The sequence below is a fragment of the Drosophila navojoa genome, chromosome 2, assembly GCF_054131105.1.
Source record: "Drosophila navojoa isolate 15081-1374.11 chromosome 2, UAZ_NAV_1.0, whole genome shotgun sequence".
In the NCBI taxonomy this organism is placed as follows: Eukaryota; Metazoa; Arthropoda; class Insecta; order Diptera; family Drosophilidae; genus Drosophila; species Drosophila navojoa.
Window position 1 is genome coordinate 13,947,351 of NC_142890.1, and position 251,798 is coordinate 14,199,148.

Here is a 251,798-nt window from a genome sequence, read left to right on the forward strand (position 1 = left end):
TTAATCTGGCCCCGCCACACCCCCCTGTTTACGACGGCGTTTGGGTCTGACCCAAAAGTGCGGAAATTAAAACATATGTATTTATAGCCAGGGCCAACACAGGCACAACGTGTTGTAACTAACTGCAGCAGCGAACAACAACAAGCAGCAGCCATAGCCATAGCCACAGCCGTAGCCAAGCTGGCCCCAAGCTTCAAACTGACCCCCATTTACCCAAACAACCTCCATACAATAACAACAGATATGCATCTATGTCGAGCATACACATGCTCTCTCTCTCTCTCTCTCTCTCGCTCTTTGTCTCTCTCTCTACCCCACTCTGTTGGTGCTGAAAATCTGTAATAGAAGCATTTTTATATGGTGCTTCTTCTGTTTGATTCGCTTTGCGTTCAACTTTTATCTCTGCATTTAAAACTTTTGTATGCCGAAAAACGCTTGCACTGCGTGCTTCGTACTTTGGACTTTGGACTTTGGACTGCAGTCACAGTGGCCAGTGGCCGAATGAAGCCCCAAGTGTTGGTCAAGTATCGTTCGTGTTCAAGTCTATGGTTAGCTGTTGGCCAGTGAGGCAGCTCTTGCGCTTCTTGCCGTAATCCGCTTTGCCACGCCCAGCTCAGCTCAGCCCGGCCCAGTGCAGTCCAATCCAGCCTGAGCCTCAGCCATAGCTGCACCCACAAGTGCAGCCAGTAGATGGCGGGACAACGGCAGCTGCTGCTGTTGCTGCTATCCTGAGTTAAGTGCTTGTAAAATTACTGTTTGTGGATTTTCAAATGGAAATTAATTTGCACTAGCAGATAGTCGGATAGAGATACAACAACAACAAAGATGCATACGCGTATGCATGTGTGTATATATGTTAAGACACTAGAACCCATGGAAGCATAGCGGCTACTGCGGCTAACCGGTCTGAGTGACTCTCTAAATGCTCTATGCTTCGATGTGCCAAGAAGTGGGCATACTCAAATTTAAATTTAAGCATGGGCTGTGCTTAATATACATTTATTTATGGCTATCCTGATTATTTTTGATTATTATTTAGTTAATTTATTATCAAAGATTTTTATCTCTATTTGAATTGAGCTGCTGTACTATTTTTTATTATTATTATTATTATTATTATTATTACTATTTTTTTTTTTTTTTGTTTTGGCGTCTCCCTAATTTTTTTTTTTTTTTTTTTTTTTTTTTTTTTGTACAAATAATTTCATAGTAATATTTTTGATTCGGATTCGTCCGTATTCAAAATAATCTAAAAAAATATAAATGGTAATTTTTTATTCTATATAAAGTCGAATGATGTATGAAAATATATATTACATTAATTTATAGGTAATAATAGTAATAATAATAATAAAAAAACTATTCAAAACTCAACTGATCTCTTTTGCATGTAACAAAACAAAATACGAAACAAAATTTTTCTAAATATATAAATAAAATTATAGTAAAATTAAAAATATATAAAATTATATATATATATATATATATATATATATATTAATAAATAGTATATTAACAATTTTCAGTAAAAAAGGAATAATATGAACTTTTTCATTTAAAAACAAATACAACAGGAAATATGTGGTTAAAAATATGACTTGAAGTCATTCAACATATGCAACCATTTTAAGGAAAACTCAAAACTTGACTGTCGGCTACTCCCAAGGAAGCACACGCTTAGCATAAATTACTCTCGATTATTTTCTCTGCTCAGCAAATGAGAATTAGTGAAAATTTGCAGTGGCAATCGCGAGCTTAGAAGCAGAAGAAGACCAACGACTCGCATGCTTAAGCAATTCACACTTAAGATATTTCGATGACAGAGCTCACTTATATGGCAGCGGTTTAGTTTAAATACTGTTCAACACACACGCACACACTCACACACACACACTCGTGCTCTTCTACTCTTTCGACTCGCATTCGCATTGGCATGCTTGCCCAGCCACTTAAGCCGTGCAGCGCTTAATCTCGAACTGTTTATCGCATCGAGTATACGCCGTGTCGTGCAATTGTTAGCTGTTGTCGGCTCGTAAGTGTTTCACTATCTTTGGGTCTTGAGCTCTCTCAGCGAACCTCTTTGCGCGCGCTGTGAGCTGGAATTTAATTTTTTTTTTTTTTTATTGTATTCACGGTGCTAAGCGCAAATGGAAAAAGTTTTAATTTAATTATAGCTCCATTTGTGGGCTAAGCATGGCATAATATACACACATAGACAGCCACACATATGTTTTGAGTTCTGCTCTGTTGAGAGAAACGCATAAGGCCAAAGGATTATGGCCATAATAAATGCTTGCAGAAACGTAAACAAGTGTGCAGCACGCCATGCTGTTTGCTTAACCCACACCACACACAATCAGCACAGCACTGCAAGTAACAGGATACGCATATACATATATACATATATATTTATATATAATATTTCACTTCTTCTGTGGGTCGTATTTTCAAGTGCCTGCCGAGTTTAGCCAACTTTTTAATGCTGATTATCCGACTGGCCGGAACTCTCTGTGCGTGGATGTGGCAGCAATCGATGCAAATCTAGGGAAGAGTATGCATAAAAATATATTCTTCAATATTTATGATATATTAAATGAACCACACACTTAAGCACACACACATATACATACAGACTTAAGCCGCTTTGTCATTTGTCAACGTGTATTTTCGCCTCGTGGCTTGTCATTGATTTATCACAAGTGGCTGCTGTAGCAATTCAATAACTTTTGCCAGCCACCGTCAAGCTGCCAAAAAGCCGCAAATAACAACTGTCCAAGGGCGGGGCATACGCAAAAATGTATTACGGTCATAAACTGCAGGCCAAGTGGAGCAGCAGCAACAGCAGCAGCAACAGCAGCAGCAGCAGCAGCTCTGTGGCAGTTGTTTCTGCCCGTGTCTGTCTGTCTGTCAGCCGTGTCAAGCATCGTTCAGCCTCAACTATCCGGTTCAGGTGTCTGTGTTTATGTAGCTTCTCGACAGACCAGAACAAGGTATAAGAGCAAATTGAAAACATATGCCAATAGCTAAGTAGCTTATATCAACTCAATGCTTATGTGTGCTCAAATGATTATTTAAAAATGCTTGCTAAAAGCTAAAGCATGTTGGTAAGGCGCACTAAATGTTTAATCAACATATCAATTCTGGCCAATTATTTAGACTACTAGAATTTAATGGAGTTTACTAATCCGATTCACGATAATCTAACGACAATAAACAGCAGAAATATTTAATTTTATAGAAGCTTATTTGTCATTCTGTGTGGCTAAATGAAAATACTTGTTCCAGATAAATTTAATCATGGAATATTTAACAATCGAAAAAAAAAAACATTTTTTTTAATATAAAAGAAGTAGAATAAAAATGATAAAATTTAATCATGGAATATTTAACAATCTAAAAAAAAAAAACATTTTTTTTAAATATAAAAGAAATAAAATAAAAATGTTGATCTGATTTGAAGCATGCTTTAAAATATTCACAATTAACTTTAAGTCGGGTTAAGTTTTAGTATATGCATATTAATTTTGATTTATGTATATATACATAGATATTTATTTATTTGTTTTTTTTTTTTTTTTTCTACTAAAGCTAAACATATATAAAAATAATTAAAAATATCATTTATATTACGAACATATATACATATATATTAAAACGTTACCATATATGGCTCGGTCCACAGTAGTCAAAAGATTATTTCCAATATTCCATGTCAACGCTATGAAAACATTTAGAAGCGGATATATTTATATAAACACATTTCAGCGTGTTGTAGAAATAATAGCGGGATGGAACTCACATTTGAAACAAATCGAATCGTTTCCTTAGACTGTCAAATGCTGAAAATATTTACATTCAGATTTCAAAAGTTTTAGTATAAATATTTTCCACTGCATCAATAATAATCCCATATATACAGTATTGTGCATACATATATCAGTTTTTATAGATAATAATATATAATATAAAAATATAGCATATTGTCTGCGAGTGTCAACGAATATGAATTTGGTTCAAGCTAGAAGCTAAAAACTTTATGTCTAAAATACATTTTGCATGTATGCGATATACAAATAAATCAATATATATTTACAAAAGTCACATGAATAGGTAAATTTATAAAATATAACAAACGGCATTTGCAATTCCATTGAAGCCCATTGCCAGGCATTGCGTAAGCTGAATTTCTGGGAAATAATAATAATGATGGGGGCAAAAAAATAAAAGGCATCTGCTCATTTGCAGAGTTTTCTTTTTGTGCTCCAGCATAAGTATGTATATAAATCGGATCTTGTGCCAGATAATTGCAAAGTTGATTGAATGCCAGCCAAAATAGGCAATAATTATTGATAGGCTCTGCGCTGTCAATGCGAGTAGATCAAAGGCAACAGCTTATGAACAGCTGCAGGCCATGCTGGCTGCGATTCGATGATAATTCAAAGGGACAATCGCATCAGCAACACCATAAGCCGACCATCATTTGCACCTACATTCCATTATTCAGCATTATGAGAGAGGGGGCCGCCCCCTTAGCCACCCTCATTCGGAGTACATTGCTGTGGCGAGAGCGATTGCAGTTTGTGCAGTACTTGAGAGCGGCAAATGGCCAAAGCATGGCGAGATTGTGATCCCATGCATATACGATGGCGCATTAAATGGCCTTTGGCCATAATATATATATGGCACATTATGCGACGCGATGATGGCGTTGCCCAGAATGTAGTTGCGGTTGTTGTTGTTGCTGTTGCTGCTGTTGTTGCTGTTGGGCGGCACTTGACACAAAACAATAACAACGGCGAGCGACCAACACACACACACACACACACAGACACATATAGAAAACTTTTCGACATAAAACAATAAAAGTTTCTCGCTTATTGCCCACTTGTCCTTGAGTGGTTTTGCATGAAGTCGCCAGGTCGCCCTCGTGGCTGTTAATGTTTATAGAGAGCTCGTGGATGGCCGTGATGATTCTGAAATTGATGTTGATGCTCGTGCTGCTGCTGCTGCATGCCGCGCACGGACACGCCACATTTCGTCAATAAAACGTATATATATATAGTAAAGTTTATATATATATATATAGCATACTTTGCAGCGTCCATCAGGCGACGCTCCACATCGCTTGGCACATTTATTGATTTTCCATCAGCGCGCGCCCAAGTGTTTAACTATGTGTTAATATTTATTAAAAAAAAATAAAAATAAATAACAAAAAAAAAAGAAAAGAAGATAATATCAAATAAAATACGCCCGTAAAGACGCGTTACGTAAGGCTCTTTAAATTATGAGCCTGTCAGTGAATAGAAACATGTTGTTAACAGTGTGTAATGTAAGCGATTGCCACGATTGCCTTTGCCTTTGCCACGCATTCATTATGGCTTCACGGGGCGTATGATTAATCTCGTTGCATGATTTTATCGTCAATGCCAGATCTATGGCTCGCCCACAGCTGTGCGGCTTTTGTTCGCCTGTCGTCCGGCTGTGAAAAATGATTTGCTTTTGTTTGCTTAGCATTTACCTCCAGAGCTGGTAAACTCTTTCCCACACACACACACACACACACACACACACACACACACACATACACACACACAAGCACACATAATTTATGACCCGGTTGTAGTAGCCCATTGCCATTAAAACAAGTTAATTAACAGTTGACATAATATTCTTTAGTTAATGTTTTTCTTGGTTTTTTTTTTCTTCTTCGTTTTCCTTTCTGTTATGTTTTATAGCTTTTTATTTATCGCTTACTCTTCTGCACTTTTACATGTTTTGGTTTGCGTTTTAAATTCTTACACTCGTAAAAGATTCAGTTTGCTTTCCTGTTTTTTTTTTTTTTTTTTTTATTTAATTGAAAGTTACTTTCAAATTCTGTTTAGCTTTAATAACATCATTAATTCAATTTTCTTTTTTTTTCGGCTTCCTCTGAAATAAATATAAACTATATGTATACATATATATATATATAGCTTCTGCATTTGATGTAATAATATTTATTATAGATACACATTTACATATACAATATTTACGTCAGTTGTCTGCAGTTGCCCTCTGAATTAGCTTAGATCTTAAGAGATTTGTTTTTTTTTTTTTTTTTTTGTCACTTTGTGTAGCCGTATTTAAAGCTACGCCTAATGTAAGTGGTGAAAATGTCTGTGAAAATAGTTTGGAATGGTTGAAGATTCTGAGAACTTTTCATTGTAAACTAGTTGAAAAAATAAGTAAACTCTCGTGGCATTATTAATTTAAAATAATATGCATTTTCCTTTGACAGCCTTTGCCGTAAACGGCCATAGCAAAAACAAAATTCTATCGAATTTCAATTTATATGCCTGTTATTGTTCACTGAAAATAAACAAAAATACGAATAAAGAAAAAAAAAAGAATAAAAAAAACTGTTGTATGCAACGTAACTGTTGAATACATCAATAGCTGAGTTTACTCTGTGTGTTTTTTGTATTTCTTCTTCTATCTGTTGGCTTTGTTGTACTGGTTGTTGTTGTTGTTGTAGTTGTAGTTGTCGAAATGCTAATGAAAAAGTTGTGAGCAGCTTTCGCAGTTGGGGTTCAATAGTTGTTGCCGTGAAGCATACTTAATGAAACTTGTTTTTTTTTTTAGTTTTTTCGTTTTTTGTGAATTTGTTTTTTATTTCGTTCTTTTTCTTGTATTTATTTCTATCGATAGCATTATAAACTTTTTCAATGCTTATTATTTTCATTATTTTTGTTTTATTGCATATACGTTTATATAAACACTGAATTAAATTGGTTTTCCCACTTTTTCCGTGTGTTTTCTTCTCTCTTTTTTTTTTTTTGTCGTAATTGGAAATACTGTTGCAAACATTTGTATGGTTATTTAACTATGTACTTACTATGACAAAGGTGGCTTGTGAAACTAATAAAGTATGTAATTAAGGATAGCTGGAAAAAAAAACTAACGGGGCGGAGGGAAAGAACAGGGCAAACAAAGGCTTTTTTACAGTTTAAATAGGTTAGCTTAAAGTCGAATGAAATTTTTGAAAATATATTAAATGGGACACACACTTTTTACTCTCAGGCATTAGAGATTATCATGAAAACAGTTTGATTCAAATTAAATTTGAGTTGAGCAACGGTCGAATTGAAAATGTTATTGAAATGCGAAATGAATTCAGCTTACATTACTTTAATCAAAATAACTCTACTGAAGCTCAATCTCACCCAGAAAGAACTCTTTATCGAAATCTATCTCAGATAAAGAAAAAAGTTTACACAAGTTTAAGACATAATCAAAGACAATAATCAATAATCTTAAATTAATTCAATGCCCTGATTGAAAGTTGATTGTATTCAAAATATATGTACTATATACATTTATACTCTTTCAAGATGTACAGAAATTAGCTGAAAGTTAATGCTGAAAATCGTTTGTTCGGTAAACCACTTTGTTTTTAGACTTTAAACCCTGAAACTGAAATTTGCTTTTACACATTGATTTAATAAGTTTTCTCGATTTTCATTTGCTTTTCTTAATTTATGCATACTTTTTGACATATTAATTTTATATATATAAATATTTTATTCTCATCAATTAACAACATATAAATTTTTGCTATGTGCAACATGATTTCGTTCAAATATAATCTACCCTCAGTCCTTCAGCGTCGTCTCGCAACCCAATCGCACGATAATCAAGCTTAAGTTTAATTCATTTATGCAATTTGTACACACGAAATAAATTTGATAAATCGAAAATAATACATATAAGTATATTAATATTTAATATCTGTGAATTGATGTTTTCTTTGATGCTCGGAAAAACTTTGGTTTTCCGCTTTCGCCTCTAAGAGCTAGAGAAAATTTTAGCTTAAATTTTACTTTTGCTGCATTCGTAGTGAAGTCATTTTTACAGTGTTTTTTATACTTTATATTATTTTCATTTATGCGTATGTATGTTTTATATATATATATATATATAAGTTGTTTTTTATATGCTTTAGTCAGTACTTGAAATTTGCTGCGCAGTTGAAGTTTAACATTTAGAAATTTGTTGTCTTTTAAGTTTCGTTTCGTCTGACACCTGATTTTGATGTCCATTCGAATTGTTGTCCTGGGAATAGTCTCAGAGTGTGGCAGTTGGAAAAGCGCTAAACACCGATCTCAACATTTAGCTTAATTTTCATTGTTTTTCGGAAAATGTTTTCGCAGCTTTGAGCAGTGAGAAAAAAGTCTCTACGGAAAGTTTTAGCAAATTGTTTTACATATTTTCACGTTTCGTTTTTGTATCAAAAAGTTTTATATAGTTTAGTTGTTTTTCGGGAAAACTCCTTCAAGGAGATAACTCGAACTCAAATTTAAACTTGCCAATTCGAAACTCAAAATCCAAATAACAGAACCGATTTAACATATTATACAAAGTTGTACTTGAAAAGGCGACAACTTGGCTCTGTATTTCGCTTTGAATTTCTCTTTCATTTTTCCTGCGGCTAATTATTACGTATACGTCACGGATTCATAGAAAAACAGAATAGCCAATAGATTTTACACATTAGTTACTATCATATAGTTGCTGCTTATGTATGTAGTCGTGTTTTTGTATGGGTGTGTACTTTAGATAGTTAAGCTAAAATGTAAGATGTGTTTGTGTGTGTGTGTGTGTGTGTGTTTATTTTATATTAGTCTAGAGTCTAGAAGTGTTTATCTGTTTTTTTTTTTTTCTTATTTGTTTTCATTTTCATTTTTGTTTGGATTTTTGAGGTGCTGCTCACCTTATGTCCGCCTCATATACCTGTCTAAACGTTGCTGTCGCTGATTGTTGTTGTTGTTGGCGGTGGAGTGGGCCACGCCCCCGCCAGTGCCAACGCCATGTGATGCTCAGCAACAGCGAGGACAGCAGACTTAAAAGACATTCGAGTATGTTTCCAATTCCACATACCGACAAATTCGCTTTGACTGCAGCACTCCAACTCCCTCGCCTCTGTCGCCTGTCGGCGCCCCTGCCTGTGCCCCCACGGGTGGTGCATCGTCGCTGCAGCGTCGTCGCCGCTGCCGCTGCGGCACCGCTGAGGGCCGCATAGAGCGCCCGGCAAATGCCAAACTGCAGCAGCACACAAACAGGTACACTAAGAGATAGCGACTTGGTGACATGGGAGGATGCGCTGGTGCCGCGTGCTGCATTGCTGCTGGGAACTCCCCTGGAAACAGAATGAGAAACACCTGTTTAATTTACATCTTTATTGCTGCTCTTATACTCAGTGATTGGATGGAACAAAAAAAATAAATTAAATATATGTATACAGTTATATATGTATATGTAGAACTACTCTATATGTTTTCAGATGGTGTTTATATTATCTGCATTTTCAGTACGTGTACGAGTAATGTTAGTATTAGATACGTAGTCCCTTGAGTGGAATCAGTAAGAAATTATATATGTACATATACCCAAACCAAAGTCCCAGCTTAATTCTGTATAAAATTCACTTTACCCAGGAAACTAGAAACTAATTGAAATTCCATGAAATTCTAGGAAATCAAAGCAAACGCAAGGTAATAAATGTGAATGAGTTCTAGAAATTTTCTTCAAACTAAATAAATAAAATTGATAATATCATTCATATTTTATTTATCATAAGTAAAAAGTTTGTATATTTATTCCGTTTACAGTTATATAGCCGTGAGAGCGCAGGCAGGCGACAAAATCCATGCCACATGCTGCTGATATTAATGCGACAAATCCTGGTGCCTAGGCGAGGCTAACAATAAACAATAAAAGCCAAGCAATGCAAAAAAGTGAAGCAAAACAAATGGAAATGAAAGAAACGAAAAGCAAACAAGCCACTGTCATTGAGAGTCATACGCAAAGAGTGTCTGTCTGTCTATGTGTGTGTGTGTGTGTGTGGATGGAGTGAAAACAAAAGCAGAACTACTACTACAACAGCAGCAACAACAACAGCAACAAAGCAAACAGAATACAATGTGAACGGGCGGCATATAATCATAAAAATAACAACAAAACAAAATGTAACGGCAACAGCAGCGACAGCAACAACAATGCGAAATAGCAGAACAAGAGACAAAACATAATAATAATCAGAAACAAGTGTGCCAAAGCAGTTAACGGAAACAACGCGCATTGCATGCACAATATGGCAACAGAGATGGGTACACCTAGTTCTATATATATACATGTATATATATATGTGTGTGTGTGTGTGCTGGCTGACTGTGGCGATGCCAACGCCGCGGCATTATCTAGCAGACACCGTTGCGACAACAACGACGACAACTTGACATTAGTGAAAGTCGCAAAGGAAGTGGCATGCAGCATAAAGTCAAGCATGGCGAAGGCTGCGGGTTGCGTGTGCCACAGAGAGACCAAGCGCAACATAAACATAATATTCATGTGCCACACGCGCGCTCCTCTCACTCTCTCGCTCTCTCTTTCTTTCTCTTTCTCATTCGCTGCATGGCCATTCACATGCGGAGAAATGTCGCAGCGTTAACTAAAACGAAAAACAAAAGAATGAAGAAAAAACGAAAAAAAAAAACTCTGCCAGCACAGCAGCAGCTCGACAGCGAAAGGAAGAGCGAGTGAGAGAGCGCGAGAGAGAGCGAGCAGTGAAGAGCGGAGTTGCTAAGTGCTGTAAGTTCTGTTAGACTTTTAGCAGAGCGCCGCAATAATAATTACAACTGCGTGTACGAAGGATGAGTGGAAAGAGGGGCGACGAAAGAGTTGAGCGCTTTGACTTTAAATGCTCTTCAGTTAGTTTCATTTTAATTTGCGCCTCGCACATTTACAGTTAACACAGCGAATATTGAATATTGAGAGCATTGAGCGACGCCACGCCCATTCAAGCAAGACGACTGCCAATTAGCATATTACAACACCCTTAGCTGGCAAGACTGCTCGCTGCTCAGCTGTCCAATCAATATTTGCTCATTGAAGTGCGTGAGATTCACTTGTTGAGGGTTTCCGTGAAACCAATTACTAAAGGAAGGAGAGAGAGAGAGAGTCGAATGTTTATATAAAGAACTATGCAAATGTACGTAGCAGGTAGAAGTAGGTGTACCTAATGGATTATATATGTATATACTATATATGTTATATAAGTATAAGTACAAATTATTATTATGGTTTATATGTGTATACACTATATTTAGAATATAACATATAAAACTTATATGTATATTCTGGTATTTTCTATATCTGCTTCCTTTCACTCATTCCGGATATTTCTTGAAGTACTTCATACATTCCCTGGGTATTTCATACATTCCCGCTCTACTAATCCCTTTGGCTCTGTGGCTCCTCCCACACACCACACAGCCAAATTACTTAGAGCATGCTCCAATAGCACCGCAACCTCAACCCCTTCCCAATTGTGCTCGACACCTTTTGGCCTGGTTTATTTGGTGTCACTGCGTTCTGTTGTTACCTGTCGTGGCATTTCTATGGGTTTGAGCACTACGCTTCTCAATCAGACCGAGCCACCACTACTAATACATCTGCTCTGTAATCGAAGTAGATATTCCTGAGTGCAAAGTCATCTACTTAACTTGTGCATTTCATTAATTATACGTACTACATCTTTTGCAATTAACATTTAACAATAGAAAAATGCTTCATTTGCGAGCTCTTTAGACTAACTTTCGCATAATTCCACTTGGTAATTTCTGTTCTTTTTTCGCTTTGTTCAGGAACTGGCGCTCAAGTCAAGATTTCAAGCATTTCATTTCTACTCTTACACTCGAATGCATTTCCCTCACAAATATTAACTGAAGTTTCCACAAATTCTTAGAGCACTTTCACCAACTGAAAATCACTTGAAATGCCCAACAAAGTGTTCGCAATTCAAGCATTCAGATTTAATCCACAAAGCATTCATAAACCCGCATTCACCACAATGACGTACGTGGCGCTTCTTAATCCCGTCTTTCTCTCTCTCTCTCTCTCTCTCTCTCTCGCACTCTCTCTCTTTCACTCTCCCTCTTTTGTCTTCATCATTAGCACTCTTTACTTTTGCACTTTCCCGCAAGTCTTTGTGCATTCCTCTTTTTTTTTAAACTAAACTGAACTGAACTGAACCTAACTGAACTGAGCTGAGCTGAGCTGAGTTAGGGACTACCCTCAATGCAGTCGTCGGTCAGTCAGTCTCTCTCTCTCTCTCTCTCTCTCTTGCCATTTATTCATCACGCCAAACTTTTCGCTTTGGTCCATTGTACTTTTCGTAGCCATTTTAGCCATAAAACATTATTATCGGGGTAGTTAAGCTTTATCGCAATGTTGGCTTAGCACTCTTGGCAGAGCATTTAATCTAATAAATATAATCTAAATACATTTTAGTGCTCGCTACCAGCATTAATAAAATGAAAGTCGATTTAACCAAGTCAATTAAATTTAAATTTAAATGCAAATTTTTAAGAAAAGACAAAGAAGAAATTTTAAAAAATTCTAAAGTAGAAAATAATTTAGAAATTTTTAAGGAATATTATTCACTATTTATATTAATTACAAACATTATATTAAAAATGTTTTACAAAATGTTTGCAAATTAAATATATTTTATTAGTGTTAATTGATGTATTGTATTTCAGATAAAATATAATAATTTATTTTTACTTAAATATGATTTATAATAATAAATTTTAGCTTTAGGGACAAATAATTTACTTTAAAAATAATGACAATAAATTAAAAATAAGTTGAAAATATATATGACAATCTTATTAGAATGTATAATATATTTTACATGTCCTCAAATATTGACTTGATATAATATACAGTTAAGCCCAACAATATTTCAACTTGAATCAAGAGCGCAGAATTTGTGCTCAAAGAGTATTCAATTGTCGTGTTTGAGTTTCGTCTATCTTTTTATTAGCATGCAGTCAGGTTCATTGTGGAATATTATCTTTTGTGTTGGCTTGCGGATTTTCGTGTTGGGTTGTCGTTGATTTTACTTACCATTCAGCACATGTACCGTTACGCTTTTGGGCTTTGCATTTGATGGATTACATTGATAATGCCCGGAGTCCGATGGACGCGCTGATTTAATCAGTAGAAACGATGTCGTCGTCTCACCTTTGTTGGTTACGACTGAGACGCCGCCTCGGGGCGAGTCATAGTTGATTATCTGCAAGGAGAAAATCCGAGAATATCACAGTCAACTGGCAGTACTTGAGGCTTTTATGTGCGCACATTAAAAAGAGAGAGATATAAGCAATAAAAAGAGAGCCACAGCGAGGGCGAGAGCGAGAGGTAGAGTGAGTGCTAAGCACGGTAAGCAATCACAATTTGTATGCGAATGACATTTACAATGCCGTATGGACAACGTCGCATCGAATTAGATTTTATGCGACATTCATTTTCTATGCCATAAAACAGTTTGTGCCCCCACATTACGCATACGCACTGTTGCGCTGCTGTTAGAAAATTAAAATTATTGGCAAAGAAAGAGAAGGAATATATGTATATACATATGAGTGTGTGTCAAAAGAGAAACGACTGTGAATAAAGGCAAAACAATAAAATTAAATCTCCTCATGGCAAAAGTGGTACTAATGGCAGCTCACTCTGACCCCCTCTAACCATCCCCCTCTCACCATCCCCCTCTCTCACTCTCTCTCTCTCTCTCTCTCTCTCTGTTCAGTGCTACTGTTACTCCTATTCTAGAACTCCAGCTCAACCCTTTCTTAAAAGCCCGCTATGCTCTATAGAAAATACATAACAATAGAACGGCTGTGTTGTGCACAGCAGGAACCCTTACGAATTCCCCATACAATAAGCTAAAACATGGCCGTGACTAAAGTCCCAAAGCATGAAGAAAAACACCTAAAATGGAAAACTAAAACGTGGCTTTAACAGCCGCTGGGATGCCACTGACAACAGTATCGAAAGAGAAGAAGCAACAGCAACAGCAGCGGGGGAGGCAACGAGGGAGGCAGCGGAAGAGGCAGCCAAACCAAAATCCATTTAAAACCCTTGCCTCAACGGGTTTTTTACTTTTTTTTTTTTCTTTTTGGGTCCCTCGCTTCGCATAGTGCTTAAATGGCATTTTCTTGCAGTCAACAAAATAGAAACACACCAAATAAGAAGGGGTGCAAAACAAAAAGAAAAAAGAAATGACAAAGAACAGAAAAAAAAAAAAAAAAAAAAGGGCAGAAGAGAAAAGTTAAACAGTTTTTGCCACTGCAAAGCTAATTTAAAAGTTACTAAAATGAGGCGATGCTCCAGATCCCTCATCATTGGCTGACGAAATTGTCAAAATGAGACCAAGTGAACCCTAATATAAATGAGAGCATCTTACACTTACAGCGTTGTTGTGATTCCAGAAGATATAGGCCGGCGGCTCAGGTGAGTTGAGTATGACACAGGTGAGATTTATAGTCGAGCCGCTCTCTATATACAAATCGGGTGCGCCAATAATTTCCGTCGAGGGCTCTGCAAGATAACAAAAAAAAAAAACAAAGGAAAAAAAGGTTAAAACTTTCGCTTAATACAATGTTTCGCATCAAGATCCGATATCTAACCCAGCCCACAACACTCAAATGCCCATCAGCTTGAGCTCGAATGCTTTCAGCTTTCAGCGAAATGGGCCTCTAACTCTAGGGCTCTTTCGGTAGGTGCGCTAAGCTCGCATAAAAGAGCAATTAGGTAAATACAAATTTCTAGCTCGCCTGAGCATCCTCATTAGAAATAAAAGTGTAATTTAAATGCGCAACAATTTCTAAAGATTTTCATTGAAAATTTCCATGAAAGTGAAGTGCGTGCGCCCACCTTTGCTGCCTTTTACACCTTTGCACCTGCCCGACTGTAGCAACAAGTTTTAAAGGTCTAAATAACTTTACACTTCTGTTGCGATTGGTACTTTTTTGTATGTAGCATCATGATTGAAATATAAGACCAGGAAATTGTTTTTCACAAAACTTCTAAAAAAAAAAAAAAATAATGAAAAAAGGCTTCCGTGGCAACAGAATGCTAATTTGGCTTTGTGTAAACAGGAAGCCTCAGTTGACCCTAAATGTTTGCATACTTTTAGTATTATACAAAACTAAGAGCTCATTAAGTGAATTGCTACAAGTCAAACACTCGAATCCAAAGAATCGTTAACATTATCTATAGCTAATGGCATTATTTTGTATAGAGAAACTTTTAAGTGCTCGACTTAATTATCAATATAGGTAATATCGGAAAAACATTTCCATGAATAGTACGCTCTGTTTACTTTCGCAGAGGTATCTAACTGAAATAATAATGTCATTGGCTTATTTCTTCCTTTTGGCTTCAAATACCTGCATGAATCCCTTAAGCCACTGTTAACAAATTGTTTATATATTTTGAGTATAAATATGTATGTTTGTGCAGCAAAAGTCTCTTGCGACATTTTGGCTTTGAAGTCAATGAAAGGCTGAACACAAAAGGCTAAATAATGCCTTGGCTTAATTCAAAGTTGCCTTAAGCCTTTCTGCTGCTCTGCTCGCTTATTATATTTGTGTTCTTTAATCCCAGAATAAGCTAATAAGTTGGCACAGATATGCCAACAGCCAAAGAAACTATTTATAGTCTAAGAATTTTTTTAAATTGCATAATGATTAGAGATTTTATTTATTATAATTTGATTTTTTTTTTTAATTATATTTATGTATAGCTCTATTTTTTCATTATTTCTTTTTATTATATTTTTAAATTTTGTATTTTTTTTTGTTTTATTATTTTTTTTATTATTATATTTTTTATTATATTTTTTATTATATATTTTTTTTATAATATTTTATTTTTTTATTATTTTTTTTATATTTTTTATTTATATTTTTTATTATATTATATTTTTTATAATATTTATTTTATGTTTTTATAAATATATTTATTATTTATTTTATATTATTATTATTATTATTTTCAGCTGAATTTATATATATTTCTTATTTATCTTTTATTACTATTATTATTACTTTCAGCTGAGAGTTGCGTAAAATGGACAACCAAAAATTATTCATAATTTATAGCAATGACCCAAATGCCCTTTCGAAAGGGTCCACATAGGATAGGAAAATGAAATTAATCCAGCTGTATTTACGACAACTCAGAGCAGAGGTTGCTGAAGCAGAAGTCAAGGATTTGGTTTTTATTTTGCACTTTATATAGCAGACGAGGAGAAGAAAGTAGAAGTTGGACAACCAGTAGAAGCTTCTGCTGAGGCGGATACATAATCGTATTTTTACAATGCCAGTTTCCGCCGGAGTCGGTGGCATCGAAATCCAGAACATAACGAACCAACAGGATCTGTGACATCGCCACAAAGCCAACAAGACTGAACAAAGAGAAACTGAATGCATGAACACACACAAGAGCACTACCTTGAAGGTTTATACGGAATGACGCTCACATGCCATGTTTAAGGGGGAAGGACTCCAAGAGAGATTCAGTATGATGTAATACTAATCGATTTGGAATACAACTAGGGCTACGATACATTGTGTACTACCTCAAACATAAATCTATGATCATTAATTAATAATACTACTATTATTTTACATTTTATTATTTTATTTATTTTATTATTTTATTATGATTGTTATCATTATTATTATTATTATTATTATTATTTAAAGAATTTGTATATAATTTATTTATATTATTATTAGGCTGAGACTCTAGACTATAAATATTATTAGTCATTATATTTATAATATAATATTTAAAGAATTTTTATATAATTTATTTTTATTATTATTAGGCTGAGACTCTAGACTATAAATATTATTAGTCATTATATGCCCATGGAACACTCGAAACTTACCAACAACTGTCAGGTGGATGTAGTGGCTCATGTGCGGAGTTGTCGAGACTTGGCACTCGTAGATGCCGGAATCACGATGCTGGGGATACTTGATTTGCAGCATCCAGTCCTCGGTCTGCGGCTGGTGTATGGCCCGAAAGCGCTGATCCGATGTGTACGTATACCGTCCGACTGTGAGCAAGTGTATGTCCCGATGTCGCACCCACGACACTTGCAGAAGCATCTGAAATCAAATCGAATCAAAAGTTTAGCCACACGCAAAGATTTCATTTGTCAGAGCTCGAGCATTTGCATGTTTAGTTTAATTTATTGGGCAAACAGTTTAAAAAGTCTATTTCACGCACAATCTTTGGCATCGCCGTGTGGCCGGAGCTGGAGGCGGCGGTGGAGGCGGAGGCGGAGTTGCCCTTCGGCTTGGGTAAGGAAAATGCAAATTTATTTTGAAATGTTTTTATGCGTTGCCTGCCGCCTGCCAAAGAAAAGTAAAAACTTTGACGCAAGGGCAACACATGTGTCAGCACAGCGTACGACCCTTGCCGAAGGGTGCGCTCTGGGTCTGGCCACCACGACAGGGCCTACCCTTATCAGTGGGGCTATGGCGTGGCGCTGGCGTGGCGCTGGCAACAATGGCAACTGCTTGAAGTCAAATTGAAGGCAACACATGCAATGTGTGTGTGTGTGGAAGTGTGTGTGTGCCACGCCCATGCTAATGCACACCTGTTTGGCAACCACCTGCTGTTAACGTGTCTTAGCTCAACATTTTTAAGTGACTGTGATTTAGGGCTGTACTCATCGCACACCCACGTCCACAAGTTCAGCCCCCACTCCTCCCCCACTTCCATGCCACCCACTGTGTATCGCGTGTCAGACGTCAGCTGCTTGCATTTTCATTTTCAATTTCAATGACAACAGCTTAACAGCATGCCGCCTGACGACACGAGCGACGGCAAAGTTAATGGACAAGAAACCCGACGACGGACAGCCAAGTAATGACATAGCACAGGCAGCCGCTGCCACTGCCACTGCCACTGCTGCTGCTGCTGCTGCGACAGATTGTGCAGGTGCCTCGGCAATGTTAGTCTAAAGTTTGAAGCTCTGCTCAAAAGAAAGTTGCATGTAATTAACAGCAAATGCTGAAACATTCATCCACACAAACACAAGCACAAGCACATGCCATGCCGTGCCGTGCCAAGTCGCAACCGCAAACATTTCATTTAGCTCCATTCAGTATTCAGCCAGGATCGGCGCCCTGCGTTTGCCAAGTTTATGCGCTTTATGCGTGTTTACAGTATCGTAAAATTTGTATATCGATTGCATGGCAGCCGGGGCTTAGACTCTTTCTGGATGCTGGCCAAACAGAATCGGCGGCAAAATGTTTGCCGTTTTATGGCTCAATTTGCAGAGCGCAGGAAAGTATGCTTTAAAATTTATTAGCCGCATGTTATTGCATACCCTGTACGCAGTTGCAGCAGAAGGGGCATGCCAACTCCAAGAGAAATCAATAAAGGTTTCTAGTTTAACAATTGAGCTATGTCTATGGTTCTTTAATATTTTTAATTTTACTTATAAGAAGTGCACAATATATGCTTTCACATTACAGGGTATTCTGTTAGTCGCACACACGCCCAATTTAAGCTACTATGATTACGCAGCTAAACTTTTTGCTGCAGACCTTACTTTAGCTTTGAATTATTTAGAAGCGTTTTGTTTTTCATTGGGGCGCCAGCGAACGTGCCACGCCCCTTAAAACTCATTACCGCTCGCATGCTGTTATCAGCAGCAAACGCCAGCCGTAAAATGTCGACTCCGACTGTGACTCTAATGAAAAGCGTCATTAATAATGTGAAAAACATAAACATCCGCTGCCTGTTTATCATTACACATAAAACAGAAGGCGGCTAACACCTTAGATTTTTCCCCCGCTGCACTTCCTCTTCCTTTTCTTCTTCATCTTCTTGGCTTTTTTTTTACATTCCGTCGGCTGGCTTAAGTTTTCCGTCAGATCCAATGAAATCAGAGCGCCAATGATGTATTACTTTATGGCATTGAGGCTGAGCAAAATGGAAATTCAGTTTCAAAGTTAACTTTTAGGGTTGAGTGAGCTTCGGCTTGCGGTTAGAAGGGTGGCTGCCGCCGCTGCCGATGATGTCGCTGTGGCATGCCACAAGGTAAGAGCTAATTAGACTTTAAGCTGACAGCCCAAACAAATGAAATTGAATTCACGCTCCGAGAGTCTTTGGTAATTGTGTGAAAAATTCGAGATAAGAAGGAATATCGAATGTATGTGAAATCTATAATAATATAATATAATATAATAGTAGTGATGGCACGATTAATCATACGATACACAATAATCGATTATTTTGAGATTGATTGAAGCCAATATAACAATTCTTCAGCTTTAAAATTTTAGCTGCATATCAATTATATTATATCATATCAATCTCTGCATACTTGACATTAAATTAGCCAGCATTACGTATACGTTATACTCAACCAATATAACGTATGCCTAATTCTGTCAATATTAAGTATACGCAAATCAAAATGATAAATGACAAATGCAACAAATTATCTCTATCAAAAATATGAGCTTAGCATGCAGAAGAAAAGCTATTCCAATCGATTGAGCTGGCATTGCATCACGCGAAATTAATTAAGCGTCGATGGCATAAAAATCTAGTTAATTAACTCAGCGACTGTCTGCCGATGATCGATGAAGTTATCCAACTAATTGGCATCTAATGAAGTTGCCAACAATTCCAAGGCACCGCGACCTGACCCAACCTGACCCAAATCTTCCAGTGTGTGCTGACAGCCTATCTAACGACGGTCCTAAAAACTTTGCACTCAGCCACCCAGCCAACGTGGCCGGAACGAGCGCTCAGGCACAGATACTCGAATTTAATAATCACGCAAATTAGTTTTCGAAACCGCAGAAACGAAACGAGCCAGTGCAGGTGAGACCCGGGGCCCAGACATGTAACATATTATTATCGAAAAATAAGTCCGGGCCAATGACGACGATGTCGGCCGCCCCACAGGAAGCGCCGGAAACCGAATGACTACGGCGCAGGTTGCAAAACTAAAACCCAAAAAAAACAAGTAAGAAAGCTCTAGTCGAGACAGCTCGACTACGAGATCCCCTGAACCCTACAAGCAACTGATATTTCAATAATAATTAGCAAACACACACACACACACACACGCATACAAACAAACACACGCATACAAACAAACACACGCATATACACACACTCACATATACAGGCGATTGCGCTTGGGTTGCGCTGCAGTGTTGGCAATATAATGACAACTTATTTGTTGAATAATTTAATTTCTAGACGTACGATCGTAATGAAACTTTCAGAACGTAATCACAATGTTAAAATGTATGTGTATACCGAATCACAAGTCTCTAGTATTTGATATATGAGAAAGATGAGGGTGAGGGGGTGGATTTAGGGGTGGGGGGTAAATTTTAACAAAAACCGAAATTGTATAAAATATATCTTTATATACATTTTAAATTTTGAGACTCTAGCTTGAAAGATGTAGGAGATATAATTTTTTAAGTGATCTTCGATAAGGTTTTTTATCGATAAAAAAAGTATCGGAATGAGTTATCGTTTTTTAGTGATAAACTCGATATGCGCGTGATATATACGGACATTTTAAAAAAAAGTTGAAGTCTCTAGCTCTTATATCTTCTGAAATCGACGCGTTCATACATACGGACGGACGGACGGACGGACGGACGGACGGACGGAGGGACGGACGGACGGACGGACAGACAGACGGACAGGGCTATATCGACTCAGCTTGTCGCCCTGATCAAGAATATATATACTTTGTAGGGTCTGCCACGCCTCCTTCTGCCTGTTACATACTTTTAACAAAACCATTATACCCTGATTTCCCATTTTCAATGGGTTCAGGGTATAAAAATAGAGCACAAAACCTGAAAGCAAACAAGTAAAAGTGAAAGCGAAAGTGCACGACTAGGAAATACCCTGGGTATAGCTATGAAGAAATATGATTTATGCAATTTAGATTCCTTTTATTAAAAATCCTGTTCACATATTTGAAATTTCGTAAGTCTTTTCAGACCTTCAGCTTTGAATTCCACAAGAGCCACAACCAGAAATCGATAATTCCAGTTGGATGCCGTAAAGAGAATCCTCGTTAAAAATATCTCGCCGAGTTTATTGACCAACTCGTCTGCTGGCAGCCAATAATGTATACGGTTTATGGCATTGAGGTAACAAAACATATTTGCACGCAGCCATTATACCCTTTTTGCACAATTTCATTGAGTTCGGAGGGTATAAAAATAACAAAATGAAAGCTTTGCAACATAAATTTCAATTTTTGGCATTTCTCTTTTTGTGTTGGAGGTTTGGGTCCCAGCAGTCGATTTGAATAGTTTAGCAGGTTTGGTTGGTTGGCTGAATTGCCTGGCTGAAGCCTATGTCGGAAGTGTTGTGGCTGAGCGGAGCAGGAGTGGGAGGACGAGGATTGGCAGGAGGTAGTTGAGTTTTGTATGTTTTGCGAAATGTTTGCGGCATTTCCTTCCGCGCCCAGCCCAGCCCAGCACGACAACGACAACGACAACAGAGTCGAAGCGGCAAAGTTGAATAAAGTAAAATCTGTTTCCTGTTTCAGTATAATTAATCATTTTGCTTGGCAGCGGAACAATTAGCCAAAGCCGCCATGTGGGCGCAGTTTACGTGCTAATTAGCTGAAAAACATGAAATATAACACACACACACACACACACACACACATAGACACACACATTACAAATCGCATTTTGATGGCAACTAATGGCATTACAATTGGAAAAGCTTTTGGCTTTAGTCAATTGGCGTTCCACTTACCGTTTTATTGCCCAGATTCTTGACGCGACAATTCAAGTAGGCCGTCTTGCCCAGCAGCGCGGTGACATTCTTGGAGGCAGCTTTGTCGAAGTAGGGCCCATTGCTGCGCGAGTCCTCGCCCAGATCGATGCTGTTCCGGTTGATGCTCGCGGCGGCGGCCAGCGATGCTATCGAGTTGCCCCGATGCAAGCTGCTGCTGGCAATGCCATTGGTTGTTGTTGTTGTTGTCGTTACATTCGAGTTGGAGTTGGTGTTGGAGTTGGTGTTGGTGTTGGCATTGGAGTTGGACTTGGCGTTGGAGCTGTATTTGGAGCCGCTGTCGGTAGTCATTGATTGGCCAGGGCCCGGCGCATTTTTGTTGCTTCCGCTGCTGCTGGTCGTGCTGGCCTGGCTTCCGCTTCCGCCAACACCATTGCCATTGCCATTGCCATTGCCAGCAACGGCAGCTGGAGCGTCGCCCTCACTCGGTATGGCATTATTGCTGCTGCCCACATCCTTCGACTTGTACGAGTCACGCTGCGCCGCCAGCACTGCAAAGAAGAAGAAGAAGAACGTTATCAGTGCATCCAACTGCAAATTCAATCAAAGCCAAATCAAAATGCAACAGCGTTCGCTAATAATCAAGAGAATAAAAATATCTATATAAATAAACGTTGTCAGTTCGTGCTCATTGCCCCACAATTGTCTTCAAATTTCATTTTCGAAATATATTCGTGTGTGACATGTGTTTAGGAAATCGTTAATTTGCTATTGCATCCGTTTCAAATTTGTCGATGCTCTATCTAACATTTCCGCAGCAATTGTGAAACATGTGCGAACCGAGAAAATATCAAATAATGACGATGGCATTTGTGAATCGAGTGAGTTGAGCTGATAATAGATGCGAATATGCGCATAGAGCTATTCTGAAACTTCTTTATATACGCTATCTATATGTCTAGGGCATTATCTACAGGCTGTGCTCATATTTATAAATGAATAGCACAATTTGTAATGGTCATAATTGCATAGTTCAAGTCTAGTCAAGTCAAGAATGAGCATATGTGTAGAAAGAGAGATTAAATTGTTGATGATGCATTGATGCTAGGGCTAAGCTTCCAAAGCTGCTAAGAAACCAAAGAGCCTGAAACCTGAAAACAAGTATTGCACATTTCTCTTATATACATTACAAGTAACTCACTCACACACACACACACAACCGCGCTCTGATTGCAGTACAAGTTATTGCAGTAGTATAGGCCATATGGACTTATAGACCATATAAATTTACTAGAGGGACAAGTTTCTAGCAATACGTTCAAGGCGAACTTACGAGACTGTAAAAAAGTTATGTATTTATATTTAAGCTTAGATATGTAATGCCTACATGATCACAATACCATACATATATATGATATTCAAGCCACGCCCACAAACCAAATTCGATTTTCAATTTTCTTATACAGTCGAGACCCGATAGTTCGAAATAGAAAGTAGGGGGTTTTTTTTTTTTTTTTTTGATTTACACAGAAATTAAAATGATCGAGAATGAATTTTTTTCAGGAAGATATAATTTTTTTCGATTTATAGCGTTTTTCGATTTGGTGGAATACCAACTATCGAGACTCGACTGTATATAATAAGAAAATGGAATAGGATTATTCAATTCCAAACAATTTAAAATAGATATATAAACAACCAAAGTAAAAGAAATTAAAAATTCCAATCAATTACTTAAATAATATATTTCAATAGTAAATAAAATACTTACTTAATCAAATTAATAAACTCCAATTGAAAACATTTACGCAAATAACCAAAGCAAAAGTTAAAGAAATTACAAACTTAATTAAGTCAATTACCACAAATATTCCAGTGAAGTCATAAATTCTACGCTCAACAATGGGCAATCAATAAATAGAATGTAAAATTTCTAAGCTCTTAGCCATTAAGACCGCGTTGACGGGTTTACAGTTGGCTGGCAATTGGCTTAAATGGTTTGCATAGCGACATGCGAATTTCTGGGATCTAATTAAATTGGTAGCAGCGTATGCAATAACGTTACCATAATTGTTCAATTAGCTTGCTCTTGGTCATAACAGCCTCGAATGGGGCTCGACTTTTTAGCCAGGTCCAAGGAGCACATGTTCTACTTTTGTGCTCCAGAGCAAGCTCAGCGCATTGTTTGCTTTTCATCGATATCACACACACACACACACACTCACACACATACTGATATAAACTTTTATATATAAACTACCTTGCAACCATTTAGGTAATTAGCAAATTACGCACACCCACACACACACACACACACACACATACACACATATACATGTGCGTTTACTGTAACTTTGTTATGCGCATATCGCATATGGCGCATAAAGTTTCGTTTTTTTGTTTTTAGGTTTTACGTTTATCAAATTTTCATGTTTTTGCCACAACTACACACACACACACACACACACACACACATATGTGAAGTGAAACCCTGTTGGTAAGTTGCTATTGTCGCAGTTACGACCAATTTTTATCCACCGCCATTTATCCCATCACTTAGCAGCGAGCAGCAAGGACGACGCCGATACGTCTGCCACATACACATATGCTTGTGAGTGTATGTGTGTGTGTGTGTTTGTTTTGCTTTCTGTGTGTGTGCCTGGCACTTGATACGCTTATTACAGCCAAGCAACGTCTTTTTATGGCGCTGGGCGAGCTGCGCTGGCGACCATTTTATAGTTGCCAGCCAGCCAGCGACTTTATTAGATTAAACATGTTGTGCACGCTAGACCAAGACTGTCAGCCACACACACACACACACACACACACAGACACACACACACACACAACTTATCTAGCTCGTTTGCTGTTGTTAGCCAGCCCCGCCCCTGGTCATGTTTTTGTCCAGATAAGTCGCATATCCTAGCGGCTGTACGTGGCACTAGTTGTATTGACAGCCGCAGCTCGACAGGCAGACAGACAGACAGACAGACGAAGAAACAACAACAGCACAACTGCATGCATACTCTGTAAAAGGCAAACATTGTTGATTTTTCTCATAATTCTAATGATGCCGTTATTAAGGTGGAAAATCGAAGCCAGCCTGTTTCGCTTCTCCCTTCAGCCATAGATTTTCTGTTGTATTTGTTTGCCATTTTAACAAGCTATCGTCTAGCATATTCATAGTCAAACAAATATCATCTTCATCAATATGCCCCTAACAACAACAACAACAACAACAAAGACAACAACATCGACCTGTCGTCGTCTGCCTGACTCGCTGTTCAATTGCCAAGGCAAACAACAATGTGGCTAATAAGTTGGCTGCAACGCAGCCACAATGTTCCTGACTCTCCCCACTGTCCCCACTGCCTCGACTGTCCGCTGGTCCGTTAGTCCCAGCCGTCCTGCCATCGGGCTCTGCCTGGGCTGTCTGGGAAAACAACATGATAAATAAAGAGCCGCTGGCTAGAAATTAAAATAAATTGACTGCTTGGGATGTGGCGACCGCAACGGTAATGGCAACAACAACCACAGCAACAACAACAGCAACAGTAACAACATAAATTAGAACTCCAATACACTGGCTTAAAAGCGCCCTGCAGAAATCAAAAAGTCATATGACGAGTCGCTCTGATGTCGCGACGTCGACGTCGACGTCAGCGTCGAACAAGCAAAGACCGCAGGCGTTGTTCCTGTTGCTAAGCTTCTTGCTCACATTGCTGTTGTTGCTTTGTGTGTAGATTGTCAGTGTTGTTGTTGTTGTTGTCATTGTCGTTGTTGTTGTAGTTTGTTACACCCGCGCAGTTATTATTAACATGACTTTGTTGTTGTCAGAAACATTTGAAATGTCAAAACTTTTTGCTCATTTTCCTGTTTGACTGAGTGTGTGTGTGCCTGTGTGTGTGTGTGTATGTGTGTGGGGTATCATATAGACATTTGTGTGTGTGTTTGTGCATCAATGACATCTGCTAAAAAGTTTTAAATTTTTAAATTCACTTAAAAAATTAGAATTTGTTGTTGTTGTTGTTGTTGTTGAACTTTTGACATCTTCTTTTGGCACAACAAACAAAACTTCTTTAAATATTTAAAGCCATATGCGCGTGTGTGCGCCTTTTATTGTTGCTGTTGTTGTTGTTTTATTTTCCATGTTCATAGAAATTTGTGCAAAGTATGCGCCAAATTGAAAGCAGGAAGTATTTGAATATGTCTTGTTTGAAAATTTCATTGCATTCACATTTCGTTGGCTTTGTTTTTGGCCTTCTTGATTGAGACTCTTGACTTTTGACAGTTCACACAATTGCTGACAGTTTGTTGTGAATGAATTTGTGAATATTTGTTAAACAAGTTTGATTAAATTTAGGAAAGAAATTGCAAAGGCATAAAGTCTAATGAAATAGAGTTTTTTATTTTATTTTTATTATTTTTATTTTTTATTATTTTATTTTATTTTATTTTTATTTTTTTTTTTTATTTATTATTATTTTTTTTTAACTGAATTTTATTTTTTATTGAATATAATTCTATTTAGCTAATGGTTATTTTTTATATATTTTATTTTTGTTTTTATTTTTATTTTATTTATTTTTTTTTTATTTATTATTTTGTTATTTTTTTAACTGAATTTTATTTAATTGAATATAATTCTATTTAGCTAATGGTTATTTTTTATATATTTTTATTCATTTGATTTTTGTATTTATTTTTATTTTTATTTATTATTTTGTTATTTTTTTAACTGAATTTTATTTTATTGAATATAATTCTATTTAGCTAATGGTTTTATTTTATATATTTTTATTTATTTTAATTTTATTTATTTATTTTTCTTAAATATTTTGTATTTATTTATTTATTTTTTTAAGTGAAAAATTGTGAAAATATAGTGAAAAATAAATTGAACTATATTAAAAATATTTTCATAAAAAATCGGAATATAAATACTTCAACTAACTTTGTCTAAATCAATTTATGCTGATTCTCTAGTTCTATATCTGACTTAATAATAAGTATATATGATAGATAATCTAATAATTGAGTTAGTTCTGAGGTCTGAATACTGTTTGATGTATTTAGATTTTTTTCTTTTTTTTAAACTTTATTAACTGTTCCATATACTCTGATAATTACATTATATTTAATACATATTTAATAATGAATAAACAATTGAAATTCAGCACTTAATGATATTCATGTTAATCATCTGATAAGCTCGCGCATTCGCCTTGCCAGTTCATTAAGAGCTAATGATCATGCCGCCTGGCTATCCGCTACACTCTGGTGGCCCAGGGCCCAAAGCGCCAAGGTAGACTTGTCATTAAGCGAGCGCACGGCATATGAAAAATGAAAGTAAAATGAAAGGCCAACCACACAGACACACACACACACACACATACACACACCTATACTGCTGCAGTTACTCATGCAGATACTCACGGATTGGCTCGCATCCACTCAATCAGGGCATGAAAATCGCCAGGGAGTTGAGCCCGGCAACAACTAGTTGGCAGGCCGAAACATTGATTTCCCCAGACTTTACGGGGCAGCAAGAAAATTAATTACCCAACCTAAAAAGTCGGGCCAGCAGAGCCGACGTAAGGCCGAGCCAGGCATTGTTGCAAAATGCCAAGTTGGCAGGAGTCGATGCTATTCCATTTTGTGTTACTTCTGCCCGCTGACTCATTGGGCATGGGAACGAAGCGAATGATATCGAAAATCGAAATCAATAAATGAAATTGGTCAAATCAATTTGACAACAATTGCAATTTGTGCCAGGCGAACGAGGCCCAAACAGAAACTGGGCCACCAAATTTGATTAAAATGGAGGCGCGCCACAAAGTCGAAGCTGCTGTGAATGGGAATGAGACTGGAAATGGGATTGGCAATGGAAATGCGAATTGAGAAATGTGAAATGTGAAATGAGAAATGAGAGTGGGCGTAATGTAGTTGGTTTGTCACTTACCTCCATTGCCGGATATCACAACGATGACAACCACTAGCATGCTGAGCATAATCAGCGCCCGCTGGCAGCTGCTGCAGTCCACAGTGGCGACGCTGGCTGCCGTGGAGCAGGTAGTCGGCCAGAGCCGGTTGCAATTTGTGAATGTACCATGCCGGTGCTGTTCGTCCTGCGCCGCCGGCGGATGACTCACATCTGCAGCAGGATCTGTATGCTGCTGTCTTTGTCGTTGTTTTAAATTCGTTTGTTTCTGCTGCTGCTGCTGTTGCTGCTGTTGCTGCTGGCGTTTTTCCATTTGAAAAGTTGCCATAATATTTCACTCGTCTTTGTATGTGTGTATGTGTGTATGTATATGTGTGCGTGTGTGTGTGAAAAGGGGGGCTACTTTGGGGCTAGTCAGTCACTCGCTCGCTCAGTTGGTAGGCGCTTCCGAATCTAGCTGAGACTGGACATTTTTTTGGCAACTGTATAACAATGGGGCGTGGCTGGCCGCCTTATTAGCGCCTGCCATGCTGCCGCGATGCGTGAAATTGCCGAGCCGGCTTACAAATTGCCCGGCTTGCTTAGGGCGCTTCTACTCCGCCTCCTCCTCCTCCTCCTCCGCCGCCGCCGCCGCCTTCTCCTCTTCTGTTGCTGCTGCTGCTGCTGCTGCTGCTGCTGCTGCTGCTATTTGTAGCCTGCCCGAGTCCTATGTTAGCAAACTACTTTGCATTTGTTCTGCTCGGCTGGTGCTGAGAAATCGCTGTCATTTTTCCAGCGATTTATATTCTATTTAATTCCACTTTAACACGATATCACTGGCTATCACTTCATCTTCATTAGCGGCCGTTGCCGGCCGGCAAGCGTGCTGATTGCGATTGTCCTTCGTCCCTCGTGCCACGTCCTGCTGCAAGACAGAGAGACAGACAGCGCATGAGAGACAGAGAGAGAGATGGAGATAAATACAGAGCCAAAGCAAAACAAAAAAGTCAGCGTTAAAATATTTGGAATTTCATTAAAAATTCAAATGTCAAAGTCAAAATAAATGGAATTTTGTGTGTGTATATGCCGGCACGTGCTGCTGCCTGTGTGCGTGTGTGTGTGTGGGTGTGTTTGTATTTGTATCTATATAGTTAAAGTATGAGCCAGCGAGACTGAAATATTTTATATATATTAGCTCTCAAACGCGCTGGCTTTATGAATCTGTTTCTCCAACTGCCCAAATGCCAAAGAAAGAGATAGAGAGAGAGAGAGAGGTAGCGAAATACAATTTTGAAATGTTTTACCTCTCAAGCGAAATGTTATTCCAAAAATTATAATCAGATCTCCGACGGTCTGACTGCGACAGCATAAATACATTTAATGGAAATCTATGTAATTCCACTTAAATTACGACCGTTGCCATAAATAACAATTGAATTCGATTTGAATTTGTAGCAATTCAGCGTAAAAGCTGCAAATACATTAAATATATTCCTTAGAATAGACTTCCAAGAAGCTAAGTTGAGTTTACGTAAACTTTATTCTTTCATTCAAAAATATTTAGAGATTTACAGAGTTAGAAAGAGAGTGAGATAGAGCCCGAGAGAGATTCTCAATTGAACTTAAAAAATCTCTGAGCTCCATCAATATTTGCAATCAATTAATTTAATTCTTCAATTAGAAACAAAACTTTGCTAAACGCCAACTAAGTGAAGTTCTGAAAACCAAATAATTAATTAAAACTTTTGTGCAACGAGTTTTAGCTTTGTGCAAAGCTCAAAACAATTCGAAACTATTCAATACGAAGATATTCTTATTATAATTCTGTTTTTTCTTGGAAATATTTATGTTTAACATTTTAACTTAATTAAACTCTTAATTGAATTTGTGTGCTGCGGGCCGCAACATTCTATGAATCGTAAAATATTTGCATTATTAAAATTGTTTAAGGTCACAGGGCCTTAATTTACTGCAGATAGATTGCGAAGGTTTATAATAAGCCGGCAAAAATTCAGCTCTCTGATGTCTCCAGCTGCCCTAGGAACCCCATCATAAATTTATCGGCATATAAATTGAGACATTGAAATGTTCACTTGGCTATGCCTTAATTATTATCAAGCCACCCAACGTGAGAATGCGTATAAATAAGTAAAGACTTCCTTTTTCCACTTTAAAGTCCACGACATTGTCGGCTCCATTCATTAAATATGCATTAGAAATGCTCTTTCAACATTGACCAATTAAAAATGTATGAAATTAACTAGTGCGAATGCAATGGGTGGCTTGCCTGACTAAGAAATACCCTGGACGAAAAGCTTTCCAATAGCTTAGCTTGGATATGAAAAATCTATAATAATAATAATATTAATATGACATACATCACTTACATGAGCAAAAAACTGTTTATTGGGATTTTGCTATAAGTAATTTACATTATATATCCATTATATATCCATATACATATGTACATATATGTATATATGTAGAAGCAAAAATTCACGCTTGAAAATGTGAGAGATTTGCTGAAATAAGATATAGGAGCTTGCTCAGTATGCTCGCTTTCCATATTCATATTCCTACATATAGATCTAAGATCTCCATAACGACTTCTTAGTGTGTTGTCTCTTTTCATATAGGCTTACAATTCTTAACATCTTCTTCTTTACTCGTTCACAATCAACCCGACAAACGCTGTTCAAAGACAAGAGGCCTATATACCATCTCATTCTCTCCCATTAAAACCTGGCATCCCGTTCAGCAACAACTATATTTGACTCACTCTCGCGGAGCGCCCTCTTTGAGTATACAAAGAGTTACTTGAGTAATACACATACTCTATTAATAAGACGCTCTCTTGTCATATCTTTTAATATTCGTTAAACATATGTATGTACACACATATATCACAATCTATAGACATATATCCACAGTTCCTCCATATAAAATAACTGAGCTTAGTTGTTGATACATAAAAATAGGTATACTTTACATTTAGCCAAACCGGATATTGCAATCCACATATATAACATATTTCTACAATCTAAATATTAGTAATTCCCATAAAGGACTCTAAATTCAACTTAAATTCCTTAAAAAATCGGTTTATGAAAATGCCTAAACAGTTGCAACATAAACTATCCAGCAGAACGAAATGTCCAATGCTCGAATAAATTCGAAAAAAAGAAAAAGAAAAGCAACAAACAAATTTATTTAGAGAAACAGCGAGAACAGCTGCTGCATGCCACATGGCAGCTCTGAGTCCTTTGCCAGTACATTGACGTACATAAGAAATTGGCCTGGCCTGGCTTGGGTCTGGCTGGGGCTGAGGATGAGGCTGGGGCTGAGGCTGGGGCTGGCCCCAATGGCATTTCATCTTGCCAACAATCAGACAGTTGTGGCACAGGTAAGCCAAGGTAAGCGAGTGGCTGAGCGACTGCTGTGAGCTATTTCGTTTGGCTTCATCTTCTTCTCATCTTCATCATCATCGTGTTGTGCTTCTTCTTCTTTTGTTAGGCATTATTAGTGTCAAGGTGCGCGTTGCGTATACGCCACGTGGCCAGCTAGGAAAAGCAGCAGCAGCGAGAGTGAAGACAGACAGCAGAGCAGTGAATTAAGCCAAAGTCAGCTGAAAGCAGATCACGCTGCCGTTGCATTAACTTGTAAGTGCCTGACCCATTCGCCCATTCGCCCATTCGTTGCATAATTAAAGCACACAGCTTCATTATAATTTCCATTAAAATAAGCGTTGGCCAAAGCCGCGTAACAGAAAAAAACAAAAACAAAAAACAGGTAAAAAGGCTGCAATCGCAGTGAACTGACTGCAAGATACTCGCTCAACAAAGGGGAAAACTAGAGAAAGAAGAAGAGCTGCGGCACGATGAAGTTGTAACATTTTACGATGCAAGATTATAGAAGAATATGATTCATAGGTTGATCGAAATATCTTATATATAAGAGCGATTCCAGAAGTGCCTAACCTGACAAACGAAACATAACCAGAGACAGAAATTTGCTCTTTAATTTTTTTTTTATATTCCTCGTTTGACTCCAAACATTTTCTTTTCATATTCTATATTTTTTCTTCTCATATTCTATAGCTTCGATACCTTATTTATAATATTAAATGAATCTAAGTCATACTTCGCCTCTTCCTCGTTAGGAAATAGTCCAAAGGGGGCGCCTGCTGGGGCAATTCAAACTTCAAATCTTGTGATCCAATATTTTAATGAGCAAATTCTTCCCGAGTAAAATCGAGTTCGACTTCTATATTCTTTCCACTGAGATCTTTCAAATAAAACTTTAAAGAATTTTCCCTTGATCACAAATTTCGTTAAGTTCGATGGCTCTCCAAAAAAAACTAAGTAAAGTATCGACTTGTAAAATTCAAACCTATGTTCCATAGAGTTACCTCCTTGTAGAGGCAAGAAACACCCTCCTGTATCCCTATATAACCCACATACTCCTCTCAGAATACAAATATCCAAGCAATCTGCATATGGGTCATTGACATCGTTGACAGCTGTCAAAGGGGGCTAAAGGCGAAAGAGTTTGGCGCTGGCCACGCCCCTGCGCCTTCAATTAATTATTGAAATATGCAGGTCGTGTAATTATATTTGATTAAAAACAATGCATATTGGCCAATCAAAATTTACTTTAATTATCCAGTGACCTCTGCTGCAGCAGTTGCAATTGCAGTTGCAGTTAATAACGTTTCTTTTGTTGGGCAATTTCCACATTTATCATATGCATAATAAATTTTATTGGCCGCATTTAATACAATAGGTGCTCATTTTTATTGCCAACATTCTTTTGGCCTTTTTTGCCTTTGTTTTCAATGCATCCGTGTTATTTGTTTTAAATTTGCATATTAATTATTCGAGAATGGCATTTGTTGCCAATGTGTTTTTTTTTTTTTAATTCCACATGATACAATGCTTGCAATAGCCCCAGAGCTGGACAAAAAAAAAACGCTTAAGTAAAGTTTGATATTATTAAACAAATATTATTAATCCGCTCCAAGCTGAAATCAAATAACGAAACATTCGCTGCAATGCTCAAATTTAAAATAAAAATATGACAAAGTCCAAGCATTTATTGTATTCACGGCTTAACTCCGATGCGAGCAAACAGATTAAAAACGAAAATGTCATTTTGACAATTTTTTGCCTTTTTTTTGGGGGGATGGGGGAGAGGGTTGACAAAGAGAAAGAGGCTGGAAAAAAGGTTTTGGTGTCAATGCTAAATCTGTGTACGGATAAGTAAAGCCTTTCTCTGTCTGTCACCTTTGTTGGGCATTACGTAATTATTATGTATTCGGGTCTGTGGAGCAGTGGACCAGACCGAATTTTTGTTATGTATATGAATGCATTAAACTTATTCGCACGACTTGAGGCATGAAATTTGTCTTTTATATTCTAATTGGGGTATTTCGAGTATGGCATTGTGTGCAACTGAAAAGCTAAAAGGGGGGAAATAAGGAGTCCGGACAAAGAGTTTAATCAAGCTACGGCTATAAATCTAGCTGTTTCTTTCTTTCATTCTTTCTCTCTTTCTTTCTCTCTCTCTATCTTTATCTCTATCTCTATCTCTATCTCTATCTCTATCTCTATCTCTATCTCTATCTCTATCTCTATCTCTATCTCTATCTCTATCTCTATCTCTATCTCTATCTCTATCTCTATCTCTGTCTCACTCTTTGTCTGTCCCTGTCTCTGTCTCTGTTTGGAATATAATCCGATGACATCGCATAATAATTAAAATATTTTGTAGACTTTAAAGACTTTGAGAACTTCAGAAAGTAATGGGATCCTTAGCTATTCTATTCTGTCATATATATACAATATGTATATACCATATATACTACATATGTATATCATATCATACAATATGTATATAAATATATATATACCATATATATTCGAGATATACCATTTATATATAAAAATTCCATTGCTTTACTTTAATTGGGTCAAGTCATCATAATGTCGTACAACAAATTTAATCAATCCAAGTGTATTCGTTCGTCGACTACTTCTACCTGCTCATTTCGTAATTCAATTGAGCAGCAGAGGTACCATAAAAATAACACAATGTACCTCTACCTCTATCTCTTTTCGTGTCTTTCATCTATTCCTTTCTCACTCTCTCTCTCTCTCTCTCTCTCTCTCTCTCTGCTACTCAGCATCTATGCCGTGTCTCGTCATCAAATAAACCGCAAACGAAGTTAAGCAAACCAAAATTAGAATCCACGTGCGCTTGCTCTTGAAACAAATCCCCCGCCCTGGCATCAAACCCATTTGTGGTTGTTCTGCTTTTCTAATAGAGGTGAGAGACTTTGAGGCATTTAAACGATTATCTGTATTATCCAAACGATTAAAAAGGAAATTATTATCTAACGTTAGCTTATGAATCTAGTGGAATTTACCTTGAGTAATTTGAGTAGTAATGCTTATATATTAGATGTTCTTGATGATGTTGATGTTGTAACTCATTTGTCTATTCCAAATGTTAAACTTTTCTATAGACAGAAAGCAAAAGCGGGTGTTAAATAGTTTTTTGTTTTTCGTTTCGCGCTCGTCGTTCCTTTAAAGAAGCCCCTCAAAATGCTTTAAAAGCCCACAGAAAAAAATCAAACAAGAAAGCGACAGAAAAAAAGGATAAAGTTTCACCGAATCGGTATGGAGGCTATTTACGCTCATGGCGTCCAGTCAAAAGAAAACCGAAGCATAAAATGCGGCGTAAAAATAATTTCCTTATCCCTTTTTTACTTTATTTTCATTTTTTTGTAGTCTTTTTTCTCTCAGTGGTTTTTCCACCGGTCGTAATTCGCAGGCTTACGTATATGGCAGATCTGGCAACCCTTCATGCATTTCATATTTTCCTTTTAACTCCCTGTCTGCGGTCCGAGCCAAATGACGAGCTTTTATTAGAAATGCAAATTGTTATGGCTTTGTTTTTGCCGTCAATTTATGTGACAAGCGAGCAGCCAACAGACCCGAAAACTAATCCAAAATTAGTTGAAAAACAGCATCGAAAATGTTTCTTAGCGTAAAACATTTGGAATTACGTATTCATTAAAAATTAAATAGTTTTACAACAGTTTTCATCCTATTTATATAGGGATGCCCGCTCCGTAACAACGTCGAAACTTATAGCTATCCCTTTTTTTTTGGCAACTGTTTCTGAATTGATTTTTTAGCGTGAAGGTATTTTAAAGCATTTCGGGCTACACCTGGCGGTCAAAAAATAAAAGGGAAAAAAGGACAACATTTATTTTTGGTTCGGCCTTCGGGTTGAGCAACAAAATCAAAACAAAACAAAAAAAAAAGTTGGGCTTTCATATTGTTCGTGGCTGCCCTTGGCTAGGCACTCGCCCACGTGCATGAAGTGTTTGCGGATGTATGATTAAATCTGCGAGCCACTGTTTCCACTGTGCACAAAACAGTTATAACGCACTTTAAGAACTGTTAATTTAACACATTTTTCTTGAGCAGAATAAGCAGATGAAGTAAATTTATTTTGACATTTTCTTGTTATGTATTATCAAGCACTTCACTTCAAATGTTGCATATTTATTTGCATCGACATTATCTCTCTCTCTCTCTCTCTCTCTCCCACGTTCGATATTATATCTTGACTGGTATGATAGCATAATTATTTATTTACCGTTGCACATTGAACAACTTTTACTTTCAGCTCGTTGCCGCACCTAGAGCACACAGACACACGTACACACACAATAAAGCACTGCGCGTATCAGTGTATAAGAGCTGGCTGTTTGTTTGACAGTGTGTGTCTGAATTGTCTTTTCACTAGGCCAAAGCGATGCGGGTGTCCCGTTGAAACGACCGAACGACACGACTGCACTAAATATACTGAAAGAAGCACTCGAACACACCACAACAAACGAGCCAAGGCAGCGCCGAGCGCCCGACAGCCAACGAGGCGGCAGAGCCAAAGCACGCCAAAGGAGAGAGCGCAAGGAGAGCACCAGATAGAGAGCGAGCTTTTGCCAAGCCACAGTTAGAGCACAGTGGTGCCAGACATAGGCAACACGTTCTTTTCTTGCTTCCAGTGCTCTTTCGACATTCAAAGTTTCGAAGTTCTGGTGACTAGCGTTCTCTTAAGCCATGCCGGCGCATATTTCATATGAAAATGCTCTTAAGTCCAAAGTTATGGTCAGCATTTGTTGTTGTTATTCTTCTTTTTTTGACACACTTACAGTTTCAAAATACACACAATTAATGCATTCAACTCGAATTTGAAATGTTTGCAGACACAAAGCTACATATTTGCTGGTTATGGCAAGCACACACACACACTCACACACATGCTCATCTGTGGACTGGTAACGACAGTTGGCTCTCACACTCGTTAAGCACTTTGCTCACATTCATTTCCTTGGCTGTCTGCCCAAATCAAGCCGAAGCCCACACTACCCTACAATACTAGTTCACAGCCCCCCAGTTACTATTCTGTTAACTGACTTTGACACTTTGGCACAAAATTGAAAAGGATTACGACAGTGGCATCAGAAGATGAAAGTCTACGGGGCATATTCATTAGATGCATTTATTAAATTTCTAGATATCTATCATTTTAATTCTAAATAAATATATTTCATCTTTCATCTATTTTCTACAAATATATTTTATATTTTGTAAATAAACAACGAATTCTGTTTAATTTTTAAAAATATATAATAATTAAAAAATATTATATTATTGAATTTGTAACAATAAGAAAAATATAAAATAAAGAATATATGAAGAAAATTATTATTTGTATATTATTATTTTTATTATATTTTTAAATTAATTGAATCGTATAAAATCCTATACATTTCTCCATATACCATGCCTAATCGGCTTAATAATCGAATCATGTAATAAGCAAAGCGGGCATCTAATATGACCTTGGTCAACAAATAGGATAATACCAAATAGAGCTCCAGGCATTTCGCTTCGACTAAAACACATTTGTTTTTCCTTCCAAACCAGATGAATAATAAAAAAATGCGTAATTAACGAAATTTTTAAAATTTATTGCCAACTTTCTTTCTCCATCTCCATCTCTCCCTCTCTCTCTTTCTATCTCGCTCTTTTGTCTATTGTGATATTATAGAGTCAGATCGCATTTGTACATCTTGCGTATTTTGAATAAATCGCCCTCGGTGGGGCCCACCGTCTGTCCCATCTCTCGCTCCGTGGGAACCCCATCGACCAGGGCGCGTATGGTGGGCTTGCTGGGATCCGTGGCAAAGGCGTTCTTCGGATAGTGCATGACGCTCTCAAAGTCATAGGGCACGTCGTATGTGGTCGTGGTGCTCGAGGAGGTGGCCATGAACTGGGGCCAGTACTTGCGCGGAATGTTATCGTAATCGATAGCTACATGTTCGTCGCGATCGGGACGACTCTGCTCGTGGTAGAGCCCCAGCACGTGCAGTGTTTCGTGCTGTATAATGCCCGGCACGGCCATGCATTTCGGAGAGAGCAGGACATCGTGCGAGCCGGAGCCGAGAACCGGAAGGGGATTGTAGCCAATGCGAGTGCCGCAGAGCCTCTCCGACTTCTTATAGTGGACATAGCGACTGCCGGGCGGAGCCGGGCCCTTCAGCTCCTCGAACTGCAGGCAGCTCTGCTCGTTGAACGTGGCCAGGGCCGTGTGCACATTAGCCACCTCCTCCGGGCTACAGTCGCTGGCAATGCGATAGTAGATCCTCGTGCTGGGCCACAGCTGCCGGGGCGATGACATCGCATTGCGGGTCTTCACCTCGGCCTGCTCATCGTCCACGTCGATCTCGTTGTAGTAGTTCTCGAAGTACTCCGTGCCCCATGCACCGACTCCTGCCAGCAGGCCAAGCAATAGAAACTTAACTGACATCTTGCTCCAATGCAGTGGAATCAACTTTCGGTTTTATATAGGCGCGAATCAAAATGCATTGCTGATGTTTCATTAAAATATAATTTATCAGTTTTCTGTTTTGGGTTTTTGCATTGAAAGTGTGTAAACTAGCGTTTCACATGCATAGATAAACATGGACGCACACGCACACATATGCATGCATATGTATATCTTTACGTATATATTTATATTCAGACTGTTAACAACTTAGTATAAGAAACACATTGAACTTAGGCAACTATAGTTAAGCCCCTCTCTCTCTCTCTCTCTCTCTCTCTGCCTCTGTCTCTTTCCCTCTCCCGCTCTCGATAAACGTAGTGTCTCCTCACCCCCGCATCGGTGCCGAAATTCGAAATTACTCGCTTGCTGCGACTTACTTAGCTAGGCTAGGTTATACTACAATTTGCATAATTTAACATAGATATAATATTTATATAGTGCGCAGACATACACCAACACACGCACACGCACACACATACACACGCGCACAGATTGTAGGTAAATCTACGTACATAAATCGTTTTCGTATGCATGACAATATAATTCAATCATGTTGGCCCTACACTGCCGTCCAGCAAAAGTGTCGCGCTACAACAGTTCGACTAAACAGCTGAAATTTAAGTCTCTCTCTAATATTTTTAAAGCATTTTACTTCAATTAAGATCAAGTGTATTTTATAGAAATTATTTTCAGTAGAAAAATATTTTTTTTTATTTTCTTTTATTAAATTTTTATTGCTAGAAAACACAAATAACTTTTTGAATTTGACATAATAGTTCAGCATTTAAATGAAATTTCGACTATAAATTACACCTAGATTGCATCAATATATCAAACTTTAAGAAAACGATATGGATTTAAAATTTTAACAATGTTTGAAATGAAAATAAAACACTAAGAATCAAATGAAAATGCTTTAAAAAATTGTGCTAGCATTACTCAAATCAAAAAACTAATGAACAGAAAAGATATTGCCTAATCTTCTGCCACTAAGAATCAATTCATTTGCAGCTGGCCAACTCTTTTCGCCACCAGTGTACACTGGCTCTGAGCAGTCTGTTTCAGGCAGGTGCACATTGTTTGACGCGCCCAAATACATAATAATACAATGGCAATTGCCACAACAAAAGGCCATCAACAACTTATTTGGCGTGTTTTCTGCTTTGATAATATTAACACCTTACAGTGCGCCTACTATGTATATGTATAGGTATAGGTATGTAAATGTTTATCGTATATTTGTATGCATACTCCTATCGTATATGTATATGTTATGACAATTAGCTCAGTGGCTTAAGCCGTGTACCGTTATCGCCTCGTCATTGAGTGCACAGAAAGAAAACAATAGAAATAGAAAAAGGAATCGTTTAATTATCGCAATTGTTCCAAACTCTGTTCTCGTTTAGTTTATCATTTATTGCTCTGGCAAACGGATCAGTCGGGATTCTGAGGGTAGGACAGTGTTATTATCGTACATGCTAAATATGCATAATAATCATCAAACACACGACAAGGGGCGTGGTCGCGGCAACTATGAGGACTTTGCTGCAGCCCAAAGGAGGCGTGCAATTGTGTTAGCTGCCCGACATTCATGATCATTGTCATTATCATAATCATTATTATTAATATAATTATTAGGATTATTATTATTATTATTATTATCATAGTTCATACATATAAAAGAAATTAGCAAGAACACAATAAAAACACATTTTGCAAGCAAAATTATAAACAGCGAATTTAAGTTGTCGTTTCCACTTTTTTTTTGTTTTTTTGTCGTTGTTTTTTTGTTGTTTTATTTGACAGTGTGTCATCATCGTCAATCGTTAATCATCATCGTTGTCAATCCGTATCCTGCACCAGGATTGGTCACTTCGCTTGCAAACATCACAAATCAGTTCCTAGTCATTAGTAACGCTCTCCCATTCAGCTCTATATTTAAATGTAATAGTAGTAGTAATAGGTAGTTGCTATATTATGTCTATCCACGTGGCATGGCTACGATGGCGGGCGGGCGGGAGTTCTGTCTGTCTGTCTGTTTGTCTGTCTGTCTGTCTGTCTGTCTTCTGACTGTTCGTCTGTATGTGAATCAACGAGTCTCAGCCTAATAGTAGCTCTCTCGCCGCTGCCTTCCAGCGCCTAATGCAACTCGATGAACTGATACAGCGCTCGCGGCACAGCGCCCTCATACTGGAGGCTGTGCTGCTTGATGGTGCGCGCCGCCAGACACGCCAGCGTCGTATACTTCATGGGATCGATGATCTTGTGCAGAGGTGTGGGCGCCAGCAGGCTCTCGAACGTCTCGCCAGCATCGTTCTTTGTGTCCTGTGTCGTATAGAGAGGGCGGCATTTGATTAGATTGACTATACACATATTTATATTTAACAATTTATATTTACCAGATGTGCGCCACCCTGGAGCAAGGTCTGTGCCAATGGCTGGATATAGGGCTGGAGTGTGGCGGCTAGATGGAGCGGCGTATTGCCCGACTCGTCCACGGCATTCGGATCGGCACCCACCTCGAGCAGCGCCTTGGCCAGCGACACAGACGGGAACTGGCAGGAGGGATAGCGGCCGACGAGCGTGCCCTCGCGATAGCAGGCGTAGTGCAGGGCGGTGCGGCCAAAGCGCACGTGCACATTGAGCCGGTTGAGGCGGTACAGGGCGTTCATCACCTGACGCCGCATCTCCGGACAGAAGCTGTCCGAGTCGAGCAGTGAGCTGAGCAGGCAACCAATGTGCAGGGCACTGACCAGAGTGCGACTTAGTGCATTGGGATCGTGATTGCAGTCGTGTTGGTGCGCCGACAACAGCGTGGTCGACGATGACGCTGACGTTGAGCTGGCGGTTGACGATGATGATGACGATGATGAGGAGCTGGAGGAGGACGATGATGATGTCGATGATGAGGATGGCGATTGAGTTAGCTGCTTGTTGCCGCTGGGCAGCAGCTGCTGATGTTGATGCTGCTCCAATGTAAATGCCTGACCACGCTCCACCTCCAGCACAGCCTTGTGAAAGATGGTCAGCATGCCATCGGCCTCAATGGGCGGCACGATCCGTCCGCGCGGCAACAGCCGCCCCGCCTCGACCAGCATAAAGCTGAACAGCTCGGCAAAGGAAAGTAACGAGGATTGGGTCATGGGGCTCAGTGGCTGCAAGATTTTCTGTTGCATAGTCAAAGCATATGACCAGAGTTCAATGCAGCGATCGAAGCGGCCAGCGTCTGCGTAGTGTGCGCCCCTGCAAGACCAATGGGAATCGATTATTAACCATGTTAGCCAAGTTAAGCATAACATACCTGAAGCGTATGTAGTAGCTGGTGTCCGGATGCGTCGGTCCTAGAATGCGCTGTCTGATAACCAGCGCCTGCATGCGCATCTCATCCGGATCGAGAACCAGCTCCTCCAACTCCTCGATGGTGGTCACTTCGGTGACCATCTCGTATGCCGGCACCGGTTCCTGCACCTTTTTATGCAGCTGCGGCTCCTGTGCTCGCTCCTCGAGCGCTCGCCGCCACAGCGACAGCGCAACGGCCATATCACGTTTCTTGTCCACATATGTCGCACCCAGCAGCTCCAGTGCATCGATTCTCGCCATCCGACTCACGCACGGCAGCGTTATCAGGTGCTCCACAATGGGCATGTGTCCGGTCACACTGGCGGCCAACAGTGGCGTCATGCCATAGTAGTCCACGTCCATGGTGGCGCCATGCTTCAGCAGCAGCTGCAGTATTTGCAGCGAGCCCGACTCCGCGCAGTCGTGCAGCGCCGTGTTGCCCTTGATGCTGCAGCGATTCACGTCCGCCTTCAGCGAGAGCAGATACTGGGCGATGCGATAGTGTCCCTTGTAGCAGGCAATCATTAGGCAGGTGTGCCCGTGCCGGTTGGCCACCTCAAAGTCTGCAAGCGGCAAGCGAATCTCAATTATCGATTTGCCATGACAGAGAATAGTCAACGCTTCTACTCACCTGCGCCGTGGTGTACCAAGTATTTGACAATTTCGTAATGTCCGTCGAAGCAGGCGGCACGCAGCGGGGTCGAGTTCGTTCGCGTCGTACTGTTCACGTTGGCGAATCGACGCACCAGCATCTTGACAATGCCCAGATGACCCGCTGCAGCGGCGCACCACAATGGCGGCGCATCCTCAATGGGCTCGCCGTCAAAGCTCACGGAGCCCACCTGTTCCACATTGGCGCGACACTTTGTCAATAAATATTCTACAATGTCGTAGTGTCCATTGCGACAGGAGATGACCAGCGGTGTGGCTCCATTCACTTTAGCCGATATCAAAGCCGAAATTTCTGCAGGGCTCTTGTTGTACAGCACATTCTGAAAAAAAAATAAAAAAAATCAAAAATAATTTTATATATTCAAATATAAATATGAGCACTATAAAAAACATTTACTTATTAGACCAAAGAAATTCATTTAGTATGCAAGCGAATGTACACATGTTGCCGCAACATGTGCTGCGCATAGTGTTGCTGCAACATGTGAGGATTCAAGCAACTCCAAGCTTGCATGCTCAAACCAGAATGTTGCTGCAACATGAGTTCCACACAAATGTTGCTGCACACAAATGTTCCCTCAACTAATTTGTTGCTGCAACATGATGGCTAATGTTGCAATGCTGGCGCAACATTTGCCAAAAGAAATTGCCTTCAATTCAAAGGTACAAAATACATGTAAATATAAAATACATATACACATATATATATATAAAATACATATGTACATGCATGCACAATGTTTATACCTGGTTCAAAGAATTTTTCGAAATGCAATGGGACCATGACGAATTTATTGGCAAAACAAAACGGATCAAGATATTCATATTATATATGTATATCTCATTTATATTTCGTTGTCTTTCGCCAATATATACATACATATACATTTCACTAACTACGCAAAAGACTTTAAATGCAAATAAATCAAGTGTTAATTAAAATTAGAAATTGTTTGCAAATTACTGTGCAAAATTTATGTATAAATAATACTTTTCAAATCTATATAGGCTGCAGGAACAAAATAATGGAATGAGTAAGAAAACACAATCAATTAATTTCACTTATTCTTTATTATAATCATATGGAAATTCCTTAGACGACTATTTTGTGTATATTTTACAATTGTTTATAGCGGCACGATCGATTGACTATTTTAATAGAAATGAAAAAAAAAAGCAGTATAATTTATGTAACTTTATTTTGAATTATAAAATAAACAACACGTTTTTGTAGTAAAAATATTCAAGTAAACAGCTTTTGTTTTTAAAAGTTCTTTTATACAGTTCATGTATATATTAAATATGTCTATCTCCTTTTACAAGTTATTTTATACAGTACATGTATATATTAAATGTCTATCTCCCTCCCTCTCTCGCTCTCTGTCTCTTTTCCTCCTGTCTAAATATATCTCTCTCTATTTCCCTCCCTCTCTCTCTCTCTCTCTCTCTTTATTAGTATCTCTATCGCTCTCTATCTATTTTCGTCCCTCTATCTCTTTCCATCTGTCTATCTACCTATTTCTCTCCTTGCCTTTCTCTTTAATACTATCTCTATCTCTCTCTATCACTCCCTCTCTCTTTTCGCCCCTCTATTCTCTTTTCATCTGTATATCTACTTCTCTCTTTCTTTCTATCTATCTACCCATCTCTCTTTATTCCTCTCCATCATTCTGTTCACTTTATTTTGAAGCTTTCCTCTTGACTTTTAGGGCATCAAATCGTCGTTAATCGTTTGCTGACTTGGTGCAATGCTTCAGATGCCAGGACTTTGGACATACCCGAAATTATTGCCTTAAAAAGCCAGTCTGTGGAAAGTGCTCAGGCAATCATCTCACAGGGTCGGATTCGTGCGACCTCAGGCTAGACAGTGAATCGATATGCGCTAACTGCGGTGGCGATCACATATCTAGCTACAAAAACTGTTCAGTCAGAATTGAGCTGAGCAAAAAACTTAAGCCGCCAGCAAGATTGCCTCAAGAAGGGATGCTAAACGGCAGCAAAAGTAATAAACCATCGGTCAAAGCTCAATTCATTCCTAATGCTACAGTTAGAGGTGGATTCTCCTATGCTGACATAACTAGACAGCGTGGACCGAAACATAATAAGACGAACGCAGCACGCGTCAACTCACAGGTGCAAGATTGCCCTGAGTATGAGCAATTTGGTAGCAAATTCAAAGAGCTCGAAAAAGCTATATTTGACCTAAACAGCAGAATGGATCAACTGTTCAAACTAATGCAGGATTCGATTGAGGCAAATAAAGCCTTTCGTGACCTGGCTCTAAAACTGATCTCAAAATGAACAGTCCACAAATAAAAATTGGATTGTGGAATGCAAGGGGCTTAGCGAAGAACATTGAAGAGCTAAAACTATTCCTAAGTGCCAATACAATAGATATAATGCTCATTACTGAGACGCACATGCGACCCGGCTTTTTAGTATATCTGCCAGGTTATGACCAATATTATTATTATTAAAAATTAACACATAAATATATAATCTAAGTCTAGATCTTTTTGTTATTATTTTTAATGTAGAACTAGATTAAGTTGCCATTATGGTAGCAGTAAGCTTGTTAATAAAATATAAAAATTTTTACAAAAAAAAAAAAAAAAAAAAAAAAATAATCGTTTGCTACCTGTTCACTTCAAGTTTATTTGAATTGTTTTTTTTTTTTTTTGTGCATGCCAATTTTAAATTGAATTTCATTGATGTCAAACGTGTTTTATTTTCGCTGTATGTTAATTATGCTATGGGTGGAGACACCTGTGGACTGCGATGCGATGCGTGTGCTGGCTTGACGCACGTGTCGAGCCGCGATTATAATGTGAACAGGTGAGCGAATGAGCAATTGGTATAAGGTAAACAGACACATATATAATTGATATAAATGCCACTCTTAATTAGTGTTGACTGTAGTTAGAGCATTGACGTTCTACTATTTAATGAAAATCATATGAAAATGATTCTAGCAAAATGTCAACGGAATTACGTTCGTAATCTGATACAGTACTGATATTATAAAAATATATATTTATAAGAAAAGGAAAAAAAGAAACAATCAGTTATGAATTAATATAAGAAAAACTTGTTTGATTGGATCATAAATCAGCATAAAGTATCGCGAGTTAAGCTCTCTTCTCTTCTATTATTATTCTCTACTTATAATGCCTAGCAAAATGAAAAATTATTAAAAATTATATATGCATATATTATATACACATACTTAATGTCATTCAATTCGAATTAATATTGTGCACAGCAATTCGCAAGCATTAAAAGTTGGGCTAAGGCAGAGACAGTCTGGCTCAGTTCTGATTTGCCGATTCGACGTCTATTGAACCAGTTGCGGCGTCATTTTAGCAGCTGACGTTGAGCTTCAATGATAATTAAATATTGATAGGAAAATAATACAATATAGAAATTTGCACGTTCGCACAAAGCGGGGTCAACATGATTTCACTGGGCATCCAGTTTACTAGAAGTTTTTCCATTTTGAATGCAATCTTTCGTTGCAACAGCATCTGAGGCATGATTTCCAGATGCATATCAGAGTCAATAGGCGAGTATCGGGTGTGCTCGATTACCTAATACTCTGGACAAATATGTGCACACAGTTTCACACATTAATAGAAGCACGTGCTTCGCTTACTGCGCAGCATCTGAACTATACTATCTATAATTTCCACAGCTGTCAGCTAGAAGAGAATTGTTTCCAGATCTAAGATTTTGAGTACAAAATTATATAAATATATCATGAATTAATATATGAATATATAATAATACATAAGTATATAAATAAACATTAATATTTTTATACTTATGCAGGCTTAAGACTAAATATTGCAAAGTATTCATAGATTATTCCTTATGAAACCGCTTTAAAGTGAATTAAAAATATTAACAATAGTGAATAAAATTGTATATAAAATAATGCACAACTAGTCTATAAGCAATAATCCCAATAGCTGTCAAGATCGACGCAATTATAATATAAACAAGCAGATAGTCTTTCAGAAACTGATCCAGCTTATATAAAATTTATTTGCTCAACCACGCCTTCCGTCGCCTATTGCATATCTATGCATAAAAACATCATACCCCTTGTTTACCATTTCAATGGACTCAGATTTATACGCCCCTAGTCTAGTCAGTTCTCAAGCGAACATTCCCACAGCAGTCGTGTCTGACATTTCTGTTTTCGATCTTTGGCTATCAAACATTTGTTTACTTCCTCCATTGAAAAAAGTCGCACACGCATCAAGCACTTCAACGATAGGAAATAAAATGATTAGAGAAAACCTTGAAACGGGGCACCAGGGCTGTTACGTACTATAGAGCAATACACAGAACTTGGCAACTTGACTTATCAATCTCAATTAGAGCATTCGTCAAACAAAAAACCCCCAAGACGAAAAAAAAAAAAAACAAAAAAGAACAACGTCTCTGACAGTTGCCTAGAACCAGAAATACAAATAAAAGTACAAACAAAAAATAAAAACCCATAAACAGAAAAAGAAATGAAAGAGCTGATAGCTTTGGTATTCGAAGATCAAATACGCTCGCAAGCAAATAGATAAATGTATTAAAAAACAGATAACATTTCTACTGATAACATTACTTTATGATAGGCTGCGAGTATCAGAGATAATACCTCATTAATACATTAACTTGATAATCATAATTTATGACGCATGATTTTTTTTTTTTTTTTCCAAATCGAATTCTTGATTTTGCATTGACTTTATTTATGGTAGACCAAAAAACTATTTGATCCAGTTATATTAGATTATTTATCTTAAGTCGATTTATTAATCTGGGTCTTGATGGTATAATATTTTCCGAAAACTGACTATAAATTTTTAATACAATAAATATTAAAATTTATTTTAAGCTTAAACAAGATTTCATTCTGCATATTAACCTCAATGAAATACAAATTTTGTCAAATAATTAATATACTCTCTGCAAGGGCATGAAGATATTAGCATACATAGATATATGAGAGCTGTGCTCGACTAGAAAATACCCTGAGTCTAGTTGTTTTATTATAGAAATACCATATTTAAGCTGTTTTTTTTTTTTTTTTTTTATTTAATAGAGTTTAATTAGAAAAATTGATTGACAAAAAGACGAAGAAATTAAGAGAGCCTACATCGGACTCACATCACTCAACTGATGATATTCATATAGACATAGCATTGCCTGTCACATACAATGCCATAAAAGCGTTCTAGCCCGATTGGTCATTGGCATTGGCTGCAGGGTATACAAAATCAACAGAAAACAAAAGCCACTAGGAGGGGAGCACTCAATCGAAAGACCTTGTGAATGCCGTGCGGCATTTTTTTTTTATTTTATTTTATTTATTTATTTATTCTTTTCGTTTGCTGCTTTTGTCAACGACTAGCTATAATTCTCTTGACTGCTACTGCTGCTGCTGCTGCTGCTGCTGCTGGGAGAGTCAATCGTATCTTTTTTTTTTCGCGTGTGCTCTTCTACAGAGTATAAGAATATCTTTGCTTCCTGAATTCGACAAAGACGCAGACAAACATTTCTTTCTTTGTGATTCTTCTGCGTCATTTAATGGCCGCATATGTCTGCTTGTATCATTCCCATCCTCCCTCTCTCTCACTCACTCACTCACTCACTATCTCTCTCTCTCTCTCTCTCTGCTGGCCCTACCTTTCGCGAAGCTCGTGCGCGTGACGAGCGCATTTTGGCAACATTTAGCTGGCAAACGCGTCTAGAAATTGTTGTGAAATTTTGCGTTTCAATAAAAGCAACAACAGCCAGACAAATATCTATAATATGAATGTTACTTACATATGTATATAAATAAGCTCAAATGAAATGCAAATAAATATAAACACAAATTTACGCATTCATATTTCAACTATATATCGAGAGCATTGCCTTTGCTTTACAGCATTGAATGTTTATAGCATCGCCAGCCCCAAAGTCCCCAATCGCATGCCCCAACGACTTGGAATTGAGCATATTGGGCTACTGAACTTTTCGCTTTCAACGGAAGCCTCAAACAAACAAGCAACAACAACAACAACAACAACAATTTGATGACGCATTCAAAGCAGCTGTTTGCTTTTCCGCATTTATAGCATACAAACAGATGCATAAACGCATATATGTATGTATGTATGTATGTACTAAGCTTACACGATGGAGAGCCGGTTCCCGGTTGCATATTCAATTTAGATTCAGTCCGGTTCACGCCAACGGTTTGCCGATGAGTCACAGCCCACGGGCGATCAGAATGCCGCCAAGTCGCCGACGAGTGCCCCAAAGTCTCGCTCCAACCGGCACAAATCGTATTCGACGACAGACAGACATACCTCTAAGTGACCCTAGGGTCAACAAATTTTGGGACAGCGGTGGGCGTTGATAGCCGAGAGGTGGGCGGACTGTGTGATATACATATTAGCTGAAGCATTACAAACGGGCGGCACGGGGTGCAAGGGCGTGGCAAACGAAGTCCAGAAGAGCTGTAGTACAGGCCATAGAGAACTATAGTACAGCTATATAGTATTATGGCACAGGTAGAGATAATTGATATGACCCAGCGGCCAATTGAAGCACTAGTCAATGGGAAAGTTTAGATAATTGTGGAAATACTGCCATGTGGTCAATAAGTAATACGTATAACCAGGTAATTGAACAGGCTAATTAAACAAATTCGTTGAATCTAGTTTGAATGATAAAGTATTTATTGCTTAAATTACTGAGGAATAAATGGAAGAAGTGACAAAAATTAAGAAGCTCTTTCAGTAAATAATGAGAACATACTGAATTTATAATGATATATTGATTATAAATGGAATATATAATGAAGTATTCATGAAGTATTCATTATAAATTCCTGCTTAAAATATAAAAAAAAAATAATAATAACACTGAGAACATTTTGTTATGATAATATTATAATAACAAGATTGTCTTGTAAAAAATATATACATATACTTTATTTTTTTATATTGCGACTTGGTTAAACAAATGTAAAAATTATTCAAATTTTCATATTATATAAAGATTAGTACAAAAATAATATAACAAAAAATATATATATTCTTAAATCTCTGTTGAATTTCAATAATTGCATTAAACATACATTTATATACCAAATAAATGTTATTTATTTAAATGTTATATATATCACTTTATATATAACAATGCAGCAAATCTTAGCTAAATCTGCTTTTCGAAGGTAACAAATAAATTATATGTAAAGTAAATACATAATAATAATAAAAACAATGTAGACAAATGGATTCTACACTAATTACTTTGCATTATAATTATAGCAATCTGTTTATTTTAATTGCAATAATAATCAAGTTCGATATCTGAATTTAAAATCTTACAGAGCGCTTATCTTAATTGTTTTTCATGTTTTATAACTAAAAAGCTATTCAAACAATAATATGACAGTTGGGCAGTTCAGTTAGTCAGCTGCTAGAAATTTCCCAGTTTCGCGCGTTTGGATGAGTCAAGCAGGAAAGGGGCACAAAACAATTGCGACTTGCCTCAGAATTCGCTTGACTTTGCTCATTTCACCGAAAGAAAACAAAACTGATTTAAAATTTCACTTCCCGCATATGTGTATATATAGATATATATGTATATATATATAAAGATGTGTATATGTGCATTGGTGTGCGTGTAATTTGTTTTTAATTTGTATTTACTGCAATTCGCAAATTGTTGTCGAAAATAAAAACCAGACAGCTATACAAATTTATATATATGTATATATGTATGTATATGAATTTATATATACATACAAACAGATAATTGAAACAAGGTAAAATTTGTGTTTAATACTTGACATTTGTTCTCCATCAATGCGCTAGAAATCATGTGAAAGTGTAAACGGAAAAGTGCGAGGGAAACGTTTTTCACCTTGCCATATACCGTTATGAAAATGTCGAGCCGTTGAGCGCGAAAATCGAATGCGAATGAATAGGTTAACGCTAGTTTAAAGGCGATTAACAAATCTATTTCCGTGTAATAAAAAATAAACAACTTTCCATTGTTGCTGTTGCTGCTGTTGCTGCTGTTGTTGTTGTTGTTGCTGTTGTTGTTGCTTTGTGATCATTTTCTGTTTGCCGTGCACGCATAATTTATTATAATTTTGACATTGAACGAGTTCAATGTCGATATGCAGTAGTAGATAGATTCGATGTCTGGCCGTTCGTTCGCCCAGCTCTTGAGTGGCTCTTGGCTTGGCTTTGGTGCGTTCAACCGTCAACTTAAGAGGTTTACCCCTCGCCGACATTCAAATCAGCCACGTCGCTGCTCAATTATTTGGCTTATTTGTTGGCCAAACTGGCGCGACTGCGCAGTCGCTCAAGGGTGTCAATTAAAATACATATCTATGTATGTATGTATGTATGTATAAAAGAGAACAACAACAATCTACTAAAAGGCAAGCATAGCTCTTCAGTTGAGGTCAACGGTGCTTTTTAACGGGTTCAGCAAGAGAAGCAGAAGCAGGAGATGGAGAAGCCGAAGGAGACGTTGCGCATCATTCAATCTGATATCAGCAGACAAGACCAATCAAAATACGAGCGAGCAATGCATATTATACATACATATATATAGTAACTTATATATAGATATATATATATATGTAAATATATATGTAATTATGCATGCTGAAGTTCACACGTTGCAGGGTCGAGGCCAGGGTCAATTTTGAGGCGCTTTGTTTTAATGCGCTATGGAAAAAAACGCCTCTGGGCTAATAAATATACAAAAACCGGTATATCTAAGTATTATTACCACTCAAACAGAATGTAATAAAACATAATTGAATGTACAAAAGAATTACAAAAAAAAATGCAAATTATAACAATCAATAAGAACTTGTACAGCTCTTGAAGGCTGTAAGCTGAACCGGTTTAAAAATTTAACCAATTTTCCAAAACGTTAGCCAAACCAGTTAATCAAAAGAAGAACAATGAAGAGAAATGCGAATTAAGCCATACCAACTCACTTTAATAACACAAATGAGCTAGTTCATGAACCATCATGTCAATAAGCAAATCGAACTATTGACAACTTTTACTTTATATATTTTTAAGCATTATTAATTTTTTAATATTCCAATGTTTCATAGTATAAAATTAATATTTATAATATATTTTAAATGATTTTAAACTCTAAGATCATTTAAAATTTAAAACATATTAAGATATACATATATAGATATGCATATAAGGATTTCATTAATAAACTACAAAAATAGATTTCAATGTGCAAAAATATTAATAAATTAACATGACACTAAAAATCTGTTTATGTCAACTGAGCAACCATATATGGAATAAAACACTTAAATTTTAATTAACAAATTAGTTCAGCAAAGCATTTTAACTAAATTATTTCCTTGAACATAAAAAGTCAAGTCACGTTGACAATTGGAATATATATAATATATACATATATTATATATAAATGTATATACATATATAAATATATACTATAATTCTTCATCAGGTACAAACAAAAATTAATTTATAAATACTTTTCAACAACACCAAATTTATTTAATTATAAATTCTGTTATTTCTAGAAACAATAATTTTAGATTTCATTTAACTAATTATGCAAATGTGAAAGGGCTTATTATGTACTAACATAATGTCATGTATATGTTAATATACATATATATATATTTTAGTTTTATTTTAAATTGTCGACTTTTATCTATGTTTTTTATTATTTCGACTTCAGCTAAATACCATTAAGTTAACCAAGTCCAGATCAAATATCAAGTGATAAACATAAACAGTGAGTATCTCTACATACATTTGTATATGTATATATGTTATACATATATATACAATACATACATATGCTAGATACGCATTCAGCCCCTGACGCAGCTGATAATATAATGCCCTATGATGGGCGTATAATCAGCAAGAAGGCATTCACATTGTTATGAGGAGTATTGTTGCTTTAGTTAATCGTGCGACGAACTTCAAAGTCATGACGCTTCGACAAACAGCAGCAACAACAACAAACAAAACAAAATACAACCGACAGGAGATACAGCTACAGATATAGATACAGCTACAGCTATAGCTACAACAGAGCCTCAGATAGATAGTTGGTTTTATGTAGATGGAGTAGCTCGTAGCGCAGTAGCACGCAATATGCCGAAGGCATTGGCTCTGACGGCACAGCATCGTAAATGAGTACACTGAGAGAAATACATATGTCGAGTACATCCTATACAAAGCTCTCCTATAAGCAGTGCTTTTTACGTAGGGAGTTATCTAACATATAGGACACATTACAAAGACCTTATATGCATATGTTTATCTATATAAATAGAATGCATTTCGTCCAGCACGCTTAATAATAAATTAATATTTATTGTCGCAGTGATAAGCATTGTCAGATAAGCTCGAAATCATATTTCACAGGAATTCATGTGTGTTATGTAAGCAGAAGCGTTCAAAAATAAATCAATCTGAAATTTGATTTCCGGAAATATTTACTCAACTGCTGGAAATATAAAGTCCAGAAAATTCTAAAGATTATAAATAAAATTCACAAACTATGTAAATATATCAAATTCAAATATATAAATGTCTACATAAAATATAAATTTATAACTATATAATTAAGATCATATCTCTTAAAACAAAAATACATATAAATATATAAATAGAAATATGTATGTAGTTATATAAATAAAAATCACACCGAGCTTTCTAGAACTTTCCAATATTTTACGTCAAATTAAATTTCGTTTTCAATATTTTCTGCTCTTATCTTTTGTTTTATAGCTTATATTTAATTAACAAATCTTGTCAAATGCTCATTTTAATATTTAGTTAAAATTGAAAATTTACTAAATATCCAACAAGGCCTATTCAAAGCGTCTTCTTTGGCCAGTGTATGCTGATAATAGTAAAGATGATGCCAATGAACGCTATCGCACGCACCGCACCTAGCCTCAACTCGCTGGACCCACAAGAGTTGCATTGTTTGTTTTACTTATTATTATTGCTACAGCAGCTGATGTTGCTGATGCTGTTAATTGTTATTGCTGTTGTTGTTGTTGCTGTTGCTGTTGCTGGCAACGCTTCTTGCTCATTGTGCGCTCAATGGGGGTAAATGTTTTGTACACATGCGAGTCGAGTGCGCTCTATGCGCTGCTATGCTAAGATGGCAGCAGAATTCGAGTCAAAGCAAGCCCAGGCAACGAGCCGGAGATCAGGTCTGACCTTCCATTTACACAGCGACCCACACACAGAGACAGAATGAATAATCAAGAAGTAGTTAAATGGCAAACAAGTGAGAATAAAAAAAATAGCAGAAAAACCAATGGACGATGCTGCAAATGCTCAAAAAAAAAATTAAAAAAACTCAGCTGCAGCTGTCTCGCCTTTTATCTATAGCCTCCTCTCTCTCTCTCTTTCTCTCTCTCTCTAAAGCCTAAAGCTTGGCACTCGAATTCAAATTTACGTTTTGAGGTTACCCTGGCAACAAAGTGAATACAAGCAATTCGCGCTGCAAATGTTCAGCATCAAATAAAACTCAAGCAGCAGCCGAACGGGGCAAAGAATCAGCCTCAACCTCAAAAACAGCTGTTAATCGACAGCAGCAAAAAGCACACATAACAGTCACAACACACACACTCATATATATATACATACATATATGTAGGCACATATATGCATGTATTAATTTGGCTGTGCATAAAGCTTGGCATAAAAAAAAAAACACAAAATCTAATTTGCAAATGTTTTACAAATAAAAACTAGCAAACATTATACATACACATACACACATAGTTTTTTTTTTTTTAGTTTAAGTTTGATTTAAGCATGTATTCATGCATATTGAATTTTAAAATATTTTAGTTTATTTTCGTTTTATTCAGTTACGCTAAGCAGTCCTTCACAGCGCCAGCTAACGGACCAACGTATTATTGATTATTGATCGCAATTAAGACAATTCGTTTCGCTCATTAGCTGACCTTGGCCTGTGCATTAAACAAAAATCTAAGCCTTCTACTGTCTAAAACAAGTACTTGAAAATTCATATAAAATCCTGTTTCCTTATTTATGCGCATATCTAAAACGTTTAATTTATTTACTCTTGATTGCATATTTTATTTTATATATTAGATTCAGCTCTGTACATGTTTCATCCTTGGATGGGTCACTCAACTTTTGCAAATCGTGAATTGATTCTCGTTTTATAATCTAAATGGAATTTCACTTTAATTTTTGAGTTTACTTCCTCTTTGGCCAATCAGAAATTCTATTTATGTTTTATTTGATGTCAGTTCTAGCTGATTTGTTTTTGTCGCTAATCACTAAATTTCCATCATTTCACTTTTGGTTCCTTTTGCATTTGAATTTGCTATGGGCTTAGCTATATGATTTTGAACTGGTTCTTTTTGACAATTTCCTGATTCGATTAAGCTGTTTCATCATATTTCTTTTTTAATAATATCTCAGATATGTAGGTAAAATTTGATAGAAGAATGTTTTAATAAGTTTTTTATGCTCTAATCAAATTTATGCAACAGGTACTATGATTCTGGTTTTTAATTATACATTAATTATGTATATAAATCCCATGTAGGCTCAACTATTTCCTGGTCTCAGTGCTAATTGAGGTTATTAAAAAAGCTTCCCTACAACCTTTTACGATTCGCTATCGTATTTTAAGTACCCCAACATATTCTTTTGCCCGACTCAAAGAAACCAAAACACATCCATCAACTCATCTACATAGCCATCCATCGTGAGCTGCGATCACGTAGCGTACTTCACAAATACGTATTGTTGTGACTTTAAGCGTAAAGTGGCACTTGGACTTCGACTGTATAAATACATATGTATATATGTACATACATACATACATACAAGCACATGCTTACGATGTTTTGGATCTCATTTTTGGAATAAACAAAAGCAAGCAACATGAACAACAACACCAACATTATTGCCAGCGAACTAAAACATAAAAATGAATAGTTGAGTCGAGCTAGAAAAACCAGTTTCTTTTGCTAGAACTGTTGCACACTTGACGAATGAGATCGAGAACGAGATCGGAGCTAGTTCGCTCAATATGGTGCACCAGTTTCTTGCGGCTGCATGGGCACCTTGCGAACTATATAAGTGTGTATGTGTGTAGGCATATATGTATATTTACTGTATATAAATATACATGTGTGCTTGTATATATAAAAGCACATTTAGCCCAGGCAGCAGGCTATTTTGGGATATCTTCACACACACACACACGCACAGAGAATCAAGTTGCTTCCTGTCAGAGCGCAAACGGCAGCAGCAAACGCATCAATCGGCTGTCGGCACAAATGACACATTTTCGGAACCAGAACCTGAGCCACAGCCGAGAGCTGAGAGCTGAGAGCTGAGTCGAGAGCCGAGCCCAGTCAGGAAGTCTAAAAATGAATAAAACCGGTGCGAGTCGAGCCTTTCTGAGCTTCGGAGCTGGTGAGTGAACGCACTCAAGGATAACTGACAACGCACACATATGCATATGCTATATTTGTAGTACATACATACACATTGGTATGGCCCCTTGGTGGGCGTTGCTGCTGCTGCTGCTGCTGGGAGTGTGCGGGCTACGACATAATATGAATCCAATCAAGTTGACGCTTTTGACAATCGCGGAAACGTTTAACGAAACCAAACGCAACGTGATCTCAGCCGTTAATTTTATATGTTTGCATTAACATGTTAACACAGGTAGAGTCAAAAAACGCTCAACAACGTGGCCCAAATATTAATCGCCATCTCATCAGACAGATATATGTATGTATGTATAAAAATAAGAATAATAATAATAATAAGCTAGCTAAAAATACTTGGTTAGACACCAAATCAAATCGACGGAAATTTTGTTATCGTTGTCTTGGGTGCTTGGCTCTGGAGCTGATAAGATAACAAAACAGAGGAAGTGAATATATGTGAAATGTATCGTAGAAAATGTAAAAATAGTTGTCTAATGTGTGCAGATACTATAGAAACTTATTTAATGTTGTTTTTGTTGTTTCTTTTAATTAGAGAAGTTTTCAGATCAAATTGTTTGTTATTCTAATTCACGTTGCAAAATAGCTGACTATATTTTAATAGAAAGTGCCAAGATTTTAATAATACTATTTAAACATAACATTAATAATTCTACAGAATAAAAAACATAATAATCGATAACAATAAACTTTGACAAATATTTAACATAGTACATACTAAATATTGACTTGACAGAAACAAACAAAATACTTGTAAAGTGTATATTTATAAATAAAAAGAATTATAAATACACACTTAACAAGAAATTGCACATACATACTTATACAGACACTCACGCACACACAAACCAAACAGTGGCAGGGCAAACGAAGCCAAATGCAACAGCGCAATTGCAGTGCGCCAATGTCAAGCCAGTGCAGTCAAAGCTTAAGAACTTTATTATGCATAAAGCGTGCCACAGTCGCAGGGAGCTTGAGGTATATACACCTACAAGCACACACATACATGTTATGCATGTGTGTACATTTGTATTTGTTTGTGTTTTGGCTCTGTTGCTGAGCAAACCACTCTCTCGCTCTATGCTTCTCTGAACTCTCTCTCTCTGTCTCTCATTCTTTCAGCTTGATAGCAGCTCAAGTATGTATGTGTATGTTTGCGAGTGTATGTGTGTGTAGAATTTTATTGATTAGTCACAAGGCTGGCAGCACTGCAACAGCAACAGCAACAGCACCAGCAGCTGAGTTGCGCCATGAATTTTGCTTGCAAGTTGCAGTTAGGTTGTCTGTCGCCCACGCATCTGCGACAGTGGTATCGACAGCCTTTGACAATTGCAGCGCAGGTACTCACCTTCAATAGAGGCAGGTTATCATCGCGTGCAGCATTGAATATGATGAATTTGTCATCCATTTTCGAATTTGTGTTTGCTGTCGACTCAATATTACATAAATAATAACTTTGAAGCCTCACTCAGAATTTTGTTTTGTTTTTAATTTATATGCTTAGCAAACAGCCAAAAAATGATTTGTTTTTAATAAATTTTCTGCTGCTGCTTTCGTCGTTTGGTTGCGAGATTGAGATTTTTCACTGCCTGCTGTGGATGTTGTTGTTATTGCTGATGTGAACTGCTAGTAATTTATTTGTATGTATTTATGTATGTATGTTGGTATTTCTCGCACAAAGAACTTTCAACCGAAAATAAATATACAATTCTTTCAATAATTGCACAATTATCGTCAGTCAACGTTATTGCTGCGTTTTTATTGCTCTGCTTCCGTGATTTGTTGCATTTTTCTTATTTTTTCTGCGCACTCTTCTTCGGTGGCAGCGGCGACGGCGGCCAAAAGCAGGAAGACCAATTTCTTTGTACTATTTATCTTTTGTTGGGTGCGCGGCGCGTTAAAAAATCAACTGCATTTAAATTACGTCGCGCCAATCTTCTGTTGCTTACACTCTGCGCCAGCTTAGTTTCTTGCGTTTTAATTTTTAATTTTATTTATTTAAAACACACAAACAATCACGAGCGGCACGGTCGCGCGACGTCACGCACGGGCAAGAAAAATATTACTGAAAAAAACTCTGTTAACTTTTTCTTATAAGAGTGATCGAATAATATTATAGTGATGGGCACGTGAGCAAAGAGCCACACTGGTATTCTCACGACCAAAGTAGCACAATTCATGTCCACTAAATTATATACTGATGATTGAAAAAGCATTCAAAATATAAATATTATTACGAATCATTTATACAATTTCTACAAATTATATGTTCATTACACTAGTAACATTGAAATTGCGTGTGTAATAGAAATTAAACATCGCACACAACACCACTCTGTTAACTCTATCGATATTCTGCTGAGTTAACATACAATAGATAAACGAAAAATAAAAATGTTCGACTGCTGAACTATCGAAATGCTGCAAAGTTTTCATCGGTTATCGTGACAATCGAGAATTCATAAATATTTAAAAACATGCCGCGCGAGTGATACGCAAGCTCTAATTTGATAGGCAGTTATTATCCGACAGATTTTTCTTAGATATAGCGAAAAATTTCTCAATGCTAGAAGCTTTGAATAGTAGCTCGTATGAATATAATTTGATAATACAATGGACCAGGAACAAATTAAAAGCGATAACATTTATTAGTTATATTCAGTCTACACTGAAAAAAAAAGCAATGTAACACGCCATTTCACATTGGTAACCACAACATCATTAATTTTTTAATGAACAAGGCTCGCGTGTACATTAGGAATTCCAAAATCATCATATAAAAGCATTTTACTAATTTACAGCCATTTTATCTTCAATCCTATGCTTTGTGCATTGTTGCTGTTGTTATTTGTCACTTGGGCATACAGTTGAGAACTGATCAAATTTATTATTGCTGCTGCCGCCGCAGAAGTGTTGCTTGTTTCACTTGTATCCACTCCATTTGCAAAGCACAATAAGCGACGCCTATAAGATTGACAACACTTGTCAGTATTGAATAAAAACGGCTCAAGAGATTTGTAGTTTCTTTACGTTTTTAGAGTGTTTATTAAAAAATTAATAATTTGTGGTTCATCAAGAAGCGTCCCCATTTTTATTGTGGCTTCCTACGGAACGAGCAGCCTAAAATTGAAAATCAATCATATTAGTGAGGTGAAATAAACAATTATTTAAAGCAATCAATTTACCTTCTGTCAGCTTGGCACGTCCTCCAGTTGGCTGGCACAGAATGGTGGCGCAACCAGCACAGACCACAACGCCCTGGGCGTGACTGAACACAGTTGTAATTCTGTAGCATCCGGGGCACTTGACATCCATGAAGTAGGAGTTGGGGTGCTGCACCAAGCGCTTTAGCTTGTGCTTGCGTTTCTCCTCAGCGGGCAGAGGGTGCAGTAAATCTTTTGCTAGCTGAAATGTCAAAACAAACAATGCAAGTTCACTATTAATCACATTTCATGTTTCTTTAAAATATTATCGAGTTCACAGTATCATTTAATATAGTATTTCACAGCTGTCTGCAAATCAACTTGGGTAGACGGTGATACGCGCGATTAACATGCGTTGCCAGCGAAAGCATAGATTGCACGGTGTTGAGCGACACACTTTTATTCGCATAATTCATGTATTGTCACAGTGAATGCTCTATTTTTAAGCACTGCGATGCAACGCGAACACTATTACATAGTTTTATCGCATGCATTTGCAAATTTTCTTTGTTTAAAAGCTTATTTTTGTAAAATTTTGCACCCACCGGCATGTTTTTTCTTTCACAGCTAACACGGAAAAGGAAGTCGGCCAAATCGCAGCCAACTTAACAAACGATAAAGTACTAAAAAAAACCCTACTAAACAGAGTTAACACAGCTTGGTGTTTTCTATTTATCGCAGGTTGACAGCCCTGTCACATTCATTCTGGCGCCTTTTTAGCACTGGCAGCTCTTCAACACTGTAGGGCACTTTCGTCTGACCGAAGTAACAAAGCAAAGAAATATTAAAGTTAACAATGTCGACGCTTGAATTATGTGAAAAGTTCTTTGAGACCCGTGATGTGTACAAGCTGATGGGCATTGCAAAAGATGCAAAAGAAAAAGATATCAAAAAGGCATACCACAAACTCTCACTGTTGGTGCACCCCGACCGAGTACCCGACGCTCAAAAAGACGAATCAACGGAGAAGTTCAAAGTGCTCTCTAAAATTTACCAAGTGCTAACCGACTCACAGAAGCGCGCAGTCTATGACGAGCAGGGCATCATCGACGACGACGACGAGGGCAAGCTCACAAACTGGCTGGACTTGTGGAGCAAGATATTCAAGCCGCTGTCCGAAGAGGACATCAGCAACTACGAGAAAGAATATGTCGGCTCTGAGCTGGAGCGTGCGGATATCAAGAAGGCATATTTGGGTGGCAAGGGCTGCATGAACTACATTATGAATCATGTGCCGTTCATGAAAGTCGAAGACGAACCCCGCTTCAAAGAGATTGTGAACAGCATGATTGCATCCAATGAGGTGCCCGAGTACAAGATCTTCACGGAGGAGCCAGCCGCCAAGCGTAATAAACGCCACAAGAAATATGCTCGCGAATCGAAAGAGGCGGTCATCATCAAGGAGCGTATTCAGCGACGTCGCGAAAAGGACGCTGAGGCGGAGAAAGAGATGTCTGGCGATGGAAATCTAGAACAAATGATATTGGCGCGCAAAAATCAACGCGAATCAAATTATAATTCACTAATGGATCGCTTGTTGGAGAAATATGCCGGGGAAGATGATTCCGACACAGTTGACTTTAGCACATTCGACAAGAAGAAGAAGCTGAAGGTGAAAACCCCGTCGAAACATCCACAAAAGTCGGCAAAGATAAATAATGTAAAGAAGGGACGGGTGGAGAAGCCAAAAGCTTAAATGTATTTGTAGTTTTATAATCTCAAAATTCGTTTAGTTTTAATTATATCTACAGATATGTACTGATAATCATAAAAATAAAAACATAAAAAAAACTAACTACTCTAGCTGGCCTTTGCATCTACCATTTTTTTTTTCCCCATTATATCCTTTATATATAAGTATAAATCCCATGTCAGATAAATCAGAATACAAATTACTGAAACGTTTTGTGGAGTTTAGGAAATAGATATAAATACTTCGATTCATAGTTTCACTGCTAGGCAATATTACATGTATCTTAAATAAAATGACAATTACGAGATAGTAAATTAGTATGTCGTATGTCTAATTAAAATTTACCAATGTAAATATTTTAAAGCGACTTTAATTTTGCAAATATCGGTTTTGAACTGCATACAAATCGTAAGAGGTGTCAGTTGGAGATGCCAACGCGTTAAAATGTAATTAGCTCCGTTCCTTACCCTAAAATGTTATCGACTCTTTATCGCAAATAGTAAACAAAGTAGAAATTGTCGTAAACTAGACTGCTAGCACCAGCTTAAGCAATCATTTATGTCAGAGAAACGTCATCAAATGGATGAAATAAATCAGGTGCCTACTTCTGCGAGTCAATGCCGTATTTGTCTAGACGAATGCGACACTGACGCTATGCAGGCACTTTTTACAGAAAATAAGGCTACCGCAGCAGAAAGTGAGAATACGAGAGACACCAATTATGACAAGAGGCGTTTGAGTAGCAAAATAGAATACTGTTGCGGAATCAAGGTAAAAGCAAACAAGCAACAACAAATCGCACATATACATATTCTACATACTAATTTACAGATTCGTAAGGCATCGCACTTGCCATCAAAAGTCTGCAAGAAATGCTGTGATTTTATAAGCATGTGGTTCAGCTTTCGGCAAATGTGTCTTAATACACAGGTGTATTTGGAGAGCACGTATATTCATGAAGAAAAACCCCATGATCTGATTGATGCTAGCGACACCGGGTATATGGAATACCTATATGAGACCTTGCAGTTGGCTTCATGCGAAAGTTACCAAACGAGCGAAGAACTGCAAACTGGTGACACTTCACTAATAGAGAGTGATTATGTTATGGACTACGACGAGGAAAACTATGTGGCAGACATTTCATCAGCAGAAGACCAGGATCAGGAATGCGCTAAAGGAAATTTGCAAGATATTGTAACTAAACTGGAGACATTCGAGCAAAATGAGGAAGAACAAATCGAAGTTGAACAAACATACACTTTCCAATATGAAGGCCAAGAAGCGGAAGTGGACTTACCGGTCAAAGTGGAGGAAGGTGAAGTAGATTATGAAGACTTTTTGTCACCAACACCCTCTCCTGAGCCAAAACCAAGCAGCAAAATGGTTAAACGCAAACCAGGACGCCCACGCAAGCCAGACAGTGAGCTCAAGTCCAAACGAAAGAATAAAAGCGACTCACAAACGAAAAACGAGCAGCGAAATGAGGATATTACTAAATACATATGCAATCTCTGTGGCAATGTCTATCCAAAGAAGGCAGCATTTACGGCCCACATGATGGCGCACACCGACTACAAGCCACATCAATGCGAGTAAGCCACACCTACTCATATTACAGTATATTACATATTCCCCTTATGGACTATATTTATATTTCATATATTTCAGAATCTGCTCCAAGTCTTTTCGTCAAATGGGAGAATTGCGCGCTCATATACGACGTCATACTGGAGAGCGACCGTACAAGTGTTTATACTGCGATCGCTTTTTTTATGACCGTAGCGAAAAGGTTCGCCACGAACGAGTGCACACCAATACGAGGCCCTATGAGTGCAAGGAATGCGGCAAAACCTTTACGCACACGGCTATATTGAAAAATCACAGTTTGGTTCACTCCGGCGAGAAGAATTTTAAGTAAGCAAATTGAAAACTCTGCTCTCTCTATATATATGTAAATAACAAATTTGGAATATCATTTTCAGCTGCACCGTTTGCTCCAAGTCGTTTACACTTCTCCACCAGTTGAAGGCGCATTTGCAAACACTGACACACCGAAGCAAAGAGAACCAATCTCTTACGACCCCCGACACCTACCTACTTCATACTGAGTAATTTAAGCTAAGCGTTAATTTAAATATAATATCTGCAACACGTTTTATGTATACTGACACTGATTTGATTTGTACTATGGTATATATACTAAATATAAACATCTCATATTTATTCAATATGTTATATTAAATCTTTTTCGAATATCCAATTTCATGATTTAACAAAAAAGAAAATTAGAAAGGCTTCCATAGGAGCACATTATTTCAAAATGAACGATAGATAATAGGAATAAAAGCAATTAACTGCTCGAATAGTCGCCCTCGTCCTGATTGTACAACATTATGCCAACCTCATAACGATGAACGTGCGTTCGTTCATGGGCCTTTAACTGATGCGGCAAACGAAATCCCTTGTTGCAGGTTACGCATTTATGTGGCTTTTCCTTCGAATGAGAGAGGAAGTGCGCTTTTAATGTAGTTGACAGCGAAAAGGTTTTGGTACACATGTTGCAGGCATAAGGTCGTTCATTTGTATGCATTCTGTAAATATTGCAAACATGTTGGTCACAAATTTTAAACTTTCAAGCCCTAGATTGCTTACCTTTCATGCTTGCGATGGGTGCTGCGATCCGCGAAACGTCGACTACAGTGCGAACATTCGAAGGGCTTTTCGCCCGTGTGGGTTCGCATATGGGTTGTTAAATTGCAAGCGGCGTTGAAGCGCTTTGAGCACAGCCTAGAAGTAAATTAAATAAAGTTAAATTTGATGTCCGCACTGTATTTGTTTATACTTACTCGCATTCGTAATTCTTTTCATTGCGATGGGTGCGCAGATGTGACTTGAGCTGAGTTTGATTTGGAAACGAATTGCCACATATGGCACAGCTGTGTCTGGGGAAATTTGACGGCTCACACGCGGCAGCTAAGTCAACCATAGTAAGAGAAGTTCCTGTTGAAGTTGGCTCTTCTCCCTTTAGCACTGGTTTTTCCTCCGGCTCTGACCGAATGTCTACAACTTGATTTGAAAATTGCGAGGTGGACTCCATAGGTGCTGCTTCAACGACTGCATAGCTATCTGGCTCTGTGTAACCGTTATCATAATCTTCTTCAGTGCCATTATCACCCACATCAGTTATGATGTACTCATTGCTTTCTGTGTCTGTCTCTGCATCTCCTTCATCAAAGCCAAGAACACATTTGCTTACAACAAGTAAATAATTCTCATCTTTCTGTACAGACACACCTGATGATTTGTTGCCTTCAGTTGGCTTTCCATATTTCACAGGAATCAACATTTTATTTCCATTTTCTGAAGTGCTATTTGACTCTACGTCAGTAAGATCATGTACTACCTTAAAATCTGTATAAGTAATTTCAGGTTCGGCCAATACATTTTTCACTTGCGAGTCAAGTTTCTTAATCTGTTGATTTCTCGCACATATGTTTTGTTTGCGTGTTCGGGGTACTTGCTTTTCAATTTTGCTCAGACTGCTACTCACTGCGCTCTGATCCATAGAGTTACTCGGAAAGCCTATTCCCGAGGACATGGTGCGACGTACAACACTTCTTAGATGTGCGTCGGACCGTCTGCAGCCTGTGAGAAACGCATGAACTGATTGAAGAGATTTTGTACAATCCATACATATTTTGTCCGGCAAACCGTCGTCTGGTTTCACCTGTGTATAACAAGAGTTAATGATTATTTTTGCTAATAAAACTTTACATTGCGTTGCGTTTTACCACAATTCCAGCGTATTCCTCAAGTTGCTTGGCTAAATTGGGATCACTGAATAGCGGCTGCAGTTGGTCACTGCTATCGGCAGTGCACGTGCGGCACATTTTCCATTTTATGCAAATTTCCATTTCTTAACACTTTACGGTCCCACAACAGTTACTATTGAAAAATAATATTACATTTTGCGGCTTGTCAAAGTTAGCTTGTATTCACTACTGAACGTAACGCGAGTTATAGTGAACCTATCTCTTACCAGACCGTTACAATTGATTTCAAATATATTTTGATTATGTGGGATGAGTGTCTTTAGAAATTTAAGTGTTCAATTTAATGCTTATAAACATGGTAGCAGATAGATCCGTTAATATTTTGTTCTTCATGCGCTATTAGTAATTTTTGGATGTTAGATATTATCGACGCATCCAAATGAAATCGGAAAGGCGGTGAGAATGGCATTTTAATATATCGGCATTCACGAAAATAAAATTTTGTCAACAAATGTGGTAACACTGTTTTACTGTCAAAAAAAAAAAAATAGAAAATAAAACTTCAACAAAAAGGGCAGGAAAAAAATAGAACATTTATTATCATATTATTGTTTTCATAATTGTATATAGAATTGTAAAAATTAAAATAAAACTATGCCAGAATATTTAATCTGTCGAATATGCCTTACGGAAGACATGAATGTCGATACCATGACACCACTGTATGACGACCAGGATGTTCAATGTCCACTAGTTCGGAAAATAGAAGAGATCGGGAGCATTAAGGTATGCTAACAGATATTATCAGATCTTACAGATTCCATCATTAAATTACATTAAATACTTAGCTACCGCCCTTGGAAGACATGCCAAGTCTGCTCTGTTGCACTTGTGTCGGTAGCCTTACCAGCGCCTATAAATTTCGAGAATTATGCCAGGAAAGTGAGCGAACCTTTGCCAGCAGCGTTGTTAAGGTATGAAATATATTCGAGTGCTAAACTATAATGGTTCAATTGTACATTTATTGGTATAATGTTTAAAGGCGGAACTAAAACTGGAGCCAACAGATGATCCTTCACAAATTGAAAGCGATAGCGTAGAGTACATTTACGAAGCGGCCAATGAGTTTATTGACGCCGATGATGACATTGAATTCGATGCTATGCTAGAAGAGCGCTTGGAGGAAACAATTGAGGAGGCGGCAACTGACACAGCTTATGATGATTTTGAGCGTAAAACTGATCTGGATGATAAGAACATATTAATTGACAATGCAAGCGACAGCGACTACGAACCCAGTGAACGGTTGCGAAAGCCAAAGGTACGAAAATCGAGGCTTGGCAAACGTGGACGGGGACGACCTCGCAATCCGACGCATTCAGTAATTAAGAATGGTCAAGCAAAGACAACAAATGTAGCAACTGCGAATAAACCCAATGAAGAGACCTCTACTAACATCATGTGTGAAATATGTGGCAATATCTACTCGAAACGTGCAGCGCTCAATATTCACATGCGACGACACATGGCCGAGAAGCCTTTCGAATGCGAGTATGTTTGTAGAAGTGCACTATATTTCCATTTAATTAAGTAATGAGTTCTGAAATAATAATAGGCAAAGTCATGATATCTTCGTGATATCGAATGCTATATACTGATATAGGAAACAGTGCAATTGCATATAAGACTAGTGGTTATCTCTTCAATTACGGATTATGTGTGTGTTTTTTTTTTATATTTCTGAATCATCATAAAGGCTACAACAACATCAGGCAAAATTTTCTGTTTAGAAATTAATTCAATTAATAATTGTATAATTTTGTACTCATAGAGCTATTTTGTTATTGGAAAAGGTATTTCTTTAAACTTTGTATATATACATGTTTGTTATATGTTCTTTAAAATACTGTTGGTTTTTTTTAGAATCTGCACTAAGTCGTTTGCTGGTCCCTCGGAGCTAAATCGCCATATAAGAGTGCATACAGGCGAAAAACCTTTTACGTGCAAATACTGTTCCCGAGCATTTGCTGACCGCAGCTCAAATATACGCCATGAAAGGTAATTCTAATACAGGAATTATTTAACCACTTACTTATATATTTTATTGCAGAACTCATACAAATGAGCGACCATTTACCTGTGCTACATGTGGCAAGTCTTTCTCCTATTCGAATGTTCTCAAGAATCACATGTTGACACATACAGGGGAAAAACCCTTTTTGTAAGTTCATGATTTTACATATAAAATACATAATAAAACCACTATTTGGACATGCGCAGCGAATCATAGTTATTAATGAATTAAATAAATCGTTGCAGATGTTTGCCGTGCAATAAAACCTTTTCCCGCAAGCATCAACTGGAACAGCACACAGGAACTATGACCCATCAGCAAACTGTGAAAGCTCTTCAGACTAGCGATCCGGCTCGTCACACTGAGCTATATTAGTCATTCGCAATGGTTTAAATAATTATTTAGTTGTTATATATATTATAAATTTATTTCCCAATTGTAAATAAAAAGTACAAATTTAAGAACCCATTTTTGCCCAAATGTGCCAGATGAATTCTACGAGATGAAATATAAACAGGACGTAAAAAGGGGAAGCAATAATTAAGATATAAGATATGCTGGTCGTTCGATACAAGTCAATCATACATATATTGATATTATTTTTTATACGAATATAACATACAGAGTTTTAAATTATTCTTTTGGTAGCTCTGGCAATGTTAGCTAGGAGAATACTACATCGACAGAGTAGCTTAGGTTGCGAACCCACATCCTCGATGTTTTGTGGCCTACATGACGGGGCCACTGGCATAACTTATTTGCCGAGGACTTTGCATTAATTGTCGATTCCCCATGCAACTCGAGATGAAGAGATTTTTCGCATATTCATAGCAGTCGATATAAAGACTATTAACAATGAATGTGCTGGATCAACTCCTTTGTAGTGAAATATTAAAGACACATCTAAAAAATTAACAATATATGATTAAGAAATGTATGGGCAAACTTATAATTAATGAACATATATTATACATACATAACGCACATAAAATTGATTAACGCTTAAACGCTGTCGGAATGTTTAAGCAGCAGATTGATAGCTCATTACTGCGGAGTTACTTGTACTCAAGAAATTCCGTAACGTCCTTGCAATACAATGTAATCAATCAATGGGTGTCTCAAAGACGTCATTTGAAATCCTTGTAAGGTAGTTCTCTTGAACTCCTTTAAGTGGCTCGACTTGTACTAGTCATGTTTTGAATTAACTTTTGTATCAACTGTTTTTCTGAAAGAGAACAGCGGTTGCGAAATGCTGTAGCACATCCCAAATCAATGAGGCATAGTCTGCAAATAGGCACCGGATGTCCTGGAATTTTCTCGAGCTATAAAAAATAATAAAATTTAGCAACAGTTAACAATGTGCAATATATGCAATATATCAATATGCAACCTGCAATTTACTAGTTGAATTGAGTTGCGCTAGTAAGTGGGCATTTTGGTCACGGAAAAGATCAACCATGTCTTGAATACGTTTAACGTAATTTAAACAAAGACGGCACCTTCTCGACTCCATCATGCACTCCTCACGGCAATGTTAAAACAGAGATACTGATTTTGAGCTTTAGCATTCAAATGAATACTGTCAGTGTAGCTTCTTCTTTAGACATTCACAGCGAACGTTTGAACTGACAGTAACAGCTGATTTTTACTTTTACTTTGTTTACAAATATACGAAACGATTTTAATTTTTTTTGTTAAGATTATATAAAATTTAGCTCTTAAAAAATGACGCTACAATGTCGTACCTGTGGAAACGTAATTTATAATATAAACGCTAAAAATCTATTCCTGACTGAAAACGCGGATGTCTTGATGAACATTGCAATTGTGGCTGGAACTGCAGTAAATTTTTCTGTTTAGAAATATTACCATATGTATATTTTAATCACGGCTATTTATATTTGTGCAGCTAAAAAAATGTCCTCAGCTTCCATCCCACATATGCGGTTGTTGTCTTCTCGACCTGAAACAAGCCGTCGTCCGTATGAAAGTATTCCGGGATCGGTGTATAAAGACGCAGGAGCAGCTGTTAAAGAGTCAAACTCTAGTCGAAAATTCGTCGAAAGGAGATATGGTATTTAAAAGCGATTATAATATTAATCAGGAAACTATGTCAAATTATGAGGAGCTACCCATCGAAATCGATAGATTAAAAGAGGATTTCAATGATGACGGAGATGAGATTATTGACTCTTTTGAGGATTCTATTTCAAATTTCGCGGAGGATGCCGAGGATGCAAGCGTTCAAAGCAGTAACAGTGAAGAAACGATCGAAGAGCTTCAGAAATTCTCTGATAATGAATTAACCCGAAAGCTTAGTAGTTGCAGTGACAAAACTAAATCTGTTAGTATCAGAGTCAGTACACCAATAACTTTTAACGACCACCCAATCAACAAAGATAGTTCAAATAGAAAGACAAATATGAAAATACATAGGAAAAAATTAAATTGTAAAACAAAAACTGCTAAAACGAAAAAAACTTACATCAGCTGGAAGAATCTGACAGAGGAGCAAATTGTTGCTCGTCGGCGGAAACAGAGGCTTCGAGACTGCATTTGTGATCAGTGTGGCAGGCATTTCACAGATCAAAGTAACTTCAAATTGCATATGCTGCGACACTCCGGCATCAAAAACTTCAAATGTAAGGAATGCAGTAAACTATTCTATACCGATCACTTGCTACAGCTACATGAACGGACCGTACATCGTGGAGAGCGACCATACGCTTGCAAATACTGCGACAAATCTTTTAACAGCAGCACAACTCGTGTAATGCATGAACGGTTCGTTTTTCTAGCTTCATGTCATTTTTATGCATACACAGAGAATATAATATACATATATACATATTAATATATTATTTTAGCTCCCATACAAATGTGCGGCCGTACTCTTGCGAATATTGCGATAAATCATTTATCTCCGCTTCTGCACTTAAACGACATGATCTAACACACAATGGCGTTCGACCATTTTAGTAAGTATTTTGAAATCGACTCGATCAAGCTTAAGCTTTAACTGATAATCCTTATACACATTTCAGCTGTATTATATGCGACAAAACATTTCAAAGAAATACTCATCTAAAAGCTCATTTACGTTCCAAGCTGCACGCAATGAAAGAAGACAATATTAGTTTATTACGGGAATTTGAATAATAACTTTTAATATATAATATATATAATATAATATATATATTCCCATTTTGTATATGTTTAATTTTTAACATTTGATTAAAATGCAAATGTTTTAAATAATTAAACTATTATAAATATCAACTAAACATAAAATCGGTTATGAATAAATCAATAAAATATGAACTAAGGATATTTGAAATATTAATTAAAATCTACAATAAAAACAACTCAACCGTAATATCAGTGTATATTTTCAGTTTGCTAACAGTATATTTATGATATTTTCTATGTATTTTTTAGTGTGTTTTATTGAAGTGTATTTCAGTGTTTTCGAGAGCTGGTCGCTTTGCTATAATCTCTGCGTTTTACAAATTAAACTTGTTTATTTTGTAGCTTTTATTAAAATGGAGGACTTTTGCCGAACTTGTGGCAAAACAGTGAATGAAGAAAGTTGCATCAACATATTTTCACCCCAGAGGCGACGACTATTACATTGCGTGCGCAATATTACAAATTGTTGGGTATTGAGGCAATGTTTCCACTTTCGATGAAATTCTAACTTTGTATACTTTAGGTGGAAAATGTTACCGGCTTTCCAATTTATATTTGCGAGGACTGTCAAATTCTGGTAAAGAAGGTAAATACCTTCCGTAAGCGCTGCACAAAGATCGAAGCTTTTCTAACTAAACGGAAAGCCAAATTGAGCTCAAATAATGATATTTCGCCAGTAAAATCAATTCATAGTAAGATTTCCGATCCGCTTCGAATTGAGGCTGTGGATGCTGATGTTAATATTAAAAGGGAGACAAGAACCACCCAAGACATGCAATCTGATGATTTGCTTAATGAGCTTCACGATGATACCGGAGAAATGAACGAATGTTTTAGAGATCAACCGTATTCCGATGACTGTGCTGGTATATCATTCGATGACGATATTGAAGAACAACCCAGTAAGGACTCTCTCACTGCTCGCACTGAAGCTCAATCGAAACCTTCAGTCAGCATTGACCCGAATACAAAAGCGAAAAATAGCACCCGCAAATACACTATGCGCGTAGGAAAGCGAACTATGTACATAAAACTAACAAATGAGAAGCAGCCGAAGCGCATTGTAGACCGGGAACGACAATGGGCCTCTGCGCGCCCCTGTATTTGTGAGCACTGTGGCCGCCAATTCAAAGATGGCAGCAATCTTAATGTGCATTTGTTGCGACACACTGGCACTAAGAATTACGAGTGCCAGGAATGCAACGAAAAATGCTACACATTACATCTGCTTCGACGCCATCAATTAAAGCATACAGAGGGCCCGTATGCGTGCACCTTCTGCGGACTACAATATAGTACGAACAGCTCCCGGGTGCGACACGAACGGTAAGTGAAGGGATAATTATGTGAAAGTACGAAATTCCAATTCCTTTAATTTACAGTGAAGCTTGCAAGAAAGGTCGAGGTCCACAATCAAAAACGGAGCTAATTAAGCGTGGTGAACGCACATTTCAGTACGTTTTTAGTAATTTAAAATTATAAAATATTAATAATTAAATCTCTTGTGTTCCACAGCTGTGATGTATGTGATCTTTGGTTCCTGCGCGCCGGCAATTTAACTCAGCATATAAATTCATCAAATCATATTGCTAACGTGCGGATAAAAAGTAAAAAATCCCAATCAAAACAAAAGAGTTCGCTAAACATAGGTGTCGCATCATAAATATATGTTTTTTTAAAACCGGTTTGTAATAAAAATGAATAGAAAAATAATGTTCTGTGTATTTTAAATATCTTAACGCTAATTATATGCTATAAAGCCAGTTAGTTCTATTATCTCTGTTCAATTTGAATCTTCTTCAATAATTTCAACTTTAGTCAGCTTTTGCAGATTATCCTTATGCATTTTGCTAAATTGATGCGAGCATAAATTGAACTTATATCGAAAGAAGGCGTTGCAAACGTCGCACCTAAAATAATTCAGTAATTGAAATTATCAAATTAAAATATTAAAAGCTTTAAATCAATATTCGATTGTCGAACCTGTAGGGTCGTTCGCCAGTGTGAATTCGTTCGTGTTCTTTCAACTTGCTGCGTACATAGAATCCCTTTAGACAAATGTCGCATTCGAAGGGACGTTTGCTATCATGCCTCATTTCGTGCTTCTTTTTAGATTGGGGATCAGCAAAGCTCATGTCGCAGAACTTGCATTTAAAAGGCTTGATACCCATATGTATATTGGTATGCCAATTTAGCGCATATTTTGTCGCATAGCTCTTATTGCAGTAGGTACAAAAGTGACGAACATTTTCCTTCTGTTCCAGCGCATTCTGTGGTTGTTGCTCCTGCTCATCGGTTTTGAGTTCGATTCTTTTGTTCAATCTGTTGGAGTTCCTATGAATACGTGGAGACGCTCCGTGAACTTTTCTGCAAAAACCATTTATATATTAAAGACGTATAGTTTTGATTCGTGTCATATCAATATTTCAATTTTGCACCTACTTTTCATGCAAATAGCGCGTGTTAGACGAGCCAAATGCTTTCCTACAAAACTTGCATTCAAATGGCAATTCGCCTTTGTGCCGCACACGTATATGCATATTTCGCATATAGGCATCGTAGAACATTTTGGGGCACTCGGGGCAGGAATAGTTCTTTGTGCGCGTATGCCGCAACATATGGATCGTTAAATTGCATCTCACCCGAAATGAGGCGCCGCACTGGTCGCACACATGGTTCAAGGGCATGGCTCTGATTTGCTCACGGCGTATGCGATTTCTTTCTTCTTTTGTGCGCTTTGGGCGTTTCGGCTTCGGATCCCGAGGTTTTCGTATTCGTTTTCTAACCACATTTTGTTTATTTATTGTTACCTTTCTCTGTCGCGGACGTGCTGTTTTGTCCTTACCCCTGTATTCATTGAGCAGATCCTCATAAATTTGAGCACCCAATGCAATACTATTTGAATCTGCAGTTGGTGGATATGTTGGCTGAATCATTTGTTGTGTTGTTTCAATGGGAAAAGGCTCAACTTCAGTTGTTTCATCTTCTTCCGGAGATATGGAAACAAAATCATCACAATTTTCACTAATCTGTATTATCTCTGAATCATTAGCATTCAAAGTTTCTGTGTCAGGATCCTTAATAATAGTATCCCCTCCAGCTAACTCTACCTCAGTTCGAATACAGGTTTCTCGAAAATGTATGGCTGTGCGCAGATTTTGGACGCAGTTTGAGCACATGAACGACGATATTCCATCCTTACATTTGATCTGAAATCCAAATATTTTTTACCTAAGTCACGTGTAAAATAATTGTTTTGGCAGATACTAACCCAGATACCTGTTATAACTTCAATGTGAAATAACATGACCGCGTTTTGTTCGTCACAAAGGTCTTTAGCATTATCATCGACAATAAATGGTTCAAAGCAGGTGCGGCATTTAATCTGCTGGATAACTTTTTGTACGCTGCTTAATTCCAGTTCCTCCCGTTCTTCTGCCAATGGATCGTTTTCACTGGGTGTCGGTGTACCTGGAATGAAGGCATTACCAGTTGCATTTACGAAATCTGGAGCCGACGCAATGCCTGTGTTTCTGACAAAATCTGGAGCTTTAACAATTGCTCCGCTGGCTTCGGCTGCTTCACGCGCTGCCGCTTCCTCAAGTAACTCTTGGACCAGTTTTTTGTTCTTTCGCCTTTCAGATCGCTCGCGTTCAACTGTACTCATGTCGCTTTTATTTATGCATGGCACGGCGCCCGGTTTCAGCGTTCTTTTACTACATAGACCTACAATACGAAAAGTAAGTAAATGTGATTGGAGACGTTAAAATGTTTTACGAACCCATTTGAAACTGTAAGGCTCCTTGTATATCCTCCTCTTTAAAGTGCTCATTGCAAATGACGCTCTTAAGTGGTGCCTTTAGTTTCTCTTTGTTGTATCTGCGGCAAAATGCAAGCCACTTTTTTAGGACGTCGGGGTTTTTAGGAAAACTGAAGAAACTCAATTGTTCAGAATGCTTTTGTCGTGATCTGAACTTGTTCGCGCAGTTTTGTATTGCACACTTCATTTTTATACAATTTACTTTTATTTGTGACGTCGCATTGCGGACCTAGTACCAGGGATGGCAAACTTTTACTCACGCTGCTGCAGTCTATCGATATGTGATCTACTCATTCTTTACTTCTTATCGGTTAAATTGGCGAGAGGCAGAGCTGTTATTCTATTTACTAGAATTTAAAAAAAAAAAAATTATTGTTAATCGTCTGGTAGAAATAAGTGTGAACCAATGCATAAGTTTGACATATGTTCAACTGTTTATTATTATTTAATAATATTAAACCGTGAGAAAATCGCTGTGAATGGCACAGGAATTGAATTTTGGCGCTAAAACCCATATATATTTGTTTAAACATCGAAGTCTTTACTAATTGAATCAGTTTCAGTTTCTCCATCTGAGCTGGCATCATCTAGAACCGCATTTGCCGCATTTGTTTGATGTTGCTTTGAACGATAATGAATTTTCAAATTAGTTTTTCTAGGAAAACCAACATTGCATATTTCACACCTGAAAGATAATGAGAGAATTAAAGCACCAGATCTAGTGAAAACGCAAACTAACATACCGATATGGTCGCTCGCCTGTGTGAAGGAACTCGTGTTTATTTAAACATGATTTTGTCATATATGTTTTTCCGCATAGTCGGCAAGTATATGCCAATTTCCTCGTATGCTTTACACTATAAGTTCGAGAAAGATGATTATGATAACAGTAAATCAAATATGTTAACTATACCGTTCATGCCGACAACGTGTGGTGCTTGTATAGAAGCGCTGGTCACAATATTTGCATGCGTATGGCATCTCTCCTTGATGTCTAACGCGTATATGCAAATTCAAGAGATGTCGTGTAAAGTACTTTGTGTCACATTCTGGGCATTCAAAGTTCTTTACGCCTGTATGCCTCAAGATATGTACTTTAAGATTGCTGGCGTCTGTAAAGCATCTTCCACATTGATCGCATACGTAGGTCTTGCTAGCTCCCCGCTGCTTCACATTACGCTTTACTTGATTTCTAGACCTATCCGACATGGCGCTATCAGAATCTTCTGTTACCGATAGCCGTGTTTCGTCCATCTCAATACAATCGCGGTTCGCCACTGCCGATGCCTTGCGCAGTCTAGTAGAATTAATACTCTTATCATATTCTGTTTCTGAGCGTCGATGATGAGCCGAATTAGTAATTGATGTTGTGTTGGTGCTTGACGCTTGTCTTGGTGAGCACGCTCTTGCAGCTTGAGTTTGCAGAGATGTTTGTTTTGCTTCTCCGTGAGCACGCACAATTTTACGCTCCGGCTGTTGCCTTATATTAATCGCTGTAGACGCGCCCCTTTTCTTTGCGGAATAGAGGGGATCAACGGCTGATGTATCCCTTCCTATATTATCACGCAGAACTATTTGTATTTTAATACACCGTTCTCGAAATGCTATGGAGTGGTTTAAATCCAAGTAGCAACAGGTGCAAATGTGCTTAGGCATTTCCTCTTCATCATTCAACTAAAAGAAAGCTAACTTAAATACGCAGTTAAACATAAAAACACACACATATTTTCGAAATACCATAATTCCAGTCAGTATTTCGATCTTATGTATCAGATCCTCACTTTCCTGGTTAAATAGGTTTCTGGCATTGCGATTGTAAATTCGTTCGCCACATGTTCTGCACAAAACCATTTTCGACATTTTAGTAAATCAATTGATCTGTCCAAAATAAGGCAATGTTTTTATTAATTTCACTATCGAAATTCAAGTGTGAATGGCATAAATACAGCTGATAATTATGGTATGATGTGAATGTCAAAAATGTGGCGCAATTATCTAATGTGTTCATGTTCTACACGATAACAAACTCTATTATACATCAAGTCCTACTATTATTGAGTCCGGAAAAACTATTGTATTATCTGAAATTGCTATTTCTTTAATGCCATCAATTTGACCATTGACCGCTTCGCTAGCTCTCTTCTGATGCTGCTTTGTACGACAATGTATTCTTAGGCCTGGCTTTCGGGGAAACGCCACATTGCACAAGTCGCAACTAAAATATGAAATTAATATAATATAATTATGTATGTAGCTTCCTATTCAATGTGGCATACCGATATGGTCGCAATCCAGTGTGCAGAAATTCGTGTTTATTTAAACATGATTTTGTATTATATTTTTTTCCACATATCTTGCACTGATATGACCAACTTCTTATATGCCGTACTCTGTAATGAAGAAAAAACATGAAAATCTCGTAAGCTACTGCAATTTAGATTCTCACTGTTCGTGGCGTTGACGCGTGCTGGCGGAATAGAAGCGTTGATCGCAAAATTTGCAGAGATACGGCATCTCGCCTTGGTGTTTCACCCGAATGTGTAATTGTAATAGATATTTCGAGTAGTGCTTAATGCCACATTCGGCACATTCAAAGTTTTTTTCGCCCTTGTGACGCAGTATGTGAATATCCAAGTTTTTGGGACTTGAAGATTGATGCCCGCATAGGTCACAGATGAAAATTTTCGGATTTGCCGGTGGTTTTACATTGCTGTCTTTATTCTTCCTATACTGTCTTTTGGCAGCCATCCTATCCTTATTCTGTGCTGCCTGAGATGGAAGGGCAGAGGATACAACAGGTGAACTAGGCGCTACTTCTTGAAACAATTCTGTTTCTTCAAAGTCACTGAATTCATTGCTCTCGGTCTTTGAATTATTGTAATTCTCTGTACATTTGCTTGAGCTGCCTAGTGTTTTAGTCCCTGAAGTTTGCCCTTCATTGTCATCTGCAACCTTTAGGTCAGGCTGAATCGTGGTATCATACATATTTGTAGGTGATATATCATCATTAGAATATGTTTTCTCTCTTGCAATGTCTGGCTTTGGTGTATTAGATTTTTGTTTACGAGTGCGTAAAATATGGCTTTCTTGGTATGGCTTACTGGAGTTTTCTGTATCTGGCGTATTCAAGATTAAGATATTCTCTAATTGCTCTGTTGTTGCATTCTGTAATTTTTTAGATGTTCCATTGCTTGATTCTATCCCTGTTTGTGTTGTATTTAGCGGGTCTCCCATCTTTGGCTTGGGTTTTGCAGCTTGTAAAAAATGTTCCGTTTTCAAGCATCTCTCTCGAAAAGCTATTGAATGGTATAAGTCCAAGTGACAACAGGTACAAATATGCTTCGGCATATGCTGCTCATCCTTTAACTGTAATCAAATATACTCATGTTGAGCTTCATATGTTTACGTACGTGGATATGTGTATGTAGATACTTGTTTCAGAATAATGCTTACCCGTATTCCAGTAAGAGTTTCAATGTCATTAAGTATCTCATTGTCGTCTTGGTCGAAGAGATTCTTGGCGTTGGGATTTAAGATCATTACCGCACAAGTTCTGCATTTATTCGTCATTCTACAAACTTTCAGCTACCACAATGTTTTCTGTGCCAAATGATAATAGCGTTTTAAGGAGAACAGGTTTGTTATTCTATTGTTAGTATTTTTTGGTATATACAAAAGAAATGAAATCGATAGCACAATAATCTCAAACGTATCCATAAATATTTATTTGAAATGATTGTGGTCTTTCTTTTATGTATTTTTAAACAGTAATAAGTTGTTTCAATGGAGCATAAACTCTATATGTTCGTAATATTTAATTTTATTGGATTTCATTCACAAATAATATTTCCAAATGATCACTCAATGGTGAACCAAGCAACAAACTCATTATTCGTCGACTTCCTCAATAATAGAATCGGGAAGGTCAAAGCCTATATCTTCATCGCTGACTTCTCTCATTTCAGCATCACAAGAATCACTTCTGCCAAACTGAGCCATTCGCCTTTGATGCAATTTTGTAAGATAATGATTTTTTAAATAAGTGGATCCCTTAAAATTCTTGTTGCATGTTTCACATCTGAATTAAAAATATAAAATATATTTACAATTTGAAGACAGGGTAATAAGAAAACATACCGATGAGTGGTTTCTCCCTTGACATGCACTTCCTTGTGCTTATCCAGACTAATTTTGCTTATGAAAGTACTGTCGCAAATGTCACATTCGAAAGGCAATTCGTTTGGATGATATTTTCTGAGATTTTCGGAGATAAAAGTTGGTTAAATGGGTTTAATTTAACATAAATATGATTAACTCACCGTTCATGTCGGCAACGACTGGGACTGTTGCGGAAAGCCATTCCGCAATATTTGCATACAAATGGCTTTTCACCCTTGTGATGCACACGTATATGAAGCATTAATAGGGGACGGGTAAAAAACTTATGGCAGCATTCTTCACACTGAAACTTTTTAACTCCAGAGTGTCGCAGTGCATGGTCCTTCATGTTACTCAAATCGCGGAAGGACCACCCGCAGTGCTCACACACATATTTCTTCTCGAGCGACATTACTTTTGGCTTTTTTCCCCTAACCTTTGTTGCTTTATCATTCCGCGACGCTAGTGGATATTTTTTAACTTGGCCTGATCTGAATCTTTTTGTCGGGCTATGTGCAATGGACGCAGTTGGCCTAACTACCGCATGTGTCAAATCATCAGATGATGTATGTGGCGTTGCAATAGATTGTAAGGCGATTTTTGGGGAGCTGTTCTTCACCAATATGGTGGAACGATTTATTATCTGACGTCCGTTATTTGGATTTCGACAACGCATGAGTCGCACTCGAGGCGAACCATGGCGTGGGCTTAGAACTCTTCGTCCTTCTTCGTTGTTCTGTTTGCATTCATTTCTTGACAATTCTTCCTTATATCCTGAACTGTTTACAAGTCTATTTTTTAATTTAATCGCACCTTTTGCGCGGTTATCCAATGGATCAATATGCTGAGAGTCAACTGGAACATTTTTGCTAGCTTCCATTTCGTCTTGCTTCACGCTTATTAGCTGTTTGTTAGCTTCCAAACATCGTTCCCGAAAGGCGATTGCGTGATCTAAGTCCAAATAACAACAGGAACATATATGGGTAGGCATTAAAGGATCATAGGACAGCTAAAAAACAAAATTGCAAATAATAAGGACAGAGACACGGTATCATGAGCCGGCTTACCCTAATCCCAGTAATTGCTTGAATGTTTTGCCGAATATCTTCATTTTCTTCTTTAAAAAGATTCCTGGGATTCAAGTGAAAAATCGGTTCTGCGCAAGTTCTGCAGCATATCGACATTGTGCTGATATTTATTCTTGGTTTGTTTACAAATTGTAAAATTAAAACACTACCAGTGTGCACATATAAATGGTTAAAAATTACCTAAAAATGCCATGCAGTAAATTAAATATATTTAATATATTAATTTTTTTATAAATACTTCCTTTATCTCAATCTGTTGTAATTTTAAATTATAATATATATATAATTCTAAATTTATTTAAGAATAATATTATTAGTCTAAAAATACTTGGTATGTTGTTTCTTTTATTTTAAAAATTGTGAATGGCCTGTATATACATACATACCAATTAAATTTAAAACAGCTGTGAATAAAACTATCTGACGGTCGCTTTCATTTGCGCGGAAATTAAAAATCTGTATCTTTCTAGAGTATAATTGATATACATATTTAAAATGAGAGACCTACGCACACTATGCCGCACTTGTGGCATAACAATAAATACAAAGCATTATACTAAACTATTTGAGAAGTTGAACTATCATTTAGTAACTTTAATCGAGGACATCACAGACATGTTGGTGAGATTGTTTCACTATTCATTTAAAGCTTACTTTAAAAAAAATAATTACAGATTGAAAGCGACATTGCTATGCCAGAACACATTTGCATTGCATGTAAATCGATGTTGGATCAAATCGTTAAGTTCCGAACGAATTGTCTGAATACACATAAGAAACTAATAGCTGTGAAAAAGAAGAATCTAAATAGCAACATTCTTGAATTTGACAGTATAGAATATGATACAACCGAAAACAGTAAGAGCTGTGATGAGCAAAAAGCAAAAACAAATCTGGGTAGTGATACCCAAAGCTACAGCATAGCAGTTGACGCTCCTGTAAAAAGAAAACCTCAAGTTAAAAATAAAAGGATATATAAATCCAAAGAAGCCAAAACATGGATCTGTGAACAGTGCGGTGGAGAATTTAAATGTTCCACGTATTTAAAATTGCATATGTTGCGCCACACAGGAACTAAGAAGTTTGAGTGTGACATTTGTAAGAGTATGTACTATACTAAGAACGAGATGGAGCGCCATAAGATTTTACATACTAATGCAAGACCATACGCCTGTCGTTTCTGTGATAAAACCTTTCGAGGCACTAGTAGTAAGACAGTTCATGAAAGGTTTGTTTAATACAATGTAATACGCGTAATTTAAAAATATTTTTCATTATTCTAGAACTCATACAAGCGAACGACCATTTGTTTGTCAGTACTGTGATAAAACCTTTAGGTCCACTTCGGTGCGGAAAATGCACGAGCGTGTGCACGTTAATCAACGAAACTATCAGTAAATAATATTATATTTAAGTTTTGATATGTTGATAAAGTAATTTCTTTTATAGCTGTGAGCCGTGCGACCAATGGTTTTTACGTCCTTCACATTTATTATTACACCAACAAACCAAACTCCATAAAAATAAAACCTCAAGCGGCTAGATTTCGCTTTTACGTACGTACAAAATTTACAATTTGAAACTGAGCAAAATGAACTAAATATCATCGTTACCATGTGATTGTCAATAACCATTGAACAGCTGTTATTTTGTGTGAATGGCTAATTCGCGTTCAGAGAGTTTACATTTGGAGGAGCGTACGCTGCTCTGGACGAAGAATTAAAGTAAAGAAATTAACATGTTAAAAAGAATTAATTATTTGTAGTGTCGCATTTAACCGCATATAAAGTGGCCACAAAACGAAAGATTTACTGCTTCGGAAATTTTATACTGTTAAGCTCGGCACAATTGCCTGCTTATCGATGCACATAAGAATAATTTGAATATAATTCACTGGAACACAATTTCAAACATGCTGAAATCTCGTGATATAAATCATAAAAATCGCTTCAAAAGAGAAGATAAAGTGCAACTTATAGCTGCAGTTAAGGCTAGACGTCTGCTATGGGATGTGAGACATAATGAGCACAATGCTGTTATGAGTATTAAAGCGGCTTGGAAATCAGTTGCAGCCGATCTGGGCAGAGACCGTAAGTCTTACGTCCTTCTTGGAAATTCGAATTTAATGAGAACTCAATTCAATTCAAATAGCACAAGAATGCAAAGTCGCTTGGCGCTCGCTACGTCAGAGCTATCGCTACCATTGTAAAACAGCGCATACACGCTTACAGCAGGATGATGGTGATATGGACGAAGCTGATCCATTAGAAACCCCAGATATTCAATGGGAGTTTGCCGAGGATATGTCCTTTCTGCAAGATTTGTTAAGGAACAGAGAGTAAGTGCTCGATATATTGAATTCTCAAGTCTCAAGCTTATTCTATGTTAAACATTTCAGCCAAAGTTTAGAATCAGCACAACTAGATGAAAGCTCTTCTGGCAACAACACTCTAGAAGAATATACAGATATGGAATACTTGGATACCGCGTACATTAATAATTGTGATGACGATATCGAAGTTGAAGACGTAACTGTCACCATTGCTGATGGAGCCCCCGTAAATGGTTGTGTATTTACGTTTTTTCATATAATTTAAGATTCGTTTAATCATTTACAGAAGATAGATCATCAAGATGTGCTATGTAGAACATGTGCGCAACCGATAAATTCTCTAACCTCTCAGAACCTGTTTAACCCAGAAAATCATAATCTTTTGTGTCAAATTAAAGCACTAACAGAACTTAGCGTAAGTAAAGCTGGTCATACAAAACTTTTATGGCGTCTAAAATTATTATTTATTTTGTTTAGTTGAAACAAAAAGAAGGCCTATCAGATTTTATTTGCCAACGCTGTCAACATAATCTGAACATTGCAACAGAATTTCGCAGAGTTTGCATTGAGTCGCAGACACACGCCCTGATCAAAGTACAAATAAAGAAGGAGACCACGAAATCAAAAGTAATAGCATATCCCCAGTTTAATATTGTTGAAAGTGCGAGTGACACGGAGATAGCCGTAGAAGAACAGCGATTGGAAAATGTCGAAATATCGGAAGATGAAAATTATTACGAGGAAATTGAAGTTGAACCATTACAATCAATAGCATCACCACCATCGTCATCCAATATCAAATTGCAAGAGAACAAAAATCCTAAGTGCCAGTGTCATCAGTGTGGATTAACATTTGCCACTCAGGACTTGCTAAAAATGCATATGCATCAAAGCCATGATATGCAGCTTCAAACTCGGTTAGTGTCAATATATGTAATATCTGTGAACATCCGTTTTTTATCTAATTTATAATTTTAGATTTGTGTGCAAGCATTGTGGGCATGATTTCAAATACTCAGCACCCCTCGTTGAACATCTGAAGAGCATCGGGACTAGTTTTGGATACAAGTGTGAAGACTGTGGTCAAAAGTTTTATACTAGGCATTTCCTTAAGAAGCATAAGAGACGAGCTCATGGACAGGCCGTTGAACATATTTGTCATATGTGCGGTAAAAATTTTACAACTGGATTTAATCTGAAGAACCATATTATTCGACACTCTGGCGACCGTCCTCATAAGTGCAAATTATGCACCGCTGCATTTTCGACGACAGCCGAGCTAAACAATCATCAACGCATCCACGACAATGTGCGTCCATATCCATGTCGTTATGCTTGCGGAAAATCATTTCGTCACTGCAGCAATCGTAGCACTCATGAGAGGTGAGCAAAATCAAATGCGAAAGAAATGGATATTTCAATTAAAATTGTTTGCAGAGTACATATGGCTGGAAGTCTCCGCCCCTTTCAGTGCGACTATTGCAACAAAACGTTTGTGACCAAAGGGGATTGCAGATCGCATCAAATGGTTCATACTATGAGCCGTAATTTTAGGTAGTTGTATGAATGAAAACATCTATTCTGCCAGGTTAATAACATATGTCTTTTCATCTGTTCCACAGCTGTGACATTTGTGAGCAGAGTTTTAAGTTGCACAAGCACTATTTGCAGCACTTGAATACCAAATCTCATAAAAAAACCGAAGAGAAGTCTTTGAAGGAAAAAGAATCTGTGGCTTGACTTTAATCATACAATAATTACTAGAGGAATATGCAACTTGAAGTCATTATTTTAAGTTATTTTGAAATCAAATTAGCTAATTACTTATACTATACTAATGAATAGTAAAATGTTGATATTTTTCATGAAATCATGTTTGAACAGGTTCAAATTCTAACCTGACATGTATTTTTTTTTTTTTGAATAGTCAAATCCTGAAAGCAAACTACTTTTAGGAACTCGTTAAACTGAAATAAAATGAAACTATTTTTTATTTTTTTATAAATAAACACATTGAAATGTTGTAAAGTTGAATTTTAATAGCTAAAATATCAAATATATATGTAAATGCACAAAATTGTTGGATTTTAAGATAATTAAGTCACAAATTATTGGTAGAGAAAGACGTTTTTGATTCGCCTTTGCTCTAATGATCACCAATTCCATTGCCATTTTGTTTGGCCTTATCGCCGGATGCAATAAACGTGGTGACATCTAGTTTAGTGGCCAGAGCCACGACCACGTCCTTAGACTGTGCATTTCGTTTAACAATTAAAACACTGGGATCAACTTCCAGCACTCGCGCCAGCTTGCCTAATATGTCAGTCTCAGTCAGACGAATGATTCGCTTGTTTAGGGCCTTGATCGCAGGGTCACTCAGCTGACGATTCATGCTGACAATCTGGCTCAAGAGGGTTTCCTGTGTCACGACGCCCAAAACACTTCTGTAAAGAGATAGCGGACCTTAGCAGCATTGGCTTTATATTTTATACTATTCACATACCCATCATTCTTGTCGACCATCGGCAGCTGATCCACGCGATTCTGTTTCATAAGCGCAATGGCACCAGCAAAAGTTTCGTCAGACTTTATCAAAGCGATTGGACTGGGCAGCTGGAGCTGAGCTATGGGCACGTTCCACCACCAGTGGCCATGCTCGTTAACTGGCTGCTTGAAGCCGCGGGCCTCCATCCAATTGTCGGATACGAACTTGGTCATATAGTTACGAATGCCGTCGGGCAGGATAACTACACAGCGCTGGCCAGGCTTCAGGCTGCGTGCATGATCCAGGGCTGCATGCATTGCGCCACCGCTCGAGCCGCCACAGAGCAGACCCTCTTCAGCGTTTAGCCGGCGGCTCATGGGGAAGCAGTCCGAATCGTAGACCTTCGTCCACACATCGACTACCGTCTGGTCAAAGACAGTCGGTGGGAAATCATAGCCAATGCCCTCGACCTCATAGAACTGGACATCAGTTTTGTTGAGCTCTTGTGGCCGGGCCAGCACAGATCCGTAGGGATCCACACCCACGACCTGGCAATTGGGCACTTGCTCCTTGATTTTGCGTCCGATACCGGTAATGGTGCCCGCTGTGCCAGCTGCGATCACAACCATATCCACTTTATTATCCAGCTGCCACAGTATTTCAGAGGCAGTGCCGTCATAATGCGCCAAGGGATTGCCCGCATTGCGATACTGGTCCAGCACAATGGAATTGGGTGTCTTACGCTGCAGCTCCTGGGCCACATAAATGAGACCCTCCGGCGAGTCATAAGCAGCCTCCGTGGGCGTGCGAATGATCTTGGCGCCCAGGGCGCGCAGTGCATACACCTTCTCGTTGGACATCTTCTCGGGCATGACAATGATGCACTTGTAGCCTCGCACAGCGCAGGCCATCGCCAGTCCAATGCCCGTGTTACCGGACGTAGGCTCTATGATAGTATAGCCCGGTTTCAAAAGCCCTTTCTCCTCCGCATCCTGAACCATGCGGTAGCCAATGCGATCCTTGACCGAACCACCCGGATTTAAGAACTCACACTTGGCATCTAAATAGGGAATATAACTAATTTAGCATGTTTTGACTAATTAATTATACTAGAATCATGAAGCATTACATGGCACTTAATTTTATTTAAATATAACTAAATAATCAATTTATAAACAAGAGATAGTGAAAGTTAATCAGTTCCAATTATAAAACTGCCGCTCGTGCAAAACTATTCGAAAATAATAATTTTGTATAGTCATAGAATAGTAGATTAGTATAGCTACAGATTAAATAGAATTATTCAATGAAGAAAAACTAGCTAAGGGAAAATTCCCATTATTTTCGTTTTTCATTTTATACTCACACATCTCACACTGAATGCCCTCCTTGGCCGGTATATGGTTGAGCTTGACTAGGGGGGTGCATCCAATCACTGTTAGAATATCCGGCGAAATCTTATTTTCGTGCAGAAAGCCGCGTTGCGTATGCGGCGTCTGCTCCTTGGTACCCAGATGCCAGGTGCATTTTGAGGGTTTGCCCGGATCTATGAAGTTGGCTGGACGCTCGTAGGTCTTGCTCGCTGACATTTTCTGTGGATTTATAAAACGTCGTGGGTGAGTAAATAGTTCAGAGCACGTTTCGTGCTGCACCGCTGCCGGCTGGGATTGGAATGAGTCGCTAGATGTGTTATTCAGCTCACAACATCTGGCATCTGGATTGCCTGGGGTCAGTCAGGCGTTGAACTCAACTTGTATTATCAGCAATTGATATTTTAGTTTATTATTGAATTATATTTGGGCTTAGACGTATCAGCAAATCACGTTGTGTTGTTACTACTGCCATTGTTACCATGTCATCGCCGGTTCTAATTCGCATATTCGAGAGAATTACGTTCTACCAGATTTGAATGATTTTACACTTTTCATTGTTGTTTATAATTAACAAACGAGGTCTAATTCTATGGCTTCGTCTATTCCAATCGGGACTGCCTTTGCCTTCTATTTCTTTCCCAACAGGTTTTTCTGTACACCTAGTTAACCCATAAGGAAGTTCAGGTACACAAAATGCATTCCAAGTGCATTGAACCTAGAAAGCCGGAAAAATCTCAGAACAGCAGTGCACCGTATGTATATATATTTGTACTCTATTATCTATTTCATTTATCCATACATACATACATATGTACCTACATGTACTTTTATCAATATATTTATAGACTTCTCTTATCACTCTAATTATGTTCTCACCTGTGTATAGTATGTATATATATGTATATTTCTGTAATGTATAATTAATAGAATTTGATGTGTTTTCACAGAAGAGTTTTAAGTATATATTTATATCGCTGTCAACAACGTATTATAAATACTTTTTATAACAAAATAGAGCAACACGTGCAACGTTGTAGTTGCTTTCCATAGATCCGTGGGTACTCTGGCAGGCCGATGTGTAAGTGCGCTATTATATATGTGCACACGCACACACATGTACACACGTGCGTGAGCTACGCTAAGTTGAGCAGTGCTGTGAAGCATTAGATAAGTGTTGACAAATGCTAAACTTCCATAAAGGAGTTGCATCGGCCGTTAAAATATTAAATAGTCGAAATGAAATTTACGCATGTATCGCATGTGAATATTATTTTCCTAATATACATTTATTTTATATAATTTTTTGTGCCATTTTCAGCCGCTTATTGTATTAATATCTGGCATGCATTGATTGCAGTCGCCTTTAACGGCCTTTTTCAAATAGTAACAGTTTTTACATATGTTTAGCAACGATTTTGAATTAAGCACTTATCACAAAAATAAATTTAAATAAAAAACATTACAGTTACGCTAAAAGAAATTTAATAATAATAAAATTATACATTAATTATTTATGTAAAATAGCGGCAAATCTATGAGCGGAGCTTTAACTGAATTTATTTATAATTTAAATATTATTAAGCAAAAATATAATTGTTTTCAAAGGACAACTTGGGGAATCATTTTTCATGTATATGTGTCGAACGGTTAGTGGTTAAAAGATTAGAAATTGTTCAGATTTTGACTTGTGCGCGCCAAGTACTATGTGGGAAATATTTAATAGGAAGTGATAAGCGCTACTTCAGATTCAACTAAGTCAATATGTGAGCGCAAGCCCACCCATTGCTTCTCTTTCGGGCCGCATTCTCTTGGGTTCGGGCAACGAATATATGTACATACATATGTATGCAGGTATGTATGAGAAAGCATCATCACTTCGCCTCGAGCGCTCGCCTGAAATGGTCGATTCTTGAATAGAGGTCCACTATGCTCATATTTTCCTAGATTCCACTCACTCTCTCCCTCTCTGCTCTATAAAATATTTTTTATATATTTCTTCATTCATTGTTAAGTGAAGAGCTGACTGAACTTTTTAATGGGTTTGTTATCTGTTGCAAAGGCTTGATCTAGATCAAATGAAAAGTAAAATTAAAATACAATTTTTGTCAGCTAACAGTCAAATAAAATAGGAAGTGATAAGCGCTACTTCAGATTCAACTAAGTCAATGCCTATGCCCACCCATTGAATGCTGTTTATTACTCTCTCGGCAATTAGCTTAGTTGCTCAAAGAACTATGTACGTCACATTCTTATCAGATTTATAACGCCTTATCGCAATGAATTGTGTGGGTAAGTAAATACAAGTTTATGTACCTGCCTTAAGCATTGGCAGTACATAAAATAATAAAATGTTGATGTTTGCTTTTGAAAATAAAAACGTGTGATTATTTATTACATATCATTACACGTGTGATTATTAATTATGGCTTATCGTTAACTTTTGCGAATCAACTGCGTAAAGTGTCTTCGAATTCGTTCATAATTTTAATTATTGGATCATTTATGTATTTGCGTACCTCCCAGTTGGTCGCAAAGTCGCCATGATGCCACAGTGGATCATCCATGTGATGCATCACTTTGTTGGGCAGAGTATCCGCCAGTCGTTCAACGTCCTTAACTGCGGCCATTTCATCGTTGTCCGAGTACCACAGGTGAGTCTTGCAGGTAATTAGATGGGTTGGGTAATCAGGCGGCACTTCCGCACCATACACAATCAAGTTCTTCTTCTTGCCAAAGTCATACTCTCTAAAGTGTCCCGACTGTTGTTCCTGCAGATAGTGCAAGAACTGATTGGTGGAAACTCCGGCCGGAGTTGTTATTGCATTGATCGCAGCGGCAGTCTGTAGAAAAAAAAAATATATATATTCAATATGATATCTTTCGATTTCTGATTGAGGCTCACCGAATTGGTGCGTCCGTCGGTGCTATGAAACTGCTTGCAGTATTTGAGAAATCTTGAGTCCGGTCCGCAGGTGTTGTAGAGTAAGAGCAGTAAGAAGTCATTGTAGGGCAGAAACTCCATCGACTCCAACATGAGCGCGTAACTGGTTCGATGTCCCAGATATGGTCCGGTCGCGTGTGCCAACGGAAAGTCCATGTTGTCCATGTAGGCCACGGGAGCCAGCAACTGAGCGGTCTTTATCTTGGCATTGTACTCGGGACGTGAGGCCATTAGCGCTAGAAACACTGTCGTGCCCTGGGAGTGGCCAACATAGTGAATGGACTTCTGACCCTGTCCGTTTGTCGCCAGGGCATAGTCGATCATGGCCGCAATATCGAAGTAGCCGATTTCATGCCAGCTAAAGCGCCAGAAGTAGGGATGCTGCGTGGTTAGCCAGGTGTGATTGCGGGAGTACGTATTGCCACGTGCATTGCCAATCCACACATCGTAGCCGGCATCGACCAGCTGAAAAGCCAAAGCATTATCCGGCCCCATCGTGATCCAGTTGTCGGAGCTGCCCAATATGCCGTGCTGCAGAAGCACGATGGGGCGATGGGCCTTTTGATTTTGCAGCTTGTGGGAGTAGGGTATGCGAAAGACTCCAATGATGTAGCCATCCTCGGTGGTCACGTGATGCAGCTCTGCAGGGTACTCATGAGCCCTAATGAGATCATCCTACGTGGAGTAACATCGTAAGCTCTCTACTTACGCGCATGTATGTAGGTTTCTACTTGCCGTTTTAAGTCGAGGATTCAGCTTCAGGTGTCCATCTGGATCGTTGAAGAGCTGATAGAAATCGACGCCATCAAAATTGAATGGGTCTAATCCAGGTGGCGCACATCGAGCAACTGTCGCCAGGCAAAGAGCCGACAAAGCAGCGATCAGGCATTTCTCCATGTTGGCGCGGGACTGGCGATTCCCAATATAAAACAAGTAAGAAGACTCTAGTCGAGACTGCTCGACTAGGAGATACCCTGAACCCTCCATTCTGCATGCATAAGCCCGCGCTCTGCTAACTGCGCAGTAAGCAGCGACTGCGCTTGGGCTGCGCTGCAGTGTGGGCAATAATATGAGAATTTACTTGGTGAATAACTTCTTTTGTAAACATACGATCTTAATGAAATTTTCAGGGCGTAACTATATGGTCAAAATGTGTGTACATTCCAAAGCACAAGTCTCTAGTACTTCAAATACGTTTTTTACAAATTGGGGGCGAAGGGGGCGTGGTATCCAAAATCTGTTGATTACAAAATGTTTGTATTCATCATATATATATACACAGTAAATCTGAAGTCTCTACATCTAATAGTACTCCGATGAGGCTCAAAAAACAAAATCAATTTTTCGATTATTCTCGATAAAAAAGTTATCGGATGAGTTATCGAAAAAATAAAGCAAACTCGTACTGCGTATGGTGTTCACGAGTATGCACACAAAATTTCAGCTCTCTAGCTCTTATATCTTCTGAGATCTCGGCGTTCATACGGACGGACGGACGGACGGACGGACGGACGGACGGACGGACGGACGGACGGACGGACGGACGGACAGACGGACAGGGCTATATCGACTCAGCTCATCGTGCTGATCAAGAATATATATACTTTGTGGGGTCTGCGATGATTCCTTCTGCCTGTTACATACTTTTACACAAAAACATTATACCCTGATTTCCCATTTTCAATGGGTTCAGGGTATAACTAGCATACATAAGGAACATGCCTAAAGACTTTTTTTGCCTAATCTGTCGATAAGAGTTAATCGGACAAATACTTAAGTGGATCATAAAATCATTCGTCTAAAAATACACTATTATTACGGACGGTATACACGTTTATTATCCCTTTGCTATATAGAAAACAAAATGTATAAACAATGTATATAAAGGACTAGAGGATCCTGTAATTCTTATGTAATCCTCTTAATGGAACAATGTAAAACACAACAATTTTGTATATCTATATTTTATTAAAAATCAAGTGTCTCATATATGAAATAAATACGTATTTCAGCTTTAACATCCCACTCGAGCCGGAATTCGTTTTATTTGATTATCCCCGCCCACCTTGAGCACAGCAAACATGCCCTGCACAGTGTGGGCTTCGATGTGACAGTGATAACTCCAGAAGCCGGGATTATCAGAGATGAAGCGCAAAATCACGTAGCCCAGTCCGGGCACCTGCACAGTGTCCTTGGCCACGGCGGCATAGTCATTGGACAGGCGAGGCAGACGTCCACGTCGATCCAGCTCGCGTATCTGTGGATATATTAAAATTATAAGAGATTCGTATTATTAATTTAACTATTCACAGTTCTGGCTGCCTTACATTTTTCAAGTCGTTCTGGTTACCCAGCACTCCCTGGCCGACCAGGCGGAAGGTGTAGCCATGCAGATGGATGGGATGTGTGGGCTCCATGTGGTTGGCCACAACCATTTCGATGGCTCGATAGGCAGGCAGGCGCATGACATGAACACCCTCGCACAGCTCCCGGGCACAGTTACGTCCTTGTGCGGCGAGCGAGCTGCGATTGCTATAGTATCCATCGTCCTTATACAGATGACGGCCTTGGAGCAACGAAATGCCCGGTGAAATGTAGCTAATCTCATCGATCTGGAAGAGGAGTTCGCCATTTGGTGCCTGTCGTGTGCTCAGACTGGAGTAGTACGTCAGGAACTTGGTATAGCTTGACCAGGGCACGGGCTCGACGGAGCGCAGGGAGAGCGTGCCCACATCTTGGTCTTTGCTGAACTGCCGCAACGCTAACGAAGAATTCTTCAGGGGCTTGTAACGAAAATCATTGATGAATAGCGGTGGCCCGTCCTGATCTCTGGGCTGGCGGCTTCCCAGTATATCACCCTGGGGCAGCTCACTGCGAGCGGCTCCCCGATAGCTGAGCACCGCGCCCTGATACAGTTTGCGATCCGCACACTGCTCATAGCCTCGGACGCGCACCCAATAGTTCTTGGCATATTGGTTCGCCTCCAGCACAAAGTCGAAGCGCTCCGCTGAGGTCAGAAAGAAGCCGTCGGCCAGCACCGGCTCAATGTCATTGCCATCGGTGCTGATGATCAGCAGCTTGTGCTGCTCAATGGAGAACTCGACGGGACAGTTGAAGATGCCGTTGAGCACGACGCGCATGCGATAGCGATAGCCAGGCGTCACGCGCAGTCGCTCATAGCGGTGCCTGGCGTCCTGGTCGGGCAGCTGGCTGAGATGGTTGCGACCCTTGCCATTGATCAGTATGTTGCGCACCTGCTGTATGTCGTAGTCGTAGAATATATCCTGCACCATCAGGGCATGCTCCACCAGATCGTAGTCGTAGAGGCGCGCATGGGGATTTGCCTGATGAGGCTGGCGCACGATCAGATTGCCAGCCACGCCGAAGCCACGCTGCCAGCCCATGTGGCTGTGGTACCAGAGGCTGCCACTGCGATCGGCCAGGAACTCATAGCGAAACACCTCGCCCGGCTCCACCGGATACTGGGTGACGTGCGCCACGCCGTCCATTTCGGGACTGCGACTCATATGGATGCCGTGCCAGTGCATCGTCGTGGGCTCATTCAGATAGTTCAGCACATCGATGACCACAGTGTCGTTCTCACACAGCTCTATGGCCGGACCGGGCACCATCCTATTGACGGCCATGACGGGCGATGCAACGCCGTCGCCGTAGATGCACCTCTCGTCTGCACAGGCGCGCTCATCGAACTGGCAGCGCTGGCACTCGGGACCCAAGCGACGATAGTTGTGCACCACCAGCTGGTAGTAGCAGCTCTGGCTCTGGCCCTGCTGGCAAACGCGTCGACAAGGATGACGCTCGAATCCGCTGAAGCTTGATATATCCGCCTGGCCGTAGTCATCCTTCAGCTGCAAGCCAGCACTCAAATGACTCTCCTTATTGGTCTTGTTTCTGTGCGACCAGGGAAACGTGAGCCAGTCTATTTTCGCAGCCGACTCCTGCTCTAGCTCCAACTCCGGCTGCTGATTCTGCTGGGCCAGTGCGAAATTCACAAGGCACCATATCAAGCAGATTCGGTGCCATCTGTAATGGCTTTTACTTTTCGTAACTATCATGGCAAACGTCAACCTTCAACTGCGCCCAAAGGCCTAGTGCAACGCCCGAAGAAAGTTTGGAAATTCAAGCCAGGCCGAGTTGGGCATGCGCAGCACGTGCAAATCACAAAAGCTGAGCTGCATTTTATTTGGCTCTAATTGATTTAAGACTAAGAACCTCCAAATGACGTGTGATCGACGCACAGATACCCTCTCTGAGTGGAAGAGCCCAAGGATCATAGCTCGAGCTGAAAAGATTTGTTCACTTTCAGTGTAAAACTTAAATAGAAATTAAATGATTTATTTATTTATTTATTTCTTAAAGGTATTGACAGAATCGAGTGTCAATTTAAGTTAAAAAAGCCTAAATTAAAATAATTAAATTTTTGTGATATAATAATTTTTTTGAATATAAATTCTAATAATTTTTTTTTTTTTTTAATTTATATTAATAATCATATACATAAGTACATAAAGCATTTTTACATTTCTATAAAATGTATCCCAATTAAAAATTATTACATATGAAGAAATATACATACATACATACATATAAATATTTTAAAATTTCATTTCCAAATTGAAATTGTATTATTTGTATATTCACTTATGTATATATGTATGTATGTATGTATTTGAGAAAGTCTTCAGTAAAGAAAATACGAGTATACAATTGAAATTCTAATGATTTAATTGTTTATCATGATTTGAATTTGCATCATATTTATTTATATATTATTTCAACACAACATAATATTTTTAAATATTAAATACATATACAGATATGTCACCTGCTCATTAGGAAAAATAAAAACAAATTCTATATTATAAATAACTTTTCATTTATTTTTGTTAATTTATGTTTAAAATACAGATGAAATATTTGAAGAGTGAATCCGATTGTTATTTAGAGAATTTATGCCGCAGGTTCCACAATTTCGGGACCAGCAGGCGAGGTTGATACGGTCGGCGATACGTTGGCAGTACTCATTAGACTTATTACGCCACAGGCAATGGGCTCACCAACGGACATCTCCTCGTTCTGGTAGGCCAGGGCATTGGGCACGGACAGCGCCGAGGAGAAGACCTCGGCATTGAGCGCTGTGTTCAGGTCGATGGGTTTGCTGTGTATGACGACGGAACGGCCAACGATGCCATTGAAGCCAAAGAGCTGCAGGTAGATGCTCATAAACACGGCCGAGACTTTGCCGTCCGGCTTCACCTCCAGGTTGCCCAGCTGGCGAGAGGAATGTAAGCTTCGTGGCTAAACTGGATAGCTGGCAATGAGTTGGACTTACAAAGTTATTGGGAAACTGTCCGCCCGTGGATTTGCAGCCCTCGCTGACATCGCCGTATGTGTGTATGTGCAGTGCGTGCTTTCCCGGCGGCAGCCCGGTGATGTTGATGGTCACCTTGATGTCACTGTTGTAGGGCAGCTGCTGGAAGGTTATCATGCCGGCTGCACCCGCTGAATCACCCTCGCCGTTTAGTACGGCACCCGCCTGCCACTGTGGCACCTGCGAGGAGAGCGAGAGTAAAATGAGTTGTTTAGAGCCCGCGCACAGTGTGGCAAGAACCTACAAAGGAGTAGCCCACATATGGCGGATGCGGCTGGAGCAGTGGACTCAGCAGTGCGGCGGCACCAATCCCGCCAATGACCGGACCAATGCCAGCCAGTGGCACCGACATGCGCTCGTAGCGTTTCACCTTTGTGCCGGCCACCACTTTGATGTCGTCGATGTTGCGGGTCATATTAGCTGGCCCGGGTCTCAGCCGATCCAGCAAATTTTGCGCGCCGCCAGGCACAAAAATGCTATTTAATAGGATAAATGCCAATATGGGTCTGAAGCGGAACATCGCGGTTAATTGACGCTCTCGTATTGTGTGTTCTATAGAGATTCGTTGGATCCGTTGGCTCCACTGGGAAATGCTGCCGTTGTCTGTGAGTCTTTTGACCAAACTGAACCGAATGCACTGTGTCGGTTGCCATTTAGACGGCATCGACATGGATTTCATGCTGATTGAACACGTTAATTGCTTCAACTGCGTACAGTTGGCTATATCAGTCGTATGGATGATGACCACTCAATGGCAATTGAGTGTCGCGTGTGTGATGCTTGGTTACCTGTCTGTCTGTCCGTCCAGGGGCGTAGCTAGCAATCGCCGCCCCAATCTTTGTAATTCTAATTAACCTCAATCTAAAGAAAAATGATTGTAACTTGACAAATTAAAAATATATTTTTAAAATATTTGCAGTGTCGTAGAACCCCCATTTGTCCCAGTTATTGACGTCTCTGTATAATGGGAGTATAATTTCAGCTAGGGATAAAAACACATTTCCTAAATTAGATCAACATTAATCGTATTGAAAGCGAAAATGTTAGCTTGACAAAATTGAACGATATTATATATTTTTTATCTAGATGACACAATTGTTTAGTTATTTCGTTGCTCCCTATTAACAATTAACAATTGGATTCGTTTAGGTGTTTTAAAATATGGTTCAATTGGGTGATAGACAAGCGGGGAGGGTGAGTAAAAGCTATGGAAGTTTCTATCATACGAAATCATAAATAAATATCAATATTGGTAACTATTATAAGGCTGCCTTGAGTTATTGCTTTCGTCTAGATTGGTCAACGGAAACCTCCGCGTTGATTGTAACCGCCGCGGCCGCCGCCACCGCGTCCACCATTAGGGTAAGCCCCAAAGCCACTTCCACCGCCACCGCCACGTCCTCCTCCTTGAGGATTCCAGCCAGAGCCTTGCACACGTCCGCTGTTATTGATAAACTGGTCGCGCTGCTGTTGCGGCTGTTGTTCCTGATATTGTGGTTTCCAGTTTTGGGGACCACCACCTCGTCCGCCCCCACGGCCACCACCGCCACGTCCTCCACGAAAATTACCGCCGCCACCGCCACCGCCACCACCTCCACCACCACGACCACCTCCTTGGCCACCAGCACGTTGCTGTTGCCAGGATGGCATCTCTGGCGGCGGGGGAGCATGCTCATTGGCGCGTCCACCACGATCAGGCACACTTCCAATCACATGCTTCTCTATTTTAGATGCGGTATTCTTGCGCACATTCACTGAACTTGTCTTTTCAATGATCGCCAAATCCGCGCGCGCTGCCAGCAGCGCCACAATGTTGGTGTCATCCCCGCCATATTGTAGCTTTTCGATTTCCTGAAGTTTACGCTGAAAGCGTTCGCCAATCTCGTTTTGACGATTTTTCATGCTCTCTGACCATTGAAAGCTTTGAACAGTCGCCTCCAAACGGGTTAACATCATTTGACGGCGCAGATTATACTCGGCGTCCAGATCTCTGTGCATGGTCTCCAGAACACGCCACTGAGCATCGGTCAATGGCTTGCTAGTACTCAGCAAGGGTTCATTGATCACCGCCGGGCTTACTTGCTTCAGCCGTTGTACCAGCTTGGCCATCATTCGCTCGAACAGCACTTTGGCATTGATGTTTTTCGGCAACTCACCCAGCTGGAGGTCAGTTGTCAACTGCATCACAGCGTCCTGCAGATGAGATTCAGTCTTCGATTTCTTACTGGGCGGCTCGGCAGGCTGCAGCTTCAGCGACATCTTTGTAGCCATGAGCTCTGATGTAAGATAATCGAGAAGATGCAGAAGGGATTCTCGTGTCTGGAAACGTTCCGACATGGGCACGGCGACGAATTGCCGGTATGGGCATCCCAGCTCAGTCAGCAGTAGTGAAAGTTCAAAAACAAACTCGTTATGGTCCTTGCTACTGGAAGCTAAATGCTCGTCGGTTTTCCTCAGCACATGCAATTGATTGGCAAGCCAGTAAATCAATTCGCGCAATTCAGCGTTGCCTATGCCACTGTCTAAGTATTGGTTTAGACTCTTTTGCTCAACATTTTTATAGCCGAGCGCATTTAAAGAATCTATAATATCCAATTCGAGATCCATTGCCGGCTTTTCTTAATTTTTTCCAACGTTGTTTTCGTTTGCTTCCAGCTGCAAATTACTGATTGCTGGTCACACTCACTCAAGTGTCAGTTTTAACAGAGAAAAAGCGTAACATGTTTATGGCTGTAATTAACAGTGGACTAACAGTTGTCCGTTGTGCTCAGTTTAAAAAAAAACAAAATATTACTATTTATACTGTATTGTGGGATTTTGATTTAATAATAATTCACTTAATGAGCTATGGTGTTATGGTATATTAAAATATATAATTTCCCCATACTTTGTTTTAGATGGTTCTATCGCTCATTTATCGAATTGGTTGCTTAGAGAGTTAGAGACGAATGAACAGTCGAACAGGCTGTCATTTAGATATGACACGCTTGTTTTCAAAAGCATTGTTATCGCTATCAACATTAACCGCATCAGAATCGGTTTGTTAACATTAACGTTTACAGTGAAGCAAAGTTTATCCACTGACCAAAGAAGTATTCTTTGGTCAAGGGTTCATCTAAACATCTTGCAGCATATACATTCATATAACTTCATTTATTGTAGTTTATCAGCTTTAATATAATTTAAATATATATATATATCGGGTTTAATTTTTTTAAGTGTAGTATATATAGATATAATTTTTTCATATATATATATAATGTATATATGTATGTATTTTTTTGTAAAGCAGGAAGTTTTAGGATTCGCAAGAGTTACACCTTTGGTGTTACAAATTTTACATTTTTCTTTTACTTTTTTGTTTTACATACAACACTTACATAATTACTTAAAATGAACACACATATTTAGCTAATTAATGTATACAATCATAATCGTAATATTCAGTTACTTCATGTCTTCCAAGAGGCTCTAAAACTAATAGAAACACAATAATGACGTCTTACACAGATACAAATTCGTTTTCAAACACAAGAAAATGATACAAAGGAAAGAAACGAACAGAAGAAATACAAAAATTAGTTCGCTGCAGCAGCTACGCAATGGCACAAACATAAATTCCGCGCCAGAAGTTTAAATTTCATGCACTGGCGACATTTGCTTAAGTGTAGCTGTACTGGTTATCAATGGCGCGTCCACTGCATTCGGCTCCTGATGTTGCACCGCTGCTGCTGCCGCTGCCAGGCACTGCACCACTGCTACCACTGGCGACCGCATCACTAGCATGTCGCGTTGCACCAACGCCCTGATGCGGTGCCTGCAGTGAAGCATTGGATGCACGCAGATGCGGCTGATCGAGGAATCCTTGACCAACTGGCGGCGAATTGTGCGCGTTCAGCGATGTGGGATCCAAATGGAAGTAAACTTGCTCCGGAAAAAAGACGTGTGTTGGCTCCTGTGGCAGTTCAATTTCGTTTGTCTTTAGGCGAACACTTAGATTCATGGTAATCACTTCGTTGCACTGTAATTGATTGGATGGATTAGATTTCGCTTTGCAATTGAAATAGTTTCAGTATATGGGAATGGCTTCGACATGAAACATGCGACATTTACCAACGTACAAAAAACTCAAAAAATGAGTACGATTGAAAAAAAAAACATGTTCCAAGATAAAACGCTCAATAAAAATAAAATAAAAAATCTAAAATAAATGGAAGTTTCTTAAATATTTTCATATAGTAATGAAGACGTTCTGCAAATTAATTGTGGCACGTAATTTGAGATCTTGAAACATTACTAATATCTATGTATATAAACGAGCTTCCAGTTCAATATTTTTTATCAAGAATATTTTTACATAAATATTTATATTTTTTTTTAAATATATAATACCTAAGCTGTAAATCACTGCCTTAGGCAAATATACCTCTTCCTGATGCTCTATAAAACTACGTTGTTTATGGATTGTTTATGAAATGAAAAAACTTGCAAAATCAAATAAAGGAAAATAAAAACCATCACTGACACTGAATTGACTCCAAAATTTTGGCTATCTCACATGTCTCGGCGATGGGTGTCCATTGCTATTGCCAGAGCTGCCGGCGATGTTGCTCGCTCCAGGGTTCGCATCGGTGCCCGGGTCATGCGCAGTCGCTGACATTGTTGTTATGGGAGCGCTATCATTTAGCCTGCTCGTGTGGTGCACCCAATCGGTGAGCGTCACATCCGATGTGCCGCCCGACTCTAGTGGTATGGGATTGTGTCGGAAGTGTTCCAGCATCTCTTGAATGGTGGGGAACCACAGATGCTGAACTCGGCACTGTCCCTTTTCGGAGATTGTCAGCCGCAGATGCTTGGCACGCCCTTGGAAATTGAATGTCAGCACGAATTCGCCGCGTCGCGTTTCGCTTTGGCGTACCAAAAAGAAGCCATGACCCGCTGCCTCCGACTGTAGCACCATGCGAGCTGCTTCGGCGCGTGGCAACGTGCCGTGGAACCATGGAAACAGTCGCATTTCCGCCGTTAAGTCCGCCACATTTATATCGTTTTCAGTTTCGACCAGTTCGTTGCCATCGAAATTACTGGAGGCGGACAAACGTTGCTCTCCTCGGTCACCACGTGTCGGTCGCGAGGGTATTTCAGGCGGTGTGCTGCTCAGCTCATTGCTGGTCTGGGAAATGACATTCAAATCATTGGCGGAAGCCGCATTCGCGTTGCTGTTCCCGACTGACGCAACGGCCAAAGCGCTGTCGGCTGACTGCGAATTTACCAGATTGCCATTGGAGCCACCCAGCAGAGGACCTCCTTGCTGCTGATATTGAGGATTTTGTATGCCGCCCAAGGCACCACTAGCAGCGCTTGTTGTTGGATTTGGGTTTGTGGTCACCGGTGATGTTTGCATAGCTGCCGCAATGACTTCTGAATCCAGTATGGGTTGCTGCGTTGGCGGCGTTCGCATGCAATATCGTATTGTGGCCAACCAGCTACGCATGTCCTCGGCGCTCTCTGCTTCGATTACGTATTCCATATTGTTGTCGGCCTTCAGCACAAATGTGTTCAATCGATCCGGCATCTCCAGTGTGGTTGTTTCACGTGCCTCCGAAATCAGAAAGCAAAAAACACCACTTTGAGGCTTTGTGGATCTGGGCGGAGTATAGAATTCCAGCATGTAACCGCCCACGGCTTTGACGAGTGCCAGACGACACTTCTCCCATTTTTGTGTGCCCGTCGTCTGGTCTAGGCTCTCGGCAGTCAAATTATTGACAATGCCCTCCTTACGGCACTCCACAACTATTTTAGCCAATTTGGTTTTGTTGCTCTGCTTGCTGCTGCCAAGTCCGTCTATGTCATCCGAATTCTTATGAAAGAAAGCCTGCAAAAATAAAAGTTTCTGATGTTAAACATTGATTTATCTGTCTGGTGCGCATCTCTCGCTCACCTTGCCCTTTCGCAGACCCTTGAAAGAGAAGCGACGCAGCAGCGATTTGGGAAACTGGCGTGACTTCTCGTGCTCCTCCGTGTCGAAATTCCCGCCACCGCCGCCGCTGTTATCAAATTGAGAGTCTATTTCTGTCTTTAGGTTGTTGCGTCGTTTGGAGAATTCTGTAGCGTAGTGCGCCGAGAAATATTCAACAAACTTTATCGAAAAACTGTTGTGTGATATACCACGGGCCACATCCGGCGGCAAATTGCTGTTGATGTAGTTAATACATGCTTTTGCAAAGTCGCTAGCTGCAACACGCGCATGACGATCGCAAAACTCCTCCCAACTTGTGCCGTCATTTGTGTAGGATGTGTTACCCCCCACTGCATATCCAGTTCCCATTGGAGCCGGTATCAAATCACTGCCACCCGCAGCACCCAAACTTGTGGTAGGTCCAATGTAGCCGCCCGCGCTAAAAGCGCTTGCGTTGACAGCTGCGCTATTCCCACCCATGTGCACAAAGGACTGCTGCTGTCTGTGTGGGTGGCGGCGCAACTCCGACTCAATATGCCCGTTTATATTCAGTTTGATGCAAGAGTTTCTCCGCTGATGTCTGTGATGTTAAATTTGTACCTAAAATTACACAAATTTAAAAAAAATTTAGTTATATAAAATTTAAATTAATAGTTAATTTAAAATTATTTGAATATTTTTTAAATTCAACGGAATATCCACTAAATACCATTGGTCATTTAACCGGGTTCCCCGCTGGGCGACGGCACTCAATTTGCGTTTACGTTGCTCATTTCGCGTGTTCTTACGTGTACTCTTACGTACTATGTTTATTGTAAATGCTACTTTACGTAAAGCGTAGGCGTATTAACGTATCTACACATATACATACCGCATATCTATGAATGTATGTATGTCGGTGTGTGATATGGCTGCTGTTTTGATTTTGTTTTGCAAATTTGATGATAAGGTGGAGTCAGCGTATTCTGAGTCAAGGCCATTTTAATGTCTTTTATAATTTTCCTTGCTCGTTTGTTGGAATGCAAATCGCTCTTAGCTAAACATGCGTATGTGTGTATTACACCTACACATTACTTCTCGGTGTTAAATTTGTTCATTTGTTCGAATTACACTTACTTGTTACTTATAAAGTTTGCTTACAACCGCGCAACGCACTTTTAAATTAGGGCTTTCACTTTTTTATTATTATTATTCACTTTTCTTTTCTGCTATTATTTTATTTCCCAGAAGAAAAACACAACGCAATATAATCGTTAATCGTACAAACACTAACCGTATCGCTAATCGTTATTTATTTGTCTATCGGCCAACCACCATAACGCCCTTATTATCGGGAAATTCGATTACTCGATGATTAGTATGATTAACCGCCTTTTTAATTTGAATAAAAACTGACCAGACTATTAGAGCAAAATTTGGAAATTTTAATAAATAAAATAAAAATATCTTAACAACATAAAAATTCTTCAGCCAACGAAGGAATAAAAAGATATTTTTTTTTAGGTTTATGTTCAAATCTCACATTTTTATTGTTTCTATATGTCTCGAAATTGCATTTACTTAAAATTAATGTGTAACTACTATGCATATATTTATAGTTATGTAATATTGTTTGTTTTTATATTTTGATCGTTATAAATAATTAAAACTTTTGAAACTTAATTTGTGAAACACACCAAGTGCAACATTTTTGTTTTTATTTTTCTTTTTTTTTAAATATTTATTATTTAAAACGAACACATGCATTTTGGCAAAACATCATATTCATTGTTTAAATGTACGTGTGCAAATTTGAAAGGCCATGGAAATTTATATACTAATGTGTCTGAGGAAGGTTAAACGAATAATGATTTTCAAATGCGGGCGCACTTATAACTATTATTTGTGATTGTGGTTATTAAAATTAAGTATTTACAGAAAATGTCATACTGTTTGATAATTGATTCGAATTGAGAATTACGTAAATTTGCTTTCTCGTATATCATGTGTATGAAAATATTTAAAATGTATTTTAAACCAAGCAAAAAAAAGTTCAATCTCAACAGTTGGTAAAAAAAATAAAAATCACGCTAATACTACAGTATATGCAGGTTAATGTAAATAATAATTCTGCTTAATTCTGTATGATATAGAAGGGCTTCGGAATCTTTCATTTGCATCAAGATCAATACAACGTTTAGCATAAAACTGTTTCAATAGTAGCGTTGTGTAGCAAAATGACATTTTACATTAAATCATACATGCATATTTTTGGGGCTTTCAGAAGTCGTTGTCATTTATATTAAAACTACATAGATTTATTATTCGGTTTTGCTGTTACTTCACTAAATTAGAATTACCTAACTTAAAAAATTTTGATACGTATAATTAAAGAATACGTATTTTATCAAGAGAGAATTCATAGTAGGTGTATTGTGTTTTTCTCTTTCTTCCCTTTTTTCGTTTTGTTTTTAATTCTGTTTAAAGATAGAATACACTCAGACTTCCAATTGTTTTGATGGTTGATGCGCAATAAACGGTTCACTCCACATCCGTCGTAAATCACCCTAAGGAGTCATTATAATATTAAAATTATTTCTTGAGTTTAGGGAGGAGTTCATTTACCTTCAAATAAGCCATTAGTAGCAATGGTAATAACGTGAAGGGTACCAAATAAAGTAAGGCAGGCTGTGCGGCCTTGAACACCTCCGAGCTAACCGTAGCCGTTAGCAGACCCAAAAAATAGCTATAAATACGATAGTAACGAATTGAAAGACCATAAACTATAAGCAATCCATTCGCACAACTTACCCCAATAAGGAACAATGAAAGTATGTCAACTTAGAACCAACACCCTTTGGCGGCGACAGCGTTGGATCCGACGTGAAGCCCTGTGATTTTTTATAGGCATCATATCGTAGCACAAAGCATAGCAATAGTCCGGGCATAACAACGTCGCCTAGGCCGAGCATCGAGAAGTGTCCTGTATTGTGTATGCTGGGGAAAACCAGTTTGCCCGGCAAATTCAGTTTCGGTGTGTCCCGCACAATGCCGCCCAAATTCAATTTGCGCGCCACAATGCCAACGGGATTCTCGGCGGGTCGTGTGGCCACCTTGACCATCACGTTTGTGCTGAATATGTACGATGAAAGAAACACCCAAAACACGTCGTATATCAGTAGACCAGTCAGCAGCAGCGTCGACACCTTCAAGCTTGGCAGCCGCACGAACGCAATGAAGGCAACACAGAGACCCATGCCCATGGCTAAAATGGATCCATTGGATACATAAAAAGTAACGATATAAATAAAGTGACATATTGCGTAGTTTAATTTGTCGTACCATCCATTAACAGCCAGTGCCCAGTTAGCACCCAAACGCACACAATGGAGACTGAGAGCGTGAAGCTGAATAGCTCCGCTGCCGTAAAACGTCCACAGATCCCAAAGGAGAAGCGCTTGCCATCGGTGCAGGGCCGTATAATGTATTGGCACATGGGCAACAGCAGGAAGGCCAGCGCCACAGTGGCAATAACTGTGAATAAATAGTTAATGCGAGCAGTTAAACAGATTATGCATACTATGCTCTACTTACTGGCAGTGCAGACGGCGAACAGCAACTGCATCGAATCAAAGAAGAAGAACATGATGAGCAGCGATATGGAAGCACCCAGTGGCAGGCACAGTGCATGCATTGTATCGAGCGTGGCGAACTTGTCCGCTACATCAAAATTCGAGTCTATTAATTTTTGATATTGCAAGTCAATTAGTAATAATAGCATATGATACGCAAAAGCTTAAGCCTGAATCGAAATATTTCCGGGTGCTTATACGAGTTGTTTACATTATGACCAAAACATTTGGAGTTAATGAGTTATTTATTTACGCGTCGAAAGCAAATAAACATAAATGAAGAAAACGTCTAAGAATCAATGGTTCCGTAAATAAATACGGCTGATAGCTTGTATAATGTGTGTATTAAGTTCATGCTTACTTGGCTCCTTCTCGACCTGCTCGCCTGTTAGCAGATTCGTCATAGACTCGTTGCGTTTCTTCGCCTCGCGCTCCCGTGCCTCCTGCTCAATGTTGAGACTGCGAAAGCTGCCGTAGACAATTAGCAGCATCGATATTAGGCAGGTGGACACACGCGACGAGTCCATCACGCTCGACACAGTCCAATGTAGTTCACGATATTCAGAGCCAGCTGCTGCTGCTGCGGCCGCTGCTGCTGCACCGCCGCCGACACTGCCGCCACCAACGCCGCCACCACCAGTTTGCGCGCCGGCGCTGCCGTGCGACATGCTCGGTCAATGATAAGCGGAAAGATGGCCGCTGCCGCTGCCGCTACGCAGGAGACTATGCGTTCGCTGTGTCGGTGTCGGAGTCGAAATCGGAATCAGGTTTGGGTGCAGTATCAGTCTTCACTATGAATTGTTATCAGCGCACGCAGCTGCCACTGCTTATCTGTAACCTCTGTCGCTGCCGTTGCTGCTGCTGCTGCTTCTGCTGCTACGTTGTTGTCTCTGCGGGCCGCTGGCTGCAATGAAACTGGAATTTGATTTGGCTTATTAAAATTGGGATATGTTGACGGAGCATGTCTGTAGAAGACTTGCTGCTGCTGCTGCTGTGTGTGTGTATGTCTGTCCACTGTTATAATATCCTTATTTACTTTAGTCTATTTGTCTTTGTGTTTTAAGTAACTTTAAACAGCTGCAATCGCAGAAAAGTTGCTTCACACACACACACACACACATACACATTCCCGATTAAGAAACAAACAATGATAAATTATATGATTTTCGCTGAGTACCCGTTTAGCGCTCAGAAGACCTTTAAAGTCGAAAAATCAGCGGAAAGGTTAACTTTCATGCGGGCTAACTTCATACACCCTACCACAAAAGCGGAATAGAGCTAACGAACAACTGTTGCCGGTGTGTGAAAATAAAAACGGGCCTAAGCACAAAGAAGAAGGCCATCAAAAGTCGCTGGAATAAATTATAAAAGTATTACCCAGTTTCTGCTATGCTTTGCCCACTTGACGTTGTCGTTGTTATTGTTGTTGTTGTTGTCGTCGCTGTTGTGGTGGTAGTCAAATGTTATTGTTGCAGCATATTCTATGGTGTATTTACACACGCTCCCGGACTATTCTTTAAATACCCATCTAAGTTATTAAGATCATAAGGTATACATATTTAAGTGTATTTTAATTTGTGATACTCTTAGAAATAGTTTCATTCTTTTATGTATGAAATCTAAACTATATGAAATGATACATCCTCACAAACAATTGTAAGACAGGGTATAACGTAGTCGAGCATCGGAGGCTGTTCTTCAAATGGTCGTTGCACTCGTGCTATGTTAATGCAATGTTACTGTTAATGTTGGCAGCAGCCCGCTGTTAATGATAATAGAGCGATTCGTTAATAGAGAAATGAAGCACAAGACAAAAGCGAAACAGTTGCCAACAACTTCCTAGCTAGTCGTCATTTGTTGTTGTTGTTATGTTGAAGCGGGTTGCCGTTGTGCGGACTAAATAATATGCTTTGTTCGAAATGCAAAGTGTAACATGTTGTCTGAGTGTGTGTATGTGTGTGTGAGGGAGCATGCAAATGATTGAAATATCGGAATGTGTGTGTGTGTGTGTCCCCCTTTTCAATGCAACAATTTAACAGTTCCCACACGTTGCACGCTTGTTGAAATTGTTGAAGCGAGTAAGGGAACGGGACAGGCAGATTATCAGACAATTAGATGTCATCTTCTGATGGGACAGAAGGGGGCTAATTGGAATTATATTATGCGACGACAGTCCAGACGAAAACCGTCTTAATTAATTAAGTCAAATTGAGAAACTATTCCCATTTCCGTACATATGTATGTATGTACATCAAATAAAGACATACACAAGTTCACTTTCGAATGTAACATGTGTTTAATTGTTACCTAAAGTACAAAGTATTTGGTCAGCTCTGACCGCTACTCTAAGCAAACTACTTATACGGAAGGTGAAAGTGAAGCTTGTCTATGAGAAATCACGCTCAAACCTAGCCAAATATCTACATACACAGTCTTCATAGTCTAGGCCATACGATTAGGAACAATCTTTTTTGTTATTGGGAGCTCTTTAAATAATGCTATTTAATTTACACAAAATTAATATATTTATATGTAAAAACAACAAATTTATTTCAAATTAAATTTACATTTTTGTATGAGGGCTGTATAGATGTGCAAATGCGGGTTTCTATGTATGTATGTGTTTGGTTATTTTCACATATGTATGTATGTATCTGTTAAGTTGTGTGCAAGTTGCTGAATTTTGCTTTTTAGCTTTTTGCTTTGATTCAATCGTAAGTTTGCCAAGCAACACACACACATATGCATGCGCTCACTCACACGCACACACTAAACAATAACAACACTCAGCGGCCCGCAACTGGAATCAAATGCAACACTTGTGAAATTTTATGTACACAACATCAAATACCGTAACAACAACAACCAAACTTAAAGCGCAGGCAAAGCTTTAATTTTTTTCTTGTATACAAAATGTTTAGACTCCACTTGAACGGCCGCCGCACCGCTCCACTGCGTAACAAAATTACAACCATACAAACACTCACACATTCACTCACTAACTGTTTGGCTATGTGTGTGTTAAGCAAGGACAGAGCGGAGGTGTGGCAGGGGGGCTGGTCTTTAATTACTAAAACTTAGACGCAAGCAGCAGCAGCCTGTTTCGATTTCATTGCACCTCAAAGTTTTGTACACTATTAGTGGGGCACAATTGGACTAGTGGGGGCGGTTGTGTGAGTAGCGCCTGCTTGGGGGATTGTCAGTGCTTACTTTGCCCTGCGATTCACATTTACATTCGTGTTTGGCTGTGTATTTTGTTTTCCTTTTGTACCGATTTTCTTCTTGTTCAGTGAAAAGCCACAGCTGCTACATGCTTAGTACACACATTTTGATTTTTTTTGTGAATTAGTTGCAGCTAATGCACTTTTCACTGGTTATTCAATAGTTTATTAATAATAATACATTATTTTATTATTTTTCTTTGCACTCCTTTACTGTTTTTTCTGATGGAAAAACAACGAACTACAAGTGTGGCCCAACACCGCGAAGCCATAAATGTTTGCAGTTCATTGACGATATTTACGTATCGATAATAAAAATTGTTCAATCGTTTGTTTGTATTTATCGATATATCTTACATTTAATTTACAATGAGTTAATAAGATCAATAGGATTCACAAGTATCATGTTTAGTATAAAATCATATTTTATTTGGAATTTTCAATAATGAGCTATATTTTAACCAGTGTTGCAAAACGCTTAACTTGGTTTGTAATCGATTGGGATTTTAGTATTCAAGCGATAAGTTGATTAAAGACCATTTGAAACGCGGCCACACTGAGTCAGACGTGATTGAGAGAGCGCCGCTGATGCTTCGATGTACAAATAAAATTTAAATTATTGTTAAATGCAACGCGTTTAACGGAAATAAAACGATTAATAGTGATTTAAGAAAAAAGTGTTATTTTAATTAATTAACGAAAAAACAACCATAAAGAAATTAATTTTAAAAGTGTGCAACTGCAGCGAATAAAAAAAGTGCATTAAAGGCTGCAAGAGGCTAAAGCAAAGCAGCTTGAGTTTAAAACGGCAGGAAGCCCACGGTGTCAAGAAAGCCGTCTTACTAAACGAAAACTGTGCGAAAAAGTTAATTAAACACCATAAAATGGGTCTAAACGGCTGCTGTTCATGTGTTAAATACTTGATGGTCCTTATAAACATCTTATTTTGGGTAGGTATGCAAGCAGACAACAACAACCGTAACAGTAACAACACAGAATCAGACAGCTCACTAATACAAACAGCAACTGGAACACACGAATAGAGATATAGATGGCGCGTTTGAAAGTGTATGTGTGCGCGTTCCCTATGCCTTAGCCTGTGCTCGCGCGCACGCTCTCAACTGCTGCTGCTGCTGCTGCTGCTGCTGCTGCTGCTCACTCCCTACTCCAATAAACAATAGAAGTTCCGTTGTGGGTGGGAGAGTATACGACACCCACTCACACATACACACGCGAAGCACAAATAGGCAGGCAGACAAGCAGCGAAAGCATCGTGCTCTTCGATTTCCCCCCTCATTTGTGCTGCTCCCACACATTGAGATATGCCGTTTGTCTTGTTTTCTTGTTGGCCTTTTCCTGTTGGTTTTTTATTTTTATACGAGTATGCGTGCCTTGTTGTTGTTAGTTTTGAGCGTTGCTTCTTGCTACACCTTCGTTCTTTTCATTTTCTTATCTACAACAAAAGTGAAGCAACGGCTCATTCATTGCTTTAACGCCCGTGTGTATGTATCTATTTACTCGCACACACATATACAGACACATATTTGTAGGGGCAGGACCTACATTTGGCGCCTTTTGGGTGCGCCACTCCCCACAAGCCCACGCTCTCTTATTTTTGCAGTTCCTTCTCACTGAAAGGGTTCAACGAATTGTGTGTATGTGTGTGTAAAAGTGTATTTCTTTTTAGTTTTACGCAATTTACTATTTCCACATTGATTCATCATTTAAGTTCTTATTTGTTTTACGTTGTTTGTGTTTCTTGAGTAAAATTGTATTTTTCAATTTTGTTTCAAAAAAAATTTAGTTGTTATTTTCTTGTTGCTTTTTCGATTTTTCCCTATAGTATTTATTAGTCAAATCTATTTTCGAACAAACCAAAAACAACATTCAGCTTTCATTCTGTGTGGATGTTGATTTTTTCCTCTTGTTGGGGGAGGAGGTGGGAGATTCTTGTTGTTGATCACAGTGGTGCAAATTATTTATGAACTGTGATACAGATATGTATGTGTATGCATATGGTCATTTGAAAATAATAATTAAAATACTATATAAAATCGCTTTGTTCTTTAATGTTTAAGTATGAATAAATTCAAATGTGTATATGTTTCTTATATTTACGTTTATTTTTAAAGTTTGTTTCCCCTATATTTTATTGTTAAATCATTTTGTTACTAACCTAAAATGCTTTAACTATTTTTAATTATGATCAATATGATGATTTAATATAATGATACAATCAGATAGTCGAAAATGAAGAGGTATTCAATACTTTCAGTTAGTTGCAATTTGTTCGTGAATATTAGCAACACTGTGACATAGTTTTCCATAACATTTCCATTTCCATCAGCATCGCCGCTGCGGGGCTTCGTGATCAAGCGGCACGACTTTAGCTGACGCTGATGCTCTGACGTTCCATTGATACTGTCCGACGAGCAGACAGATCGGTCAGATCGACTAACCGCCACAGATGCCGTCATTCAGTTAGAAGCGCTCGGCCTGCCTGCCTGCTTGGCTGGTGGACATTGCTGACGTCTCTCGCATGCCGACCAATTAATTTTGCTCTCCTCCTTCCCTCCTTCATTTTGTTCATAATTCATTGTGCTATTTTTCACACAATTATTCATACTATATACGCTTGCATCATGAACGACAAATAAAAATTAAACGATCAAAGTTGCATAAGGCGAATGTGCCGAGGACATTTTTCTTTTACGATTCCGCTTTCATGTTTATTTACTACGTCCACAGTGATGTAGGTCATGCAAGGAGTTGGTACTTTTATTAAACATTTGGCCTACATTTCATCTGCACGCGACAACGTGTCTGTTTTATATGCACCATGTACTTAAATAACACACATGTAACCAATTTTCTGCCATTCGCAACATTTGTATTTTAGCGCTTTGCGTTTTGTTCCTGTATTCCGATTCATTCATACAAACGGGCAGCAGAATGCACTTTGCTTTGACCTTTTTTTTTTCAACGATTCCGTTTTTCTTATTACTTCGCGCATATCTCTATCTCACTCTCTTTCTCACTTACACTCTGTATTCATTCAATTCGCCAGCGTGCTGAAGAGCGCAAGTGAAAGACCACCCGCATTTAAATAAAGCTTAGGCTATTTTTAGGATTTGTATTTTGCTTTTATGTCAAATTCGGTACATTTTGTGGTTGGAGTGGTATATTTTGCATAAGGGCTTGAAATCAAAATAAATAAAGCTCTTCACTATAGTTAGGAAAATCATAAATAATAATAAATTTCTATCATATAAACATTGATCGGCTAATTTGTCAAGAACATCAACTTTGTCAATTGTTTCACAAAGACTTCGAGTCTTTTTGAGCTCTTTATATAGAGTTCTTTGGTTTATTTTTTGTTGCGGTATTTGTGGTCACAAGTATTAGTAGACTAATTGCAGCATTGCAATTGTAGCTTGTGCAAAGAAGTGGGCCAAGGTCAGCAGAGAATAATTTGATATATATTAAAAAGGCAAAATTTTATATTCAAATTACCGATTTACATTATTTATTGACCGAGTAGCGTTGAGTATACTATGTATTATACAAAAGCAAGCTTGTTGATTAAATAAAACACTTGCTGCAATTCCAGCTAAAGTAAATGAGATTAGTATTGTAGTAAGTACTGAAATGATTGTGTATATCGGCATGTATGCTAGAAATTATATTATAATACCATGTATTTGATATAAATTTCAAACATATCCAATTTCCATAGGAATGCAACATTGATTGATGTTAAGTGCATATTTTGTTTGATATTTAAAACTAATAGTAATTTATTGTCTTACATTACAATAAACTGTAAGTCTAATAGGCATGTTGAGTGTTAAAATGTTACTGAGCATCTCGTATAATGCTAATTGCGATAAGTGAGTGAAAAACTGTATAAATTAATTAACATATAATTGTTGCTGCTTATTAAGAATATAATCTGCTTTGAGTATTGTATATAAAATGAATATGTGTGGACAGATGCCAATATAAACTGGCATATTTCTCGTCCCGTGCCTGATAATCCCCCAGCCCCGAGATAAGGCTATGAATTCGCATTCGCATGGCCGATTGGTTCAATGTCTTGGCAACAACAACGGCAAAACAAAAAGAATATAATATGTGGCTCTTGATTTCGTGAAAACGTAAACACATTAAAACAAATAAACACAAGAATATAACGACATGAAATGCTGGAAACATTTCCAAAGTCTACCCGGCCCGACTGCGGAAATCATGAGTTACGAACGAACCATGTTTCATAATGCCCATCGGCGGATAGACAATGTTCCGGGGAATACGTTCGCATTCTTGGCACGACTCTTGCTGCCCGCTTTAATTGCCGCCCTCTCTAGTGGGGCGTGTCGCAAACACACACATACACACACACATTAGCATTGCGTCATTGAAGCATTTCGCTGTTAGCGTTACGATTGAGATTGAGTAAAGAACACATGACGTTACTTCACCAAATATGAACAGATGAATGCCTGACCTATTTAAGATATTCAGTTTTATTCATTTCTGTTATTCTTTTTCAGCTAATCGGCTTGACCATTGTGCTCACCTCACTATGGATGCTAACGGATCCCACGTTCATGCTATCGATGACACAATCGTATAATCACTATCATATAGCACTCTATGTCTTCCTGGCCATTGGCATACTTATTACTCTGGGCGCATTCTTTGGCTGTTTGGGTGTCTGTCGCGAGTCGCAATGTATGCTTGTTTCGGTGAGTGTTGCCCAGCTGCAGAATCCAATTACGAAATGCAAAGTATCACTCGGCCCACACGTGCTTGGCCCACGCTGTCTGCATTGCCATCGCCCACAAGGCGCATGGAAACCGCAATTCGTTAAATGATTTTGACTGCAGTTTGTTTACTTACGCCCATTAATTAATCAACGGCTTCCTTGCAGTTCTTCTGTGTGATACTCATTGTGATGGTCGCACAAATAGCAGCCGGTGCCTGGGCGTTCCACAACAGAAACAAGCTGGATGACATGGTTCGTGCGGCGGTCAAGTCATCTGTGCAGGAGGAGTATGGACAGTCTAGCATGAGCTCACGCACCGTCACCTTTGATACGCTACAAAAGAATGTAAATAGAATCATTTGAAGGCGAAGCGATTCGCTAAACGAAAATCTCTTTATAGTTGAAATGCTGCGGAGCCGATGGACCTGGTGACTGGGCCACGAGTCGTTTCAATAATGTGGATCGCACGAATATCGTCGATATAGCCGTATCCTCCATGAATGTGCTCTACAATATACCAGAATCATGTTGCAAAGAGGATATCAAGGACAACGAGTGCGATAAGTGGCGCAATTTGAAATTCGGCGGGCCGTTAAACACGTACATTTATCAGCAGGTAAGACTGAAGATATTGTTATAAAAGATTGAAGCAGTAAGTTCTTATGTAAAAGAAAATTAGTTAGCCTTATACTAAATGCCATTTTAGCTATAAATATTGAGTTGCCAACGTTTCTCTATGATCACAAATTCTTTGACCTTTGACGACTATCTGCTATTTTTAAACACCGTCAATCGTTTGATCATAAAAATTAATAATCCTTTAAGTTAATTGATTGTTTTTCCACGCTTGGGTTAATAAAAATTCTATGCGTGACACAAAGACACTCAAAATGCGTTAATTATTATTGATATTCCGCACGCATTGAAACTTCTTGAGGAGAAACTTCTCCTATGGCGGCAATCGCATAATAAACAAACAATAAACATTTGAATTCTATGACTGGAAAAATAACTGAAGAATTATAGATAAATTCTAACTGTTTTGTTTTTCTCTCTTTACAGGGCTGCGTTGATAAGCTGATTGAAATTATCTATGAAAACTGGGTCACAATCTTTGCTATTACTGCGGCTGTCATTCTGCTGGAGCTGCTCTCGTTGACCTTCGCCCTGAGCCTGTGCTGTGCGATGAGGAATCAGCACTACAAGGCCTGAGAATTACTGAATTCCCATAGGGAAATAACAGACGATGAGAAGTACTAACAAACCAAATGTGAACTGCTGAAGCATAGGCGTTACTAATCACAACAACAATTGGTGCGACAGAAATGCATTTAGCACTGACAGCAAATAGCAAACGGCAAACAGCAAACAGATTGTATTTTGCAATAGCTGTGGGCAAAGGCTGTAGCTGGCTAGGTTTTTAGAGGCTGTCAGCCCATGCAAATACTTTAAAACAAACACTTTTGTAGTACTTTAATAAGCAACAAACTGAGCAATTGTGGACGATTTGAAGATGACAAAGAGTCAAGGAAATTGAATGAACTTTATATGAACTTGATACGCAGCAACTTTTCTAAAATATTTCTACATTGAAAACAAACGGAAAACAAATCTCATTTTACAATAGCAAACAAAATAGAAAACTTAACTTAAATCAATACACAACATCAGTAAATTCCTTAATATTAGGATAGTCTAACCGCATAAGGCAAAAGTTTCAAATTAAAGAAAGCATAATGTTTAGAAACCGAAAAAAAAATATATATAGTACGACACAAGCATACTATATTCAAATCGTACATTAGCTATTTAAGCACAAAAGTAAAAATTGATTTGCCAAAAAGATGGAAGTTTAAATGCAATCATAAATTTTGTTAGAAAACACACACTTTTCAATCGTATGCCAATTAGTGTACGCACAATTTAGGAAGAATCAAGCGAAGGAGCATTCCAAAAGTGAGAACGTTTACGTAAATGCCCCAATAAGTTCTGATTCGGCGTTGCCATCCAAAGATCCAAACCCAAAAAATTCTTATCATTTCTCTTGTGTGAAATCATGTGCTAAAAGGAATAGTTAAATATTAGACGAAATTCGTTGAGCTTCGCAAAATGAAATGCCAAATATTTTATGTATTTACCAAAACAAAATTTGTTTTGACATCGAGTGTTAAGTAACAGCGCACTGTTGACTACATAACATTAGCTGCCATTTAAAGCGCTGCTTTCGTTCAAGCACTGTTAATAAACATGCTGTTAGCTAACAGCTCTCTGTAAAATACCCTGCCATTTATTGAATACATTCGAAATAAAACTGTCACACTTCTCACACTAAATATTTTTCGAATCAACATATTTATAAATTATTTATTATTTAATTTATTCAAGTACAATTACTATGTAACCTAAACAACCATTAATGGAAGTACGTAATGAATTTATATTTATATTAAAACTCGACAACTCATACATACATCCAATACATATATATTTACACATACATATGTATATATATTTTGTACCATGTCTTTTTCATTTCTCATAAAAGCGAAAAGCGAAAACGAATTTTGTATTTTTATTGTTGTTAAATGAATTTTGTTGTTAGTTAATGGTAATGAGCGTCATACTTTGTACCCTTCGCAACGTTCAAGTTAATCAAATCTACAACCAACCCAATGACAAAATTATATTACATTTATATTACTTTACAAGTAACGTAAACAAATACAAATAAATAAATATATATATTTAAATTTACACATCAAAAAGCAAAAGATTTATTTACATTTTATAGTAGTTAATCCAATTTTTGATTTAGTGAAGTAAAAATGTTCGTGCAAAAGGAGTTAAATTTTAAAATGTAGTCTAAGTAAACCATTTCACAAATAATAAACATGTTTAACAAATTCAACAAACAAAAACAAAAAAAGTTGGAAATGTAGCGAATCATCTATAGATATACATATATATATATGACAAAAAAAAAAAAAACAAATATATATAAAAATTTAATTAAACATTCAAGAACAAACTTCATATTTAACAAACATGAGTGTCATAAAACCTTCATATGAATCCGATTCACGGATCATAAATCATTAAAATCAAAATCAATACATCAAAATACATAAAAGTTAATGCATTAATCAAACTATCAAAATATATTTCAACAAACAATTCTAATTCTAATGCTGGCATATGAAATGCATATATATTCATTACACACTCGTATAACCAAATGAAGATCATGCAAGTTAAGAAAGTAGTTAATATAAACATATTTCATCTGGTTGATCCCAAATTTCAATTTGCTGTAAGTCAAAATACAAAGAAAAAGGAAAGAATAAAGAAAACTCAGCACATGAAGCAATATAAATATATATTCTGAAACATAGATGCTCAACAACCGCAATTAAATTATAAAAAAAATAGAAACATTTTCTGAAAAACGTTATGATAAGATACACTCACTCAAACACAATCTCTTGTATAATTTATAGATATTCCCAGTCGAATGCATAAATGCCGAATCCATTACATGAAATAATACACTCGGAGAAAATTCATAAATAAATAAACATCTATTTAACAAAACCTGAATTCCGTACTTCCAGTTTCCATAATCGGTTGGGATACATTTGGTCAAGATCCTGGGTAAGTTGACTAGGCAAGGAACAGGCCCAAGCAAGGTTCTCAACCGAAAACAAAAGCGAATAGAGCCAAAGGCTCCTGCTCAGACCGATAGCGAGTGAATATAACTATTTCGGGATGATCTCGAGAGCTGAGCGTAAAAGATAAAAAGGTTAAAAGTTTATGGCAAACTTTGCTTGTTACAGATCTATTCATTCTGTCGACAGATGAATTTTAACTTAGCCAATACTATATTGTAATATAGTATGTTATTCAAATACTGTTCCGAATGTCTGAAAAGTAAATACTCTGTCATACATATGTTTATTATTAAATTGTTACTTTTATTAAAATTGTTATATTTTGCCCAGTTTTGAGTTATTATTTTCACTTCTTATCATGTTTAAGGATTAACATAATTCATAATTGAGAACTAAAAACTAGTTGATTTTTGTATGGGATTTGTTTTTGTTTTGGCAAACAATGTGACATCAATCTAGACTAACAAATAGACATGATTTTTTATTTTAAGCTCTAACGAGTTCATATAACTGAAGGAAAGATTATCTTTTGTTTATTTTAAGAGTAGATTGATTTTTTGGTATTTTGTGTTCTTTGGTTTTGTTGTCATGCATTAAATTCCATATGCTTATGTCAATTAAAAGATTTACAACAAATATTAAGAGAGAATCGATTCCATTCGACTCGACTTGACTTGAATAATTATTTAGCATTAATGAATTATGCGTGAATGCATAAACATATTTATGTATTAGACGATTAAACAAATATTCAAGTATAGTTAATTAGAGTATGTTATTAGATATTATCCATGTGATTTGGGATCTCCTATTATAGCGTTTACTTATGTATGAACAATTCAAATCACTAACCACGTTTGCTGCTGTTAAGTACTTTAATAGTAGAGTAGGGTTACCTCTTCGCCTTTCGGTTAAAATTAAAGATAATAGAATTTATTTATGTAATTTAGCAGAGCTATGAATTCAATGAACTTTCCTCGAATATTCATTACATGTCTTACTTCATTTTCTTTTTCTTTTTAATTTTTTTACACATTAATCGTAATTTAAATAGCTTCTGCTGGAAAAATTATTATCATAATTTACATTTACTAGGTACATTTTGATTTAATTCAGTTTCAACTAAATGCGAATGCAATATATTTAGTTAAAAAATACATAAATTTACGTTTGTATGTTTAATTTGAATTATGCCAAAAATAGTTGCTAAACACTTTTAAGGATATTTTCTTGGTTAGCTAGCTACACCCATATATACAAACTAAGTAGTACATATATGTTTGTAGATAGTTCGATTTGGGATTAGTAGACACTTACAGAAATTAGTTATTCTTACTAAACATTCAGTTGCTAAAAACAATGACAATGATGTTTGATTTAGCATTAAGTTGATCAATTGATTAAATATATAACATATATATTTAGGTATATGTATATATATATATATATATTTAATGAATAAAGTTTTAAGCGTTTCCATTTCATTTTTTAGTATTTGACTAGTTAGACATTTAAATTTTAGTATATGTTTTACTTCTCCTTAAACTCTGAGCTGAGTTTCCTTTGCTTGGGCATTTGCCTTGCAAAAACTAGGTAGGTTGAATCTCGGGGTGGTTTATCATATAGGTCGCATAGTTAGGTTAAGTTCAAGTTTATGGACATTCACTGGCAGCTCTTATCTAAAGTTTCCTTATTTTTCCGTAACACTGATATTGATGCGTATTTGTAAATATTGCCTTTGTTATAATTCAATTCGTTCACAATAGAAACTCTTCATGATATTTGGGATACGTTAGATGTTAGTGAACTGAATGGGCATACAATTTAAGGGTATAATTTTGATTAAGGGACCTGCTGAATGGGAATCCAAAAACAGAAGAGCTCTATCGCTTCAAGTTTTTTAGATATTCCTATGTCATGTACATATATTCAAGAAATTCCCTTTTTCATATACCTTTAAAGTGGTTAGTTTCAGCTAGGCTAATTTAAAAATATATTTTGTCCTAAAACATCGTCGATTACATTTTTATTCAACCGCTGCCTTAGATGCCCTCTTTAGTTCGAATTCGTTTAGAGATATTGATTTTGGCAAGCGCACTTAAAAAACCTTAGAGTTGATCTTTGAATGTCGATCTGTGATCCATTTGATGAATTACTTGAAAGACAGTATAGCTCTAAAGTTCTAGCAGACGGACGGACATGGCACAAAATCAATATGCTCCCTTAATTTAGTGAACGAGCATGAGATAATCAACGAAAATCGAAATGCCAATTCAAGACTTGATATTACGTTTTGCATTGTGAGAATGTCACAAATAATACAATGGACCTACATAAGTACTTAGCTGTTGCTTTAGAATCATAATGGAAGAGCGTGTGTATAACTAAGGGGAATTATATCAAACCACATTGATTGTCTCGACTCTACGCACAGTTGCATTCAACGAACGCAACGTGTATTGAATATAAATATAAAACTTTTGCTGAAACAACAATTGTATTGTGTGTGAAAGGTACAATGTAAAATAAACTTTTATTGTTTTGTTTTGGATTTTTTCTTGTTTTTTTTTCTGCTTTTGTGTTCGTTTAGGTGTTATTCTCTTCTTTTATTGCTGTTTTTGCTGCTGTCGTGCATTGAGGCAATGCGAAATGTTCGAACAGCTCGGGTAATTGTATTGAGTCAGCCCGTCTCATCTCAATCTCATCTCTGGCCGCTGATATGCTAACGATTAAATTATAGTTTCCTATTGTTTAAATGTAGAACTTGAAAAGTAGGCCACACGTGGCGCATTAACTATTAACTAAATGAGAAAAAACCGACTGGGGCATACCCTGGATCCTACAACGAGCTGCTGTTTTTATTTATATTATGAATTAGTTTTGTTTCTAGTTGTATAAATGTAATAAAAATCATGGAAATGGATATATGAACTATTTACATATTCAAACTTATAACTTAACTTATGCAATTATTATATATAATTATTTAACAAAATTAAAGTCTAGACAGAATATTCTTAAGAATTCATATTGATTTTTGATTTTTGAATAATTTTAAGAGGTATCGAAGAACAGAGAGTAGACTACTCACATATGCCATTTAACATCTCATTAATGGCTCTCTATTTATGCCTAAAAACCAAGTGCAATTACTTATGAATGAAATGAGAATATGCTACTATTGTACAATATAATATTCTAAAATGTACATTATAGACTTCAGATCTTGAGTTGGATGAATTCATAGACGGATATTGGAACGCATAGACGCGTATGCCTAGCTCGACTCAGCTCGTTGTGCGTAGTCCAGAATATATAGACCTGATGCGATTGGCCACGCCTTCTGGCTGACTGCACAAACAAACAATATACCCTATTTATACATTTTCCACAGGCTAAAAAAAAATAATGCCACAAGCGACAAGCCGTTGCATGTTGCATGTTCTACAAGGCTGGAGGCTAATATTGTTTTTTTTCTTTTCTGGTTTTGTTGTTATTGCTCGCTTTTGGTGTATGCATTAATAATGCACTTGTGGAATAAATAAAATGAATGAATATTAAATTTAATTGAAAACCTATGTCGAGCATTGAGCTCTTCATAATTTAATAACAGCGGTTGAAATTGTCAAGAGCTATTTGTTGTTGTTGTTGTTGTTGTTGTCGGTGGTTGGTTTGCATTCGCAAAAATAGATTTCAAAAATATTATTAAATTTGTTAAATAAATATTTAATAAAAACTGAACGTCACTCAATTCAGCTTATTTGAATGTTGAATCTGTTATTTATAATTTAATTGACTGTAAAGTTCAGGAAAAAAATTATTCAGTGGCATTCATTCATCATTCGTGTGAAAAAATATATATCAAATTAAAATGAAATAAATTGAGTAAGTTTTTGTTTTTTTTTTTGTTATATACCGAAGTGGGAAATGAACAATTACGCAGAGTTAAATGCAATTGCAATAGTTGAGCTAAGCAATTAAAAAACACGCACAAACGGATATTCATGTATGTAATATGTGTATGTATGTATGTATGTGCGTATCTTAAATGGACACACTCTATGAACGGATGTAATTATGTCAATTACTTATGCATATTGTTGAGAGTGTGTCTGTGTGTGTGTATAAATTGCTGTTATACAATAGGCTTTTCTCTTCTTCTTCTATTATTATTTTCGTTTTTGTGTAAAGTAAATCGTTTTGGATTTTATTTTGTTATCATATAACCAATTCCGTTTCCAAGTTCTTAGTTTTTTTTTATTCACTTTGGTTGGTGGTTTTGTTTAGTTGTTTGTTCATTCAATATTAAGAAGTAAAGTTGCTTTTCTTTGAAACACTTTGAAATACATTCAATAAGTACATCAAGAGTATAATACCAATTCGCTTCTGACGGCAGGATTTAATTCATAATATGCTTAAAAAGTGACATATATATATATATATTCAATATTTATATTCAACTCTTTTGTCATTTGCACACATTTATAAATGTTCAAGTTTGTTGTTCGTTCGATATTATTGCCTAGAAATAATATTAAATACTAATATGTTGTTTCTCTTCATCGTATGTCTCTGTCGCTCTATGTCTCCTGTCGACTGTATTATCCGAAACAACAATTTATAGATCTATAAGCGGTACTATAGTCCTGGTGTTTCGGATCTCTGGCTCCTCTTGTCATCAAAGGTCAGTGTCGAACATCTGCAATGAGCGCGTCACCAAATCGTCCTTCAGGCATGCCTCCAGAAACTCTTCTATCGTTATGATGCCATCCTGATTCAAATCCAATTTGCGAAAAACTCGATCCACCTGCAAAATAGCAAATTCATTTCATATTAACTAGTTTTCGATAGCAAATTTTTATTAAATTTCCCTTGCCAAAGTTTTGCCAGCCATTCTGACTGTCCCATACACCTGCATAATTAATTTACTCAAAGCCTTTTTCATTAAATAACATTTCCGGTGCTTTGCGTTGCCAATCCATTTCCCATGCGCTGCAGGGCCACCCCTCCCCCGACGCACCACCAGTCCTCTCTCTGCTTGCGTAACTGTAATTGCTCATACGCCGCGTATGCCGCGTCCCTGTGCACCGCTGCACCACTGCACCACTGCACCTGCCCGTCTGCGGAGCATTTCAAGCGCAGCTGTTGCATAAAGAATGCTGCATAACAAAGGATAACCCCACACGCACACACACACACACACACACATACACACATATAAAACATAAGCCGAATTGCACTCAACATCAATGCAATAGAATTTCATAATTCATATGCATTTTTGCGATAATTTGTTTGCAACGAATTTGCATTGAAATCGATTTGGATTTTGTAATCAAAATGTGTAGAAATATTCTTAGATTGCAAATTGCAAATATGTTCCACGAAATAATATACATTTTCATGTGAATTCATGCGAATTTCAACTGTAATGTTTTTGTGAAAATCAAATTAACGGACAGTAGGAGGCGTGGCAACGACCATGAAATATGCACATATTTTGCTGTCTGTCCGTATGTGGCCTGTGCGTAATCTTATCAAACTATAATTGAATTTTCACTAGTGGAGGATAGATGACCTAGACAGAGAGTTCTCCTATTCTACTCTACTCTAATCAATTTGAAAGTATAGTTACAAGAATTACATAAATGAAAAAATACAAAATATATATAGATTAGATTTAATATTTAGAAAAAAAAGTATTATATATTTTTACATATATTAGAACTTTCACATGGATTTATAATTATTGTTTATCGTAAAAATAAAATCAATGTGTTCTTAGAAACATTGGATACTACATACATTGGATACAGACTATAGGAAATATAAACTTTTGCCTCATGTATTTAAAAAATTGTTGCAATAGGACTAGAGACATAAACCCAATATATTTGGGTGTCTATTTCAGTTAGCATGGAACAACGCAACCTTTTTCATATAGCTACTAAATGAGATCAGCAATATATGCGCCACTCTAAGAACTACGGAGATCTATGCCTAACTGTTTATCGAAGAGCAATGCATTATCATATATCATATACAAATCAAAATTTTATTTCTTACAAATACTTGATTTTTTACTCGTACACTCCATCGTTTCTCTGGCTCACCTGATCTCTGGCCTTGCGATCGTCCTCGGGCTGGTGAGCTCTTCTGCCCATGAGCTCGTGTATGGCCAAAACGATTTCACTCAGCTCCCCGCGACTTATGCGGCCATCGCCATTGAGGTCGTATAACTTGAAGGTCCAGCGCAGACGCTCATAAACGGAGCCGCGTAACAGCGTGGACAAAGTGACCAATAAATCCTATAGAGAAATGCGACAATATAAGTATATAGAAATGTTGATTGAGTTATGAAATGTCTCTAATAATGATTATAACTACCCGAAAACTAATGGCGCCGTTGCAGTTAACGTCGAAGGCTTTGAACACATAATGAGCATATAAACTGGAATCTGTGGAAATGGAAAAATTGGAAATGTTTTAGTGCTCGCACTGAGTGCTCAAAATAGCGACTGCAAATCCGAAAAAAAAAACTAGCGTACATAAATGAAATGTGGGGGCTTAAGTGGCGCAAAGCTATAAAAGTAACCATTGCATCCACCCACACATACACACACACACGCACATAATAATGCGGTTGTATTATAGAAATACATATATACACGCTCAGCTCAAATACTTACTGCCATGCGGAAAGAACTTGGCATAAATATCCTTAAAACAATCCTCGTGCACCACACCCTCCGGACATTCCTGCAAAGGCAAAAGGAAAATCTCTGTGAAAATGTGAGTGCAAATATAACGGGTTGGCTGACTAATTCCAATTCCCTCCCATCTATAAATCTAAGTTTGGTGAGCGGTACTAAGAAATGCTTTTCATTATTACAATCATTTCATATGATAATCATTTTGCCAATTTTTGAATAAAAACATAATCTGAGTGCTTTTTGTCAGCCGTTTCTCTTGCACTGAATAAATATATTTTGAGTAATGCAATTTTTGTTAAGCTTATTGTATTTATCACATTCTCTTTTTATGCGAATATGTATGTATGTGCTCTGTACATGTCCTGTAAGCGTTTCTTCTAAGTGTTACTTTTATTTGTTACCTTTAAGCATTGCGTCTAAGTATTTCCCCAAAGAATTTCCTCGAAGTATTTCCTCGAAATATTTCCTCATAGTATTTCCCCAAAGTATTTCCTCGAAGAATTTCCTTGAAGTATTTCCCCGAAGTATTTCCTCAAAATATTTCCTCAAAATATTTCCTCAAATTATTTCCTCGAAGTATTTCCCCCGTCTTGAATGCTTAGCTGAACGATCGCGCACTTCACTTAACTTTACTGCACTATACGAGCGACCCCAACGGCCCTGGGCGACTGAAGAAATGCTGTGGCTGCTGCCCTTTATATAGGGCCACTATCACCCAAAGACTAAGTTGCGCTCAAATGCTCAGCCGTAGGTGACCCATGGAAGCACACTCTGCAGCTGCAAGCATTCTCCCAAATGCATACATACAGATAACTGAAATGATCTGCTGTGGTTCTTCTTCTGCCCTTGCAGGCATACACAAAGACAGACGGGGAGACAGACAGACAGAGAGACATACGAACTGATGTAAAGTATATAACATATGTAAGTATATGTGCTCTCGAATTATGAGTTCTTATTGCTCTTCCCACTTCAGCTGTCTGCCTCTATGTTTTTCTCTCTGAGACTAATTCACTCATTCTCTCTTACCTTCACTCTCTCTCTCACTCTCACAATCTCTTATTCCCTCACCCTATCAATCTTTCTCTCTCTTATATTTACCTCGCTCACTATTTTACACAATTTCTGTATTTTCTCTGTCTGGCTCTGTTTCAAACTCACTCGCTGATTCTCTCCCTCTAACTTTATCTCTCTCTCTCTCTCTTTCTAGCTGTCTCGCTTACACTATGTGGCACTCTATGTTCCTCCTTTGTGGTTTTCTCCATCTAGCCTTGTCTGTGACTGTCTCTCTCTCTCTCTCTCTCTATTCCTATCTGCCCTGCCTTGCTTGTCTGCAACTCCCTCGCTTTCTCTCTCTCTCTCTCTTTCTTTCTGTATCCGCCCTTTTCAGTTCCTTTCACCCGCTAACCATTCACTGCGTGTCCTTCGCTGCGCTGCGCTCATAGATTTGACTGCTTAGATATTAATATTCGTATAAATATGAGAGCGCAAAGTTCATGGCATTTACTTGGATCAAATGCGATTGTTTATGAATTTGCGAATGACAGCAAATGCGACCATTTGGATTGCGCTGTACTCTACCCGGGAGCCGGTATGCTGCGCGTGTCCACTTACCGTCTTAAATCCTCTGTACATGACGCGAATCTCCTGCTTGGTGAACTTGGTCTGACGGCACAAGTCCTCGAGAGCGACCGGAATGGGCTTAGGCACGCGTGTGTGTTCTAACTCATAGACCACCTCCTCGATGGGACTTTCCGGCGGAGATGCCATGGTTATTAATCTAAATGTTAATGTTAATGCGAATGCGAATGCTGGCGCTGCTTCTGCTGCCTCTGCCTCTGCTGCTGCTGCTGTTGCTATGCAATTCAAGCTCTGTTGCTTATTAATTTTAATTTGTTGTGTTTATTTATAGGCCCAGCCTCCGCATAATATCAATTTTGCTTTTTATACGCCCATAAAAGCCAACTCATTAACTGAATTCGCTGGCTGCTGAGCCATTTTATGCATATCCTTGCAGAGCGGTCTATTCGTTTGCCCTTGCTTTTGGCTGTGGTTTGGGTTTTTGGTTTTAGTTTCGGCTTCCTCTGGCGTTACCTTACTGCAGCTGGGGGAATTTCGGGTGCTAAGTCGCTAATGAGGCAAGCATCGCTGAAAAGAGCCAGAAAAGTAACATGAGCAATGGGCCAGAATAAAACATTACATAAATCATGGGGCCAGGCAGCCAGGCAGCCAGGCAGCCAGCCAAGTGCACAGCGGATGCCCCACCAAGGACGCAAGCTCATCATGAGCGCTAGTTGCGGCTGGCTCTTCCCGTCTGCCTCCAAAGGCCAACTTTCAGCTGACGGAAGTGCAACTTGTTGTTGTTGAGTTGCAGCTGCCGCCGGGCTAACCAACTAGCTATCAGTAAACGAACTTATATATATATATATATATACATATATATACAAATGTGTATATACAGAGGCGCATAGTCTATGTACACATTAAGTATACGCCTTGTTTGTTATTCTTGGGAAACAAGTACAAAAAGTAAACAGAGCCCTTGCTAGCAGCTCACTTCTTGAATATTTGTCTATGTTTGTGTGGGTGTGTGTGTGTGTGTGTGTGTTAGTGTGAGTGACCCGATGGCAACATGCAATGCTGATTATTATTGCGTGCCATAAATCAAAGCCGTAATCGAGTTATGCGCGCGCCTTGGCGTATGCAGCACCTATTTTATCACGTAGCACTTGGCACAGCTGGGAGCGAGATTAAGACGAAAGCAGGTGTTGTTGTTGTTGTTGCGGTTGCTGTTGCTGTTGTTGGTACCGCAGTTGCTAGTTGCTATCAGGCAATTGGCTTGCAGCCGAAATGATATTAATGAGCACTTTGCATGCAGATGAATTGAGTGAGCATTGCTTGCGGATCCATTTAATTGCAGTGACAAGTGCGATAGCTTGAATATGCACGAGACTTAAATCGAATTAATTTAATTAACTATGAAGTTGAATATCAATTGTCAATCTGTGTCAATAAAAGATGGATAGATCATGCGAATAATAATAAAATAATGAAACTATATATAAACATATATGAAAAAATCAATGAAGGATTTTTTTAAATTTTATTTTCTTATTTAATTAACTTATAAATTTAAAATAAATAATAATAAAATTGTTTATTATTTATTTTATTTTATATTTTTTTGTTTGTTTTAATATATACTATACAAAAAATACATCTTTATTATTTATATATAGGCTTATGAAAGACATTATGATTCGTTTTGTTTCATTTAATATAAATAATTATGCAGCAATTAATGGTAATAATCAATAATAATGTATCAAAAACTCGATGAATTTGTTCAAATAATAAATGCGAAAAATGTATATTATTATTATTATTATTATTATTATTATTATTATTATTATTATTATTATTATTATTGATATTTTATGCATATTAATATTGATATTATATTATTATTCTTGCATAAATTATTTACTAAATTAAATGCATTTCTTAGACAAAGTGCCCATAACTAATATTAATAATTTCCATCTAGCAGTGAAGGTCGATATTCAAAGAGAGCATGTTCTATGGCAGACCCGATATATGATATATGATATATTGATGTCCTCAAGGCAAATTGAGTTGGCTGCAACTGCAGTGAGCTCTGTTCACTCTCAGCAGCTCGGATGACAATTTGTGCAGTTTGCAAAGTGGAGCAAGCTTAAGTTCTATGAAAAGTTTAAGACATCCTTAAGCGGAGGAAAAAAAAAACTCGATCGCACTTCTCGCCTACTCAAGTGAATAGTTTGACCTCCATGGCCAGGATAAAATGCAATAGCGCTTCGATGTTGAGAGCTCAAAATGCAAAAAAAAAGAAGAGAATTTTCTATTTTCTTTTTTCCTGTGTTTTTCCATGCGATTTCCATTGCACTCGTTTTTGACTGACTACATACACACACACACACACACACACACACACACACACAGCGAAGCATTATCAAATTGCGCACAGCAGAGCCATTTCCGACGTCATAGCTGTTTGCTAGTTGGAACGGATAAATCCGGCAGATAGCGACGATAAGATGGGCAAATAGGTCAGAGGAGCGACGGAAATGGCTTTGACAGCTTAATCCTGTCGAATATTTTTCTCTAATTTGCTGCGGTAATTTCCCTTTTGGCACACACACACACACACACACGCACATATCATCATTTGCCATCAAGTTCATCAACATAAAATAAACATTTGAGTAGCATTTGTCGCACTTTAAGCACTCTTGCAATTTAAATAGCATGCAGCCTGCCCCAACCCCAATCAAATATATAATTCATCAATGCCATTCAGCAAATACAGCAGTCAAGTCAAACGACACACATCTGACTAATGGGGGCACAGAAAATCGAATCCATTTAGATGAGGGCTGCACAGCTCTATGGATACACTGCAAAAAAAGTTGCAATTGCTTTAATTAAGAATATGTGCAAACTTTTGCAGTATTTCGCTTTGCTTGAGAGTTGTGGAAGCTCGAAAACTATGTCAATTGTGAATAGTACTCGTAAGATATTGACCGCATTTCAGCTAACCGTGAAGCGAGCCCAAGTAAAGAGAGATTTGCATTGCAGCAGCTCAACTGTTTCTACATATCATATTCAATTTTAAATGCATAATAATTGTCCCAAGTAAACCTGGGACTTTGTCAGCTGGTTCTCATTAGAACGCCAGCAGCTTAAATTATTGAACAACTTGATACATGAGAGAAATGCAATATTGTTCCATTTACAATCAATTAAAAGTAATTAATATACAATTTACATTTTGAAAGCATTTTATTTCACAATAAATTAACTTCGATTGGATATTTATTGAACTTGGCTCAGTTGTTATGAATTTAACTGTGGCTCTGCTTTTCATTCATGCTGATTTACAATATATATTTTCTGTATAATATTCTTCATGTATAAATATCTTTTCTACCATCGAAACAATTGTATTCCTTCAGTTAAGGCAAACGTTGAGTGGAATTTCAGCTTTCCATAAAAAAAACAAAAGCAAAAAAAAGGCAAAATGGTCTCTTTTAGCTCTTGGCCATGGTCAACAGCTGAGGCTGGGACTGCCAACTAATTGCATGACTCAATTTGCACAAATTGGTCGACTGCAAGGGCTGCGATTGCTGTTGCCAGCGTTTTACAGCGTTTTTACAGCGTTTAAAAAGCGCGAGAGGCGAACGAAATGCCTGCCGTGCCACGCCCACCTTGAATTAAAAATGCATTTGGCTGGCAATTTGGCTGATGCTGTTGCTGTTGCCGTTGCTTTAGCTGTGTTTCCAATTTATGTGTCAGCGAAATGTTTGTCAAATATCACGTATACGACCTGCGGTGCGGCCAGAAGGCATACGAAGCTCATTAAGCAGCGCCATAATATTCAATGTGAGCTAATTAAATATTTAATCAGGTCAGAGCTTAAACGTTTTAATGCGCAAATCTTCATTAGTCCCTAATTGAGGGAATGGTAAGCCAAGCAACCTCAACAAGTGCATCGCACATTGAAATGCTCTCGCCCTCGACCTCGCCCTCTTCCTCTTCCTCTCTCGGTCTGCCTTAAGGCAAGTGCGATGCCCAGATTCGTTGCCATATGCATACACACATACACACACACACATACACACCCATACATGCATGCATGCATGCAAATTGTATGCACTAAGTAGTATTTTGTGTTGCTTTCGCTGGCATTGCCTGCTTGCTCATTTGTCTAATTGGGTTGCCCAATACTGGAAATATGGATTGTGGAAGTGCGACCCGCCGTGGGAATGTTGTAAGAGTGCTGGAATGAAATGGCATTCAAGGCAGGCCATTTAACTTCTAAATAGCAATGACAGCCGCAACAGCAGCGGCACGCCAAGGAATAGCAGCAGCTGCCACACACAAAGGACATTGCCTGCCGCTTCTTAGCGCTGCTCGCATGCAGTCATGCAATGCTACTTGAGTAAAAACTGAACGAAAACGCAAGCCAAGCCCTCATAAAACGCCTTTCGTGTGCACCGTGGCTACAAATAGTATTTGACGCCCTTAGGATAGCATTTTGTAATGGATAACAATAATTATATGTTTCGTATATGTTTGCAGTTTAAATACATATTTTGTTATATTGGCAGGAATTCATTTTCTCCATATTGAAATTATGTTTCTCTTTTACCTAAAAGGCTTTTCTTAGACTTAGCAAAAACTTGGTGAACTCTGTTCGAATTGATAGCAAATATTGACATTTATGTGATTTGTCCTGATTAAGCATTACGAGAGAATAATATAGAGGATAGATCTTGAGTTTGGGTATTCAAATTTATTTACTTTTGAATTGAACTGCGAAATCTTTAAAATAAATTGATGTCAGAATTACGTTTTCCTATGAAAAGGTTAAACATTTAAAGACTATTTAGAGCATTATAAAGGCAGATATCTTTACTATTAAGAGCATATAATTTCTTTTAGATGTATAAAAATATAAATATAAAAAAATATATGCAATTATAAAAAAATATAAATACAAAAAAAATATAAATATACAAAAAAAATAAATATACAAAAAATAGATATAAAAAAACATAAATATAAAAAATATAAATATAAAAAAATATAAATATAAAAAAATAAACATAAAAAAATATAAATATAAATATTAAATATAAATACAAAAAAAATATATATATATACAAAAAAATAAATATACAAAAAATAAATATAAAAAAACATAAATATAAAAAATATAAATATAAAAAAATATAAATATAAAAAAAAATAAACATAAAAAAAATATAAATATAAATATTACTTCACTTTAAAGGTTTTTTTGACTAGGAAAAAAAATTAATATAGAACATTATGGAGACAGAGAATTAGTCTTTAAGTAAATTATTTCTTTCCATAGTATCACGTAAATTTTCGATTAGATTATTATTTTTTCTAAACTGCGTTTTTCTATGAAAACATTATCAATTTAAAGTCAATATATTGGGAAGAGAGAAGTATACTTCGCTTTAAGTATATGATTTGACTTCAAAGTATTACCTATTATAAGTTTTCGACTCGATTTTCTTTTCGTCTAGCCACTGTGCAATTGGCAATGCTGAGGAGCCCTTGTCATTTCCCGCTGCTTTCATGCCATTTTCACGGACAGGCAGCGAGGAGTGGCTAGCACTAGAAAAGCAATCGTCTAACTAACCAACTCCCCAACTGGCAACTATCTAAATAAAATAGCCTGACAATGGCGACACGCGACCTTAGCGAGACCACAATTGTGCACATACATACACACATACATATATTATTCCATATACGTACTTATATAAATTGCATTTTTTATTTGCGTGCCACGGAGCACAGCGAGCACAATTACACAATTGAATTTTTGGCATGCTCCTAAAGTCCGCCCGGATCGAAAGTAAATCTTAAGGTGGCCGCAAAGACAATAAATCAACGCCAATTATACGCTAGAAATGCAAGCTCTAGTTCTACTTTTCTTTCATTCGGGTGTCCAACTCTTCATTGTGGGCTGGACAAATGATAAACGAGCTGCAGCAACGAGCCAACAGAAATATTGCAACACTTTTCAATCTGCCCCAAAATCGAGTCCAAAAAAACGAAAGGGGCAAATAGGAGAGGAAAACTGTAGCTAGTAGCATTTAGCCAAAGAGTGAAACGACTTAATAATGAACCAACCCAGTTCGTGACGACATGTGGGAAATATTTTCACAAATTGAAATATGCATTGGCATTCCGAAGAGCTTGCATGTTTGGCTCATAAACCTCAGCACTCTCACTGCCCCTCTCTCTCGTCTCTCTCTCTGTCTCTGTCTCTTTCTCTCGACTCCTTTGGCACTGGCTGCACTGCTTTCGTCTAAAATTAGCCAATATTGACATTTAAGCCTTGGCAGCTGCCGTTCGTATTGCGGCGGCTGTGACTAATGTGGCTTCATGCTGATTTACGGCCGTACGACCTGTGGGAGATTCCGATTCTATTATTTGCCATAACGCATTTGCATGCCTCATAGAAGCATAATAGCCGAGTGGCATTAAGGACACTTGATTGATTTATAATGCACTCGCAGGGCAGGTCCCACTGCGTGTGCTCGATAAATAATTAAATTGGGTTGACATCTGAACGAACTGCAGCGCCTGCAGCCCTGCACAGCTGTTGGCCAATGACCTTCTCACAAACACGTTAACACGCAGTCTTAGATGCCAACCAGCTATTCATGCAAGTTTAATTACTTTATTGACATTCAGCCAGTTGACGTGTCAAAGTAAAGCAAGGCGATTGCAGTCAAGTTAATCGACTGCATAATGCTTTTTCATCAGCCTAAAACAAAGTTCAGTTTACTACAAAATCAAATTCTGCCGAGGCGATTAAAACTTGGCCAGCATATAATATGGAACAAACTAAGTTGAAATCGTCTCTTCAACTGGAAGCTATAACTTTGTGCAGGAATTGAATCATGAGCCGTTTTAGTTGAGCACATAAAAATGTCAGGTATATATGTACATAAAATGTCAAGTCTGCAGCTTCCGGTGAAAAACTTGAACTTCCAGGTGGACGCACAGCCAGTTGGATTCTAGGTAAAATCAATATGCTTCATACTCTTCATGAGAGCACAGCGGAGTGCAGTCACAGCAAAATGAAATGAAATTAAAAACTAGAGTAAATTATATAAAATGTTATTATAAAATGACTTTCATAATCGAAGCTTTAAACTGAGCAGAGCCAATTGAAAAAAATTATTATTAAAGACAGAGTTGATGCTTTAAAGTTAAACAAAAAAAAGTGAAATTTGTTTTATCAATGTTGTGTTTTTTCTTCGGTAAACTGAGTTTCAATTGAAAACAATATATTTTGTCAGTAACTCTTGTTATTTTAGTATAAAAATATATGTTGTTTGATTTAATGCACAGTAAACAACAGCTGAAATTTCTTGCTGAAATCCGTTTGACTGCATGACATTGTCAAGCAATATAAATAAGAAATTCCTGTTAGCTGCTGTTGCTACGCTCAGATTTGTTTGTGTTTAATTATAATTCGAATTGTAAATAGATATATAATGTGAATAGATATATAATGAAACCAATGTGTATACAAAATAAAGATTCACATGGCACATGTGGAGTTATCCCTAGTTTGACTTCAATTTCAGATATATGACAAATGCCAATATAAACAACCTTAATTTGAGTCAAGTTTTAAATTATAATTCGAATTTTTTAATTTATAATTCGAATTGTAAATAGATATATAAAGTGAATACATATATAATGAAACCAATGTATACACAAAATAAAGATTCACATCCCTAGTTTGTACTTCAGTTTCAGATATATAATTTCACAAATGCCAATATAAATATATCGTTAATTTGAGTCAAGTTTTAAATTGTTTTTCCTTTATGCAAATATACAATTTCATTGCATTGTTGAAGCTTTTGCATGGCTTAAAAATGAATCGCAATGCATATATCATGACAAATTAAAATAATCAATTTATATACGCGAAATGTATTTAATTTTTTTGCACTGTCTGAGCTTAAGCGGGAATCAATTTGCATTGCGCGGTGATTCTCGGTATATATACATACAATGCAAAAACTGCCTCCAGGCTGCAAATGCATATTTATATATACACAATATATATGTATGTATAGTATGTATCATGCATTTCAATTTGACAGCATGACGCATAATTAAAGTTTGTGAATGTGCCAAATGAGTTGGCAAGAAATCTATATAAAGTTGGACATAGTCCAGCTGATAGTAAAAATAGGCAATTTGTGTCTTATGCAAGTCATTGGATTGCTATGGCAAATGGAAACAGTTTATAGACTTTTATTTAGTTTGCTGATTTCTATGAAATTTAGCTAGAAATTAAATATGCGAATTGCTGCACAGCTGCTTCGCTTTTGGCAACTGTGCGTATACGTTATAAATGACATTTTTGTCATTTTTGCCAGTTTTAGTTTGTCATTTAGCATGCGCTTAAGCGCCTCCTCGGGGAAATTAGGCAAAAAGTGCGAAGAATGGAAACTAGCTGCGCTCTAAGGCAGCAGCATAAGGGTTTTTGCTCTGTTTGTTGCCTTCTGGTTGGATGTTTGCTAATGAAGTACAAACAAAGCTGGGGAAAACGAGAGAAACAACAACAACAACATACAGCAGCTGCCCTGCATGCAGCATCTGTCCCCAGTGGAGCCTTAAGATCTGTCAAGAAACAATAACAAACGACACCCCAGAGCTGATGCTCGATACTATTTGTTAATACTAATGCGAGAGCTATACGTATGTATGTGTCGCTTGTTGATTTCAAAAGAGATACGACATTCATGCATACTTTATTGGCTATTGCGTTTGGTGGCTTGTTCAACACATTCCCTTGGCAGTCATTCGTCTCTTAACTATCGAGTCTAAGATCAAACTGGAGGCAAGGACAAGCATAACGTAAGCAAATCAGGTAGTTATTCCACTCGCATCTATGAGGAAGTCAACTCGACGTACAGAGACTGAAGGTGATTATTAATTATTGTGATTATATTCTTGAGTGAGAGAGAGAAAAATCCGTTTTAAATTTGTATAAAAATCCAGTGAAATTCCCAGAATATGATTTTTGTTGTCTGCTCAACTTGCTTAATTATAGAGTCCTTATTCAATCATAAGTCAGCTACGGCAAATAAATATATGTAGCTCAGAGCGACTGAATTATAATCGAGAATATTATTTTTTTAAAATATGAATAATAAAGAGAAAAAATAGAGAGAAAACATATGAATAAATATATGAATATTTCAATGAATTTATGTATACATTCATAGTTTTTGCGAACAAAAATTATAATATAATTATAAAAATATTTTTTTTTTAAATAAATCCAAATTTATTATGAATAAATAAGACTTGACATTTATGTGCCATATGTAATTAATAAATATACGTATATTAATTGAAAGGCCAGCGGCAGTCTTTTAAATTTAGTTCTTAAAAATTCAGTAAAAAAATATATATGAATACTTTAAATATTAAATAATTTTAATATTGAATACATTTTTGTTTATCTTTTATTAATTAAAAATGTAATATATTCATTTATATTTTATATTAGATTTATATTATATATATACTATATTAATTATTATTAATTAAAAATTTAATATATTCATTTATATTTTATATTAGATTTATATTATATGTATAATATATTTAAGTGCTAATAAATATTTAACAAAAATATGTATAATAATATATACACATTTTTAAATATAAATATGAAGTTATTATTATTATATTATATTATATTATATATTATTAATTTATTATTATTATTAATATATACACATTTTTAAATATAAATATGAAGTTATTATTATTATATTATATTATATTATATTATTAATTCTTGAAAAAATAATTATTTATTTATTTAATTATTTATATATGCTTTTACTTTTCAAAGTCAAACATATATATTTATTGCGTTTATTTCATATCAAATATATCTATTTAGTTTTATTTATTATTCAGCAAACATTATTTAAATTCTATCATCAATCATATAAAATGAATATTTTTTTTTGTATATAAATCTTGATCATATTCAATGCATGATGCAACGTAAGCACGTATATAAATGGGCAAAAATAAAGATTTTCTTTTTTTTTTTTTTGCAAAACCTTTATTTCCAAAATACATACTTATTTTCACGTAAGTTTTGCTTAGAAATACATAAGAAAATCGATTAAATTTGATCAAGACAAGCTTTAAATTTACTGGTAATTATGCCATTAATTCTGTCGGCTTTCCTATTTCATTGACATTTTTTTTTGCTGGTGCTGGCTGCTTGTCGGAAATAAATTAAGCCAGCTCATAAATTAGGGCTGTTCGGGCCAAGAAAAATTGCTGGCCAGTCAGCGTTTGGTGGTCCACACTCCGGCACACACACACGCACCGTATTTTATAACTTGACCAAAAATTATTGTAGAGCTCAGTCAGTTCGCCCTCAATTCGGCTGTTCGCAACAGCGAACTACAAAAATTGCTAAGCATTTGCGTTTCGCCTTTTACTTTTGTTGGCCGATAAAGAAAATTATTGTCTAAAACTTGGCGCATATCGCCGAACCGGAAGTGCTGGGGTCATAAAAACTAGCGGGCGGCTTGAGTGTGTGTATGTGTGTGCAATTCTGTAAGAGTGTGTGTGTGTGGGTGGGTGGTTGTGCGACGCCAGCACGACGACGTTCAATGGCGTTTTATTGTTAAGCATTTCGCACAGTTGTAGAAGCCGAATCGTATATGAATACGGCTCCCGCACAATTGCGTCCATTGTGTGAGTGGGACTGGAGCAGGGGCTGGAGCTGGAGCCGGTGGTTGGGATTGGTGTTGGGGTTGGGGCGCTCAACTATTTTGGCAGTTTGTTAGCTTGGCTGGCCGACAATGAAGTCAGTTTTTAGTCGCTTGGAAAGTGCCAAGACTAACTGCACGTCTTTGCATTGTGGGAGTTACTAAAAACTTTTTGCAACGGAAATGCAGCGTCAAGGTTTTTTTTTTCATTTCCTCTTTGGCTTTCGGCTCTCGTTTTGCATATGGCTGGCAAATGTTTTGCTTAAATTTCTGATTGCTGATTGCAATTTGAGTTAAATTAATGAAAACAATTGCAGAGTACAAGTTTTTAATTGGCCGGCGCAGCCAAGTGGCAAACAAGCCTTAAAAAAACGTCAATGCAATACAATTGTACGTAACAAGTTTCCGGTTTGCTTATTGACCATAAAAGCAGACACACATGCACACACACACAAATTTACACATTGTATTATAGTACAATTTTGCGGTCTTTTCATCTCTAGCTTCCTGGCTGCAATTGTGTTGTTGTTGTTGTTGTTGAAGTGCATCATGAAACCGATTGGCATTTCACTTAAATCGCATCTTGGTTTGCAATAGATGCCAAGTGTTTGCCCTTAAAGTGCACGAGTTTCGCACAGCTGGGTTGCCATGGTGTCTAGATGAATGCATAGGTACTCGTGCGTACTTCGACTGCTCACTTTGGCCGCATTACATAAATTGTTTACCTTTTCGTTTTGCCACTCCACTGGCTTGATCTAAACAAGCTGTATATGCGGGCAGAGCAGCATAATAGTGGAATAGCACATTTAAGCCACCATTGCAATGGGTTGTGCAAACAGAGCTCGTCATTCAAATCAGTTTAGAGAGACTCGAGTTTAGCAACATTCTGAGCAAGCATATTGGGGGGATGTAAGGGGGAAGAGCTGCACGAAAATGCAAATCTAAATCAGTTAGATTGCTATTTTCTCTTTAAGGCTCTGATTTATTTGACAGCAATTCGGCTCTGCCAATCTATGATTAATCTCTATCAGAAAAAAAGCATATGATGTTAGAACTTGCATCAATATTTCCCAGTCAAGAAATATAGATGATGATGAAAGAGGATATATATACATATATATATATATATATATATATATATATATATATATATATATATATATATATATATATATATATATATATATATATATTTGTTTGTGGCAAATTGAAAACTTCTTAGACTTCTGCATATATATTTATGTATATTTAGGTAATATGAAAATACGCCTTAGATATACATATGTAGGTGGGTTGAGGCGAACTATAAAAAGTGTCTATATGTCAATATACACACATCTGTCCTAGTTATTCATTCTCTACACAGATTATCTACTATTGTTTGCACAAATGTTCACACTTTATAATTTCCTTAAATCATTGAAAACAAGGTTTTTTTTCTTTCAACAATTTTGTATTTATGCTCGACGAGTGTAATAATAATAATGATGGCAAGGAAATCAAATAAAAAAATTGTGTAAAAGTTTTTTCGGCTAAAAATAAATGCCAAAAAAAAAAACGAAAACAGCGATAGGAAACAATAACAACAACAACAACAACAGCAACAACAACAACACTGCTAACAATGCCAATAAAACTGGAAACATTCAAGGCACAAGTCATGCAAAAACTGCCCGAAAAAGTATGCTCTAGTATATGTTTGCACGCATACATACACACACATTCATAACCGTATATAAGCGTACGTATATGTATATGTATATGTATGTATATAAAATTTGTTTTCCGTTATTAAAGCGCCCAATGAGTGTGGACGACTCGACTGGCGGTCTCTTGGCTGCTGTTGGCGGCCCTTTGGCATCTACTTGGCCAGTCCCTGCATAGTAATTAATGCTTGTAAGTGCCACTCATCTCGCAATGTTTGCGTGTATGTATGCCAGTGTGTGGGTGTTGGTGTGTGGGCAGCGCAACGTTGCCACATTTTCAGTTTTTGCTTCGACAAGAATTTTTTGGTCGCCGCGCCGTGCCGTTTGTTAATTGCATGTTTGGCAACATATGCTCGCATGTAACTGTGTATTTGACGCCACCTACGTGGCAATTAGAAATTGTTAGCAAACCGTTATATCAAGGCCATGCCAGCCACACATTCGCTGACAAATCTTGCCAACTTCCGTTGCTGGGCGTAACACATGGCGTATACGTATTGCCGCTGCGTACACGAACAACTTTTGAACAACTTTACATTCAGCCGCTGGCCGTAAAACAGTGTTCGAAACTCATATAAAACAAAAGTAAGAGTTTACCCCGACAAAGTGCTCAACTAACACATACCCTGCAATGCACTCAGACTTATTCAAACTGTAGTAAGGCAATGGTCTACATAAGTTCCATCAAGTTCTAGAGGAATTTTTCATTTTCTCTTTAAGCATACTGATACTGCGCTTTACCTTAATGATTCCAGGGTATAGCGAAAGTAAACAGTTGCACATGTGTACACTCATTCAGTCATGCATGTGCGCATGCATGTACAGATACTTTGATGTATCCTATAAATATCCTTGTTGTTGGCCCTGGATCTATATACAATATTCGATGGGCCGCCGTCTCATAGTGCGTGAATATGCGTGCAATCAAAGCTTGTGACATTTAATAATTTATCTAAGCGTTTAATAAAAGTAAATTATAAATCCGATGCATATTAAATATGCAAATTACTCAAATTAATATTATCATTATTATCTATTACAAATTACTCAAATTATTATTATCATTATTATCTATTATCGAATACAAATAAAAGTCTATAGTAGAATCGTTGTACTCGCAAGAGTGTTGCACTGCTCCTACACTTTCTGTCTCTCTCTCTCTCTTTCTCTTTCCCTCAGCTTCGGTATAAATCAATTTTTTCTAGCTAACATATAAAGATCAGATACAGCACGCCAGAAAGTTTAGTTTGATTTTTGCTTCCTGATTGTGTGGGCTTGCGTAAGTTTTGCAGGATATGAGGCTAATCCTTTGTCAAACTGAACAAAAAATACAGTAAATTATATAACATGAACTAGGAGCTATAAATATATTTTTCTTTTAAATATATCTAATACCCAATGAAGCATAATTAAAACTGTAAATATATGTCTATATTACAATATTTACAAATTATATTTAAGTAGTCCACATTTTAGATTTTCTATAGATTTCACCTTAAATTCTTTATAGTTTTCACCTATAAATAAACTGAACATTTCATATATAGCAACTTGATATTCTCCATTTATTTGTGTTTACTTTTCTTTCCAATTACTTATAAAAATTGCTTGTTGGCTTAGTACACATACATACATTCATATATGCCATTGGCTGCGTGTGCGAAAACCCATGTAGTTTGATATCCAATCCCAAGGAAGGGAAACACCCTCAAGTGATTAAAAAAATTTGGTGAAACGTTTGAATCATTTCACGCCTTCTTATTGCCGTTTTCCGCATTGCGTGTCTAAGCGTTTAGCTAACAAATATTTGACCAGGCCCCAAAAGGTCACAACACTTGCCCTTCGCATGGTACTATTGTAACATGACAACGCTCAAGCCATTGGCTAAAAGCCTGTTTCTGGCCAAATGTCACATGCCGTTTTGTACAAGCCTTGGTCAATGATAATTTGATTAAAAATCATGTTCCGTTCAGTCCGCATATCGCACCGCGTTGATCCTTGAGTTGCATTCAGTTGAGTTTATTTATAACATTTTCTATTTTCAGGCGTAGGCGTTTTTGAGTGTGTATATGTGTGTGTGTGTGGGTGAATAAAAGTAGAGCGCACCTTGACGCTATTTATAAATGCAACAACAGCCGCAATCACAATTGCCGCTTAGTTTTGCCTCAAGTGTTTTTTTGTTTTCCGTTTTTCCATGTTGCCGCCGCATCTTTTGTGCAGCATCCCAGGCCACGTTGTTGTTGTTGTTGTTTTAGTTGTTAGTTGGCAACACTTAAAATATGGCCGAATAAACAACGTCAGGCATTATATAAATACATGAATATACATAAATATGTATGTGGGTGTGTGTGTGTGACACTAAGCGGCTTGCTCGCACATTATTTAATGAATTGCAATCTAGCTGAAGGACTTTCCAAGCGCATTTTGTTGTATAAACTATAGAAATTTTCGTTTTTATTTTTTGCTGTGTGATACAAAGAGATATTCATATATATATATATATATTTATATGTATTTATTTATGAATATATATGTACATTCAGAATGCAGCTGGCCACAGAGTATGTAAGATATATTTAAATTTAAATTGATGTTATGCCCAAGCACATATGTTTAAATAGAAGATAATACAGCATGCATTCAATTTAAATTTATGAAAATTCTTTAAAAAAGAAAAAAAAAAAACCATAAACATTAATTTGCATGAAAATAGTTTCTATTTATTACAGTTGTTTTTTTTTTCCATAAATCCAATTATAAATATACATACTTTCACGCTTGCATTATTAAAATGAAACTAAATACTTTTGAAAGGATTATGAATTTTGTCCTCTGCCTTGGAGCTGCATAGAATATTTTAATTAAATAAAATGAAATTTTTGGCAAATTAATATATTATAAATTCTAAGCTGTCGATAAGTTCACCAACAAATTGAAAATAAAAACTAAACTAAAATGTGTTTTACAACTTCTTTTGGTAATTTATTTTGTTATCATCTTCAGCACTTTCTACACAAAATAAGCTTTAAATTCATCCGAAACTTTTCTGTAAATTCTGCATGTATGTGCGTGTGTTTGTGTGTGCGCAGTTTTCTCTACCTGTTTTGTAGCTCGATTGAGTCTTTAAGACTGAATGTGTATCCGCTTTCGATGTATCACATGAGCTGCGTGTTTGTGTATTTTTTGTCTGCTGTCTATGTTGGCTGTCAGATTCGTGTCTGATTTGTTGTTAGAAGCTCAGATTTTGTTGTTGCCATATACATATATTATGTCATAATATGTTATGTTTCTGTTCTACATATTTATATAACTCAAAGATTTTGCAGTTCTTTTTACTTTATTTTATTTATTGAAAGTTTTATAAAGTTGGACACTATTAATATGTCGTTCGAAAAATAGCGGAATACTGCATACATTAACTTGGGACTTGAAGCTGAGCACTCTCTATATAGAGGGTAAAATTATATATAATAATAATAATATATAATTATATATAAAACAGATTTTAAAATGGATTAAAAATGTATCATTTGTATATGTAATGTAATTTATACAAATATAATATTGTATACACATATGTATATTAATAAATTTACATATTATATACATACATATTGTATATGTATGTATCCTTAAATTGCAATAAACCAAATGAATTCCATAGGCGCGACATAGGAATCGCCGCATGTAAACATGTTTTTGTCAGAATTTTGATTTTCCACCTGACGGTTCTCATTTGGCCTTTGTATGCAAACTAACAACGCCCACTGTATACGTGCCTTTTGTGCCAGTGTTTGATTGGGAGTTGGGCGTTGTGTGTGTGTGAGTGTGAGTGTACCCAAAGCGCCTAGTTAAATAAATCGCATGCGATTAAAAATGTATGCACAAACAAACAAACAAACAAGCAGCCAGACAAACAGGCTGACGAAGAGACAAAGACAGACAGACAGACATAGGTAGCTTAAGGCACATATAGACCATTCCTTATTGTTATCTTCATTTTCTTCTTCTACTTCTATTTCACTTGAATCTTTGGTAGAGTATTGAAGTCATTTTGATTTCTTTGTTTGTTTCATGCTCGTTGGTTTTATGGCTTTTTTATGACAATGTAAGTTGCACAGTGGCTATAAATTACAAGTAATGTGAAAATCAATTTGTTGCCAAAAAATAAAAATATTAAAAGTTAACAGAAACATATTATTCAGTGTCTGATAATGAATTTTTATATTTATTAAACATTCAATATAATAAATAAAATTGTACATTAAACTAAAAGCGAATATACTTTAAATAATAAAAAATTAAAACAAAATCAGAAAACTCTCAATTTATTCTTTCTGTAAATTTATATTGCATATTTTATTAATTAATTATTGTTTTTATTATTTTCCCTTTAATTAAGTTGTTGTTATTACTCTCTAATCCTTTCCGTATATGCTGCCCAAGCTTTGGAAAGGAGTTTCAGCAAGGATTTCTGTTGCACTGTGCAACGGTTAAATAGTTGAACTCTAAATATTGCCTAGGTGTTGGTATGTGTCTAGGTAATAAATTTGCATTTGTTCCGTTACGCTATTGTTTACTTTGTTGGTTAGTTTGTTTGGCCTAGCTGTGCTACGTATATATTTACCTTCGATGCCTTTGGCGGTGATGACGACGACGAGGATAGCGAGGGCGGCGAGGACGACGAGGGCGAGGACGAGAACGTTGAACGAGTTAGCCCCAAAGCATGCCAGCAGCTCTGACACTCCGAACCCAGAACCTCTTGACTTTCCACACTCGACTCGACTCGACTCAACTTGACTCGACGCGACTCAACGCACTTGACAAGGTCCTCGTTGTGACTCTTCCTTTATTTATTTAATTTTTTCTGGCTGCCCGCCTTCAGCATTTGCGTGTCTTATTTTAATTTGGTAATGACTTTGGCTTATTAATTTATTTGCATAGTTGTGCACACTTTTGTTCATTTTTGGTTTTTGCCAACTTGTCACTCATTTTTACTCTGCTATCCAAACCGCACGCACACACATTGTAATTTTTTCTCTTTGCTGCTGCTGTTAAAGTTGTTGCTGTGATTGTTTGTTGTTGCTTTTGTTGCTGTTACTGCTTAAGTTCGCTTAGGAACGAAGCGACACAGCAAAAAGCCAAGCAAGCAGCCTGCACAAGTTGGCGAAAAAAAAAACTGTATCTTTTAGATCCGGGCATATCCTTTATCTCGGACAGCGCAGCAGCGCAGTCGTAAGCAGCGGCTGCGACGCTGGCAGAGCAGCAGCAGCACTAGCAGCTGCGGCCGTGGCACCGCCAGCAGCTGTAGCTGGAAAATTTTTTCATTTACGCTGCTACGCGCGTTTATTTGACAAATTTGACAAATAGAGTCCGATGGCGCAACAACAACAACAAGGACCACAATCAACAATTGACAGCAGCAACAACAATTAAAACAGCAGCAGATAAATACAAGTTGAGCACCAGTCGCGCAGCTTTACCGCCAAGCAGCACAGTTTCCGTTAGCGAAATGTTGACGCTTTCGTTAGAAAGGAACCAGTCGATGCGCACACGCGTGTGTCCTATACACAACTGATTACAATTATATTCCTTGCAGCGAAGTCGAGCGCGACAGAGGCTCGTATGGCAACTGGGCAGCGACGTCGACGTCGCGTCGCGTCGCGTTGCGTCGCTTCAACTCCGATTCGGTTCGCTTTTTGTTCGTGTCGGCTATACGACGTCGGCGTCTACGTTCACTTCGGCGCTAGCGATGACGAGCAGGTTCCGTTACCGAAATTTGACTAAGCACAGCTTTGCCAGACGCCTGACAGCTGAGACTGCGACTGAGACTGAGACTGAAACGGTAACGGCAACGGCAACGGCGGGCAGCACCGACAGCTTCACCATATTATGCTCTCGCCGCAGCGCTGGCGGCGTGGGCCTCTTGCGGCGAGAGCAAGCGTCTAAGAGAGGACACGAGGCGAGAGAGTGAGAAACACACAACGAGGCGAAGAGGCCCACTGGATGGCTTGGTATAGGTGCGATGGCAGCCAGCGCAGACAGTGGAACTCAAAGCTAAAACATGAGCTAAAGTTTTCTAATTTCTGTGTATATTAAATCAATTTTACTTTGATATATAATGACATATTTTATATTTGTGTTATATTTAAATTTGATAAATAACATTTAGTTTTATAAAGAAAAAAGTCGAGTTTGATATATTATTCCACTTGTCCCATGGTGCTGAATTGTATCCCACTGCTGTTAGGCTGACCCCATCGCTGACTGCCGAGTCACACAGTCTGGCAGCACCACAAAAATAAAAGACTGTGTGGGTTGCTCCTTGCTCATCTAGCCTCATCTCTGCTCTGTTTTTAGTCTCGACTCGGTTTTGGGGCATATGTTGGGCTCATGTTGCGCTGCTGGCGTCTCAGTCAACGACGCTGTTAACTTTCGCTGTTAACTTTCGCTGCCATCGTCGTCTTTTGCCAGTGCCTGAGAAATTACACCCAAGAGCTTAGCATGAGCATCCTTTATATGCCGCCCTCGCGTCCTTGCATTGTTGAGTATCGAACAGTGGCATGCTTTTCACCAACGGACGGACCGACATTTTACAGCTAAATGACAAGTGCTTACACAGTGTCCATGTATGTATACCTTTCTCTCTGTGTATAAGTGTGTGTGCGTGTGTGGCTTGTTGTTGTTTTCGTTTTCTCATTTTCATGTTTCATGCTTTAAAATGGGCAACTTGTGGGATGACGGTCATGAAGCTGGCACCGGGAATCGGATAACGAGTAACGGGTATTTCGAGGGTGCCAACATGGCAGGAAACAGTCTGGTCGAGCACTTGGCGCACGCTTGCGCGCCTTTCAAATTTAGCGAATTAACTCATTAAATGCTCAAAAGCTCATTGCCTGCAAAATGTGCACACATTTGTGTGCCCACGCGCGTCTGTGTGTGTGTATGTGTGTGTGTGCGTGTGTGATTGTGTGGCTGTGTGTAAGTGTGCATAAGTGTGAAATATGCACATGTGTCGCCTATATGGCTGGCGAAATTTCACACCCGGCCCGTGGGGGCCATTGGGGTCATTCCTTGTAGTCGCCTGCCGCTTCATGCAATTTAAAATAATTTCTGTAATTATTTTAGTGTGGCACTTAAATGGCTTTTTTTAAATTGTGCGAGCTTAGCGTAAGCCGTCCAGCGCCTCGACAGCCACTATGTTGACATTACGCATACGCCACGTGGCACGCGTGGCACTTCAAATATGCATATCACAGCGTCGCACGGCTAGCTAAAATGATAGCTGCGTGCCGCAATTACGCTGTGCTCATATTGACCGTGAAGCAACAATTTTGCATAGCAAACACTGGACAAAGTCAATGCAATTTGTTGCATGCCACGGCAGACACTGTGGCACCCAACTGCCAATTTGCTGCCCAATTACGCACGGCGACACGGCAACGGGTGCAGCAGCAGCCGCAGCAGCGGCAGCTCAAGAAACTAAAGCACAACATTCTTCGTAATTTGCATAGTTGAACAAAATACCAGCAATTTTAAAGGCAATTTAAGTTATGTTAAGCCATTTGCTTAACTAATTCAGAAACTAGGTTCTCCGTGTTTGAAGAGCATAAGAAAAATAGAGTTAGTAATCAACAATTCGATTGTAATTTCCTGAAGGCTTATGAGGTGCTACGAATCTCTGTTAGTTCGGGCTTTTCAGATATTCCAACAATTGTATTTCTATGACCCTGATATAATAGAGCTTGAATTCGCGATTCCTGCAGAGAAATACTTATATATAAGTTCTCATAATACCTAATATCTACACTCAACGCAAACTATTTCGCTGTTTTATATTTATTGTAAGATATATTTAGTATATTATGGGTATTACAATATGTGATATAAATATATATGTATTCAAATTACATTTCGGTTTTTAGTTATAGAAAATCTTTTAATTTACGAAATTGAGCAAAATTGTAAAAAATATATCTTTATATATATAATTTGTATCCATACATGAATAGAGTATATATTACGTTCGATAGTCGAATCATTATTATTTTTGTTAAATATCTATTATTTATTATAAACGAATATTGCTTAGAGCATATAAGTATTTCGAGTAAATAAAACAAAGAGTTTTAAGCAAAAAAAAAATATATATTTAACAAAAAATTAATAATTTTATTTATTGAAAATAATCAGAAATACGAGACAAGGCTGAAATATATCCGATTTTAAAGAAAAAAAATTGTAAATGTTTTTTTTTTTTTTTTTTGGTTTATCGGATATTTTTCAATCGACCCTCGTTTACAAATGTATATATGATTTATTGCTATTATTATTATTTTTTTAATATTTTAGATCATTTATTGAAAAATTTATATTTTATTGTGTGCCTATAGTAGCTCTAAATGGGCTCATTAATAAATAAGTATAAAATAGAATAAATAATAAATTATCGATTTGAGCTGTTTTCTTTCCTTCTTTCTATTCCGCTGGTGGTTTTACATTGGTTTGGTTAAAGTACATAAATATTTGTAAAAATGAATACATCAAAATGCACATATACAAGAAGGTTGCAATAATTTCAAGCACAAGCACATTGACAGTCGAGGAGGGAGGCGCATTTATGTCGAGCCCCCGATCCTACTTGGCATCAATCAGTGCAGGCACTTCCGATTGGTCAACAGACGCTTGCTGAGATTCTGGCACTTTTCCGGCATCATAATCGTTTGCACTGCAGTTCCCTTCAGAAGCTTCAGAAGATTTGGGATGCTCCACATTGTCAGATTCTACAATTTCACACTCTGCTGCCTCCGCGTCGGCGTCAGCCTCGCCCTCGGCCTCAACCTCTGCCTCTGGCTCCAGCTCGGGCTCAGCCTTAGGCTCAGGCACTGCCTCAGCTTGTGCTTGTGCATCTGCATCTGTTGGCCGTTCAGGCCTGGGAGTATCCGCTTCCCCGTCGGTAGCAGCCGCCGCTGCCGCAGCCGCTGCTGCAGCTTTAGCCTTTGACTTGGCCTTTTTCTTATTGTTCTTCTTGATATTGTTTGCCCTCTGTTGCTCTTCGGCGGCTTGTTTCCTTTCTGCTTCGGCTATTTTCGCATCATTTGTGGTAAGCAGCTTCATTTGATTCTGCAAGTTGGCCAGGGTCTGCTTCAGTTCAGCACAGTTGCGAGTCATCAGCTCCATTTTGGCACTGTCCGTGTTGATGGGCACGACTTTAATGGGCTCTGGCTCGGGCGGCAGCTGTGGCATAGCAGGAATCGGAATTTGATTCTCACGAAGAGTCTGGTGAAGTGTTGTACGCTCTAGTTGCAGTGCGCGCAGTAGCTTCTGCAGCTGATCCACCTGTTTTTGTAGGCGTTCCGCCTGCTGGTCTCGTTGTTGTTTTTCGGTGGCCAATTCAATGACCATTCCGTTCGCTTTCTCATACTTTTGGCGCCAGCCCAGTGCTTCCTTCTCAATTTTCTTGGTGTGCTTGGACATTTTCTCTAGCTCGATCTTGTAACTGCCAAAGACTTCATTGGATTTCTTAAGCGATTGCTGAAACTCATCGTATTTCGCCGTGTAGATATTAAGTTGCTCTTTGAGCTGTTGCTCCCGTTCCGTTAGATCCTTGATCGAGCGCTGTGCCTGCAACAATTTCTCCAGACCAATCTGATTCTCTCTATTTGAAAAATATATGATAAGAGTGAAGAGAACAACTACTTAATTTATACTCACTTGGTTAGTATTTCTTTTTCCATAGCAGCTTCAACCTGAGCCTTGCTGAGCTTCGCCTGATGCAGCTGAGACTCGAGCTGGACTTGCTCGTTCAGCTTTTCCAAGTGCTTCTCACGTGCCTGATATTGTTCAGCTAAAAGTTTCAATCTAAAAACACATACAAAAATACATTTAAATATACATATATACATATTTGTGTGGCGAACATATGGTCGATTGATGCCTATATTTGTGTCTGTGCGTGTGTATGTATGTATGTGGCAGCCAGATACATACATTCACAAGAAAACGGCATGCAGTGTCGTGCCTATAAATAGACAGCGCACACCGGTGATTCTCTGCTGATTGGCGGCAGCGCCACTTACTTTTTGGTCATTTCGATGTTGTAATCACGTAATTTAACGTTCTCCTCGTTGTTTTTGGACAGCGACTTTTGCACCTCGTTTAACGAACTCTGAAATTTCGTTTGACTCTCCTTGCGTCGTTCCTCCTCGACCTTGATTTGCAGCATACTCTCGTTTTTCACAGACTTAAGTATGCGCTGCTGCTCCCGGCACACCTCTTGCAGCTTATCCCTCATGAGAACGCTCTTGTTAAGCTCCCGCTGCACCTGCTCCTTCTCCCGTTGTTGGCACTCCATATGCCGCTGTAGCGCACGCATCTCGGCGGTGAGCCGGGTCACTGTTTTTTCGCTCTCCACGTGCCGCTGCAATAGCACTTTCAATTTGTCCTCATTTGTGGTGCATTCGTCTAAGGATCTCAGCACCTGGTAACGGGATTCACATTATTATTATTTTTTGTTGCCTTTGTTCTAAATGTGTAGAATTTGCTGGTATGACGACTTACCACATCCTCAAGCTTTAGCTCCCGTTGTTTTTCATCGCGCACGACCCGCTTGTTCTTGTTCGGCCTTTCCATGGTAAATCAACTCTATATATGCTTATATTAAGTTTGTTCAAATTTTTGCTATTTTTGTTGAGATTACTGGCAATAGAGTGACCGACTCCTTATAATAAAATCAGCGAACCTCTTCAAAGAATACCACTTGGTTATTATTAAAATACTATCCACTATTCTAGATAAGCAAATTGAATAATTTGCTATCATGAAGCTTTAGCATTCGATTTAAAACGGCTTTATAATAAAGGTTGAAAATAACACAGATATTTAAACTACTAATCACTTAAAATTTCGAAAAGAAGTTGTAAATTTGCACTTGCATGCAAATGTGGCGGCTTCTCGATAAATTGTGTGTAATTCTTGGATTGTTATTCAAATTATATACGTCACGCTCAATTTTAAATTGTTGTACTGCGTCGGCTTGAGTTAATTATTTCAAAAATATACAAACTAAAACATAACAACGCGTAATAAGTTTGAATGACAACAAACACAATGTGGTTTCTTAAAACTAAAATACATTTTGTATAAATATTCAACTTAAGTGTTGAGAGTCATCACAGCTGCTGTATTTAGTTTTGTAGGAATTTAAGCGAACTTATCTGCTGTTAACTGGTGGAGTCGATTATAGGAAATGTATCGATAGTATTTTTCTGTGCAATGGAACTTATCGCGCATAATTTTCTATTCGATATAATCGATTTTTCACTAATTTAGTGTGTATGCGTGTGTGTGACTTCGTCATATGACATTTTTCACGTCGTTTGTGTTAAGTCTGTCGTAGTCGTCACTTGCTTTTTTCAACTTGCATTGATACCACGGCCCGAGCGAGCAGAAAACATTAACTTTTAAAATACCTTAAAATGGCCAGCCAAACGCAGGGAATACAGCAATTGCTTGCTGCCGAAAAGAAGGCAGCCGAGAAGGTTGCCGAGGCCAGAAAACGTAAGCAAAAACCCACTAATTTATCGTCCAATTGGATAGACATGAAACGACTTACGACTTACGACTTTTTCGCTATCGACGTTACGCGCGTCGAGCGACATCAAGTCACATGATTCGTTTGCACTCGAGTAAATATTGATGTTATGAAAAACACTCTGCTACAATTGCAGGCAAGGCAAGGAGATTGAAGCAAGCCAAGGATGAGGCCACCGAGGAGATCGAGAAATTCCGCCAGGAGCGCGAACGCGCCTTTAAAGAATTCGAGGCCAAGGTTAGTTAATCATTAATAGGCGCTGAGTGAAATATGTACATATATCATTCAATATATCAATACAGCATATGGGCAGCCGCGAAGGAGTTGCAGCGAAAATCGATGCTGATACTCGTGTGAAGCTGGCCGATATGGAGGCTGCCATCAGGACACGCAAAGAACCCGTCATTCAGGAGATCTTGCAGTTCGTCTATAACATCTCTCCCGAAGTGCACAAAAACTACAACAGGAAGTAAATTTTTGGGCGCGACAACGACGTCAACGGCGTTGGCCGTATCCAAAATATTGCTCGTTCTATTGTAAATTCGATGTCCAAGTTCAACTCTTTAATGCATAATTTAGCCCCTTAATAATAGTGCATACTATATTAAACACTGCTGTATTATTATTCCATATATTAAAAAATTTGTTGTTTCACCAAGATAGAACCTCGGTGCGTTAAATGCTATTTGTTAATCACTGTTAATTTTTGCTTTTGCAATTCTTAATTAAAGTGTATTATTTTGTTAATGTTTTATTCCATTCAAATACAAGCTGTTATTTAATTCGAACTTTATTTATTTACTTTGATGCGAGCAAATATGATAACAGATACGTTCACAGTTGCATGACAGTCAATGCACAGGTCAATTGGTCTTATTGCACTTGTTTGTCCAAGTATATACATAGATATGTATGTATGTATATCATGTCAACTCGCATTCATGTTGCATGACAATCTGTATGTCCAACTGGTATTATATTTTGGTATTTTTTAGTGCGTTCCCGCTTGGTATTTAAATCTTGCTGACAAATTCTAGTCGTTAGTGTTTATTTTGTTGCCGCTAGGTCGGTTGCTGCAGTATTGGCGGTGTGGAGCTGATGCCGTTATTTATGTTCAATCACGGCAAATGCAATTGTATAACAAGAGGTGCAAGATTCAATACTCAGTGATAACGGTTGTCATTCACGCAATTTATAATCTCAATGCAACAGAGTTGACCTCAAATTTCGCTAACGCGACCCGAAAATACACGCACACTAACGTATTAATATGTGAAAGTGAACAAGTCCGGCGAGCTTTTAGTATAGTTAAGCGAAAATCTCACACATGTTTAGAGCGAAATGCTAAATTTAGATAATGCCAATGATGGCAGCGATGCTGATGAGTTTCAAACACCTCCTACATTACCTCAGCCTCGACCCCAGCCCGGAGAGGAGTCTGCACAGGTGCTGGCCGAACAGGCCACACGGCCAAATGTTAGCATTCAGCCACCGTACTCGGCCCCCTTGGCCCCTTACGATATGGAACTGGTAAAGCGAGCCGGTCTACAGGGCAAGCTGCTGGCTAAAGAGAGCATCTGGGGAGGCGCGATAAAGCTAGACGACAGAGGCGCCGAGGCAACGACACGTTTCGTTGATCTTGAGCGAGGCGGAGAAGCCGGAAAGGCCAGAAAGTCATCGACTGAATCACTGAGCTTGCACGAGAAACGGGCGCGATTCGCTGAGAGGTAAGTCCCCCTGTATTTTGACTCTATTATCGAGGAAACAGTCATTAGCTTAATTACATTCCATTTACTATTCCATTCTTGTTGTTGTTTATCAATTGTAGTTTGTCAATTTACAGGGTGTTTAGGCTGATTCGTCAATAATAAATTATGTATTAATTAATTAGGAACGAGCGTGTGAATCAAACATTAAATTAATTGTCAAGATACGAATTTGGATCCATAATAATAGCATATATATATTAGTTTTGTGATTATTTTTTATAGTAGTTATACAAAAAAATAGATTTACGGAGTATAACACTTTTACCACATAAAAGTAAATTTCTGATCTACGAGTTTGCGAATTAAAAAGACTTAACTGTATGCGGACTCTGATTTCGCAAATACATACACATACATACATATGTATGTAAATCTATGTATATATGTATGTTGTCTTTAAGTATACGTCACCTATTCGTTATAAAACATATGTATATAAATTTCAGTTTTATATGAACAATGGAAAGGCTTTGTGCCTACAAGTATTGATTTCATGATTTCAAAACATAAGTCAAACAGAATTTTGTGTTTTGTTTTTTGGTTAGATTATTATTTTAGTGTTCATATTAAAATTTTTTAAACATATTTATATTCCAACGGATTGCTACATTCCATGTATGTATATTATTTATAAATATCTTTACAGAGTACGTAATAGTCGAATATCTTTTCCCTTTTAATTATTTATCCATAGCGACACTTTATCTTTGTCACTCTAATTTATAAAAGATAAACAGTTATTTGTCATTTTTAAGTGTTAAATTATGTTTGAAGAGATCATTTATTACTGATAAGGTTAGACAGATGAGTTGAAGCTGCTTGTTAGAATTCGTGCGAGTGAGAGCAAAATTACCCTGTATAAAAAAATAATCAATATATAATTGTAATTGTTTACCGTTTGCCCTTTTGAGTTCGATTAAAGTGCACAGAATCTGGACAGGTGATCAACTGACCTAAGCACACATATTTTCCGCTTGTAATGGGAAGACTATAACATCTCACCAACACCCATAAGCATACTAAGACATATCTTTGTATAGGCAGTGAGAAATGGTTGCGCTTGTATAAGTGTGTAATGTACGCAACAAGTGCTCTCTCGTCATACTGCGCTCTCTTTGTATGATGCGCTGCGACGCATTGGCCAATAACAGCTGATTTGCTGCTATGCCGTGCTCTCTTGTTCGTTTCCGCAACAGTGTTGTCAGCTCAGCCTATTTCAGGCTAGATCTTGCCTATTAGAAAGTGAGATGAGATAACATGCGATTGTGATGGAACAGCCAAAACTTGAGGCAGACCAAGCAGTAGCACGACTAAAAGTCGTTAAGAGAATTATAGAACAAAAGAAACTGCAAGCAGCGTAATCGGTAATGTCTCAGTTTGCCTAACAAGAGCAGGAGACGAAGAAGAGCTACAGAAGATCATTGCAGTTGTCTATATGTATGCCGCAAGAGCCATTTGGCATATATATTTGAGTAAAACGAAGTTGGAGAGCCTCTACAGCAGCAGAGGGTGCTCATTGGTCCCTTAAAGCTAACTGAGTGAGAGCCGCCATATATAAAGGAAAGCAGCGGCAGCATTTCTGCAGTCGCATTTCTTCAGTCGTGCAGTGCAGTGGAGTACAGTGACGTGACGTGTGTGATTGTTCAGCTAAGCACTAATGGCTTGCAGAAAATACTTGGGCGGCATATTTAGAGGAAATATGTGCATATTAATATGATGAGCTCGAAAGAGGTCATTGTTAATATTGTTTAAAATATATTTGCTACTTTTCGTTTTTTATTTCATTTTGGGCCTAGCCCGCTACTCCAGCGAGCAGCACTGTTCGGCAAGGTGAAGAAATGTGTAGAAAGAGAGCGTAAGGTGGAGAGTGAACACGAAAAGACAACCCGGCAAGCGAACCCAGCAGCTCAGCTGCTCTGCGCTCAGCTGTTGGCGCTCGTTCAGTTTGTTGTCGTTGCTGCTGCGCGTTGGTCGTTTTATTAGTTGTTGTCGTCGTCGTCTTCATCGTTGCCGCTGTCCGTTTTCTTCATTTATTCGCAGTGTGCGCGCGGCGGTTGACAAACGTTAATTTGATTAATAAATCGCGTGGCGGCTAGTGAGCGAAGAGCATCAAATATTATTTGTTTGATTTCTTTTCACCAATTTATTATTGTCAGCAACTATGGCTTAGCCGGAAACAGAAACGGAAACGGAGACGGAAACGGTATTACTTAACACGTTTAGTGCCTTCAGCCTGTTGCTGTTGTTCTTATTTTCCTCTGCATTACTCATCAGCTGCTGGGATCTCTCTTTTGCTGTATTGCTAATATCTGGTCATGTTTTTTGTTGAAAGTCGTGTGGGCGCTTTTATTTTTGCTTTTGTCTCTTAATTTTTTCAGATATTTGTCATATCGAAATTCAGCGTAAACTATATAAACAATATATAATGTATATGTATTAAATGATTTTCGCATCTTGCCTGGCTTTTGCTCACATAGGTGACGAATTTTAAGTGCAACCAAAAAAACCATGAACAAAAAATCTTTTGGCCTTGATAAAAAAATATATAAAACAGTTTGGTGTAGTCAAAAGTAACCACAGTATTGTATGTAAATGTGTATAATTTTGAGCAAGCTTCAAGTTAATTACTTTATTTGTTTGAAGGTCATTATTGTTTGTAGTTAGGAGGCCTAAAAATTATAAAAACAAAAACAACCAAATTTAGCTGTTAGCTTTCAGAAAAGCTAAGCGAATGAGGGCCCAAAGAGAACGGCTAATAATCAAATGTGGAATGACCATTGTTAAGCTGTTGTTGTATTGAAAATATGGCAAAAATTCTTAAATAAATTATGAGTATCGCCGATAATATCAATAGCAAGATATATTAATACTACGAGCTTAGTTAAATTTTATTTATTTTATTTTTTTTTATATTAATATAATATTATATAAACACATTAAATACTTGTAGATCAGATATACATTATTATAAATAGATTAATTTAGCACCTTTCTAAACCAGTTCTATATAATAAAAGCTCGGTATTATCTCTTATGTGTAATCGTTAACCGTTAATTTAATAAAAGCCGTAAGTAAATCAGAAAGTGATATTTTAAATAAGATGATAATTACCTCTTTAATTATAATACAAGTTGTTTAGAATATTAGTTTGCAATTTAATATTAATTAAATTCTTTGGAAATGACTGTAATAAGACTCAACTCAGTTTCCTATGGACATAAATAAAATATGCTTAGCTTCAGTTGAAAGCCAGCGAGTGAGTACTTGCATCAAATTAATGTGAGTGATTCATCAAGTGACAGATTCCATGGTCAAGTTGCAGGAGAAAATATATATACCATAGCTGAATCATAGGTGATAACCTAAGCAATGTGTTTCACATGCAAATAATAAATTTATATATGTACCGCATATGTGTGTCTATACACATATATATTATACTTGATAATACTTTAAATGTGCAGCCGTTTTTGCACATTAGCAAATCGTTTATTTGTACTCATTTCAAGCGAAAATATCATGTCAAAGCTTTCGAGCGAGCTTCTGATATAACATTGCTCTTGTTTATTTTGAATTGCACTTTGAGCTATAAAACTGCTGCACAAATAATTAAATTTCCGACATTAGTATATCAGTGTGTATGTATATGTGTATAAATACATATATATAACAAGGCGCCTGGCTGCTCAAACATTTTAATCTAGTTGCTCTGATGGTTATTAAGTATACGACCCATTTAACGTTAACAGCTCCCATTCATATTGACCCATATAATTGGGGGAGTGCTGCGACACGATTATGAGCACGGAGCACGGCAGGGAGCCAAACCTCACAGTGTACAGCGTGAAGAGGTCAAGTCTGCTGGGAAACATTTGCTGCTGTTTGAATATGTTAGCCATTATGAAATGAAATCATTCGCACATGTCTTGGGCATGCTAAGCTCTTGCACAAATCTAACGAGCTGTATTCTAATTTTGTCATTTTACAGCGGCCTATCCTCCACCTATCAACTGCCAGACACTGTCGGCTCGTTGACCAACGGGAAGAACCCCACCTTAAATCAGACGGATCCTCTGCTGCCAATGCCAGAGCCCACGGAGAGCTACGATGAGCGCGAGTGCAGCTGTCCGCGTGAATATTATCAGAGAGCCGAGCTGAACACCTCACTCTTCTTTGCGGACTGCAAGCGCTCCATAGATTTCGTGCTGGCCTACAGGACCAATCCTAACGAGGCGACGGAGGCGGAAAATGAGGAAAAGCGGCGCATCTTCCAGGAGAATCTAATACAGCAAGGCCTCGAGGTGGAGCTCAGTGAAAAGGACCAGATTTACTTTGTCAAGGTGGGATGTCTATCAAATATATACTATAACTGTATATATGTATCTCTAATATATGTCGAATCATTTCAGATCCATGCACCACTGGAGGTGCTGCGTCGCTATGCGGAGATACTTAAGCTGCGTATGCCCATGAAGGAGGTGTGTATGCATTGTCCTTGAACTACAAATTTTCAATGCACTCGAATGATACACGAAACATTTTATATTATTTTAGTCATTATGTAATTTGCGCGTTTATGAAAGGTCAAACCGTCTACACAATGCGGCACATTATTTGTCGAAGAAGGTCTGCAAAAAAGTTCAGGTCTTAATTCAATAAAATTAACACCAATTGCAGATTATGCGTCTTGTCATGCTGCTAAACTAAATAAGCCTCGATCTCTGAGTATTTGTCGTATTTATGCTTGAGTTCTATAAACGCCCTACTTAATATCCAATTGCTAGAGTAAATCCACTCAATCTCAATCTGAACCCTTTAAGATGATCTTATCTTATGCATTCTCTAGAATTTCTATTAGTTTCAATCCTATTAGAACTTCTTTTTTGTAGTTTAACTCTTATTTTTTATTATTTTTAAAAGATCTGTAAATATACATAAACAATTTCTTTTCCGTTTTTGTGTTTTGTTATCCTACACTTTCTCCATGTAAACTCTAATATATTTTATTTCGAGTAATTAATAAATATATTAAAATTTTTTCAGATACCCGGTTTGTCTGTGGTTGATCGTTCCTCAAAAAGTGTTTTTTCTAGTCTCAGATCATCCTGCCAATTCTTTTTGCAACACATCTATGTGGACGAGAATTACTTTCCAAAGCGTGCGCATCGCTTCACAGCCATCTACAGTCGTGATAAGGAGTATTTGTGAGTTAACACCGAGATCAACAAAATATACCCTAGTCTTTATCATTTGTATATAATTTTCTCTACCTATAGGTTCGATATACGTCAGGATTGCTTTTTCACAACGGCAGTGCGTTCACGTATCGTGGAATTCATTTTGGATCGACAGCGTTTTCCTGCCAAGCGACAGAATGACATGGCCTTTGGCATTGAACGTCTGGTGGCCGAGGGTGTTTACTGTGCGGCGTATCCACTACATGATGTGAGTAGCTGGCATGGCGCACATAAAATCTGAATAAATATTTATATATTTATATTTAACTGCACAGGGCGAAATTACAGAGAAGGGCACTATGCGGGAGCTGCTCTATACACACTGGGCTTCAGTGAAAAAATGGTATCGCTATCAGCCGCTAGATGACATTAAGGAGTACTTTGGCGTCAAGATTGGTAAGCGTTGTCCGTCTCTTTAATCATACTCGTGCACTCACTCACAGTTTTCCCACACTTTTCTAGGTCTCTACTTTGCCTGGTTGGGCTACTATACGTATATGCTGCTGCTGGCTTCCATTGTGGGCGTCGCGTGTTTTATTTACTCCTGGGTTTCCCTCGATAACTATGTGCCCGTGTAAGTTAGCCAAGTAGAGTCCGTTTATGATATAACTAAGCAATATCTATCATCATTTTCAGCAAGGACATTTGCCTACGCTCAAACTCGAACACCACAATGTGCCCGCTGTGCGATTGGTGTGAATTCTGGAATCTCGGCGAGACGTGCAATTATGCCAAAATTACATACCTCATCGACAACCCGAGCACCATATTCTTTGCCGTCTTTATGTCATTTTGGGCGACGTTATTCTTGGAGCTCTGGAAACGCTATTCGGCTGAGATAACCCATCGCTGGGATTTGACGGGCTTCGATGTGCACGAGGAGCATCCGCGGCCACAGTATCTGGCACGTTTGGAGCACATTGAGCCCACGCGCACGGACTATGTGACCAATATAAAGGAGCCAAGGGTGCCGTTTTGGCGCATGAAACTGCCAGCGACAGTGTTCAGCTTTTCCGTTGTGGTGCTGCTCATTGCCTTGGCTTTTGTGGCACTCGTTGCCGTCGTTGTGCATCGCATGTCCATGCTGGCAGCCCTCAAGGTGGATGGCAGTGGCATGACCACATCGAAAGCAATTGTTATAGCCGCTGCATCGGCGGCCTTTGTGAATCTCTGTTTGCTCTACATACTGAACTATGTAAGTAACCTGACTTGTATATATTTATTATATATATTCATATTATCCTTTACCTAGTTATACAATCACTTGGCCGAGTATCTGACTGAGCTGGAAATGTGGCGCACGCAAACGCAATTCGATGATTCGCTGACGCTCAAGATTTATCTGTTGCAGTTCGTGAATTACTACGCCTCGATATTTTATATAGCATTCTTTAAGGGCAAATTCGTGGGGCATCCGGGAGAGTATATTACCGTCTTTAAATACCGTCAAGAGGAGGTGACTTTTCCTGGTATATGATATGATATAGCTAAGTCTAATTTGTTTCCTACTTTCAGTGCTCTTCGGGTGGCTGTTTGACGGAGCTTTGCATACAGCTGGCTATTATAATGATTGGCAAGCAGGCATTTAATACCATTTTGGAGGTCTACCTGCCGATGTTTTGGCGCAAGGTGCAAGCTATTCAAGTTGGCCTTTCACGTCTGTTTGGCAATTCGGTTAAGCCCGACAAGGCCAAGGATGAGCGCTGGATGCGTGACTTTAAGCTACTCGATTGGGGAGCACGCAGCTTGTTCCCCGAGTATCTGGAAATGGTTTTGCAATATGGTTTTGTCACCATCTTCGTGGCTGCCTTTCCGCTGGCGCCGTTCTTTGCGCTTCTCAATAACATACTCGAAATGCGGCTGGATGCCAAGAAACTGCTCACCCACCACAAACGGCCCGTGTCCCAGCGTGTCCGAGATATTGGCGTTTGGTATCGCATTCTGGACTGCATTGGCAAACTGAGTGTCATCACGAATGTGAGTTGATTTCACTTTGCTTTACGTCTAACATTGACTAAATAAGTTGTTTTCAGGGCTTCATTATTGCCTTCACTTCGGATATGATACCACGCTTGGTGTATCGCAGCCTAAAGTCACCAGATGGAAGCTTAAATGGATACCTGGACTTTACCTTGTCCGAGTTTAGAATATCTGACTCATCCAAGCTACGTAGCTTAGCTGGAGACTTTTCAAACATAACCACGTGCAAGTAAATACACTATCGATTTTATATAGATATTCGATTAGTTAATGTCTGTTACTTTACTCTCAGGTACACGGATTACCGAGAGCCGCCCACTTCGCCGAACAAATATCATTTGACGAGCACTTTTTACATAATTTTAGCTTGTCGCCTGGGATTTGTTGTGGTGTTTGAAGTAAGTTTTTAGCAATATGTCTTAGCATGGTTCGTTTTATTTGTTTCATTACATAAATGCTTGTACATCAATTAAGAAAATAGCTTTGGTTAATGTTATCCAATTTAAATAAGATTTCCTTCTGGTCGTACGGGTGTATATAGAATAGCAATTAATTACCTTTGACAAACTTTCAAACCTTGATGTGCTGAAACATACCCGACGTTTCCACAATGCTCTCCTGCAGCGCACGATTCTCGTTCGTCGATGTCTTCAGCATGCGATAGAGCGCATAGATGCCATAGGCAATCAGCGCGTTCAGCACTAGACAAATCCATGTAAATCAATTGTGATTAAGAGTTAGAGTTAGAGGGCAAACTTACCTATGAAAACACCAAAGAGCACACTCCGTGCTATGCGTCGATCTATGGAGGCGTCCACTTCATCAATTTTCACCTCCAAGAATACGAAAATCGCCACCTCAATCACCATGGAGACGTACGCGTTGATCAGCCAGGGGGCAATGCATATAAGTCGTCGCTAAATACACACTTATAGAGAGATATCATAGTGGGACACAACGGCATATCTCACCTGTTTGATGCCATCGACTAGAATGCCAGCCACCACTAGATTTATCAATGCCTTTACCCAAACGGTTACAGTTAGTATCATATAGAAGGCCTGTGAGAACTCATGAACCAGCACATAGTCCACTGGAAAGTAGATGGGTTAGGTCTGTCTACTTCCGCTTCGATTCAGTGTTTACCCAGTGTGGCGACAAATGCTCCGAACGGACTCAAGATCTGAACATCATTCTGTTGCCATTGCGTAAAGTCCATGAAGTCATTGTACAGATAGAAGCTGCTTAGCCCGAGGATGCACAGCGCTATCAGGGCATCCAAGCAGGCTATGCTTAGACCAAAAGTGCGCAGATTGAAACAGGCGAAACGTTTCATTATTTAAATTTGTGGTTTTTCAATTGCTTAATGATATATTATTTAAATTCCTGCCTATGTTATCCTTGATTTATTATAATTTGTTTGTGAACGCGTGCGTTCGCTTCGAACTATTTGTCGCTACTAAATCAAATAATGTCGCCGTGTCTCGCAAAATGAGGCCCAATTTTCATTGAGCTGGCATTTTCGCTTTTCACTTTTCACTCTTCAAGAAATTCTTATACATTTGTTGCACATGAACTAGATCTGCGTGTGGGCTTCTTCTGTGTGTCTTCATATTAGTCTTAATTTGTGGTCTTGTTTTGTTTTTTTTTTTTTACACCTGCTTAGGCTATCTATCGAATTATTTGACCCTATAAAGCTGTTGGCTCTCGCAGATATATAAATGCAAAGTGTGTCCGCTGGCTGATCGGTTAAACGAATTTAATTAACTAGAAATAAAACAAAGTTCTAAATGACAGCAGACGCATTTTTAAGGCTTTACTCTGTGCTAATGACCCCAATCAGGTGTTGGGCTGATGAAATATTGCACCTCCACCAGTTGGAGCACTAAGGGTAAAGTGCTGTTTAGCAGTTAGTTGAATTCAAATGCGCTTTGAAGGTTGTGCCGACTGCAGAAATAATACAAATTTTATTTCTTAACAGAACTTTGTAGCTCTAGTGATGATACTGGTGCGCTGGTGTATACCGGACATGAGCGTGGAGCTGCGGGATCAAATCAGACGTGAGGTTTACATAACCAATGAGATAATCATCGATCAGGAAGCACAACGCGCACGTTTTGGTAATTGACACATACATATAAGATAGAAATGAAAATTATTGTATAACTATTTGATTTCAGAACGTGCGAAACGTAACTATTCACTGGCAAGAGCTGCGAGCGTTCAAGATATGGATGCTGCCTCGGTAGATGAACCCAATTCGAAGTTTATACAAATTGAAAAGCTACTCAACGCGAATCTCTCACAAATTGAAATGGACTCAATTATACATGGCGAGAATACGACCACAGGCATCTCTGGTGCTGACTGCTAGCTCCCTATGCTCTCTTCTAACAATGCTCGGTGATGATATTTAGTTTAGTAAATTCCTAGTTTAGCCTATTTAGCATAGGCCTCAAAGTGTTTAATTCGTTGTGTTATGCCAGTTCCTTGCAAGAAACTTAATTAGTTATACGAAGTGCTTTACATTTTTTTATTTAACAATATGGTTTAAAGCTTTAATCACACAAATATTATCCCAGTTTTGTTTAATATTGTAAATGAAATTATTGGGCACAACTGCAAAGACTTAGCACAAATCTAGTTAAAATTTTGTTCTGGCTCATCAGTTGCCAAAGTGGGAGCTATGTATTCAATATATTATAATTATATATAATGTCAGATCTTAGGAATTAAATTCAATTTTCTTATTATTTATTATTACATCTATACAAAGAAATCTCAGGCCTCCACGAACATCCATTGAAATCTCACCTAAACATACACATAATTTACAAGATATGTAACTATTTTAGATAAATGCATTATATATATATATATATCTATATACATATATATAGTATATAAATTAATATTAACTAGGCAATGAATGTGTGTATATATTATATCAAATTAAAATGTGAAATGAAAATTGAATGTCTTTAGAAATGCAACTGATTTTTACGGATTATAAAATATACATATATACTGTTGATATATTGTTTGAATATATGCTATTATACGATGTATTGGAATTTTATTATATATCTATTAATGGCTTTTACACTAGTCAAAACCCAATGAATGTTTTCTTTGAGAATAAAAAATATTTGATGTAATTATTTATAATACATTTAATTTATATTTAGATATATTTTACAAATGTAACAGGCTAATGGGTGTGGCAGGCTGCATTATGCATATATATTCTTTCTCAGGTCTATTAGCTGTGTCGTAAGACCCATGTCCGTCTGCAGGTCTGTCTAACTGTATAAACGCTTTCGTATATCATAAACACTAGAGACTAAAATTATAATCGTGTATTCCTGCATGCTTATTTCACTAGAGATTTGAGAGAACACTTGTGGATGTCATGGTCATGCTTTTAAATTTGCATATCATTAAAAATGTTCAACTGTAGGAAAAGTAATTCAACTATTGAGTTCCCATGGGCTTTACCCATAGAGCAGCAGATGTGTGTGTGTGTGAGGGTGAGTATGTGTGTGTGTGCATGTGTTTTTTGTTATGTATGAATTCAGTATATCCTACTCATCTCGTAGTCAATTTTATATTTCAATAAGTAAATAAAACTTGGAACTAAACATGGGTAAGGAACTAAGCTAATAAACCTCAAATTTGATTTGATTTATTATTTCCTGATAGGCAGGTAAAGCTTTAAAGCAAACGTATTCTACCTTAAATTTAGTCTGCCCTAATCTAAACAGTAAACATCTTTAATCATTAATACTTAGGCACACCGAGTTTGCTAAACACGATTATGCCTCATTTATAGCATTTTATTTGGCCCCACCCTCAAGGCGAAGCTAATTTTCTGGCAATAAAATACTTAAACAGCCAATAAAAGCCCAGTACTTAAATTTTATAGCAACTCAAAGAGTTAAATTGCCAAAGGTGCTTAAGAATTTTCATCTTAAGAAAAACCAAATGCAAAGAGGAAAATTCGTATATTATATAGTACATAGTCATTTCTACAGACCTCGCCAGATGGGTCTCAGTGAACCAAAAGATTTCTGTTAGTCCTAGACTAGCGCAGCGCTTTATTGTTGTCATAGTCGAAGGTCGTCGGATGGATTTGGCTAAAAATAAATGGGTTAACATCTTGCAAATATATACGATGCTAAAATTAAAAACAATAATAAGAAACGTTAAAACGAAATAAAACAATAACATAAAAATTCTTGAAAATGAATCTAAAAATAAGTATTTTTGAAAATTTGAGTTTAGTTTAGAGTTTAGGGCATATTGGCTTGGCTATGGTGTATGTAGCGGGCAGAGTAAGGCATTTCCCTAAGGGGGATTTCCTTTTATTCTTGAACAAGATTAATAATTGACTTGATATCTCTCTCTCTCTTTCTTCCTCTCTATCTCTCTCTCTCTCTCTCTCTCTCTCTCTCTCTCTCTCTCTCTCTCTCTCTGTCCCTCTTCCATAATTATATTGAAAGTCCATTTTCTTGAAGCTCCTGCACAGTCGCATAGACCCCACACATTTGCTGTAGTGCAGCGCCGGCATCAACCCCAAAGCGTTGCCCTTTGCCGCCACCCCGCCCCCTCAGCTGGTTTGTGGATTGCCGTAAAGCAACAAGCTGTACGTACGGCCGTGCGAGAAGCATATTCTCGCTGTTTTGGGAGAGCATTTCGCCAAGTTGGCCAATTTTGATGGTTGTATGATTTGTTGTGCTGCGCTCGCGTGTGCTGCGCATGCGACAAACGATGACGTCACGTGGGAAAACTTGTGCTCTGCAGTTGGGAGCGCAGCTGATTGTGCTGCCAACAAGCGCACATGGCAAAGGCAATGGCGATGGCGTTGGCGATGGCGTCGCTGGCGACGTAGCCGCTCAGCCGGGGTGCACAGCAATAAACATATTCATTCGTCCATTTGGCTAGACTCAGTGTATACGTCGGTTGCCTGGCGCGGTTCGTGGTGCATTTCGTCTCCGTGTGAAGTGAAATTCGACGGACTTTTGCTGCCACTACTTCAGTTTACGTTGCGGGCTTTTGACCTAAACAACAAAGTTGTAGTCGAACGCGCTAAAATGCTAGCTATACTAGCTGCGCTAGCTGCCCCCAACTGAACTTCGAGGCGAGTCCGTTGCCCATGAAGTCGCTGCGTACATTGCCCTAAGTCCGGAAGTGTGTTGTCCTGGCAACTGCAGTGGGCAGAGGGCAGAGCGCAGAGGGCCGAGGGCCGAAGAAGCGCGTATCACAGACGAATGCTGCTCAGGCGGAAATCGCAGGTATGTCCTAATTAGAAATGCAATAAAATACTGGCGTACTGGTTTATTATTTCATAATTATATCGGTAATTATATCGACTCGCATGCAAATATTCAAATGACCTTTTTGCGATCTGCAGACTATCGATTTTAGTTGCCCCTTGCCGGCTAAAACTCAAGGAACAGTCTCATATTTCTTGCTTTCATTAGTTCCTGTGTGTGCGTGTGTGTGTGGGTTTGTTTGTGTTTGTTTATGTGTGTGTGTTTGCTTTTGTGTGAATGGATTTAGTGCCATGGCAATTGCATTCCGCCACCTTGGCGTCCCTCTCTGCTCTGAGACTCACAAAAAGTTCACCGTTTTATTAAGTTTTCCATTTGAGAGCTGAACTTTTCTTTGTGCTTCGTTTTACTGACTTTTGGCAAGAATCATATATGTATATCTTATATATAAATACTGTATACATTTATATATATATGGCAACTCACTAATAACTGCTTTACTTATATATACATAAATCTCCATCAAATATTTTCTCATACGAATAAATCTCTATCAAATATTCTTTTATTCCAACATCTCGATTTTTGGCAAGAATCATATATATCTTATATATAAATACTGTACACATTTATATATATATGGCAACCAACTTCTAACTACTTTACCTCCTATATATAAAACTCCATCAAATATTTTCTCATACAAATAAATCTCTATCAAATATTTTCTTATTCCAATATCTCGATTTTTGGCAAGAATCATATATATCTTATATATAAATACTGTATACATTTAAATATATATATGGCAACCCACTTCTAACTAATTTACCTTCTATACATAAATCTCTATTAAATATTTTCTCATACAAATAAATCTCTATCAAATATTCTCTTATTCCAATATCTCGATTTTTGGCAAGAATCATATATATCTTACATATAAATACTGTACACATTTATATATATATGGCAACCCACTTCTAACTACTTTAACTTCTATACATAAATCTCTATCAAATATTTTATCATACAAATAAATCTCTGTCGAATATTCTCTTATTCCAATATCTCGATTTTTGGCAAGAATCATATATATCTTTTATATAAATACTGTATACATTTATATATATATGGCAACCCACTTCTAACTACTTTACCTTCTATACATAACTCTCTATTAAATATTTTCTCATACAAATAAATCTCTATCAAATATTCTCTTATTCCAATATTCTCGCTTTTAGCCGTCGATAAATGATGTTTGATGTACTCATAAAATATCTCATTAATTGTTAGCATTTTGATTGATTTACCAATGTCACCTGAGCTTCGCATAATTAGACGTTATCAAATGATATGGCTGCAATTAAACATTTCGTTAATGTCTTTTGGAATTTATTTACCTTTGGCCAGCTGGGGGCTTTGGCATTGTTACTGTACATAATCGACCGTTGGCCATATGCTCAAATGCCCAGAACCTTTCCCCCCATTGGCTTTGCCACTCCAATTACAATGCAAACAGTGAGTGGCTGGTGCGATAAGCTTCACTGTTCCTATTCCACTAGAGTGGTTAATAATGAAGCGGAAGTTTACACTGGCTGTCAGTCAGAAATTATATATTTGTGCATAGTTATTATAAATTTCGGGTTATTGCGATTAACATACACATCAATCAGTTTTTTTTTTTTTTTGTTAGTCTGACGATATTCTTTTCTCTTGATTGGTGTAGACATTAAAGCCAGGATTGTTTCGGCGTAGATCGACATCAGCTGAACTGCGCATGTTTGGCTAATTTGATTAACATTTCCAAGTTGGCCTAATAAACCAAATTAATTATATTACAATTCAAATTTTTGTTTTTCTTTTTCTTTTTTGGCTATAAACAATGCTTATATAAACTCAGTGCAAACTTAATGAATAAATCAGGCAGAGCGTGCTTCAACTATAAATTTATAAAATTCCATCATCATAAATATACATACATATATCTGGAATATAAAGTTTTCTTTCGCTGCTTTATATAGCACCCTTTAATTGGACTCTTGAGGATCGTAAACTGCACAAAATTTATTAACTGTTTGAACATTATATTGTTGCCATATTTTCCGGTCCTGGTTGTGGAAAATTTCCAATCAATCGCCTGGGCAAACAAATTAATAAAATTTTCGCATAAATTCGACCTAATCATTGTGCGCTAACAAAGCAAACACAAATTAAATACCAAAATTAGTTGCCTCCCAAAAAAAAAAAAAAAATAAAAGAACACATACAAAACACCATCAAGAAGCCAAGCAACAGCCGCAACAGCAACAATATTGTGAAAAGCCAAACAAAGCATAAATAAAAAAGTTTCTGTTGCTTTTGCATTAAGGAGCACCAAAAAACATGCTGAGTCATTGAACGGATATTACAATAGAATGGAACAAGCTGCACTACCACAAAGGGAAATTAAATGCAGACATACATACAATTAAAGTAGCTGTAGATGTATGTAGATATGAATATGTTTCATATCAGAGCGTCATGGTTGATTGGAGCTGGACTCGAAGTTACCCTGTAATCCATAGAGAGGAAACACATACATATGCATTTATGTTTGAATTGGGCAGAATTATATGGCATTAGATTATATGGACTTTGGTAAAGTACAGTGGGGTATGGTTGTTAAGCCCATACTTAATGTTATCCTTAAATTATAATTATTAATTTATGTTATATATTCATACATACATATACGGGTTATGACCAGCTCAAAACCTTTATCGATCTAGAAATGCTGTAAAATTTATAATATAAATTCAAAAGGAACTACTGTTTTTTTATAATAAATTCTGCTATGTATTTATTTTAGTTAACCGACTAATACGAAATAATGTCTAAGGGCTGAAAAAATTGCATTACATATACATATATGTTGGTGTATGTATGTATATACATATCGATTTAAGTACATCTACGTAAATACATACATATATGCATCATAATGTGGAAATTCTCTTCCTGTTCGGCTGCATTCCTTTGCCAGTCACATTTTTTGCTAAATAATCTATATACCCACTCTTTATAAATTATTTACTATCTTGAGTATTAGGTGTAGCCAGCCGGCACACGCGATTTGCGTATATTTTTTTTTTTATAATTTAACGCAATGTCTTCGCTCTTACAACGTCATACGTAGTATAGTTGTCCTTGGCAGCTATATAAATAGATATCCAACACCCTAGACACCGTCACAAGCAACGCCAATTTCATTTACATGACAGGAATGACTTTTATTTGCCCACCCCGTCCCTATGGGGATGTCATCCCCATCAATGTTTCGCTGCGTTGCGAGACTCTCTGCGTGTGATTAGTTTTGAAAATGTTGCTCAAGGTTTGTTGATTTATAGTTCGCTGCAGGAAATGTTCCAGGTTGAACTTGACTTGAACAAATATCGTCTATTTTGAGGTTTAAGGTTCTGCATGTGGCACATTCTTGTGGCGTGTGAGTGTGTTTATTTATTATAACAAACTCAGTTGATTTAATGCCAATGTCAACTAAAGAGAATGCACCTAAATTTCGTAGCAGGCAAAGGACTTGATTGAGACTCACTCGATTGTAGCTAGGCATCAAAACAATAAATAGTTATATGGCACTCTATTATTAATTCATATTAACTTTATGTATATATTCATATATTTACATTTTATATTTTATTATTTTTTATTAGATTTATGTAATCATTTTCTAAATATTTTTCACATTTGCGAATGCAAGTTGCAATAAAAAAAGTTTAATGCGCAATAATATTGTTGACTTGTATAGTAAATTTGAGCCAGATATAAATTAACATGAATATAAATCAAGTTCATACATATATACATAAATATATATAATACATAAAACTTATAAAGAAAATTGTAAACACGATCATGTTAATCAAATTTGATTTAGATTTTATATGTTTTTGAATCTGAATATAATTGATCTGAAGAGATTGGGGGTAAGATCTAATCAATTTTGCTATGGTTAAGTTTACATACGCAAATACATACATATGTACATGCAAACATATATATAAGAATATTAGATCATTATTTCCAATGAGATATACATATCTAAAACACGCAAAATAAAAATTAATATTAAATTAAAATCGACTTTCACCAACAAAAATCAACAAATGAGCAAGCATAAAATATATACATACATATGTATGTATGTACATATGTATATTATAATGTTAGGTCCTATGAAAATATAAATCCCCCTTTCCAATTCATGAAAATCATTTGCGAAGGTCGCCGGCATTTTAATTAGCGATTCTCTTAATTCGAGTGGATGATGTAGATGCAAATCTCAGACGCAAGAATACATATGTATGTACGTGTGTATACTTATATTATTCATATATTTGTATAATTATATTTCAAAATGCTAGAAATATAAATGTGAACTAATATATGTATGTATGTATATTTAAACTGGTTTCGCATCTCTAATTGCTTTACCAGCGAGAAATTGCATTGAATTCAGCTCCTAGAGTCTCATCCTGCTGCAGTCAGAGTGTTTTCTTTATATAAAGGAATTTCTCTTTGCATTCAGCAATAGGGGTTGCTTATAATACCTGTGGACAAACTCTTTGTTCAATTGCTTAGTAAAATAGAGCCAGCATCAGGTTTCTTTCAATGCAGGTAGAATGCAAGAGAAGCTACTGTGTACTCCGAGATGTTTTTTATTTCTCCTAATCGAATCCAATTACAGCGCATACGACTACAACCAGTTCTTGTCAGTGATAATAATGCAGTATTCATGCGGTATCAGCAACTGCTTTCAATGCCAAGGAAGTGGAAAAGCTTCGTAAACAATAATGCCATTTGCTTTTCATTTAGTCTACTGTTTGCTGGCGAGTGTTACGTGCAATCTATTATTTTCCAACAAGGCGCAATCATTAAGATTATGAATAGCATATTTGGCGCAGGCTGAGTGCGAACTGAGCTAGTAGCTGAGCAAAGCACGATGTGCTTACGGTATGTAAAACGCACAAGAAAGCAGCGTCAAGCAAAGCAGAGGCAAGCAAAACAAAACGACCCGTCAACAGCTGATGGCAATGGCAATGACAGAGACGAAAAACATTGCAAACGCAACGTGTTTTTGAAAAGTGGATGCGCAGCGAAACAGTGGAAGAACAGAGAAAACGCAATAGCATCGATTTTATATACCCTTCGTATTTAGATATAACATACATAAATTGTTATTAATATGTTATAGTAGAAAAATCTTTGAAAAAATTACAAATACGATCACTGTGATATATATACATACATACATATGTATATATTCTCACTCTTAAAATATTTTTCCTTTTCATGAATATACTTATGCTTCCCTACCTTATTATTTTACTTATTTTTTAATTGTATATCATCAAAGCTTACACACATATACATATGTATTTTTAATAGAGTAAAAATGTACACTCATTGAGAAACGAATCAATTGTGTAGAGAGCAACTAGTCGTCTATCATTTGATTATTTTGCATTGCATCTGCGCTCTTGCTCATCAATTGTTGTTGTGGTTGTTTCGGCTCTCGAAGTCATGGCCGATATTCGGAATACCTGGGGAGGAGCAGGAGCATCAGCGATGAACAGTCATACGAAGGCGCTCGCGCAACAGACGACCACGAAACAGAAGCACACAAAATACATAACAAAACGGGAGCAGCAGTCGGAGCATGGTTAAACGCACTCAGCAGACTTAACGGTAGATAGTGAACAGTGTGTAGGTCTGGCTGCGATGCAGACCAAGCAAGAATAGAAAACGTGAAAAATAGTAATTGTAAATTGTAGATTTAAGGACGATCAAAAGTTCAAGTGCATTGTGCTCGCCTTTATAAATAGTTTGTTTATTAAAATCAATGAGCCAATATCAATAACAATAACTACAAAGTGCAATATTTAATACATACATACAAATGTGTGCAGGCAGGCATAAATGGTGTGTATTTATACATACATATATGTATGTATGTATGTATGTATGTATGTATGTTATGTGTAGTGTTATGAGAATCATTAATTGACGACAATTGAAATGCAGCGGCGGGCGGCGTCATACCAAGTTCTCACAGACCAGCGGAAAGTTTTCTTCAATATTCGAATCGATTTCAGTCGCCAAGTGTCGCATATAAAAATAGCAATTAACAAATTTATGCAACCCACTGTGGCAACGGCTTCAACACAAATGCATATATGTACATATGTATGTATATGGGTGCGTGGATGAGTATGAGTGTTGTGAGTGTGTATATGTTTTGGCACGCTTTAGGTGTGTAAGTGTGCTTTTTAAAAATAAACAAAAATCACACATTAGACACATACATACGAAAAAGAAACATACATACACATAAACATTCAAAAATGTATGCACACATACATACATTGAAATACACTTTTAAAAATGTTGTTGCTAATTGATCTACAGCCAAATGTTTGTTATTTCCTTAGACACCTCACTTGTCACTGACTCTGGCATTCAAATACTATTATTTATATATGTACATATGTACATAAATTTTTATTTTTTATATTTTTGTCTATATACATATGTACATTTGTACATATGTGTCTATTTTGTTTTACGACTCCCCAATTGGTGCCCGCATACAAATATTTTATTATTCTACGCCGGTAGCGACATCATTGAAACAGGCACAGAGGAACGATTGCAAAGTTTGACAACAACTACAACAACAGCAACAACATACTATTGCATATTTCATTCAGCAAGCGTAATCATTTGAATGGCACTGTTATGAGCAAAGTGAAAATACAAGTATCCGAAGTACCTGCACTTTCTAAGTACCTAAATGGTTTTGTGGACTTTGGAGAGCGATATTAATGTTCAATATTGGGATATATAGAACCACAACAGAGCGTAAATTATACAGCACTACGAGGTTTGCTTACATTAGTAAACAGATTTAGATATTTTGCTTTACAATTATAGATAGTACAACAAATTAATTTATTCTCTAAAATATGTTTTCAAAAATAGAATATTTTCCATTTGGTTGTTAAATCTATGGTATTCCAATTCAATTGATAAAACATTTGTGAACATGTGTTTTCAATATGAGCATATATTATATATCTATGTATGTGCAATATTAATCAGATATACACAGCTCATTTATTGTACCTTGGCTGTTTAACTACGCAAATTGTGCAGGATTTGGTTTTCATTTTCGAATTGTAAACAAATTTTTATATTTCCCACGTGTAAAGTGGATACTTGGATAAATTTTGCAATATTTCGGTATATTTATATGTACATAAGTCTATATGAGCAATATGCCTTGTTGATTATATGGAAATAATTTAGGCTTTACAGCGAAGAACTGAAGATATAATTGTATGTGATTTTTTTTCTTTTTTTAATTTTATTAGAAATTCCATATTAATAGATTTTTAAATCTTACTACTTGAATATCTAGTCTATGCAAATAGGAAAACTGTCTTATCTTATTTGCCTAACGGCATTGTTTGTTTGTTGGTCTGTGTAATTCCCTGTAAGTATTTTCAGCTTATCCAATAGAATCAGACAAGTCCATAAATTAATTTAGACAGACATCAATGAGTCAAAGTGTAAATGTGAACGTACTTCTAGGTAAACCACATGTATAGTCTCCATACTTCATTCAATAATTCATTATTTATGAAGCGCATGAAAACAAGTTAGATTGAATTCTCTGTGGGCAATGACTGACTAGGGAACACTTCGACTACTACGAATACATTTTACATATTATAGATTTACATATTATAGACATATATGTATATTCAACTATTATTTGTTAGATGACAAAACAAACTTCAAGGAATTATAACTGAAATCGTCTAGACAGATTCATAGTCCAACGAAACAGATGATATGAGGCATGATATCTAGAAACTTTATAAGGCTAGGCAAGTATACTCTATATTATATGCATCCGCAAATCATCGTAATACCCTGTTTACTCTTTAGCAATGGATTCAGAGCGAAACAGAACAAAAAGAAAGCTTTTTTTGTGCCGACTAACGAGTTGTTGTTGGCTAGCATATGGTACTCATTATTTTTATCTGATTTCTTGGAACTAATCTGCTATGCACAATCATAGCAAACGATGCTTAATAACATGCTCCACTCGTATGCATCTTGTTGTTGTTGACTGGTTTTTCTGCGAGGCGAGATTCGAACAAAAAACTCTAATCTTCAGCAACAGGTTTCCTTTCAGCATTTAAATGTTTGAGAGATCAAAAGATCGCAAAACAACTTACAGAAACTAAGCAATTAATTTAAATTTTGAAATGAAACAAAAAGAGGGTGAGAGAGAGAGAGAGAGAGAGAGGGAGAGATAGAGGCAGAAAAAAGCACAGTCAGGCAGTCCATAAATAAATTTAGCTAAATAGCAACAAATACTTTTGTCACGTTTTTGACTTATTTTAAATGAGAGGAAAAACAAAAGTTAAGTGCGTCGGTGATAAATATTTCTTATGCTTGTATGATTGTGTGCTATATATATATACAAATATATATTGATGAGTATCTCTATATATGTATATGATATACTGCAAAAGTATATTTTTATATATCTGAGTTGTAGCAGTTGCCAAGCGTTTCAGTGCCCGCATAGACTTTTAGTTTTTGTCTCACTGCTTGATTGAGAGTCAGAAATTAATTGCGGCCTGTACGATTTTTGCCTGGTCATAGTTGGCTAGAACTCTCATGCCGCTGCTCGGAGCTCTATATTATAGACGCTCGTCGTCCAACGTGTTTGCCAGGCGCTTATCTGTGCGCACTCGCGTCGTGTGCCGACAGAGACTACGACAACGACAACAACAACAACGACAACGATGATGACGTTGTTGTAGCTGAAGAATCATATTCGTGTGTATAGGTGTGTCTAGATTGTTACCTATACTGGGTGTCAGTATGGGTGCTAGTTATGGTCGTTCGTACAGCTGATTTGATTGGGGAACGTCCCGTCATAGCTGTTGTCTACGCTATTGTCTAACTAGTGTATCAGCTGCTTGGGGTTTTTATTACAGTCGCTGAGTGTGCATTTAAATGCATCGTGAGGATCATTGAAAGTCTGATGTTTCTGGTTTTTAGCTGACAATAACCCAATGCAAGCGGTTCCCTGGCTATTTCTATAAGTACTCGACCCCCAAAGCTGATCTCAGCTAAAAGTGAAACATTTTCGCTATGCTCTTCACAATTCGATTTCAGTTTATTGTTTTTATTTGTATTTTCTTACCGCGCTTTGGAGGACCACACCCAGCGGTTAAAAGTTTGTTTACGTCACGGTTTCATGATTTCATGGAATATTCCGAGGCATTTATGCTGGCACAACATAATCAAATATGAGATCACTTTGTATACGCGTGCCCGCCGTCTCTCGGCACTCAATTGATTTATTTTGATATCAACAACGGTTCGCGGTATTTTGGCGAATCCCTTAAGTGTTTTGCTATTTTCTGAATAATTTGTTGCTGTGCTGTGGCTGTTGTGTTGTGTTTGCGTACAAAAAAATATAAACAAATTATTCCAAAAGAACTTGTAGTTTTTCTGAATACCAAACCAACAACAAAATAAATAAAACAAAGCAATACAAAGTTTTAAATGCAAAGAGCTGATTAAAATAAAGCTTAAGCAATTATTTGCAACTATCTAGCTATCAGTTGGATCAGTCCAAGTATATTGTTCCATGAGTCCAAGGTCCGTGAATTCTATTCTATTATATTTCAAGAACAACTTCATGCGGCACGCTTTTTTTTTTTTGAGCTCTTATTGCTTTAAATTGTTATTTGCTACGAATGGGAAGGCAGAGGATAACTACATAGATATATGTATGTATATGTGTATACATATGTATATATGTATATTAAATATTCCAGCCACACTCGAGCCAATTATGCTGAAATATAACTGTGAGGCTATGTTTATCGCAATCGAGTAAAGTTCTTGTTGGGGTATGGCTTTAATTGCATATAAAGCCATTATCAACAAATAACCAGATCTTCTCTCTCGCTCTCTCAGTTTATGTCTCGCAGGTGTATGGCCAAGCAGAATCTGGTAATTGGTTACAGCCGGCGCTAACCAGTCTGGTTCAGTGCTGACTCGTCTGGCCAAAGCTCTCAGCGAGCTTTGTGAATGTCGCTGGAGCTGTAGCTAGGCCAGAAACTACGCTGCGAGCACGCCCGGCCACATCTTATCATCCAGATCCATTGTAGTTTTCCAAGTGTTCAAATTCGTGCCCTTACATAGACTACATATTGATTTATATTGTTATAGTGTTTATATTGTTAAACTTCATCAGTTCCGGTACTGTAAACATTTATTTATCTCCACTAAATAGCTCAGGCAATTAAAAGGCGTTGTCAGTCTATAAAAATAATTCAGATCCATAAATCTATAAACAAGTGTTATGTCTTCTCGCTGATTGACTTATTTCATCTGGAGTTTATTTTATTTGTTTCATATGTTAGATGAGATCATTTGAGCGTAATTGGTTTAGGTAGCTCGTGGCTTGTGATAGATTAGTATATCCAACTAGTAATTAACAATAGTGGGTTATTTTTGTAAATAATTGTAATAATTAATTGAGTAAACATCGCACTACTGTTAAGAACTGAGGCTGTAATAGAGTAAATTCTAATCGAATGATATGCATACAGTTTTCAGGTGGATTTCACTTTTTGATTCTTGGTGTTTATTACAGAATAGAATTTGATTGAAAATAAATATTAAATATATACACAATTTCACTATGAGAATCCATTTAAATATTAGCTTTGCTTGACATGGAATACAATAAAGCAATATTTTTCTCTATAATATATATTTATAATTCTTTTAAATGTTTAACATGTAAATTGCATTATGAGGCACTTCACATCGTACAATTTTCATTAAAGAAAACACAATTTTGATTGTTTGCTCATTTTGAATGCCTCACATCAATTGACGGCAAGTGTTTCGTACAACTATTTATATGGAAACATTAATTTAAATATTTATTAGAAATTAGGCAGTGACAAAGGAAAACAAACGTTTGCCATTAAACACAATTGAATATGAATGAAATTGAAGTGCCAGCATTTCTTCAATTATGTACAATAAATATGTACATATATAGCAAATCTATTATTTCTATAAAATTCTGGCTGCAATGCTCGATGAATTTGTATATAAATATTTATTTACTCTTTCTTACTTAACAATTAACAATTAAAGACATTATGACGCCATGGTACTAGAGAAGCAGACACAAATGCTCAGCATAGGGGTGAGCCACAATGTAAGCTTATGCATGTGTGAATGAGTATGTGCATCTGTCTATGTGCATCTCTTTTCTTTCGCTTCTGCCTTTGATTTGCTGCTGCATGTGTGAGTAGTCCACACAAAGGAGTAATTTATAAAGCAGTTGTAAGAACTACTTCTCTCTCCCTCTCTCCTGCTCTCTGGCTTTTTACGTCTCCCTTTTGAACTCTTTGTCTGTTCCACACTGGCGCTCTCTCCGACTCTCGCTCACTCACGCACACCAACACATTAGCAGATACAGGCAGGGGCAATTGAAAGAAACTGGCACGCAAGTCATTTAAAGCCGAAGCCATTTGTTGAACTTGATGTCAAAGCGAACTCAATTGTCACGCGAGCAGCTGCAGATGCAGATCGAGCGGCAAAGTGCAACAAGTGAATGTGAATGCGAATGCATTTCAGTTTGTGTTCGTGTCTATCTATGTGTATGTGTGTGTGTGTGTGGTAGAGTTGGTGAATTTATTACGTGTGGATATTCCCAATCGCACGCGTTTATTACGCGTGGAAAACGAGTATAACAAAAAAATTGAACTGATTTCGGTGCAAAGCATTGTAAAAATTTCATAATTAGTAAGTTCAATTTGATTAACTAATTCGTAATACAATAAAATTTTTCACGAATATATGTGAAGCACAGTTCCTAAAAAAAACCCCGTCGCATATAAAAAGTTTAAAATAATGCGAGTCAGCTGCTTTTTTTCGGGTTTGCGAAATGCGATTCATATAAAAATAAATTTTTAAATTAAAAATAAAATTAGTTGTAAAAAAAAAGAAACTTTTTCAGTTTGCCTTCGTTTAACACTAAGTCCAATATTTTGGCAATGTTTTTGCAGCGTAAATTTGTTTGGTTTCTTAATATTTGCTGAAATGAGAATTGTGCAAACAAATATACGAACGATAAGAAATTGTTGTTTTTTTTTTTTTTTAATGCGTGGTTCATGTATGGGAAAATGTGAACTTTTCCTTATCGGCCGCAATGCAAGAAATATTTTGTATGCAAATAAATGAAACGAAAGTTACCTCAATCATTGTGGGCCAGCTTTGTTTGTCTATGTTGATAATATTTTTAGCTGTTAGTTCAGCCACTCCTTTTTTTGATTATTTGATTAAGAGTTATTTATATTATTTGTAAATCGCCAAGTAGGTGTTAAGTTTAGCATTGGCAACTGTAAAGCCAGATGTTTCAATTGTTATTATAGTTTCTGTGTATGCCACAGCCAGACTATTTTTTGCACAGAATTATATACATACATATATACATAAAGTTATATATAAAATCAAATGGCATTGATAATTATGAAATGGTCTAAACTTCATTACAAATTGTATTATAATTATCTCGAGTTACTTTCTAATAAGCTTCTGATTGTAGTCTTGACAACACGGCGTATTCGTGATAAGTTGGCACTCAAGAGTCTCGTGTCGTTAGTTGGTCTCGGTATTGGTTTGATATAAGAGATTCGTATTCGCCTTGGGGGGATTTCTTCTTCTACTCTTATACCTTGAGTCGTTCTTTGTTCTTTGTTGCGTTGCCAACGGACAACGAACAAAGGAAATTTCATTCATGTAAATATTTGGATGCGCAGTATTATATCTTTCAGTCTGCCTGCATTCGACTCTACTCGCACAGCTGGCCAGCTGTACTCGCTCTTGGTACAGTTGATCCAACGCACATGTGACGATCGTCTGTTAGGGGGAAATGCGATAAGATCATATGTCTGCGATACGACGTACTTTGCACAGGCCCAAATAGTTTTAAACACTAAACCCATTAGCACTTCAACGACTTTTTAACTACTTAAGTGCATATTTTGGACAATCTAATCACATTTGTGCTTACTTTCGACTTTAAGTCATTTATTAATCTATAATTGCACATTAAGGTATTAGCCATGAGCTTTGATTTGGCCTGCAACTGATAGCGTTGGCAGCACTCCATGATTATTGTGACTGGGCAACAGTCATGAACTTCAAGATGTGTTCAGTCTAGCCGAAATCTGAATTGGCATGATTATGGTAATTTGATATACATATATACCTATATTATTTCGGAATTTTATCAAAAGATTTGCTTAAAATTCGGTTCTGTGATAGTGCTATAAATGTGAGCATTTGAATATTAATTTTTAAGAGGGATATCAACTGCAATACTTTCATAGTATATGAAGAAGAAAAGTACTCGGGCTTCTGGAGATCTTTCCTAATTCCTCTGAATTGAAAAAAAAAAAAAAACACTCAAAAAGAAATCTTCATGACATTCAGGGTATTCTCTATTCGAACTATTACAATAAAAGCTTTGCTACTTTTTTACTTGTTAAAAAAACCGGAATATTTTGTATATATCAATAGCTACTTTTTTTTCCATGAAATCGCTTGTAAGAAATATTCTGTATATTGATGTCGAATTATATAGTATGAATTTTGTATGAGTATGAAAATGTGAATGCCTGATGAACAGCAGAAAAGCATATATGATGTTCAAGTTTCAGATTTGATATCTGAGCAATTAGCAAGCAATTCTTAAATGCATGAATCATATTTTGACGCCATTTAGTAGTTTCCCTATTGTGAAATAAATTTAAAGAAAAACACATATTTTATAGAGCGCCAGCGTGTGTGTGGGGCTTATAAAGTAAACAATCATAAAGCTATCGATCGAAAGTAGAAGGCAAAGCTGTGGTCAAATTGTAGTGTAGCATGTTTTTCAGAGATGGCGCGAAAATGTATTATTTAGCACAAAAATTAGCGTAGCAATTTCATATATTTATTGATGCGTAATCACAAGGCAGATATGAGCATGTAAATCAAATGAAATCGTATCGAATCCATTAATCCCGTATACGCCGCGTGGACGCTCGTAAAAGTCAAAACAACGGCTTGAGTCTAACTGCCTTAGACGTTATGCGGGTATTTTTTCCGTTGTCAGCTCCTGACCTGTTTTTTTTGTTAGCTGCCGCGAAAACTAGTTTGATTGACTGGAGTACAGTTGCCCCTCCCGCCGAGCACAAACAAAAATTCAATCAAAACTCTGTCCCTGGTCGGCCTGTTGATTTGATTTTATTCCATGCGGCGTTAGCGTCGACCGCGACGCTGATGCCGACGGCGACGCAGGCGCCAACATGCAGTCGAACAGCTGTTTCTCGTTTTTAATAAACAAACCAACGCGCCAACGGTTAGCTCAGTACGCAAAAGACACTTCGTGGATACACATCGCCAGTGATAGTCGTGGGGCACGTTACAAGTGCGCGCTAAACGGGCCGTTCGCCAGAACACAGACCCCAAAACATCAGCTGCCAAAAATATTGCTAAAAACCCTAAAGAAGAAGAGCAAAAACGAAATTCGTTTTACTTCGAAAGAATATAAATGAAACAGAGTAACAAAAAGACAAAATCAGCAAATTCGAATTCCGTTTACTGCTTTCATTGGTCGTGACGTGTGTGACAGTTGGAGCCGTTGAACTTTTGGCATATATGCAAAAGAAAGATCGGCCACGATAAAGAATCCATATATATGTATATAATATACAGAAACATTTGTATACTAATTAAGGCTGTCGCGAAACAGAACTTTGATTCTCAAAAATAAAATTGTGTATACGCACCTGTTTTCCGTTTTGTTTCGATCTGTTCGTAAACAAAATTTGTTCTCTTGCTTCAGTGTGTGTTTAGAGAAAAACTTGGTAGATAAAACAAACAAATAATAAATATCCACTTATTGAAAGCTGCACTTCAGGTAATTTCATGTTAATAGATCATCATTATTATGAGCTATTTTTATTTTTTTTTTGTATGCGGCTGGCGTAGAACAGTATGAAATCTTAAATTTATTCAAACGAGTCTCAAATAACAAAATTGAAGGACCTTGAACAAGTTATTAAAGCGAACGCGAGTTTTTAGTCTTTAAAAATTTCGGAGCTCAGTTGCTTAGCAATTACTGCGAAACCAGTTATAAATGTGTACAAATATTCAAACTGGAGTCAAGAAAAAAAAATATATATTGTATATACATATATGTCAACGCATATAAAATTGCGAATTGCATACCCAAGCTCCAATCAAATCAAGTACATTTCTGTTTAAAAAAAGCTGCACAACAGGAGTTCGCAGTGAATTATTATTGTAATTTATGGCATTTGTTTGTTCCTGATAAAAATGGCAAAATCTGTTCTAGTCAATTGGGTTTGGGCAGCAACACGTGCTTCGCTCAATGAGAGCTCGATTACTTGAAACTGCTTGACAACCATTGATGAGGTTTCAGCGTACGAATCAACAGGGTTCTGGCTTCTAATGTGTGCGTGTGTGTGTGTGTGTGTTTGTGTGTGTTAGTCAGAATTCGGCAGCAATTAGTCAGCAATAGTCAGTCGGCAGCTGGTGCCTTGCTGTGCAGTGCGAAGTTGTATCTGAGCGATATAAATACTATGCCACTGATAAGGGGCATATTTCTCATACCATAGTTCCGCAGCACGACAGAAACATCTGGCCTTAGTTTAGCTTGTTAGTCAGCCACTGCTCTTTATCTTGGATAAAAAAAAAAAATTACCACAAAAATATGGGCTAACCCTGTCAATTAAAGTGTATATTTATTTTATTTTATATAATTTTAATTGAGATACATTCAAGTCTAGATTACAGTTTCATGAAAACTGAATTATATGTAATTTAACAAAATACTGCCATGCAAATATTTCTCAGAAATACATCTGTTTATAATTTATAATTTACCATAAATGAATTAAATAAATAAATAACAGAAGGCTGCAATTACTGACTTGGGAAAGTCGTTCGACTTTGCCTCAGTTCACTTTCTCCTTCGCAAAATATTTGCATATTTAATTAGGCGGACGGTTTCAGATGACTTTAAATCTGATTAATTATGTTTTTGGCATATTCATTATTCAGGCTTTGTAAGAAAACATATTTGTATAAAATATTTGATCATTAAATGAGATTTTCGTTTACCTGTTTCATTCGCAGACAAAACAAATGTGAACCAAATGCGTAGACATTTGTTTTTTGGATAACAATACACGCCCTCACACACACACACGCACACACACAGAAACACACTCACAACAGACACAAATACACACAAACACGTACATGCACAGACGTAACCTACTGTGATACCCTATACTTGAGGGCCATCCGGCATATAGGAAAAGCACGCAGCTACATACCCCTCAGAGTACAAAACATCAAATACATCCAATTGGAGAGCAAATCAGCAGAGCTCAGAATGGACTTCGATCAAATTCTTGCCAAATGCGGCGACTTCAATCGCTATCAGTTTATGATACTCGCACTCTTTGGCTTTATCAATATCATCGTATCGATGGTACGTACGCTTTATAGCTTATATGTGTTCAGCCAGATTGCTTACTGAAATCCGAAAATGAATCATTGCAGCATTATTTCACACAAACTGTGATTAGTTTCGTGCCGGATCATTGGTGCTATCATGAGAAGCTCGTTAACATGACATATAAGGAGATCGCCGACATCTATGCCAAGTTCGAGAATCCCTCCTGCACACGCCTCGCCGACATCAATGGCAGCGTGGTCACAGTCAGCTCGGAGAAATGCGAAAAGTGGATATATAATTATGACTTTGGCTATAGAAGCATGAACACCGAGGTGAGTTGAACCAAAAAAAAAAAAAAAAAAATAAAAAATAAAATAAAAATGATTATAATAATGGAATTGTCATGTAAAATAGCTACCTATCCTAGGAATACAAAAATGTAAGACTTATATAAAAAAAATTGTTGTAATAATTTAAATTTAATGAAGAATAGCTACAACTTAGGCTTAAGTACAGGATTTATCAAGGTGTTGTTTTGTTTATCTGCATTTTACATTTTTTATTAGAAATATATCCACAACTATCCAGAAATTTTTATGATAAATAATGTTTTTTACCAAATAATATTTGTAGTTATAAAGAATTTTAATCAAATGCTTTTAAGATTTGCCTCGATAAGAAATAATACCAAATAGAGCAGAACTACAAATAGGTCTTAGGCGAAATTCCCTTAACCAACATCAGCAGCTATGATAATTTGCTTAACATACTTCAATAAATGTATTTGTTTTTATCATTATAAATATTAAATTCAAATAAAAACATTTTTCGTAGACCCATCAGGTTTAAGGGTATTTAAAAATCAAGAATTCTTCGATTTCGTCTGTTTGTTGAAAGTCACATAAATTGAACTTGCTTTTATTTATTTAATTTATTTATTTTCCTTCCAATCCATCAACAGCTGAACTGGGTCTGTGACTCAGCGTATAAGGCGCGCATTGGCCAGTCGCTGTTCTTCATTGGGTCTGTTGTCGGTACGCTGTTCTATGGCCTGTTGTCTGATAAAATTGGACGAGTGCCAGCCCTGATATTGTCGAACTTCTGCGGCTTTGCTGGCGATTTCTCTACCATCTTTACCAAGAGCGTGGCCACATTTACCCTCTGCCGTTTCATATCGGGTCTGGCGGCCGATACCAACTTTTATCTCATGTATATTATAGGTAAGTGCATGCATAAGAATGCCCAAAATAAAGATTTGATTGCTAATCATCTTCAATTTCTTGTTTTGCAGTACTCGAATATATACGGCCCAGCATGCGCACATTGGGTCTGAATATGGCTGTGGGTCTGTTCTATTGCCTGGGCCTGGTGTTCACGCCCTGGCTGGCCGTGCTGGCCGGGCACTGGCAGATCTACCTGGCCTGCACATCGCTGCCCATACTGCTGGTGGTGCTGTACTATTTTGTGGTGCAGGAGAGCGCACAGTGGCTGGTGACGCGCAACGACATCGATGGGGCCATAATGCGGCTCAAGCGCGTCGCCCGATTCAATGGTCGCCATGTGTCGCAGGCGGAATTCGATGAGTTCAGGCGCCACTGCCAAATGACCCGTGAGATGCAGGGCGGCGATGATAAGAAGCATGCAACGCTGTTGGACATGTTTAAGACGCCACGCATGCGCAAGAACACGCTGATTCTGTTCTTCAAATCGTAAGTAATCCCATGGATAAAACATTGATGTGACACATTGCTCATACGCCGCGTATTGCAGAATGGTCATCACGTTGTGCTACGACGCCGTGTCGCGTAATGTGGAAGGCATGGGCATTTCGCCGTTCATCATGTTCTCGCTAAGCGCCCTGGCGGTGCTGCCCTCTAGTATTCTGCTGGTGCTGCTCCAGGATCGCATCGGACGCAAAGGCATGGCATCGGGCTCGCTGCTGGTTGGTGGCCTGTTCACGGCTGCCGCTGGCATTGCCATCGCCTATCAGCAGCACAATCACAATGCCATTTTGTTGGCCTGTCTGACGATCGCAGCGCGCTTCGGCGTGGCCATCTCGTACGAGTCGGGATCGCAGTATGCGACAGAACTGATACCCACATGTGTGCGCGGCCAGGGCGTGGCTGCGGTGCATGTGGCCGGCTTTGCGGCATCCTTCTTGGCGCCCTACATCCTATGGCTGGGCACGTTCTTCAAGGCCGCGCCTTCAATCATATTGGGTGTGCTCTTCTTTGCTGGCTCCTTTGTATGCCTGCTTCTGCCAGAGACCCTCAATCGGTAAGTGTGTGAATTCTAATTTTTCCCAGCAAATTGCTCAATTTTGGATTTTTTTCGATACGACAGGAGTCTTCCTACCACCATCGAGGAGGGTGAGGTGTTCGGCAAGGGCGAACGCATGCTCGACTTCCCCTGCCTGCACCGTAACGACGACGATGACTCCGACTCTGAGATGGAAAAGTACAAACGCAAGCATTCGCTCATCGATGCCAAGCAGCAGGTGGAGTCCGGACAATACGGCAAGCGCAAACAGTCGCTGATCGATGCCGATCGCGAGGAGCAGGCCCTCAAGGATGCAAAGCATTGAGCCAATCTCTAATGCCTTTGACTAGCTTGTAGTTTAGTTAAACAATTTTCTATGGCCCCTTATAAGCACTACCTAACACTTTCAATCAAGCAACTACAATAACAATAGCCCTAAGTAGGCAGCTGAACAATACTGAATATTTGACTTAATAATGCAGCAGTTATTATTTAAAACATAACTCTAAAGCAGTGCTAGCTGTGTGAATACCTCAAAATAACTATTCAAAGATTACTTAAAATTTACAAACTTTATGCTCACGTATCTGTAGAACATTTTCGATAAATATTTCTTGCTAAAGCACACACACACACACATTTATACACGAATACATATATCTATATACATAAATATATCTATCTATACAAATGTATGTATATTATTAATATAAAATATATATATATATATACACTCATATACGTCTTAAATTGTAGGCCTATATACTTATATAGACTGTAAGCAACAATATTCTTTAGTAACTCATAACTTAAATCAAAATTAAGCTATCGAGAATATTTTCCAAAAGTATGTAGGTTATCAAAGTCGAAATGGGAATCGAAATCGCAAAGTTAACATATAAGCGGCACAATTTCACTTAACTGAATGAATTGAATACTTATTATTATAAACGTTTACATCAATGTAATATGTATTAGCTAAGCATAAGTGTATTACTGTAATATTTAAGCAGAGTTTATTTTGATTCAATGCAAATATAATAATAACTACAATTTTAGAAACAATTTAAACAAATAAAAAAAAACGCGACATGTATACAAATCTAAACAAGATTATTTTTTATTCACTTCTAATATGAGAATCGAATTTAATGGGTTTCATTTGCTCAATTTCCATCGATATTTGTGGGACGTATCAATATTTCGACGGAATATATGGAATCTATGACACCGTCCCAGTAGACCATGTTGCTTCTGAGATAAAAGTTTAGATTTCTATTGGAGCACAAGACAATATCAATTAATAGTAATAGAAGTAAATTCGATTACCATTCACTTACGATTTGCCGCAGTTCGTTTGCCACCAACCGCCGCTGGCATCCTTGGAGCAGTTGACATCGTGCAATAGATCATTGTCGCGATCGAAGGTGCTGAACTTCTGATTTAGGCTCTCTCTCAATCCATCGCCAGCGTCTCCAGAGTATTCACCCAGTGATTGTATGGCATAGCCCTCAGTCTCGTTTCCAATTCGAAAGTTGCTGTAGGACGCGGTTTTGACGCTCTGGCCATTGTTTAATCGTATCAAGAGCTTGTGAGGCTTCGATGACGTCATCTGGTGCAATTTTTCCAGCCCAATGAAGAATTCACTGCTGAAATCGCCAAAACCTTGGGCATATTCCGCCCACCCACGGTTAAAGTTGATTTTCTGATTCAATCGACGCTCCACAATGGACCAGACCTGTTTGTCAGACCCGACCACGGCGCATGGCACCTTGAAAGCCTCCCGGTTCGGAAGTGAAATTAGATGGGCACCGCCAAAGGATGGACACTTGCTCTCATCTTTCTCTTCTTTTTGTTCAGGTTTCTTAACTGCTTCGCTAACATTTTGTTTGCAAATTTTCAGATTTTCTTCTTGCTCAGCGAATTTTTCTTGTAATTTTTTTAAATTCGTTTCGACGGTTTTCAATTTGGTTTCATTATGTTTACATATTTTCAGATCTTCTTCTTGCTTAGGTTTATTAACTGCTTCGCTAACATTTTGTTTGCAAATTTTCAGATTTTCTTCTTGTTCAGCGAATTTTTCTTGTAATTTTTTCAAATTTTTTTCGACGGTTTTCAATTTGGTTTCATTATTTTTGCAAATTTTCAGATTTTCTTCTTGTTCCGTGAAGTTTTCTTGTAATTTTTTTAAATTCGTTTCGACGGTTTTCAATTTGGTTTCATTATTTTTACATATTTTCAGATCTTCTTCTTGCTTAAGGTTATTAACTGTTTCGCTAACATTTTGTTTGCAAATTTTCAGATTTTCTTCTTGTTCAGCGAAGTTCTCTTGTAATTTTTTTAAATTCGTTTCAACGGTTTTCAATTTGGTTTCATTATTTTTACATATTTTCAGATTTTCTTCTTGCTCCGTGAAGTTTTCTTGTAATTTTTTAAAGGTTATTTCGAGGGTTTTAAATTTGGTTTCACTATTTCTGCACACTTTCAGATGTTCTTCTTGTTCCGTGAAGTTCTCTTGTAGTTTTTTATAACTTGTTTCGAGGGTATTCATTTTTTTGTTCTCAAACTCACTGTTTATAATTTCATTATTTTTACATATTTTCAGATTTCCTTCTAGCTCACTGAAGTTTCCTTGCAATTTGTTATGCCTTGTTTCGAGGTCTTTAATTTTGTTTGCAAATTTTTTAATTTCATTGTTTTTCTTTTCAAGTTGACTTTGAAAATTTTTCAAATTATTATCTAGTTTATTTTTTGCGCTCTCCCTTAGCGCTAGTTCAGCTGTGATGACTCTAGCTTGTTCTGTCAAATTGAGAATCTGAGCATCTCTTTCAGCTATAATATCCCTTAGCCGTTGCTCCTTTACTTTATCTATATTTTCAATTGATAATTGTATCAACTTGTAACATTTGTGTATAGTCTCGTTTCTCTTTTGCGAATAGTGCACAAATAAGTTTCCAATCTTTTGTTTTTTTTGGAAACACTTTAATTCGTTTGCTCGATTCTGCATCATAGTTTTAGATTCTGTCGTAATCGTGCCATACAATGCCACAGCTATCACCAATATTAAAAACTTTCCCATTTTAACAACACTTCTTCTTGAGCAACACTTCTTGACGATCGAAGCTTATATACTGAACTGCCAATTGGTTCATTGCGGGCTTAAGCAAAGAGTACTGAAATTCTGCTCAAATTTAAGTTGAATAAATCGGGTATAATGTCTATGTGCATGCCTATGTAACAGGCAGGAAAATATAATATAAATAATATTAAATAAAATCAGTGAGTTGAGTTGAATATATTTTTAAATTTAGTTTGGCGCCAGAGAATCCAAGTCTCTGTGACTGGGCTATACATATGTTATTTAATTTCTGTCAACTTTCATTTTATTTAATACATTTAATTTTATTATTATTTTAGTTCATGTGCTTAGGATATGTTCCGGCTGTATAATGCCTATTCACATGTTAATCTGTTTAGTATTATCAGTATATTTGAATATGCCAGAAATGTTGCTTGGAAGATATCACAACTAGCTCTGATAGTCCGGCTTCCCCATTAGTTCTATATATATTTTAATCTGAGTCGAGGAAATATACACATACATATATTATGTATGTATGTATGTATATATATGAGTTTCAAATGCGAATAATTTTTAATGGGAAAAAGAAATTCAACAAAAAATAAAATAATAATCAACTTAATGATGTATATGTAGATTAAACTAAGGTAAACTCTGTTAGTTTTCAGTTCAGTTTAATTAAAATCAAAATAGATTAAGTGGAATACATGTATATAAAATTTAACGGCTAAATCCCAATTACTATGCATTCTTTACATGAGTAATACTTATCAGACCATTCAGTTGCACGAACTAACATATCGTTAAGCTCATCGTCAGGTTATAGGGTTTGGTTATATATTCAGTTTCAGGTGTATAGATTTAGGTAAGCAGAGACCTAAGCATCAGACTTGTTATCGCCATTTGGAGTGAGGCTTTCGCGATGTTTCTTGATGCACGGGAAATACAGGCAGCCCTCGTTCATCGCAAAGCGTTCCCCTTCGGCCAGGGTATCAGGAAGTTTTCTAGATAGCAGAAAGCAAAGTTATTAAATGGCTTTAGGTATTTTGGATAAGCAATGGGCATTACTTGTGTAAAGTTTCCGGCAACGTCAGACAGAGGCCAGCGCCAAGGAACATGAGACAACTTATGAATATCGACGGCAGTGGCTTGTAAAACTTTGCCAAGTAGATCACGTAGAAGGACAACGAGCTGGAGGCCAGTCCAATCACATGAATGTTGGAGACGGCACGTCCTCGGACGCTAGTTGGTATTATCTCGGCGGCGTATTGAATCTCCGCATCGTAGGAGACGGTCGACCCATAGCGACCCAGGCCGATCATGATGGCCAACAGGAGCGCGTTTTCCTTCGGATCCAGGAAGGCAATAAGGAAGCCCGTCACTGTGGTAATGATGCCGCCCACCAGTAGCGCCCCGCAGGCCATGCCCTTGCGCCCGATAATATTCTGCAGCAGCAGAATGGTGCAGCCGGCTGGCAAATAGTTGATCGAGGTGTAGGAGAATAGTTTGAAGGGCGAGGTGCCCAGGCCCTCCATATTGCGGTTAATCACATCGTAAGAGAGTGTAATAATGACGCTGTTGGAGTAAACAAAATGAGATGACTGTCGAATCAAATCAAATTAGATGGAGCTTACGATTTGAGCAGCAATGTCAGGGTGAAGCGGCGCAGACGCGGTGTTCTAAACATGCCCATAAATGTGTCCTCGTGCTTCGTGTGTTTCTCCTCCTCGATCACCTTCTCGCGATAGTGCTTGATGAACTCGTCGAACACAGAGTCCTCCACCTGTCGCCCATTGAAGTTAGCCACCCACTTGAGGCACTTGACGGCCTGATCGTATCTCTTCTTCGTGAGCAGCCACTGAGCGCTCTCGCAGATCAGCAGCGGATAGCCGAGCACGCCGAGGGCGGGCAAGGAGGCCATCCACAGGTAGTGGCGCCAGTTGCCAATCCAGATGGCCAGCCAGGGCGAGGTCATCAATCCGAAGCAGTAAAAGAAGGCGAGTATGATGTTAAGACCAAAGGTGCGACGTTTCGGGCTGAGGTACTCGAACACTAAAAATCGGCGTAAAGTCCTGTTACTCAACCATCCAGTAGACTATATCCGGTAGACTACTCACCCAAAATGTACATCAAATAGTACATCGTGTCGGTGGAGAGGCCCGACACAAATCTGGAGAACGCAAACCAGGGCAGGGTGTGCACAAATGAGGTCATAAAGTCCCCGGATGCCCCAGCCAAGGCGGCCATGAGCATGGCCGGCAGCCGGCCAATGCGATCCGAGAGGTAGCCAAACGTAATGGTGCCCACCACGGAGCCAATGAAGAAGAAGGACTGGCCCACGGCTGGCTGATGCGACTTGTCGCAGACCCAGCGGAGCTCCGTCGTCAAGCTCTCGTAGCCGCTTTCCCGTTCGAAGATCCAGTTCTGGCAGGCTTCCTGCTCGGCAGCAATGCCCGTGCCATTGACGACGCCACTGAGTAGAGTGCAGGCGGGATCAGTTACATTGGAGTAAACGGCGCGTATCGACTCGGCACTGAGGCCATGAAGATCATCGTGGGAGCACCTAAAGAGGCCAATCAATAAGCTACGATCTCAAGCAGTTTTATGGGTAATACTTACCAATGCTCCGGCGTAAATGTTATAAGGGTTTGCGAGAAGTAATGCAATGAGCTCAATATATTCGTATAGCCGTACAGTATTAAGATAACGAATTGGAAGCGTCCGAAACTTCCGCACTTCTCGAGCACCCGATCGAAATCCATATTTTGGGGTTAAACTCTTGCGATTCAAGCGCACTTTATGTGGAGAAGGAGCTGAGGACTTGACAGTTCCCCCGTAACAACATGCTCAGCGGGCAACAGTCAAGTGACGATTGTTGATGCTCTGCTCTTGACTTGCTATCTTATATGGAGTGGCCGGCGTTAGAAGTCGCTCAAGATTAAGGTGAGAATCGGCTTTAGCTATCTCTATTGTGCCATAAACCTGTGGGACTTGGACAAACACAGAAGTCGTACGTTAAGACGCAGTGCCAGAGTCAGCTACTCTCTGTCCAGTAATTGCCTACATTACATATTAACTATATAGTACTATTATTATTTATTTACTCAGAATCCGATGTAATCCAATTGGTTAATGTTTAACAACACTTCTATGCCCGATGATAGCGGAACACTGTGAATGGCGCTTTGGCTCTGCCATCGGGGATGCCTCCGAATGTATTAAAGGGGCTTTTTTGAGAAGTACATTTCAGGTGGTTTCTCTTATCAGGCATTAAACTTGAGGCGACTCGAATTAGCAAGTCCGTTGTGCGGCCTAACAATATTTCGGCACTCACAAGAGTGCTTAGTGCAAGATTTAGTATCGGATGCTGTAAGTCACGTCTGCGGATTAAGCACATTTAATAAAATTATCGCTGACTATATATGGCATCTGACAGGTTTATCGCTCGGCTCATAAGCACTGCATACATATAGTATAGATTACAACTCTATTGACATTGTGAAATTCTCGGCTTTCAGCACACGCTAGGGGATATTAGATGCTTCATATGCATACATTAGCTTCCGATGGCATCGACGTGATAGCCCTAAATCATAAAGATGATCTCTGGCGTCTAATTTTCTAACGTTTCTTACTAGATTTGCTAAGATTTATGCATTTATTAAATCATAATACTGGAATTGCCCCAATTTTACCATAAACTTTATGAAAAAAAAAAAAAAAAAGATATAAGGAATGTGTTGCTACACGAGATTCCATCGAGAGTAAGAAATGCAGTTTGCAAATACAATTATACAATAATTATAGTCTTTATTTTCAGATCTATATGTAGTTCAAATGGCTTTACGAGTATTTTCTATGGTGGCAACAGAAATCGCATCATCGGGCAGCTCTCTCTTTTGGCCAAAGCAGGGAAAGTAATACCACTTCTCGCCCACGCCGAACGTCTCACCTTCGGCCAGGGTCTGGGGCAGTTTCCTATAAATAGAGTGGGTAAATATGGTATTGCCACACTGGGGTAGAGCTTACCTCTTGACTGTTTCCGGCAGAGTTAGACATAGAGCCGAGCCAATGAACATTAGCAGACTGATAAAAATCGAGGGTAGCGGCTTATAAAAGGTGCCCAAAAAGATGATATACGAGCTGAAGAAGCCGAAGGCGTAGCCCACGACGTGTATATTGGACATGCCGCGACCCCGCACACTCGTGGGTATTATTTCGGCGGCATATTGGGCCTCCGCATCGTAGGCGACCACGCCCCCATATCTGCCCAGGCCCACCATTAGGGCCAGCACCAGTGAGTGCTCAGTGGGATCCAGGTTGGCGATCAAGAAGCCCGTCACGGCCGTAATCACAGCGCCCACAAAGAGCGAGACACAGGCCATGCCCTTGCGCCCGATGTAGTTCTGGAAGAGTATGATGGTGAGGCCGGCGGGCAGGTAGGTGAAGCTGGTGTACGAGAAGAGCAAGAACGGCGAGGTGCCCATGCCCTCCATGTTGCGGCTGAGTATGTCAAAGGCCACCGTGATGATCATGCTGTAAACAAATCGCTGTAGGCACCTCTCTAAGCATCTCGAAATCCGTCAGACTTACGACTTAATGAGCAGTATGATAGTGAACTTGCGTAATCTTGGCGTCCTGAGCATGCCCATGAACGTATCGTTAGTGGTCTTCTGCTCCGTGTTTATCTTCTCGTGATAGTACTTAATGAACTCGACAAACACATACTCGTCCACCTGGCGCCGGTTGAACTTGGCAATGCGACGCAGGCATTGCGCCGCCTTGTCGAACTGCCGCTTGGTCAGCAGCCACTCGGCGCTCTCGAAGAGCAGGCACGGATAGAGGAGCACGCCCAATGCCGGCAGCGAGGCGGCCCACAGATAGTTGCGCCAAGTGCCCACCCAGATGGCCACCCAGGGCGATATGACCAGGCCCACGCAATAGAACACGGCCAAAACGATGTTGAGGCCCAGAGTGCGGTGCTTGGGACCCAAATACTCGAACACTGCGATGGGAGTAAAGAAGTTCTTAACAATTAGATATGCTTTTCTAGAGTATTCCAGCTGAGACCCACCCAATATGTACATCAGAATGTACTGTGTGTCTGTCGATAGGCCGGCCATGAAGCGGCCAGCGGAGAAAAATGGCAGCGAATTGACGAAGGAGGTGGTGAAGTCGCCCAGGGCGCCCGTCAAGGTCGTCAGCATGCAGGCCTTCAGTCGGCCAATGCGATCGGCCAGATAGCCAAAGAATATGGTGCCCAGGACGGAGCCGATGAAAAAGAACGACTGGCCCACGGCCAATTTGTAGGCGTCATCGCAGACCCACTCGAGCTGTGCCCAATGTGGCAGGAGGCGAGTGTAAATAGTTAAGTTCCAGCAGATGTTGCATACTTTTAGGGTCAACTCACCTCAGTGGTAATGCTCTCATAATTGCTTTCGCGCTCGAATTTCCAGGACTCACACTTGAATTGCTGATGCCTCGACTCCTCCGAGTTCCACCTGGTGTAGCTGCAGCGATCCGAGTTAGTGATATTTGTCAGTCCCTGCGAATCTGAAACTTTTTCAGGCATGCAGCTATAAATAAATCAAATATATAATTTGAGCTGATATTAGATTGAATTTTTGTAGTATATTACCTATGTGGCGGCGTAAAGCTGATGATGGTCTGTGAGAAATAGTGAAAGGACGACAGAATATTCGTATAGCCGTAGAGCACCAGCAATACGAACTGATATCGACTAAAGCTTCCACATTTCTCCAAAACACTCTCGAAATCCATTTTGGACGGCAAGCGAATGACAACGTCTAAACCAGTTGTTGCCTGTCGAGTGTGTGCCAAAAAAAGAAAAATCACTGCAGATATTCCCATGCTCATATACGTGCGCACACATACACGCACAGATACACTCACACGTCAGACGCGCATCTTTAGACTGCAATATCTTTTAGCATTCACAGTTGTCTGTGCAAACAGCAGCCGGACAAAGTCATTGCCACTGAATAAAGTCAAGAATGGGCAGGGGTCCATAAAACAAACAGCAGCAGCTGATCTTATATATATTATTTTTTATCATTCCTATGTAATGAATATACATACATATATGATAAGAATCAGCACGCGGTTTGACTGCTGACTGACTAAATTCATTGACTCTTGCTAATACCCTGAAATAGCTAATGCATAAATATTCATTCGCACATCAAAATATACTCTCTATCTCTCTTTATTTCTCTCTATCTCTTTCTGCCTCTGTTTCTCTTCGCAATGCCCGACTGAGAGCTGAATATATAATATTTATAAATATATTTGCATTATTTCAGGTTTGTTTTTGCCCAATCATAACCTGTATAGGGTACATTCTAGTCAAACTGCTCTGACAAAATTGAACTGAATTCGTTATCATTATGAGCTTTAATCTCTATTGTAATTTAGTAAATAAAAGGCTTAGCATAATTTATGGCCTAAAGCTGAAAATCAAGTAGGAATAAAAAGGAAAAAAAGGAAATCTCACTTTTCTAATGCGTATCAACTTAACCAGTTGGATTGCATATTCAAGTTTTCATTTAATTATCCTGTGCTATACAAGGATACCAACAAATATTTTTCCTTACTGAATGTGAAATAAAAAAGTTTGCCTGATGGGAAAGAGTTTAATTTCTTAGCATAAAGTTTGATTGGCGGAGAGTCGAGAGGTTATTTTTTAATTATTCACAATGAATCTTTGGCATTGACTCGATAAGCTCTTGAGCAAAAGTTCCTTGCAAGTCCCATAAAATATGCGGATTGGCGGAAGTCTGCTTGCGATTTCAACTGTTGGCTAAGGGAAAGCTTTCTTATTTTGTTTTCTTTTATTTAAAACAACGTATAAATTATGGCTAATATAAAAGTAAGAGGATATCTAAAGTTGTTGAGCAGCTAGCTATAATTTATTAATATTCTTATTTTTAGAATTTATTAGAATTTGGGCAATGCTTATTAGAAGCACTTTAAAAAACAAATAATATTTTATACCAATCAAGTCTGCTTGAAATCTGATTTATTGATTCATGCACTTACAATACCATTCCATAATATTATTTATTTATACAGAGTTCGCCAGAGTCCATGACAAACGAATAAGTAAATATATGGAGAACTGTAACTGCAATAATCCCTCACATTTAGCATAATGCATGCATGCGAGAGAAAGAGAGACAGAGAAAGTTCGCTTTGCCGGTTGAGGCAACAACTGCTTTGAGCTATAACAGCGGCCGTTATATGCACAGGCACAGCTGATGGCCGTTAGGCAACATGTTGCCCGAGTCGGAGGCAACGCCTGCAACATGCTGCCAAGTGTTGCTATGCATTTGTTTGGTGAGCTTTTGTTTGCAATAATGTGTCTAATGCTTTTCGCATTGCCCGCGGCAACGATAGAGCCTTTTGTTGTGAACTCTTGAACTTACATAATAAATGAATAAATATTCTATTACTGCTGACACTGATAGATTGGGGTAATGGAGAAATTGTCGCTTAATGTATCAATTGGCACTTTTATTTCATTGAATATTCAATGAAGTGCATTACGAACTAAAGGAATTGAGAAAGTGCACAATCGAGGGGAAATTGCGCATTAATTATAAAGCTCAAGTGTGAGAATGCGCAGAAAACGAAATGAAACAATTCAATGCTAATTGCCCTTCTCCAGTCATGCGTTCTCATTATACTCTCTAAAGAGCAGAGTGTTTCGATTTATGGCTTCAGTTTGGGCTGAGCTTATAGAACTAATTTGCATAATTCGATTATCTAAATTAGTTTAAATTTAATATAATATTAGTAATAATTTCATAAAAATAAAAATTAATATATAAATAAATATTTGAATATTATTTTTATTTATTTATTTCATTTTTTTTTTTGTTTATTGATTTATACAATAAATATAAGCATATGTTCTACAAATATATATAATATATATATAATTATTATTTACTTTACACAAATGCTAATACAAGCCAGTTCAATGGTTGTATGGAGATATAATCCATCGATAGAGCTGAATGCCCTGTACGAAAGCCGGTCAAAGTGAATGTACAAAAGTCCACAAATATAACTCATACATACACACACATACATACATGTACATATACATATCTAGATATGCCTTTGTATGTAGATTGTATGGCCAGGTTCGGCCATTGTGCAAGAGCGCACACGCTGAGCTCTGGCTGGGAAAGAGATTAAAACTGGATTTGGAATTGGAATTGAATGAGTGTGACCGGAGAAAGAAAGCAAGAAAGAAAGAAAGATGAGAGAGTCGACACGCTGCGTGTGCCATATATTGAAATGCTGGCGGATCAGTTGAGCTCGGGCTGAGTGAGTCGACGGTCTGATTTGGTCTGCCTCTGTGCCTGTCCAGAGCTGAAACAGTCGCAATGCCGTTGCGCCTTCCACTTGCCTCGCTGCTGCTGCTGCTGTTGCTGCTGGGCAGCGCTCGCTGTGCGCAGTCGCCACAAAATGTGCTGCTGCTGCTGGCCGATGACGCGGGCTTCGAGATGGGCGCCTATCTGAACAAGTACTGCCAGACGCCGAACTTGGATGCGCTGGCCAGCAATGGATTGCTGTTCAACAACGCCTTCACCTCCGTCAGCAGCTGCAGTCCGAGTCGCGCCCAGCTGCTGACCGGACAGGCGAGTCACGCCAGTGGCATGTATGGACTCCACCAGGGCGTGCACAACTTCAATGTGCTGCCCGAGGTGAGCTCGCTGCCCAATGTGCTGCGCGAGCAGAGCCAAGGACGCATACTGAGCGGCATCATAGGCAAGAAGCATGTGGGGGCCGCCTCGAACTTCCGCTTCGACTTCGAGCAGACGGAGGAGCAGCACTCCATAAACCAAATAGGTCGCAACATTACCAAAATCAAGGAGTACGCACGCGAGTTTCTGGCGCGAGCCAAGCGTGAGGCGAGACCTTTCTTCTTGCTGGTGGGCTTCCATGACCCGCACCGCTGTGGCCACATTACGCCGCAGTACGGCGAGTTTTGCGAGCGCTGGGGCAGCGGCGAGGAGGGCATGGGCACGATACCCGACTGGAAGCCCATCTACTATGACTGGCGCAACTTGGAAGTGCCTGCGTGGCTGCCGGACACGGATGTGGTCAGACAGGAGCTGGCCGCCCAATACATGACCATCTCGCGACTGGATCAGGGCGTCGGCTTGGTGTTGCGGGAATTGCAGGCATCCGGACTGGCGGAAGATACCCTCATCATATACACCTCGGACAATGGTCCACCCTTTCCCGGTGGCCGTACCAATCTCTATGAGCGTGGTATTCGATCTCCGCTGATTCTCAGCTCCCCCCGACCCGACGCACGTCGTCACGAGACGAGCGCTGCTATGGCCAGTCTACTCGACATTTATCCCAGTGTCCTGGATGCTCTCCAGCTGTCGCCGCCTAACGGAACGCGCTTCAGCGGCCAATCGCTCTTGCCTGTGCTCCATAAGGAGCCCGAGCCTGTGGAGAGTGACGCAGTCTTCGGTAGCCAGAGCTACCACGAGGTGACCATGGCCTATCCCATGCGCATGGTGCGCAACCGGCGCTATAAGCTCATACACAATCTCAACTATTGGGCGGACTTTCCCATCGATCAGGACTTCTATACATCGCCCACGTTCCAGCAGATCCTCAATGCCACCATCAACAAGCAGCCATCGCCCTGGTACCGCACCTTGCAGCAGTATTACCAGCGACCCGAGTGGGAGCTCTACGACATCAAGGCGGATGCTTTGGAGCGTTTTAATCTGGTGGACAAGCCCAAGTATAGCGCCACCCTGAAACAGCTGCGCCAGAAGCTCCTCAAGTGGCAAGTGGACACAGAGGATCCGTGGCGCTGTGCCCCTCACGCCGTGCTGCAGGCTCAGGGAGTTTTCAAGAAGGAGCCCGTCTGTCTGACACTGGGCCATGAGGCGCTACAAAGGCCCAAACGTCGAAAGCTCACCCAATACGAACAGTATATTGTAGTGTAACTAGATTCCTTATAGAGTATTGCACGAACAATTATTTCCTTTTTATGCTAAGCACATTTTGAGTTTTGTATTTGGCGTTATCACAATTAAAATAAAATGCAATCTAATTTGCTGATAAGACATGCTATATCAAACTCTTCAGCACTTATTAGTCATTTTGGGCTACACCAACTGTCAAATTGATAAGCTTAGAAATATCGCAAGCTAATTGCCCCGACATTTGTATAAAGTGTAATTTTTATTGATCATATAAAAAATGCTGAAAATAATAATAATTTAGTCTGATTTCCTGTAATCAAAGGGGCTACAAATAAATATGAATTATTATACTTTTCTATTACTCATCTGTTGAGATATACTTTAGTAAGATACCAAATAGATGTCAATAAAGTATTAAAACACACAATATATACATATTTTGTATACCCTGAACCCATTGCAAATGGGAAATCAGGGTTAAATTTCATATGCAGGTAACATGAGAGAACTGTGGCAGATCTTATAAGGAATACAGGTATAGTCTTGTCCTGTCTGCCAGTCAGTCCTTCCGTCTGTATGCATGAACTCGTCGATCTCAGAAGATATATGAGCTAGTTATTAGAGCTTTCTCGATCTGTGCCTTCCATAACATTTTCTGTAAAATGCCTTACAATTTATAATGGGGGAATGACATAGTTGATCATATTGAGTGTACCGTGAACAGTGCAGAGTATGTTGTTGATGGAGACATGCATATATTTGAATACATATGAAAGGTTCAGAAAACTAATCCATATGACACGATATCAGACAAATCTTCTGTAAACTGTTACAAAGATATGCTCATGCTTTAATAAATAATAATAGATAATAAAATAAATAATACGCCAGTTTTTAATTATCCCACTTCGATAGTTAAGATCAGCTTTATAGAGCTGAAAGCTAGCACAAAATTTTATAAACAGTGTTTTAATTTTTAATACATGTATATTTGAATTAGTTAATATTTATTTAGTACTAAAAATTAATTAGTTTTCATTTTTTTGTATTGGAATTTAGTTGTGTTTGAATGTTAATGACTTAAAGTTGATAAAAGACTTAAGCATTAAAAAAAATTATATATATGTTCATATATATTTATATATGAAAATTACACAACAAATTCTAACTTTACTAAATCCTAAAAATATGCAAAATCTAAAATATATATTATATCTTATTTTACTAGTTAATAAACACATTCTAAAATAACAGATTTAGAAGTTTTAAATTTTAAAATTATTTTTAGTTGCTTGCCGCTTGCTTCCGAAATATATTACTATAAATTCAAGAATGCTGGGAATTGAAAAAAAAAAAAAAAAAAACAAAGAAAAACGTGATTTGTGGTGCAAAGGTAGCAAAATTTATGAATAATTCAATTTCCGTATCTATTTCAGAGCCGAGTGGGACAAATCAGTTTATATTTGGGTAGTCAACGTCAACGGAGCAGACGCAACCCCATTCAAGATGAGCTTGCTCACACAGAGGTATTCGTTGGCAGGGGTGGAATCGTGACCTCAATGGATGATGATATGCGCAGGGGGTGTTGCGTCACGTTTCAATGTCATTCCAACTGGGTCGTCTTACTCTTTGGGTTGGGTTGGGTTCGGATTTGGATACGTCATCTGTGCCACTACGTTCTGTGTGGAAAAATCGAACATTTCAATACGCTTTTCGTTTCTGCTCTGCTTTCGCTGTGGCGCCGTCGACGGTCTGTCGGGTCTCATTCCTGTGCAGCATCCGAGTCAATGTTACGCAACATTCATAATAAGTCCTCGGGGCTGGGCCAAGGCTAAGCCGGATGACAATGGGGCGGAACGGTAAGGTTGCATTGCTCGGTTTAAGGTCAACGTGCAAATAAGAAAACACAAATTCGGTTTTTCTTTTCTTTTTTTTTGTTTTTGTTTTTTGATTTTGAACGAAAGACACATTGAAAATTAAATGTATTCAATTATTGTTTTTGTTTTAGATTTTTGTTTTAAGTTTTTGCTTGTTATGCATAAATTAGGTTCTCAGTTTTTAGCGTTATTCTTATATAGTTTGTTTGTTGTATTCTTTGTATGTATGTTATGTATATGTATATATATATTATTTTTTATATCCTTTTCCACCACACAAATGCATAATTACAATTATTATTGTTTTATTCTTGCCGCCCAACAATGCGTCAAATAAAATAATTAAAAATAAAAACATTCGCGTTTGCCTCGGCCGGTCGAGCCAAAATCTCTAAATGGGGCTGCCGCCTGGAAATGTTTGGCAAATGTCGCAAGTTTTATATTTGCGTTCGTAAATTAAATTTTCTTTGTTCGCTCATTAACTAATTTATTATCAGTAAATTTATAATTGTGTATACGGCTGCTTATATACATTCGTGTTTGCATGTATGTATATCGCTTGGTATGCACCATTCTATGTATTCTATATATGCCATTCATATGGGGCTTGACTCGTCTGCTTTCGGATACAGATACAGATACATTTACGGATAGAGATACATATTCTTCTAGAAATTTATTGTTAGTAAACTCATTTTGCTTCTTGGTTAGTAATTGTATTCTTTTTGCTATGCTTCGACTTGACTTGACTGGTTTTTGAGTTGTCGCTTATGTTAACAGTTATTATCAACGCGTTAATAGTAATAATTATGTTCAAATTTTAACTAGTTATATGCTGGTTTTGCTTAGGAGGATTCCGTTACGTTGTTCATTATTCATTATTCATTACATTGTTGTTGTTATTATCAATATAATATTTGTTGTATTAACGCTGCTGTTCAGTATAAGTTATAATAAATACATAATAATAAATATACATGTAGATAATATGCTTAATAAATATATCTATATTTATATATATATATTTTTGTTTTGTTTTCTTTTATGTAATAGTTATGTATATAAATAACAAAAAACAACACACATAAAAAGGAGCAAAAATGTAGGATCTCAACTTCTGTTATCGTATTACATCCTTGAATTTGACAAAAATTCTTTAAATTTTACAACGAACATGCGGACAGCTAATATGCCGTCCTAGGGGATAGAGTGTGGGGAGTATTGTATTTGCACAAATATCAGTTAGGAGTATACAATAAATATATATAGGTATATAATAGGTATATATATATATATGCAAATATATATATATATAATTTTTTAGGTAGGTAGCTTTAGGTATACTATATAGAATTTGGATAGAGAGCGCAATGGGAAGTACAAATTAGAAATTACAACAATCAGAAGAGTGATAAAGCAAAAGACTCGCAACATAGCTATGTAAGTATGTAGTATGGATATCTAGCTAATTAATATGTTGGATTGACATGTTTCCCTTCGATATAGATATATATATATATATTTCATACATATATATATATATTGCTTATTGTGTTTCTGCTGTTCATATAGCAATAAGAAGTGTGATTCAAAGGAGAGCAATTCTTAAATTGGAAACGCATGGAAAGTTCGTATTAATTTCGTAACATTTGAAAATGTAGTTTGTAGTACATACATAATTACATACTTTAATTTAATTGTAATTTATAATTTGTAGTTATTGTTTTGCCAACTGGTAAAATTTCGCATTTAATTTAGTTTGCTATAGGTATTCTTTTTTTTTCGTGTTTTTATTTTTTGTTTCGCCGTTGCGCCGTTTCATAGATGTTTATATGGCCACGTGAATGTGCTGTGCTAGCTAAGCCGTAATCGTAACTCTAAACCATATTAATCCGCATATAACCATCTACAATTGTATGCATCTTTTTGCATTTATACTATGTGCCAAGCTGCGAAACCAACATTCAGTTTATTATTGTGATCAATATGCAGGCAATCTAATTGGGCAGGGGGACCTGCACCTGCACGTATGACTGGGGGAAGTAGCCGGTTCGGCCATTGACGGCACCTTCGTACCAATTGTCGTCGACGCGATTGAGGAGCGTTATGATGTCGTTCTCCTTGAAGCCCAGTTCGCCTGGGTTCTCGGGATCGAAGTCGTAGAGGGCCTGGCAGCAGGGCTGCTGCTGGCGATGCGGTGTCGCGGCCATTGACTTGGCGGGCGAGCGCATCGGCGAGGGCAACGGCGAGGCGCTCGAGCTAATGTGGGACGGCGTGCCGTCATCATTGAGGCCGCCGCCACCGCCGTCCAAGTTCAGATCGAGCAGCGTCTTGGGCACAAATTCATTGCGTGGCCGGCTCTCAGCCTCGGCACGTTTCTCCTGTAGCGTCTCCTGCAGGCCACGCAGTACATCGGCGCACTGAGAGTGAAAATCGTAAAGTGCTTCAGCGAAGGTCACGAGTTGTGAGACATGTTCAGTATCGTTCTCCAATAAATTGAACATGCTTACTTGCGCCAACTGCAATGACTCGGCGAACTTCTCCTCAGCACCACGAATTTCATCATCTTTGGCCTGTCGGCGACGTTTACAGTCAAAGTCGAGACGCCGGCCCTGCAGCTTCTTTCGATGGTGCATGACCTCCTTAAGGTCTTTGGTCTGCATATGATGCAGGGGCTCCAAAAAGTTCTGCTTGATGTTGTCGTCCAGCGAATACTTGACGTCGGCCATTTGTTTCAGCGCTTCGCCGAATTCGACGAGCGCCTGCGCGAACACGCTGTTGTCCTCGCCGAGCTTCTTACCATAAGTCAACATGCATTCAGCCAACAGACCTTCAGGCTGGGGATACGTATTAGACTTAGCCTGTCCCGACAGCTTCGAGATGCCTTTCACGGCGGCCATTTTGGCACGTGCCGTTGGATTTGGCTGCAGAAATTCCTTGGTCTTCAGCTGCAGCTCCTCCACAAGCTCCACGGTCACGTCCGTCTTACGCTCCATATCCATAAAGTCCATATCCAGCTTGGTGCCCTCCGCACCGCCCATTTTCTCCGTCATATACTGGTTGGCTTTGTTGATCTGTTTCTTCAGTCCAGCGAACGCCATCGTGTTGCTGTTGTTTCTTCTGCTGTTGTTGTTGTTGTTGCTGTTGGGGCTCTCTGTGGCTCGATGTCAACGACGCGGTTGCTGTGAACGGGTTTGCGTTAGTTGACTTGCCTGTTAATGCTTCAATTTATTTAATAACCAAAAAACTATCAGTAAATGATAAAAAAAAAAACCAACTGAATTTGATTTCTCTGCCCAACTACGATGCGTATCTATTTTTAACGTTTGGACGACTTACGCGGCGTGCACTCTTTTTTTTATTGTTGGGGGTGGAAACGCTCGATTCTCGGTGCTAGGTGCTACGGGGGCTGACGTTGACTGAGGCTGTTACTGGCTGGAAGAAATTGTTGAAAACGCCAGTCGCATAGATTTATGTTATAATTTCGCACTTTCACTCGTTTTGTTTGCGCTGCACGTTCTGTGCTATCTTCACACTTCTTTTTCTTTTACTCTCTGCTGGGCAAACCTTGGAGTATAGCCCGACGATTGGCTGCGTAATGTTTGAAGGACTGTCGTTACTACTACTAATCTCCCACTGGCTTGGGGCTGGTGTGTTGGACGCGGGGGTCGTTTTTCCTCGTCTAACTAAATCGATTTTTTGCTGTGTACAAAAATTTTAGTGATGCCATAAACATCGATACCGATACTTTTTATTAGCTGCGCACTCTGCGTTAACATAATACACTTATGCTATTTAACATAGCCATATCGGGTTAACAGTCGTTCAATTTGTAAAATCAATCGATATTTATTTTGAAAAAAGGCGCGAGAATTTTAATATATAATTCTTACTAATGTTAATATAATTTTAGTAATATTTTTAGCCAAGCAAAAATAACATCCATAATTTTTTTATTCTTCACGTTTGAATATCAGAGCAAACTAAAAATTCTAGTTTAAGCTTTAGCATTTCTGTTGGCTACTGCTGTAAGCTTATTAAAAAAGCTGATAGATTCAAATATCTTTCAAGCTTGTAATAAGCCAACGGCAAATTGCTTGAATACAGGCTGTTAGTTGATGAATTCTTTTACTCAAATGTTATGCTAACAGCCTGCCGAACCGTATCATTAAAAATCTATTTTTAATCCATAATTTTGTTTGTTTGTCTTTTTATCAGCATGCATATACAAACCATATGCATAGATAAATATATGTTTTCCGTTCTGTGTTGAACACGTAGAAATACCAAAAAAAGAAGAGAATCCACTCAAAAAGTGTTAAGTATTTATTTTGTGTTCTTCGCTGACGTTGATAATTATATACATTCTGTAAATATCATAATATTTGCATAGTTTTTAATTAATTTGTTTACTCCGTATTTTCATTCCTTGGTATTTGTTTACTTGCAGAAAAAGTTGTAAATAAAAAACAAATTATGAATCATTTGCAAATTTCATTTCACGGAGACAAAAAGAGGGAGAGAGAAAGAAATAGAGATAGCGAGAGAGAGGTAGACAGAGGGAGAGAGAGAGAGAGAGAGAGAGAGAGAGAGAGAGAGAGAGGTAGATAGAGAGAGAAAGAGAGAGAGAGAGAGAGTAAAAAGGATATGATTAATAATAATAATAGAAATTATGTATGAAGCCTAACGTCATTTAGTGACTCGACATTTATTTCGATCTGCTCAGCTTTTGCCACTATCTTAGTAGATAACCCGTAGAAATGGGGATTACGCCGCTACATTTGATAAACAAACATTAGAGCATGTAAATCAGTTCAATTGCCAGGGCCAAGATAAGCGAGCTGAATTGCAGGCTAATTATGTGTATATAAGACCATTCCAATGCCTGGCCAGATATTAGTCTCTCTGAAACTACTACGACTGAGCCCAACTCAGAACAAAACGAATCGAATCGCCTTAAAATGAAATTCGCAATTGTTTTACTCGTCGCCAGCATCGCTTGCATCAATGCCCAGGTAAATCTATAAAGCTGAGACACCTTTTTGGCATTTTGGCTGATTGTGGAATTTGGTTTTCGTAGGCCTTTGGTCCCTTTGCGGGTGGCAATCCTTTTGCGGCTGCATTTAATCCCTACCTGAATGGAGTTTTTGGTGGCGCTGCGCCCGGAGCGGGTGCCACTGGCGCTGGAGCTCCGGCCGGACCTGCAGCAGTCGCACCACCAGCGGCAGCACCTTTTGGCGGCTTCTCTGTCTCCTCCTTCTTCCAGTCCATAGTGCTGCAAAGGGAGGCAGATCGCCTGCTCAGCCAGCCCAACTTCCCCGCCGACTTGTCCGAGCGCGTCCTCGATGTGCTGGCCAATGCCGAGCTCGCGTTTGCTAACTGCAACACCGCGACGCTGCCCTGGCTGCAGATCCGTTGCGTCAAGCCCGCCCTGACCACCGCCAAGAACGAACTGAAGCTCATCGATGACGAGTGGCAGGCACGTCTGGCTGCCACCACAGTCGCCGCAGCAGCAGCAGGCCCAGTCCAGGTCTAAGACGACTCCATTGGAACCACCCGAACAAAAACAAACATACTTTAAGTGCAATACACCAGCATAGATTCGATATACTTTAAATAAACCTTTTTCAAAGCACCCAAGCTACAAGTTGTGTCCTTGGCCCCTGGCCAGAGTCCGCTTTGATGTGGCCCCGCGCTGCCCCACTGGCGCAAGTGTTTTGCATAGCTGTACTTTATTAAATTCGCTGCGTTACGAAATTCGTCAGAGTTCAATGCGAGCGATTCGAGGGGGATTCGGGTGCAAATATTTTGTTCCTTCTGTGCGTGCCTTTTATTTTATTTTATTTTATTTTTTTTTGCTTTTTGTAGAGCAGAGCTATTCGAGGGGCTAATGTTGCGCAGTTCAGCTCACGACTGTCCTCGAGCTGGCCCAGTAAAAACTTGATGCATTTTGGCCAAATATTTGAATTCCTTCACTTTATTTGCTCGCCTTTGCGGCATTTCTCCACTGTTCCAGCAGCCCCAGTCCCAGTCGCAGTCGCAGTCGCAGTCGCAGCCTTCCGGCTCTTTTTTGCTGTTCGCTTGAGCATTGTGAAAATGGGCAGCTCAATTTTGCCTTGGCACTGTGTCATTCCCTAACAAATGTTGCCACTCAGTGCACGACTGCGAGCGCATACCCAGCCCAAAAGTGGCCCATTGAGTGACTGTCCGGCAAACCAATGTTGATTTATGTGGCCAATGCAGTTGCACTTATCATTGTCGTAGTTATGTCCTCATTCAATAGGGGGCTTTGTTGGGGCGGCTGCTGGAACTGTTGGCATTAAAGGGGATTAAATGGTTTGGCTTAACGAGCCAAAGATTTGCCGCAAATGACCAGAAGCCCTCCCGAAGCCCATGGCAGATTGGGCCAAATGACGCATACGCCTCGTTGGCGCTTTCAAATGCGGTAAAGCACATTCAAATTCAAATTCAAATTCAAATATGTAATTAAATGTAAATTTTGAAACAGCCGTTGGCCAAGTCGAACTCTCACTCCCACTCCCACGCCCACACGCACACACATACAAAACAATGACAAGGCGAATTACAAGGATCAAGGCGAGTGCAAAGTTTTGTCACTTAATTGAAATATTTGCCCCAAGATTGAAACTCGGGTTTTGTTGTTTGTGTCATTACAACAAATATGCCAGTCTGTGTGTGTGTCTGTGTGTGGGTGTGGCTTGGCATGAGCTTTGCTAAGTTTTGTGGTACACCCAGCCACGCCCATTTGCGCTCCCTTCTGCTGGTAATGCAAAAGTTGCGGCATTTCAAGTGCTCAAAGTGGACATAGCAAAAGCAGCCTTGCTGCCAAATGTATGCTGAAATTGGTTAGCAAAACAAGACAAAAAAAGTACAAACAGAAAATAAATAAAAAAACATGACAGCGGGGTGCAGCGGGCGCTGGCTCCATGTATGTAAATTTGTTTTTGGGCTTGCGGATTTGTATGCAAAAGTTGCGCCCCAAAAAGCAGGCAACAGCTTCTTGTTGCTGTTGTTTTTGGTTTTTCTTTTTGCGTGTGGGCGTGGCCAGGACAAGGCTTACGTGCTGTCATTTTAGCCAACATGAAGCTGGCCATTGTGTAGCAGCACTGAATTTTAGTTGCTGTGACTCACATCCGTTTCTATATGTTTATGTGTGTGTTTTTCTCACCTGATAGCAGAGGTGATATCTGTATATATGTATATGCTTATGTACATATGTATTTACATAAGCTTAGCTGTTGAATGCACAAGCAATTAGCTACCTTTTAGCATTTCCGTTGTTAGCTGATAAGCTATTATATTAGAAACAAAAAATCTGAGCGCCTATAAAAACTTAATTGGGTTAAAGCTGTTAACGACGCCTCGTCGCGATGTCGTGCCGTGAGATATATGAGCGCGCCTTTACAAGCGATTTTACAACATTGCTTTTATCTAACTGAATGCGCGGCCAGATAAGATATAACAGATGCTGCTGACACTGAGATTAACAGTTGGCGAGTGAACGCACACAGAGAATGTCGACAGCAACGGTGATTGTGATCACAGTTTGGATGTGCCTGGTAAGAGTTGCATTCGCATCGCTGAACAGGGCTCGGATATATCAAATTTGTCTCCACAGGTGCTGGCCAGGGCCCAGGATGTGTCCGTCGAGCTGACACTGCAGCGGGGCATCGTCGCTGAGAGGACGTTGCGTGCAGCGATCGAGGAGAAGCTGCCGTCCACGGCAGAGGCCCAGCAGGATGGCGCCTACGTCTTGGACACATTTCAGGTGGGCCTGAAGAGCTGCGAGACGCAGCTAAGGGCCAACAAACAGGTCGCCGAGTACAACAACTGCGTGAGCACACTTCAGGGCCTGGCCATGGCCTCCGTGGGCGAGCTGGCCGGCCAGCACTGGGCGAGGTCGGGTGCGTCACGCCCGACGCTGTTCTGGTAGGAGAGTGCCAAAGGCAATTATCTGTCAAGTAATTGAAATCCAGAGCCGGCTGTCACAAATAAATGCTCGATCCAGACGCATGGCTGTAGTCCTCACTGGTTGGGTGCAGCGCCAACTGCGAACTGCAGCTGATGCACTTTGGGCACTTCTTGGTCTGCCTCAGCCACGTACATATGTCTGAGATGAGAGTCGTCAGCAGCAGAGAATCAGCACTTGGTGGCGCAATCTGATGAACTTTTGGCCAAATTGCTGACGGGCAAAAATTTAGCTTTGCTTCTTGCTTTGTTGTATTCTAATTAGACTCTCGAGTGGGTGTGCAGGCGACTGCCATGACACTGTCTCTGTGTGCGTGTGCGTGTGTGTACATGCTCATTAGACCAAATGTGCGGGATGTGCCAGGGGGGGCGGGGCCGTGTGGCGAATATAACTGAGTAATTATCATCATTAAACGAAAGACGCAGCAGTCAGAGCAAATAGCGACATTAACGTCGCTCAAATCTGGGCCAAGGCAGATGAAACAAACGGGAGCTGACGGAGTGGGAATCAAGAGTTCAGCTCGTATGCTGAGTCGATGTACGCGTGACGTAATTTTCTTGGCATTGACAAGATTCCCGAGCTTGGAACGTACTCAACTTTAGCTTACAAATATATAGATAATTATTTTCTAATCCAATTTAACTTTCAGCTGATGTTCTTAATGGTGTTAAAAAGGTAATTTTTCGAGTACCGAAATCTTTAAAGCTTCGTAAAAAAAGACAGCAATACTTTGTAGTTTTATAGCAGTACAAACCTTTAAATTATACGGCAAATTTATATGAGAATGCTTAAATATTTAAATTTTTGCCCTATGTACATCAGGAATAAGGAATCAGGATAGGATTGTGTAGGATAGTATTACATATATTGGAAAAAGAATTTTTTCAATCGGTCCAGTTTTTCTTAAGCTTATTTAATGCAGAGAAGCTATCAATCTCTCTCTTCTTATCAAAGAGAGCCTCTATTGTTTATCTATAACAAAAAAGTATTGAAAATATGCAATGATCTAGTAAGCCAACCACAAAGAGAAGTAATGCTACATTTAAATAGTTTACGATCTCGTCGATAAGCTACACCAGAATTAGTTTTAATAACATTAGTATTATCTTTTTCTTTTTTTTTACATTTGTTGCCTTTTGTAGGCATTTGCAGAAAATTTTAGAATTTTTGATATACACATTTTTAGGCCTTTGATTCCGCCTCTGATGTGGTTTCTGTATCCCCAGCGGGAGCATCGGGCTTGGGCTCATCAGTATTGCCGCAAACACAGAAGGGGCACTACGTAAAACGAAAATAGAATAATAACAATATAAGATAAGATACGCGATAAGATAGGTAGATAAGATATACCTTCTCTTTGAGCACCAGTCGATACTTGGGATGACTTATATAAATAAATAAATATATTAGAGACTCTTTCTCTCTCAAGTGCAGCGCCCTGCCTTACCTTATGCCGTACACAATGGGATTGTAGACGGCGCTGGTTTTGGCAAATGTGGCGCCCCAAATGGTGGTGAGTGGCGTCAGCCCCTCGATCTTGAAGAGGCCAAAGTAACAGATGACCAGGTACGGGGTCCAGGCCATAAACCACAGCGAAATTGTCGTCAATGCCACCTGAGTGGGTAGTGAAATGTGAAACGGTCTCAAATGAATTACTTCAGCCTCACCTTGGCCAGTTTGCCCTCGGCGCTCTTGTCGCAATCCTCCGAGCTGCGCAACGACTTGACGTTCATCTTCTTGGCCTGCTCCCGCATGGCTTTCTCGTGTGCTGCCACGGCCTGCAAATTGGACGGTTGATGGGGAGGTGGAGAAACGTCTTCTCATTCGCACACTTACCGCAATTATAAACCAGTACGAATAACAGATGAGAAACAACGGCACATAGTAGACGAATATCGAATATGTGATGAGATAGGAGCGTGGATTCCATTGCCTGGTCATGTAGTCAATGCTGCAGGCTGTCAAATTCCCCTCCGGCACATAGCTGCTCCAGCCGATTAGCGGCATTATGGTCCAGAACGTGGCCATCAGCCAAATAAACAGAATCTTCATGATGGACAGCTTGATTGTCATGGGCGTTCCATTGATGCCCTTCACAATGACGTTGTAGCGATCGAAGGCGATCATGCACATGGACCAAATCGAAACACAGCCAAACATGGAGCCACAGACCGCATAAATATCGCACCACAGCGGACCCAAGACCCATGTCTCGTAGTAGAAATTGACCAACATGACGGGCGACTGTGAGGCCATCATACAAAAGTCCGAAAAGGCCAAATTCAAGACGAGCAGATTGGCGGGCGTGCGCAGCGATTTGGTGCCGCCGAAGATGTAGACAACAACTCCGTTGCCGCAGCACGAGATGATCATGATGGCCAGCGTGAACAGGCCCAGAATCTTGCTCATTGTGGCATCCATTGGCGCAAAGCGGCTCCAGTATGGATTGACCAGGTGCGCCATATCCGGCAGCACCTGCGAAGCGGAATTTAAATTTAGTCTGAGCTGATAATTAAGGATGCTATGCTTGAACTGCTTTATGAAAATATAATAACTATTTATACTATCGATTAAATTATCATATATTAGAGGGCGTGGCCATAGCTGCATGTGCGTGAAATTTTTTGTATACATAAAAATATGAAATACATAATAATTAAATAATAAATAAATATTTGTATATTATCATTTAATTGAATCAGATCAGCCTCAGAGATTCCCTGACTAAAAATATATGCCAAAGTGCTGAATAATAATATACAAATGATATGAGACTGCATGACAGAAGCTGAATGATATAACACTCGATGGATGGCATATCTATGAAACTTGTGGTAACATAATGGTAACATTGATCATACTTGCTCGCTAAATAGAAGGTGTATCCTTTGAATGACTATGAAAATGTGTTATAAAAATGAAATTTGAGTTAAGGCAGATGCATGACAAAAGCTGAATGCTATGAAACTCTATAGAAGGTGCATTACTAAAAATTATGGAAATATTGATCATAATTTGCCCGTTTAAGAAAAAAGCATAGGCCCATGTATGCCTCTTAAACTGTGAGTATAACAAAAACAAAACTTGAAACTCGGTCTGGGCAACTGCATGACAAAAGCTGAATGTTACAAAACTCGATGTAAGGTACGTCAATGTCACTAACCACAGAAAGCTTGTGAAGCCTGTGGAAAAATGGATACTCATCGCTTACTAAATAGAAAACATAATCATTAGATTCATAGACATGTAAATTTTCTGAGTTTAGGTCTTTTGGCAGATGCTAAATGCAAGGAGACTGCATGACAGAAGCTGAATGATATGACACTCGGCGGTTAGTATATTGGTACAAAATTAAAGTGTTTCATTTAATTATATATATAAACATAGTACTTACATTATCCAAAACGGAGCCATTGCCACTCGCCTGGGCTTCGAATCTGGGCCCAAGTCCACTGGCAGACCAGGCAGCGTCCAATGTCTGCGGCAACAAGCTGCGTTCCATGCTCAGCAGCTGCTCAGCGATGAGCGATGGGGTCAGCACACATCAAGGTAGTCCGGACTAGCAGTGCGGTCTTTCCACCGACAGCGGCTTTTATATAGTCTGCGCTCTGAGCCAATTAGCCATGGATCGATGGCATATGCATAAATTGAAATAGCTGTCGTATCAAAGTCACTTTTATGTTTATTTCATAATCAACAATTGGCCGCTGTGAATAAGCTTGGTCTCGTCTTCTTAGGATAGCAAAATGGTCAATAGTCCATTCGAGGCTCGCGCTCAGAGCTGAGCCAAGAACTTCTGGCCACACTTGTGGCATAGTTTCTTTTTATTCGACTGGGGCGTACCTACGGAACAAACTGAGCACGGTGATACAGAATTTTTCGAGCTGCTCTTGTGACATGGGGCGACCAGGGAATAGGGAGAATCGGGACCTTCAGTGGAGTCTCCATGAGACATATTTTTCACCTGATACGCGTTCTCCTCATCATCATCATCCGTACTGGGTACATTGTAGCGCACAATGCTAACCTGTTCGCCCAGTATGAGCTCCTTGCAGCAGTCCTTGATTTGATAATACGCATTTCTGAAGGCTTTAAGTTTGCGTGCCTGCAACATAGTTGTGTTCGCATCATAAAATCAAACTGTAAATGGGAACCACTCAGTGGAACATACCGGCGACAGATCAATAATGGTTGGGCTCTTGCCATTCTTCCCGTACGCGCCGAGCATTATGACATGTGAGGTGTCGAGAATCCGGTTGGCATCCGCCCACAGCAGCAGCTCCTTGAATATATGCTCATTCATGGCAATGATGTAGTCAAAGTAATAAAAGTCCTGCACAGTTAGCTGCCAGAGAGAGGAAAGCAAATAGAAAACCGTTTAGCCTATCAATGATTTCCTTTCGTGTCCATTCCATGTGCATTACCAGCCGACAGAAGTGATCGGAGCGCAGTCCGTGCTCTCGGAGGACTTTGAGGCACAGCTTGTGTGGTCGCCTGCCAATGTTCCAGGTGCGCAGCGCTGCGCTGTCCACCTCCCAGTATAGGCTTGTCTTCACCATCAGAGTCTGCATAATTGTCTCGGCCATCGGCGAGCTGCACGAGTTGCCTGCACCAGAGACGGATGGATTAATAAATGGATTGCAGCGGAAGCTCAGCTGCTCGGAGACTTACCCATGCAAACGAAAAGTAGTTTCTTAAATGTCATTTTGTGTGCTTTGAGTTGGTACTGAGAATTTGGGTTGTGGTTTAAAAAAAAGTAAACTTTTCACTTTATAATATAAATTCTATGTCTGATCTAAATTGTGTTTGGTTTCACCTCGAACTTCGATTCTGTTGCTTCAAGAGAGAGCCAGAGCCTGCTGAGTCGAAATTGGTTTCGGGGCTCATTAGCAAGTCGTTGCCGTTGTCAGCAATTTCAAATTAACACAAATGAGCCGTGTCGCTGCTAATGTACGACAAGACACGAACCGCGACCACAAACATGACCCGCCTCATGAACTTTGCCCCCAGACATTAGTCTCGCTCCAATTTGGCGCAGTCTATTTTCTATGATTCGCATTGTGGCATCTGAAATGCGACTGCCACAAGTTCGCATTGCATTGTGGGTGTGTGTGCGAGAGAGTGAGTGTGTGTGTGAGTGTGAGTGTGTGACTGCATTTCTGTGCCTGTTGCTGCCGTTCGAACTGGTTGTCCTTTGTGCCATGCTCAACTCTAACTTGTCGCACAGTGGGACGAGTCTCTAAATACTTAAGAAACAGTCGGCAAACTATGAACTGTTAACTTGGCCGAAAAAAACTCAGCTCGTATAAGTATAAATCATATTATATCAAGAAAATCAATTTAAGTTTACTCAACGATAATCGAATGTAAACATGTTTGGGCACAGTGTGCAAAGTGGCGATTTCGCTGGGAGTCGCCTTCTCTGTTGACTTGGCAAATGTTTGCTTTACACCCACTTGCCACCTCATTCGTGTTGCACTCGCTGTCGAGTCAAAGGGATTAAAAATATTTGGCTGGCAGGTGGGGCGGCGGCGGCGGCGCCGTTACACAAAGAGTGTCAAGTGCTCGTGAGGTGTCCGCGAGCATTCTAAATTGGCTTGCAGGGTTGGGGCCGTGGGCGTGGCCGACAGCAGGGCAAAGAACCGGCGAGTTCAGCGAACTGGACCGATGCCATGGCCCACATAGGCAAATGCAAACGCAGATGCAATGCATCGCCGCATTCACTTTTCACTGCCCTCCGCTTCCCCTTCCCAGGGAGTGCACATACCACTATGATAGACTATGCCAGGCATTAACTTTTGCTTGAATGCTGGCTGCATATTTCTATGCATACAAATCTCGCAAAGGACTTTGGTTTTCTTCCACCTTAATACCCTGAACACATTGAACACGGGGTATCATGTTTTTGTGAAAACACATAGATATATAGATACATAGACACATAAGTAAATAGGTACATAGATACAGAGATACATAGACACATAGATATATAGATATATAGATACATAGATATATAGATACATAGATACATAGATATATAGATACATAGATACATAGATACATAGATACATAGATACATAGATACATAGATACATAGATACATAGATACATAGATACATAGATACATAGATATATAGATACAAATTTACATAGATACATAGATACATTGATACATTGATACATTGATACATTGATACATTGATACATTGATACATTGATACATGGACACATAGATACATAGATATACCACATCTTCAGGAATATCTTTTCCTTTACAGGGTTCAGGGTTCAGGGAATCTCGTAGTCGAGCATCCTCGACTGGAGATTTCTTATTTGTTTTATTTGGTTTCCATTTCTATATCTATGCAATAAAAGCTTTATTAAAGGACTGCTGACTGTCGACATTTTGCGGGTGTTTCCCCTTTAGCTGGCAACAGAAGTTCGCCAATCCAGTGGAGCTGGGGCAACTGTTTGGGCGCTGAACGTTGCCCATTGCAAATATCCAATTGGAATTGCATTGAACTACTAAATTGAAAACTGAAAAGCATATTTCACTTATCACTTTTCACACAAAACAAGCTCGGAAACAAAGCCAGGGGACGGGCAGAGGGTGAGACTGAAATGAAATTGTTAAAAGTAAAACACTGCAACAACAACAGACACAACAACGGCAACAACAGCAACAACAACAACGACGACGACGACGACGAGGACGACGACAACATTCTGGCTGACCGACTGACTGGCTGGCTGCCCAGCCAATACAATAATACTGTTTGCATTCGAATGTGTGTGTGTGTTTGGGGTGTTAGCCGATCAATGGATAGGTGAAAATGGTTTCTCTGAGTGAAGCGGCGTATTGTTGTTTTAATTAAAAACCAAGCCAGCACTATTTCCTCGATAAAAACGAAAAAAAAAACAGAAAAAAAAAAATGGAAGGCAATGAAAACGAAATCAAAGTGAGCAAAGCTGACCGGTGGGATAGATGGAATGAAAACTGTTGAATATTTAGTGCATGCTGGAAAAGTTATGGGGAAAAAGTGAAAATTATTGAGCACAAAAATGTGCAAGTGCAGACAGACACTGAGAGTGCCAGAAATGTTAACCAGTTCTTGTGCGTGTGTGTGTGTGTGTATGAATATCTATGTGTGCCTCTGTGTGTGTGTGTTTGTAATCGTAACCCAAATGCTGTGGTTTTTCCATTGGGCACACAGACAGACAGCGTGTGAGCAGAAGTTGGCACAAAGCCGCACCTAATGGCAATTTAAATGAAACAAACAGCAAATGAAAATGAAAATGAAAACGAAAATGAGAATGAGAAACAGGAACAGAAATCAACGAAAAATTGCTAGCAAACAGAACAAAATGAAGGCAGTGTTGTTGTTGCACTTTGTTGACCGCAAATGCAATTTACAGCACAACAATCAGCGGCAAACGCACAGCGCCGCAGCCTCACCAAAGAAGAAAGTAATAAAAAGGAAAAAAGGGTGGGCGGAACAAAAAAGCAAAACTTTGGCCGCTGTGTGGCAGTTGTTGTTCAGTTGTTGTTTCAAAATCAACAACTATTTTGCCATCGGCAGTAAAAAGCAGCACATCCAGCAACTGCATTAACTGGCCAGGCGGGCAGCGGCCCAGAGAGTGGCCGAGTTTTGTTCACTTGGTTCCGGCTAGCTCCGCTGCTGGTTCACAAATTGTGTTGACTGCTATTGCAATAGCAGCATCATAGTTTTGGCTACACTCACACACACACACACACACAATTAGAAGCAACGGCAGCGTAGCGGGGGTTAGCTTTGATTGGGAGGGCTGAGCGGGATTTTGGGTTTGTGTTTGAAATTCAATTTGGCGCTATGTGTATGTGTGTGTGTGTGTGTGTGTGAGCTCTGCTTTTAGCAGCTAACCCCATTATTTGCTGGCCTCATCCATATTTTAGTGCAGCTCGTATTTTCAAAATAAATGCGAGATTATTCGATTTTCGGCTTGTTATGATAAATGCATTCAAATGCAGACTAAGGCAGGCGAAACAGTCGACTTTGCCTCCGGTGCACTCATAAATATTTATGATGCATTTTGCATGCGAGAATATGTCTGCAGTTGCGCATCGCTCTTCCTCTCTGGTTGGCCGTCATGATTGAATTGGCCATTTCCCCCGTGGCTGTTTGTCTATTATACCATTGTGCCACTACCTGAACCCGAGCAGAGAGTGTCAGGCCAACTGAGGGCAGGAAATAAATGAGCCAATTCTGCTCGACTTGTCATTCCACACGGCAAAGCAGCGCCGCTCTTCCCATCGATGCGCACCATTAATGAATAATGAGCGTCGGAGCTAAATAAAAGTGAATTTGAACTAGACTTTCTTTTCCTATTTTTGATTTGGCAGCAAGTGCGACTTAAAGATGCCCTGACTTGAGTGAAATATATTGTTAATAGGTTAGTTGTTAATTTTTATAAAATAATATTAATACGTTTTATATTCTAAAATTAGTTGTATCATATATTATTAAGTCGAAACATAATTATATAAAATATAAGAATAATAATTTAAATTTAATTTAAATAAACAGACGAATGTAATGATGAATATATTCATATATGTATATTTATATTTTCAAAAAATGCTAATCCTAAGCCTTTTGACAGGTTTTATAAATATTTAATGAGAAAATCCATTTGCTAGTTTTATTAAAATGTTCTGCTAAAAACAACGAATATTTTGCTTTTAGTAAATAGTAAATATTATTTTCTATTGCTGAGCTTCAGTGGGTTAGATATGAGCTTAGTTGACAAGCAGATTAAGCATATTACACATTTATCTATAATTTTCATTGCTCTGTATTGCATTAGCTAATCAACGTATCTGATTTGAATAATCAATGCCAACCAGCCAGCATAACCCGTATCTTGATACAGCAGATGAGTCAGTCAATTATGTAGGTTTTTCCATGCTGTTTATTGTTCTCTGAATTGAGCGAATTCTATTCATTGTTGTTCGATGCACTGAAACCGCTAATCTTATCAATTAGTGACGCAAACTTTGTCGGATCGATTCAATTTCGATTGCCAATGCATTTGCAAAGATAAAATTTTTCACTGGAAATGCACAATTAATCGAGCAGACCGACCACCCCTCCTAATGCCTTTGTTTGTAGATATAGATAATTTCTATGTATCGGAATTATGTCAATTTTATGCACTGTTGGCGATTCGAGACGGGATTCATGCATATGTATATCGCATAAATATATAAAAATGTACTTAACGATATAGAGTAAGGGAAAATAATAGAGTAGATAGAAAAAAAAAGAATAAATACTAAATAAATAAAAAATATAAAAAAATAAAAAAGAAATAAATAATAATAATAATTAGGTTAATAATAAATAGATGCTAAATAAATAAAAATAATAATTAAATTTTTAAATAATAATAATAATAAATAGATTATTAAAAAACAGATACTAAATAAATAAAAATAAATAAATAAATAAATGTAATAAATGTTAAAAAATATATTAAAAATAAGTAAATGCTAAATAAACCGAATAAAACAAAAAATAAATCAATTTACATAATTTATGTAAATATTTATAAGTATTATAAATAAAAAATAAATAAATTTATATTAAGAAATTCATTAATGAAAGAGTAAATATTTATACCTATATCTGCTTTAATATTCTTACATGAAAACAGTAAACCGAAACTCAGCTTCAATCTTTACATATACGTATTTTAATATATATGAATTTTAATATATACGTACTTTAATATATATATATTTGACATACTCGCTGTCAGCGTATACCCGGTCGGTAGCTTATTAAATATGAAGACCGAGGACTTTACTTGGCTGCTCATCAATATCGCAAACAGAGTTCCGGCCGGCTGCTGAGATTGCGATGCCGAATGCGATTGGCTGTGGCCGATAATGCCGCACGTAGCGGCAATTCAGTAAATGATGATGCAATGACTGCCGCAGTTGGCTTTTTGGCCGGGGCACAGCGACGACAGTGGCACGTTCCAGATGGCAGAGGGCAGCCAGCAGAGGTTAGCCAGCAGAGGGCAGAGGGCAGAGGGCAGACGGCAGTCAATCGTCTGCAGCATCTCGTTGCGGCTGCTTTAGCGGGACTCGTAAGTCATTTAACATTTTGAGGTATATTTAATGAGCCAAAAACTTTTTGCCGCACATAAATTAAAACTCAGCTCGACTGCGAGCGACCAGGGGCAGGTGTTGGCTGACCAATCCACGGGCTGACCGGCCACTCGACAAGCCAATGGCTCTATTAGCATGCCCATTAAAATTAGACAAATGGTTGCCATTTCGCATATCGCTGCGTTGGCCCATGGCTGCAGATTTATGGCCCATCGAGCGGGGAATGCAGGCGGCCTCCTTAGCAGCTTCTAGGCTGCTAGCTTAACTGGCCTCGCTGTTGGCCTGGCTTCCGTGCCGGCCTGGCTCTGGCATCGCAATCATATATGCCACTGGAGAAATGCCATTTTTTGTATGATAAATGATTATGTTGTCGGTTGGCCCGTTTGTTGGACCGTTTGTGGCGGTCAAATTGACGCGGCCTCTGCCGGGAGTCGTGTGTGAAGGTCATAGAAAGGCATTCGAGAGTAATTGGCGGAAGCGCTGCTCTTTGGCTTAGTTTAAAGCCATCCTAGCCAAATAATGGCTCCTTAAACTTTCTATTCATCGATACGTATTGAGCTGTATCAGTAAGTGTGTGTGTGTGTGTGATTGTGTGTGTGAGCGAGTGTATGTTCGATTGAATTCGTTGTCTTGGGCTCCACCTCTATTGTGTGCGTCCCGTAAGCCGCTTCCATTCGGCAATGCTTGTGGGCCCGGCTCAGCCTTTTGGCAAATTTAACCCTTCACTTCATTAAACGAATTTCCAATCCTTTGGGGTGCACAAATCACTTTGCCGCAGATACTACTCACAAAAGCCAAAGCCAAAGCCAAAGCCAAAGCCAGGGCTAAGGCTGAACCAGTGGGCGGCTGAGGGGGGTGTGGCCATAGAAATTTGACAAGCAGCTAAACAAAAGCCTAATCGTGCAGCTGCTGCCGCCCGCCTGGGCCAAACCTTCCACTGACTTCTCGGAGCTGCCGCCTTTTGGCTGTAATCCATCAAGCGGCTTCGGTTCGGAATTCGGGCCTTTGTCGCTACAACAACGCCAACAATAGTAACAACTGAAGGCAGAAGGCGGCCCAGTAGCCGTAGATTTGGCTAGGAGCAAACAATCGCTGGAGCCCCACCTACCGAAGGTGGCAGCAAATTGTTTTCCACCTCCTTTGCCTTGTTGTTGTCATGCCTTTGTCTCTTGTCTCTTGTGTTCCTTCCTGCTGCTGCTGCTGTTGTTGCCCATGTTATTGTTGTTGGTATATTAAGTATTTAAGCAGTTAGTCGGTTGGTCGGAGATGGATCGCATGCGGCCAGTTTAGTGGAGTCTATAAGTCATTTCAGTTGACATTTCATATTTTTTGCAGCCCTGCCCCGCCTCCTGGTTCCAGCTGAGTGCCAAAGAAATTGCGGTGACAAATTAGTGCCGAACATTAAAGTTACCTTAAATAAGCTTTGGGTCATCTTAGTGTTGCTTAAGCTGTTCTCTAATTGTTTGCTGTTGCTGCTCCTGCTGCTGCTGCTGCTGCGGACAGCTTGTGGCTGGCCCAAAGTGCAGCCAGCTGAGACACAGATAGCAAGTGTCGTTGACATGTCCAAAGAAATTGCCTAATTGATATACATTTCTTTTGCCTGACAGCTCCAGCTCAACAACTGAGAGCTGACCACACAATACTCGTGTCAAGTGAAAGGCATACCGGAAACTTTATAATACAAGGGCTTAACGAACGGAAACGAAATTGATAATGATGGAAATGACGACAAGAGTTCTCTTCCTGGGATTGCCTGACTAGGGGATACCTTGTTTTCTGATAAGAGCAGACAGAGCAAACAGTTGTCGCTTTTTGTATGCATATGGGCTTTACTTTGGGAAATAAATTCTTAAATACCTCTTGTACGACATATGATTTATAAATAAAAGTATTTATAATTACTATTAAAAATCTAGACTGGCAAAAACTTGTTGGTTTAACATTTTAAGTTAGTTTGAATAGAGTGAAGAGAAAGAACTCAGAAAAAAATATATTCTATACACATTTATGTTGATTAAATAATATGACAATTGCCTTTAAAGCAAGAAAACCGAGATTGAGGAGAAAAAGAACGTAAGTGAGGTATTTCATATTGACGAATTAAAATTAGAATTGTTTTAATATAGCAAAGGGACTCTTTCTCTGCCTCTCTCTCTCTCTCTCTCTCTCTCACTCTCTAACAATTTTATGTCTTTTATGTCATTAACACAACTGTTGCTCTCTCTCTACAATTTTGTATGTCTTGTGTGTTATTAATTCAATTCAAAAGACGCTTCCCCTCGCTCTCTTTCCCTCTCTCTGCCTCTATCTATATCTCTCTAACATCCTCATGCCATTAATTGAAACATATTTATCTCTATTAAATTGCGTGTGTTTCGCGATTGTTTAACTGTAATTGTCACACACTTGTTCTCAATTTTTTTGTGGTAACTGAATTTGTTTAAGCTGAACTTAAAAGTTGTACAAATGCTTTCGTTCTGTAACTACTGTTGCATCTGCCCCACACGCACATGACTTGGCCACAAACTTTATTATTTGTCCAGGACATTCCTCGGCGCTCTGCTGAACATGCTGCCAGTGCTCCCCTGTCGATCGACAGCAGTAGCAGTGGCAGCAGGAGCTGGAGCAGCAGCAGCTGCTAAACTTTTTTGCTGCTTCCAAAAGTTGCAACTTTTCTCATTTGTGCGTGTGCATTGGTAAGTTGCTGTCTCCTGTCTCCAGTCTCCTGCTTGTTGTCTGCTGTCCACTGTCTGCAGTCAGTTGTCTGCTTGCTGCTCCTGCTCCTGCTCCTGCTGCTATGCCTGCAGTTGCACTTTTGCAAATGATGTCCAACTGTGTTGCTAGTGCCTGGCCCCGTTTGCCGTTCTCTCCGTCTCGCCGGCACGTCGGCCTGAAGTAGCACGAAACTAATCCGCAACATGATGACAAGAAAATTGAATTCTAGCAACTGTCAAATTGAATCTGCCTGTAGCTCTCCGCCTGCTGAAGCACTGAATCAAAGCCTCAACTTTTTTGACTAAACCTAGCTGTCTCAACTCGCGCGCGCTCTCTCTCTCCCACTCTCTCTCTCTCTCTCGCCCTTAGATGCTGCAGCTATTTGTTTCAGCAACGTTCGCGGGGGCAATTTGCCAACGCCAGCACCAAGCGCCGAAAACTAAACGCACAGCCTGCCGTCCCGCTCACCCCACTCCCCAGCCACAACTTTTTTTTTTTTTTCACTTGTACGTACTTTTTGTCCGCTTTGCCATCTAAGTGTTTTTTTTTTCTGGTTGCCTGCCTCGACATTTTGCCATTGAAAATTTTTACTTATTGACTTGCCTTTGACAGTGTCAGCGCCAGTGGCAGTGGCCGAGGGTGGGGCAGCGGCAGCGGCAGCGGCTGCAACATCGACATCGACATCGACGGGGCTCATGATAATGACAGACTTCATCGATTACGCGATTATCGCAATGTCACTTTAGAATTTTCGAAAATTTTCCTCATTTGAGTGGGCCAAAAGCTTTTAGCGAGCATTTTAGCACACTGCCACGCCCTTGGGGGCGACGGTCTGTGGACCGCGCACTGCGCATTTCGTGGATAAAATTGCTGTGCTCCAAGTGTAATTTCACTTAAGCTTTTAAGAACACGCCTCATAGCCACCGTCCCCCGCCCCAGCCACAAGCATCGACAGCACTTTGAGAAATTCCCAAAATTTGTATTGCAACTCGCATGTGCCGCCACTTGAATTGTGTTTGGCTGATTAGCGCTAAAAGGATTTCGCTGCCCCAATATTGAAAGCACACACACATACACATGCATATATCGAACTGTATATCGAAATGAACAGAGGACGCATATCAATTGTCAAAGTGTTTGGCAATTTGCTGTTATTTACACGGTAATTGCGAAACGAAATCAACAGAAATTATTTAGTCACGGCTTCCTTTTGATGCGCAAATGCCTTTTGCTGAACAACAAAAGGGAGAATGCAGTCGCCCAAGATTGCGCATCTGAAATTTATGTTCTACTTATGTTTGCCGTGTGCGGAGGTAAACAATAAAATAACGAGTCGTCGTCTGCAAGCAAATTGCATAAAAAGAACACGGCAAATCCGTTGAAAGGGCAAAGGAAAACAACATGCATAACTACCATACACACACACACACACACACACACACTCGCACACACATACACTTGCATATTTGTATAGGTATATTGCCATTTCCATCTAGCTGAACCCACTAGATTCCCATTCCGCATGCCATGCACGTGCCAAAGGCAAACAGGCAAATGTCTTACGCTTCCTTGGGCTGCCTAACAAATATGCGACACGGCAGCGCAGCCAGCAGCGAGGAGCGAGCAGCTAACAAGGCACAGCCAGAAGCCAGTTGAGGCACCTGGCTGGGCCAGATACTGCTACTAACAGTTGCAACGAGCCAGATTCCCAGCTGGCCCACTTGGCTCACCTGCGACTGTGCCAAATTCTGACTCTGTTTAGCATATTTGTCCTACGGCCCAACTCTACATATTGATGATAATGCCGTTGTTGTTGTTGTTGTTGTTTCGTTGTTGTGTTGTCTTTCTTTAAACAGGGTTAAACAGACAGGCACAGCTATTTGGGCACACATACAGCTGAGCTGTTTAAACTGTATACAGCAGCAACCGTCTGCACATGAACTAAAGTCATTTAGTAACTCTACTCTATAGATAAATTATTTTATATACATAATATATTACCGTACTTTGCCCTTAAAGTTCGAATCTGTTTTCAATTATATTTCAATTCGGTTGATTAACTTTTATTCAAGCTTCTGCATCAATTATTTGAAATAATTGTAAAGTTTACCCATCGCATCGCATCCCCCCACCCCAAAAAAAAAGGAGAAACATGCAAATGTATTTTATTTTCAAATTCCAATTAGGTTGGCGACAGCTCGAACCGAATCGAAACTTTATTATGCGAATTTGAAATTTGCTTTGGCATTAAAGCTACGAATCGATATGTTGCGTGACTTAATTAAATTGCAATGGCAGCGCACAGACACAGCCACAGCCACAGCTACACCGACACACACACACACACACACACACACACTTTTCTCCATTTTCCCCCATTTTCTCTAATTTCCCATCCATTTAGATAAACAATGCAGGCAGCCGCAGTGCACGTGATATGTAAACGTGTGCAATTAAATTTTTGAAATATATATACACACATGCACACACACACACACACACACACACACACACACACACACACACACACACACACAAATGAAATGCCACACGTAGACAGACGCGTATTAGCATAGACAGGCAAACAAACAAACAAGCACACACACACACACACATACAACACACACTCGCTGGCAGGCTAAAGCAAATATAAATATAGACGTGTATATATATTTATGGACATTTGGCTGGCCTAATCGCTTAATGCAGCTGATGAGATGAGCCCTAAATGGTGTTCGGTTCAATTGTAATTAGGCACGTTGATGCAGCTAATTTTAATGTAAGCCACCCTTTGCTGACCACGCCCAGCACAGCCATGACCCAGCAGAGTACGCAAATGGCATAAGCCATAATTATCGAATTGATGCAGCTGTTGAGGGAGCGATCAGATAGCTGCGCAGTCTTGGCAAATGCCTTTATTGTCGTGGCCATAAAAGAGACTTGCAAATGGCATTTCAAATGACATGTGAGCAAGCCCACATACGTACACACCCACACACACTTACACACACACACACACACACACGATATGTAAGCTCTGTCTTACAGACGCAAATGCGAGCTGGGTTGAAAGGATAATGCGCTTGGAGTGTGACTAATGCCGACGTGATGATGATTAAGTTGTTGTCCCATTGCGTACGCGTCGATGGCGCCTTATGGGCGGCGCCAGTGGGCGTGCCGGCGTACAACTATTAGAAAAGTCAGCGATTGAGCAATTCCCAGTCCCAGAAGCAGTTCAAGTCCTAGTCCCAACGCCATTTGCACTGCCAAAGCCAATTTCTCCACCCACGCACGTGATTCAATTAGACTCCTGGCCACGCCCCTGGCCGTCCCTGGCCACCGTTGTGGATGTCGCAACATTTTCGCCAATCAGTCAATGGCCCTCCGGGATTTGTGCCGCCGTCTTCTAATTATGCTGACAATTAGCCCAAGACGTGATGCCTTTGAACTCTTTCTCCAACATTGCCAAAGAGTTGACGTGGCCAAAGGTGAGGATATACATACACATAGACACATCAACTGAATGGATCAGAATGCCCTTTTAAAACAATATATATATGACAATAGCTGAAGCTCAAAGTGTCCGAGCAAGCATTGCGGCAAATGGCTGGATATTCCGTTTCATGATGCGCATTAGATTGTCGCAATTGCAATCGCAATTGCAGCTCTGTTCAAAGGACACAATTCTGACAACACTTTGCGTATGCTGACAGTTGGAAAATTGGCAGGGGAAACGTGGCAAAATGGTCGGTGAGCAAAACATGGAAGCCGACACTGAAGGATATTTTTGTGGTGCTAGCAATGCTGCTGCTGCTCCTGCTGCTGCTGCTGCTGCTCCTGCTGCTGCTGCTGCCTGGTAGAAATTGTAACCTGAGCTGCCAATCAAATGAGAATCGTGGAGACAGGCACGATAACAAGCTGCCCTTGCACAGTGCAGAGTGACAAACACAAACTGTGGGATAAATCTTGCCAGCCAATGGGCAATCTTCTCGGCAATCTGCCCCCGTCCCACCGCCCACTCCACTGCTGACATGCAGCAATTGGAGCTTTGATTCGTGTTTGCTACAAAATTGGTCAGCGGTTTGGCCAGCATTTTCGGCGATATCGTCGCCGTCTGTCGCACGTGTCATTGCGTCTTTGAATGCTCAATTAAATTTGCCACTGCCCTCAGCTCGCCACACCCCTCTCCACCTCGCCCCAGCTGGCAACGCAATTGAATTGTAATTGACGATAGCCAAAGTCCGATTACTGAGCATTGAGAGTCGTGATTTTTGCATTGACCCCGGGAGGAACTTGACGGATTGCTGCCGTCTGACATTCGGCTGCCAGGGCAACAGTAGGGCTAAATCTGGCCTCATGAATTATTCAGAGACTGCAGATCGGGGCCGCAACTGCAGCCTTATTGATATGTCAGTGGGGCGTGCCACTTGAGTTGCAACTGCGAAAAATATTGGCTGCCATTTCTATAAGTCATGTTTACAAAACACTTACAAGTCGGCCAGAGTACGTCCGTACGTCCGTCCGTACGTCCGTCTGTCTGATTGGCTGATGAATGAGCGAAGTTAATGAAAGTTTATTGAGCGTTGGGCACCCACTCGAGCATTGGCTGACTGGTTTGGCGCATTGACAGATTGACAGATTGAGTGACTCTTTGAGCGCCGAGCCCCATTTTGTCGGGCTTAATGAATTTTGCCAGTTGAGCGGAAACGGATATCAAGCGCCGACATTTTGTAATGTGCAGCTAAACAAAGCAACAACAACAACAGCTCAACTGTAGGTGTAGCTGTGTGCGTGTAGCTGTTCTACGTGGCAATTGCAAAGTTTTCAATTGTGTTGGCCTTTATTGAAACACTTTTCATTTGCTGGCTGTTTGGCTAGTACCATTCGCCAGCTTTTATCGCCGTCATTAGGCGGCAACCAGCTCCAGTCGTCGTACCTCGAGCTCTTGCATATTGCTTTATCATTGTTTGTTTGCCTTATCTCCCCATATATACATTTTGTTGTTGCTGTTGTTGTTGTCTAAAGTTTTGCCAGCTTTTTCTTTGTTTCGCATTCATTTGCGGCCTCGTATTATTTTTTCGATGATACTAACAACAAATTTACATGCAAATAACTTTTTCAACTTTGGCACTTCATATGACATGCACACACACACACACACACACTCATTGCCTCAATTGCCACTTATCAGCTCATCGATGAGGTCGAAAGCAAAGACAGAAAAAAATAAAGAAGAAAAGAAGAACAGAAACTTTTGCGCCTCAGTGTCTCATCGCTAAAGAAAAAGGCAAAGAGTGAAAGTTTCTTTAGGTGGCTTTTGGGCTTTGGCTCTTTGGTTGGCAATTGGCAAATATCTGGCATTCGTATGCGATTTTAATAGGCACATTAGTTATGCCAAAGCCGAGGCCTTTTAATGGCCCTAAAGGGTTGACAGCCACGCCCATGCACACGTGCCAAGAACTGAGCTATGATATGCCCACCGCATCTAGTACAAGTGTCTGTGCGTGTGTGTGTGTGCGTGTGTGTGCGTGTGTGTGTGCGGAAGTGCGGTTAACTCAGCTATAATCGTAAATTACGAGGGGAGCCACACGTGAAACCGCATTAAACCTGCAATAATATCGCCACGGCGAGAACCTTTGATGCACGACACCACAGCGGGCCGTGCGGACTTAAAAGGTGAGTTATTTGCCCAGCGTCCAGTTGATTGAGCTGCAGGTGCGAAGCTGGTCAAAAGTTGACATTTGGCCCGCAGCAAGCTGCAGCTGCAGCAGCATTCCCAGTTGCAGTTGCAGTTGCAGTTGCAGTCGCAGTTGCCCCATAATTGATTTGCGTCGCCTTCTGCGCGGTAATTAAAACGCATTCGCGCTGGGCGCGTAATGAACAATCTGTCAACGCGACCTCAACGTGACGGACCCTTTGCGAACGCCTGGCGGTGGGTCCCTTAAAGCCATTCGAAATGCATGGCATGGCTTAAAATTAGCAATGCAGTGCGAGCGGGGTGGATGCCAGACCCTCAGCAGGAGATTGCTTCGCTCTCAGTGGAGCAGAAACTACGAGATCTCTGCTGGCTCCTGTTGCCGGCGCTGCGGTAATGCGAATATTAAATTTTCATTTGTGTGCTAAGCACTGGCTTAAGCACTCTCTCGCCTGGGCGCCATGTTGCTGCTGCTGCTGCTGCTGCTGCTGCTGCTGCTGCCTCCGCTGTATGCCACTGTTGCATACATATGCTGTGGCTTTGGCTGCGCCCCTGCTGCGTGCCACATGCGTCATGCCCACAGCTCTGCCCACTTGTATTGGTTAATTTTGATTTGTTTGCTGCATTCTGCACACCGCCCCACAGCTCGCACAGCCCCTGGCCAATGCAAATTGATTTCGCCAAACGATTTTATCATCATGGTTGTTGCTGCTGCTGCTGCTGCTGTTGCTGCTGTTGCTGTTGCTGTTATTGGCACTGTTTGCCAACCAATTTCGCTTGGCTTTGTTTTTTGGCAAGTAAATATGCGTTTCAGCAAATATTTTTGCCCGTTAAGTGTGTGGCCTGTTTGTGTACTCTGTGCATGTTTTTTTTTTTGCGAAAAGCTTGTTCCAGCTGCTTTTTTTTTAAACCTCTTTATATATTCAATATAATATGTGAGGTATAAGCAAAGTTCAATTGCTGCAAAGTCAACAACTGAAACACTACAAAATCTGCCAATGGAAACCAACTGAAATAATTGAATACTTTAAATATTTACTTCAAGACTTGCTTCATTTAAGTTAGGGCATTTCGTCGTCGTTAACACAAAAACGTGAAAAATGTTCATGGCTATCAAAATGTTTGCTTTTAATTCCGGTTACTTTCAGCGTTCACCAGTTTTATTTACGATAACATAATGCAGCCAGAGGTGAGGGAGCCATTGTTAAACCACAAAAATTACCCATTAACTTTAATAGATTTTTCTTAAGCAAAGGACTATATAGACATATTAAAATAAAAATAAATTTAATAAAAATTTGTATCAATTTTAAAGGCAAAATTTTGCTTTAACACTTATATGAATATTAAACAATTTAATCATTAATAAAAATAAGTAAAAAAATGTATTCTAAATTCAATTTGAACTTGATATTTTCTAGGAAATTCTAGGGGAATTCCTTGAATAATGTTAACACAACAAAAAAAAATATAAGTTAACACAATCGACCAGCAAAACATAAATGTTCAGATTGATCACGCGCCGTCAGCATGAATGTAGCCGTTCCCAGCGGATATTGCACAACAGCAGCAGTGGCTCCAACGCGCAACAATGTTGTTGCCCGAAGTAATGCGATGCCTCGCGTAAATATGCAATGTCAGCATAATCAGGGTTTAGGGCTAGCTTTGGATATAAGAATTTATGTCACTGTACTTCAGTTGATTTTTGATAATAAAGAACGTCGGTCGTCGCCACGGGATTATTGAAGTCTACTCATTTTGTGCAACACCGCACACTAACATCTAACACTTACAGCAAAAAAGCTTAATTGGCGCCCAACGTGGGGCCCAAAAACGAAAAAAAAAAAAAAAAAAAAAAAACGAAATTAAAACTTCGATTAAAACAAGCATTCAGTGAGATAAATACCCCACAAGTGCAAAAAAACAGCAAGACAACTAAAACGCATAACCAAAACGAAAAAAGAAAAAAGAAAGCAGCATTAGACGAAACAGTACGCAGCGAAGACACCCACCACGAAGCGGCTCATCAGCGAAGAAACACACAACATACAGTCTACTAACATAATATAAGAACATGTGAGTAGAGTGTTCATTGCAAAAAAAAGAAATTAAGGAGTAAAAACAAATAAAAATACAATTTCAACCTTTAAATATTAATTATTAATAACAAAAAACGCAGCACGCAAAATTCCCTGTCTTTACTTGCCCTATGAGTGATAGTGAAATACAAGATTTAATAACAAATTTTCGAAAAATTTACAACACAGAAAATTTAAAAATGGCTTTGAATTCAGATCAATTAAAAGCTATAGTAGAAGGCGCAGTCGCAAGCGCTTTAGCTGCTCAAAAAGATAGCTTTGATAGAAAATTAAACGAAATTGAACAACGTATAAATTCAGTACAGGTTAGCGCACCCGAGGTAGAAACTTTCAAGGAGGCAGAAATCAAAATAGGTGTTATTTGCAACGAAACCCTTGACATCATGAAGTCCCTCCCGGACTTTGAAGGAAAAAGCGAAACTTATGTATCTTGGAGAAAGGCTGCGCATATCGCATACAAGGTATATGAGAAATACGATGGTAGCTCAAAGCATTATCAAGCTTTGGGAATATTAAGAAACAAAATTAAGAACGCTGCTGATATGGTACTCTCTTCTTTCGACACTCCTCTAAATTTTAAGGCCATTATAAATCGGTTAGATTTCACGTACTCCGACAAACGACCGATATACTTAATTGAACAGGAGATGTCAACACTCCGCCAAGGAAATTTGACACTACTGCAGTACTACGAAGAGGTAGAAAAGAAACTGACTTTACTTATAAATAAGACAATCATGACCTACGACACCACCGTTGCCTCTTCGCTAAATGAGAAATATAGAGCAGACGCCCTGCGAGTATTCATCTCAGGAACCAGGAAGGCCTTAAGTGATGTCCTATTCTCAGCTAGACCAATTGATCTTCCCTCTGCATTGGCATTGGCTCAAGAAGTTGAGTCAAATCATGAACGTTATATGTTCGCCACAAATTTCGCCCGCAGTATAGAAGAAAAAGCGCAGAAGATCGAACAAAGACAGCAAGTCAGAGACAAGACTCTAGCTCAAGACCCAAAACACAACCAACCAGGAAAAAGCCCACACTACAAAAGACCAGAATTCTCACCACGACAAGAACAGGTAGAACCAATGGACGTTGACTCATCTTCTCGCTTCAGACAGGCTACGCAACACCAACAAAACGCGACCTTCTCGAAACAGACTCAGTGGCCAAATCAACAACGACGCACTCAATACGAAAACTACAATAACCAGGGACAGGCAAACAAACGACCAAACAGCGGTAGCGCACGGTTCACAGGACCGAAACAGCAAAGAGTTAACCACCTAGGAACAGAAGATACAGAATACGAGCAGGACAATAGCGAATACCAAGCGATCGCAGAAACCGAGACAGAAGACGTTGACAATGAATTGGACGAATACGACCAGGTCAATTTTTTAGGAATAAATCCCTGCTCCCGTTCATAGAGAGAACGATAGCAGGGAAAACCATAAAGTTGCTAATAGATACCGGAGCCTCAAAGAATTACGTGAGACCATTAAAAGAACTAAAAAATATTACGCCGGTAGAAAAACCCTTTCGATTAAAATCAATCCATGGCCACAACGTAGTTGACAAGAAATGCATAATGCACCTTTTTAATACCAAGACAACATTTTTCTTATTACCAAACCTCACGACATTCGATGGTATAATCGGACTTGACCTACTAAACCAAACCAACGTTTTATTAGACTTCAAAAATAAGAAACTAACAACAAACTATGGTTCTGAGACCATTAACTTTCTAAAATGCCCAGCCGTAAATTTCACAAGTGTCAAAGAAATAGAAGCCCCTCAGGCTATAACAACGGAATTTCAAACAATGCTCAAAGCCCGAGCAGGAGTATTTGCGGAACCAAATGAAGCGCTTCCGTATAATACAAATGTCATTGCAACTATTAGAACAGAGGACGAGAATCCCATTTATTCAAAATTATATCCATACCCAATGGGCGTATCAGAATTCGTAAACACAGAAACTCAAGATCTGTTAGAAAACGGTATAATACGTCCGTCCCAGTCACCATACAACAACCCCGTGTGGGTTGTAGATAAAAAAGGTACCGACGAGCAGGGAAGAAAAAAGAAACGTTTAGTTATAGACTTCAGAAAACTAAACAAAAAGACAATAGATGACAAATACCCCATTCCCAATATAGCCTCCATTTTATCCAACTTAGGCACAGCAAAGTACTTTACAACACTAGATTTAAAATCCGGATTCCACCAGATTTTACTTGCCGAAAAAGATAGAGAAAAAACAGCCTTTTCTGTAGGAAGCGGAAAATATGAGTTCTGCAGGCTCCCTTTTGGCTTGAAAAATGCACCTAGTATTTTTCAGAGAGCCATTGACGATGTGCTCAGAGAGCAAATTGGAAAATCTTGTTATGTTTACGTAGACGACGTAATCATTTTTTCTGAAAATATGGAAAGCCATGTCAAGCATATCGCCTGGGTCCTAGATAAACTATACGAGGCCAACATGAGAGTTTCACCAGAAAAGTCGCACTTTTTCAAAGAAAGTGTAGAATACCTAGGTTTCGTAGTCTCAAGTAATGGTATAAAGACATGTCCAAGTAAAGTTGAAGCGATTCGTAACTATGAAGTACCAACAACTTTGTTTAACGTCAGATCATTCCTTGGGTTGGCAAGCTACTATAGGTGTTTCATCAAGGACTTCGCGTCTATAGCAAAACCTATAAGCGACATCTTAAAAGGCCAAAATGGCAAAGTGAGCGCCGGACAATCCAAAAAAATTCCAGTAAAATTTGACGAGAGTCAACATGCGGCATTCGAGAAGCTAAAAGAGGTTCTTGCATCCGAAAATGTAATGTTGCTCTACCCTGACTACAAGAAGCCGTTTGATTTAACAACGGACGCTTCATCCTCTGGTCTTGGGGCAGTTCTGTCACAAGGTGGAAAACCAATCACCATGATATCAAGAACATTAAAGGATAGAGAGCTTATCTTTGCAACAAATGAGAGGGAACTACTTGCAATAGTTTGGGCTTTAAAAAACCTCCGAAATTATCTATATGGAGTAAAAAATTTAAATATCTTTACGGACCATCAGCCTCTGACGTTTGCAGTATCCGACCGAAACCCGAACGCAAAAATCAGGCGTTGGAAAGCTTTTATAGATGAATATAACGCAAACATCTATTACAAGCCAGGGAAGGAGAACTACGTTGCGGACGCACTGTCACGGCATAATATTCATGCCCTAGAGGACGATGTACAGTCAGACAGAGCCACAATTCACAGCGAAATATCGCTCACATACACCATAGACACAACAGACAAACCAATCAACTGTTTCCAAAACCAAATTATAATAGAAGAAAATAATATAGCCTCTGATCGTACAGTTATCCTATTTGGTAAGAAAATCCGACATACAATTCATTTCTCAAACAGAGACTCGTTAATCAAAAGAGTTTGCGATGTAGTCAAAAAAGATGTCGTAAATGCAATCCATTGCGAGTTACCAATATTAGCATTCATACAACATAAACTAATAGAAACTTTTCCAACAACAACATTTCGATATACAAAGTACATAGTAAATGACATTTTTGATAAAAACGAACAGAAAGAAATAATTGCAACAGAACACAATCGGGCTCACAGAGCAGCCCAAGAAAATGTGAAGCAGATTTTACAAGACTATTTTTTTCCGAAAATGACAAAATTAACGAACGAAGTTGTTTCAAATTGTAAAATTTGTAAAACAGCTAAGTACAATCGTCACCCACAAAAACAAATACTTGGAGAAACACCCATACCTTCCTATGTGGGCGAAATACTACACATAGACATATACTCAACCAATAAAAAATACTTCCTTACGTGCATAGATAAATTTTCAAAATTTGCAATTGTTCAACCCATCGCTTCAAGGACAATAATTGACATACAATCAGCAATTTTACAACTTGTAAATTTTTACCGGCATACCAAGACGATCTATTGCGATAACGAGCCCTCCATAAAGTCCGAAACAATAAAATCTCTGCTAAACAATCAATATAACATTCAAATCGTAAATGCCCCACCACTCCATAGTACATCAAACGGACAAGTCGAGAGATTCCATAGCACCCTCGGTGACATTGCAAGATGCCTAACAGCTCAAAGAAAAATTACTGACACTGTTGAAACGATACTTCAAGCAACTATCGAATATAACAATACAATTCACTCAGTAACGGACAAACGACCAATCGATATAATCCACTCATCCTCCCCAGAACTCGAAATAGAGATAGGAAATAAAATTCAAAAGGCACAACAACTCCTAACAAATAGAGTAAACGAAACAAGACACAATAGACAATTCCAAATAGGCGACACAGTTTTGGAAAAAACAAACAGACGCTTAGGGAACAAACTGACACCACTATACAACGAAGGCAAAATTGACGCAGACTTGGGGACAACAGTCTTAATAAAAGGGAGGGTGGTCCACAAGGACAATCTAAGATAGGCAAAACATTAAATTCCCTTTTTTATCTTTTTAGGATTTGGACTATACTTCTTTTTGCTACAACGATAACAGCGAAATTGACTGACTATACTAACATGGACTACATACCGATCTTGGACGGATACGTAACCATTTGGACGGATTTCCAATACTTGAAGCACTCAACCAACCTTACCCTATACTCAGAAATAGTAAAAAATACGAAAGAATTAGCAAACCATTTCCCCCGATCACATATGAGAATGTTATTAGACGCAGACATACAACATATAGAAACATTAATAGCTACAGTAAATGTCCACCATAGACATGCTAGGAGTATCAATATGCTAGGCACCGTTCTAAAGGTCGTAGCTGGCACGCCAGACCATGATGATTTCGAGAAACTAAAATTTACACAGAATGAACTTGTAGAGTCAGAAAATAGGCAGATAACCATAAACACAAAAATGCAGGAACAAATTAATAAGCTAACTGACACCGTAAACCTCCTAGTAAAAAACACAAAAGTAAAACAAGTAGACACAGAGCATTTATATGAAACGCTGCTAACAAGAAATAGAATAATTATCTCAGAGTTAAAAACCTTAATACTATCAGTAACACTTGCAAAGGTTGGAATTGTAAACCCCTCCATTTTGGATTCCACTGATTTAAAAAACATTGTTAATGAACACTCTATAAATATCACTATTACTGACTTAATGGAAGTATCTCAAATTAAAGTTTTGTTAAGCGAAAATTTTCTACATTTCATTATAAGATATCCTAAGCCTAGCATAGTATGTAAAAAATTAACCGTATACCCTGTCCAACACAACGGCATCATAATAAATTTCGCCGAAGACTACAATTTAGCTGACTGTGGAAATCATGTAATATCAATAGGAAATTGTAGTACAGCCCTCACAATAACGTTCTGCAAGAAGTCACCCTACACAACATGCGCTCAACAGCTACACTCAGGGGACACCGCACATTGTTCAACTCGGCCCAGCCACCTCGAACCTCTAACCATAGTCGACGATGGAGTAATCATCATCAACGACGGAGCAGCTACAGTCAACGAGCAGATGGTAAAAGGGACGTTCCTCCTTACCTTTGACGACAAGATAAAGGTAAACAACACCGTATACCAAAACCAAAAAAACTACGTGAGGAAATCCCCGGGACCAGCGGTATCTGCGCTTTTAAATATAACAGACCACCAAGAGATACCAAGCCTGCCATACCTGCAGAAGATAAGCATAAAAAATCTGCGGGACATTGCTCAACTAGAGGAAGGGCTAGTAAGAAGGCCAATAGTATCTGGGCTAACCGTGGCCATCCTTTTACTCTCCTGCTACGCTTCGATGAAACTCTATCAAAGACATCAGAGGAACAAACGTCAACGTGATCTTCAAACATTAATTAACAGTTTCAAGAAAGCCGAGGACGTCATTCATCTAAGTGGGGGAGGAGTTAACACAATCGACCAGCAAAACATAAATGTTCAGATTGATCACGCGCCGTCAGCATGAATGTAGCCGTTCCCAGCGGATATTGCACAACAGCAGCAGTGGCTCCAACGCGCAACAATGTTGTTGCCCGAAGTAATGCGATGCCTCGCGTAAATATGCAATGTCAGCATAATCAGGGTTTAGGGCTAGCTTTGGATATAAGAATTTATGTCACTGTACTTCAGTTGATTTTTGATAATAAAGAACGTCGGTCGTCGCCACGGGATTATTGAAGTCTACTCATTTTGTGCAACACCGCACACTAACATCTAACACTTACAGCAAAAAAGCTTAATTTATATATATAGATATATATATGTATTTATATATAGAAAAAGAGAATATAAGAAAATATTTGCACAAGCTTTAAGCACAAGTGTTTGCTACTCTAAGCTGACATTTCCAAGGAAATTCCATGCAATTTCTATAAATACTACGCATGGAATGTGTGTGTGACACTGTGACAGACAGTCACACAGACGTGTGTGCGGCTATTCAAATATTACAGTGAAAAAGTCGCGAATTAAATCTGCATTGAAATTAATCATTGACTTTAACATGTTCGCAAGTTAAATGCGCTTTAATAATTCATGAAATGCCATTGCGATATATCACAGACTCATTTATAATTTAAAAGTGTTTAAAATATGCACGCACACACACACACACACTAGCATAAGTACATGTAGAAAACGAAATTGATGTGATTCGGTAAATGATTTCAATGTGGTCTCTATTCGTAAATAAATCTACACATGTGTATGTGTGTGTGCGAGTGTGTGCGTGTGTATGTGGTCGCTGTTTGGCGGAGTGCGTGAAAAGCGGATGTAGCAAACCGGGAATGGCCATAACAAACAACCTCATGAATTAATGCGGCTTAACACTGCAGTGTTTGCTCGCCAATTTGATACGCGGCTGGTTAATTTATTTGCTGCCGAGTTGTTGTTGTTGTTATTGTTGTTGTTCGGCATTTGAGCATTTGTAATGCAATTGATTTCATTCATTATCCAGCAGGCATTGATTATGCGTAGCATTAAAGCTGAATTATGAATTCCGCTTCGGGCAGCAGGAGCATCCACAAGACTGAGCCGGGATCATTACAATTTTCCAATGGATTTTCGGTCGGGGCGCCAACTGTTTGGCCTGGCTTACGACACGTCCTGGCACTATCCTCGTTTGGCTGTCACTGGCTTTTTAATATTTCGTTGCTGACATCTTGCCATGTAGGTTTTCCTTTCGCCTTCTCTTTCCCTCTCTCTCTCTTTCGCTCATTCTCTTTCTCTGTCTGCTGCTGTCTCTTGGCATTCACTTTTTGTTGTTGTTGTTGTTGAATTTCATTAAAATTTGCACCCATTTGCCATAATTTGTTCCTTATTTCATTTTTTTTCTGTATTTTCTTGTTTTTTTTTTTGTTCCTCGTTGTCATACGAATGACAGCTATGCCCCGCACCCCGCCTCGTTGCCCCTTGCTGGAGCGCTCAGGCCGTGCCACAGATGAGCCTGACAAGCAAATGAAAAACTGTACAAAAGAGTCTCGTATTTTGTATATTTTGTGCATGCGATGTATGCGAGAAATAAATGAGCATTAAAAACATATACTCTGATCAACTGCCAATGATCAACTAAGAGATGCCCTATAATGAGCGCATTTGCTTGGGGGTTTTACCTAAAGTTGTTTTCTAAATGAAAATCCGAGATATATTTAAGTAAGACAAAAAGGTCCAGTTTGAGATTGTTTTAAGTTGCTTTAAGTAGCATCTGAATATGTTTGATGTAAGAGATTCGTTATCAGAAAAATGCCAAAGTATCTTGGCCTATACTTTACTTTAATAACTTTAAGAATAATTACTATTTATATAGTTCACATTCGTGACATTATATAGATATATGTGAAATCTTTTACTTAATTCATTTTATTCTCAATTTGATTGCCCATTCGTATACTCATTAACTGGGGGCAGGGTATTCAATGAGGAGTTGTCGCATTTGTTGTGAATCAATGAAATGCCAGGCAGTGTCAAAAGTGACAGCACCTCGACGTTGCATGCCACATATGTATATAGTACACCCACACACACATACAAACATACACACTGACAAGGACTGACTGCTCTGTGGCTGTGCTCCATTAACCAAATAATGCACTTTAAGGTGAGCGCATTTATTTACAGCATTTTTTGCTGCGGCCAAATTGTGACAGTGATTTTTCATGACGTGCATGTTGATTTAAATACAGTGACAAATCAGTGCAGTCGCTCGATTTAACGAACCGCAACTGGCGCATCACTCATACGCACTGTTTGCCTCTCGAGATGGTGCGATTGGCATGTGAAGTATATGTACATATATATATATTGCGAGTCGATCCATGGGGGCTCGTCATTAAGCACTGCCAGCGTTCATTTATAAGAGCTAATGCTAATGCATTTCGCATTAATTTCCAAGCACGACAGTTGGCAGCAAGATGCATGCACGAAGATGAAAATGAATTGCTCGAAATTAGTTCAAACGCATTTGACGTTTTCTAAGTTTGGCGTTAAGTTTGGGCTGCCGACACGTGCGTGGCATGACGACGCGAAAGGGGTGGGCGCTCTGGCATTAATAGTTATACAACAACGGACATATTGATAAATGAGCGTATTTTCGAAGCGCTATTTGGGGCTGGAGTTGCAACCGAGTCGCAACAACAACAACAACAACAACAACAACAACACCACACGTTCAACTATTTCAATGGCAAATGGCTGAGGGGGCGGAGGAGGAGAAGGTCTGGGGCGTGGAGCATCAGCGTTTGCTGCGAAAAATGACTTTAGTGCCAAGTGTGAGAATTTTCAGTATTTGCTGTATACACATACACACACATACACACATACACACACACACACACACACGCACGTCCACATGGGGTGAGAAACAAATGCTTGCAAATATTTCTGCAGCTGTGATTCCCTCCACTTGCTGCTGCCTCTCGCTTAGCCACACACAACAACAATCGAGGGAGACAGAGAGAGAGAGAGGGAAGAGGGGGGCACACTTGTGCACAGCGGATTCATTCCACCATCGAATGCGCCACAATGAGTCAATTTTTTAACATTTATTTGACAGAAATTTTCATTTATTTTGCTTAGCTTATTTCAGCGCGAACAAAACAGGAAAAGCAACAACAACAACAGCAGCGAAAAAAAGGAGAATTTAATTAAATTGAAATTAATTTGACAGGATATTGCAGGCAGCGGCAGAACTATTAATAACACCACCATGTGAATGTGAATGTGAATGTGAGTGTGAATGTGGGTGTCTGAGTCTGAGTGCCGCTGTGAGTGCATGTGAGTGGTGTGCTGCTGTGGCAAGACAAATGCGCGCCAAATAAATTCTCATGTTGCGCTTTTGAAGCTGCCCGTCAAAATTGCAGAGGCGAAGCCAAGCAAGAGCCACAGCTACAGACAGTCAGAGATACGGACGTGAGAGTGAGCGCTGGATCGGGGGGAGGGGGAGTTACCAGCCAGCCAGGAGCTCGGCTAGGCGCAGCAATAAATCATTGCATACACTACGGCGCACAGAGCGAAATGTTTTCGCTAGCTGCGCACAGGCGGCGCGACGGCACATAATTAATTAAATTTCACTTTTAACAGGACAGCCATTCAGGAAGAACAAAATTATCACACATACGCCAACTGTGGTGCAATTGAGCCCGGCATTGACATACGCGCCAACAGATAGAACCAATAAATTTTGGAGCACCACAAAACGTGCTCCACATACAATTGGCGTGCCTCGCGCCATGTGCTAAACAAAACGTACAGACTTTCACTTAGGTGCGCTATAAATCGCGTGTTGCCCACATTCGCTGTGTCGCCCGGGTGCCTTTTCGGTGCGCTTGAATGCTGACAGCTGTGCGGCAAGGCTTGGGCGCGCCCAAGGCGGTCGGCGGCTCAACTGGGCGTGGCATGTCATTTAAAGGTTGTCGCCGGCCAAGAGCGAGCACCAAATGCCACGCGCCGCAACGTGCTTAACTCAAATAAATAACAAACATTGGCGGACAGCCACCAAATTTATGGCCAACCAGAAACAAGTGAAACGTTTAAAGCCCAACTTCAGCTGGCGCTCGAAAATGAGGAGAAAGCCTTTCGAGCAGCCTCAGCTTTAAAATTGTGCCAGAATTCAACCGAGTGACTGCCATGGCTGAATGGACAGCTAGGATTGCGAAGCCTGCCGGGCTCGACTCGGACGGGCTCGGCCCGGCCTGGTCCTGAGTGAGCAGACGACAATCATAGCTCAAGTGGGTGGCCACGTTGAGCTGTCGTCTCCAGCGTGCACATCATTGGGCATTAGGTATGCATGCCATTGCGCATTGGCGGAATATATGAGCCATGGGGCGGTCGCAGTGCAAAAATTGTTGAGCAATGCGCCCAGAGACAATGATGGGCGAGGACGATCGAGCGGGTGGCGGGTGGCGGGTGGCGGGCTGAGCAGCGATGCGTAGCGCCAAATGGTAGCCTCTGCCTCGATAATGAAGTTAAAAATTCCATACATACAAACACAGAATGACTGACAGACAGACGGCGGACAGAGGGACAGACGAACGGACTAGAGCTTAAACGTGGCACAGAGACAAGCCTGCAGTTGTTTTTGCTGATGCTTTCATTGCTGGTGTCGTTGTCGTTGCTGCTGTTGTTGTTGTTGTTGCTATGCGGCATTTGGCGTTGGTATTTATGAGTACGTTGTCCTTGATATGCGTGCGGAATTACTAAATGTCCCTGAGTTGACACTAACTCACACGAACATACGGACGACACTCACACACACACACACACCATCAGCCTTTCATTCATTCATTCATATACAAACACACTCGCTTCCATTTGCCTGCGTCTGAACTGTTGCTTAACATCGACTGCAATATGCTTGCCAGCCACGCCCACATCAGCAGCAGCAGCATCAGCTTCAGTTCCCTGGGTAGCTGCACATGAACACCTTTGCACATTCTTAACGAGTGTAAACCAAAGAATATTCGACAATATCTAGATTAAGTAGACACTCAGTCCTTAAGCCAAGTGCAAGTACAATGGGCTGTCAATGGAGCTAGAGGATGACACACATACATGCAAATACATTCACAACTAATTGGCACACTCTCAGGCAGAGTATTCAATGGTCGTCATTGTCAGCTCTTAATTCCCATCTAGCTGACTTCTCTGCGTCTGCTTCTGCATACATATTTTTTATCTCGAACGTGCAGCTATGCCTGGGCCGGGCTCGAAATTTAAATAGAAATAGCATGTTGATATTATTCGATGTAGGTTTTTATTTAATTTAATATCCGACTCAAGTGTGTTTGCATCTTTATCTCTCTCTCTCTCTCTCTCTCTCTCTGTGTGTCTGTGTGTGTGTGTTTTCCTTCCATAAATACATACATATGTATTTTAATTTATTTGTATGCCAGCAACAAGCTGCTGCGAAACTAATACCAACAACAACAACAACAACAATAATGATAGCAACAACAGCAAGTAAATCTACTTGACAGCTCTTGAGGCTTGCCTCGAGTAGTGGCACTTCCATTACAATCCCAGTTGCAAGTGACTCTCGGTGTAAGCTCTGCAAGGATGCGAAACAATGTCGATGGGAGTGCTGCAACATTGTCATGCTCGAAAGTGTGCTGCATTTTATTCGCTCGCTCTCTCTCTCTCTCTCTCTCTCTCGATTGCCAGCAAGTAGTCCCAGTGCTTAGTTGCGTATACGCACCGATAGCCGGTGTTAGTGCACAAAAATCACAATTTCAGCTAGACAAATAAAGTGCGACGCGCTGGGATATGAGCGTGGCAAACGCAACCATAGCACAACTGACACTAGACACGCCCCCATGCCCGCCAATGGAGTGGGGCGAGGGGCGAGGGACGGTTGAGTGCCAACAAGTGTAAGTTGGCTGCTCGGCTGATCAGCTAAGTGAATTTAACAAGTCAAGTGACTTGAAAGCCAATGCTTACTTGTCTGTGTGTGTGAGTGTGAGTGCGTGTGTGAGTGTGTGTGCGGTTTGGGGGGGAGGAAAAGGGGAAAGTGTGTGCTGGTGTGGCACCTGGCAGATCTGTACTTCAGCTGGCGCACGAAATCAAGCAGAAGCAGAAACCAATTTGTGCGAAAACACAAAGGCATCAGGGAAGAAATGAAATTGGCCAAAAGGGGTGCCTGGCGTCGAGCAGTTGGATTTTGGGTAAGTGGAAAATGGCAAATGGAAAACGGAAAACGGGGGAAACAGCACTGCAAATGCAAAGGCAACGGCAAAGGCAAACTTTTTAAATCGTCGCAAAGTCGAAAGTAATAAATTGTGTGACAACTTTTTTCATCCATAAGAAAACTTGGCACCGGAATTTTAATTCAATCTGACCGAAGCCCAGAGTAAAAAAACTAAGACAACTACAACAAAACAAAAAAAAATTCAAGCGTCAGAGCCAAGGTTCAGCCACAATGAAGCATCTCAAAATTATTTAAACGGAAAAATAGTTTCAACTGCAGGTGTGTGTATATGTGAGTGCTTGTGTGTGTGTGTGTGTGTGGGTGTATGTGTTTACTGTTTTGCGGTGCACTCAAATGCTGTACGGTTAACCGGCTCGGGCAGGAGAAACTAACATTATTTGATCCACATAAATGAAGCCCAAAGCCAGTGGGGCATGCAACAGCCAAGCCCTGCCTAGCTGCACTGTGCGTGGGTGTGTGTGGGTCTGCGTGGGTGTGTGTGCAAGGTTCGTTGGCTACTCAACGTGAGGGCGTGCGACTGCGTCTATTCCTGAGGTTGAGGCTGCGGCTGCGGCTGAATGTGCGCCGCAGTGGAAATGCACCCGAATAAACACAAAATTTATATGAACACATGGGAGCTGTTGGGGTGCCTGCAGTCGCGCCCTCAACTCTGGCCGCACCACCCACAAACACACACACACACACACACACACACACATGCACATGCACAGTGGCACACTTTCACAGAATCAGCATACGTGTGTGGCAACAAAAGAAATTTTGTCGTTTCACAAATTCCTTTGCAGTTAAAAGGGGTTCGTGGCTTTAACCCGCACTGAGGTACGTTTGCCTTTATGAAATGAAACTGAATAAGTGCTTAACTATTGTTGAAAGATTAAATACCCTATTGTGGCATTTGCAGTTATGTATAAAATTACTTCTGCTGTAGCAATTAATAATTAACTTGATTAAGAATTTATGGATTGGGTTTATGTGCTTTGAGTACAAAGTGGGTTATTCCTTTAATTTCTTGCATGTATTTAGCCTTTTAACTCTTTTAATATTCCTTATTATTTATTTTGTTTATTAAACTAATGTTTTAGTTGACAAAAATGATAGACTTTAAATTTTCAATGAGCATAAATAGAGTAAAGTTGATAATATAACAAAAATTCATTAAAGTGCAAAATAAAAAGGGGAAATATAATTTTATATTTAATTAATTAATTTATTGATCTATTTATTTTTTATTTTTTTATATTTATAATTTTTTTTGAAAATATTTATTTATTTATTATTATTTTTTATTTATTATTTTATTTATTATTTATTATTTATTTATTTTTATTATTTTTTTTATTATTATTATTATTATTTTTTATTTTTTTTTTTTATTTTTATTTTTTAAGGAACTTAACCAAACCGCTTTTCTGCTTATTTTATTTTTTTAATTTTATTTATATTTATTTATTTACTTATTATTTTGTTTTTTTTTTTCTTATAATATATATACATATATTTTTTAAGGAAACCCGATTTTCTGCTGATTGGTTTTTATTATACACCAATCTGACCAATCTGTGAGTTATCTAGTTAACAATTTATAATCATACAAAATGATACCACCTATATACCCATTGCATTACCTACTTGCAAAGTATATTAGTGAGCCCCGAAGCCAAAGAGAAACAACGTTTTACAAATAGATTTTCATTTTTCATCTGAGCAAATCGTTTTGCATGGCACAATTTTGTGCGCTTTGTTCCTCGCTCGGCATCGGCGGCAGCCATAGAAATATTGTTTTCGGAGTGGGGCAGAGAATGCCAGATATACACCAGTACAAACACACACACACACACAGACACACCTACACTGAGTTTATGCGACTCATCAACATGAAAACTTTTTTGATTGACCAAAAGTACGGCGTCGGAGTTATGCAGTGCAGCTCAGTCAGAGGTCGCCAGGGAGCGCTTTTGACAAATGCGGCTCATGTTGTTTGGCCTTTGGCATATTAATGCCAAAACATGGTTTACTTCCTCCACAGGTTGCTGCCTAAATGCAAAACTTTCTCTTCAATCTCATTCGCCCAGCAATGGTAATGCTCTGATTTTGGTATTATTTTTGTTTTTTGTTTTGTTATTTGTTATTTGGCTATACTCTCTGTTTATAAAATAGACAGGGTCGGAGATTTGAGTTTTGTTGTTGCGAATTGCAGCAGAGATTAGATACTCGACTGACTAAATAATTATTCACACTCAGGCACAAATTAAAGCTTTCATATATAGAAAATCAAACATTAATTCTTTTTCTGCTTCAATTAGTTATTCAATTTGTAGATATCGGAAAATAAATTTTTCTATTTATCGTAAAGCCAATCAAAGTTGCTGGCGTAAACTTAATGCAAGATCATTTATTACTTTCGCAAATATAACAAAGTAAAACTTAATTCAAGATCAACTTGTGGAAAGTCTAGTCAATCTATATATATGATTTATTATTTTTTATTATATGGCAAATATATATGACAAATATATTTTCACTATTATTAATATTGATTATTATTTTATTTACTCAGATTAATTTTTTATATAATATTTTAAAATATATATATGCATATCAATCACTTATTTTAGAGCGCAATCCAGAGTATCTCTTAATCATTCATTTGCATGCCAAGTAATTTTTTTCAGTTTTCTTCTTCTTATTTGCTTTTCAGCTCCGTTTGCGCAATGGGCACATAAAACTCAATTGGGTCGTTAAATGTAAAAATTGTGATAAATAATCAAATTACACGCATTTGATGCTCGCCAAGATTTGACGCTTTGAATTTTTATGCCGCAGATTTTCGGCTTCCCATTTGAGGCCGTTCGGCACGCTGACGAGGCGCATTATTTATAGCCAGCCGTCGATGTTGGCTAAAGCGATTATTAGGCCCATTTGGTATTGGTTAATAATGCAGAGGGCGCAAGTGATTGGCTTGTGGCTTCTGGTCTCTGGCTTCTGCACTTGTGTGGCTCGGGGATCTTGACCTATAAATTGTATTACGTTTTCAATTAGCACGCCCCTTTTCACTTGTGACAGGCGTCCTTTGAGTGCTTGGCGACGTCTCGAATTTCTCATTAAAACTAACTAATTTCATGCGAAATGCCAAACGCTGGCGAATTTTCTGTTGCCAATCAATGTTGGTGTGCGAATCCCGCTGTTGTGCGTAACAGGTAAATTTAAAGCCAGCACCGCATGACTCAGTGTGTGTGTGTGTGTGTGTTTGTTCTCGTCGCTTGTCACTTTAACAGATTAAACAGTGCTGCCGTCAGTGGCATGTCGAGCCGTCGCGTCGGCTGTTGATGTCGTTATGTATTTGATGGCCAAAGTTGTTTGTGCATAGCCATTAAACAGAGAGACAAAGACAGCCACCCCTGCCCACCCCCTGCTCCCTTTCAATGAAATATTTTGCTTGGCAGGTGGAAAAAAAAAATGTCAAAGGACAACATGATTCAAGGATAACGATTCAGCTTGTCTAGTCCCACACGAAAAGCTCTTGGCGCAATTAACAGTTAAATGGCTATGGTAATCATGACTTTACCAAGCATGCGATAATGTTGTATTGGTATTTTAATTAGCTGTAAACATATCAGCACCCCAAATGGCCAGCCACGGTCTGCTCTTTGATGTGATCTTGACACGGCCCGGCTGACATCCAGCATTCTAACGTAGTGCGTCAGCGCTAAAAGCACACAGCTCGCGGCTAAAAGTTAGCATTCACATTGCCTGCGGCATCGCCATCGACATCGGCATCAAAATCAAAGTCAGCGGGCCATTGGTGACACTGTCATGGGGCATGTGAAGGCGTTATTTGATACAGGAGGCGTCAAAGCGTTGACAGTTTGCACATTTCTTTCTCTTTTTTGCTCTCCCTCTCGTAACTCGCTTAGTGTTAGTGGCATCACTTCATGTTGTTGTTGTTGTTGTTGTACTAACAGCTTACAGCAAGCACTTGACTGCCTGTCTATTTTGTCATCGGCATTTCGGGGCTTTTAAGCGCTCGATCAAAGGTGAGAAATTCATTTGGTTCGCTTGGCTTGCCTCTATTTGTGCTCAGCACTTGGATATACATATATACACATACATACGAAAACTTATGAGCTAAGTGAATGTCTAATTGATTGCGATAAACGGCGCGTGTATCGGCTCTCCTTTACTTATAGATCGCCACATCGGGCCTCGCAGCTCTCCTGCGTGCAGAATCGATTGCGATTGCCGTTGCAGCCTTTGTAGGTGAAGCGTCGACAGGCTCCCTTGTCATAATACCAGCGGGTCAGGGCCTTGGTCTGGTCCTTACTGTTGCAGTAGTTGCCCTCGTTACGGCCCACATAGCAGTTAACATTGTCTATAAACGGAAGGGAGAGAGAGAGAGAGAGAGAGTGTGAGAGAGAGAGCGTGCTGTTTAATTAAGCAACTAATTGGATAATCGATTTCATAATTTCATATTAAAACTATTCATAAGTTCTTTGCTTCAATTAGTTCCAACTCCCTGCGCCACCCGCCCATCCATGTGCCGGCATGCGAATAGCCTCATTTGCTGCTATTCAATTTGGTTACGCGACACGACAAGCGGATTACGCATACAATACACACATACATACACACAAAATATTTCATAAATTCGGCTGGCAAAAAACGAAAATAATCTCTACACCAAATGGCAAATATGACTGACAACAAACAGTTTTGGCAGTGGTTTGTCAAGCAGCGGCTGCAAATTCAAGCGAATTGCCGAAATTGGCCAAAACTATTTCGTTCCTTCAATAATTGTTGGAGCTGACAGCAAAGGTAGCAATTATATATAAATTATATGTATATATAAATGTCTTATGGTCTTATAGGTATACAATATTTATAAAGTATTTGCTGTATAAAAACAAAAAATAAATGAAAACTCAGCTAAAAAAACTGCCTAAATTTAAATGAAATAAATGACTCACAACAAATTCTTTTCCAGAAAATTTGTCGTACCAATTACTATAAAAAATACTATATTATTGCCTAATTTCAATATTTTCTGCTCTAAATCAAATCCCCCACAACCCAGATCAAAGCAGCTCTAATGAGATTTTTGTTGATAATATATTCCGACTATATATGTAATTTCAATGGCCTATTTGTCTCCTGATATGCATGTCATACTTTGTAATGGACTGCATTGCATTGATTCACTTACTGAGCTCCTTGCATGCGTCGTCTCCGGATCCGGCTGCCTCAATTCCAACGGTCTGAGTCAACAGTAGGACAGATATAAGGCAGACAAGTGCCAGAGATATGAAACTGAAATTGATTTTCAAATTCATAATTTTTCCTTCTGTTTTCACGTCGCGCAGCACTCAGTGAAATGCAATTGAATGGGCAACAGCGAGCGAAATGTCTCGGCGAGTGCTCCAATAGTTTCGTTGTTTATTTTAAGTAATTTGCGCTACTTTGACACAAACGCGACGTGGTCCAACGAACCGAGCAGACTGAACGCTGGCCGGGGCATACTTTTAGCTTATATACGAAATGCCGGAAATTGTGACAAAAAAAAAAAGAAAATTTGTTCCCGAAGCCCAAAGCACGAGCATGCGGCTGTTCCCATTCTCTGAATACTATTTGTTTTTCTGTTTTTTTCTTCTTTTTTTCAAAATATTCTTTTATTTAGATTTGTTGTTTGTCTCCACTTCGAAATTTCGAAAATACTCTGAACAATTGTCCAACTGACCAACAGCTGATACAGACTCTCATCCATTCGGCCATCCATGCAGCCATCCATCCATCCATCCATCCATTTATACAATCAGCCAGTGTTCGACGGTTTATATCCATCATAGCTAAGCAGGGGCAGCTATTTTCGGTCGAGAAATGTATTTGGCGGGGTCCGGCAATCGCACTCAGCGTTATCGCCAGGCGTTTACTTTGCGCTCGTTTGCATAATTTCCAACTTATTGAATATATTCCACATAATTAATTTTAATTATTTCTGCGCTCGCTTTCCTTTGCTCGAGCATTTGAATTAATTTGCAAAAGGGAAAAGGAAAGGCAAAAGGGTCGGCCATGGATCCAGTTAAGGGTTCGCTGCCATTGTCTCTAATTACAATTGGGCGGCATTTGTTTTAGATTTTTCAATGTCGAAAAAGAATTTCTCCCCATTGACAAGTGGCCGGGACTTTCGAATGATGTCAAGAGGCGAACGCGCAAATCAATCTTAATTTCAAATTTAATTTGCCAACTCATATCGATGGGGGGACACATATATATAGATTTTAGTGCGTCAAGGACTGACGCAAGAGATTGAGTTGGAGTAATTGGTCCAACATGTCGTATGATTAATTGGCCTGCAGTGCATAAGAAATGTGCTAATGGAAAAATGCGCCATGAGCAAGGGCAACATTAATGAGAATTTCACCCGCTGCTGGGTTACCCCACATACACATATGTATGTCAGCTCTGCGAGCATTGCCCCCCACGGCAATGTTGAGCAAAATGTCAACTGACTTTTTAATTGGACGCTCGGCTTTCAGCGCATTCTTCGCATTGGATATCTCAGCTGTAGTTGGGGAATCATCGAAATTACAGCAAGCGCAAGCAAGGGGAAACAACGACCTCCAAAACGGAAGTCTTAACGTGCCAGGTATACAGAACCAGTCAACTGGAAGAGCTTTCAAGTTGCCAACCTGTCAAAGCTGGCCGCAGCAGCAGCGGCGCGCGGCGCCAGACTTTTGAGCGCACTGCCCGTGATTAGTTAGTCAAAGGACGAACCGGTGGCGTATACGTGATGTATCAGCGGCAGTAAATCAATACGTACTTAAATGCGGCTCACACTCAAACGATATGATTTAGCGGAAAAAAGAACCAAAAGCATATAAAAGAAGCAAAAATAACAAAATAAACAAGCGCAAGGATGTTTTCTCAGTCGAACCACCTCTTGACTGTAGTATACTCTGTTCAGGGTATGCGAGATATTGTATGTTCGCTCGATATTATTTTTTATGTGTTTTGCTCGGCTTGTTTCGCCGGCAATTTACATAATATTTATGAAAACTTTTACATGTTGGTAACGATTCCCGAGCCCACAGCGAGAATTAATTTCTCTCCAATGCAAACTTCATATAAATATTTTACTTAGCATACTCCTTAGCACTCCGCCAACAGGGTATATATGAAAAGAAAGAAAAACAACATAAGAAAAAAAAAATATATATATATAAAAGCGTCCGTTGACTTCAGCATTTCCTATAGTCCGCCACGTAATGTAATGCCGTAATTTGTGATTTTCCACTTGTTTTGACAATTTGGTGATTTTCTGATTTTTCGTATTTAATTTTGACGGACTTCTAAACGCACTGGACCAAAAGTTATTTAATGGCTGCACTTGAACGTGCCGAGAGCCGATGCCGATGGCGATGCCAAAGCCAGACTCAGAGCCAGAGCCAGTGGCAGTGCCAAAGCCGCCATACCTTTCGAATACTCGACAGCCTTTACGCTGACGACACTCGCAATGCGGGGCCATAAAGTAATGGGCTTAAACTGGGGCAGCTTCTGGTCGTTTGTCATTAACCAAATACTGCAAATTCTTGCGAATTCTTGCAAATTCTACCTTAAATTCCTCAACATTTCCTTTTAACGTCGGTTATGTTTTATTACATTTCTTTGCTCTGCTTATTTTTGTTCCGTTTTCCTTGACGAATCTGTTTGACTTAAAGTCGCCCTCAGCGCGCTGCTTGACTTGTCCGCAAATTGAGGAAATGAAACATTTGAATGATTCACTTCCGGCCTTTGTTCAGCAGTTCGACATTTCCATAGCTACCCAAAAAGAGTTGCTCTTCCCCCTCCCCCCATGCTTAAGTCGATTCACAATGTAAAATATGTAAGTTCCAAGGATTAGGTCTGTTGCCAGGCTGGGCAATGTTTTACAAAACAAAATAAGTCGAAATTAAGCGCTTCATTTGGAGCTCTGGGCCCGGCTCCTGCTCCGGAGCTGTGTGAGCCCATCGATATGTTGCAACTGCCTAATATCGATCTCAATGAATCGGAACAGCTGAATGGCGGGCAGTTTCTTACGGCACATTGGCATAGTGACAATGAAATCTGTCCACATTGCCGCACAACAATCGAGAGGTCGATAGTCGAGGCGGGCCCCAGCAGGTTGGTGGCTCTGGCTTGGCAGTGTTTAAGTAAAAATTTTACAATTTGCAATAAAAATTCCAGTTTTGCTTTTCGGAATTCAGTTTATGGTCGCCTCTTGCGACAGGCTAAGCGCTGCTAGCTCGCTCGATTGTGTCCTTGTGCAGCACTGAAAGATCCGGTGGCTACCCGCTCGAAGCTCTCAGCCAGAAAATTATTATGCGTCGAAGAGACCGCGTGCCGTGCGGACTCCGGCTGACTCCGGCTGACTGTGGCTGCGGCCCAACAACAATTTAATAACAAAACATATTTCGCTTGCATGCCAAAGAAGCTGTAGAGGAATGCGCTGTGAACGAAAATCGAATGTGCCCATCACTCGCCCCATCCATGTAGCAGAGTGTACACTGCACACAGCACATTTTAAAGCATTGACATTTGGCAAAGGCAAAGGCAAAAGCAAATCCATTGCTGGCCCATTGCGAGTTATGTATGACTTGAACGCTGAGGACAGTCCGTGTGATGTTGATTTCACTCATTTCCGACTCAAATGGATTTTGATTGTCTGCCCGGGCCCGGGCCCGGGCCTGGGCCCAGTCTGGCTCCGTTCAGGCCCGTGATGGCTGGAACGTGTCTGCCATTTGTCTGCACACTCGTTTGGCAGCCGCTACCAAATGACTTTCTTTTCCTTGGCCCCTTAGTTGGTCGCCGTTCGCTGTTGGCCATTGGCTGTTGGCTGTTGCTTGTGAGGCCATTAGGTTTTATTGTAATGATTTCTATTACCACACAGCCACTGCGGCTGTTGTTTTTGCTGCAACTTGCAGTTGGCTGTTGGCAGTTGGCAGTTGGCAGTAGTTGGCAGCTTACGTGGCCATCGCGCTTAATGAGTAGTTATTTCCGCTTATATATCTTGATAATGCCAAGTCGTGCGAACAGCGCCTTTTGTGGTAATCGACTCTGTGCCGAGACACGTTCCCATATTAATTGCTCTTTATACTCGCATTCGTGTAAATTCATTAGCATGAATGCTTTCTAATTGAATTTATGCATAATTTATTTGTAATGATATGCGAAATTTGGCCATATTTATGCACAGTCCGCACACACATAAACATGCTTCAATCTACTTATAATATTATATATATAAATATCTCCTTTGTTTCTCCTTTTTTTGCTGCGCACTTGAATTTATGAATTTCATTTTGTGGCTGTCACAGCAGCGATAATAAAATAAGCCCGAGTTTGTGGCAAATGCACACGAAAATTATGTTGTTTTTTGTTTCCCTTTCATTTCATTGTTCTCCCTTTTTTTTTTTTTAAATGATATACATAATTAAATTTAAAGTGCTTTTATTTTGCATTTAAATAGGGCTGCCAGCTATCATGGAAATCTCATTTATTCTGTGAAGTTTTCCTCTTTTTTTTTACAATTTGCAGCAGCTCTAGTCCGATTATGCGATTACAAATTTATTATAACTTTGCTGTTTGCTGCAGCTCTCCAGTTGAATCAGCGAAATCGATTTGAGACTCGCTCGGCAAATGCAATTTGAGCGCGTTTGCTTGATTTGGGTGCTGGGGTTTCGCTCAGCTCGTGCCACATGCGAATGATTATCAATTTGCGAGATTGTGATTGTCGTAGAGAATAAGTGTGAACCACAGTGCAAAGTAACTAATCTCTTGGTCAAAGAATTTTGATTTTGGATTGGTATAAAAAAAAGGCTTATTTTTTAGGCAAGCTTAAAAGTATGCTATAAATATATGTAGAAAATTTAGAAAAAATATATGCGATTCATAAAGTCAATCAATGGAGACTAAGAGAGGTCACTGTCGAGCTCCGTATGATTTTATAGACATAATTTTAAAAAATATATTTATATTAAATTATATGAATACTTTAGTTTATTGAATTTAACTTTAACTTCAGTTCTTCACATTCTCAAATGAATTCTTGTACATTGTGGATACAATTTTCTAGATTTGCTCCTGTGCACTCAACAGTTGTTCAATGGCCATATATTTGTGCAGGATAAGCAGGACACACTGCATAAATATATAAATAAATTTAAAGACAAAATTAATAAAATCTTGAGTTAAAAAAAAAAAGAAAAAAACTTAAATAATTTCAATAAATTCTAATTAACAACAACTGATCATTGTTGCTCTTTCACAATTTCAACATACCTTCTCAGCATGCCAACCACGGTGCAGCACTCCGTATGCTCTACAGCAAATCGAGAGCGCAAACAAACACATGGAAATTGAAGTCGCCTGATAGAGATATTGGTCGCTTCCCTCTGCCGCTGCCGGTAAGTGGAGCACAGCGAGCATCTGTTTGCTCGCAGTGATTAATGTAGCCAAAATGTATTGATGTTTGTCAATTGATAAGATGGCTGTATTTAAATTAAACTATCGTCTGCTGCAGTTTCCCACGGCTGCCCGTTGGCCGTTGACCAAGTTGGCAGCAAGCGCTTTAAAGAGTTGCAAAAGTTTCAAAATGAATGACTAGAATATACCCTGCGTAGTGACTATACATCTGCCATATGATATCGACTTTTAAGGCTGACAAAAGTAAACATTCCCAGCAAGAGCTATAAAACTCGCTGTCTGACTGCGCTCCGGGTGTGGAGGAGGGAGAGCCAAATGAAACTTGGCAAACTTATGCAAATGTACATGCAACAAAGTTGTAAGCTTGTTTGCCTGCTGGTGATTTATATGGCCAAGACCGCGAGCTCGCCAGCATTCATTTCACATTCGCCCCTCGGTTAGTTATAAATAATGCGATGAACATAACGTGAAAACGGCAGTTCGAAAAAAACAATGCAAATGAACTTCGACTTTAAAGTTGCGTATACGCAGCCTATTTATATTCAAATATTAAATAATCGTTTGCATTTGAAACAGAGCCACAGAATCATCTTACCATGCCAATGCCCTTCATAGCCTCGCGCAGCGGCGGAAAATGTTGGCTTTTATCGAATTTGGCACAAAAGTGCCGTGAAAGCGTTTTACAAATGGCCAACAACTGTTGAAGTTGCGCGAACGTGATTACACTTGACAAAAAAATAGGACGAAGAAGAAGAATACATATATATAAAACAAATATGTGAAGCGCGGATTAGAGATATTTTTGTAAGTGAATTCGGTAAATATTATTATTATATTTTTAATAAATTATATAGAGTCTTACCCATTCGTTTCTCTCTGTGTAGTCGGATGCCCGTAAGTGTTTTGCAGCTAGTTAGCGTTGCGAGCTGCAACAATGCAAATTTGAAAAACTTGTTAATGTTTGATAAGATATATAAGTAGAGTTAACTGCAACAAAAGTGCATGCAACTAACAAAAGCGTTTGTTCTCTATGGAACTTGTTTTCACAAGTAGCTTTCATGTTTTTGCATTGTTTCGCATTTTGTGGGAGCATACATACATACATATATACAATTTCCAAAAATTTAATATTAAATATTCTATGCCACCTATTGACTGCACAAATATCAAGCTTGTTTATTTAATACATCAAATAGCCGATGCTTTGGTGGTAAGGCTAATTGATATCCCTTTGAGGGCAGCTGCACGTTTGACTTTGCGTTGCATAATTAATATTGCTTGCAACGGCAACTGCAACTGCAACTGTCTTGTGGCTGAGCAAATTGCATATTGAATGTCATTAATAATCAATTGTATTCAATAAACACACTCTCGTTTATGTGTGTGTGTGTGTGTGTGTGTTTCTTGCATGCTTTAACTACGAAAATCGTTGCCTACTTTCGAGCGCTGTCTGCACGTGGTTTAAACTTAAGCAAGACGCCATAATATTGTTTACGCCCAGTTTGGCTATTAATGTGACGCCAATCCACTTCAGTTAACACGAAAATCAATTTCCACTGCAATCCATGACAGACATTTGCTGGTTTCACTGCCGCAGCTCCTGCTGCTCCTGCTGCTGCTTGCGCTTTTCATAACTTAAGAATGGGGGAATGTCATTATTTGCATGTGCATCAATGTATTCACATTTGAATGTGAGCGACTGTATGACATTCTCAGTGTATGTGTGAAAATGATGATTTTCGCTTAAAAGAGGAAAATACTCATTTCACATGCGCTGCAATTTCCCCGCTCACTTCAATTATGTAAATTGTGTGTATGTCGAAACCAATTCACACTGCTTGCCAGCATCTCTCTCTCTCTCTCTCTCTCTCTCTCTCTCCACAAACTCTGTGTGTGTGTGTGTGTGCCTGCCGTGTGCTGTTTGCCATTGTGTGAGCTATCACATTATGAAAGTCGATAGGCTACGCGACGTTCCGTCCGTTCATTTCGTTCCTCAACGTTACCTTCTAAAGGAATACACATGCTCCAGCATTTCCAATCGGCTTGTGCATCTGCATTCGCATCTGCATCTGCATCTCCATTCGCATCTGCATCTCCCATCGGCAACAGCAACGGGATTAATGTTGTACATGCAATTAACGTGGCTAGCATAACGGTGCCTGTCGACGCTTGTACTCTGAGCCAAACAATTCGAGAATGGGGAAAACCAATGAAAGCAACAACTCGTCCAAAAAGTTGCGCAACCGAAAAGACGAACTCATTATAATTTTCTTCCTCTGCTGTTTCGCTTGCTATTCATTAAATTCGTCCCGTTCAGTCCGCATCTCATGTCCCCTTTTTAGTCATTTAATTTACATGAGCTTCAGGTTCCGTCTCGTGTCCGACCCGTTTTCAGTCTTTATCCGACGCTCAAAGTTTTGGCAGTTACATGCGGGACTTAGTCCGGACTTATTTGCCCTTTCTGGTTGTATATTAATTACTAATATGAAAGTGTTTGGCCTGCTTACCGCGCGCGCAGTGGCAAGTGCTTTAAACTTGGCCAAGAAGTGCTAATTCAATCAATGTGCGCAAATATTGCAAATCGAATAAAGCTGCGCCCATGGATTACTATCCGGAATTCGATTATAGCTCTTGCCAAAATCGAAATTAATTTAACTTTAATTGGCCCTTTGTCTGGAGCTGTGTCCGTGTTTGCTTTGAGTATTGCCAGCCGTCTTAATTGACTGCCACAATCGTGCCAGTCTGGACCGCACAGTGTGGAAGACAACTCGAGTGGACTTTGAAGCTTGGCCTTGCGGCTATTTGTTTACCAGTCTGGCCGAAGGGTTCTTGTGAAAAGCCAAATTGCACTTAAGTGGGTCAGGCATTGAGGCTTAAATGCACACAAATGCTGGCTGCATGGCTTGTTGCTCTCTGCCACTGCCCCGCCTGGTCTGCTCCGGGTCGAAATGAGCCGCAGGCTAGAGCAGCCCAGTTAGCCCAACTCGAATCAGATGGAATCCTAAAGCTAACTTCCACTTGGCCGTAAAAACTAAATGTGTGCTAAATTTTTCAAGCTCCAGTGCAGCGCACGTAAAACCGAAATGTTGCATTAAAAAGTTGTGCAGCAAAGGCAACAAGAAAACAACTAAGAAGGAAAAAAGCCATTCAATTTAATTAGAGGCGATTTTTGGCAACTAAAACTCACTCGAGCTCTGTTTTTATGTGCCACTTTTATGGTGCAAGCTTCATTCGGCATTTGAAATTGAAATGCGCTACACTCCCCGGCCTCATTCCGGCCAACTCATGCGGCAGCCGGCATCTGCTATTGGTTTGAATACCCATTGAAATTCAGGCGAAACGCTCCACGGCAAAAGCCAAAACTTTGCAGCCAGACTAGCGAACATATTGAATGGAAAACAGGTGAGGCCAAGTCAATTTGATGGATCATCAGTTGCCAAAAAAGCACACATACACACACATTTATATATATACGAAAAACCCTCATTTTCGTGACTTCAGAAAAGGTCATTGCAGCCCAGACCCGCCCTGAAGCTACATTTCATATTTTATAAACTGGCAGCTAACATTTCCCATTGATTTGATAAGCTTGGCATGATTTTTGTTTTGCCAGTTTATTATTCGTCTTTCAATTTCGTGCGTTGCCGTTTTCACCTTTCCTACTCTTTACGCTTCGCGCCTTGCCACGCCCCACAACGCAATGCCTCAAAGTACCATTCACCGTGTGGATTTGGAGATGAGCGTTCGGCTCTCTATTTGAAGTCTATCGATTTTGATAGCCCATATGTAACAGCATCGAGTAGATGTAGATGTAGTAGGTGTATAGATGAACTATTTCTATATTATTTAAGAGATTTCTTTAATAAAAAGTTAGCAAAATTTTACCTCCATCTCAAGATAAACATGCAATAATCTAACTGTAGAGTAAATATATATTTTATATATTAGTTAAGATTAGTTAAGTGTAGTCATATACATATATTTCTCAGTGTATTAAATCTTCGTCATCTGATAAAGTTGTCCTTTTGTGGCTCGGCTGCTATTTTGAATACCAATGCTGCGAAAAGTTGGTGGCGTTTCCATTATGAAGACGCAATAAAAAAGTTACTTTATGCGGTGTCTACGTGTGCCGCTCTCTGTCTCGCTCACTCACAGGCCCACTCTGGCCAGGCATATCTCTGTGTGGGTGTGCGCTAAGTGCACCTTGTTGCGGCTGCTAAAATGTAGATTTACCTAAACCTTTCACCTGCTAGCTGCTGCTGCTGCTCCTGCTCCTGCTGCTGCTGCTGCTACCTGGTTGACTGCTACTGGCTGGCTGCTTGATATTTGCGTTTGGGTCTCCGATGTTATTCTGACACTGGCAGCAGGCAGCAAGCAGCAGCTCGTAAAAGGCTCTCACGCTCACCTGTGAAATGCAAATGTAACGCCTGCATAGCAATGAAGTTGTGGCCCATCATTTATTGGCAGCCACACACACACACACACACACACTCACAGAGACAGAGTGAAAGATGTACTATATGCATTGTATTTGGATTTCAAACAATGGATATTGTATACAAATTGCAGGCGGCATTGCCGGCAGCAACTGCTTAAAGCCGTCTGCCACAGTCGCCCGACAGGTTAAAGCCACTGACACGATGCTAAGCAGGATGTTACGCTTAGGTGTAATTTTTGCATTTAGTCTTCAATTTGTGCACGAACTGTGCAAAGTTCGGCGTCTTAAATTTTTATTGCACGAAAAAGCGGAATCCTTGGTAATTGCTCTCCGGGCGCATATAAAAAGATGTGTAGCCAAGTAAGCAGAAGCAGCTCATTGGCTTCCCACATGGCTCGGCACGCAAACTATTACAAGCTTGTCTAATGCGCCCTGCCACACATACGGCCGGCCGGTATACATTCCTGTTTTCTTTTTGCTTCTTTTCCCGGATATCTGTCTTGTTCTTCTTGTTTGCTTTTTTGCTTTTTGAAGAGCCCCTTGATAGCTCGTTGCGCAGTCACCAGCCAGCCAGCCTGCCTGCCAGCCAGCCAGCCAGCTGTGTTGGCGTTGAGCCGGAGCTAACAGTAATCTGTGCGCCGTGTGCTGCAGCAGCAGGTGTTAACTGGTGGCCGGTCCAGGTGTGCTCAAACATTTGTTTACCTCCCAGTTGCCAGGCAGCTCGACTCTCTGAATTAAGCGCCTTTACTGCCCCTGGCCAAGTTGGTGGCAACTTTTGGTCTAATTGCTAACGAATTTGAGTGCGGCATTCAATAAAGTGCGAGTGCTCCCGCTCCCGCTCCCGCTCCTGCTCGAGCTCTTAAACTTCAACAGCCAGTTCATAATTCAAGCAGCAACTTTTGGCTACAATTGTGAATTGACAAGCTTATTAATCGCCTAATCGGCTTGCAAAGTTTCATGTAAATCGACTGAATTAAGACATGCCATGGGGGTCATGGGGGCCATGGGCGCTGCGTGGCCTGGGAGTTGCCTAGGGAGGGGTCCTGAAACTTTTCGCTTTCGTAGACTGCCAAAAACTTTTCGATAATTGCGCTCGAATGGCCCTTGACTAAAAGGGTTGCCGCACCATTCAGGGGCCAGCATTGGCTTGAACTTGGAACTCGGAGCAATCCGTCGTTTGCCTTTGTGGCTGGCTGGCGACTGTGCCAAATTGTTTTCATTTTGGGGCTTAGCTTTAATGAAGGGCCAGCCACGGAAAAAAAAGGCTAATGACTAGCGCACAACGGACTGATGATGCTCACTGGCCAACTATGCTGATCTCAACTCTGTACTCTGCACTCCAAGCCAGTTAACTTCTAGCCAGCACGTCTATCGCCCTCTAATCACAACGTTCGTTTGCATTTCACAATCCCATAAATAGGAATCAAGCGAAACTCAATGCGGCGGCCAGCTGCTTCATTCCAATCAGCTCAAGTCAACAGCAGTTGCAATCCGGAGTCCGGAGTCCGTGCCGGGGCTATCTGGTGGGAATTAATTTTCGTGCTTGTTTTTCTGTTTACCAAGTCGAATATTATTTTGGCGTTGGCTAAGCCAGCTCCGAGCGGACTCGTTATAGGTGGCCAGCGCAGCTTTTCGTTTAGTTTTCAGCTTAAACTTCACTTTTTATGGCCCATAGCCAAGTAAGCACAGCAAGGACAGCAAGGACTGCAAGGACCACAGTCAGTAAATAGACAACATTAGCGACTGTATACACA

The 251,798-nt window shown here is 38.8% G+C and overlaps 40 protein-coding genes and 2 long non-coding RNA genes across 62 annotated transcripts; 14 read left to right on the forward strand and 28 right to left on the reverse strand.

Moving 5' to 3' along the window:
* Positions 1-7,948: 7,948 nt before the first annotated feature.
* Positions 7,949-28,501, reverse strand: dpr9 (defective proboscis extension response 9). Of its 2 annotated transcripts, none has more exons than XM_018112178.3 (6): positions 27,608-28,501; positions 21,667-22,196; positions 16,787-17,009; positions 14,300-14,427; positions 12,952-13,120; positions 7,949-9,200 (listed from the first exon to the last, which is right to left on the reverse strand). In XM_018112178.3, the coding sequence occupies exons 1-6, from the start codon at positions 27,912-27,914 to the stop codon at positions 8,749-8,751; spliced, it is 1,809 nt and encodes a 602-aa protein (XP_017967667.1). In that variant the 5' UTR covers positions 27,915-28,501; the 3' UTR covers positions 7,949-8,748. The 2 variants fall into 2 exon arrangements, with proteins under 2 accessions (XP_017967667.1, XP_017967669.1); XM_018112180.3 differs by having other exon boundaries at positions 7,949-9,178; positions 27,608-28,500.
* A 5,046-nt stretch (positions 28,502-33,547) lies between these two features.
* On the reverse strand, positions 33,548-35,570 carry LOC149092165 (uncharacterized). Its single transcript, XR_016196210.1, has 3 exons — positions 35,231-35,570; positions 33,990-34,147; positions 33,548-33,920 (listed from the first exon to the last, which is right to left on the reverse strand). It is a non-coding gene; the product is annotated as an uncharacterized LOC149092165 (long non-coding RNA).
* Positions 35,571-36,613: 1,043 nt separating this feature from the next.
* LOC108659324 (zinc metalloproteinase nas-38) lies at positions 36,614-38,177 on the reverse strand. Its single transcript, XM_018112185.3, has one exon. It carries the CDS (start codon positions 37,445-37,447, stop codon positions 36,683-36,685), a length of 765 nt encoding a protein of 254 aa, XP_017967674.1. The 5' UTR covers positions 37,448-38,177; the 3' UTR covers positions 36,614-36,682.
* A 922-nt stretch (positions 38,178-39,099) lies between these two features.
* Positions 39,100-57,105, reverse strand: LOC108659316 (protein fem-1 homolog CG6966). Its single transcript, XM_018112175.3, has 5 exons — positions 56,371-57,105; positions 41,439-41,799; positions 40,770-41,370; positions 39,868-40,711; positions 39,100-39,793 (listed from the first exon to the last, which is right to left on the reverse strand). Exons 1-5 carry the CDS (start codon positions 56,428-56,430, stop codon positions 39,608-39,610), a joined length of 2,052 nt encoding a protein of 683 aa, XP_017967664.2. The 5' UTR covers positions 56,431-57,105; the 3' UTR covers positions 39,100-39,607.
* Positions 57,106-57,651: 546 nt separating this feature from the next.
* On the reverse strand, positions 57,652-58,910 carry RpS27 (ribosomal protein S27). Of its 2 annotated transcripts, XR_001926118.3 has the most exons (4): positions 58,771-58,910; positions 58,208-58,427; positions 58,053-58,142; positions 57,652-57,986 (listed from the first exon to the last, which is right to left on the reverse strand). XR_001926118.3 is itself a non-coding variant. In XM_018112186.3 (3 exons), exons 1-3 carry the CDS (start codon positions 58,774-58,776, stop codon positions 58,114-58,116), a joined length of 255 nt encoding a protein of 84 aa, XP_017967675.1. In that variant the 5' UTR covers positions 58,777-58,910; the 3' UTR covers positions 58,037-58,113. The 2 variants fall into 2 exon arrangements, 1 of the variants encoding a protein (XP_017967675.1); XM_018112186.3 differs by lacking the exon at positions 57,652-57,986 and having other exon boundaries at positions 58,037-58,142.
* Positions 58,911-59,021: 111 nt separating this feature from the next.
* On the forward strand, positions 59,022-59,923 carry LOC108659323 (J domain-containing protein CG6693). The gene has a single exon (XM_018112184.3). It carries the CDS (start codon positions 59,022-59,024, stop codon positions 59,919-59,921), a length of 900 nt encoding a protein of 299 aa, XP_017967673.1. The 3' UTR covers positions 59,922-59,923.
* A 464-nt stretch (positions 59,924-60,387) lies between these two features.
* LOC115562100 (uncharacterized) lies at positions 60,388-62,149 on the forward strand. The gene is made up of 4 exons (XM_030382884.2): positions 60,388-60,689; positions 60,750-61,513; positions 61,590-61,835; positions 61,904-62,149. Exons 1-4 carry the CDS (start codon positions 60,477-60,479, stop codon positions 62,031-62,033), a joined length of 1,353 nt encoding a protein of 450 aa, XP_030238744.1. The 5' UTR covers positions 60,388-60,476; the 3' UTR covers positions 62,034-62,149.
* On the reverse strand, positions 62,096-64,135 carry Zaf1 (ZAD and Architectural Function 1). Its single transcript, XM_030382883.2, has 5 exons — positions 63,961-64,135; positions 63,713-63,844; positions 62,768-63,648; positions 62,574-62,708; positions 62,096-62,512 (listed from the first exon to the last, which is right to left on the reverse strand). The coding sequence occupies exons 2-5, from the start codon at positions 63,833-63,835 to the stop codon at positions 62,272-62,274; spliced, it is 1,380 nt and encodes a 459-aa protein (XP_030238743.2). The 5' UTR covers positions 63,836-63,844; positions 63,961-64,135; the 3' UTR covers positions 62,096-62,271.
* Positions 64,136-64,196: 61 nt separating this feature from the next.
* Positions 64,197-66,236, forward strand: LOC108659401 (uncharacterized). Its single transcript, XM_030382885.2, has 6 exons — positions 64,197-64,480; positions 64,543-64,668; positions 64,737-65,245; positions 65,618-65,752; positions 65,805-65,915; positions 66,014-66,236. Exons 1-6 carry the CDS (start codon positions 64,349-64,351, stop codon positions 66,141-66,143), a joined length of 1,143 nt encoding a protein of 380 aa, XP_030238745.1. The 5' UTR covers positions 64,197-64,348; the 3' UTR covers positions 66,144-66,236.
* Positions 66,237-67,400: 1,164 nt separating this feature from the next.
* On the forward strand, positions 67,401-68,989 carry LOC108659411 (uncharacterized). Its single transcript, XM_089256387.1, has 4 exons — positions 67,401-67,610; positions 67,678-68,552; positions 68,636-68,746; positions 68,813-68,989. The coding sequence occupies exons 1-4, from the start codon at positions 67,494-67,496 to the stop codon at positions 68,925-68,927; spliced, it is 1,218 nt and encodes a 405-aa protein (XP_089112513.1). The 5' UTR covers positions 67,401-67,493; the 3' UTR covers positions 68,928-68,989.
* Positions 68,990-69,211: 222 nt separating this feature from the next.
* Positions 69,212-72,848, forward strand: LOC108659327 (uncharacterized). Its single transcript, XM_018112187.3, has 4 exons — positions 69,212-69,427; positions 69,481-70,283; positions 70,340-70,411; positions 70,473-72,848. The coding sequence occupies exons 1-4, from the start codon at positions 69,311-69,313 to the stop codon at positions 70,618-70,620; spliced, it is 1,140 nt and encodes a 379-aa protein (XP_017967676.1). The 5' UTR covers positions 69,212-69,310; the 3' UTR covers positions 70,621-72,848.
* LOC108659318 (uncharacterized) lies at positions 69,926-72,964 on the reverse strand. Its single transcript, XM_018112177.3, has 5 exons — positions 72,739-72,964; positions 72,229-72,683; positions 71,400-72,166; positions 70,941-71,324; positions 69,926-70,867 (listed from the first exon to the last, which is right to left on the reverse strand). Exons 1-5 carry the CDS (start codon positions 72,962-72,964, stop codon positions 70,741-70,743), a joined length of 1,959 nt encoding a protein of 652 aa, XP_017967666.1. The 3' UTR covers positions 69,926-70,740.
* A 224-nt stretch (positions 72,965-73,188) lies between these two features.
* LOC149092166 (uncharacterized) lies at positions 73,189-74,689 on the reverse strand. Its single transcript, XM_089257455.1, has 4 exons — positions 74,515-74,689; positions 73,691-74,451; positions 73,521-73,634; positions 73,189-73,462 (listed from the first exon to the last, which is right to left on the reverse strand). Exons 1-4 carry the CDS (start codon positions 74,635-74,637, stop codon positions 73,303-73,305), a joined length of 1,158 nt encoding a protein of 385 aa, XP_089113581.1. The 5' UTR covers positions 74,638-74,689; the 3' UTR covers positions 73,189-73,302.
* A 43-nt stretch (positions 74,690-74,732) lies between these two features.
* Positions 74,733-76,426, reverse strand: LOC108659322 (uncharacterized). The gene is made up of 4 exons (XM_018112183.3): positions 76,231-76,426; positions 75,224-76,143; positions 75,054-75,167; positions 74,733-74,992 (listed from the first exon to the last, which is right to left on the reverse strand). Exons 1-4 carry the CDS (start codon positions 76,345-76,347, stop codon positions 74,809-74,811), a joined length of 1,335 nt encoding a protein of 444 aa, XP_017967672.1. The 5' UTR covers positions 76,348-76,426; the 3' UTR covers positions 74,733-74,808.
* Positions 76,427-76,632: 206 nt separating this feature from the next.
* On the reverse strand, positions 76,633-78,208 carry LOC108659420 (uncharacterized). The gene is made up of 4 exons (XM_018112323.2): positions 78,003-78,208; positions 77,097-77,944; positions 76,915-77,031; positions 76,633-76,855 (listed from the first exon to the last, which is right to left on the reverse strand). The coding sequence occupies exons 1-4, from the start codon at positions 78,117-78,119 to the stop codon at positions 76,666-76,668; spliced, it is 1,272 nt and encodes a 423-aa protein (XP_017967812.2). The 5' UTR covers positions 78,120-78,208; the 3' UTR covers positions 76,633-76,665.
* A 229-nt stretch (positions 78,209-78,437) lies between these two features.
* LOC108659328 (uncharacterized) lies at positions 78,438-79,815 on the forward strand. 3 transcript variants are annotated; one of them, XM_089256746.1, is made up of 4 exons: positions 78,438-78,481; positions 78,698-79,251; positions 79,307-79,417; positions 79,473-79,815. In XM_089256746.1, exons 2-4 carry the CDS (start codon positions 78,716-78,718, stop codon positions 79,564-79,566), a joined length of 741 nt encoding a protein of 246 aa, XP_089112872.1. In that variant the 5' UTR covers positions 78,438-78,481; positions 78,698-78,715; the 3' UTR covers positions 79,567-79,815. The 3 variants fall into 3 exon arrangements, with proteins under 3 accessions (XP_089112872.1, XP_017967677.1, XP_089112873.1); XM_018112188.3 differs by lacking the exon at positions 78,438-78,481 and adding an exon at positions 78,505-78,644; XM_089256747.1 differs by lacking the exons at positions 78,438-78,481; positions 79,307-79,417; positions 79,473-79,815 and adding an exon at positions 78,505-78,640 and having other exon boundaries at positions 78,698-78,951.
* On the forward strand, positions 79,711-83,800 carry LOC108659320 (uncharacterized). Of its 2 annotated transcripts, none has more exons than XM_018112181.3 (8): positions 79,711-80,113; positions 80,175-80,361; positions 80,422-80,581; positions 80,642-80,770; positions 80,833-81,272; positions 81,334-81,738; positions 81,793-81,909; positions 81,978-83,800. In XM_018112181.3, the coding sequence occupies exons 1-8, from the start codon at positions 79,936-79,938 to the stop codon at positions 82,093-82,095; spliced, it is 1,734 nt and encodes a 577-aa protein (XP_017967670.1). In that variant the 5' UTR covers positions 79,711-79,935; the 3' UTR covers positions 82,096-83,800. The 2 variants fall into 2 exon arrangements, with proteins under 2 accessions (XP_017967670.1, XP_089112871.1); XM_089256745.1 differs by having other exon boundaries at positions 80,645-80,770.
* On the reverse strand, positions 82,375-85,266 carry Cbs (Cystathionine beta-synthase). The gene is made up of 4 exons (XM_018112182.3): positions 85,090-85,266; positions 84,207-84,432; positions 82,859-83,900; positions 82,375-82,799 (listed from the first exon to the last, which is right to left on the reverse strand). The coding sequence occupies exons 2-4, from the start codon at positions 84,427-84,429 to the stop codon at positions 82,502-82,504; spliced, it is 1,563 nt and encodes a 520-aa protein (XP_017967671.1). The 5' UTR covers positions 84,430-84,432; positions 85,090-85,266; the 3' UTR covers positions 82,375-82,501.
* A 1,347-nt stretch (positions 85,267-86,613) lies between these two features.
* Positions 86,614-88,068, reverse strand: LOC108651041 (lipase 3). Its single transcript, XM_018100447.3, has 3 exons — positions 87,890-88,068; positions 87,116-87,829; positions 86,614-87,053 (listed from the first exon to the last, which is right to left on the reverse strand). The coding sequence occupies exons 1-3, from the start codon at positions 88,049-88,051 to the stop codon at positions 86,661-86,663; spliced, it is 1,269 nt and encodes a 422-aa protein (XP_017955936.1). The 5' UTR covers positions 88,052-88,068; the 3' UTR covers positions 86,614-86,660.
* Positions 88,069-89,141: 1,073 nt separating this feature from the next.
* Mco3 (Multicopper oxidase 3) lies at positions 89,142-91,380 on the reverse strand. The gene is made up of 2 exons (XM_018112335.3): positions 89,482-91,380; positions 89,142-89,411 (listed from the first exon to the last, which is right to left on the reverse strand). Exons 1-2 carry the CDS (start codon positions 91,228-91,230, stop codon positions 89,169-89,171), a joined length of 1,992 nt encoding a protein of 663 aa, XP_017967824.1. The 5' UTR covers positions 91,231-91,380; the 3' UTR covers positions 89,142-89,168.
* Positions 91,381-92,027: 647 nt separating this feature from the next.
* Positions 92,028-93,435, reverse strand: Sodq (Sodesque). Its single transcript, XM_018113526.3, has 3 exons — positions 92,791-93,435; positions 92,508-92,726; positions 92,028-92,446 (listed from the first exon to the last, which is right to left on the reverse strand). Exons 1-3 carry the CDS (start codon positions 93,223-93,225, stop codon positions 92,126-92,128), a joined length of 975 nt encoding a protein of 324 aa, XP_017969015.1. The 5' UTR covers positions 93,226-93,435; the 3' UTR covers positions 92,028-92,125.
* A 154-nt stretch (positions 93,436-93,589) lies between these two features.
* On the reverse strand, positions 93,590-95,226 carry LOC108660205 (protein FAM98A). Its single transcript, XM_018113525.3, has one exon. The coding sequence runs from the start codon at positions 95,151-95,153 to the stop codon at positions 93,846-93,848; it is 1,308 nt and encodes a 435-aa protein (XP_017969014.1). The 5' UTR covers positions 95,154-95,226; the 3' UTR covers positions 93,590-93,845.
* Positions 95,227-95,680: 454 nt separating this feature from the next.
* On the reverse strand, positions 95,681-99,795 carry Lnk (SH2B adapter-like protein Lnk). 4 transcript variants are annotated; one of them, XM_018113523.3, is made up of 4 exons: positions 99,619-99,795; positions 98,485-99,102; positions 97,105-98,418; positions 95,681-96,567 (listed from the first exon to the last, which is right to left on the reverse strand). In XM_018113523.3, exons 2-4 carry the CDS (start codon positions 98,980-98,982, stop codon positions 96,208-96,210), a joined length of 2,172 nt encoding a protein of 723 aa, XP_017969012.1. In that variant the 5' UTR covers positions 98,983-99,102; positions 99,619-99,795; the 3' UTR covers positions 95,681-96,207. The 4 variants fall into 4 exon arrangements, with proteins under 4 accessions (XP_017969012.1, XP_017969011.1, XP_089117851.1 ...); XM_018113522.3 differs by having other exon boundaries at positions 97,105-98,436; XM_089261725.1 differs by having other exon boundaries at positions 96,302-96,567; positions 97,072-98,418.
* A 982-nt stretch (positions 99,796-100,777) lies between these two features.
* Positions 100,778-105,615, reverse strand: SppL (signal peptide peptidase-like protein). 3 transcript variants are annotated; one of them, XM_089265329.1, is made up of 7 exons: positions 105,324-105,615; positions 102,475-103,017; positions 102,076-102,219; positions 101,824-102,015; positions 101,293-101,746; positions 101,107-101,227; positions 100,778-101,048 (listed from the first exon to the last, which is right to left on the reverse strand). In XM_089265329.1, exons 2-7 carry the CDS (start codon positions 102,779-102,781, stop codon positions 100,980-100,982), a joined length of 1,287 nt encoding a protein of 428 aa, XP_089121455.1. In that variant the 5' UTR covers positions 102,782-103,017; positions 105,324-105,615; the 3' UTR covers positions 100,778-100,979. The 3 variants fall into 3 exon arrangements, with proteins under 3 accessions (XP_089121455.1, XP_017968828.1, XP_017968824.1); XM_018113339.3 differs by having other exon boundaries at positions 102,076-102,201; positions 102,475-103,028; XM_018113335.3 differs by having other exon boundaries at positions 102,475-103,028.
* Positions 105,616-105,872: 257 nt separating this feature from the next.
* On the forward strand, positions 105,873-113,435 carry Tsp96F (Tetraspanin 96F). Its single transcript, XM_018113340.3, has 5 exons — positions 105,873-106,284; positions 109,888-110,082; positions 110,268-110,447; positions 110,503-110,718; positions 111,165-113,435. The coding sequence occupies exons 1-5, from the start codon at positions 106,219-106,221 to the stop codon at positions 111,312-111,314; spliced, it is 807 nt and encodes a 268-aa protein (XP_017968829.1). The 5' UTR covers positions 105,873-106,218; the 3' UTR covers positions 111,315-113,435.
* On the reverse strand, positions 109,994-110,356 carry LOC149092167 (uncharacterized). Its single transcript, XR_016197638.1, has 2 exons — positions 110,237-110,356; positions 109,994-110,160 (listed from the first exon to the last, which is right to left on the reverse strand). It is a non-coding gene; the product is annotated as an uncharacterized LOC149092167 (long non-coding RNA).
* An 898-nt stretch (positions 113,436-114,333) lies between the features above and the next one.
* On the reverse strand, positions 114,334-140,315 carry LOC108660077 (A-type potassium channel modulatory protein KCNIP1). Its single transcript, XM_018113341.3, has 7 exons — positions 140,032-140,315; positions 139,176-139,702; positions 122,098-122,631; positions 120,460-120,529; positions 120,158-120,228; positions 119,884-120,078; positions 114,334-118,577 (listed from the first exon to the last, which is right to left on the reverse strand). Exons 3-7 carry the CDS (start codon positions 122,251-122,253, stop codon positions 118,449-118,451), a joined length of 621 nt encoding a protein of 206 aa, XP_017968830.1. The 5' UTR covers positions 122,254-122,631; positions 139,176-139,702; positions 140,032-140,315; the 3' UTR covers positions 114,334-118,448.
* A 2,686-nt stretch (positions 140,316-143,001) lies between these two features.
* Positions 143,002-145,515, reverse strand: LOC108649024 (beta-taxilin). Its single transcript, XM_018098015.3, has 4 exons — positions 145,109-145,515; positions 144,628-145,028; positions 144,263-144,409; positions 143,002-144,206 (listed from the first exon to the last, which is right to left on the reverse strand). Exons 1-4 carry the CDS (start codon positions 145,178-145,180, stop codon positions 143,186-143,188), a joined length of 1,641 nt encoding a protein of 546 aa, XP_017953504.1. The 5' UTR covers positions 145,181-145,515; the 3' UTR covers positions 143,002-143,185.
* Positions 145,516-145,873: 358 nt separating this feature from the next.
* Vha13 (V-type proton ATPase subunit Vha13) lies at positions 145,874-146,929 on the forward strand. Its single transcript, XM_018098046.3, has 3 exons — positions 145,874-146,107; positions 146,278-146,378; positions 146,444-146,929. Exons 1-3 carry the CDS (start codon positions 146,026-146,028, stop codon positions 146,612-146,614), a joined length of 354 nt encoding a protein of 117 aa, XP_017953535.1. The 5' UTR covers positions 145,874-146,025; the 3' UTR covers positions 146,615-146,929.
* Positions 146,930-147,178: 249 nt separating this feature from the next.
* subdued (anoctamin 1) lies at positions 147,179-157,924 on the forward strand. 4 transcript variants are annotated; one of them, XM_018113548.3, is made up of 15 exons: positions 147,179-147,868; positions 151,900-152,251; positions 152,321-152,389; positions 152,466-152,555; positions 152,955-153,115; positions 153,188-153,356; positions 153,424-153,544; positions 153,611-153,722; positions 153,785-154,343; positions 154,401-154,604; positions 154,664-155,125; positions 155,182-155,357; positions 155,421-155,526; positions 157,110-157,248; positions 157,309-157,924. In XM_018113548.3, exons 1-15 carry the CDS (start codon positions 147,483-147,485, stop codon positions 157,500-157,502), a joined length of 3,300 nt encoding a protein of 1,099 aa, XP_017969037.1. In that variant the 5' UTR covers positions 147,179-147,482; the 3' UTR covers positions 157,503-157,924. The 4 variants fall into 4 exon arrangements, with proteins under 4 accessions (XP_017969037.1, XP_017969038.1, XP_017969039.1 ...); XM_018113549.3 differs by having other exon boundaries at positions 152,466-152,537; XM_089259173.1 differs by lacking the exon at positions 147,179-147,868 and adding an exon at positions 149,861-150,113.
* LOC108660221 (uncharacterized) lies at positions 155,544-157,073 on the reverse strand. 2 transcript variants are annotated; one of them, XM_018113552.3, is made up of 5 exons: positions 156,275-157,073; positions 156,100-156,221; positions 155,889-156,045; positions 155,725-155,829; positions 155,544-155,647 (listed from the first exon to the last, which is right to left on the reverse strand). In XM_018113552.3, the coding sequence occupies exons 1-5, from the start codon at positions 156,462-156,464 to the stop codon at positions 155,631-155,633; spliced, it is 591 nt and encodes a 196-aa protein (XP_017969041.1). In that variant the 5' UTR covers positions 156,465-157,073; the 3' UTR covers positions 155,544-155,630. The 2 variants fall into 2 exon arrangements, with proteins under 2 accessions (XP_017969041.1, XP_017969040.1); XM_018113551.3 differs by having other exon boundaries at positions 155,544-155,829; positions 156,275-157,070.
* A 2,126-nt stretch (positions 157,925-160,050) lies between the features above and the next one.
* On the forward strand, positions 160,051-180,422 carry LOC108659589 (organic cation transporter protein). 4 transcript variants are annotated; one of them, XM_089256743.1, is made up of 7 exons: positions 160,051-160,422; positions 176,725-177,085; positions 177,157-177,384; positions 178,014-178,272; positions 178,344-178,761; positions 178,823-179,329; positions 179,396-180,422. In XM_089256743.1, the coding sequence occupies exons 2-7, from the start codon at positions 176,987-176,989 to the stop codon at positions 179,634-179,636; spliced, it is 1,752 nt and encodes a 583-aa protein (XP_089112869.1). In that variant the 5' UTR covers positions 160,051-160,422; positions 176,725-176,986; the 3' UTR covers positions 179,637-180,422. The 4 variants fall into 4 exon arrangements, with proteins under 4 accessions (XP_089112869.1, XP_030238738.1, XP_089112868.1 ...); XM_030382878.2 differs by lacking the exon at positions 160,051-160,422 and adding an exon at positions 165,994-166,149; XM_089256742.1 differs by lacking the exon at positions 160,051-160,422 and adding an exon at positions 172,104-172,320.
* LOC108659436 (uncharacterized) lies at positions 180,144-182,428 on the reverse strand. The gene is made up of 2 exons (XM_018112349.3): positions 180,652-182,428; positions 180,144-180,586 (listed from the first exon to the last, which is right to left on the reverse strand). Exons 1-2 carry the CDS (start codon positions 182,388-182,390, stop codon positions 180,478-180,480), a joined length of 1,848 nt encoding a protein of 615 aa, XP_017967838.2. The 5' UTR covers positions 182,391-182,428; the 3' UTR covers positions 180,144-180,477.
* Positions 182,429-183,050: 622 nt separating this feature from the next.
* LOC108659591 (organic cation transporter-like protein) lies at positions 183,051-185,279 on the reverse strand. Its single transcript, XM_018112583.3, has 5 exons — positions 185,013-185,279; positions 184,511-184,956; positions 184,028-184,445; positions 183,462-183,968; positions 183,051-183,397 (listed from the first exon to the last, which is right to left on the reverse strand). The coding sequence occupies exons 1-5, from the start codon at positions 185,153-185,155 to the stop codon at positions 183,271-183,273; spliced, it is 1,641 nt and encodes a 546-aa protein (XP_017968072.1). The 5' UTR covers positions 185,156-185,279; the 3' UTR covers positions 183,051-183,270.
* Positions 185,280-186,178: 899 nt separating this feature from the next.
* Positions 186,179-188,249, reverse strand: LOC108659590 (organic cation transporter-like protein). Its single transcript, XM_018112582.3, has 6 exons — positions 188,032-188,249; positions 187,804-187,969; positions 187,468-187,726; positions 186,987-187,398; positions 186,423-186,929; positions 186,179-186,371 (listed from the first exon to the last, which is right to left on the reverse strand). The coding sequence occupies exons 1-6, from the start codon at positions 188,172-188,174 to the stop codon at positions 186,227-186,229; spliced, it is 1,632 nt and encodes a 543-aa protein (XP_017968071.1). The 5' UTR covers positions 188,175-188,249; the 3' UTR covers positions 186,179-186,226.
* Positions 188,250-190,538: 2,289 nt separating this feature from the next.
* On the forward strand, positions 190,539-192,524 carry Sgsh (N-sulfoglucosamine sulfohydrolase). Its single transcript, XM_018112584.3, has one exon. It carries the CDS (start codon positions 190,808-190,810, stop codon positions 192,395-192,397), a length of 1,590 nt encoding a protein of 529 aa, XP_017968073.1. The 5' UTR covers positions 190,539-190,807; the 3' UTR covers positions 192,398-192,524.
* Positions 192,525-194,714: 2,190 nt separating this feature from the next.
* Positions 194,715-197,981, reverse strand: EndoA (SH3 domain containing GRB2 like, endophilin-A). 4 transcript variants are annotated; one of them, XM_018112587.3, is made up of 3 exons: positions 197,744-197,981; positions 197,593-197,688; positions 194,715-197,435 (listed from the first exon to the last, which is right to left on the reverse strand). In XM_018112587.3, exon 3 carries the CDS (start codon positions 197,352-197,354, stop codon positions 196,251-196,253), a length of 1,104 nt encoding a protein of 367 aa, XP_017968076.1. In that variant the 5' UTR covers positions 197,355-197,435; positions 197,593-197,688; positions 197,744-197,981; the 3' UTR covers positions 194,715-196,250. The 4 variants fall into 4 exon arrangements, with proteins under 4 accessions (XP_017968076.1, XP_089114669.1, XP_089114664.1 ...); XM_089258543.1 differs by having other exon boundaries at positions 197,589-197,688; XM_089258538.1 differs by having other exon boundaries at positions 197,593-197,981.
* Positions 197,982-199,116: 1,135 nt separating this feature from the next.
* LOC108659597 (uncharacterized) lies at positions 199,117-199,893 on the forward strand. The gene is made up of 2 exons (XM_018112590.3): positions 199,117-199,268; positions 199,334-199,893. Exons 1-2 carry the CDS (start codon positions 199,215-199,217, stop codon positions 199,787-199,789), a joined length of 510 nt encoding a protein of 169 aa, XP_017968079.1. The 5' UTR covers positions 199,117-199,214; the 3' UTR covers positions 199,790-199,893.
* A 1,797-nt stretch (positions 199,894-201,690) lies between these two features.
* LOC108659598 (uncharacterized) lies at positions 201,691-202,283 on the forward strand. Its single transcript, XM_018112591.3, has 2 exons — positions 201,691-201,833; positions 201,893-202,283. The coding sequence occupies exons 1-2, from the start codon at positions 201,789-201,791 to the stop codon at positions 202,205-202,207; spliced, it is 360 nt and encodes a 119-aa protein (XP_017968080.1). The 5' UTR covers positions 201,691-201,788; the 3' UTR covers positions 202,208-202,283.
* Positions 202,284-203,345: 1,062 nt separating this feature from the next.
* Positions 203,346-205,865, reverse strand: Rh2 (Rhodopsin 2). The gene is made up of 6 exons (XM_018112585.3): positions 205,638-205,865; positions 204,080-204,718; positions 203,911-204,021; positions 203,691-203,857; positions 203,594-203,627; positions 203,346-203,521 (listed from the first exon to the last, which is right to left on the reverse strand). Exons 1-6 carry the CDS (start codon positions 205,743-205,745, stop codon positions 203,426-203,428), a joined length of 1,155 nt encoding a protein of 384 aa, XP_017968074.1. The 5' UTR covers positions 205,746-205,865; the 3' UTR covers positions 203,346-203,425.
* A 42-nt stretch (positions 205,866-205,907) lies between these two features.
* On the reverse strand, positions 205,908-207,097 carry LOC108659596 (low molecular weight phosphotyrosine protein phosphatase 1). Its single transcript, XM_018112589.3, has 4 exons — positions 206,915-207,097; positions 206,668-206,849; positions 206,415-206,588; positions 205,908-206,348 (listed from the first exon to the last, which is right to left on the reverse strand). Exons 1-4 carry the CDS (start codon positions 206,946-206,948, stop codon positions 206,019-206,021), a joined length of 720 nt encoding a protein of 239 aa, XP_017968078.1. The 5' UTR covers positions 206,949-207,097; the 3' UTR covers positions 205,908-206,018.
* A 32,096-nt stretch (positions 207,098-239,193) lies between these two features.
* On the reverse strand, positions 239,194-240,656 carry LOC108651271 (BPTI/Kunitz domain-containing protein 5). The gene is made up of 2 exons (XM_018100826.3): positions 240,352-240,656; positions 239,194-239,520 (listed from the first exon to the last, which is right to left on the reverse strand). The coding sequence occupies exons 1-2, from the start codon at positions 240,476-240,478 to the stop codon at positions 239,333-239,335; spliced, it is 315 nt and encodes a 104-aa protein (XP_017956315.1). The 5' UTR covers positions 240,479-240,656; the 3' UTR covers positions 239,194-239,332.
* Between the last annotated feature and the right edge of the window lie 11,142 nt (positions 240,657-251,798).

Excerpts from the sequence above, each read along its gene's own strand:
- LOC108659411 (XM_089256387.1), top strand. The coding sequence starts at position 67,494 with ATGACGCTACAATGTCGTACCTGTGGAAACGTAATTTATAATATAAAC. Across the intron at positions 68,553-68,635 it reads ACTCGTGTAATGCATGAACG|CTCCCATACAAATGTGCGGC; the intron begins GTTCGTTTTTCT and ends ATATTATTTTAG. Across the intron at positions 68,747-68,812 it reads AATGGCGTTCGACCATTTTA|CTGTATTATATGCGACAAAA; the intron begins GTAAGTATTTTG and ends TACACATTTCAG.
- Vha13 (XM_018098046.3), top strand. The coding sequence starts at position 146,026 with ATGGCCAGCCAAACGCAGGGAATACAGCAATTGCTTGCTGCCGAAAAG. Across the intron at positions 146,108-146,277 it reads GGTTGCCGAGGCCAGAAAAC|GCAAGGCAAGGAGATTGAAG; the intron begins GTAAGCAAAAAC and ends CTACAATTGCAG. Across the intron at positions 146,379-146,443 it reads TTAAAGAATTCGAGGCCAAG|CATATGGGCAGCCGCGAAGG; the intron begins GTTAGTTAATCA and ends ATATCAATACAG.
- LOC108659328 (XM_018112188.3), top strand. The coding sequence starts at position 78,519 with ATGAGAGACCTACGCACACTATGCCGCACTTGTGGCATAACAATAAAT. Across the intron at positions 78,645-78,697 it reads AGGACATCACAGACATGTTG|ATTGAAAGCGACATTGCTAT; the intron begins GTGAGATTGTTT and ends AAATAATTACAG. Across the intron at positions 79,252-79,306 it reads AGTAAGACAGTTCATGAAAG|AACTCATACAAGCGAACGAC; the intron begins GTTTGTTTAATA and ends TCATTATTCTAG.
- Sodq (XM_018113526.3), bottom strand. The coding sequence starts at position 93,225 with ATGAAATCCATGTCGATGCCGTCTAAATGGCAACCGACACAGTGCATT. Across the intron at positions 92,727-92,790 it reads CATATGTGGGCTACTCCTTT|GTGCCACAGTGGCAGGCGGG; the intron begins GTAGGTTCTTGC and ends CTCTCCTCGCAG. Across the intron at positions 92,447-92,507 it reads GACAGTTTCCCAATAACTTT|CTGGGCAACCTGGAGGTGAA; the intron begins GTAAGTCCAACT and ends TCCTCTCGCCAG.
- LOC149092166 (XM_089257455.1), bottom strand. The coding sequence starts at position 74,637 with ATGTCGAAAATGGTTTTGTGCAGAACATGTGGCGAACGAATTTACAAT. Across the intron at positions 74,452-74,514 it reads AAATACTGACTGGAATTATG|TTGAATGATGAAGAGGAAAT; the intron begins GTATTTCGAAAA and ends GCTTTCTTTTAG. Across the intron at positions 73,635-73,690 it reads ACACGTTGTCGGCATGAACG|TGTAAAGCATACGAGGAAAT; the intron begins GTATAGTTAACA and ends TCGAACTTATAG.
- RpS27 (XM_018112186.3), bottom strand. Across the intron at positions 58,143-58,207 it reads ACGTGCCAAGCTGACAGAAG|GCTGCTCGTTCCGTAGGAAG; the intron begins GTAAATTGATTG and ends TTTCAATTTTAG.
- Tsp96F (XM_018113340.3), top strand. The coding sequence starts at position 106,219 with ATGGGTCTAAACGGCTGCTGTTCATGTGTTAAATACTTGATGGTCCTT. Across the intron at positions 106,285-109,887 it reads TTATAAACATCTTATTTTGG|CTAATCGGCTTGACCATTGT; the intron begins GTAGGTATGCAA and ends ATTCTTTTTCAG. Across the intron at positions 110,083-110,267 it reads CGCAATGTATGCTTGTTTCG|TTCTTCTGTGTGATACTCAT; the intron begins GTGAGTGTTGCC and ends GCTTCCTTGCAG.
- LOC108659596 (XM_018112589.3), bottom strand. The coding sequence starts at position 206,948 with ATGACATTTAAGAAACTACTTTTCGTTTGCATGG. Across the intron at positions 206,850-206,914 it reads ACTACTTTTCGTTTGCATGG|GCAACTCGTGCAGCTCGCCG; the intron begins GTAAGTCTCCGA and ends TCTCTGGTGCAG. Across the intron at positions 206,589-206,667 it reads CCGATCACTTCTGTCGGCTG|CTAACTGTGCAGGACTTTTA; the intron begins GTAATGCACATG and ends TCTCTCTGGCAG.
- LOC108659598 (XM_018112591.3), top strand. The coding sequence starts at position 201,789 with ATGTCGACAGCAACGGTGATTGTGATCACAGTTTGGATGTGCCTG. Across the intron at positions 201,834-201,892 it reads TCACAGTTTGGATGTGCCTG|GTGCTGGCCAGGGCCCAGGA; the intron begins GTAAGAGTTGCA and ends TTGTCTCCACAG.
- subdued (XM_018113548.3), top strand. The coding sequence starts at position 147,483 with ATGCTAAATTTAGATAATGCCAATGATGGCAGCGATGCTGATGAGTTT. Across the intron at positions 153,723-153,784 it reads CTCGATAACTATGTGCCCGT|CAAGGACATTTGCCTACGCT; the intron begins GTAAGTTAGCCA and ends CATCATTTTCAG. Across the intron at positions 154,605-154,663 it reads TTAAATACCGTCAAGAGGAG|TGCTCTTCGGGTGGCTGTTT; the intron begins GTGACTTTTCCT and ends TCCTACTTTCAG.
- Rh2 (XM_018112585.3), bottom strand. The coding sequence starts at position 205,745 with ATGGAACGCAGCTTGTTGCCGCAGACATTGGACGCTGCCTGGTCTGCC. Across the intron at positions 204,719-205,637 it reads ATGGCTCCGTTTTGGATAAT|GTGCTGCCGGATATGGCGCA; the intron begins GTAAGTACTATG and ends TCCGCTTCGCAG. Across the intron at positions 203,628-203,690 it reads CCCATTGTGTACGGCATAAG|TCATCCCAAGTATCGACTGG; the intron begins GTAAGGCAGGGC and ends TATTTATATAAG.
- LOC108651271 (XM_018100826.3), bottom strand. The coding sequence starts at position 240,478 with ATGAATTTGAAAATCAATTTCAGTTTCATATCTCTGGCACTTGTCTGC. Across the intron at positions 239,521-240,351 it reads CGACGCATGCAAGGAGCTCA|ACAATGTTAACTGCTATGTG; the intron begins GTAAGTGAATCA and ends TTCCGTTTATAG.
- LOC108659589 (XM_089256743.1), top strand. The coding sequence starts at position 176,987 with ATGGACTTCGATCAAATTCTTGCCAAATGCGGCGACTTCAATCGCTAT. Across the intron at positions 177,385-178,013 it reads ATAGAAGCATGAACACCGAG|CTGAACTGGGTCTGTGACTC; the intron begins GTGAGTTGAACC and ends ATCCATCAACAG. Across the intron at positions 179,330-179,395 it reads CTGCCAGAGACCCTCAATCG|GAGTCTTCCTACCACCATCG; the intron begins GTAAGTGTGTGA and ends TCGATACGACAG.
- LOC108659327 (XM_018112187.3), top strand. The coding sequence starts at position 69,311 with ATGGAGGACTTTTGCCGAACTTGTGGCAAAACAGTGAATGAAGAAAGT. Across the intron at positions 69,428-69,480 it reads GCAATATTACAAATTGTTGG|GTGGAAAATGTTACCGGCTT; the intron begins GTATTGAGGCAA and ends TGTATACTTTAG. Across the intron at positions 70,412-70,472 it reads CGTGGTGAACGCACATTTCA|CTGTGATGTATGTGATCTTT; the intron begins GTACGTTTTTAG and ends TGTGTTCCACAG.
- LOC108659591 (XM_018112583.3), bottom strand. The coding sequence starts at position 185,155 with ATGGATTTCGATCGGGTGCTCGAGAAGTGCGGAAGTTTCGGACGCTTC. Across the intron at positions 183,969-184,027 it reads CTGACATTGCTGCTCAAATC|CGTCATTATTACACTCTCTT; the intron begins GTAAGCTCCATC and ends TTACTCCAACAG. Across the intron at positions 183,398-183,461 it reads TTGCCGGAAACTTTACACAA|AAAACTTCCTGATACCCTGG; the intron begins GTAATGCCCATT and ends TCTGCTATCTAG.
- LOC108659401 (XM_030382885.2), top strand. The coding sequence starts at position 64,349 with ATGCCAGAATATTTAATCTGTCGAATATGCCTTACGGAAGACATGAAT. Across the intron at positions 64,669-64,736 it reads TTGCCAGCAGCGTTGTTAAG|GCGGAACTAAAACTGGAGCC; the intron begins GTATGAAATATA and ends TAATGTTTAAAG. Across the intron at positions 65,916-66,013 it reads ACAGGGGAAAAACCCTTTTT|ATGTTTGCCGTGCAATAAAA; the intron begins GTAAGTTCATGA and ends AAATCGTTGCAG.
- Zaf1 (XM_030382883.2), bottom strand. The coding sequence starts at position 63,835 with ATGGAAATTTGCATAAAATGGAAAATGTGCCGCACGTGCACTGCCGAT. Across the intron at positions 63,649-63,712 it reads AGGAATACGCTGGAATTGTG|GTGAAACCAGACGACGGTTT; the intron begins GTAAAACGCAAC and ends TGTTATACACAG. Across the intron at positions 62,709-62,767 it reads GAAAAGAATTACGAATGCGA|GCTGTGCTCAAAGCGCTTCA; the intron begins GTAAGTATAAAC and ends ATTTACTTCTAG.
- Sgsh (XM_018112584.3), top strand. The coding sequence starts at position 190,808 with ATGCCGTTGCGCCTTCCACTTGCCTCGCTGCTGCTGCTGCTGTTGCTG.
- LOC108660205 (XM_018113525.3), bottom strand. The coding sequence starts at position 95,153 with ATGGATCTCGAATTGGATATTATAGATTCTTTAAATGCGCTCGGCTAT.
- LOC108659324 (XM_018112185.3), bottom strand. The coding sequence starts at position 37,447 with ATGTCAGTTAAGTTTCTATTGCTTGGCCTGCTGGCAGGAGTCGGTGCA.
- SppL (XM_089265329.1), bottom strand. The coding sequence starts at position 102,781 with ATGTCGCACGGCAGCGCCGGCGCGCAAACTGGTGGTGGCGGCGTTGGT. Across the intron at positions 101,228-101,292 it reads TTTCATTGTTCCTTATTGGG|CTATTTTTTGGGTCTGCTAA; the intron begins GTAAGTTGTGCG and ends TCGTATTTATAG. Across the intron at positions 101,049-101,106 it reads TACTAATGGCTTATTTGAAG|GGTGATTTACGACGGATGTG; the intron begins GTAAATGAACTC and ends ATGACTCCTTAG.
- LOC108659316 (XM_018112175.3), bottom strand. The coding sequence starts at position 56,430 with ATGGATGACAAATTCATCATATTCAATGCTGCACGCGATGATAACCTG. Across the intron at positions 41,371-41,438 it reads CTTGGTACACCACGGCGCAG|ACTTTGAGGTGGCCAACCGG; the intron begins GTGAGTAGAAGC and ends TGCCGCTTGCAG. Across the intron at positions 40,712-40,769 it reads AGCTACTACATACGCTTCAG|GGGCGCACACTACGCAGACG; the intron begins GTATGTTATGCT and ends TTGGTCTTGCAG.
- LOC115562100 (XM_030382884.2), top strand. The coding sequence starts at position 60,477 with ATGTCAGAGAAACGTCATCAAATGGATGAAATAAATCAGGTGCCTACT. Across the intron at positions 60,690-60,749 it reads AATACTGTTGCGGAATCAAG|ATTCGTAAGGCATCGCACTT; the intron begins GTAAAAGCAAAC and ends ACTAATTTACAG. Across the intron at positions 61,514-61,589 it reads TACAAGCCACATCAATGCGA|AATCTGCTCCAAGTCTTTTC; the intron begins GTAAGCCACACC and ends CATATATTTCAG.
- EndoA (XM_018112587.3), bottom strand. The coding sequence starts at position 197,354 with ATGGCGTTCGCTGGACTGAAGAAACAGATCAACAAAGCCAACCAGTAT.
- Mco3 (XM_018112335.3), bottom strand. The coding sequence starts at position 91,230 with ATGATAGTTACGAAAAGTAAAAGCCATTACAGATGGCACCGAATCTGC. Across the intron at positions 89,412-89,481 it reads ACCAGAACGACTTGAAAAAT|ATACGCGAGCTGGATCGACG; the intron begins GTAAGGCAGCCA and ends ATATATCCACAG.
- LOC108659436 (XM_018112349.3), bottom strand. The coding sequence starts at position 182,390 with ATGGGAAAGTTTTTAATATTGGTGATAGCTGTGGCATTGTATGGCACG. Across the intron at positions 180,587-180,651 it reads CAAACGAACTGCGGCAAATC|AAATCTAAACTTTTATCTCA; the intron begins GTAAGTGAATGG and ends GTGCTCCAATAG.
- LOC108649024 (XM_018098015.3), bottom strand. The coding sequence starts at position 145,180 with ATGGAAAGGCCGAACAAGAACAAGCGGGTCGTGCGCGATGAAAAACAA. Across the intron at positions 145,029-145,108 it reads AGCTAAAGCTTGAGGATGTG|GTGCTGAGATCCTTAGACGA; the intron begins GTAAGTCGTCAT and ends TCCCGTTACCAG. Across the intron at positions 144,207-144,262 it reads GAAAAAGAAATACTAACCAA|AGAGAATCAGATTGGTCTGG; the intron begins GTGAGTATAAAT and ends TTTTTCAAATAG.
- LOC108659323 (XM_018112184.3), top strand. The coding sequence starts at position 59,022 with ATGTCGACGCTTGAATTATGTGAAAAGTTCTTTGAGACCCGTGATGTG.
- LOC108659420 (XM_018112323.2), bottom strand. The coding sequence starts at position 78,119 with ATGTCGATATGCTGCAGAACTTGCGCAGAACCGATTTTTCACTTGAAT. Across the intron at positions 77,945-78,002 it reads AAGCAATTACTGGGATTAGG|CTGTCCTATGATCCTTTAAT; the intron begins GTAAGCCGGCTC and ends TTTGTTTTTTAG. Across the intron at positions 76,856-76,914 it reads AAGGGAGAAACCACTCATCG|ATGTGAAACATGCAACAAGA; the intron begins GTATGTTTTCTT and ends TTTTTAATTCAG.
- LOC108651041 (XM_018100447.3), bottom strand. The coding sequence starts at position 88,051 with ATGGAGAAATGCCTGATCGCTGCTTTGTCGGCTCTTTGCCTGGCGACA. Across the intron at positions 87,830-87,889 it reads TGAATCCTCGACTTAAAACG|GATGATCTCATTAGGGCTCA; the intron begins GCAAGTAGAAAC and ends TACTCCACGTAG. Across the intron at positions 87,054-87,115 it reads CCGACGGACGCACCAATTCG|ACTGCCGCTGCGATCAATGC; the intron begins GTGAGCCTCAAT and ends TTTTTTCTACAG.
- LOC108660077 (XM_018113341.3), bottom strand. The coding sequence starts at position 122,253 with ATGGCATCTCCGCCGGAAAGTCCCATCGAGGAGGTGGTCTATGAGTTA. Across the intron at positions 120,530-122,097 it reads TGTACAGAGGATTTAAGACG|GAATGTCCGGAGGGTGTGGT; the intron begins GTAAGTGGACAC and ends TTGCCTTTGCAG. Across the intron at positions 120,229-120,459 it reads CAAGTTCTTTCCGCATGGCA|ATTCCAGTTTATATGCTCAT; the intron begins GTAAGTATTTGA and ends CCATTTCCACAG.
- LOC108659322 (XM_018112183.3), bottom strand. The coding sequence starts at position 76,347 with ATGACGAATAAATGCAGAACTTGTGCGGTAATGATCTTAAATCCCAAC. Across the intron at positions 76,144-76,230 it reads AAACTCTTACTGGAATACGG|TTAAAGGATGAGCAGCATAT; the intron begins GTAAGCATTATT and ends ATTTGATTACAG. Across the intron at positions 74,993-75,053 it reads ACTGGATTGCGACCATATCG|TTGCGACTTGTGCAATGTGG; the intron begins GTATGCCACATT and ends TTCATATTTTAG.
- LOC108659318 (XM_018112177.3), bottom strand. The coding sequence starts at position 72,964 with ATGAAGTGTGCAATACAAAACTGCGCGAACAAGTTCAGATCACGACAA. Across the intron at positions 72,684-72,738 it reads AGCCTTACAGTTTCAAATGG|GTCTATGTAGTAAAAGAACG; the intron begins GTTCGTAAAACA and ends TTCGTATTGTAG. Across the intron at positions 72,167-72,228 it reads AAGTTATAACAGGTATCTGG|ATCAAATGTAAGGATGGAAT; the intron begins GTTAGTATCTGC and ends TTTGGATTTCAG.
- Lnk (XM_018113522.3), bottom strand. The coding sequence starts at position 98,982 with ATGGGTGGGAATAGCGCAGCTGTCAACGCAAGCGCTTTTAGCGCGGGC. Across the intron at positions 98,437-98,484 it reads AGGGTCTGCGAAAGGGCAAG|AAACTTTTATTTTTGCAGGC; the intron begins GTGAGCGAGAGA and ends GTTTAACATCAG. Across the intron at positions 96,568-97,104 it reads GACACCCATCGCCGAGACAT|TGCAACGAAGTGATTACCAT; the intron begins GTGAGATAGCCA and ends AATCAATTACAG.
- Cbs (XM_018112182.3), bottom strand. The coding sequence starts at position 84,429 with ATGTCAGCGAGCAAGACCTACGAGCGTCCAGCCAACTTCATAGATCCG. Across the intron at positions 83,901-84,206 it reads GGGCATTCAGTGTGAGATGT|ATGCCAAGTGTGAGTTCTTA; the intron begins GTGAGTATAAAA and ends TTCCCTATTTAG. Across the intron at positions 82,800-82,858 it reads ATGGTCGACAAGAATGATGG|AAGTGTTTTGGGCGTCGTGA; the intron begins GTATGTGAATAG and ends ATCTCTTTACAG.
- dpr9 (XM_018112178.3), bottom strand. The coding sequence starts at position 27,914 with ATGGCAACTTTTCAAATGGAAAAACGCCAGCAGCAACAGCAGCAACAG. Across the intron at positions 17,010-21,666 it reads AGAATCTGGGCAATAAAACG|ATGCTTCTGCAAGTGTCGTG; the intron begins GTAAGTGGAACG and ends ATTTGATTTCAG. Across the intron at positions 14,428-16,786 it reads CATCCACCTGACAGTTGTTG|AGCCCTCGACGGAAATTATT; the intron begins GTAAGTTTCGAG and ends GTTATCTTGCAG.
- LOC108659597 (XM_018112590.3), top strand. The coding sequence starts at position 199,215 with ATGAAATTCGCAATTGTTTTACTCGTCGCCAGCATCGCTTGCATCAAT. Across the intron at positions 199,269-199,333 it reads TCGCTTGCATCAATGCCCAG|GCCTTTGGTCCCTTTGCGGG; the intron begins GTAAATCTATAA and ends TGGTTTTCGTAG.
- LOC108659320 (XM_018112181.3), top strand. The coding sequence starts at position 79,936 with ATGCTGAAATCTCGTGATATAAATCATAAAAATCGCTTCAAAAGAGAA. Across the intron at positions 80,114-80,174 it reads AGCCGATCTGGGCAGAGACC|CACAAGAATGCAAAGTCGCT; the intron begins GTAAGTCTTACG and ends CAATTCAAATAG. Across the intron at positions 80,771-80,832 it reads AAGCACTAACAGAACTTAGC|TTGAAACAAAAAGAAGGCCT; the intron begins GTAAGTAAAGCT and ends TATTTTGTTTAG.
- LOC108659590 (XM_018112582.3), bottom strand. The coding sequence starts at position 188,174 with ATGGATTTCGAGAGTGTTTTGGAGAAATGTGGAAGCTTTAGTCGATAT. Across the intron at positions 187,970-188,031 it reads AGCTTTACGCCGCCACATAG|CTGCATGCCTGAAAAAGTTT; the intron begins GTAATATACTAC and ends ATTTATTTATAG. Across the intron at positions 186,372-186,422 it reads CTGCCGGAAACAGTCAAGAG|GAAACTGCCCCAGACCCTGG; the intron begins GTAAGCTCTACC and ends CTCTATTTATAG.
- LOC108660221 (XM_018113551.3), bottom strand. The coding sequence starts at position 156,464 with ATGAAACGTTTCGCCTGTTTCAATCTGCGCACTTTTGGTCTAAGCATA. Across the intron at positions 156,046-156,099 it reads TAGTCGATGGCATCAAACAG|CGACGACTTATATGCATTGC; the intron begins GTGAGATATGCC and ends GTGTGTATTTAG. Across the intron at positions 155,830-155,888 it reads GCTCTTTGGTGTTTTCATAG|TGCTGAACGCGCTGATTGCC; the intron begins GTAAGTTTGCCC and ends GGATTTGTCTAG.